This window comes from Pseudopodoces humilis, chromosome 22 (genome assembly GCF_049639895.1).
Source record: "Pseudopodoces humilis isolate 2021_Gansu_Grassland_sample_001 chromosome 22, ASM4963989v1, whole genome shotgun sequence".
Lineage (NCBI taxonomy): Eukaryota > Metazoa > Chordata > Aves > Passeriformes > Paridae > Pseudopodoces > Pseudopodoces humilis.
The window spans coordinates 5744580-6015265 of NC_142221.1; the positions used below are offsets into that span (position 1 = coordinate 5744580).

The 270686-nt window shown below is 51.1% G+C and overlaps 21 protein-coding genes and 1 non-coding gene across 59 annotated transcripts in view; 9 read left to right on the plus strand and 13 right to left on the minus strand.

The window, feature by feature from the left end:
- Nucleotides 1-537: 537 nt before the first annotated feature.
- On the minus strand, nt 538-6355 carry PTGES2 (prostaglandin E synthase 2). Its single transcript, XM_005527232.2, has 7 exons — nt 6134-6355; nt 5014-5208; nt 4848-4903; nt 4102-4254; nt 3384-3584; nt 2931-3048; nt 538-2546 (listed from the first exon to the last, which is right to left on the minus strand). Exons 1-7 carry the CDS (start codon nt 6347-6349, stop codon nt 2418-2420), a joined length of 1068 nt encoding a protein of 355 aa, XP_005527289.1. The 5' UTR covers nt 6350-6355; the 3' UTR covers nt 538-2417.
- Nucleotides 6356-7620: 1265 nt separating this feature from the next.
- BBLN (bublin coiled coil protein) lies at nt 7621-11041 on the plus strand. Its single transcript, XM_005527230.2, has 2 exons — nt 7621-7776; nt 10748-11041. The coding sequence occupies exons 1-2, from the start codon at nt 7677-7679 to the stop codon at nt 10939-10941; spliced, it is 294 nt and encodes a 97-aa protein (XP_005527287.1). The 5' UTR covers nt 7621-7676; the 3' UTR covers nt 10942-11041.
- Nucleotides 11042-12244: 1203 nt separating this feature from the next.
- CIZ1 (CDKN1A interacting zinc finger protein 1) lies at nt 12245-38275 on the minus strand. 9 transcript variants are annotated; one of them, XM_088065872.1, is made up of 19 exons: nt 38031-38275; nt 37119-37232; nt 35678-35815; nt 31681-31756; nt 30796-30973; nt 28805-28920; nt 26178-26344; nt 25079-25214; nt 24097-24157; nt 21189-21268; nt 20760-20839; nt 19626-19808; nt 19160-19290; nt 18668-18752; nt 17981-18094; nt 17462-17641; nt 16802-16871; nt 15600-15721; nt 12245-12926 (listed from the first exon to the last, which is right to left on the minus strand). In XM_088065872.1, exons 4-19 carry the CDS (start codon nt 31748-31750, stop codon nt 12336-12338), a joined length of 2364 nt encoding a protein of 787 aa, XP_087921998.1. In that variant the 5' UTR covers nt 31751-31756; nt 35678-35815; nt 37119-37232; nt 38031-38275; the 3' UTR covers nt 12245-12335. The 9 variants fall into 9 exon arrangements, with proteins under 9 accessions (XP_087921998.1, XP_014111807.2, XP_087922000.1 ...); XM_014256332.2 differs by lacking the exons at nt 37119-37232; nt 38031-38275 and adding an exon at nt 36411-36521 and having other exon boundaries at nt 12245-12631; nt 12716-12926; XM_014256333.2 differs by lacking the exons at nt 37119-37232; nt 38031-38275 and adding an exon at nt 36411-36521 and having other exon boundaries at nt 12444-12631; nt 12727-12926.
- Nucleotides 38276-38394: 119 nt separating this feature from the next.
- DNM1 (dynamin 1) lies at nt 38395-103607 on the plus strand. Of its 12 annotated transcripts, none has more exons than XM_088065865.1 (22): nt 38396-38704; nt 61687-61760; nt 62362-62511; nt 62897-63100; nt 63616-63714; nt 64401-64561; nt 65421-65563; nt 65642-65777; nt 66973-67040; nt 68040-68178; nt 76225-76311; nt 76484-76554; nt 77012-77063; nt 78267-78278; nt 79522-79635; nt 89854-89963; nt 90564-90675; nt 93177-93347; nt 93522-93763; nt 94115-94321; nt 97647-97683; nt 101532-103607. In XM_088065865.1, the coding sequence occupies exons 1-21, from the start codon at nt 38544-38546 to the stop codon at nt 97666-97668; spliced, it is 2535 nt and encodes an 844-aa protein (XP_087921991.1). In that variant the 5' UTR covers nt 38396-38543; the 3' UTR covers nt 97669-97683; nt 101532-103607. The 12 variants fall into 12 exon arrangements, with proteins under 12 accessions (XP_087921986.1, XP_087921994.1, XP_087921989.1 ...); XM_088065866.1 differs by having other exon boundaries at nt 101535-103607; XM_088065867.1 differs by having other exon boundaries at nt 102935-103607.
- Nucleotides 103608-105264: 1657 nt separating this feature from the next.
- Nucleotides 105265-124293, minus strand: GOLGA2 (golgin A2). Of its 6 annotated transcripts, none has more exons than XM_088065857.1 (28): nt 124190-124293; nt 122856-122978; nt 122432-122512; nt 118945-119079; nt 118296-118339; nt 118109-118172; nt 117589-117648; nt 117032-117112; nt 115272-115310; nt 114703-114765; nt 114375-114468; nt 113628-113734; nt 113029-113087; nt 112666-112807; nt 111579-111668; nt 111304-111411; nt 111120-111207; nt 110272-110618; nt 109372-109485; nt 108869-109093; nt 108523-108622; nt 108364-108440; nt 107644-107797; nt 107437-107504; nt 107065-107167; nt 106717-106823; nt 106394-106562; nt 105265-106287 (listed from the first exon to the last, which is right to left on the minus strand). In XM_088065857.1, exons 1-28 carry the CDS (start codon nt 124235-124237, stop codon nt 106040-106042), a joined length of 3138 nt encoding a protein of 1045 aa, XP_087921983.1. In that variant the 5' UTR covers nt 124238-124293; the 3' UTR covers nt 105265-106039. The 6 variants fall into 6 exon arrangements, with proteins under 6 accessions (XP_087921983.1, XP_014111759.2, XP_014111760.2 ...); XM_014256284.2 differs by having other exon boundaries at nt 108364-108443; XM_014256285.2 differs by lacking the exon at nt 122432-122512 and having other exon boundaries at nt 108364-108443.
- Nucleotides 124294-124802: 509 nt separating this feature from the next.
- On the plus strand, nt 124803-127992 carry SWI5 (SWI5 homologous recombination repair protein). The gene is made up of 6 exons (XM_088065956.1): nt 124803-124936; nt 125163-125393; nt 125489-125537; nt 125962-126083; nt 127030-127124; nt 127390-127992. Exons 1-6 carry the CDS (start codon nt 124803-124805, stop codon nt 127452-127454), a joined length of 696 nt encoding a protein of 231 aa, XP_087922082.1. The 3' UTR covers nt 127455-127992.
- Nucleotides 127993-129852: 1860 nt separating this feature from the next.
- On the minus strand, nt 129853-134152 carry TRUB2 (TruB pseudouridine synthase family member 2). The gene is given in 10 exon segments (XM_005527218.3): nt 129853-130473; nt 130476-130504; nt 130507-130740; nt 131341-131477; nt 131932-132004; nt 132533-132614; nt 132931-132992; nt 133511-133585; nt 133683-133811; nt 134041-134152. Coding segments are annotated over 10 exon segments (1032 nt in total). The 5' UTR covers nt 134150-134152; the 3' UTR covers nt 129853-130371.
- A 45-nt stretch (nt 134153-134197) lies between these two features.
- Nucleotides 134198-139645, plus strand: COQ4 (coenzyme Q4). Of its 2 annotated transcripts, XM_005527336.3 has the most exons (6): nt 134198-134547; nt 134993-135089; nt 136655-136757; nt 136870-136999; nt 137791-137884; nt 138444-139645. In XM_005527336.3, exons 1-6 carry the CDS (start codon nt 134211-134213, stop codon nt 138604-138606), a joined length of 924 nt encoding a protein of 307 aa, XP_005527393.3. In that variant the 5' UTR covers nt 134198-134210; the 3' UTR covers nt 138607-139645. The 2 variants fall into 2 exon arrangements, with proteins under 2 accessions (XP_005527393.3, XP_087922003.1); XM_088065877.1 differs by lacking the exons at nt 136870-136999; nt 137791-137884.
- A 969-nt stretch (nt 139646-140614) lies between these two features.
- TRNAR-UCU (transfer RNA arginine (anticodon UCU)) lies at nt 140615-140703 on the minus strand. Its single transcript is given in 2 exon segments — nt 140615-140650; nt 140667-140703. It is a non-coding gene; the product is annotated as a tRNA-Arg (tRNA).
- A 121-nt stretch (nt 140704-140824) lies between these two features.
- On the plus strand, nt 140825-150733 carry SLC27A4 (solute carrier family 27 member 4). Its single transcript, XM_005527217.3, has 13 exons — nt 140825-140933; nt 143256-143422; nt 144082-144476; nt 145175-145333; nt 145678-145747; nt 145854-145945; nt 146452-146561; nt 146981-147190; nt 147456-147582; nt 147766-147903; nt 148062-148226; nt 148645-148791; nt 149038-150733. The coding sequence occupies exons 2-13, from the start codon at nt 143262-143264 to the stop codon at nt 149193-149195; spliced, it is 1932 nt and encodes a 643-aa protein (XP_005527274.1). The 5' UTR covers nt 140825-140933; nt 143256-143261; the 3' UTR covers nt 149196-150733.
- Nucleotides 150734-157557: 6824 nt separating this feature from the next.
- On the plus strand, nt 157558-174463 carry URM1 (ubiquitin related modifier 1). Its single transcript, XM_005527216.3, has 5 exons — nt 157558-157630; nt 160342-160412; nt 172378-172459; nt 173478-173526; nt 174219-174463. The coding sequence occupies exons 1-5, from the start codon at nt 157596-157598 to the stop codon at nt 174285-174287; spliced, it is 306 nt and encodes a 101-aa protein (XP_005527273.1). The 5' UTR covers nt 157558-157595; the 3' UTR covers nt 174288-174463.
- A 12117-nt stretch (nt 174464-186580) lies between these two features.
- On the plus strand, nt 186581-192934 carry CERCAM (cerebral endothelial cell adhesion molecule). Of its 2 annotated transcripts, XM_005527215.3 has the most exons (13): nt 186581-186773; nt 188373-188483; nt 188675-188792; nt 188872-189006; nt 189094-189298; nt 189371-189490; nt 189601-189677; nt 189837-189943; nt 190048-190180; nt 190352-190479; nt 190556-190759; nt 191663-191899; nt 192544-192934. In XM_005527215.3, the coding sequence occupies exons 1-12, from the start codon at nt 186589-186591 to the stop codon at nt 191895-191897; spliced, it is 1758 nt and encodes a 585-aa protein (XP_005527272.2). In that variant the 5' UTR covers nt 186581-186588; the 3' UTR covers nt 191898-191899; nt 192544-192934. The 2 variants fall into 2 exon arrangements, with proteins under 2 accessions (XP_005527272.2, XP_087921884.1); XM_088065758.1 differs by lacking the exon at nt 191663-191899.
- A 1173-nt stretch (nt 192935-194107) lies between these two features.
- Nucleotides 194108-196557, minus strand: PTRH1 (peptidyl-tRNA hydrolase 1 homolog). 2 transcript variants are annotated; one of them, XM_014256226.2, is made up of 5 exons: nt 196492-196557; nt 195878-196097; nt 195612-195711; nt 194932-194977; nt 194108-194519 (listed from the first exon to the last, which is right to left on the minus strand). In XM_014256226.2, the coding sequence occupies exons 1-5, from the start codon at nt 196555-196557 to the stop codon at nt 194334-194336; spliced, it is 618 nt and encodes a 205-aa protein (XP_014111701.2). In that variant the 3' UTR covers nt 194108-194333. The 2 variants fall into 2 exon arrangements, with proteins under 2 accessions (XP_014111701.2, XP_087921919.1); XM_088065793.1 differs by lacking the exon at nt 196492-196557 and having other exon boundaries at nt 195878-196438.
- A 755-nt stretch (nt 196558-197312) lies between these two features.
- On the minus strand, nt 197313-201837 carry TOR2A (torsin family 2 member A). Its single transcript, XM_005527214.3, has 5 exons — nt 201673-201837; nt 201138-201403; nt 199875-200050; nt 199413-199540; nt 197313-198873 (listed from the first exon to the last, which is right to left on the minus strand). Exons 1-5 carry the CDS (start codon nt 201818-201820, stop codon nt 198629-198631), a joined length of 963 nt encoding a protein of 320 aa, XP_005527271.2. The 5' UTR covers nt 201821-201837; the 3' UTR covers nt 197313-198628.
- A 711-nt stretch (nt 201838-202548) lies between these two features.
- On the minus strand, nt 202549-226846 carry SH2D3C (SH2 domain containing 3C). Of its 5 annotated transcripts, XM_088065658.1 has the most exons (13): nt 226749-226846; nt 224198-224849; nt 219705-219744; nt 209329-209457; nt 208591-209037; nt 207567-207673; nt 206792-206916; nt 205947-206524; nt 205589-205704; nt 205243-205414; nt 204415-204526; nt 203596-203802; nt 202549-203467 (listed from the first exon to the last, which is right to left on the minus strand). In XM_088065658.1, the coding sequence occupies exons 1-13, from the start codon at nt 226786-226788 to the stop codon at nt 203292-203294; spliced, it is 2901 nt and encodes a 966-aa protein (XP_087921784.1). In that variant the 5' UTR covers nt 226789-226846; the 3' UTR covers nt 202549-203291. The 5 variants fall into 5 exon arrangements, with proteins under 5 accessions (XP_087921784.1, XP_014111829.1, XP_005527268.1 ...); XM_014256354.2 differs by lacking the exon at nt 207567-207673 and having other exon boundaries at nt 202550-203467; nt 203596-203799; nt 208592-209037; XM_005527211.3 differs by lacking the exon at nt 207567-207673 and having other exon boundaries at nt 202551-203467; nt 208592-209037.
- Nucleotides 226847-227841: 995 nt separating this feature from the next.
- On the plus strand, nt 227842-233235 carry CDK9 (cyclin dependent kinase 9). 2 transcript variants are annotated; one of them, XM_005527210.2, is made up of 7 exons: nt 227842-227984; nt 228541-228622; nt 229044-229134; nt 230946-231112; nt 231290-231461; nt 231544-231692; nt 232603-233235. In XM_005527210.2, exons 1-7 carry the CDS (start codon nt 227893-227895, stop codon nt 232966-232968), a joined length of 1119 nt encoding a protein of 372 aa, XP_005527267.1. In that variant the 5' UTR covers nt 227842-227892; the 3' UTR covers nt 232969-233235. The 2 variants fall into 2 exon arrangements, with proteins under 2 accessions (XP_005527267.1, XP_087921921.1); XM_088065795.1 differs by having other exon boundaries at nt 227856-227984; nt 228546-228622.
- An 890-nt stretch (nt 233236-234125) lies between these two features.
- Nucleotides 234126-239783, plus strand: FPGS (folylpolyglutamate synthase). Of its 3 annotated transcripts, none has more exons than XM_014256345.2 (15): nt 234126-234206; nt 235962-236090; nt 236196-236249; nt 236361-236425; nt 236503-236617; nt 236709-236786; nt 237061-237122; nt 237225-237327; nt 237428-237505; nt 237575-237722; nt 237800-237898; nt 238082-238232; nt 238330-238405; nt 238730-238796; nt 238893-239783. In XM_014256345.2, exons 1-15 carry the CDS (start codon nt 234180-234182, stop codon nt 239318-239320), a joined length of 1680 nt encoding a protein of 559 aa, XP_014111820.2. In that variant the 5' UTR covers nt 234126-234179; the 3' UTR covers nt 239321-239783. The 3 variants fall into 3 exon arrangements, with proteins under 3 accessions (XP_014111820.2, XP_087921876.1, XP_005527266.2); XM_088065750.1 differs by lacking the exon at nt 234126-234206 and adding an exon at nt 234935-235015; XM_005527209.3 differs by lacking the exon at nt 234126-234206 and adding an exon at nt 235719-235853.
- ENG (endoglin) lies at nt 239637-250840 on the minus strand. Of its 2 annotated transcripts, none has more exons than XM_005527208.3 (15): nt 250703-250840; nt 246626-246783; nt 244387-244521; nt 243636-243798; nt 243306-243462; nt 243006-243135; nt 242591-242765; nt 242365-242507; nt 242095-242232; nt 241710-241754; nt 241497-241607; nt 241160-241405; nt 240887-240950; nt 240696-240797; nt 239637-240250 (listed from the first exon to the last, which is right to left on the minus strand). In XM_005527208.3, the coding sequence occupies exons 1-15, from the start codon at nt 250758-250760 to the stop codon at nt 240081-240083; spliced, it is 1995 nt and encodes a 664-aa protein (XP_005527265.1). In that variant the 5' UTR covers nt 250761-250840; the 3' UTR covers nt 239637-240080. The 2 variants fall into 2 exon arrangements, with proteins under 2 accessions (XP_005527265.1, XP_014111819.1); XM_014256344.2 differs by having other exon boundaries at nt 239637-240270.
- Nucleotides 250841-253440: 2600 nt separating this feature from the next.
- On the minus strand, nt 253441-258035 carry AK1 (adenylate kinase 1). Its single transcript, XM_014256322.2, has 7 exons — nt 258013-258035; nt 256729-256771; nt 255601-255636; nt 254932-255095; nt 254607-254723; nt 253968-254159; nt 253441-253662 (listed from the first exon to the last, which is right to left on the minus strand). The coding sequence occupies exons 2-7, from the start codon at nt 256736-256738 to the stop codon at nt 253597-253599; spliced, it is 585 nt and encodes a 194-aa protein (XP_014111797.1). The 5' UTR covers nt 256739-256771; nt 258013-258035; the 3' UTR covers nt 253441-253596.
- A 2642-nt stretch (nt 258036-260677) lies between these two features.
- ST6GALNAC6 (ST6 N-acetylgalactosaminide alpha-2,6-sialyltransferase 6) lies at nt 260678-263948 on the minus strand. 3 transcript variants are annotated; one of them, XM_005527206.3, is made up of 7 exons: nt 263703-263948; nt 263149-263263; nt 262266-262330; nt 261955-262134; nt 261391-261788; nt 261093-261200; nt 260678-261012 (listed from the first exon to the last, which is right to left on the minus strand). In XM_005527206.3, exons 3-7 carry the CDS (start codon nt 262278-262280, stop codon nt 260823-260825), a joined length of 891 nt encoding a protein of 296 aa, XP_005527263.1. In that variant the 5' UTR covers nt 262281-262330; nt 263149-263263; nt 263703-263948; the 3' UTR covers nt 260678-260822. The 3 variants fall into 3 exon arrangements, with proteins under 3 accessions (XP_005527263.1, XP_087922036.1, XP_014111796.1); XM_088065910.1 differs by having other exon boundaries at nt 262266-262425; XM_014256321.2 differs by lacking the exon at nt 263703-263948 and adding an exon at nt 263477-263696.
- A 736-nt stretch (nt 263949-264684) lies between these two features.
- On the minus strand, nt 264685-267247 carry ST6GALNAC4 (ST6 N-acetylgalactosaminide alpha-2,6-sialyltransferase 4). The gene is made up of 6 exons (XM_014256250.2): nt 267170-267247; nt 266807-266883; nt 266372-266542; nt 265818-266230; nt 265578-265685; nt 264685-265495 (listed from the first exon to the last, which is right to left on the minus strand). The coding sequence occupies exons 2-6, from the start codon at nt 266816-266818 to the stop codon at nt 265306-265308; spliced, it is 894 nt and encodes a 297-aa protein (XP_014111725.1). The 5' UTR covers nt 266819-266883; nt 267170-267247; the 3' UTR covers nt 264685-265305.
- Nucleotides 267248-268464: 1217 nt separating this feature from the next.
- Nucleotides 268465-270686, minus strand: part of DPM2 (dolichyl-phosphate mannosyltransferase subunit 2, regulatory) — a 2785-nt gene continuing 563 nt past the window's right edge. Inside the window, exons 3-4 of the mRNA XM_014256252.1 lie at nt 269606-269708; nt 268465-269299 (exon numbers count right to left, since the gene is read on the minus strand). Of these exons, the coding sequence (XP_014111727.1) occupies nt 269241-269299; nt 269606-269708 (162 nt within the window). The 3' untranslated portion in view covers nt 268465-269240. The remainder of the gene's footprint in view (nt 269300-269605; nt 269709-270686) is intronic.

Genomic DNA, 270686 nt, shown 5'->3' on the forward strand with positions numbered 1-270686 from the left:
TTTACTGTCTTAAAGGTGACCAGAATTGTGTACACAGCCACTTTTACTGTAAATTGTTAACCAGTCCCCAACACAAGGACATGGAAATGTTGGAGAAGACCACGAAGTTGATAAGGGGACTGAAGCACCTTCCCTATGAAGACAGATTGAGAGAGTTGGGGCTCTTCATCCCAGAAAAGAGAAAGGTTGCGTGGAAACCTCAGAGCACCTTCCAGGATCTGAAGGGGGCTACAGAAAAGCCAGAGAGTGACTCTTCATCAGGAACTATGGTGATAGGACTAGGTGAAAATTGAAAGAGGGGAAATTTAGGTTATATATTATGGAGAAATTCTTCCCTGTGAAGGTGGTGAGACACAGGTAAAAGTTGCCCAGGGAGGTTGTGGATGCCCCAACCCTGGCAGCACTCAAAGCCAGATTAAATAAGGCCTTGAGAACCTGCCCATGGCAGGTGAGGGTGGGAGTAGATGATCTTGAAGGTCCATTCCAAGGACATTAACATTCTTAACATTCTAAGACTCTATAAAAAGTGATACAAAATCCTGAAACAATCTTTATTTAATGTAATATTACTGGCATGTTAGTGTTATGGATATTCATCTTGAGAGGACTGATTCATGTAGCACAGCAAGGAGGAGTGGAGTCACTGAGCCCTTGGTGCCTCAGATCCTCATTTAACATGAAAATCTCTTCCTCCCTCTCAGGTTGAGGTGGATGCTGAAATTATCATCAACCTCCTTCCATCTCCTGCTTTTATCATCAAGAGTTTCTTCAACCTCCTGTTTATGCAGACTCAATATAATTCTTTAAAAGAACATTGCCTGTTGGTACTGCGGAACACAAGTTTCAGTTCAGAACAGTTTAAATACAAGTCAGAGCAGCCACAGTCATTTGTACTGTAAACATTTGCTTTTTCCCTTCAATGTCAGATCATAAATGAATTTGGAATTAGTCCTCCATTCAGAAAAAAAAACCAAACCTCTACCACCACCATTGTTATAACCAATAAAGGTACTCCCTCTGAACACACACTGGGCAAGCAGTTGTATTACAGACCAACTTCAGCTGCACCTGAAATATCACAAATCAGATTCCCTGAAACCTGCCTGTTCTTCCAGGGAAACAGAACTTGATCAGGGTGGTAATTAAGGATACTGAAGCCTTGGGCTGTGCAGAGGATCACTCACATTTGAACCTGCATTCTCTTGCTATGACATACTGTTTCTGAAGCTAGAAAGGGACTTTGACAAGGGGCAGTGGCTTCCCACTGACAGAGAGCAGGGTTACATGGGATGCTACAAAAAAATTCTTCCCTGTGAGGATGGGGAGTCACTGGCACAGCTTGCCCAGAAAACCTGTGGCTGCCCCATCCCTAGAAGTGTTCAACGTCAGGTTGGACCTTGGAGCAACCTGGTCTAATGGAAGGTGTCCCTGCCCATGACAGGGGTTGGAACAAGATGGTTCTTAGGGTCCCTTCCAATCCAAACCATTCTATGATTCTACCCAGCACAGCTCAGAAGACTTAGCTGCAGGTACAGCTCTTAATCTGACTGCCACATCAGCAAATCCTTTGTTACTCTTGCATGACAGAAACATCTAGAGATCCCCTGGCCATGCAGATGGCTCTTAATCCTCTTCCTAAAACAAGAACAAACTGATCTTCAGGGATATTCCAGAGAGATCTCATGCAAGACAAGCCTTTCCAATAACTGCTCTGCATTTGTGATTTCAGTGTAGGCCAAGTTTTTTGGGTGTAAAGGGTAAGGTAAGGACTCAGATCTCACAAAGGGGACAGAATAAAGCCAGCCTTTATCCTTGCAGACCGTACAGAATCAAGTCCTGAGAGAACCATTTACATGGAAGAGTGAAAGCAGACGCCCTGCCGAGTGCAGCCTTGCTGCTGTCAGAGGAAGAGTGCCTTCTCCAGCACTGCAGATTCCTCCAGTTCCCTTAGCACTAGGTTTACAAGATCTATTGCAGGAAATATTGTCACTTAAAAACCAGTATCCAGTGTCTCAGTCAGGAAAACACTTCAGGTGACATGGATGAGTAGCCAAAGACAGCCTGAGGCAAAAGCTGGTTAGGCCTACCACATCTGACACAGCCGTAACACCAGCCAAGAGCATCTTGCTTTTACAGTAACCTGCTCCAAGGATGTCTCTTGTCTCAAAGAAGCCTTTTTGCTGCAGTCTTCAGAGCATCTCCTTTACAGCAGCATCCTAGATCCCTTTCTTTTACCTGTCCCCATCCTTCTACAAACACCTAGTTGGACCCTTCTCACAGCAACTTGATATTCTGAACGGGGTGGTCTCTGTGCCCACATCAGTCCATTAGGTGTGACCAGTCAACTCTAAAAATAAAAGCCATTTCTTCTGAAATTTTCACCATGCAAGTACTTCAGGAGGCAGCTGGAGCTGGCATCAGATTGCAACTCCAGTTTTTTGAATGACTTCTTCCATGCGCTGGTACCAAGGTTGAATATTGGTGTGAGCCATCATGTCATCAAAGGCTTCCAGCCCTTCCATGACCCGGAGTACACCATACACTGCCTGTGCAGAGCAGAGAGGACAGAACACTGAAAAAGCAGTGGAGAACAGCTTAGGGAACAACAACTGTCTCAATAATCAAGCTAGTACACCTCTTTCCCTGTCCTGCCATCCGATCCATCCTTCTGATTAGCAAGGAAGAGTGAACGGCAGAAAGGTAATTAAAAATATGCATGTTTTTCCATGAGGAAACAGTAAGGAAGGATCAGAATCTACGTGCAGTTATGGGGAAGTCTCCACCATATGGGAACTGTATTACTGCACAAAGGACATGTATCTCATCTAGCTCAACTTCTCTTCCTGTAGCTGTATTAACCATTTCACACAGATGAGCAGCAGGGTAATTTGCAATCCACCTGACAACAACCACAGGGATGAAGCCCTTACCAGGTCAGCGAGGTTTGGCTGTTTCCCACCCATGAACAGTCGATTTTTGCCAACAGCTTTTACCCACTCATTAACTGCTTCATACAGATCTTCTCGGACATCATCTCGAAGCTGATGTCTGGATAAAGAAAATAATCAGTTTGAAGACACAAGCTTGTTTCTTCCTTTAACCTTCTATCACCTCTCACCTTATGGGCTGGTTTTGGTTTGCAAGGAATGGCAGTATTTCAGAGGGAAGGGGCAGTCAGTAATCAAATAGTGGATGAGTAGAGGGGTTCAGTACCTCCAGTAAAGATGTACAGTTGTTACTCATACAGGATTAAATGGTTCAGTTTAAAACTCTGAGGTTCTGCCCTTTGACAGCTGGGGTTCACAGCTAAGGAGGAACTATTTCTCCTCTTGTGTACTTAGTGCTTTTCTCCTCTTGTGTACTTAGTGCTTAGTGATACCAACCTTTTCTTCAGCCTCTTGCTAACGAAGAACATGGCAACAGCCCCCACGTATTTGGCAAAGAGACCTTCCAAGGTGCCAAACTTCCCCTCACGGACAATGTAATCAAAAGATGCCAAGGCTTCTTTGGGGGTGCGGTAAACATTGGGGGAGATGAGGTGAACAAGCCAATCATCTGCCCATTTTCTCCACTTCATTTCTTCCCTGCGAGCAGTCAAAAGAAAGTTTTCAGTGAACGAGGTACAGATAGAAGGGCTACAGGAGGCAGGATCACAGTTGCCTTAGCCAGAGATCCTTCCAAGGTCAAACACTCCTACCCAGGTACTCTGGTGACATCCCTAAAATGCACTGAACATCATTATCTTTAGTCTCAAACTGAATTTAAGACTAAGATAGAGCATTAGGTTCTCCACCCAACAGAAGAAATAAAGCAGGAAGGGAAACTCTCCCTCAATAGATTCCTCTGTGGCACAAAGGAAAGGCCAAGAAGGAAACTGTAGGCAGCTGAAGGCCTGTGTGACCATGGTGGTGGTAACTAGGCTGGTAAACAGCTTTGTTTTGAATTATCCAACAAACACAGCAAACCAACTAATGAGGCTTGAAACACTAACAGGGGTGTGACAAGACTTGTCAGCCTCAGTGGGATTTTACATCAGCCCTGAGTACACATAAAGGGGGCTGTGACCCTACTTGGAGAGCCCTTAAACTTAAGAGCACTTACACTCTCACTTCTTTGACAGGATAGACTCTCTTTGTCTCCTTCTCATCCAGCATGAGCCAGTATTTATTCTCATACTCAAGCACCTCCTTGCCTTGCTCAGTCACTGTTTTAATAGGTGGATAAAAGGACACAATTTCTTCTAAGCTATTCCTCCTGTGAAAAGAAATACAGTTAGCACTGATCTGACTGCTATAAAGGAGCAAGAGCAAAGGACAGATTGAAAGATTCACACTATAAAATGTATTATTCTAAAAGTAAGTGCGCAATGTTCCAGATTCTATTTGGAAAAAAAAGAGACTGGAACAGCTACTTGCAAATAACTATTATTAGTGCACATACCTTTGTATGTGACAGAAATTTCTGCAAGCATAAAACTTCCTACCATTCTCAAGTAGACCTAAAGAACAGGCCATAGGCACAACAATGCCGTTTCATTCTACATGTTATAACTGGCTAATTGTAAGCTCAGTTCCAAGACTAACACTAGTTCATGTTTAAGTAGGTTTTGTGCAAATAGAATCTCACAGATGAGAAAGTACTTCTGAAAGGTACAAGCTTTGCTTTACATCACAGACATCACAACATATATAAGCACCACCCATATTATCACAGCCAGGCTCAGGTCACCCAGAGCTTCAGAGCCTGAGGTCAGCAAGAGACTTACTGGCACATTCAGAGTCTTCTAAATCTCTACTTAACCTGGGCCCTCCAAATTCAACTCTTCTCTCATCACCCTGTTTTCTTACCTGGAAATAAGATAGGTCTTTATTGCACTGATTATCACTGAGGAGTCGTTCAATTGCTGAAAAACAGGATTAAAATAACCTTTTAAAAGAAGCTGGTTAAATTGAAAAGGAAATTCTTCAAAGCCTTTTTCCCTGCATGCTGAGACTTCAGGTCATGAAGACTTACCAGCGGGCTCCCAGCGTTGGCTAGCAGGATGGGCACCTTTCTGTAGGAAGAGAATTTGATCTCTTTCCTCATGATTGGGTTCACTTCCACAATTTCATAGGGCAGTCCATGATAATCAAGAAAAGCTCGGACTTTGCTGCAGAAAGGACATGTTTTATACTGGTAGAGAGTGAGCTGCAGGCTCCCTGCAGGCAGCTGGAAAGAAAGAGAAGATTTGTGTTCTGCTAAATACATAAACACTACCTTCCTTCCATCCTTATTTCTGTCATGAAGTCACAGTCACTGACAATCAGTGTCAACATCTGATCATGAGCGTATCTTGGCTATCAGATGCTTTCTTTAAATGGCATCAATTATTTAAATATTCATCATTCATTGGGACCAATAACCTGCTTCTCTAAACATCCATTTAATGTGCTGAAAACTCCTACTCACAGCTAGGAAAAAAAAAATAGGTTAAATCCAGACATTTTACCCCTTTATAGTTCCTATTCTGCAAAACTGAATTCCATAGAAAAATACCACCATTTGCAGGAGTATTCAAACACAAAGCCTTTACAGGCCAATCCTTCCTCCACAACAGCCTCTGTTGAGGCCACAAGGTGGGGAGAGCAGAGTTTGCATTTGTGTCTGTCCAAGTTCACATTCCTGGGATTAACCAACGTGGGTACAACTGGGACAATGCAGGGAGAGCCCAGGGCCACCGGGACATCAATTACTGAATGTTTCGCTAAGCTGCTACACCTCCAGCAGCCTGACAGGCCGTGCTAATCATTCCTCACACATAAAAGAAAAAACGCAGCCACCCCGCTTTGTTTCTTATTTACAATCTACTGGGTTACACAACCCTGCGCGGGTACTGCGAAAAAGTAACAACAGAAAAGGCTCCAAACCCCCAGGAAGCCCTCACTGACAGCCTTTCCTTACAGCTCCTCAAGGAATGCTCTGCCAGGGGCCTCCCAGACCGTTTTAAGCTCTTCCCTCGCTCAAACCGGGGCAGAAGGAGCCTCTCGGTCCGCGGGGAACCGCTGTCCCGGGGGCTCGCTGCCGCCGCAGCGGGGTCCCCGCAGGCCTCGGGGAGGGCACGGCGGGGATGAGGGGGAGCCGCCCCCGGCGTTACCTCAGCGGCAGAGTGCTCCCGCAGGCGCTGCCGCGCCGCCAGGCACAGCCCGGCGCTGCCGCCCAGCGCGAATGCAGCGCCCAGCACCAGCCGGCCGCCGCCGCTGCTGCCTCCCCGTCCCGCCGCAGCGCCGAAGGCTCGTCCCGGGGCCCGCAGCCGCCAGGCCGGCGGCAAGAGCAGCGATCCTACCCGCCAGGCTCGGCCGGCACCCGCCATCTTCGGCTGAGGGCGGGCGGAGAGCGGCTGCTCCGCCCCGGGCACGGCGGCACGCCCCGGCACGGCCCCGGCTCGGCGTTCGGGCATGGCAGCACCGCTTCCCGCTGAGGGCAGGCCCCAGCACGGGACACACAACAAGGGGCGGACCCGCTGACCTGTAATTATCAAATCTGAGAACACACCAGAGTCTAAAGTGGGAATAAAATAATCAGTTGAAAGGGTGAGGGAGCTGAGCCCGTTCAGTCTCGAGAAAAGGCAGCTCTGGGGGGACTTCATCGATGCCTGTCAGTGCCTGCAGAGAGGGGGCGGAGAATGCACCAGGCCGTGGTGCCGAGCCGTAGAACAAGGGGAGCGGGCAGGAACTGACGCACAGAAAGTTTCACCTGAACATGAGGAAAAGCTTCTTCCCTGTGCAGTGACCGAGCCCTGAACAGGTTCCTCAGAGAAGGTGTGGAGTCTTCCTCACCTGGGGATATTCCAGAACTGTCTGGACTCAATCCTGTGCTGTGTGCACTGGGGTGACCCTGCAGTGCAGTTATTACCCACAGAAGGGAGAGGTGGCTGCAATGTTAAAAGAAGACGTGATCTTTTCTTTAGTCTTTGTCCCAAATACCCACTTAATAATGGAGTCCTTGATCTCAGGAGCACTGCTTGAATCAATGCTCTAATTGTGGGTTATTTTCATCGCAGTGACTTCTCTCCCGGGGATGAAAACACCACACAGCGATGAGATCTCCTCAAGGTGACTGAGGTGCGGCTGATACTAGGCCAAAGACAGGGAAGGGCGAAGTGAATCGTGCTTGTTGCTTTAGGGAAGAGGAATATGAAGGTGACGTGGGGCTGGTTCAAGCCACTTAGTGGACGAAGCAGAGCTGGTGACAAGGCTGGAGCTGGGGAGTTCAGCAGCAAAGCTCCCGCTGAGACGGAATGGCCCGCACGGACAGGATGCAGATTTATCCATACGGAGCATCACTTATGTTGGGAAAGAAGCGCTCAGTGCTGATGGCGGCCCCTAACCGGGGAGTCTGGGAGGACCTGAGGACACTTGGGGAGGACAAGGACACAGCCTAGCGCTGGGCACGCGTTTGGGAAAAATCCCTGAGAAACGGGGAAAGTGGCGCTGACCCCAGGGGCCGCCCCTGCTTACTGCTGCTCGTCGCGCCCGCCCGCGCGCCTGCGCTCCGCGGCCTCCGCGCTAACCACAGAGTTCACCGCAGCGCCGGCCTGCGTGACGCGCAAGGCACTCTGCTCTCCCATTGGCTGGAGGCCCCGCGCCCACACGGGCGCGCAGTGCGGGCGGCGCCGAGGCGCGGGCGGGAGCGGCGGGATGTCGGGGCCCAACGGAGACCCGCACGTGCTGGGCGGCGGCACCGGCCACGACGGCGACGACGACGGCGACGACGGCGACGACACCTTCGAGGAGGAAGGTGCGTGGGGGTAAAACGGGGCTGCCATCTTGGAGGGGATCCCGTGGCGCAGGATGGCCTGGCCTGGTCCCCTGCTCTGCGGGTGGCAGAGCGCAGGTGTGCCCAGATGTGCCCAGATGTTCTGCCGGGAGCGGTGCCCAACGCCAGCGATGCACCCGCTATACGGCAGCGGGGCCGAGGGGCTGCAGGGTTTGATTCCCACACAGCCATGAGGCACCGACGTGTTGCCCTCGGGTGGATTTTTTTCTTGTGAAAAAATTATTTTGTGCCTTTGCTGGTGTATGGGCTGCGGATGTCAGGAAAGAGGATGTTCAGGTTTCGAAATCACAGGGCAGATCACATGGGCGGATCTGGGAGAAGCAGTCATGCATGGAAAAAGGGAATTTAATGCAGGTAGCTTGGCAAATTCCACTTTGGGGCATTTCTGCAGTGCCTGGGTGTGAAGTTTCTGATACTGCCCTGCCTGGTTAGAACCAGCCCATGGAAAAAATGAGATGACAGGAGAGCAGTTACGTGGACGTAGAGGTCACTCTTAAAACTAGAATTCTTTCAGCATAAGCACTTTGCTACCCTTCTGTTGAAAATGGTGGAGTTGGGTTCTACTGTTTCCCAAAACATTCTGTTTCCTAGATGTGACCCACACAGGTGATTTTAGGAGTTGTGTCTGGGATCTAGCTGCAGTGACAGGACAATCATTTCTGCCCTGAAACACCCCAAGTGCATTCACTGCTTTGCATCAGCACAGTGATTTGCATTTCCTATTTTTTTAAGAGCTTAAAGACATGTTGGATGTGATGGAGAAAGTCACTAAATTGGATTTACAACCTAATTGGGTAGTTCAGCTTGTAAGTAATTTGCTTTGTGTGCAGTAGCTGGTCATAAAGGGCTGCAGCTATTTCCTGGTTTAGTGAAGCTGTGGATCTCTTCCTTCATCTCAAGTAGGAAACTTGATTTTTGTCAACTACTCTTGTAAGAATATAGAGGAGTTAATGCAATTGCCATACTCCTTTTCAGTGTTTCCAATAGAGATGTAGTTATTTCCACAGAAATCCACCATGCAACTAACAGAAAACAATAAAAGGTTTTTACAGCTTATTTTTAAATGGTTAATTTAATTTTAAATGGTTAATTTTCTTTTCACTTCCCAGAGCCACACAAACTATATAACCTTCACTTGAGTTTTAGGCACTGAGAATAAGCTTCTGCTGTAATTGCAGACTTCTTGCCAAGATGATGAATGGTCCTTGCCAGAAGTAGTTACCATGTCTGCTTGAGATCTGCTCACCATTTCATTGGAATATGGTGCATCAAATTGAAAAGCTGTAACTCACAGATCTTGAAAAATGCTGATAGTTTTAAAAATGCTGGTAACTGCCACCTTTTTGGAAAGCATGTGTTTGTGGGCTTGATTTTTAAATGTAAGAACATCATCAGTGCTCTTGATCATAATGCCACCTCTGTGTATACCTGCAAGGCCAAACTTTTATTAATGAGCTCAAATGCAGCATTACACAATTCTCCAAAGAATTAAAGGCTGCAGCACCCTGAACGGCTCCAAAGTGGTTATAAGAAAAGGAGGATAATTATTTTTTTATAATGAAACTTCTTAGCTATTAATAATGCAGATGACGTCAATGTTTAAATATTCACAGCTCTTTTAAAGCTGCCTGGACCTTGTGTGCTGGGGCACCAGGACACCCTGGCAAAGAGGCAGAGCTGGTCTGGGGGATTTAAGCACAGCCTGACCCTCCTAGGTTGCCCAGAACACATCCTCATCCTCCTTCCTCTCTCCACGTCCTTCAGCACAGCCCAGCATTCCAGGCACTGAGTATCACCCTGGGCTCAGAGGAGCTGGGTGGAGAAAAGCCAGCCCCTGCCTATGAGGTGTGAGCTTGTCCCACCCACACAGGCATCCTTCCCTGTCCTGCACCCCATGATCCTCACAAACATCAGCCCACAGGTCACACACAGCTCCACCTCTGCCTCCCTGCACTCACTCAGCTGTGCAGTTTCAGAAAGGAACATGGGACTGGCTCCATCTGGGATCCCCTGCAGCCTTCCAGGTGTCCTGAGTAAACTCAGCAGTTTATCTTGTCTGTTTTTTAAGTTTGGGTTTTTGTTATTCTTCAGGATTGTGTGGGTGTTGCTTGGAGGAATCCAAAAACAAGTGTTGCAGGAGCACAGCACTCTTCAGCTGAGTAGCAGTGCTAACACGCACCACTGTGAAATGCTGTTGTGCTGGAACAAGCCGCTGCACTTGAAACAATGCTGTGGGTAAGAAACTGTACCTAGAGAACCAGCTGCCAGGATCATCTGGAGTGAATCTAGCTTTAATCTGAAGTACCCAAAGCCTTAATAGAGCATGAAAATCCTGTGTCTGAACTAGGTGCAACACTTACCTTCCTGTGGAAATAGTGGTGCCACTACCAGCACCTTCGGGTTCATCCCCTCCTCCTGCCACAGCCATGACAGCTGCACTGTTACAGCAGCCTGACTCCAACCAGGCCTGAGTGAAGCACATCCCAGCTTGGAAGCCTTATCCAAATAATTCACAGAAAATAAACACTGCAACATGCTGACAAAATGCCTGTACTATCAGGAAAGATGATTCCAAAGGAAGCTAAAAAGGCTGCCTTGTCTTTGGGATTTATCTGGTAATGTTGCAGTCAGCACTCAGTCTGTGGTTGGCTGTTTGTGTGTGAGATCTGAGGCTCTCAGATGTGTTCACAAAGGGTTTGGACTGCCCAGGTACCTTGCCTTAGATCTTGTTACCAGTGTTACAGCTTCCCATTGGCCTAATTTGATCAGGGAACAGAGCACATACTGGATTCAGTTGCACTTCACCCACCCAGGGGTAAATAAGGCACAGACAAAATGCTGTGGGCATGTTTTGCCAGAGTTCTCATGGCCTCCTTTGACTGCAGTGACAATTTATTTACATTGTTCAGTCTCTCATTCCCCTTGCTTTTAGAATATGCAGCAATAAACTATATGCTGGACCAGATCAACTCCTGCTTGGATCACCTGGAGGAGAAGAATGATCACCTACACGGCTGCTTGAAGGAACTGCTGGAGTGCAGCCGCCAGACCCGTCTGGAGTTCCAGCAGCAGAGCAAGCAGCTGAACAGTGGAGCTGATGTGCAGGGATCCCAGCCTCCTGCCTAGAGTCTGACCACACACCCTCAGCTGCTGTTGCTAAGGGGACAGTTACTGGTCACCAATTTAATGTAAAACTTGGAATAGCAGAGGTGCCTCGTGTCTGTTACTTGTTCCTGTGTTTGTATCCTGCCATTCATGTTCTGTTTTCATTTAGCTGTGATTCGGGTGCAGAAGCACAAGGGTGGGTATAGGAGAGCTGGTTCTTTCTGCTCCCCAACATAAGCCTGGCACTCACACTTGGTTAAAGCTGGTTGTAGGAAACCTGAGGCCATGCAGGTAGTTTGCAGGCAGGCCCTCTTGACAAAGTGGAAAAATTATTTCTGCTCTCTTTTCCTTAAATCCAAGCAAGGAGTATTATGGCTCAACCCCCTTTCCCTCAGAAAGCACAGTTGGCAGGGGCTGTCCTGACTTCAGGCTTGTCCATAAGTCTAACTGATGACAGCCCTGGAGAGGGAGGGCCTAGGCCAGCTGCTGCCTTGAAGCCACAGCTTCTCCCTTAGTCACATTAACTGTGATGTACAAATATTGGCACATGGTTCCAGATCACTGGACACTTCCACTCCATTCCAAGCAGATAAGACAAGCTACTGATGTGATCTTTCTGACCACTGTAACTGGGAGCTGCACCACTCCTTCAGCTGCCATTAAGGACAGAGGTGTAGAAAGGGGCAGAGCAGCCTGGTTAGCCCCCATCACAGCAGTAGCAATAGAGAGCAGAGCCCTCCCTGTACATTCTGACAAGGCACGAGAGGTCTGGTCTGTACCTTGTGGTCTTGTCAATATGTCCTACAGCCAGCACTTTTGAAGCAAGAATTACTGTTCTGTTTATGTAGAGTTAAAGGAGTTTTTTTGAAAGTTAAAGAGGTTATTTAAAAGAAATCTGTTTTATTAAAATCAATTTGAAACAAAATTTGTTCCTGAGAGTCTCCACTATGAGAACAGATTGGATTAAGCCTTGTAGTATTAACAAAGGACCAAGGTGCATGTTCTTGCCTAGCTTAGGACTTGTCCAACAGTGTGTGTCTTAGAAAGGAAAGTGTTCTGAGAAGCAGAATTCAGCAGAGTCTCCCAAGAGATAAACATTGTCTCTGGAAAGGAAATGAGAGGAACTACAAAGAATTCTTATGTCTGCATCCATCACTCCGTGAAGTTTGTCCCCTGTGGAAATCCCATTACCATCTTCTTTCAGGTTCAAGCCTTAGTCTTTCCACATAACTGCTGTATCCCAACTGTACAAGTAATAAGCAACACTATCCTGTATTAGACACGCTAAAGCCAGGCTTATTTATTCTTAAAATAAAAACAGCAGTAAAGTTGAAGGTTTTGCTCTATTAAAAGACTCAGAAAATAAAACATTTCCAGCAAATATCATATGTAAAGGGCTCTCCTTTAAGGCCACTCTATCTGGGTTTGCGCCTGGAAGAGCGTCTGCACCCAGCAGAGGTGAGACCAGCTGTCTCACCTTTGGCGAGGGAGGAAGGCTCTGCTGCTGCCTCCTGGCCTGCATCTGCTGCCTCCTGTCCTAAGCCTCCTCCACTCCCTGGATCCTGGTGGTCGTCTGTGTCTGCCCTCTGCCTGGCTGTGTTGGCCTCTTCCTCATGTCCCAGTGACTCCCCTACGGTGTGGCTCTCCTCAGAGAACAGGCAGTCGGCACTACTGGCAGTGGACTTGTTCTCTTCCTGTAGACTTTCTTCTTCTACAACCATGACACCACACACATCATCAGTCACACTGGCCAGGCTCTTGCCCTCTGGCCTAGAGGTGGCCAGCTCACCCTTACCCTCCAGAGACCTTGAAGTTTGTTCTTGCAGGGCTGACAGCTCCGTGCCCTCCTTATCTATCCCACCATCATCATTCATCTTCTTGCTGGTATGTGCTGTTGTAGCAAGAGGCTGTTTTGGATCATCCAGCAATTGGGAGCTGGAGCCCTGGGAATGTAAAGGAGCTTCGGGATAGGCAGTTGTGGCACGGTGCCTTGCTGCCTTGTATCTCTGCAAATACAAACAAACCAATGTGAGAGAGAAGCTCAGCTCAGCTCCTGTCACTGCAGCAAAGCAGCAGCTGGTCCAGGAACACCTGTACAAAAACAGTGGTGAGTGGCAGGGGCACAAGTGATCTCAGCAGCTCCTGGCCTGGCTGCTGAGGCTCTCAACAGAGAAGGGTCAGCTCCTGTGAGGAAAAGTGATATTAAAAACTGAAGTCCCTCTCGCATTACTTAATGCTGAGCAAGTGCATGGCAGACCTCTGGCTCCTGAGACAGAAATCATGATCTGGCAACTGTTAATCTCAGTCAGACTCAGGACTTTGTAGATATAACAGTACAAGTGACAGCTCCTGCTTCAGCTACGGCCAGGACACATACCCTGGGCAGTTGAGGCTCTGCACAGCCCTCAGCTACTAGTGTGATTTAATGTTTATCAGCCAAAGCAAGGCTTAAGCTGAAAGCTTAGTATTTCTTCAGTCTGTTGATACAATCCGCACGGTCAGTGGAACTGCTGACAGGAAGGCTGTGATATCAGTTATATCTCATTACAAGTCACTGAGGTTTTCCACAGAGTAAAGGTAAGCATATCATCAATAAAATGACTCATTTGCACTCACTATCATGATGAACCAGTAGAGGTCTGTAAAGAGATTAAAACAGCTACTACACATGTTCTAGACTGGATTTCAGGAAAACAACTCACTGTAGCTAGCTAACACATAGCAGTGTTAGACATAACCCAGTCTTCAATGCCCAGACAGAGCATGACCTAAAGGAACAAGCTGAAGTTCCCTCTTTTCCCACAGCAGTTCCCTTCATAATCAACTCCCTTTCAGCTGCCTGCTGTTCCTTGACCTAGCACTAGCATTACACCTGACAATTTAAAGAAACAATTTCGAGCACAAGGGCTTTCACCAGTCTGCAATGTGGAACTGCAGCACATCTGACAGGTAGCTTTACATTGTAATTCAATTTATTGCTGCAGACTTGATCTTCTCTGTCCTCAACCTGTGGGATATGAACAATATCATCTCACGCTGGAATTGGATCAGTCAAGTAATACTGTACCCAAACCTAAGCAGGTGCAGGCATGCAAACTGGTGTCCAGAATGATGCTGTTGTCTCAACACAATTCTCTGCTTTGAAACCCTCTGCTGAGCTACTCTGCTGAGAATATCCCAGCAACTGGCAGTGATTTAACTCAGACTGCGACAACCCCAAGGCACCCAGGCAGCCAAGAATAATAGTTATCTGCCTGCAGATATGTAGGTCTGGACTCTTCTCATGAACTCCCCAGGTCACTCTGGCATGCATTTGAACAGCATCTGATTTCAGCTCTAAATGAGCCAAAAGAGTGACATAAGTGACTGCTGCTGCAGTTTCACTCTATGCTGATCTAAAACAAGTCAGGAAAACAGCAAGGCAAATTCCTTCACTCCTGAAATTACTAGCTTCAGGAGTGGGAGAGGATGAGCAACCATGAAGGAACAACTGTGGTCTCCTCCCATTCCAAATCCACTGCTCTGAGTGCTGGCAGAATTCTAAAGCACTCCACCCCTTCCTGGAGGCAGTGATGGCTGATTAGGAATAGTTTCTTCTGTCTGAAGACTAGAAAAAAAACCCCATGAAGTTTTTGGGGATTAGGGGTGTGTGTTTGTGCATGTGTGTTTGGGGTTTTTTTAAACACTAGGTGTTTAAAGGTAGTAGGGAAGCACAACAGTTTTTGGGAGTAGACTGTGGGTGCAGGCAGAGGACAAAGTCGATGTGGGAGCCTCCCTCCTTGCCAAGGACAGGGAACAGTGCTCTCCCATACAGGAGGGCCCAGGCAGTGGTCACGGGACAGGGCAGAAACAGTGCAAGCCCTTCGTACCCTCCACAAGCACTAATCCAGGCCCCTCACCCCCTGCCAAGTCAACAAGGACAGAACAATGGAGGCAGATTCCAGGCCAGCCCAGTAGGAAAAGCTTTAGATAGGAAAGCAGCAAGGGGCAATATGGCTTCTTTAGGTGGAACCAGAAAAGCAAAGGAACAGCATCAGTTTGCAGAGCTTTGTGCTAAAGAGTTTCTAGGAAAGGGTAGCAGACAGGCAGACAGACAAACTTCCTCTTGCAGGCTGACCCTGGGGACAAATGGACTCTCACCAGCTTGTAGATTCTATCACATAAAGAGTCTGTAATGTTAAATTTTCAGATTTCTAAGGTATCTGATTTTACCAGGCCTCTTCCTGGATGAATCACACCCACACTTTTGGCTAAAGGAGCTGTTCTTGAAGTATCACACCTGGAGATGCATATGCACCAGCTTTCTTTATGAGGAACAGCCTCTCTCTCCTGCTCAATCCCACCTTGACCAACCTGTAATCTAACAGAGAAGAGGCCTAGACTAAATGACAGACTCCACAGGTTCAGCAAACAGAGCGGACACTCTGAGGAAGATTCCCAGCCAGAAACAGGCAAAAAGATGATAGCAGCAGTAGCTGGGAAGCAGGACTTAACTGGTTTTAGATCTACAAGGGCCAAGGGAGACAAAGACAGAGCACACCAGGAGAAAGCTATGGCATAATGGACACCAAGGATGATGGAAATGAGCTGGAGACAAGACAGCTAACGTGGTGGGTTCACTAGAGAGACACGCACAGGGGTAACAAATGCCAGGCCATGCAATCGCCAAAGGGTCTAACCTGAAAGTTCTCAAAATGCATCAGGGACTTGCAGTGTGCGAGCCGGGCAGCGGAGTCGCTATGGTAGAATTTGTGACACAGCCTGCAGAGGTAACCTGCGACGGGGACCAGAAAATCCAGGCCTGCGAAACGGGAGGGGAAGGGAAATCACAGATCACATTGAATGGAACTCAAATAATGAAAGCATGTTAAAAGAGAAGGGGGATGGGGGTAAAAAAGTAGAGGTGGAAAGCTTTGCTTCTGTTAATCAGGGATTTGCAAGATGACTTGCTGAATATCTCGTCTTACCATGGAATGGCTGTGGTTGATATTCAGAGAGAAATCTGGCTGCCAGAGCAAAGAAACTACACAGAGCTTTAAGGGGGGAAAAGGGAGAAGAGAATACAATGGAAAACTACAGAGAACATGTGATCTAATGTAATGGGATCAAACCAAGCAGAAGACAGCAGGCGCGCAAGAGGAACACGCAGAGAACATTCACAGCATGAATCATTATTCCATCTGCCACACGATAGTGGAAGGTTACAGCGATATGGAAGATTTGTGTAAACAGAGCTCTCCTTGGGCACAAAACAGCCTCTGCAGAGCTGCCCTCCTCAAACACGAGTGGCCTTTAAGGGTCTGAAGTCAGCTGCTTACAGGGTGGGGACCAGACACAGCCATCTGGAGGCACCACTGCCCACCAGGCCAGCAGCACGGCTGAGGAACTGCTTGGTACAGCGTGGGGGTTCTGAAGCAGAGGAAGCATGCACAGTTTGGGTCTAGCAGAGAGTTTGATACTGTCAATGATGCTCAGTATCTCTCTGCAAGCTGCATTTCTGTTGGAAAGCATTCCAATCAATATGCTTTCCGACTCCATCTTTCCAGAGCATCCCTCATTTGCTACCTACTTTCTTCAGTATTCCTGCCCTGCTTGTTCCATGTCCTACCTTATCTGGCTCTCATCCTTCTTCAAAGCAAAAGGCAGTTGACAAACATCAATCACATCCTTACGTTTTATCACACAGTAATAAAGGAACATCCTGCTCTCAGGAGAGGTTCTTCTCCCGACAGCAGTGACATGCACCAGTCCAATGCAGATGCTGGAGCACCATGGCCCAAAAAGTCATTATAACAGTAGGTACAGACCATCCTCTCCTACAGATACAGCATGTGGCCAGAGAAGGCTCTGTGGCCCTTTGTGCTTAACTCTGCTTGCTTACCATAGGCTGTGTCTGGACAATACTTCTCACTTCCTTCGTAATCCTCCAAAGACACTTCCTTCAGCCCAGCCTGAAAACCAGAAGAACATTAGTGCCTACTGTAGCTATGGCAATTGCCAGGCTCTTGCATTTTTCTGATAAGCTTGGGAGCAAAACAGAGGATTCACATACCAGAGACAGAGTTGCACAGCCTCTGCTTAGGGGCAGATGTAAACCCCAGTATGAGCAGACCACTTCATTACAAGGGTTAAAATCATCCCTTCCACTCCAAGCCTGAAGGAGCTTAGCCATGTACCTCCTTCTTGGTAATGTATTTGCCAAGATAAACCTCTACACGTTTGCTATCAGACACAGCTACTGCTGGGCTGTTAAAGGAGACTATGTCAAAGTACTGCTTTATGCTCCTCAACAAGGTTAATGTCTGAAGACAGCAGAAGTTGTACAGCACAGCAGAAACACCTTCATGTATCCCACACATAGTACCCAATTCTCTTCTGCATCACCCTGTGTTCTGGAAGAACCCTAGAGTTCCACCCTACTGCTGTGCAAGGTTGAGCAGACTCCTGAAAGCCTGAGCTCAACCAGCCAAGACCAACTAAGTCATAGGATCCCACAGCAGATTCTCAGATAGGTAATTCCTTCTTCTCTCGCACAGCATACCTGCTTGGCAGCAGAATCCTCATTTTCCATCAGCACTACATCTCGGTCTTCCTCCTCACCAGCTCCTCCCTCGTCCTCCTCCTCTTCCTCATCATCATCTTCAAAACAGCCAACAGCATCCACAGTGATCAACTCCTCTGAATCTTCTGGGCTCCCCAACTCCTTCTCTCCTAGTCTAACCTGTAAGGTACAGAAAAGAAAGATCAGATCAACTTTGCACTTGCCATTTACCCAAGGTAGAGCCCAGACTCAGGACAGATTGTATATGATGAGTAGTAGGGACTACAAGAGGGGCATAGAGCTCTCTTACTTCTAGACACATCCAACACCTTCTCCCTTTTTCAATTAACTTTCAGTGCTAACATCTGAAGTTCAGCAAAAAATGAAAATTAAAACAGGGTTGGAAGAACTGCACATCTTCCTTGCAGCCCTGCAGTAGTCAGGGAAGGAGAAAGTTATCCTGCTCTACAGTGTAGCTGCTTCCAGACCTGCACAGCTCTCCACCCCAGGCAGTATCACCTCTTTGGCTTTCTGTTTGTGCTCAGGGGACTTCATATGCTCCACAAACTTGCGAGGGGTCTTGAAGTGCCGGCTGCAGACAGTGCAGAAAGGACGAAGCGAGCGTTTGGCCAGCTAAGGAAAGAGGGAAAATTCCGTAAGTCACAAGAGGCACTGCTTTGGACGAAGGCAGATGAATCTTGAAACAGTCAGCCCCACATCCTGGGAGACCACAAAGAAAATAGTCTTTTCAGCAGAAAGGACTCTCTAACTTCTACCCACCAAAAAGATGAAAAACATGCAGCACAAAAATAAGTGTGTCTTAAAATAGGTGTTCTGGCACTTCTTCCCTAAAAGTCAATAAATATGCTGGCCTGCCTGAAGTTTAGCTTAAAGAGGCTGTCCACCAATTCCTCCATTCAATGAATTAGGTGAGTATGATAAGCCATATTTCTTAAGAAAAGTCAATTACATACTAGAGGTGCCTCAGGCCATACTGACATGTCATGACAACTGGAAGCTCCAACAATGCCAGAGGCAGGAGGTAGCACTGCAGTGTCCTTAGGGAAGGAATTACTAGCAGAACTTTATGTGCATCCCTCCAGTCACTTTTCCTTTGTTGCCTAGGGAGCAGGAGATGCTACACACTTCCATTTAACCCCCACACAAAAGGTCAGTGTAAAATGAAGTCCACACTATGGCTGTTACCTTGTGTTCCTGGGTCCTGCGATGTTTGATGAGGTCCCCTGTGAAATGCACCTGGCATGTGTTACACCACCGCTGCTGGGTCTCTCTGAAGTGACAATAGATAGAGCTTTAAGTCACACCTTTTCATTCTCCATGGAATACTGCAGTTAGCAATCTGTCCCTGGCATTGTTTTCTTCACAATTCGTATCTTTACAGGCTTGGATTTATCTTCTCTCCTTCTCACCCACTTATAGGTTGTTTTGTGCTGACAGAAATGCACCAGATAAAACAGGTCTCCTACTTAATCTACTGTATTGAAAACTACACAGGTCAAAGTCAGCTCTGGTATCCTTCAGCAAGACAGAAAGTTGCCTAAGTGAGATTAAGGCCCTTGAAACCAGAGGGGTTTGTACCTTACCTAAAACTGAGAGGCACCCTGGTGCAGTGAAGAATTTTAAAACCCATGTAGGGCCACATTCAGATCGAATTTTCTACTGCAGACTAACACTTACCCATCTTTTCCTGCTAGCACCTTCTGCTGTTTCACCATGGGCAGTAGTGAAACAAAACAAACATTGCTCATGTGCTGAATCTCCCCAAGTCGCTGCTGGTGCTGAATTCCAGCCATGTGGGATTGGAAATTCTGAAAAAGAAGTTAGGAGAAAAATCCTTTTAAATGTATCCAAAACATAGAAAATAATAGCTATGAGCTATGCTTTCCTTTCTTTTGACTGCTGTTTAACAATGAAATATAAAAGCTTTAAGAGCATGGCTGCCTGTGGATCCACCCACATTCTCCCTCTAGCAGGTTGTTTGCCAGCTCTCAGGAGAGGTTTATTTTATCTGCATACTTGCCATCATTTCTTATGTTCCTTGTTCCTAAAGCATGAGCCCTTGCTAACAAGTCCCCTTCACAGTCATCCATCTAATTCCCATCTCTTGACCACTTGGATCCCTGTCAGACCTGTGCATTTTTACCTGCTGACTGCAGCAATTGGTCTTGCAGATGTAGCAGTAGAATTTAAGGACCGATTCCGGGTTGGGATCAGCTGTACCCACGTCACAGGCCCAGTGCCCTGGTTTCAGAGCTGTTGTACTGATAGCTCTGCTCTCACTGCTCTGCTGAATAGTCACTTTCAATGAACCTCCAGAGCTCAACACCTGCCAAAAGAAGGAGTCAACATTAAGTTCAACCCCTCAGTAGAAGACTAAAAATTACACCTGCTTTTTGTATGTCACCTAAGCTCTTTACCCTTTAGGAAAATGCACTTAAGCTTGAACCCACAGGAGGCTGATCAGAAGGACTCTCATACACACTCCTCCCAAAGCTGCTAAATCAGCAATCCCTGTGTCATAGCACCAGTCCTACTAGCACAGATGGTTGTTTCTGCATCCTCTGCAGCCACTGCATGATCCAGTCTCTGGGGAATGGAGCCACAAACAATTGTTGCTAAGGGACACAATCAGCTCGTGTTTCTCCACAGCAAAACTAAAGCCTACTCAGCACAACACCTGATGAGGGAGTGCGGAACTCAGACAAGGGCAGAATGATACATTTGATCACATCAATAAATGTCTTCCAATTATGGAAGCCTGTCAAGTCTGATTCACACCTGAGGTTAAATCTTTGCTCACAGCTTCACACAGCCTAAAGTCCTGATGTAACATCCAGCATGGGGGCCATGTATTTAATGCAAAAGACTCTCAGGTTGCATCTTTTAACACCACCTGAATGTTTTTACACTTGCTCTTTAACAATATGAAAGATGTATTTAGCTATGGCCTTCCACACTTTCTTACAGAGTTTTAAGTAACTCTTTCAATTCAGCTTTCCATCTTTCCAGCTGAATACAAAAATCTTAATGAATGCCCCATCCATAGGCAGCAGTAGGTAAGGAACAGGCCAGCAGAGGTACCAAAGCAGCAAGTCAGAGCAGACTGCGCACTAATTGCAGACATATTATGCTTTATTGCCAGGGACAACAGCTTACAGCAGGAGACAGAGCTCCAGACGTGGGTGCCAGCTGGTTCCCAGTGGCAACGAGCTTCTCCAGGATGGAGGGGGAGGTTGTATGTTCTGCACCACCCCTGCATGAAGTGGTGTCTGCTCACCTCAGGAGCCTTCGGTTCCTCAGAGAATTTCCTCTCTCTGGAGAGATCATCAGCTGTGTACTCCTTTGCATTGTCTGTACCTAAGAAGGGAGAGTCCTTTTAGCAGCCTTAAATCAAAACAGCAATGACAGGAAAAACAAAGCAGCAGGTGAGTGAAGTCAGGGAGCTTTCCTCACAGCACTGTTGGCCATAAGCCAGTTCACAAACCTTTCTCCTTATCCTTAGTAAAGATGGAAACATCGAATCATTTTCCTTTGCCAGGTAATAGATAGTAGGGTACAAAGTTTGGATTTGGCTCCTAGATTTTATCTTCCTTTCCCTATTCTATACAACTGGGAGAAGAATATTTCTGTAGACCCACACGACCTACAGGTGCATTTCTAGCACAGAGTGCCCTGAAAGTTCAAATCACAGGGTTCAGCAACTCACCATCAGCTTGGACATGGGTGCACGAGACTCCTGCTTTCTTGCTGTCTGTGGCATCCTCTAACGCAGGCTCCCCAGTCACACTTCAAGGATATCAAGAAAAGTATTTTAATTGCCATGTTACAGACAAGCATTTCAAAAGGCACACCAAGGCACAGGCTGGGGTCTAACCTACCACACTCTCCACTAAACCCCAAATCAATAAGCTACTGGAAGTGGTATTTCAGGCAATAATTTGGCAGAAATAAATAAAAATAATGTAGAGTGGGTGTTCTAGAATGGATTCAGAAATGGCAGCCAAATAATCTGGACAAGAAGGCTACAACTGGTTTTTTGGTTAGCTGACTTCTCCTGCAAGAAGCCTGAAGGGAATTAAGTTCATACAAGAAATATTCTTAATAAGAGCTCTGAGAGCTCCCTCCTGTCGTGACTGGTGACCTGTAGGGAAATTGGAATACTTGGACAGTGCTCCTGGCTGCTCTGTGCATGAGAGAAGAGACCTATCAGAACTGAAGGAGTTCTCCATGGTGCCTTTACAGGGATTTCACCACAGCTGCCTGTTCTATTCATCCCAGCCGTGTTTCATTTTAGAGTCCCTACAGCTCTGCTTGTGGGGGAAGTGAAACTTGACAAGATGCAAATCAAAAGGGCCTTGCTTTGTTTTATTTGCTATTGCTATTATTTTCTCTGCTAAGGAGAAAAGTGCTTCTGAGGGGACTATTGAGAATAAATGTCTGACTTCTAGAGGGCACAAAGTGTTCTCTGCAGTCATTTTCTCTATCCCTTGTTTTTCTGTCAGGACCAACTTTCCACCATGACTTGACTGTCTGCTCTGAGGGCAGCTCAAATTCCCACCTGCTGGTGTCCTTCTGCCAAGAGGGAGCAGTACCTTCTGCACAAGCAGGACAGCTGATAGCGCAAGTACCGCATCCCGTTATCCGAACACACACACACCGCATAATTTATCAGGTTGATAAGTGATAATGGAACTGGGTTACACGGCTATAAATATGCAGCAGGGTTTGGGCACTGCAAACACGAATTAAACAGGAGTGACTGGCATTACCATTATTTGTCAGGTGCTACCAGCAGGCTCAACGCTAACGGTACCACACACAGATGGTGCCAGCACTCGGGGAGAGGGTTTGCAGCCTGAACTGCAAACCTAAGGAGCGATCTAAGGGAGCAAAAGCCACCACGAGCATGATTTAAAGAAGAAACGGTATTCTATGGATACTTGTCATGCCATGCTAGAAGTGGGTGTTCAAGGAGGATTTGAAGATGGTGAGTGCTTTCTGCACTGGAATGAGGATGTTGTTCCAGGTGTACAGATGGTACATAGGAGCAAAGGCAGAAGTGGGAAAAACCTGAAATGAAGAAGGAGGCTGGTATTCCTAGCTAAAGGGAAATGGAACAATGAAGCATGAAACACAAGTTTATGACATAGATGGGAGAATGCCCTTGTCATCTGTGAAGGGCAGTATGAGAACAGTAAACTATTTTTTTTACAGATCCATCATCTGTTCATTGGAAGATACTAGAAACACTTCAAAAAAAGCTAAGGAATAATCTATTCTAGGTAAATACCAGCCGTAATATATGCATCAAATCTGGCAGTCCCCAACTGCAGCTTAGGAAAGAATTTTCCTAATAGCTGGCTTGCTGCAGTGAGAGCTGTCATTCCTCAAACTTGATTCTTGTTTTCAGTGCATGTAATAGGACTTTGATTAATAACCTGCTAAATATTAATGTAATTAAAATTAAATTAGCTTTGGCAAACAGATTAACAAAGCATACACTCAAATGTATTCGACCTAGCTTTAATTGAATTTATTCACTTTCCTGCTAATCAGAGTCCATAACTCACAACGGTCCCTAAGCACACAGTATTTATCACTCTTTAATGTTTTACTTTGATGTTCAGATATTACCTTGATCATGTAATCCTGGAATATTCTCCCTAAAGCTATCCATTAATCTGTAATCTACAGATGGGAAAAGCGAAGTGAGGAAACTTGTCCAAAAGCAGGCGGCGAATGCCTAACAGGGAAGGTAAGAGGACCCAGGAGTCCTGACTCATCGTCGTTAACATATGCTGGAGAATTCTCAAGTCAGTGCCTACAGGAATCTGTATTCACTCCCTCCTCTTCTCCCTCCACACCAGCCAAGGGTGACAGTTCTGGGAGAGGAGCAGCCCGGTGCAGATGGCACCGGGAACTCTGCGAGGTGCCTTCCCACTAGATGGCAATGCAGCCCTGCCTGTCCCTGCCGCACCCTCGGGAGGCCGGGAGAGCCGGGATGGGCCTGCCAAGGCCAGCCTGCCGTGCATCCCCGGGGGATAATAGGATTGCCTTTGTCTATTTTTACCCAGCAGACAGAGATACTGGCAACCTTTGCAGAAGAGATACAGAACTCAATACTCATGGATACAGGCTTGGATACTAGGGAGCATTGATTCCCTTTCCTTTACCATTTCTCAAAATAAACTACCTTCTCCTACACCTACTGTAACCTAACATATTCCAAGGCTTTCCCTTTCTGTTCATTTCACTTTTTTGACATTTAGGGAAGAAACTTAGACAAATACACCAGAATAGAATAGAACCTCTATGCTTCTTACAAGGATCCTGGCAGGAGAATACATGAGCAAACTCAGCTTTGTTGCACATTTACATGAGCTGCATCTCTCATTTTTCATTCTCATAATTGGATCCCCTAGCAGAGACCCCACAACACCCGGTATCTCAGCAAACACCACGTTCAGATTTTCTGAACTGTTCACAAGCATCTGAAATACCTCTTACATACTAGACATCAGGCCAATAGAGTATACAGCCCTAATTATCAGAAAAAAAAATTAGACCGTAATTCTAAACTCAGTAACTATCTTAATACCCCATTCAATAAATACCTCTTCAGTCTTTTTGCTGCAGGCTCAGTGTTCAACACAGACTCTGTTGGAGTTCTTGGCTCTGCAGAAACACAGAAGGAGATTTCCTTAGCAAAAGAGACCTGCCACCTTAAGCATATTCCATATCTGAATAGCAAATGCCAATGAGGCTCTCTTAGAGCAAATAATACTAAATACTTGCTTATTCTAAATTTATGAGCTGCCCTGGCAAGGTTAGATAATGACCTCAAATATTTGAGTTTTATTGCAATGTCACTGTATGAGGTGTTGGTCAAAAAAAAAGAAATCTATGTTCATATCTACTAAGTGGCTCTCAGTCCTGTACCTAAGTGACAAGAGCCATGATCATGGGAACATTAATATAAGCCAAAAAGGCGCATGTACCTGACAGCAACCAGTTAGTAAGACAATTTTCACCACTGCATATTCCCTGGTCAAAACCTCATCAAAGCCTGCAGTTTTAAATCACGCACTCTCCAGTCAGAAATGACATTCCCACATCTGTACTGTATCTGACATTAAGAAATTCAGTGCCAGCAGTTTCTGTTTTGACAACTGGGGCACCAGGACTTTCAACTTGTCTTTTCCTTAGCATACTGATTGTAACTGGTTCTGCTTGATGTGTTTGGCTGCATGAGATGTTGACTTCAGCATGGGTAAGGCAATGTGGAATCTTCAATTTCAGACCAGTTCCCACCCCCCTCCCCCCCAAATCTTAAACACAGCTCAGTGTCAAAGGGACTTCTGAGAGGCTTCCATGCAAGAGAAATGGAGCAGGCTCATAAAAAAATCAAAAATATTCAGGTTAAAGTGGTACATGAAGCACATAGCAGAGGGCTAGCACATGCAGTTTTAAGTATTTACAATTAGAGAGAAACATATCTGGTTAAGCCTAAAATCATCTCCAATTTTTGCTGCAGGACTAGTCAAGAGAAGTTTAACATATTTGCAAGCAGTTGTTTCACTACAGGCTCCCTCTTACCTGTGGATGGTGAGGAATTGTTCTGCTCTGACCCTGCTTGCATTCCCTCTGGAATCTCCATTTTCTCATCACCTTGTGTCTGAGATGAAGAACCAGGATCTAGTTCCCGCTTCCTGTCAGGAACCCTCTGGAAGTCCTGCAATGGGCAGAGAGAGTCACTGCCAGCTCATAGTCCTTAACACACACTACTTAAAACACCAGAGTTTTACTGTGGGACAGGAACAGGAATTCCAGCATGTGATAATGGAAAGGAATAGATGGCTTACAATGGACTGCCCCGCCTAAGACAAGTTTACATGGTCAAAGAGAGCAAAGCATTTCAGTTTCACAGGCAGCCAGGACATGTCCCCAGTGCTTTTAGCAGCAGCTGTAGGAAATCCAGCTGCTTGCAGAGGGTAGGATCATATTAGAGGAACTCTGGCAAGAGGTGCATGGGCAGGGAAAAGGATAGTCCAAAATAATCCCCCTTCTTTTGACTCTGGAGGACAGTCCAAGACTGTGAGTTTTCCTAATCCACCACATCTTTTTGACAGAATGGGATGAAATATGCCAAAGCTAATCTAAGAGGAGGCAAGTAGCAGTCAACCCAAGAAACATTTCCAGGATACAAAAGAGGTCTTAATGATGGAAAGTGAGAAAGGTTTTTACAGAATCCACTGGGACAAATATGATTTTGATCTTAAAAAGTGTGAGAACAGCCCAAAGAAGCAGAGTGTCCATAGTAGGAGCAAGTTGAGAACAACAAACCGCTTTGGAACAGCGAAGCACTTAGCTAGGGTTTCTTCCATTGTAATTACTTTTAAGCTAATACTTCTAAAGGCTCCTTTTATATCCTAGGTTTAAACAGCTCTATCATGGGGAATTCTCTCTCTTGGGCAAGTAGTGACAAGAAACCTTTGCATCATAAATGTAAATATGGACCACAAAAGCCTTTGGGATGGAATGATTTCTGCATTTCCGTGTCAGCAGCATGGTGCAAAACATTATTTTCTTTGTAAGGCTCTCTCCCTTCCCTTTGTTCTCCACCTACTATACAGTCAACAGCTGCAAGTGTAAAAGGAGCACAAAGCCCCCCAGCATTTGGAAACCACAATCCCACCTTGCGAAAGGTCCGGTTCTGCCGCTGGAATGGGAGGCTGGGGAAGCCCAGCCGAGTTGGCTTTAAGGAGACCCCAACAGGTGGTGGTCCCAGGAGGGAATGTCTTGTAGCCTGAGGGAAGAACTGCTGCAGTGCTGGCGCTGTCATGTTAAATCCACGCAGGTTTCCTATAAATGCAAACACAGCATTTCACCATCCTGTGCTGTGCAGAGAGAAAATCTTCCACCTGAACAAGCAGCAGGTAGAGGGTAAGTGCTCCTCTACACATGACCCAGTCTTTTACTGGGCACTGTATTGGTGCTCTGTGCTCTACCCTCTTCAGCACACAGAATGATTTTACGTGATAGCAACCATTACTATGGATCAAGCTATTTCATTATAATTGTCACTCCAGGCAAAGATCATTAGGGCAATTATTTGATCTGACAAATTAGTGCTCATGTTTACAACAAACAAGGTCTCGTTTTACGAAAACTCTCTGTAAAAAAAGGAAAATTCACCCCACATTTGTGCAGCTGACTGCCCACACCATAGCATGGAGCTCTTTAACACAAGCCAGTAACAGCATTTCATGTAAAATGACACCTAACTTTTAAAAAAAATAAATCCCACAGTCCTCTTTGCCACCTGATTGTCATGCAAGCTCAACATGTCAACCTCAACTCTGACACTTGAGACTCTGCCATTTCCAATTATAATGCTCTGCCTTCTGAACAGTTCAGCATCCACAGACTATTAATCAAGTCTCAAAAATTTCTTCTGAAGACAGTCCTTGTCACCCCCATTTCAGCAGTGACAGAATGGAGGAGCCCAGATGCCTCAGCTATACCCTCAGAAACCATCCATCATTTAGGGAACCTGGACTTAAATTGCCATTTTTTCTCTCTCACTTGAATTAGTGCATACTCTAGCCTTTTAGCTGCTGTCAAAACAGGGCAGCAAAGTTTGGAACCAAACATCTGAAAAACGAAGCTAGTGTTAAAAATCTGCAACACAATAGGAAGTACTCCCTGTGTTTGTCTTCAAAAGCAATCTTGTCTATTATTACTTCCCATATATAATCCCTTACTGTAAAAGGGCACAGCTATATTAAAAAAAAATAAATCTAACACAAGAAATTATCTTCTGCTCTTGGTTTGGTACCTTTAAAGAACCACACATCTGTTTCAATTTGAAGTATTTATCTTTTCCTCTTCCCACTGCTGAAGCCACACACAGCCAATGAATAATTTATGCTGATGCTTCCCAGGGACAGAAATGGCACAGCATCAGATATTCAAACATGTAACCCAAACCTGAATGACCAAAAAATCTGTATCACTAAAAAGGGCCACACTGGACATTGGCAACCATATTCCATGTTACCTGTGGCTACCTGAGACAGGTTATTGAGAGGGGTCACAATTTCATGGAGAGGTGAATAGAAGCAACACTAAGACAAAGTGCATGTAAAGTATTCATTAACATATCTTTTCCTGCTCTATCTAATTAGCCCCAGGTCCTTGGCACACTATTTAAATACAACTTCTCAATTAAAGATTCAGGGAAAAACGTCAGCTGACTGCAAACATATCTAGAAGGAGCATGGCTGAATGAAGGTTGGAGTCACAATTTTTCCTGACAATGATATATGTACATCAATCTTCAGAGCATGGCTTGTCCTTTCTCACTGTCACTTTCCCTTCAACCTGAGAGAAATCTGTGGAGAGCCACTGGAGTCACTAGAGAGCCCTCTCGTTAAATGGGCAAGAGAGAACAAAAGGAGAGTTAACGACATGCAGAATAAATCTTTTGTCTTCACATCTGGGCATGATTCACAGGTAAGGTAGAAATTGCAGGCATTAATCTAGATTAGGCACTTGAAAACTGTCCCAGGTACTGATTTGCTGTGTTGAAAAGAACTGTCAGGTTAAGACATGAGCAAAAAATAAAAACACACCTTTATTCTTATTATCTTTACATTAGTAATGCTATTATTAAGGCAGCTTCATAAATTTGTTTTGAAAACACAAAAAGAAAAGGAATATCCACTTGTGGAAACACAATAATGGAAAGACAGAGATATTAACCAGCATAGAAATTACAGTAATTTCAGGGAATCAAAATTTTACAATACAATTGACACACAAACCTTCTTCTATCTCAGTATAATGTATTTGTTTGTACTACACTAAATTTGGACAAAGACAAGTATCTACTGCAAATAAGGTTATTGTGTATGTAACAGATAATTAAATAAATGGCCCTAACCTTGTTATCAAGAAAGACAACCAAATAATCAAAATCTCAGTATTTTATCTAAATATATTGATGAAAAAAATACTTGCTCCATCAAGCCTAAAAGGGAAGGCATGTATTTAGTATCTAACCTGATATCTCCTAGTACTATTCCCAGTTGTGAACAGTTGGGCACATGTGATTTTCAACAACTGAAGAACCTCTGTTCTGAGAACTACGGACTAATTTAAAGAGAAGAGGAAAAAAAACAGAAAAGAAAGAAGACAACAAACGGAACTGCCAAGTACAAGAACTGCACTGGTTCAGCAGGAAATAGCCATGGTATGGTTTCAGTCCAAGAGGATGATTAAATAACTCCAGTAAGTAAGCGTTTCCCATAACGACAGTACCTTGCATCTGCTGCATGAGTAAGGCCCGCTGAAGCATAGGATTGGCATTGAGCAGCGATGGCTGATTTGTTGCCCGTAAGCTCAGCATCTGTTGCTGCTGCGGTGGCGGCAAACCCCTGGAAAAGAAGGCATCAATCATGAGAACCCAATAAAAACTGTACCCTTCCATCCAGGAGCCTAGCAAGCATAGAACAGGAACAAATAGCTGAAAGGCTGATATACATGCATGAAAAGACACCATGCACTGGCACTATATACTCTTTCCCCCCCTCTCCTGGAATTTCCAAAGATGACAGATTGTCTATCAAAGAATTTGAGGTCAGAGACAACTCCTTAGCACCGAGCCCACATAGAGCCTCCCAAGCAGCATAAAAAAAGCCCAGGAGCTGACTGCGGTTCTACAGAATTATGCAGCACCCATCAGGAGAAATGAGTGATCTAGATCAGCAGCTACATTTAACACGACAACAAAAAAGTTCTAAAAACCAGGGAGTTTTCGCAGTAGCTTAGAGCTCATTTTCCCAAAATCAACACCTCCCACACGGAGCCAGACAGGTCAGAACTGTCAATGGTGCCCCCTAACTGCAAGAACCAGATGGAAAAATAAACCACGGCCTTCATATTTAAAACACGAGGAGGAAGAAGCAGCAGGGACCTCTCCAGTTCTAAGGAGGGTGGAGCAGACATGAGAGAAAAGTCTGAGGAAACTGGCAGGCACTTCTTCAGGCGATTGCAAGGTCAGGCCCACCTCTATGCACGCTGCTGACACAGCTAAATCTGTCAGAGCTGAAGAGAGGTACAAACACGGATCGAAATATCCACCCTGACAAAAAAACCCAACCCCTTCAACAGAATTCACAGCAGCTCATCTTCACATTTGCTGCTCTAGATTGTTCCAGTCTCTGAGCTGAGATATTTATACCACAAAAATCATACTTTTAAAGGTGTAAGATGCAGCCGTGCTATCTAGCAGTCAGCCCCTTACTGGCATTTTAAGTGCAGCTTTTTTTTATAGCATAAAACATATAAAAATGGTAAAAAGATTTGCAGGTTCATATTTCTAGTAAAACAGAAAAATTCCCACGCTTACCTCAGAGAAAAATGCCTTATAAGGATAAAGTAACACAATAATTCCATAAATAACAAATTAACTTTCTTCCTAAATTTGCATCCCATTGCTTTGAATTTGCAAAGAATAAGGTTTTAAAGATAATAGTAACTGCAAATAAATGCGTAATTTCAGAGAATTTGTGCTGGTTCTACAAATCTCAGCTCATCGGGGACAACTGCTCCTATCCAAGTTGTTTTACATCTTGCATTTTTTAGGAAAACCGTGGTTATTTTCGGGCAAATATCCTTTCTCCTTTCACGAACAAAACACAATTTTCTTCATTCCCTCCCTGCCCCACCGTGCTCAGCCACAGCCTAAGCGCTGGTGCCACTGCAGAAATAAGTTAAATCATCACACCCAGACCAGCAGACCCAGAGAGAGAAAGAAAATAAATAGATAGTTTAAGTTCAACAATAAAACAATAAAGTGTTCGTGTCTGCTGAGGGTGGCTCTGCTGAGCGCTGATTCTGCAGGAGAAGGCGTTTTCCCCGAGCCCCGGCTGCCCTGCCCTCCCTGAGGGGCGACGCTCGACTCGGAGCATCCACCCACGGCTCCTATACGGGCTCCCCGGGTCACCCACGGGCTCTCGGGGACACCAGCTCCGGACGGCGGACAGGGATCCCCGGAGCGCAGAGGGAACACGGCAAGACACCACAGCGGCCGCCGCCCTCCGTCGCACACCCCCGGCCCCCTCGGTGCCTCCAGGCTCTGCCCCGATCGAGGCCTGCGCCCCCCAACCCCTGCCCGCCTTCCTTTGTCGCCTTCCCCACCAGGGGAGAGCAGCCCCGCCGCGGCGAGGAGGGACGGAGTGCAGGGAGGCGGAGGAGAGCGGTCCCCCGGGACAGGCCGCGGATCCCCGGCCTCGCGTAGTGGCGCTTACCGGCCTCCCTGCTGCGCCGGAGGGTGGTGATGGTGCTGCTGCTGCTGCTGCTGGAGGAGGTGCTGGAGCTGCAGCAGCTGCTGCTGGAACTGCTGCTGGTTGAACATGTCTGGGGAGCCCCGAGCGAGGCGAGCCTGAGACAAAATACGGGAGGGCGAGGGAGGCACCGGCTGCGGGGCTGGCGCGTATCAGCCCAGCAGCCATTGAGCAGAGGAGCCGCCGCCGCTGCCGCCCATTCATTCACTGAGCCGATCCCCCCCTGCCGCCTCCTCCTTCCCCCCGGGGTCATCGCAAGCGGCAGCCTGTGGAGGAGGTTTCCAAACCCCACCTCCCAAAACCCGCTCCCACCCTCCCCTGCCCGCGGCTCCCGCAGCCCGTTCCGCTCCCCGCGGCGGGGCCGCGCCGGGACCCGCACCCGCCTCCCGTCCCCTCCCCTCCTCGCCCCGCCGCCACTCACGGCGCAGCCCGCGGCGATCACCGCACCCTGCCCGCCGCCTCCATCTTCCCGCCGGGGCCAGCAAGCACCTGCCCGGCCCCGCTCCCCGGCCCAACCCAGGCGGGAGGCAGCTCCTTGGGCAGGGCTGCAGGACACGGCCGCCCCCGCGGGCCTGGGGATCACCCCCGGAGCCTCCTCTCAGGTCGCCCCAGCCCGCAGCACCTCCATCGCTCATTCCCCGCGCAGAGGCGGCATTGAGGTGCCCTGTCCCTCGAGAGGGCTGGGAGGGAATGGACACCATCTGCCCAGGGCTGGGCAGGGAATGGAATAAACTGCTGCACAGGAGGAGCAGATGGCATCCAACAGCGTGGGCTTTCTGCTCTTTGTTTTTTTTGGTTTTTTTTTTTTTTTTTTAAATAGTCCAGGGGAATCTTTGGTAACCATCTCACCGAGAAGATGGAAAAAACCCAAAACAGTCTCTGGCCATTTGCTGTGGTCACATCTTGGCAAGCTTATCATGAGAACCTGGAAGAAAACAGGGACTTTTGCAATAATGTTATATGCTGTAGACTGAGGTGACTTCTCTAGCAGGTCCGTGTTCCCCCCCCCCTTTTTTTTGTTTGTTTTGTTTTTGTTTTTTGGCAGGGGGTGGGTTTGCAGCAAAACCTTTCCTGCAGGGCCTGTTTTCCACAGCAAAATTAATTTTAAGTGCTTTCAGTACACACAGGCTCTCTATGAAAATATACTGTGACTATGATTTCTTCTTATGATAGACCTCACTAGGATAAAGATGCATTTGTGCTCCTTGCTATTCCAGAGAATCCATCCTGAAATAATTTACTGTATAGTCTTTTTATTCATGCCAATAAAGACTACTTGATTCATTAAAGTCCTTGGAATTGATTTTTACCTGAAAGCACTGTAAGCTGAACACAGACTGTTATTGGTGATATACAGTTATCATTAATAACTTTCAGTGCAGCAACATATGTTGATTTTTCCTTTGGGCCTTTTTATACCATCCTGATTTTACAATAATCAATTTGGAGATGACCATTCACGTTAATCAATGATGGGCTCTATTCATGTCCAGAATCCTTTATGGCTGTCTGCACACAGAGAAAATGCTTTCCTGTTAAGCATGAAAACTTAAATGTCATCCTAGGGAACACACACATGGAGCAAAAAACATGCATGGAGTCTTTTAAAAATCATTTTGTATAGTTCATCCTCTGCTCCTGTAATCGTGCTGTTAGAGCAGCCACTGGCCTGGCTGGTTTGCAGCAGTGGGTACAAGGATTAATCAATCTTATGATCCCAGGACATAAATTAGCCAGACCACGGGAAGGCAGAATTCAGGTTGTATAGATAACTGTAAATCTGAAATTGATGTCCTCTGTTCTTAATTCTACAACTAAAGCTCTTGTAAGTATTCTTTGTATGGTACATTTGGAAATCTGCAAACCACCATACTAATGAAACATGCAAGTAACTAAGTTTCTTCACTGTTAGATTTTATGTTCTGACATAGTCTAGAGGCTCCCTTCATAGACTGGGCTTTTCTTTCTGATGTCCTACATAGACATCACTTAATAAACAACATTTTTGAACTTATAAATAGTCCATAGGTCTACTGCCTTGAACAAATCTGGACATGGATTTAGTCTTGTGCTTGCACAACACAAGACAGGACTAGGGCTATAGGAAGCAAAGAAAGACATGCTGCTCCACCAACCTACAACCCAAGGACTGATTTCAGACATGCCTTTATGTCCAAATGTGAACATCACACCTACCAGAGAGGGTTTAATTGAATACAGAAGAGAAAGCTCCAGATTCAGGTAATCACACCATTTAGTTTGAAAGTCATACAGAGAGATAAGGGAACTACAGAAAATTGGGTTAGTATCCTTTCTTTCACTACAAGCAACAAAACAGTGTGTCAGGCTGACAGCCCAAAGGTGCTGTCAGTGCCCAGTGACCACTGGTATGCAGACCTTGACCTCCATCCACTGACAGTTGTTTTTTCTGCAAGGAACATCTCACTATTCAGTGTGCAGTGGCAAATGCAGCTCATAATGGGAGAATACACAGAACCTTAAAAAGAGCCACAATGCAGACTACAGCATTATCACTCAAAACCAGCCCATGTATCCCCTAGGCTTGGGAGTGCCTCATTGGCATTGGGAGTGAATGAAACAGAATAGGATTTAGAAGTTCAAGGTAAGAGAATGACCCAGAAAGTATCCTGCAATGCAGAGACTATAGTCAGTGGAGTTGTTGGATCATGACTATAAGGCAAGCTGCACTTCACCTCTGTATGATTAGACTAGGGTTATAAAATCTGTTGGCAGATAAGAGGACAGCATATGAATGGTTTTTATTCAGGAGCTGGATTGTATTATACAGCCAAGTTTTTTGCTGGGCTATATGAATTTTTTCCAGGGACTGGATCAGGCATGTAGATAACCAGAGATTTCTAATTTCCAGCATATGACTGCACTGTGCAGTTTTATGTTTTAATTTTGGCTTTGAAAAAGACTTGGTATGCAACCCTTGATGAAGCCACATCACTTTTGAGAACCCAAGTTTTCTCAGTGCCTATGACAGCACCAACATACTGCGGTGCCCACAATTTCCTCTGCAATCTGCAAGGATGGTGTTATTACTCATCCATTTCACCAGGATATAACTAGTTCTCAGCATAATGTATTTAAGCCTCACAAACTTCTTGGAGAAAAAGCATATGGAGCTTTAAAGTACTTTCTTCTCACAGTTTAGGGGCCTGTGTATTGAAAGAATGGGTCATGTTTCACCAGACGTGCTCTTAACAGCCGACATTAGTTACTGGAATTACACTATCTTCCATGACTGGTTTATCTGGAGGATGACTGGATTCACACAACATTTCAAACCAAACTGATCTGTGCATTAAAGCATGTTTTCCCTCATCCTTTGTAATACAGTTCTAGAAACCTATTCCTGGTATTTCTTGATGGGCAGGACAGGCCCACAGTAGGTAAAGATACAGTTTTTAGATGCATTTTACCACAAGTTCAATAAGCTCCTGTTACTAATTTTCAGTCTCACAAAGTAAAATATATACCAGGAGCTATTTTGTGACATCTCACTGGATGCAAAAAGCACAGAGAACTCAGCTCCATTGCTCTTAAAATATTAATATAAACTCACATCCATGTGCAGATCCCATTCTTAATGGAGTATAACATTCAGCTTATTTCTTTTTTTATGTATACTCTGGCTTCTGGGGAGTCACACTAACAATAATACTGTCCTAGTGTCCTATACACTAGATTTAACTTCTTTTACCTCTTTTTAAGGAATTTTCACACCAATTCAGTTTAAGTACAGAAGATGAAGAAGCATTTCATGACATTATTCTGCAAAGGAAAGCTTTATATTTGAAAACTCAAAAATTAAAGGCTGCTTTTCTTTCAAATAGGTTTTTCAATTAACAGGAGCACTAGAAAACAACTTTTATTTTCTGAGCAACTGATACTGCAAGAGATCAATGATGTTACTCTGGTACCATTGCTACTATAGTAGCACTTAAACACCTATAAAATAGATACTTAAGCATTTTCTATCTCTATAGGTAGCTTTATATAGTTATGGCAATTTAAGAGGCTAATTTTAGTTAATAATTTTAACTATTGATCAGCTGTATCATGTGGTATTAATATGGACAATGACAATCCTAGGCCTGTTTCTTTTTGGAACTTTAAACACTCAATTTAAATTCTCACCTGTGTTTATAACAATTTTTAGGAACCCAAAATGCCAGAATTGTCTACTTCAAGACCCACACGTGAAATATTCTAAACAGTCACACTACCTGGAGTCAGCAGAAACAGTTTGCAAGTAACTTAGAGACTCATAAGCTAATTGCATTCCACATTTTTTGCCTCTTTTTTCCCTCTGAGGACTAGATGTGTTATTTTTGCAAGGGCAAGGAATGAAGGACAGAATCCAGCTCTCAAACGTCTATTTCTAATTATGCTAACTAAACTGGGAGTCCTATTTGCATGAGGTGACAAAATCAGCATACACAACTGTCGTTATGTTGATAGCCATACATAGTAACACACATATGCTTGGCCACATGCATTTTTAGGGATTCATGTTAAAGTACAGTCAGAAATATTTATAGCAAGGGGTGGAGGGGAGAGAAGGAAATCTTTCATCCCCCTTATTTTTCTTTGCTCACATCTTCAGTTTTTCTAAGATAGAAGGAAATAAATTTTTCCTATTCATTCCAGTTTGTGAAATGCCTTTTGTTTTTCCTGCTCTGTCTGCTACATGCTACTGTGTAAGTCACGGGTAGGAGGTATTACAGAATCAAAAGGTACGTTTGCCGACAGCATCCTTGCAACTCAGTTTGTGGCAGGAGAGAAAATGGAAGGCTCTAGGAGCGAATCTGAGTACCTGCAGTTCGCTTTTTCCATCAGCGGGAGGTGCAGGTTTGTAAAGCTTCAGAAAATCCAAGCCTCGCTGTCTCGGATGCTCGAGTTCAGTCTCTGGGCTGAGCGGTTGCAGCTGCTGCAGAAGCGTTCAGACTTCACACTGTAAATGAGTGGTTTAGGGTGACGCTGCAGAGAGACACTGGAGCTCATTTGCTTACAAATATCTCTGCAGGAAAAGAAGCTGGAGCAGATTCTGTGCATCTCTCAGTTTTATGCTAATATTGACCGTGTAAAGTTTGCCAATATTTCTGCATGTTTTACCACTTCCATCACTGCTTTTATTCCTTTCTCTTGTACCTGGAGAGTACCCTATTAGCTCCCCTCATCACTCCTGTCCAGTTTTGCCCTTTAAGACTTCAGTTAGGCCAGAACCTCCCATATATCCCCCAAAGGACCACATTTCCCAAGAACTAACTATGAATTTCACAGGAAAATAAAATTTGATAACCTAGGAAAGAACACCTACAAAGAAGTCATGTGTGAGCCTTTGTACTGTATGAGCTCCTTAGCTGGCAACATAAACCCTACTTTTCCCCTCAGTATTCAACATCAGCTGTTGACATACTGTATTTTCAATAGCCCTTCACAAATATTTCTCAAAGCAAATAGATTAGTTTCATTTTAACTTTTCCAGAAGAATGGTATAAGCTGAATGATTATTTCTAGAGCTGACTAACCCAGAATAAAATACCTACTCATAGCATATGGGGACAAAGCTAAGGAGTCAACCTCTGACTTTGCAGACCCAAAAACTCCATAGGCTGCAACTGAACCTGAGACAAACACATCTCCATAATTCATCAGGGACTGATGGCCCTGAACTGAGCTTAATTAAAGCTTCCAGGTCCACAGATGTGGGGGGAAACCCCAGGTGAGGCTGGTCATGGCCACAGAGTTTTTAATACAGCTGGTAAATTGTGTGAGGTGATTGAAGGGATGTGAATCTTTCTCTGTATTGCAGTTGGTGAACTTCAAGTTACAGCAAACTCTGGGAAAAGGACAGTTTTCTTCTTATGGTTCCTCAAATAAAGCTTCAAAGATCCTCTTGGTCTAAAGTTCCCTGAGCTTCAGCTCTGATCCAGGGAAAAAGGTGACATCATTATTTGAGCCTTTGATACTCTTCACTGTTCTTTTTGTGGTGACCTCTTACGAGGAGCAGATATCTACAGCAGTTTTTTTCCATAATCCTTCAACATAAATTATGAGAATGGCTGCAGGGATGCTCAAAGGCTTTTGTCCACATTCTGTACTGAATTTCTTAAGCTTATTTCTTGAGATTTACTGGGTAATTTGCTGACAGGAAAAAATAGCATTGACAGCCCCCAAAACTGCCCACGCATGCCCTACAATGGTGTTACCCTTACAGATGGAGCAGCTCCTTTTCCCTCCTTCAGTGTTCTTACCTGCACAGTAGTGATGTGTTAGAGCACGGGGCAAATTCATCCCTCACCATGGTTGCCTCAGTTTTTCTGTATACCCAGGTAGGTATTTTTGCATGGATTAAATTTGATGGACATCTGTGAAATATTCATTATAATTATTATAACTAAAAAGCTGCTGTTTAAAACAAAACAGACAACTCAAAATCTGTTGCAGTTTTTTTATTTCATTTCCCCCTCCACCCCCATCTCTCTCTGAGCTGTGAATAGGAGTCTTGGGTAGCACGAACTGAGAGGTGTTTGAAATGCAACATTCTCCATCCTTCTGAGTCACTGCTAGCCATCAGATGCTTTTTTGAACACTTGTTTTCATTGCTATACTTTGAAATCAAATATGGCCTCATGTTATAATTTTATTAAAAACCCATCCCTTTTAAAAACCTAAAACCAAACTGTTCCCTCTTCATTTCAGACAAGTCATTTTAAAAACAAAATCTGGGTGCATAAAATGAAGCACCTGTTTGCGTTTCTCTAAAACAAGCCTGGAAACACATCCACTGTTTTACAGCTATAAACAGAAATTGATGCATTTTTCATGTGTGTTTGAATGAAGCAGCAGAATCATAGAATGGGTTGGAAGGGACCTTAAAAACCATTTTATTCTAGCCTCTGACATGGTTAGGGACACCTCCTGCTAGAACAGATGCTCAGAGAGCGGTAGCGTTTTTGCAAACCTCCAGTTTAATAATTTCACGTTTCTTGTATTCTGGTGATTTTACAAGTGCTGTCTTCACACAAAGGCCTCCCATAGAGATGCCAGCCCATTCCCAAGTACCGTGACCAAACCGTGGTGCACCAACTGAATGGTGTGGCTGTGAGGATTTAATAGTGCAGGTGTAGTAACCAAGCCACGTGGGTCCTTCGATCAAATCTTACCTGTTCGCTGGCATCTGGAGGCAGTGAATGCTACAGGGGTCGTGGCACCGTGCTGGTGGTACGGGCTCACAGACAGGTACGCCGTGAGTGACTATGGGCTTACCGGGCTGCACACACACACACCGGCTGGGTTACACAGGTGTGTCAACCTGCCGCACACACGCAGGGGCAGCCTGAGCCGCTCTGGTTTTGGGGAGCAAGCCCCGTTCCCAGATCTCTAGGCACAGACACCAGTGCCGTGCCGCGCCATCCCGATCGCGGCCCCTCGGACCCTCACAGCCGCCGGACTACATCTCCCAGGATGCAGCGCCGCGCCGGTATCTTTAACGCCCCCTGGCGGCAGCACGGGGCACTCCACAGGCGCGGCGGGCGGGCTGAGGCGAGCGGAGCCCGGGCGGCGTCGAGCGAGGCGAGGGGCGCGGGCTGGAGCCGCTGCCCACCGGCCCCAGAGCCGGGAAGGGCTGCGGGAAGGGTTAGTGCGAGCTCGCTTGTGCGAGGAGCCGCGCCGCAACCATGGGGAACCGCGGGATGGAGGATCTCATCCCGCTGGTCAACCGGCTGCAGGACGCCTTCGCCGCCATCGGGCAGAACGCCAACCTCGACCTGCCGCAGATCGCCGTGGTGGGGGGGCAGAGCGCCGGCAAGAGCTCCGTGTTAGAGAATTTCGTCGGGAGGTGAGCGGGGGGGTGTCCCCGGGGGCGCGGGCAGAGCTGCCGCATGGCCAGCGCGGTGCGGGGACAGCGCCGCGGGGTCTGTGGGCAGCGCGGTGCGGGAGCAGCGCGGGCAGAGGCTCCGCACGGGCAGCGCGGTGCGGGAGCAGCGCGGGCAGAGGCTCCGCACGGGCAGCGCGGTGCGAGCAGGGGTGTAGGGACAGCGCGGGCAGAGCCGCCGCCGCAGCGCGGTGCGGGCACTCTGAGCGCGGTGCGGGGACAGCGCTCCGCTCGCAGCTCCTCGGCTCGGCGCGTGTGTGGTGCGCGGGCAGCGCTGCAGGACGCCCGGGCGCTGCGGTGCAGGGGTACGGGGAGGCGCGGGAGGGAGAGTGAGGAAGGGAGGGCTCCCCGCCTGGGGGAATTCCGCAGCGGGGTCCCCGCCACTGCCGCACCTTGGCGGCCGGTGGGAGCCCCCCCTTGTCCTGGCTGTTACATAACGGAGGGGGCTGAAGTGGCTGTGGGGGCCGGCCCCATCCATCCCCTGCTCGGTGCGGGGCTCAGAGATGGATGTTGTCGCTGCGGGGGGGTGATGCGGAGGGTGTTTAAGTTTAATCTGCTCTGTCCCCCTCCCCCAGCCCAGGCTCGCTGTCCTCCATAGCGGATGCCATGTCAGGAGCCGCGGGGAGGCTATAGGAAGGACGGGGTTACAGCTCTCCTATATGCTCAAATCCCCGGGTGCTACCATTTTGTGATAGGCAATATACTGATGCCTTCCCTTCATGTGACCTTCGCATTCATCATCTGCAACTTGAGTAAATTGCAGATCGCGCTGCTTGGGTATCTGCTCCAGTGCAGACACACAACACCTGGGGGGGGGGGGGGGGGTGTGTTCCTCACCTTTTTCCTGGCCTTGTTAATTAATTGTATTAAGTTATATATGGGGTTTAGTTATTAAGGTGGGGGTTTTTTATGCTATGAGGAGCACGCAGGTTTCTGGTGACTTGCCTTGAAAGCAATGACTGCTGATACCTGGTCAGATGCTTGCGTGGGTTTTTCTCTTTCAGCAAACTGCATTTGTGACAACATCTATTGGATCTCGTTCCCCCACCCCCACTTTTTCTTTTAAGCTGTTTGCTGTTGGATGGCTTATAGAGCTTTGCCACTGTCAGAAGGGTCTGTGGTGTGGATTAACTGCTTGTTCAGCTGCAAGTAGCCTCAAATTCTGGACCTGTGCAAGGGTATCTTTGAGCAGTGAGTGTAGGGTGTGCTGGTATAGTAGGAGGAAAGCACAGGGTTTGTATCTGGTACAAGGAAAGCATGGTCAAAATAATTTTTTTTTATTTTCTGCCATAGATCAAAGAGTTTTGAAAAAATAAGAATATAAAATGTAAAGAGTTTGGCATCTTTTCTAGCCAACTTCCAAAGGTCCATTCAATGTATCCCCCAGAGATGCTGGGATCACGCCAGCAGGACATTACAGAAACACATTTACTGAGCCTCAGGTCATAGTCCAATACCCACTTGTTTGTCCATAGTCACAGAAAAAAAATAAAAATTCCCGCCACCCAAGTGAAAAACTTGTTGGGCTGTAGCTTTCTAAGAAGGGGGGGAAATGGATCTTCTGACATCTTTGAGCAAAACAGGTTCACCTGTTGGCTCTGCTATTTTCATGCTTTCTAGGTACTGGCAGTCAAACCTCTTAAATCCTTTTTAGAGGATCTGTGCAGGCAGTGCTGCAGTGGTGTCGTAGATAATGTAGGGCTGCTGGGCCAGAGGAGGATTTGTTGAAGGAAAGACAGTACACTTCTCCTCTCCTTTAGACCAAGGGGCTCTACTAATCCTTGGTGCATCTCCGCTGGTACCAATTTAGAGCTGGGGATTTTGTCTGCTTGGTGGAAAAGATATGAATTCAATTATTTTCTGTCTCTTTCTGATGACTCCTGTCACAGGAGAACTTATGACCTCACTGTGTCCCATCAGCTGTCTCTCGAGCAGCAAGTTACAGTGCTGTGGCTTTTAGAAAATGAAATAATTAAGGGTCCCCTGAGCATGAGCTGAGAGCTGTCTGTAGAAAAGCATTTAGAGGAAATAATTGGAGGGGAAATGGAAAATGTCAGTGTGAAGAGGTCTTTCTCCATTTGATACCCCTGAATGCTAGCTAGTTTAGACTTGGTAACTTGAGACCTCTTACCACAGAATATATGTGTATATGCTGCAAATCCCAATCCTGTTAAAATAGTGTTGAGGCCCTGCTATAATGTATAGTCTCTTTTCTTATTGTGTGGGTATTGGAAACTATGATAAAGAGCTATGGAAATAGTACCCAGAATAAGCATGGCTCTTCAGTGTGATTGTGATAAGGGCTGTTTTCTTGTCTGAGCAGTCATAAGAAGAAATTGTGTGTAGACCTACTGTGTACAAATACAATTATTGCTGTAGTGTGGACATGGCATATGTCACTCCTCCAGCTTGATGCTAGGGTGGTGGTGCAGCTATTGCTCAGCAGCTGCTTGCTGTGAATGTGAGTGCTGATGGCTTTCTCTCTGAGTGGATGGAAATCTGTGCAAGAACAAATCCTGATGTGCATGATGCAGACACTTCAGGAGAGGGGCTGGAGGCCCTGCCAGTGCTGATTTCCCTGCTCAGGACCTGCAGGGCTCCTTTCAAATTGTCATCAAGTCACGTTTCCCTAACAGGACAGCACACTTGCCCCTTGCCAGACCTGTGTTGTGGCTATGCAGGGCTTCAGTCCAGGGCTGATGAAGGCATCTTGCAGTAGCACTGAGTCCCACACTCAGTGGAAACCTGCAAGCAGGGAGGAATGATACTTCCTGCAGTCAGTGTTTACTTACATGTCTTACCAAACAAACATTTTTTTTTTCCTCCTGAATTCGATGGCTTACTAGTTGCTGCTAATTGCATTTTCAGTGACACTCTGCTGTTAACAGATTATCCAACAGTGTAGAGCTTGTATTTATAATACCAGATGTCAGTGTGGCTGCTATGTGTGCTTTTGCTGCTGGAGTCTCAGCATGGTGACTTGGATACCGGCTGGGGGTGATAAAATCTGGAGAAACAAGAAGCCATGTAGGAGCCAGACAGGTGACACATCTATCCACAGGCTGGTTTATCCTGGGGCCCAGAACTGGAAGGAAGGTTAATCGGGTGAGCTCCAGGCATTTCCTGTTGGTGTGGCTATAAGCTTGTAGGATAACTCAGGTTGGAAGGGACCTCAGGGATCATTTAGTCCGTTCTTAAGGTGTTGTTACTTCCCTGCTGCCTCCTATTCTAAATAAATACGTCTTGGAGAAGGCACCTGTACCAGCAAAATTAGTCTGATAAAAAGAACGAAGCATGTGGTATGTGCTAATTTGACTTAAGAGCCCAAATGACTGAGGAGGTTGTACGAGACAGCCCACAAGGCTGTTTGTATAATCATCCATGTTCACTCTTACTTTACCATGTGAAAATAACAAATGTTTTCATTAAATCCTATGATCTCAGAGCACTGTTACACAGATCTTTTGATTTCTGGGAGTATTACTGTTATCTGTGCTTTACAGACAGGAAAATTGAAAGCACTGGGCTGTGTTCAGCTAGTTCCCAGAATGTCTGTGCCTTGTGGTGTTGCTGTCTGATCCAAGGCAGGGTGCTGCTCAGCCCTGCTGGGACAGCTGCATTGCTCTTCATGGAGGAAACAAGGCACCTCTGACTTCTCCAGAACAGATGGTTTCAGGGGGCTGCTGAGGAGGCAGTGACTAAGGGCTGGGAACAGTGGGTGGAAGGACTTGAATGGAGATGAAACCATCTTGTTTATGATCAAGGGACCTAAGCAGTTCCAAAGTTGTGGGAAGTGAATCAGTGTTTATTTGACCCCAGACCTGAGCTGGAATCTGGTACCCCACAAGCATCTTCTCTTGGAAGCTGTGCACCAAAAATAGGGGTTCTTAGCAGTCTGTCACCAGGCTCTGATGGTATATGCTGGATTCCCTGATGTTTGTGTGTTGCCTGGAAGGAATCAGGAGATTGGTGTGGGCCTAAACTCAACCATGTTGGGCTAACCTTGCCTTTCTTAACACACTGAAATTTCCACATGGGTAAAAGAGCAGGGAAAATGCAGCACTGCAATGCCTGTGGCAGTGGAAAGGCTGAATACTCATTAGGCATAGCTGCAGTAATTGCTATGACAAAATCAGGCATTGGCCTGGCAGCAAATTTCTCTTTGCCTGTTTCCCATACTGGTGATGCAGAGCTAGATCCTGAAGCCACAGGGTTTAGTTTGGCTTCAGGTATAACTTTGAGGAGCAACTTACTACCTTCCACAGCCATTTAGCGATAAATACACCCCCGAGATATGATGACAGAATGCCTTCCTTGATAATACACACTTCACTTTGTTAAGGAAAGCTTCCCCAGCAAAATACCTTCAGAGACCATCAGCAGTATTTAGCAAATAGGTAGAAATGAAGGATCCTAAAGGGATACATGAAGAGATCAAGATAGTTGGCCTGTTCCTGCAGGAAAACAGTTTTGTTGATGAACTTTTTACTTTTAAGTTGCTCAGGGTCTACTGCATTATGTGCTTTATGAGCTTGAGTGTTGAGGATTGAGTGTTCAAATCTTGTACAAGTCATAGCTACATTATGTATAGATTGGGGATGTCTATTGTACTGGGCAATGCCAAGCATCACTGCAGTACTTCAGGAGCAGATTTAAGTTTAAACAAGAAGATACATGCATGACATGTGCTTTGGCCACAAAACAGGTTTTTAAGTGTGCTTCTAAATTTTTGAGGGTTCTGATTTGAGATGTGTGCTGGCAGAGAGATGATTAATTGCAAATCATGGCCCTTTAACTGTTATATGATAAATACATCTGTGAGCCGGTCAGATCCTGTTGTGTATTTGCAGCTTAAAAACAGAGGCACTGCTTGTGAACTGACTTATTTAGGGTTGCAGTGGATGGTGCAAGAGCTAGGGGTAGGATTCTGTTGCTTAGAGAAATAAATTACGGTCAGATAAGTCCTTCAAATGGCAGCCAGTCTCTGGTCTCCAGTGAAGAAAATACCTGTTTTCATCTTGGATTAATTGGGGAAGGAAGAAAATATTCATTGGGGGAAAATGAGTAATGTGTGGCAGCAGACCCCAAGATAAAATAATTTCACCTAAGAGAGATCTGTAGAGCTCTGGGCAAACACTTGTGGGAGGAGGAATGCTAGAAAAAGATACATAATTAAGTTATAACATAACATAACATGGATGGCTGTGAGGGAAAAACCCATGAATCTCAGTATTCATAGATGCAGCAGCAGTGTCTGCCAATGTTTGTTGTCAACTTGTTTTAGTCCTATCAGGCTCAAATAAGTTCAAGTCTAATATTTTTTCTACTTCCTGCAGCAGTAACATGTTCTCTGCAGATCTTGTTAGCTGTATCTTTCAGCTTCACTCTTTAGTGATCATCTCGTGGTTCTGGTAACTGCCCACTAGCCTTGTATCCTCTAGAAGAAGGGATCTTCATGGCATGTTTCAGATCATATCAGAATTTACCTAGGGAATGGAAACCAGCTGCACTCCAGTAGGGAAACTGGTGCTCAGTGTTGTGCAAGTTGATGTTTGGACCTACTGGTGTGTGAAAATGACATGTTGCCTTGTCATTGCTGGAATTTGTCACCTGATATCTGACAGATCAGGGATGCTGCATTTCCTTGTGTGGACTCTTCCTTGTTAGCATGGTAATCCTCAAGTTGAGAGTCTTAGAACTTCTTGAGTTTTTTCGATTAGTCCTTACTATATTTTGAGATAAGTAAATGTGGAATTTTTTGTGTTTCCTCAGTAAACAGGATGCAGTTATACAAGGCTGTAGAGGGAACAGAACCAGTGGGGAAAAGAGTCAGAAGTTCCCAAAAGCTAAACTGTCAGCTGCTCCTGTTTCTTAAAACTTAGTGTGCAGTCAAAAAACCGAAATAAAACCAGGTAAAGCAAAGATGACCTACTGTTTTTAAAGAGTACTGATTGTTTTCAGGAGCCGTTCAATACCTATCTGGAAATACCAAGCCAAGTCCTTGACCCTGACTTTTCCAGATGCTCGGAGCAGGCAGAGCTCTGCTACACTTAAATAGAAAGAGTGGGAGTCTGTCTGCAACACCTCCTATCTGAGGCAGCTTTTGAAAAATGTTATTCTAAGGCAGGAAGTTAATCCCCTTCCTGATCTGGTGAATTCCTGAATGTCCCTGCTTTGTACTTCAGGTTTGAGTCTGTACAAGCATGAGTAAAAATTCTGGATAAGGTTTTTTGAGGAGTAATGGAAGCAGCTTACAACTTAGCATAAGTTAATCAAAACAGTTCTTGCTGTATTATAGCTACTGGGGTGAAACTTATTATGATGCCTTGAGCAGTGAATTTATTGGACAAGAGCAAACCCATGTGTGCTCATCCATGTGAGCCAGTACTAGTTTTTTGTTTCAGGCAGTGCATGAGTAGCAAAACCAGAAGAGTTAGTGAAGGGGTGGCAGGCAGTCATCTAGAAGCATATGGTATTCAGCCTAAGTGCTCAATTGGTAAAATTGGTTCTGAGGTGGTGTCTGTCAAAGGAGATTTACTGATAATATGCACAGTAAACCTACTTCCTTGATATGCCACTAAAAAAAAAAAAAAAACACTGCAAAAACTTTTGGTGTAATACTTTTTTCCTTCTCGGACTCACAGATCTGTGACCATATGAGTCAGAGTACTGTTAGTTGGGAGGAGAGATGAAATTAAATCTAGTCCAAAAAGAAAAAAAACCAGCCCAAACCCAGAAGTCTAGTCATGCATGGTGGGAAAAATAGCTTACTAGTGGGACAGTTTCTCATTCTACTTGAAATTTTCTCTTCCTGGCTTCTGACCTGATTTTGCATATTCTGATAGAGAGTGGAATCTCATGGTTAAGGAATATTGCCTCTTATTATAGGTAAATGGGCAAGTTCAGCCTTGAGGTAGAATTACATTCTTTGCTCTGAAGCTAAATTCTTCATGATTAATTTTTATACCTTTTTCTCCATCCTTAAAGGAGAGGCTGTTGGTGTCTCCCATGACATGTGGGTGTATTTCATTAATGGACACTTGAAATAACACTGGAAAAGGTTAAGCATAAAGTGACAAACTGTTTTTCTTAACAATAAATGTTGAGAAACTCTGTAAAGATGCACTGCAGTGTCTGTCTGAGTCCTTGCAAAGGCCTGCTTCTCTCTAGAAGCGTTGTGCCAAGAACTTTAGTTTTTCATGCAGGTTGGTTTGCTCAGTATCTTGCAGGTTACTTAGGTCTACTCTGCAGAGGTTGGGTCTGGTGCTGGCAGATTCACCAGCCTTTGGCTGCTGGCATAGATCAGGTGCAGGATTTGAGGAGTGAGGATGAGTCCCAGAAAGCACTGGGAGATGAGAGGCTGCCCTAGATGGCCTGGTAGCACTTGAATTTTTGAACATGTTCTTTCAGGGCAAGGATGGGTAGCACAGCCCTACAGAGGACTGAGCCCAGGTTTTGTACCTAGGGACTTTCAGCACTTGGATGTTCTGGTCAGGTTTGGAGGTGGTCAGCCTGCAAGCAGGACTGGTTCTGATAAACAGCAAAAAGTTTTTTCTCTTAATTTATATTTAACTGTGATCCATCTGAAGCACACATCATGCTTATTTTGGGGTGACTTGATGTCACTTGATACTTGACTATAGTAATGCAAACTGGATGTGTTGCTCAGAACTACTATAGATACTGGGTTAGCCACAAAGAGAGGGCTGAGAACATTTCAGTAGTTACTGATGAGCAAGTAAGACTGCATCAAAACACTCTGATGGGCAAATGAGGGCACAGTTTAATGTTAGATATGTGACTCATGGATACTTTGTACTTGGGTCCAGCTGTATTTTCAAAGTCCATTAGTGAATATTTTAATAACAATTGAATATAAAGTGGCTCCACAGTTTTCTTAAGCTGTTTTATATAGGTGGGCAGACAGGACAATTAAGTTGCTGGTGTTTGCTTCCTTTGTGACCTTCAGGTTTGTCACAGCTCTGAGCCTGATGCTGACTGTAGTAGATAACTGCTTTGCTTTCCTTCAAGACACAGTACAGGAATAATGAGCCCTGAGTCTGAAATCTAACAGTGTCTCTGTTTTCTCCAGAGCATCTGACATGGCAAGTTTTGGCAGACCCAGCTATGACCAAATGGAAGTGAGATGGTCCCTGGTTAGTAGCTTCTTGCAATTCAGCATAACATGCTTTTGGAAGCTTCTTGGAAGCAGACGTTATGCAAGCTCCTCAAGCTGTGTCTTGCTGACTGAAAGCAAACTTGCCAGCTTCTGCCATTTTTCTGCAAGTCTTGTGACTTGTGTGGCTTTTCTTAGAGCCCTGGCCACAGCAATTGAGCGAACAGAAGAGCAGTGTAGCTTTTGTATTGAAAATAGCAATTTCTGACATGGAGGTTTGAGGGTATTTTTTTTCTTGAAAATACGCTGTTTCCCGAAATGCTTCTGGAGACAAGTATAAAGAATCCCAAAACTTTAAAGACCTGCACTGTCATCTCTTCACTTCCTAAAAATCAGGGCTTAGTCTCAAAACTATAAGCTCTGCTAAAATACTTGTGTTGCAGTCACAATGAACAATTAATGAGGTTTGGAATGAACCCAGTAACTCACTTGTGACGGAAATGGGAATTGAACTGGAGTCTCTGGGGCTGAAAATACTATTTTAATAATGTATTGCCTCAACAGTCTCCTTTAACTCTCCCTTTCCTGTTTCTTATGGCTTTAGGCTGCATTGTTGCAGCTGTGTGGAAGGGTGAAGAGTTAATACAACCATAACAGACATGGGAAGTGCTGGGCTCCTGTCTGACTGCTCAGACTGTCATTTTGGGGGTGGGAAACGCTCTTGCTGCAATAGTGGTCAGTGCAGTGTGATGCCTAAGAGAGGACACAGCCAGTGTTAAACTGATACTGCTGTGGATTTTGGCTGCAAAGCCAGGCAGTGCTGCTGTAATGCTGGATAAAAGCTGATCATAAATTGCAGCTGTATTTCAGAGTAGTTTTTCAGCTGCATTCAGACCCTTTCTCGTATCAATAGGCAGAAGTCTACAGAGATGCTGAGCAGTCAGTTCTCAACATCTGCAAATGTTTTCACAGCACAGCTAACTTACCCTGGAGAGCACTAGGAGAAACTACAGTGTTTCCCTTTTTTTTTTTAAATTGAGAATGGAAATCCAGGGATGGGGGAGGCGATGCTGAATTTCTTAGAACAGGGAAAGAGGTACCTAAAGGCAAAAATCTTGAAATCTTTGTTCAGTTCCTCCTCTTTGTCTTCCTGCCACTCTTACGTGTGTAAAGGCAGAGTAAGTTACATAGGATCTGGCTCAGGGCACTGACAAATTAACAGACTGTTCCAGCCCCAAGAGCTCTTCCTCATGCAAGTTGTTACAAACCTCTAAAACATTGGGCTTATAATGACTGTCCATTTGCTACCTGCCTTCCAGCACAGGAACAATTCCCTGTCAGCAGGGGAATATATCTGGTGACCTGTTAGTTCAGAATTAAACCAATAAACAACAAAGCTCTAACCTTCACAGGTTTTATGTTGATACTTAGCTTCGCTGACTTGTTTATGATTTTCTCTGAGCTTACACTACTCTGGGTCATGATGGGACCTCTTGATTCTAATACATGTTAGGTTTTCTCTCTTTCTGGCTGCTGTGATCTCTTGTATAATCTCTGGCTGTTTCTTAAGCTGATTGTGCTTTTACTTTTAATAGAAGCTCCTCTATGAATAGCTGGGAATTGCCTGAGCATGGTGGTAGCCTTGAGAGGAGATCTGTTGCAGTGGGGTTAAAGCTTTGGGTAAGGAGGAGGTTGGTACGTTCCAAAATGCAGAATACCCTCAGGGATTGGTGCATGACATGTGTCACACTGCAGAGCTGATGCTGCAGCTCCAGCCCTGAAACTCAGGTCACCTCTTCTACATCACGCAGCTCTCAGCAGAGATCCCAGCAATAAACTTCTTCCCTCTGGGCTGTGCTACTTTGATTTGTTCATGTTCCCCTAAGAATTACTCTGCTTATGCCTATTTGTACAAGATGTGTTTTTTATCTTAGGCCTGCAAACTACCACGCACCCCAAACTCATTTTAGAGAAAGATACCCATTTCCTGAATGAATCTGTATAAACTATTGAAGGAATGATATTTCAAGAATGTTTACTGCAATAAAAGTAGTGAGTAGAGAATAAGTGAGAAAGAATAAGTGAGTTACTGCATTGGCACTTGATATTTTGCCAACTTCTGCTTGGACAAAGTTGAACTTGCATTGGACACCTGGAGGGGCAAAAGCAGATGTCTGAGAAATCAGTGCATTGGAGGAGTGGAGATACAAGGGAGAGAAATTTAGTTAAACCCTTTACTTGTGGAAAATAAGGAAAGTAATAGAAGACTGTAAGACTGTGGTCAGTCCAAGTCGCTATGCCACAGTTCTGCTATCAGAATACTCACTAAATAAGGCAACACCTGTTTTGATTTTCCTTTTTTGTTGTTGAATTTAAGCCCAGCCTTTTTGTCACCTCCCATGGTCACTGCCCAGATTTGACTAGAGCAAAGTGTGCCTTGTGACATGAGAAGTGCTGTTCCACTGGCACATTGGAGCCAGACAGGAGGTCAGAAGCTCAACTCTTTTGGGACTATTGATCCATAGTCCAATTATAGTCCAATATAGTCCAGTAGTCCAGTATTTATCCAATTTTTGTTCTGGAATAATGTGAAATGGAGACGTGTGGTTTCTTAAGTAGAGTTTAATGCTTCTGACTTTGCACTAGTGGTGTTTGCTATCTGTCTGTTGGGTCTTCTTCAAGGGCTTGAAGAGGCAGTGCCTCTGCACCATGTTCCCAGCCTGGGTTGATCCTAATAATATCTGGAGCTGCAGAGGTGCAGTGCATAGCAAAGAGCCTGGCACTGATCCTGCATACTTCTCCAGGCAGAGCAGAGATGTAAATTTGCATCCTAAATTCCCTCTGCAGGACAGCTGTGCACTGTGGGCAGTGTGGTCAGGATGCCTGAGTGCAGCATAACTCTGTTACCTCGTGGAATTCTGTCCTTCCTGCCTGGCCTGTTGGAAGGGAAGCAGCCTTCCTCCCCATCCACAACACACTCAGCCTCTTACCACTGACCTGAGATAAGCTATTGAGGTACCTGCATTCAGCTTTATAAACTCACCACCAATATGTGGCAGCTAACAGCACATCATGGATTGTTGAGGTACCATCCTTCCTCATGCAGCTTCCATTTGGGTTTGTGTCTCATCAAAGTGACTTTGCCTTTCCCAATGAACTCTTTCAGTTGTCTGTACCCTTTAAGGAATTCAGGCTCTGGGCAGCCTGTCTCCTTTTCTAGCACACAGTGCTGTCTGGGAGTGGAGGAAGTGTCATGCTGCAGTGATGAAATGTGCCTCCAGCTACATTTGTTCTTCTGATGGGTCTTGCAGCAAATACCAGGACTCCAGAGGTGGAGTTTTGACAAGAAATCTAAGGTTATACTTAGCACAAGTATTTGGTATCTTTGAATTTGCCATTGTACCTGGTTTCCTTCTCTGGAGGAGAGAAGGACAAAAAAAGGGGGATAACCCCCTTTTTTATCCAGAGCCTCCATGCAATGAGTAGTGTGAATATTAGTTACTGTGGCACAGTATAATGGTGTCTCTGAACACAGGAGAGCCTCTACTGCTGGGCAGCCTTTAGCCTGGACTCAGCTGCAGCCTGGCTCCAGAGATTAAGACACTGGTGGTGGGAAATAGCAAGGTCAGCCTGCTGCTTGTCAGTCTTAGCATCCATTAATCCTGGGGTGTTATTGTGGCTGTGCTTTCCCATCAGCCATTCCTGTCTCAGAGTTTTAGTGTACAGCTTGTCCTTTTGTTTTCTCACAGCTCAAGTTGCAGGTGCTGAACAGGTCATGTTTTTCAAGGCTGCAGCCTTCTGTTACAGCAGAGCCAGGGTTTTTGGTAGATTTGTTTGTGCCAAAGCAGAGCAGTGTTGCTGCAGTGTTATGACAAATCAGTGCAGCTTGAAAAAGAGGCAAAGATGCTGGGTCATGGGTTTACCTTTCTGGCCTTCAAAAGACCTGTTTCTTCACTACTGTCATAGGGACTGAACTAATTTGATGCTCTGGGGTGTTGCTGCAGCCTGGTATGTCTTCTTGGGGACTGTCTGGAAATTATAGGGAGGTTCTGCAATTACAGGGAGATTTCTGCCAGGGTATGTATGCTTTTGAAGTAGCAAAAGGAAAACTTACTTTTGTGCTATGATGGTGAAAATTAAGCAAGACGGACATAAAGGTCTGGTTTACAGTTTCTGGGGTGGAGAATACATCATGCAGTGCAATATTTCTCGTGTTAGGTTTTTTTTTTCCCACATGAGTAAAACCAGCCTTGTTTCCTTTCTCCTGGGATTGTAATTCTTGAAATCAAAACTGCATTTTCCACAAATGTGTAATCCTTACTGCCACATCCATTCAGGATACACCAGGCTGCTTATTCTCTTTGAGTTCCTGATATTGTCATGCAGAATCAGTGCTGTATTATTCTTTACTGTGAATATCCCAAGGCAGCAAACAAAATCCAGGACTTCATTTTCTATTACTCAGAAGATGCTAGAGGAAGCTGCACAGCAGCAGTGCTGCAATTTTCTGTTCTCTCCAGCCTCTGCTTCCCCAGCTCCGCAGCCTGGAGTCAATGCGGCATTTGCTATAACGGGCAGTGACTTTTTGAGATCAGGCAGTGCACTGTAGGCTGTACCACTCTCTAAATAATTCTCAACAGTAAAATGCAGAGCTTCAAACAAGAAAATGCCTTTACAGTTTTTTACCTGCAGAAGCACAGAGTAAATTGGCTCACAAGTGCACGTGAGGTGCTGGAGTGTTCTGTTTTGATTTCCCATCCATGTTCTACGTCCTCACGCATCCTGGACTAACCCATCTGCAGAAGATAGCAGGGAGGGAGCTGGCAAATAAGTCAACCCTCAAAATGGAGGAGGGGAACAATATTCCTGATAAATTCTTTCACAGCAGAGATGAACTGAAGCAAATGACATTTTGGATGAGATGGTTGGGTTTGTATGCTGGGAGTCCCTCTTGTTTCTCCACCAAACTCTTGACCTGTAACTGTAGACACTTGCTTAAAACCTCAGCAGCTTGGGGCTGATGCCCACCCGTGAGGGATGCAGGAACTGTGTGGACATCAAACTGATTTGTTTCTATGGAAACAGTAGATTTCACCATGTTTTAGGGGAGTAGGAGGGGAATTATCCCCCTGGGCCTGGTTCTGGCTCTCAGATTGGATTGGTTGCTGCACAGCAATTGTAGAGCAGCAGCCCATGAAGGGATTATCTATCAGCCAGTGATCACAATTAGGGAGAGAAGCACGTGGCTCCAGTCTGCTCCCATTGTGGGATGCCCAGGGTCACAGCCCTCTATGGCACCTAAAAACAGAGTTTAAATTTGGTTACTCATAGCCCCAAAGGAGGGCTGCATTACAGTGCAGGCAGCTGCACCCAGACGCCTCATTTGGGATGGCTGAGGGAATGAGCTGTGCTTGTACCTCACCACACCTTTTAGGCAAGAACTGAAAACTATTTGTGGCGTCTACAAAGTCTCCAGCAGTGACTGAGAGGGAGAGCTTGGATTTCTAGATAGAAGGCAGACCATGGAAAATTGACAGTAAGGGTAATGCCTGTGTGTGTTTCCCAAGGTACTCCCTTGTTTCCTACAAATGTAGGACAGGAGCTGTGTAACTCTCTAATGGGGAGAAATTCTGTTTGTTCAGCTTCTGTCTCCATTTACTGTATATAGGGACTTGCTATATTCCATGTTATGTAAACTGAGTTAGGGATGAAGGGCAGCTTCTAGCGGAAATTCTTGCTTTATGCTTTGTAATATAGCCAGTAAGTCAATTGGATGGGATAATCCTGGTTATGGATTTGCAGGGGTGCATCAGAAGAATGCAGCAATATCTCTGTTTTACTTTCAGGTCATCTAAAAATAAATATACAGACCTTGAAAGTCAGGCCAGATCCTGCTGTAAGTTCTACCAAGCATAAAGCTGGGTGTGCTGGCTTCTTTGGAATTACTGTAGACGTACAGCAGCAGAAATGCCTGGGGCAGACTCTTGGCTATGCCAATTTAGTTTGCATGCTGGCAGGCCCCCAGGCCATTGACTAGAAGTGTAAGAATGCCTGTGACTTCCTTGTAAGTCTCTTGCCCTGTGGAAGCAGGGCAGCCATGAGGGCTCTGTAGTTGTGCTTCTGATTAACTGGTGCGCAGTGACTCCAGTACAGCTATGACTTGGCATGATGCACACAGCTGTCTTCCAGATTTTGATGTATCCTGAAGCTAGTGGAGTGTGAAACAGAAAAATCAGCCCAAAGGATTCAAATTAAAATAAACAATAGCAAAACTTAGCTTATCCTACTGCTTCCAAGAACCTGTGTGTACATGTCCTCTGTGTACAGGAGAGGGGCTGAGGTGCAGAGAAAGGAGATTTGGAAAGAGTGGATGAGAGAGGCACCAACTGCTATGGATAGCTCCTGGGAACCAGTCTGTGCAGTGAGAGATAAGCCAGAAAATCAGAATTTAGTGTGTTTGGGGAGGGGTGGGGGAGAGAGCTGTTTCCAAGCGAGCATTCATTTAAAAGTTGCTGTGTGCCTTCCTTCTGGCTTTAGCAGTGCTACGGAAGGTGCTGAGGCAGAAGTCTGAACATGGCCACTGACCTTGAAGTACCGGTGATGGGAGAGAACATTCCCCCAGGGTGTTCCCTCTCTCATTGTCTGAGCCCCCTCAGCCCACACTTGGCTCAACAAACACGTTCTAAGTGGGAGAACCATGTTTTTGATTAACACTTCTGATGTTCAAGGCATGTGGGTGCTCCCAGAGGCATGAGAGCACATGAATATGACGATGCCTTCCAGTAACAAAAACCTTTTTCCTGTCCTGTAAGATCTGGGCGTTACCAAAAAATTACCCAGACAGCAGTACTGGACACTGTCACCTCTGTATATGTACATCAGTGGCCAGTAATTGTGTTGTGTCCCAGGGTGAGGAGACAAGCTGATGATAAAATGACTGAGATGGAAGCTTGAAATTCTGTTTCTATCCCTCCATGGCACATCATTTACCCCAAATGTCAGTGAAACAAACCTCACCATTATGCCTGTCCAGGAGGAACTGGATTTGATTTGCCAAACTCACTGTGTAGGCTTTCAAACAGCCAGGCATGCAGCTTTCTATGGAGGTGGATTCTCTTGGAGGAGGCAGTCTCCTGAAAGATTTCTTGTCTTCTCAGCAGAGCCTGTGGTGTGGGGTCATTGTGGTTTTTGAAATGTTGACTTTTGCAATACATGTGGCTAATGTGGCTTTATTTAGTTTATTTAGTTTATATGTTAACTCTATAAATACACTGTATTTTTCTTATTTTTAATGAAGTGAGAGCACAGTGTGGGGAAAAGATACAGGAGAGCTCCAGAACATGGCATATCCTTGTCAGTGGTGAAAGAGGTGCAGGAAACACAGCAAAGGGGATTCTTGTGGTGAGAATCATGTCAGTTCTGGAGCAGGATGTGGTGTGAACATGTAATACTACTATTGCTACATTTATTTATTACACTGAACTAGCATAGTTGCTGTTCTTTCATGCTTGAAGACCTCAGTGCCTCAGTCTGCACAAAACCTTGGGCAGAACATCCCTCACTTGCTGGGCCCTGTGCTGCTATCGGGTGCAATTCTGCACAAAGGAATAGAGCAGCTTGAGGCAGACTGGGAGAAGGTGCCAACTTCAGAAGTTACTTTCTGCTTTATTCTCTATCCTCTCTGACTCGTGTTTGCAAATTATCCAGTATTATGTTATAAATGTGTTCAGCTTATACTGGCCCTTGTGTTTTTCCCTGCTTGGGCAGCACCTCTAAATTTTCTAGGACGGTCTCTGGGAACTCACCTTAAGCACAACAAATGTCCACACTTGAGAGGCTGCTCGGTCCTTTTGCTTACTGACTTCAGGAGCTGTACTTGGGAGAAGTGGCCAGGTGTTGGAGAGGTTGTTTGAGGGTCAGAACTATTTAACAAAGCAATTGTAAGTGTTCCAATCCAGCACAATAGTGTTAACCTCCCTCTGCACTATTGTAAATAGGAACTCAAGGTACAAGGCAGTGGGAAGCCTTCTCTTTAATTTTTTTGTTTCTCCTAACATGTATATTATGATGACACTCAAGAACTATTGCCTGTCTTTATTTTTCACAATTGTTTTCTTGAATAATGAATCATTGTGCACAATAATATTGCCAGTATACTGGAAAATGGTGTACTTACAATAGATCTTTATATCTATATGTATCCATTGTGTGGCCAGTACCAATTGCATCCTAAGAAGTTACATTATGCTGAGTGTTTATGGAATTGCTCTTGTTCACTGGTGGGGCAGAACTAGGCATACTTGTGCTGTGGAGATTGGCTGATAAATAACACAAATTCTCTGTCTTAAAGTTATCTAAAGGTGCTTAATGGAAAAAAAGCATGGCTTAACTAGGAACAAGACTTACTGTATGATTATGAGTCTGAATGACTGATGTCCAAGCTCGTGATGCAGTATGAAAGGAATATGAAAGCTTAGGGTAGAGGAAAACAAAATAGCAGATTGATGGATGTTTTTGTTCATAATGCACCTGTTTTTAATGCCTCTTGTTCCTCTTGCCTGTCTAGTTTGTTTTTTTTTAGTTGAGAGGTGCTTTGGCTCAGGCAAGAGAAGAGCTCACAGAGCCAACCAAGTTAGCAGGAAACTCTGAATCTGCCCTCTTGGCAACCTGCTGGGTGACAGGGGAAAGAACAAATATGTGCTTGTTCTTGCCCCACACCAAAGTTCTGGAATTGCTTACACATGTATTTGTATGTTGCTTGAAGGATCAGACCAGGAAGGTGCTCCAAGGGCAGTCCTGCATGTTTCTTCCTTGTGGTAGAACTATGTGATGTGTTTTTTGAGGGAGCACCAGGAGTTAGTGACCAAGAAGTACAAAGCTCCTACTGAGCTTGTGAGCTACTTTTTTAGCTACTTTTGTTTTAGGAGTCAATATGATTAATAGTAAATATTTTTAGTGTGTTGTTAATATGCCCCATTGGTGTCAGCCTGTGTGTTAAGAATTCATTTTCATGTGCTGAAGTAACATGTTTGAAAATACAAGTGCTGTGAGATGAAGGGCTATTCAGAGAAATGCATAAGTTGTCCAGAGAATGCAGCCCATATGAAGATGTGAATGTTGCTGATGGGCACAGTGACCAGAAGAATTATATGTCAAAGATACCAATACCCCTAGATTGGCTTGGGGTTCTTGTAAAGCACCGTGCCATCATGAGGTAGGGAGGAACTCTTGATCTGGATGTGTGAGAATGATGAACGATCAATTACAAGCCTTGACAGATGAAAATGGTTTGAAGCTTAAGCAGGAGCAGGTCTGAACTGTGTAACCAGACAGTAAAATCCATAGGGACAGAACTGTATTTCTTGTGGTGTATTGGCATAGTGCTTTGTGCAGTGCATTTCTGATTGAATTGCTGTCCCCAGGCACCATCAGAACACAGGAAGCTACAAATACTGGAATTAAAATACAAACAGCCATGTGAAATTATGGAGGCTGTGTGAATTTTAATTTTCTGAAACTAATACAATCCAAGCTGGGGATTAATCACATCCCTTAATACCCTATTTGTGTGTAGATGTTTAATAAGAAATCAAATTGAAATTAAATGATCAGATGCTGGTGTTCCCTTCTGTTCTTTGCAACTACTTTTATGTCTTCATAAACTGCTGTTCTGGCTCTTTAATTGAGGCTTTATATTCTCTAATGCATTCTAATTCAAGAATCTCAAAAGTCTAGCAAACTATTGACTGCGACAATGCTGTGTTGATTTGACTAGACTAGGCCTAGATTTGTATTTCAGAGCCCTCTACAAACAGCTGTCCGAGCCTTCCAGCTTCTCTGGAGACAGGGAAAGGAAGCATTTGGTCTGTCTTCCATGTAGAACAAGAGATGGTACCGTGGGCTTTATTCTGGTTTTGGCTGCTGAATAGTTCTGTTGCAACTTCAGTGAAGACAATAATCATGCATGGAAAAGCTTTGACTCAAAGTTCTTTCAGAAATGCAGGTTGCCAGTGGATGGAGAGGGTGCAAAACCTGAATTTGGTGGAAAGAAGGAATAAATGATGCACATATTTGCAGTGGAAGAGAATCTATGGAGAAGCCTGAGCTGATGTGTGGGGATGCCATTCTTGCCCTTCCCTGTTAGGAAGTTGTGGTTATCACTTCTGATATCATAGCTGCAGGGTCAAAGAGAGGTTTGCAAATACCACATTGCTGGAATGAAACAGCACTGTAAATGTTACAGGAATCTCTAAGCCTTAGAGCACAAACCTGAAGCAGTGAGCTGGCACTTCTGGCAAAGCATGAAGGGACAGACTGGCTCATGCAATCACTGGTCTTGTACTTATGAGGATTGAGAGCATTTATTCCAGCAAAGCTGGTGGACCAGGCACAACATGCCCCTAACAGTCACTGAGATGCTCAAAGACTTGTTCTTCCTCCAGAGATCTCAATATCTCATTTAATAGGAAATCATCAGATCAGGTGTTTGACCAAAGGAGTAAACAAGTATTCTTTGGTCTGAGGAAACTGTGTGTGTGTGTGGGGACACAGATGTGCCCCTACTGCAGGTAGCTAGCTCATCTAAGTATCTTTTAGTGGACAGCCACATTTTCTTCAGTGTTGCAACGGCGAATAAACACAAGAAACATGACTGAAAGTTTCAGGGTGTGCCTCCTCAAGTAATCCCAAGATTTTCATATGGGTATATATCCTACCTTTTTGATTGCATCTATCTTTGCTTCCTTTCCATTTTATGTTGATTTGTACAAGCAGTTTGTCAATCTCCTTTGTTTCATGAATAGTCTGGGCAAAGTGTCTTTGGTTGATGAAACTTTTAACTTTTTATCCTCTATACTGTGCAAGTCATTAAATGAATTCTAAAACTTGTTTGTAGAGCAGAAGTGGTTTTTTTGGTCACTAATAGCCACTAATAACCTTTTTGTTTCATGGGATTCTAAGTTACCTAATGCAGGAAGGCTTTTTGTATATAGTGTCTGGCTTTAGTTAAAATCTTCAAACAAGCAAACCAACGAAACAATTGAGGAAACCCCAATTCCCAGTGCCATGATTATAAATGTATTGTTGCATGACATTAAGATTGCTTTAATGTGTTTTCACGGTGTTTGCGTTTTGTTTCAGTTTTGCTCTACAGTAACTGCTAGATTGGTTCCCTTCCCTTCAATGTTTTTTTTTTGTACTACATTACGAATGCAGCTTTCAGCCCAATCTGTACTCTCATGCAGCTCTGCATATGAAAATAGTAATAAGACTGGAAGGGATGCTGTGATTGTGCTTGCTCCAAGGTAGCTAGTCAAGAACATGTATAAGCACTTCAGAAATGAGCAGTGCAAAATACAACAATAAATGTCTTTTCAGGACACTTCCCTGCCTGAACTCTTTCAGCCTGAGACCCATCAAGATCTGCATCCTTGGTTCTTTTTGTTGCCTTGGTTTAGAAGAGATCTATCTCTGGTCAGACCAAGAATTTTCCTACCTTAATATTCTCTCTCTGCCTATTGTTAATAAAAAATAAGTGTGAAATATATAGAAATAAGCAATGTTTTGAGAAATGTAGTTATCTGAGCCTAGTTTTTAAACCTTGATAAAATGCTTGGAATTGCATTGCTAGAACTAATACCTCAATATCTTGATTCAGAATTTTGAGTCAATAGCTAAGAAAGCTACAAGCAAATTAAGTATTTATATTCCCTGAATACAGCTCTGTTTTAGCTGCTACTTCGTGTATTTTCTAGATGAAGCCTAGCCTGGAGGAGTGGCACAGTGTTGTATTCCTGCTTTAAAGCACAGGAAATCAAATGTCACACTTCTGTGCGCTACAAACAAAGCAACAGAAAAAAGACTTTCCAATTCTTACGATAAAAAGTGAAAGGGGAAAAACAGGGGATTGGTGGCCTCAACCTAAGTAACATAATTCAGGCACAGTCATGTATAGTGATGTATGTAATGAGGCTCTGGTGTCATGCTAGAGCCTGTCTTGTCTCAGCACTCAAAGCCTTTATAACATTTTATCTCTTCAGACTTATTCCATCTTTCCTCTTCCTCCCTCAGCCTTGCTCTTTTATATCGCCCCTGCTGGAAATGAATAAACCAGTTCAACCTCTGCATTTGCCTGCCTAGGTCACCTGGCATGTGGTGGTTTTTACCTGGTGTGGTGTGTTCCTGATTCCAGCTTGGTGTTATCACTTTGAGCTGCTCTTTCTGGAGCAATAGCTGTGTGTGTAGCTCTTCCTTCAGGCTCTGAAGTGAACTCAGACTGTCCTGGGCATGTTGTCTGTGCCACATGTGCTCTGTGGTTGTAATTGATTTGGAGCAGCAGTTTGTGCCCCTTGCAAGAGGGGCAGGGAGGACTCTCCATTCCTGCTCCTTGGCACTCAGCCAGCTCCCTGCAAAATTTACTAATCCCTACTTTTTAGTTTCTGTGATTTGAAAGGCTTAGCTGGAGCAGGAGGAGGAAGGGGTTTTTACAACAGACTGTAGAGAGAAAGTACATGAAGAATAAGAAATAACATGGATACAATGAGATGATATTGCATCAGTTGTAGGAGTTTTTTTAATAAAGCTTTTTGGCTGTAACTTCTGATAGGAGTCAAGTGTAGAGAAGATTTGAGAGTTGAACTGCGTGTATCTCCCAATAGTTTGTAGGTAAGAACATGCATTCATTTTCTGATATTAGGGATCAGATTTGCATTGTGTATTTTCACTCAGAACTAGAGCAGTGCTTAAGATTATTGGTTTAGGTGACAAAATTTGACTTATGGATTTGTTGTCTTGTCATCTAGAGGACTTGGTGGCTTTTCCTTGGAATAGCCTGGGAGCTACTTGAGTTAACAAATAAATTGGATCTTTTTAAAATAATGCTGGAATCCAGTGTCATAGGTCTTCCGTCTGTCTTGAAATTTTTTTTCTTAGTAGCTATGATAAGGACAGCAGAGAAATCGGGATTTTAACCAAAGCAGAAAGATTCAGGAAAACATAGTGCAGCATGAATAGGATCTTGCTTCCTATTGATTTCATGCTTATAAATGCAAGTGGTCCTTTTTCTACATTAAAGCAAGATTTGATACTGCAAGTTGGAAATCAATAGCTAGGGGACTGTCTTAGTGTGCTGGAAAGGGAATCTGTAGTGATAGGATTCCTTTTTCTCAGGTACAAGTTCAAAATAATTCAGTGGAGCTCAAATGGATTGGTTATGCTAACAACTGATGCAAAGATAGGACTTCTCCACATACTGGCCACAGACATCTATAGGAATGGAGCTGAGACAGCAGAAAACTGTTAGAATGATGCAGTGTCTCAAAGATTCCAGGGTTAATCCCACTGGAATGGAAAAGCTAGAGCTGTATTATGTGAAAATCAAATGAAAGGCATTCCCCAGTTAAGTGTTTATACTTCTGGAAAGTCTAAAATAATGAGAATTCAGTCTAATTTTAACTGGTAGATTTGTACCTGAGGCTCCATTACCCCTGACTTAGTAATTAACAGGTGATATTTGAGGTGTTAGAGGATGTATAGTGCCTCCTTACACTCATTTCACTTAAACCTAGTCTCCAGTTTTTGATATTACCAGGTTATTCTAACATTCCCACAGATGGGGAATTAACTTTTATTGCTGAGAAAATGGAAATACAGAGAAGCAGAATAACTTCCATAGGGTTACACAGGAAATGAGTGGCCATACCAGGAGCTGAGACAGAGCTGCTCAAGGCCTTGTCTGGTGTGTTGGAACAGAAACTCATTTCTCATCTTCATGGGCTTTGTCAATCTTAAGTTCATGCAGGAGTAAGAGGAAGACCTCAAAGTGGAGAGCCCTGGATTTCTCATTTAGCAGAGTCAATAGTTACTCTTGAATCAACAAAATTATTCCTTGCCACAGCTATGAAGGGAAGGAGGATTGTCTGCCAGAACCCTGCCAGTGTAGGCAGGGCTTCTTTTAACAGAGAAAACTATGTTCATGCTGTAGGAAACGTATTTTGAAGTGATGTTTCTCCCAGTAGGTGAGAAAGCAATTGATTATATTTTCAGAACTGCTCAGTGGCTCTTGAAGATGAATAGCCAAGTACTAGAAAACCAAGCCACAAACCAGCAAGGTCATCAGCAGATGCAGTGAGCACGCCTAGCTTTGGATTGGAAAAAAAGGAAAAGCAAAGGAGAGCTGGTGGGCTGTGGCTGCTAAGTCAGCATTTGGAGAATGTTAGTGTAAGGCTGCTTTCCCTTGAAATTACTTGAAGTACACAAAAATTCAGGATTCTTGTAAATACAGAAAGAAACTGCTGCTTTTGTCTTGGCAATACTGGTATCTTGAGTAGTTATAGCCAGGAGAGATCCTCTGTGGAGACAAGCCTTTTGCTGGTTATTTTCTCAGTTGTGTCACATGATATTTGCACACTGGGACAGTGTGGTGTCTTCTCAAGCCCCAAGTGCAGGGTGTGAGTGAATTTGTGTAATTGTTTTTGCCAAAAGGAGGCATGCTAGTTCTTTGGCTCTATGTCAACTTCTCTTTTCTTTCTGAAAGATTATTTTTTTCCAAAGTACAGACAGTTGTATTAAATGGGTTTGTTAGTTAACTTGGAACTTCAGCTGGAGAAACTACTGTCACAGACATGATTTGAGGGACTCTGCTGTGAGTATAAATTACTTCAGAACAAGTTCTTGCCCTTCTCAAGGAGAGGCACTTTGTGTTTAGTGCCTTAAATTTTTTGTGCTCATAGCTGGGACTCTCTCTTAGAATCCATCTACACTTATAGAAGCAGAAAAGCTGTGAAAAGGGAAGGAAACAATCACTCATCCAAAACTTCCTGTTTCATTTCAGGGACTTTCTGCCACGTGGATCTGGCATTGTAACCAGGCGCCCACTGGTCCTGCAGCTGGTAAATGCCAGCACAGGTATGTGAGCTCCCTTTCCCTGTGTGTCCAGCTGGATTGCTGTCTTAGTCAGGAAAGTCTGATTTGATCACTGGAGAAAATAAATTAGAATTTTCCTGAGGAAAAATGACCTGCAGCCTTTTTGCCCGTTTAACATCTGTTGCATTAAGTGTTCAGAAGCAAAATGCTTCTTAATGTGTTTTGTTTTTTTGGTTTTTTTTGGTTTTTTTTTTGTTTTGTTTTGTTTTTTTGTTTTAATTTATTAGTCAGGGCTCCATGCAAATACATCATAAAAATACATCGTAATTTTCCTTTGCCTATGCAGCTGTGACTCTAATGAGTGGGTAACACCTAAAAGCCAGATGACCCTGATGAAAATGTAGTGAACTAAGGGGGTGAAGGTGCTGGGTTCAATTGAATTATCTCAGATGTTTACCACATAAATGTGACTGCAGTAACTTCTGTTCCAACCTGCCAACTCTGTTGGGAAAGGCCTTTCCCAGACTTTATATCTCCAGTTGCATTTTGTTGTGTTGTGACATCAGGATGTGATGCTTTTGTCACACTTTTGAGTTTTCTCTAATTTCAGTGACTCTTTCTGACTCTGCTTCTGTTTAAATAGAATATGGCGAGTTCCTACACTGCAAAGGAAAGAAATTCACCGATTTTGAGGAGGTTCGTTTGGAGATTGAGGCTGAAACAGATCGTGTTACTGGCTCCAACAAAGGGATTTCCCCTGTGCCAATCAATCTCCGAGTCTACTCTCCCCATGGTGAGTGCTAATGCAGAGGGACCAACTCTTCTAGAAGGCTCTCCAGTCCATTGTGAACTGAAAACAAAGTACTGTCCTCCCTTCCTGTTCAGTGTAGCCTATGTGGAATGACTTTGAGGGAACTGTTTTCCTGATCAGTGTAAAAACCAAGTGATTTAAAGGAAGGGTGATGAAACCATTGACAATCACAGTAGAAACAACCTGCAACTAGTTCTTACTGAGCCGTAACAAGAAGGGAATAGAAAGCTTTGTGTGCTTTTGTGTGTGCATCTCTTATCCCTGTGATATATTGAGTCACTTTAACTACAGATGGTACTTAAAGACCAAGACCAGAACATTCCTAACTTAAAAATCACTTGTGCTAACTCCTGTGTCCTGTGTCTAGTTCTGAACCTGACCTTGGTGGATCTGCCGGGTATGACAAAAGTCCCTGTAGGGGATCAGCCCCCTGACATCGAGTTCCAGATCCGAGACATGCTCATGCAGTTTGTGACCAAAGAGAACTGCCTCATCTTGGCAGTATCCCCAGCCAACTCTGATTTGGCCAATTCTGATGCCCTGAAGATTGCAAAGGAGGTGGATCCTCAAGGTAAATGTCTCCTAATTTATCCTGGCATTACTGGGCAGTTGCCTGATTTTCCTTTGGTTGTGATTAGACCAGTAGCTGTGGCTCATGTCTGTTGCCTTGGGAGGTATCTTCACCAACATTCTTCTGAGATTAATTAGTGAGTGTTAACAGTTACTACTGTAGTAGAAATTTTGTTACTCCCTTTTCTTCATTTGTCTAAGCCCCATTTCTGAGGAGTTGAAGAATTTCCTTTCTTTTAATCGTTTGCATTTGGCTTAGAAAGAGCTAGGAAAATATGAAATAAAACCCTTTTCTGCTGTGGCATAGCTTCTGCATTCAGCAGGTTACAACTGAGAATTGATCTTGATTTTTGTCTGTTTTGCTCTTCTAGCCTCTTGTACACGATGGAAGCTGTAATGTTTGACTTTAAGAGCCCTTGGGTAGCTAAGTTGGGCAATCTGTAAGCTCTGTGAACAGAGAAAAATAATACAAGAGTCGTTTGCTGATCAAGTGTGTTTGTGGGTTTTTTTCCATAGGCCAACGCACCATTGGGGTCATCACCAAGCTGGATCTTATGGATGAAGGAACTGATGCACGAGATGTATTAGAAAACAAATTGCTTCCCCTCCGTAGGGGTATGTTTCCTCATGCTTTGTCCATGATCTCCTTCCTCTGTTTTCCCTGTGTGAGGTCTCCTGGCCTCATCCTCTTCCTCCAGTGGATCCCCTTCCTGTAATATCTCTTACAACTTCTGGTTAAGCCATCTCTGTTCCAGCCTAGAAGTGAGAAAAGTTGGGAAACAGGTTTCAGTCATGCTGTTAACAGGAACTTTTTAGGTATTTATATCTTTATATGTAGTCCTTGCAAAAACACAGCCTTACACTCTTACTTTTACTTTCTCTTTCCTTCTTTCATTAAGGCAAGCTGTGAAAGATGTCTAAAACACTCCCCTCACTGCCATAGTAAAGAGATTAAATAATTCTGGGCTATGGTACTTGCTGTGGCCATGGCAAAAGTACCTGTGCTAAGGACTCATAAAAGGAGAGTATGAAATAAATGAGGCTGGAGTGAGCTTTGTGTTAGGGGAACAGTAATAAATAAGATAATTCTCTGTTCCATAGTCATTTTTGTCCTGCTTACCAAAATATCAGAGCCTGGGCCATTCAAGGAAATTTTAAACTCTTCCAATTGCCCCTAATAATGTGTTAACTGGAGTTCCCCTTTTGTAATATTGCTGTCTGAGTAACCTCTTTCTCAAGTCTGAGTTCTATTTACATCCTTGCAACCATCTGATTTCTAACTCTCTGTGTAACTCTCACAGGTTACATTGGTGTGGTCAACAGAAGTCAGAAGGACATAGATGGCAAGAAGGACATTCAGGCAGCTCTGGCTGCAGAGAGAAAGTTTTTTCTCTCCCACCCAGCCTACAGACACATGGCTGATCGCATGGGAACCCCCTTCCTGCAGAAAGTACTGAACCAGGTACTGTCCACAGTCAAGGGCTGCTGCCCATGGTGTCACTGGCTGTGAAGCACACTGAGGCCAATAATGGAGCTTGCACACCAAAGGCAGAGCTCTGATTTATCCTTTCACTTTCAAATTCAATAATTGGTTTGTGATATATACACTATCAGGATGCAAGGTCTTTCTGGCTAAGTTAAAAGATATCTTCTAAATTCTAGTGATTTCTGTACCTAGCAGTTTTTATGTGATACTGATAGTCATTTCCCATCTAGTGAGGCTGTCTTATCTCTATTTTTCATACAGTAGCAATTTACTTTTGCTTCCCTCTCTGTTCCTTTGAAATACTCTATGAAGTGAAGAGAGTCTCTTTCCTATTTGTCATTATTCAAATATTCATCTTTAACCTGGAGTTTCCCACAGCTGTGCTTTTTGGAAACCCTCTTATTAGTGCTCCATGAGTAGTTTTGACTCCTTCCACCTTGCCTTTTCACCCTTTTTTTTTGAGAAAAGGGCTTTGCCACCACATTGATGTACTAATCTGAAGGCAGAATAGCCTTTACCCTCATGCAAATGCTAATACTTGTATGTGAAGTTTATTCTTGGGTTTGAGTCAGCAGGTTTGTGTGGAGGGGAGTTTTGCACCAGACAAGAAAGTGAACTGAAGGTCAAGAGTAGAGGGGAGAAATAGGCAGGAGCTGAGGAGGTGAAATACCTTCAGCTAATTAGTATTTGTCCTGGGATAGACATTTTGTTAGGACCATGCAGAAGAACTGAACACAGAGAGGAGCTTTCATCTTTTTTGTAGTGTGGAGGCAGCAGACTCTTCCCAGTAACTACCTAGAGGCTTATTGTCATCTTAAACCTTCTTGTTGTGCAGCAATTGACCAACCACATCCGTGACACTCTGCCAGGGCTGCGGAACAAGCTGCAGAGCCAGCTCCTCTCCATTGAGAAGGAGGTGGAGGAGTACAAGAACTTTCGCCCTGATGACCCTGCTCGCAAGACCAAAGCTCTGCTTCAGTAAGTGGCCTCAGTGTCCCACCCTGGAAAGGACTGCTCAGCAATGAGTTCTACTTCATGCTCTTGGTTTTCTTTCAGGATGGTCCAGCAGTTTGCTGTGGACTTTGAGAAACGCATTGAAGGCTCTGGAGACCAAATTGACACCTATGAGCTGTCAGGAGGAGCTCGGATCAACCGCATATTCCATGAGCGTTTCCCCTTCGAGCTGGTGAAGGTACTGCTTCTCCTTGCTGCTGAGATACACTTATTGTTTCCTGTTTCATGTTACTACTTCTGTCAGACTACAGTCTGACTGTTGGTCTCCTTACTCCTTTTATGGTCTTTCATCAGCTGACTTTCTCTTCAGCTACTTTGTTTCATGGTTTTCCCTTTTATCACCTTTTCCCACTAGTTAGTCTACTTTATTGGGATCTTACCATAGTGCTGACTTTTCCCTCTGTCCCTGTTCTTGTGACGGAGCTTAACTTTCTCTGAGCTAAATGACAGTGTTTTTTGGGCTCAGTTCCTAAATGCTAAATTGAGTGTGAAAAATCACTTTAACACAACCAATGGTAAATCAATGACTGAATGCCCTCGCAGATATGTTATGTCAATGCTACTATGACTGAGTTTCATATAGAAGGAATGGTGCTGAAACTCGTACTTCCTTGATCCTGAGCATCAGACTAGATCTAAAGTTGGACTCATGGATACCTAAGGAGCAGGAAAAAGAATTGTAGGTGTACCTGGGATTACTTCTGTCTGTCCCTTATCAATGGCTTAGAGGTGGGAAGAGTGGAGAAACTCTACTCCCCTCTTAACACTGGAAGAGGATTCTTATTGAAAGACAGTTTTCTTGGATGGTGAAGTACACTAACCTGATCAGGAAGGGGTACTGAAAATCTTTTTTTTAATGCCAGTTGGAACAAACTTGAGAGCCAGATCTTTCTGCTTCAGTATTTTTTGCATTCTGCTTCCTTTTTTCCACATTTGAATAAGATGAGGCCTTTCTAGTGAAATAAACAGCCTTCCTTGCATTAGATTTACAATTCACACAAAATGTTTTATCCATTTGTGGTGCTTGTTGAAAAAGCAGCTACCAAGATCTCATGCTAACTGTTGTGAGGCAAACCAATGTGCTTTAGAAAGCCATCTAACACATCAGTCCTAGTGCTTTATCTCAAAGAAGCTCCTTAAGAGCAGCTGAGGCATCTGTAAATGAAGGCCCTAAGCTGTTCATGTGTGTCCAGGATGTCCTGCTTTGGCCACAGCAGTTTTGTGGCTGGACTCTACATCCAGCACTTGAGCTAAGATCTCACATGTCACATGGGAGTGCTGGCATGGGACCTCTTCTCTGCAAAGTCTGCTGCTGTGTCCTGCTGTGTAAATCAGGGTCAGAAGGTTTCTGATGGAATTCTCTCCTGGTGCAGATGGAGTTTGATGAGAAGGAGCTGCGGCGGGAGATCAGCTACGCCATCAAGAACATCCATGGTATCAGGCATGTATCACACACCAGGCAGAGCTCTGGCTGAAAAGCCTTGTTAAATGCTTCTAGACCCTCCAAATGGAGTTGAAGACTTCAGAGGTACGGTAGGTCAGCCAAAGGGAGGGATAACCTCTGGCTTGAATCTGGGAATAGGGACAGTCATTCAAGTGAGTTTGCTTTCTTTTCCCATGAGTCACAGAATCCTAAAAAGGTAAAAGCCTGGGTGACTTGACATCTTTTTCATCCTTCTTGTGCCTTTACATATGAGAGGGTAGGAAGAGGGATGCAACCTCATGCTACTCCTTTGTTTAGTTAAAACTAAAACATCGGTTTTCACATTAACCAGCAGTTAGTTGTTCAAAACAAGTTGGTACAGACCCCCATCTCCCCATCAGATCTGAGGGAGCACTGGTGTGCCCCCAGGGTCCCACTGGCCCCACATGGTTAGCAAACAGGTTTGTGTTCCCTTCAGTGTGAAAGCAAGTTGTCAGAAAATTCAGCCCCGAGTTGTGCTGCTCTTGGGAGGGTGCCTGTCGGAGCCCTTCTGCACACAGGGATGTGAACAAACACTGACCTAGATTTATTTTCATACCTTTCTCTTGGTCAGTCACCAGCTGATAAAGGGTATCAGTATCAGATGTGTCAATGTCCTAACCATTAATAAAATCTTCCAGAGCAGGTCTCATCTCCTGCACAACTATGAGGTCAAATACACTGTGGAGGGGTGAGCCCTTGCCCACCCCTAGGCTGAGGTGAAATGGTGACCTGGCTATGCTGTCCAGCTAAGATCCATTTTTCCCTCAGCACCTCCTTTCTTGCAAGTGCCAAGCACCCCTCGTTTTTCATGCACTTCAGTCAGGGCTTGTCCAGGGGATGTGACACTTCCCAGCCCAAGTGTCCCGGGTTTTGGTGATGGTGGTGCCTGCTCCAAGATATGTGTGTAATGCTGTGACATTCTCCTTGCCCCTTCTCCCCTTCCTGCCTTGTCTTGTCCCCACCCTGGGTGTTTAGAACCGGTCTCTTCACACCTGACATGGCCTTTGAGACCATTGTGAAAAAGCAGGTGAAGAAGATTAAAGAACCGTGCCTGAAATGCGTGGACATGGTCATTTCGGAGTTAATCAATACTGTTAGACAGTGCACCAAGAAGGTAACCAGAGGCAGCATGGAGTTGGCACCTTCCACCTGCTCGCTGGCTGCGGCGCAGCATTGTGACCTGGGCAGGGACTTGCCTGCAGCCACACTTGGTGTTTTCACCACCTCCTCAGCATGACTAGACCTGAGCAGAGCCAGCCTGGAGCGATCCAGCCAACAAGCCAAACAGAAAGGAAGCACTGTGGGATTTGTGCTATGGCCCTGCTCCCTGAATCTTTTAGACCTGGGGCATGCTGGTGATGTCCTGGCCTTGTCTCTAGCATGACTCCTGGTTCCTTTGAAAACCAAGGGTATTTTTCTATGGCTGCATTTTCCTTTAAATTTATTATCTGACTTTATTTTCCAAGCCAGAGACTGGCTGTCTGTCAAGTGCCCTCTGTTCTTGTAGAAGTGAGAGGATTAATCCCAGAGTTGCCCTGGGGGGATGTATGTGGCTGAAATTTAGAGCTACAGCACTTATAGTTGTGGGCTGTATCTCAGGGAAACATTCCTGTGGTGTTTGGCTTGATTTCTGGCTGGTTTGGTCCATATCCTGATCTGGAATAGCAGCACATGGCTGAGAAGAACCAAGTTAGAAATGTTCATCAGCCTCTGGGGTCTGTCTGTGCTCTCTCTCAAGAGAGAGGGCATCAGGCTTTGTCCTTTGGGATCCATACTGGTATTTTTTGGGGTCAGAGGTGGGAACCTGCCTTGATTCTGCTCTTTGGATGTGGCAGCTTTTGTTTTTGAGGTTGGGGTTGAAAGAGAGCAAGATAAGATGACTTGTGCCATTCTTCTCAGCCATGACTTGCTGCTTCAGGCAGGGCTGGGTGCTGGTGAAAAGGCACCTCAGTTAGGATTAGGTGGGCACTGGAGACTGGAATCGCCACTGGCTATTCAGGTGCAGGTAAATGGGCATGCAGGAGGTTTCCACAGAGTCTGACCCCCTCTCAGCAAGGGTGGGGGCAGGTGCCCAAGTGGTGACACTTGCCATCCCTTGCACAAGTGCCTGGTCCTTATGGCCGAGAGCCTCTGCAGGAGGGCTCAGGTGTGCAGACACATGCTTTGCCCCCCAGGACAGACTGGGAGAGCAAAGTGGACGCAGTGAGAGGTTGCTCAGGTTTCTAGAGTGCTGGAGGAGCTTCCTTTTTCTGTCCTGCTGTCCTCTCTTGGGGGGTGTGTGACTGTGGGAAGCACCCAGAAAATTGCCATTAGAGCCTGTTGACAGGTAAGCACAGGCCCTCGGGCTGCCAAGTATCCAGAGTCACCTGCTAACTGGATCAGAAGGGCCCTCCTTTTCTGTGCCCTCTGAAGCTTCTTTTGATTTTTTCTCCATTCATCAGTTGCTATTCAAAACTGCACATTGATTTTTCTTTTCCTCATTGCATCCTTTCCTTCACTTCCTATTTCTTACTTCATTGTTTCTTTTTCATTCCTCTTTTTAATGACAATTTTAGAATAAACCCTCTGTTCTGAAGGCAGCTGTTCTCAAGTGATCAGGCAGTGGGTACAACAGGGTGGGAAGTAGGGGAGGAGAAGGGACCACATGGATGAAGGGGAAACGTCACAGATTCAGGAATAAAGGATTCTGTTTCAGCTTGGATCTTACTGCTAAAGTGTTCATGGTTGACTTCAATTCTAGTTGCTCTGTGTGCGTTCTAGTAGCCATGGTTACAATTTTGTATATGAAGAAACAAAATACCGTCATTCAGGTGATACTCAGGTATTGTAAGGGACTAATTTTAAAAAAAAATCAGACTTCCCTTAAGTCTCCTGGGGTAAGCAGCATAACTTGAGCTTAGCTGGGCAACTGGATTCGTAGGAAGCCTCTGCTGGGTCAGAGGATGCAAATTGAACTCTGGAAATGCTCTTGCTTGGCTCAAAAGGGGCATTGTTGGCACCTGGAGAGAGACCCTTGGGTGAATCCAAATCCTGTAACATACTGCAGCTCTTTGCTGCTTAAAAGGCAGAGTGCTTGTTCATCCCCTAATATATGTTGAAGAGTGTTTTAATACTGGTGTTGCTTGGGGACTTGCAGGTGTTATCCACAGAGATGTGAAAGATGAGATGAAGGAGTAATACCTGATTTACATGAAGTGGTGGTTATTTATAGCCATCCCAGGATTTGCTGTTAGCTGCAGGCACCCCAGGTGTGGTTATAAACTGCAGCTTTAGAAAAGCAATATCCCCTTCCCATGCCAAGGGGATGTTATTCCCTGAAAGCACTGGTAAAGTAGTAATGGCCCATGGTAAGGCCACTCCGATTGTGTAATGAAGAGCATCCAGTAGAAGCTCTGAAGTGTTAAAAGAAGTGCTGAAAAACTTTTTTGGGTGCAGCAATCCTGAATTTGATTGATCTTGGCTATATTTTAGTAATTTTAGTTTCTGTGAACTTTGTTCTTCCTGAGTAGAGCCATTGAGAACACAGACCACAAATATCAGTGGAAATTAATAGTTCCTTATAAATCACAGCAGGCCTATGTTGGGTCTGATGCTGCAGGTATAATGGATGCTTTGTGTAGCTGTGGATGTGCTGTAGCATATTTGCATTTTCCTAAATACTGGGTACATCTATTCTTACTGAGGAAGTTGATGTTGCAGTGAAGGCGGGTGAGATTAAATATGTTCTGTAAGTGGAGTGGTTTGTCCAAATCCCTGAAACTGAGAGACATCAGTTCAGCTCTGCCAAAACAAAAGGCAAGTGACAGACCTCTGCAGGTCTTAGCCTGGTTTCTGTTCAGGCTTCCTGCAGCTGGAATAAGGAAAACTTGGAAAGGGAGGTAACTATGGTGGGAAGGAAAGGGAAATGAGATAAAGAGAAATGGTGAACGTCTTGGAAAGGCGGCAGTGGCTCACTGGCAAAAGGTTTTGTCTTGAAATCCAAAGAAGCTTTCCTTCAGGGAGTGATCACTTGATCCCTGGGGGCTCCATTCATTCATCTTGCTCTTGACAGCTCACCATTTCACTGGCCCAGCTGCTCCTACCTCATTCCCCCTTTGACACTTCCATTTGCCTGTAGACTCTCCTGATACTTGGCAGTGCACAGGCCCCATAGCAATGCTCACCTGGTTCAGTAAACTAATGGAATGAACCAAAATCTCACTTCTCATTTTGCCTTGTGTTTTCTCTCTTCTCCCTCTTCCTTCCTTCTTTCTTCTTCCTTCCTGCTCTTTCTCTGCTTTGCTTTTTTCTTCCTCGTTGCTTCCTCCCACCCTTCCCCTGCCATGCAGAACGGGTCTCTTCACGCCTGACCTCGCTTTTGAAGCCATAGTGAAAAAGCAGGTGCAGAAGTTGAAGGAGCCAAGTCTGAAGTGTGTGGATATGGTAGTGAGTGAGCTCACATCCACCATCAGAAAGTGTAGCGAAAAGGTAAAGAAACAAAAAAATTGAAGAAAGGTCAATGCCCATCCCCTTCGCACACACTTCCATGCTGTTTCTCCACACACACACACACACACACCAGGAAATCCAGCAAATCTAGAGAGAGAAAATTGATATAATAATGCATCTAGAGGAGAGCAGCAACCTGCAGGTACAGGAGCAGTTTAAAGGCAGGCCAAGGGGAGTGGGTGACAACTGATGGGCTCTTTAGCTGAGCAGTGATCTGGGGCCCAGTGGGTTACTCTGGCATAACCTTTTCCTCTGTCTGGCTCAGTGTGGATCAAACCCTTTGTAGGGCCAGTTTGCTGTGCCATTGCCTACACATTTGGAACTTCCTAGTTGTTATTTCTGGGAACACCTTAAATCCAGGTGCCCTAGAAAAAGATAAAAAGCCAGAAAAAAGACCTCCCATTCCCACAGCATGAGTGGTCTGCAGTGTAAATTGAGCAGTAGCATCTAGCAAACAGCAATTGATTAAAAGTTTGAGGTGCAAGATGTTCTGCAAGAGATATCCAGAGTTCCAGAAGGGTTTGAGAAAAGCTTTTCCAGGCATTACACCCTCTGCATCATTCTCCTGCTGATTTCTCACTCCATGGACTATGCTCAGGGGGAAGTAGTGTGACGCTTTTCCTTGCTTGCTGTGAACCACAGGAGGTAAAGCCTGAGGGCAGCAGCAGGTGGAGAGTGACACGGAAGGTGTTAAATACTTCTTGAAGGCTGGGGCAGGAGTGGCTTTGATTCCTGGACTGGTTCCCTCCAGGAGAGGGCACCACATGCCTCCTTTAAAAAAAAGGCAGATGTGGCAATTGGTGTTAAACTTGCCAGCGAGGGGCCAGAAACATGTGGCACAACAGAAGTGTGTTCTGGAAACTGAGTTGGAAAGCACTGTTTCATGGGCTATTTTAGGTCTTGGAAATTAGTTTCCTTTTTCCAGGGTTGCAGCCAGACTCACCAGCATTTTGGTGAGCCCTAAATTGGGAAGGAAGGGAAGATAAGAATTGATGTGAGTTCAAAGTGAGGGCAAAAGATGAGTTAATAAGGTCTGGCTCACTTAGGAATGCAGAGCTCATTGCCACCTCTGTAAGGACACATCTTTGACATGTCCCAAGCTCTGCCCAGTCTACTTCTTGAGGAGTCCTGCTGTTGCCATATTGTGGGGCCTGATGTGTGAGGCAGAGTAACTCCTTCCCAGCCTATTTCTAATGTGGATTTTTTTTTATTTTGATGGGTGTGATTGCTTGCAATATGTTCTGTATCCAGCTGGTGATGTCCGATCTGGGTGGGGAGAGAGAAGGATGATGATAAAAACTCCAAGGGTGTTGAATTTTAGTTTCTCTATTGGACCATGTCATTAGAGTGGCTGGATACCCACTTGCTCTGTGGATTTTTAATCCATAATGTGATGGATGACCCTGTGAGGATATTCCAAGGTGATGCAGCCTGGGTAATCCTGTAAGGAAGGTGATAGTGACACTGTAGGAGACTAATGGCTATGGTTAAAGCCAGAGAGGCCAGGGAGGCAGATGTTAGATGTAAAATAACTGCCTGAATGAAAACACATAGCAATAGTACTGGAAGAGGAAGACTTTAGTAATGTTTGAAGTCAAATATCTGCATGTAGTGAGAAGGTTAATCTTGCCTGTACCTCCCTCTGAAAGAGTAGAAAGAAAGAAAAGGCCACTTAAGGATTGCAGCTGGACTGAGATGGGTTCTGATGGCATAAGGTAGTAAGAGCACAGGGACATTAGTTAATTTGCAATATTTATTTTGCATGTTATAGTTCTAACTGCTTGACATGGACAAGAGCATGTGCTATTAGGGGAAGCATCTGGAAAAGGCTACTTTAGGACTGATGCTAATTGTAAGGTAATACCCAGCCTGCCGTGTTGTGGACTGATGCTGCATCTGAAAAGATGACAAAAACCTTTAAATTCACCAGAAGTCCTTCAAGGCTTCTGGAAAGGAAGGCTGCTTGGGCTAACACCTCTTAAATTAGCTTAACAGTCCTGTAGCCTTGGTTTGTTGCTGTCCTGAACTGTTGTGTGTTATTGTTTATGTTCTCTCACAATTATTTCATTTCACCCCAGATGGTGAAGAAATCATTGTATGTACAGTTGTTAAAGCTGTATAGATTGAATATTATGAGACTATCAAAGAACACAGAAGGTGACAAACTCATCTGTGTTCACAGTACAGTTTTCCTGTATGAAAAGTTGACTATTTCTTGACTATTAGACAAAGCTGAGGAAGCTGGAGAAGACTGCCATTAGCAGCTGTCCTGTGACTGGCCTGATTCTGAGCTTTTTGCTATTGGAGAGTAGCTCCAAAAGCAACAGAAAGCTGGTATAAGCATGCTCCCTTATATTTAGGAGGATAATGTTCTAGCTAGTGTTTTTCCAAAAGCAGGAGCCTTCTGTACCAGACTGCACTGCAGTGTCTCACAAGTGCAGGAAAGTCTTGCAAGTCAGCAGCCCTTCAGCTGAAGATTGATCTCTGGTGTGCTGGCAAGGACTCGTAGAATCTGCAAAGAGGGGAGCTAAGGAGCATTGGGACAAATTTGTTTTCAAAGAGGGATGTAAGCTTGTATTTTGATGAAACAGGAAAATGATGCTAAAACAGGATTGAAACCCCACTGAGTTGGGACACAATCCCAGGCTGACAGACTTTACCCCTCGAAGGGTCGCCTGCTCTCCTGTCTTTCAGAGTCATGGCATTTCTGGGTGCTGTTTGTCCTGCTGGTGATAACTCCTTGCCCCTCTATAGCCTGTTGCATGTTCCTTGATGGTGTGACATCCTGTGTGTGGCTTGTTTATACTCTTTCCTTGCCCACCCTTGCTGCTCCTGTGCATGCTTGGGGTCAGAAGCTCCTGCATGGGGACCAATGCTGCCAATTTATTTTTGCACATGGATGTTGCTGGGCGAGCTGGGTTCTGAATAAACCACTACTTGTTTTGCACTTTGTGTGCATTTGAACTGGTTGGGACTGGGATGGTGGGGGGAGGTTTCATGTGGTTTTGTTTGTTGTTTTTGTTTTTTTTTAAATTTGAAGCAAAGAAGCTGAGACTTGCTTAAAGGTTTTCCAACTTCCTGTTTTTCTGTTTGACATAACTTGCCCATCTATCCTTTGCCAACCCCCCAAAGGAAACAGGAAGCTTTCCCTGTCTGTCTCTGAAGCAACCAGCTGCCTGAACCAAAAGATCATGGAGAACACCCAGATTTTGCTTTCAAGACAAGGTGGTACTGAAGAACACTAATTCCACTTCTTTTTCCTGCGTCTGTGGCCTTCAAAAACAAACCACACATTTAAAAATAGTGTCAAATCTTGTCCAAATTCCAGTTCTAGACTATTGCAAGTTGCTTCACTGTAAGTGGGCTCAAAGGGTTTGAAACTATTTGTTGGCAGATGTTAGGAATATTGGTGGTGGTTAGTGTGGGATCTGGCTTCCAGAAGTGATGCTGCACATTTTGAGACTGTTCCTTGTATCATGTTATAATTATATATACAAAACAAAAGGGCAAACAAGTTTAAGAAGAAGCTTTTATAAACTGAATGAACAAAACATATGCTGAACATGTCTTGGGCAAATGAGATTTTCTTATTATACACCTGCTTGAGCAGGTATAAAAGGCTGATATTGGGAAATACTGTTTGTCATAATAGTCAAATTTGAGGTAATATTTTTAAAAAAAACCAGGGAAAATAGTTTCACAGGGAGTAGATGAAGAAGGGAAGAAAGGGCTGGATTCTGGATCTAGAAGATTAATTTCATTTGACTCTGCTGGGCTTGACCTGAGATGCAACAGCTGCTGTAGTAGGAATCACGAGAGGTTTATGACTCTGGGCAAGAAGGCAGGTGCTGTGTGAAACCCAGAGGACTTTAAAGGTGCTGATTCTAGAACTGTAACTCAAATATCTCTGTAGATAATATTCTCTTGAATCACAGCTACCAGAGTCCTGCTTTTCAGTGTGGGCACGAAAGTTTTCTCTCCTCAGTAATGTGTCAAAAAATATGCTGTAGATGCAATGTGAACATAAGTCTCAGCCATGTAATCCTGCCCCAGCACAGTGGAGAGCAGGTAGAAACAGCTGGATGCCCAGAGCATGGTGTTTCTTGGAGACATGAACCCTTAAGCTGCTCAGATCCTCTGTCTCTGCTCGCGGATGTTGGAGAGAGACAGATGCTTTTGCTTAGTCCCTCAGCAAACAGGGACTGAAATCCACTTCACTTCCTAGAGGACTTAACAGGTTGTAAGAAAAGGCCATTCACCTGCTTAGCCTACTACAGTGAGCTGCAGAACATCTAGAGAGACTACTCACTTTAATGGGAAAAACCCAGCAAGCAAGAAGCCATGCACTTATATCTGGGTTTTGCCAAAAGCAAGGAACCTGGCAGTCTTCATGACAGGAAGAATGTGAGTTTGGAGCAGGGCTCTGGTGAGGCAGAAAGGTTGCTGCAAGACTGAAAAGGGCTTTTCTCTAAAGCCCAGAACAAGCAGAAATTAACTTTGCCCCCAACAGACCTCCAGGAACTTGGAAAAACCTGTCTGCAAGTCCAGCTTTCTGGAACTTCCCTTGAGAATATCTGGTAGCAAGGTGTATGTGTGCATGTGTACATGTGGGGGGCTGCAGCCCCCTTTTTACCTCCCTTTCCCATGTGCACGTGTTTCCTCTCTCCTGCAGCTCAGCCAGTACCCTCATCTGCGTGAGGAGATGGAGAGGATCGTCACCACCCACATCCGTGAGAGAGAAGGCAGGACCAAGGATCAGGTGGGGATCAGGAGTTGGCTGGGGGACACCTTTTGAAGATGTCTCAGTTGGGCCTGAGCAAAGGGGTGTCTGGCTGCAGAGGGGATCAGATGAACAATGTCCATCTCACCTCTGTGTGCCTCTGTTAGCAGAGTCAGTCACTAACCTCTTGCTCTGTGCCTCTCTTTGGCAGGTCATGCTTCTAATAGACATTGAGCTGGCTTACATGAACACAAACCACGAGGATTTCATTGGCTTTGCCAAGTAAGCACCCACCTCCTATTGCCTCCTCTTGTCCACATGTGTTTCCTGTAGCTGTCCTATAATTACTCTAGTAAATGGGATGCAGAGGCCCTGGTGCAGGTCCTATCATCCCAAGAATGGTGCAGCTCTCAGTATTGCTTGTTTTTTCACTGGCTCTGGACTGCAAGGCTGAGGTGAGAATAGAGATGCGTGGAACGGAGTGTTAGAGTATTAGGTTTGTGTCAGAACAAAAAAATCCAGCAGCTATGAGAGGTTAGTGACCCAAATGAGGTTCGTGTGGGAGTGAGAAGATGAGCAGTCCAGGCTGAGAGAGCAGATGGCAAAAGATGGGGTTATTAAGGCTTGGAAGCTGGTGGTGGGGGGCCTCAACTCACTGTAGCATCTATCCAAAGTAAGGAGTATTCAGGTGATCAAGAAGAGCCTTAGAAGTTTTCAATGTCTCTGCTGTTGTTTTCAGTGCTCAGCAGAGGAGCAGCCAGATGAGCAAGAAGAAGGCAGCTGGTAACCAGGTAGGCCAAGTTCCATCTCCTTCACTGCTGCAAGGAGGATGTGTTTGCTACCTGGAAGCTACCAGGTGAACAAGTGCTGGGCTGGATGCAGCACTGCTCCAAGTTGTTTTGTTGTGTTGCCTTTTTTGTCTTTTAACTCATCAGACTGTTTATAACTGGAGGATAGTGGTTTAGGCTCCCCACAGTCAGGAAGAACTGATCATCTAGCAGCAATGGAGGGCAATGGCATCTTGATAATCAAGGTCTGGTCCTGCTTTTCTGGTAGAAATCCCTATGAATTAATGTTCTCTCAATTCCTGTTTGTTCAGCCCCTTCACTAATTGTGTCAACTCTCATGCCAAGGTGAGAGGTACAGAACTCTAGGTCTGAACTGTTACAGAATTGTCCTTTCTAGTTGGCTTTCCCACGAGTGGTATCTACTTTTTGAACAGATATTTCAAAAGAATTCATGGACTTTTTTTCTGAAAAACTTCACTGGAAGTATAGAAATCTCTGTACAGGGAGATGGAGGGTGATGGTAGCCATGGTTGTAGTGTGTATGTAGAAGAACACACCCATGGGAGAAGACAGCAGTGGAGCAAGTGGCTTCCCTTAATCCTCCAGGAACTGTAAGGAGTGCAGGCAGAATTAAAAAGATACTTTGTCCCAAATTTGCTGGGGACGTGGCAAGGCTATCTGCGCTAGAAGATCTTGGAAACAAAGCCTTACAAGCAGCTTCATGGAGAATAGAAGCAAATGCTTTTGCTTAGTTTTCTTAAAAGACATTCACTCCTGGCATCCATTCTCTTCATAACAGAATGTTTGGCCACCTCTCCCTGGACATGGCATTGCAGAGCATTTCAGATTGTTGGCAGGCAGGTGTTCTCAGCAGGTTGGACTGGCCAGCCAGCCATTTTGGAGCAGCAGTAGGGAATCCCATCCTCTGCAGTCCCTTACAGTAGAGCTGAGCGTAGAAGAGTGCAAAGGGCAGACTCTGGATCTACCTGTAAAGTGCTTTTGCTTTCCTGTTAGCAGATTTATTTTGGGATGGGGATTGCTTGTGTTAACAGCTGGGGTAAAAGATTTGGTACCAGCCTCCAATTTATTTTATTTTATTTTTGAGCCTCTCTTCTCCTGCTCCAGCTTTCCTGGTAATAATCTCTCCTCTCTTTGCTCCTCTCCTGCTCTCTGCTCTGCTGCTGTTGCTATGGTTCCCCTTTGCAGGATGAGATCCTGGTGAGTAGAAGGCCACTCAGCAGGGTGTGCTAATGAACATTAATGTTGCATCTGGGAAGGCAAAACCAGGGCATAAACACATTATTCCCTCTGCTGCCGAATGGGGAGAGGAGGGCAGCTGGCAGGTGAAGCAGAAACGAGGTGAAAAGGTAGTGTGTTGAGGAAGAATCCAGAACTGCGGGTACATCTTTCAAGTGGGTGGAGATAAAAAGCAGCAATCCAAGGACGTGTAGTTCTGTTCCACTGCCCCCTCCTGTCCACACGGGGAGTAGGACTAGCTCGAACATAGAAGGCAGGAGATGAAGATCTGAGGCTCCTAAGTTTGCCTTTACAGAGTAAATTGCCAATTAAATGATCCCGTACCTCCAGGGCAGGTAACTAGGTAGGCCACACAATGCAACCTGCTAATACACAGTGCAGTCTCGTGATTTTTCAATGCCAGGAAGTTTTCAGCAAGCACATCTATACAGCAAGATACAAATAATGCACGCAGATGTTTCTGAGTGTGAACAGTGCAGTAATAGTAAAATCTAATGCCTTTAGGCTGATGCATACCTGCATTTGATTATGGCAAGTGTGAGGTTTGAAACTAGCACTTGGTGAATAGGAGTCCCTTGGAGAGTAATAGCCTGGCTTCTTTACAGACTAAACTTCTAGGAACTTGTCTTGCCCTAGATTAATGACTGCCCAAATACCTGGATATGCTAAAGTCCAGGGTACTAATTCCAGATGCACCATTTTGTTCTGTTATCCTTAGTGACTTCCTTTACTAAACTAAATTCTTTCTGGGGTGTTTGGCCATGTCCTGAACTAGTTCCCCCTACCATGAGCTGAGTGAAACATTCCACACCTGCAGTGTGCTGAAGGGTGTGCTGCTGTCCTGGTTTTCTCTAGGCATGGCCTTTTCTAGATGTTTTGCTATGATTTGGTGCTTGTAGGTTGTGCCAGTGTCCAAGGCACTCCTGATGTAGTTCTTTGTGTATCTCTTTCCTCTTGGCAGAGGGTATAATGCACAGCACTGCCAGGTTCCTTCCTGATTCTTTTTATGCTGTTCCTGTCCCTTTTGGGGCAAGGACCTTCACTGGCCAGTTGAATGGGGAGCTCTTCTGGCAGCAGCAGAGAGCACCATGTTCCTTGTCTTTCCATACTGCTCTGCATGTAGGGATACCCTTGGATCCCTCCTCTGTCACCTAAGGCCAGGAATGATTGTCCTTGTTAATGCTCACTGCTTCCACCCCCTCAGGTGATCCGGAAAGGCTGGCTCACCATCAACAACATTGGGATCATGAAGGGTGGCTCCAAGGAGTATTGGTTTGTCCTGACAGCAGAGAACCTCTCCTGGTACAAGGATGATGAGGTGAGTAGCTTGACTCTGCCACTTGAGTCTCAGGCATCTGATGAGGACAAGCACTTCAGATCACTGAGTATTACAGATGTGTCTTCTGAGTGCTGTCTGCAGCTTGTGACAAGCTGAAACTATCCTTGGGCCAGGCTCCCCATGGCCTCAGTAGTGCTGAGCATTTCTGAATTGATGTGAATGTGGCTTGGTTGACGCACAAGGAGTAATATTTATGCTTGAAGTTCTGGCTCAGTGGAAAGTTGACAGGCACTTGGAATGAATTTGACCTTTATTTGTTTTGCTGTGGCAGCTGTGATCATCAAGGGTGTGATGGGTTGGTTCCAAGATTTGGACTTTTAGACATTTGTGGGGCAGCAGTGAGTTCTCTGAAGGCACGTGGCAGTGATTTCATGCATCTCCTGGTTACAAGAAAAAAGCTCTCTCAGAGCAAAATAACAGGAGCTGTGGACCTGAAGCTCTAGCTCAAGTGCTGCTCCTTCAGATTTTGAGTAAATGACTTAAACTCTCCCAGGTTCTGCTCTTAAACATGCAAAGTAGCAATGTCTTTTTACTGATTATATTGAACATGCAGTTAATGTGTTATATTTAAAATTATTTGAGTTGTAAATGGTCAGAGTTCTGCTGATCAAAAGCACAGTGATGTATGGAATATCGCTGATAGGAACATGGACCTGCTCTGTAGAGTTGCTTGATAATCTTGAATATTAGCAATTCTGGCAACATGCTGTGATGTGTTTCTGCTTCAGTGGGAATTCTTATAAGCAGACGGAATCGTTCCAGCTGAAATCACTGTCAACAGTGTCTCGCTTCCTATGCAAGACAAAGGTAGATAATTGTCCTTTTTGATTACTTTGAAAAGAAAAAGAATAGCTGGATGGTTCTTGTAAGAATGTGATTGAAAGGTTTAGTCCCCTCAATGTGCTGAAAGATGAAGGATGTCTGGTATGATGCAGTCATAAGCTCTGAGTTCATCAGGGTTTCTGATTGCAAATGAAGAAATTTCTCTGCCTCTTGTTGTGATTTGTGTCCCTCAGGTGTTCTGAGGCACTCAGTATTGTGTCTGGGAGCTGCAACCCGGCCTGGCTTCTTGTCTAGTTGCTATCTGTGGGCCTGTTTCCTTCTCGGCAGGTAGAGATGATGACAAACACAGTGATGAATCAGCCTCTAAATGCTGCTTTCTGTATGGAGATGGCTGCTGTGCTGCTATGGATGAGCAGGCAGCAATTTCCTAATTAAAGAACCAGGCATTGAAGTGGCTTTTGTTAAATCAGTGTCTCTCTGCTATAAGACCCCTGCCCTTTGTGTTCAGAGTTGCTTGGGGAGGCTTCCCTCTCCTCTGGGCTTCATATGCAGGTCGAGTGGTTATAAACATCAAGTAGTTTAATCAAAGCCAGCTGCTACATCTGTATTACAGAGATGATCAGAATTCCCTGTTCTTCCCCCAGGGAGTGGGAGGGAGGGCGGTCTGCAGTGGGGATGTATAAACTGTTGATAGATTCCAGTTGCCTGGGATGGGGATTGGACCTCCCTTCCGTCCTGAGGGAGGGCAGCCTTTGGGGGTTGATAGCAACTGGAGGTCTGCACCATTTCCCTTCTGCAGAGCTGCCTAATGAAAACAGTTCCCTGCCAGCCCCTGTCCCTTAAACACAGAGAACCAGCACTGATGAGGTCTGAGCTGCCTCTGAGAAAGGGGCCTTTGTTTTCAGCTGAGTGGGAGCAGGGGGGAAAGGGAAGTGTGTGTTTTATTTGCTTCCTCCCCAAGTTCGACTCCTTGATCACTGGCTGTTGTGAGGGAGAAAGGAAGCAACATCCGCCTGGACTCAAATACTGAGCCAGGCTAAGTTGGTGCATTTGATGGGCAGCTGGGAGAGCCTTGAGCGTGGGGATTCCCATCCCAAACCTCAGACCTGCATGGAGCTGACTCAATGCCCAAGAGCAGCTCACAGTGCATGGCTCCCTGTCAGACAGGGGATTTTTACATGTCTGTTAAAGAGCTCTCCTTCTTCATCAGTTCAGGAGAATTCCTGTCCTCTTCAGCTCCTGAAACAATCTCATGTGTTTTTAAAGTTTGTACACCATGATCTTTGCTTCAGCTCTGGAAGGAAGAGGGGGAGACTGTATCTGCCCCACCCTGCACTTTTGTGGGCTCTCTTGTCCTAGTTCCCCTGTGCTCTGGCTGCTTTCCAAAGGAACAAGGAGAAAGCTGAATCTGCCTTTTGTGGATGAAAGTGCTGCTAGCAAAGCTGTGGGTGCTGATGGGGGAAGGAGCAGGGTGAGGTGCTGTGTGGTGGGACAGGGGTGAAGGCTAGTCCTGCACCTCTGGGGCCAGGAGGATTGGGGACACTGCCTCTCCCTGCCCTGTCCCACAAGCCAGGACCCAGTGTCTGCAGAATGAAGACATCTGGACCCCATTAGTGAAATACCAGTCTTTCCGCAGCACTGGCTTGTTTTTTCTCTGCCTCTGAAGAAAGGAACTGAAGCTTAAAATGTCTTAAAGGGCCCAGCATTACATGTTAGCAGGGATATATGGCTGTTGATGCTCTGGAGGGCCCTGAAGGAGTGTGCTGGGGAATGGGAGGGGAAGGAAAGAGTGGGCCAAGCGGGGGTGGAAAGTTGGCTTCCCACTCTGCCTTGCTGCCAAGAGCATGTGTGTGTGCTCCTGGGCTCTCTGTTTTTCTTCCTGTCTCCTTTCAATGAGTCAAACACTGGCCCCATGGAGAGTGGCCCCACAGAAAGCTTGGCCTCCCAGGACCTGGCGACCCTCCTGAGGTACCTGCATCTCCTGAACCCTGTGGGATCAAGCTGCAGGCCAGCAGTGAGGAGGAGAGATGGGGAGGAGCCTGCTCTGGCTGCTGCCAGTACAGAGTGAGGTTTCCTTGCTCAGGGAGGCCATAGCATCCCAGTGGAGCAGCAGCACAGCAGCAGAGCACACTGGCTGCTCAGCAAGCACCACAGTGGACATGATACAAGAATTTTATTTGAATACTCCTTCTGCCCAGATCCCTTATGCAATGCACAGTGCCTGTGAGTCTGCAGGGCTTTCCTGCCTGCTAGAAAAGAGGGTCTGTGAGGTTGGAGAGAGCTGCTGTTGACAGGGACCTTGTAGGCAGGATGGAATGAGCACTGTGCTCTGCGGTTCCTGCCATTAAAGCTCACTCCCTGCTCTGCAGGGTGACTGTTCCTGCTGGAGTGCCTGTGTGCCACTGTGTGCTGGAGTGTTTGCACAGCTGGGTGGATGGATATATCTGCTGCTTCCTTTGGGAATTTGTGTGAATGTGCAATACAGATGGAACCTTTTGTCCTTACTCAGGTAAATCATGTATTAGAAGTTTGGGTCTCGTGTGAATGGGTGCCTACATTAGATGAATGTCCTTATTTGCTTGTGTGAAGGTATTCACATTGCATGCAATGTCACTGCATTTGAGACCTCTGTGTGTACAAAGAGGGATGACTGCAGAGTTTTAGGTACTTTAGGTGCATGTGGGTGCTTCGTATTCCTTACAGATTGTTTTGATTCCTGATGCATCGGTTGTTGTTGAGCTTCTTCTCTGTCTTCATGCCTTCTCTTTTGTTTGAAACGTATTCTTGTCCTGGAGAAGGTGTGACCTTATTGACAGTCACTAGATAGCTGTGTATTCTGTACCTGTTAGTGTCTTTTACCCAACTCTAGTTTACAAATAAACTCATGGATCAATAGAGATTGTCCCCCCCACTGCATACATGCACTTCCCTCTTCTCTAGCCCCCCTTCCCACTCCCCAGTCCATGTCCTTGAGGCTCAGATCAGCTGGTAGAAATCCTTTTTTCTTTACTCAGATGCTCCCAGTCATTAGAAGCTTGCTGTGATGAGTTGGCTGCAGTCAAGTTGTTGCATCCAGCTTGTTTTAAAGAACATACGAGCAGGTCTGCTCTTGAGGTGGTTCCTCTCCTCCTTTCATGCTGCTCTCAGGTGCTCTCTGAAACATGTTCATTTTCTTTACATTCTCTGTGGAGTCTTTTCATTCATGCACTTATTTTTTTTCACAAGTGTATGTTTTCTCATGACATTACTCAGTTTTAATCAGTCCTCATTTATGCTTTCACTCAGTTTCTGTTCTTTCTCTGGCAGACAAACATCAAAGCAAACACAACATCCAGAGCATCCAAACCTCCAACTTTGAATACCTTGTGGGTTTTTCTTTGTATTATGACCAAAATTTTTTACACTATGAAATCCCTTTCTCCAGTCACCTTTCAGTACTTGAACCTGCCTTTTCAGGTAGCACAGCACACCGCAGGTTGTGACTCTGACAGGCCTGTGTGTTTATTTCTGCATTTTATGGCAAAGCTTAGCGTGTGAAACACAAGCCATCCTGAACACAGCTACTTTAGGACAAGCACATGAAACTGAAAGAAATAAGAATGGAATGAGAGACAAAGGAGAAATAAGAGGGTTGTGAGTAGGCTGGTGAACAGGCATGTAAAAGTGGTGATCAGGCATGGCTCCAAAGGGTTAGACCCTCCCAGGCTGAGGGATGAGTGACCTCTGCATGCAGCCATCCCCAGAGCCCACCCTCTCCAAGCATGTCCCTCTGCCGTGCAGGTGTTGCCGTCCCCGTGCAGCACTGGCAGTGTGTGGTGTATCCCAGCACAGCCTAACCAATGTGCAGACTACTGTACAATCTCGTAGTCCTGAACAGGTAGTCTGAACACTGGGCAGACGGAGTGGAGCCTCTGCGATCTGCTCTCCGGCAATCAGCAGCTCATTAGTCCTTTCCCCTCCCTGCTTTTGGGATGGGGTTGTGCAGGGCAGAGATGGGGTGAACGAAAGTCCAAGTCCTGATTGGAAAAACATCCTCCTCTGGCAGCTGGGGGAGAAGAAATGTTGCTCCCTGCATGTTTCCAATTTGGAGCAAGTTTCCAAGCGCCTTCCTCTTCCAGTGCTGGTGTCAGGCTGGTACCTGGATTCCACCTGGGATATGCTGCACCTTTTTAGAAAGAGAAAACAAAAAATCTATTACTACAGTTTGAGGAGGAAATGTTGTGAAGTCTTGGCTGTCACCCAGGTGTGCAGAACTTGTTGCTTCATTCAACTCCTTTTCTTCCCCATGGAGCTGTGTGGGAGGATCCTCAGGCCCCATGCACCCTCATCTCGTCCTGAAGATCAGCGGGTCCAGAGCAAAGCTCAGACAGAACCAGCCTTCCCAAGCCCTCCAGAAGGTCCTTTGACAGGGCTGCAGAAGGCAACCTTGGCCAGTTGCCCTTGCAGCTCACCTCTGGCTGCTGCAGGAGTAGTCCACATCCCTTCTTTCTCACTATGCCCTGGCATTGCTGAGCCTCCCTCCCTCTTCTGGTTTTTGCTCCCTCCCTTCTTGCTTCCCTTCTGTCCTTCTGCCTCACTTGACGTGGCAGTGGAAGGCTAACTAGACTCGAGGGAGGAGCTTGCTGGCTGCTGGGAAGGCAGAGTTTGGCAGGAAGTGAGTGGCTGACGGATGGGGTTGCGCGGGGGGAAAGGAACGTTCCCCTACCCTGCATGGAAACTTGAGGAATGCTGTCGCTTTCTGTGACGCCTGGCTCTCATGTAGTGATTCCAGATGTTAGTCCCTGCCCACACGATTTGCTCTTTCTCCCTGTACTGCAGGGATAAAGAGGACTTTATTCACATGTCTCCCTTCTAGGATTCCTTCTCCTGGTGTGGATGGTTAAGATTTGTGACCAAAAATATGAACACTTGGAACTCCCATCTTGGCACTGACAATGGGGAGATGTAACCCACCCTCACTCGGGGGTGTGAAACACTTACCAAAGCAAGTCAGATACTCTGGGATGGTTCATCCCTGCCCTGGCACAAGCACAGGGAGAAGTGCCTGGTTTCCTTTGTGAAGGCTGGTGGGCATGGCTGTGACCTTAGAGGGGTCATGACAGTCGAGTTTTGGACACTATAGTCTCTCTCTCAAGCAATTCAGGTTTCTGCCTGTGCTTCCTCATAAACCCCTTGATGGCTTCCTGGGGTTGCACTTGGCTGCAGGTTTAGGTCTGTGTGTTATTTCAGCTGATGTGAATAAAAATCTTTACTTTTGTGCAGGTGAGTTAATTACCATTGCTGTGCTTACTAAGCCAACAGTAATGGTTGTGATTAATCATATGAATCCAGGTCTAGTGTCTACAGAGCATTTGAACTAAATCAGCTTAAAATCTTAGGATGTGTTAAGTTAAACCAAGGCAGCTTTCTGATGTAAACAAGCCATTACAGCTGCTCTGCAGTGTGGGGGAGGACTCATTCCTATAAATTATGTTCTGAGGGTAAAAGTGATGCAGGTGGGCTGTGTCTGGGAAACATGGTCTCAAGATGTGTGTATATAGTGGGATGACCAGGGCTTCCTGGAGGAATCGCATCTCAGAAATTCAGCTCTTCTGCTTGCTAACACAAGAAGCAGAAAGCAGTTGGTAACATTTTGTTTGGGGGAGTGGAGTGGTTGGTTCAGCTTGAAAAGCTTAGCTCACTTCTTTCAAATATTCCAAACTGTTTTTCAGAGGCTTTTCCTAATAATCTTTTAGTGTGCATGTATTCATGCAGTGTGTTTATTATAAATTATGATGTTAATGTTTCTCCATTGCAGTAGAGTTTTATGACTGGAGTTCCCAAAGTGCCTTGCATGCGTTTAACAGAAACAATTTTACTGAAACTCCAGGCATCTCTGGGGTAGGTTTGCTTGCCTGTAATACTTTACATCTTACAGGAGAGAAAGGAGATCAAGAGGTTTAAGCAAGATGAATTTCTTCTAATTTCACACAGCCCCAAATTAAAACAATGGCAGTGTCTTCTCCCATATCCACAGACCCTTGTCTCTGTGCAGAAGGTGTTTGTCATAACAGCTACAGGGAAACCTTTAATTAGTTTATTTATGCTCCAAATGCAAACTGAGGCCTAATAATTCTGCCAATTACTTTCTTGTGCTGTGAGTGCCAATTTCCAACCTTAGGGAGCCCACATATGCATCTGTCAGCTTCATTTTGCATGTATCCAAGAGCAGGAAAATTTACTTTGCTGCTGAGGCAATTCAGGTGAATGGAGGGAGTGCTTGGAGTCAGGTTGGCTTGCTGCCTGCTGAATTATGTGAACTTCTTGTAGGTTATTACCTATAGATTAGCAACAAATAATTCAGGTGATAGTGCCAGTTATTGCTACATCTGGCCAAAACCCATCTCTAGGATTTAGCCACCATAAGGAAATGTGTAGTAGCAATAAAAGACATTGGAATATCAGGCTGCAAATGCAGAATCAATTTTTTTCCTGCAGTTATTGTGCTTTCCACCCCACAACTGGAATGGCTCATGGATCCTGGTTGGCTTCCTGGCCATGTGTATTTTCTTTCCCTGGTAGATGCAAAGTACAGAGCCATATGGCTGTATTCTGCACTGTGCCGGGGGCGGGGGAATAATCCTCTGGCACTTATCCTGCCTCTGCAAGGAGCTTGCAGTCATCTCTTTCTGCAGGTTTCCATGCAGGCTGAGACTCCTGTGGGGAGCAGCAGCCCTGATGAGGGGTGGTTGCCCTGTGTCTACAATATCCCCAAGCCAGTGCTGAGCACCATGTTCTGTTTTAAACAGTCTGGGGGCTGCACCTCCCCTTGGCCTCATGGCTCTACAGATTAACTCACAGCCAACGAGCACATTTTATATAACACGTACTTCACTGCTGAGGGAGAGTTTTGCCTGATTTTTTTTTTTTTTTCTTCTCCTTATTGATGAAGGGCAATATGAGCAACATAAGTCTCTTGGGATCAAACTGAGGACTTTGAATATAGGATTTCACGAACTACTTCCCCATTTCAATGTGTGCTGGCTCTTCTTTCTCAACTCCAAGTCTGGAAAGCTAGAGAGAGAGAAGCCCTTTTCCCCTCTTGGCCAGGATGCTGCTCAGCCATAGCACACCCTGCCAGATTGCTAACATATGGGCAGAACACTCAGCCAAAGTTTTGAGAGGCTCAGCCCTTGGCAGCTCATTCCCCACTTTCCTGTCTCTACATTCAGGAAATGAAGTCAGATTGTTGATATAAAACAGGCTGAGTTGAAAACTGAGAGGCTGGAAAGGCTGAAGTGGGGGACTGGGAAGGGGGAGGTGTGAGGAGATGGGGAGCAGCAGGGGCTCATTGCAGCTTGTCTGGCTTGGGGGTTTCTTGTCTTGTGCCCACGTCATCCACTTGATTGCTCTTGCTACCTCCACCTCAAGGACTGATAAGTTGTCCTGGCAGACAGATATTTTGTCTTCCCTGTGGTCTGTGGCAAGATCAGCATGTGGAGATAGTGCTGTCCTGATCACATGGCAGCATTTATGCGAGAGCTTGGAAAGGGTGAAAGTTGAAACTCTGGCAAAGAGCATGTTGTTTCCATATCAGGGACATGGAATTCCCTTACTTTTTGACATTTCTTTCTTAAGAATGACACCATTGCAGAACTTGTAAGGAATTATGTGGGTCTAATGCAGAAGGTTTTTCTCAGACATCTTAACATTGGTAGTTTTTGTTGTATTTTTTTGGGTGTTTTTTTTTGTTGGTTTGGGGTATTTTTGTTTGTTTGTTTTTAATTTTGTTGTTGTTTTTAATTTTTGTTGGGGTTTTTGAGTGGGGTTTTTTTGGGGGGTGGGGTGGGATGGGGATGGTTGGTGGTTTTTTTACTAGCCCACTGGCTAGGGACTGTGGAGTAAATGCAGGGAGCTCCAGTTAAGTGAGGCTGCAGTGGGGATGTTCTGACTCAGCCAGGGACTAGCAGTTGGTATTGTTCTCTTCTAGGTCACTAGTTCAGCCTCAGTCAGCATAATAATAACCCAGACTAATAGAAAGCTGCAAGTTGTTTGTGGCTCACAGAATCTGAAGTAGTCTGTGTAGCTTTGAGACCAGCATGTGGCTGACAGGTATCCCATTAGAAAAATTCCTGGCCGTGTCTAATTAAAAGTGATCAGCAGTATTAGAAAGTCCAGGGAAATTTGTTTGGAAGAATTCTCCTGTTTTCCTCACCTGGCATCTTTGAGAGAGAGTATGGCAACAACCCAAGTGATCTCTTCTGTTTTCTAGGTGCAGTTTTTTGGGATACTCTCATTGCATGTGATTTGTAATGACAGGTACAGTTTGATCTTTGGGATATCTCAGACCTGTGAGGCGCTGGTATCCTTAGCAAACTCAAGTCAATTTAGCTGATGCTTATGAGGATGTTAGGTTGGAGTTGGCATTGTCTGGGTATTCGAGCTCAGCAGCTTTGTCACTTGTACCTGCTCCTCTGCCCTGCCCTTCCTTCCTGTTCAGCTTTTCAGGATCTCTCCTCACTGACCATCCTTGTTTTCCATACTGTTTTCCCCAAGAATGATCATGTTGTTCCCAGCCAGGAGAGGTCTACAAACACACAAGATCTCACAAGGGGACAGTCACACGTGCTTGCTTTGCACATAGGAGTATGCTCTGGTTTTGGTTTAGTCTTGGATATCTGCATTCTGCCTTTTGGAGACCAGTGTGAGGGCTCCCTCTCTTGTTATGCTGGGGTATAGTTCCCAGCTGGAGCAGGATGCTCTGAATGAGGGCCTTAAACCAAATTAAATTCTATTAATTTGCTGTAGATACAGATTTGAGATTAAGCAGGGGTTATAATTTCTGACTTAGTTTCTGAATGCAAATGTGAAAGTTAAAACCAAGTTTTGATGTTTTTGTTTTTTATGAAAGTGAAGCGTTCGCAGAAGCTAATAGCATTTAGGAGGACTAGGACAGTGATAGGATGAAGTAACAAAATCAGCAAGTCAGGTTTTCTGAATAGGTAAATTTGAGATAGATATATATATAAAATACATATATTTAGCATAATATATAATATCAGGGTTTATTGACACATAACTTCTGTATCAGACCAACTTCTCTGTTATATATCTGGGTTTTCCTGAACCTGGACTGACCCATTTGCTAAGAAGAGTGGAACCACAGTGCTGAGCACAATCAGGGGAAGCTGGACATTGCTGTGTTGGTGCCTGGTCCTGGAGAAGTTAATGGGGCAGAGCTGTTGGGCCACATCACAAAAGAAGGACAAACTCTTTTTTCCAGATTTCCCCTTCTCACACAGATTTAAGGAAACAGAGGACCTGGGTCTGAGAATGCCTTTCTGTTGATGTGGGGCCCTGTTGCTGATGCTCCATACTGGCAGAGCAGAAGCACCCCTGGAGCAGGGAGTGACTTGTTCTTCATTGCCTTTTCAGGAGAAGGAGAAGAAGTATATGTTGCCAGTGGATAACCTGAAGCTGCGAGATGTGGAGAAGGGGTTCATGTCCAGCAAGCACGTCTTTGCTCTCTTCAACACTGAACAGAGGTATGCTCCCATCTTGGCACACCAAGCTGCTGGAGCTAGGGACAGCATTTATGTAACAGAGTAGGGATGAGTGTGTTAGGATAGCTGTCCAGGAAAGATGTGAGTGTCCTTTCAGGACAGCCACTTTTGAAGGAGATGGGAGGACTTAACTTCATTCCTTCTGATCTTACAGATATGTATAATTTTCCTTTTGTTTGCCAATGCATGGCTTGTGGTGTGGACTTAACCCTTCACCCTTTTGGTGTGGTTACCTCAGTCTGCCCGTGGCTGGGATATATATTTATAATCACAATGTTCTTGGTTGGTGACTAGAGAAACTCATAGGACCTGGAATGGATGGAGGAGTCTAGCAGCAAGCAGAATTAAAAAGAGAATCTTTTTCAGGCCTTGTTGAAACATACAACTGATTTGAGAGCAGTCAAACTTTATTAAAAAAAAAAAAAATTCCTTTTGCAGGGTCATCATGAGGTTCCTAGCAAGGGATCAAATGCCTCTGTCTTAAAATGACAGGAGGATTCCCTAGCCATTGATATCTTTGTCAAATACGGGCAGATCTCTGAGTTGCAAGAGAGAATAATAAAATATGTGTCTTTCTTTTAGGAATGTTTACAAGGACTACCGGCAGCTGGAGCTGGCCTGTGAGACCCAGGAGGAGGTGGATAGCTGGAAGGCTTCCTTCCTTCGTGCAGGGGTCTACCCAGAGCGTGTTGGGGTAAGTGACAGCTGTAATAATGGGATAGGGAGGAACACAGCAGGTGTCTTGAGAAGGATAACTCCATCTTCTTGTGATAAAAATAAGTCTGTGAAGGTTTTGTGTCTTTCCAGAGAATCTTTCATAACTAAAAATTTTTTTGTTATGTCCTGTTGCTTCCATTAGGGAAGCTTGAGATAAAGTAACTGACAGCTTCGAAGAGAAGCTAAAGTAGGAAAAGACTGCCTTGATAAATCCCTCTAGCAGTCCTGTTTTGTGAACATTAAATTCACAATATGAGGGTGACATTTAACTACCATGACTACTAACTGGTATGGTATCCACTGAGCAAAAGCACCATTCCTTTTTGGTAACTCTGTACAGCCTTATTAGGAACTTCCTGACTTAGCAGTTGTTCTCCCTTTCCTTCCTCCAACTAATTAGGGAGGGACGGTCTCTGAATTATTCTTTTGCTTGGTATGCAAATATAAATAATATACATTTTTCTTTGCTCTAATATGCTCTTTTAGCAAGAACTCTTATCTCTTCCCTTCTCCTTGTCCCACAGCACTTATTGTCAGCATTATTTTCTGCTTTCAAAGTATCTTCTAGACAATTGTGGTATTTGTTTCCATTCAAAGCTTTTCCTGTTCCTTTGTGAGAGGAAGCTGCTATAAATAGTTTTCTCATTAGAAAAGTGATAATTGCTTTTCTGTTTGTGTTTGTTGCTTCTAATAGATTTCTTACATTCATCTGTCCTGTTACAATTGAATATTGCTGACTTTGCCTTAAAGCATTTCCTAACAAACTGATAAGAGATTTTAAAAAGAGAGTTAGGGTGAAATGACAGTGTCATGACTTCAGATTAGCTTTGAGCCAAACTGGGCCTCTTACCCACAGTGGCCATGGGCCACCAGTTGCTGTGCAAGTGGAGGTGTTTGACATGGGAACCCTGATCCCTGTCTCAAAACCACTGTAAGGAATGGCAGTGGCCCTTGCCAGGTAAATAAGTTGTCCTTTGTTGTTAACAATATGGTTTCCTTTGCAGAGCATCCTACTTTTCAGTTTAGCTAAACAGTTCACTTGTTCCTCTTCTAGGTATTGATGTATTTTTAGTGGGATTGGTCTTTTGCTTGTCAATGCTATTATGGGACCTTCTCCAAATTCTGAGACCAACTAAAAGTCATTTTTTATTTTTTGTCCCTTTTTGTTTTAATTTTTTCCACGTATGCTCAAACTGGCCTGCCAGGACAAGGACAAAGTAAGTCTGACCCCCTCTGCCTGTGTTGCCTCCTGGGGCTCTCACCAGAGAGCTCTCTCATTTTTTTTCTCCTTTTGTCACAATTTCCTGAGAGGCATTTGCTTCTTCTCCCTCTTTGTACCCTCTGTTGGATTCCTGCTGTCTGTTTCTGTTCTTGGTTTGAGTTTTCCTTTTTTCTTTTTATTCCTCCCTTTTTGTATGACTTCTGAATCTTGGTGCAAGCTTATTTTTGGGGTTTTTTTTACCCCCACTTTTTTTAAGTTGTCCTGTTTAACATCCACTTCCTTTACTTTGTTTCACACTGAGACCTTGCATTCCTACATTATATAAGATCTTCTCAGCAAAAGCTCAAATGAACAAAAGAATTTGCCCTTTCTCATATATTTTGTTCCCCAAAACAAAAGAGAAGCCATTTCCTACATGGCAGATTGTTCAGACTAGGTCTGTTTAAAACAAAGATGTTTCAATGTACAGTCACAGGTTTGTTGTTTTTTTTTTTTAATAAGCATTGAGGAAGGCAGCAGTTCTTTCATGCTTCAGTGCTTTGAAATTGATCCCAAATGGAGGAGCCTTGGAGATTGCTTGCTGTCAAACAGCACAGTCCAGGTTTTACCTGACAGAATAAACAATGTACTTCAGGCAAACAAGAAGAGATTCATCTGCTTGGTGTGAAAGAACAGATAATTATAACTTATGATGCAGAAGTTGCAGTTGAAGTGATAGGAAAGTTTTCTAGTTGATTCCATCTACTTGTGGTCAGCCTGAGAGGAGCAGTCATTTCACTTCTCTGTATCTGTTTTCTCATTTGTGTAATGAGGACAAAGATGCAGCATGGCAGAGAGCCTGTGAGACTTAATTTATGGTGAATGATTCTTGGTTTTAACTGACTCTGGTCATGGAAAACCCAGATCAAATGAAGAACCTTTCAGGAAGCTGTAAACATTAAAAAATAATGATACAGCTTTGAGTATGCACTGGAACCATAACCTCTGAACATGGGTCAGGAGTCCCTGTTGCCTTTCACCTTTTCTTAATAACTTTCTACTAAGAGAGCAGCTTTATTGCTAAAATTTCTCACATCTGAGCTGGAGAAGTCTGTATAAACTTTGTGCATTGACAATCACAGCTCAAAATGTAAGTTTAAATAAGTTTTATTTATTGCATGCGCTTCCTGCCTGTTCCCTTCTGCTCTTCTCTTAGCTCTCATGAAAAGCTAATTTTGTGTTACATTTGAAGAGCCAATCTTTCCTTTTTTCTGCAGGCCAGTGAAGCAGAGGAGAATGGAGGAGATAGTTTCATGCACTCCATGGATCCTCAGCTGGAGAGACAAGTGGAAACGATCAGGAACCTGGTGGATTCCTACATGGCAATTGTCAACAAAACCATCAGAGACCTCATGCCGAAGACAATCATGCACCTCATGATAAACAATGTACTTATCACACTGTGGTCAATGGATGTGAGAGTGGCAGAAAGGGGAGAGATAGGGAGGGAGGAAAAGAATGAAGAAAAATGGAAGGCAACGTGGAAGGAAGAGGTGGGGACAGAACAGAGCGTTTTGGGGAAAGGTGGTGAAAATTGATTCCCTCTCTCTGCTCACTTACAGACCAAGGACTTCATCCATTCAGAGCTGCTGGCAAACCTGTACTCCTGTGGTGACCAAAACACACTGATGGAGGAGTCGGCGGAGCAGGCCCAGCGACGCGATGAAATGCTGCGCATGTACCATGCTCTGAAAGAGGCCCTCAACATCATCGGGGACATCAACACCAGCACCATCAGCACCCCCATGCCCCCACCGGTGGACGACTCTTGGCTGCAGGTGCAGAGCGTACCGTCCGGACGCAGGTATCAGAGGCTCAGGGGGAGAGCCCCGCAGACCTGCCTGATGCCTCTTCAGTGCCTTGCTGGGGCCTCCCACTGAGACAGGGAGTCCTTCTCTTCTTCCTGTGGATGAAGAGCCCTGGGTATTTCTGCTGGCAGGCTCCTAGGACACATTTACAGAGATTGTTGAGACATTCTAAACTCTTGGGTTGGATGGGGCTGGCGTAATTTTGAAGGCAGCCTGGGGCCCTTGAAAGCCAAAGGGTGGTGTGTAAAGTGATGTGAAGCTAAAGAGAGAAACACAGAAGGCAGCCTGTGGTGGCAGAGGGATCCCAGAGCTGTTGCTGCAGTTGATTGCCTTTGTTTGTTTGGCAGATCCCCCACATCCAGCCCCACGCCACAGAGGAGAGCTCCTGCAGTGCCCCCAGCCAGACCTGGATCTCGTGGACCAGCTCCTGGGCCACCTCCTGCTGGTGGGTCCGCCCCCCCTGTGCCCTCCAGGCCAGGTGCCTCTCCTGATCCCTTTGGGCCCCCACCTCAGGTTCCTTCTCGGCCTAATCGTGCTCCTCCTGGTGTTCCCAGGTAAGTCCTGAAACACTGCTCGACACAGGTGGAGTATGTTCTGGTTTTGGGTTGGAGCCTTGGCAGCACTTGGCCTGCCTGGGCCATAGGAGGAGAATGGAGAGCATGGTGTGGGTACAGCCTTTGGATATTTGAATTGGATCCAGAGGAAGGAGCATTATTGTCCTCTGAGGTTTCCTTGTATGGATGAGGCAATGCCAAGGCAGCTCTCGGAAACAGAGGGGCAGCTGTTCCTCTCTACAAGCCACTGTAAAGAATGTGGGAGAACACCTTGTACCCAAGGTTTACAGCAATTGTACTAATGCCTGTAGTCACCAGATAAATCACAGGACTGGGGTGAGATTCCCCTCTGTGTAGGGCTCCCCAGAGACTGAAGTTGCCCCTTTCCTCTTGGCCCAGAGTTCTTCAAGGTGAGTAGGAAGACCTTCAAAGTTGTTCAGTTGCTTTTTGACTAGGAGAGTATCACAGGATCACTGGCAGGGAAATGAATTCTTAGGCAATTTTGTTGTTTGTGTAATCAACTTCAGCATTTTCCAGTCTAGAGGGTTCAAATCACACAGCTTTGCTTTCCCATTAGGAAACTCATTTCCTTTCCTGTTCGGTCACTTCAGACACACTTCAACATAGTAATAAGGGATTATCCCCTGTGCAGCTGAGTACGTGTTCCTGAACAAGACTTGGGAAGCAGTCTGGAACCAGGAATGCTTTTATGCTGGGTACTTAGTTTCCCTTGAGGAAGAGGAGGTAATTGCAGTGTTAAGAGCAAACATAACCAGAAGCTCCCCAGTGACATGCCAGAGGGAATGCTTCCCTTGTGGAAAACACCTTTCCAGTGGGTGCTGGTGGCACAGGTCTGAAACATCGCTATTTTCTGTGGAAACACCAAGCCTGTCAATGGTTGGGGATGGTGTATGGCAGAGTGGATTCAGCATTCCTCCTGTGATAGTGCCCAGCTCATCTTTGGTGCTGCCTGTTTGGAGGGAAGTGTTCTCTGCCAGACCACAGCCAGCTCAGAGGTGGATGAGTCCAGACAGCTTTATAGACCAGTTTCTGGACTTTGGTGTATGTAAATGGTTTTACTTTCTTGGTGCCTTTGCCCCTGTCCTTCCTATGCACCTTGATGCAGCTCCCACAGTAACTTGTCCTCACATACCTCAGTGTTGCCCTGGAGACTGTGGAGTCACCTATGGATGTCAGCATGCTTCTACTGTGTATTTTGGCTCCTGCTTCTTGTGACCCTGCCTTTCCATATATTGTTACGTTGTGGTTTTGTTTTCAGTATACTTATGCTTCTTTCTGTCTCCATCTTCCTCCTTTCACTCAGTTTCATTTCTTCACTCATGAAAAATATTCTATATACCTGGCCATTGTGATAGGATTCCCCAAATGGGCTGAAATGAATTGGCCTTTTTTTGAAGAAATCTGTCATAGCCTATCTTAATGGCTTTTCTGCCTTTTGCATGAGGAGAAGGGCTTAGGGAAAGGTAGGGAAAACAGCACTGGAACAGAGGAGGAAAGAGTTTCACGTTTGACTGAGCAGCCCCTTGGTTTAGGAGAGATGGTAGGTTGGATTGCATGCTACTGACTTGCCCTGATCTGGAGTTGAGAATGTAATTCCAGAAGCTGTGAAGTGTGATGCTCATTCTCTGATCCCCCTCTCTGATTCTTCCAGTTGTTCATAGACTCCTCCGGATCCTGATACCAGCTTGTCATTTGAGTTCACTGATGAATGGAGAATTTCCAATGACAAGGGACTCTTTCTCTTCCTCTTCTGTATATAGAATAAGAATGTTCCCTGCTAGCACTTGGACTCGGGTCCTTCTGCCATGGGTGAACGAATGCCATCTCCATTGTTGCTTTTTTAATACCCATCTTTCCCTTGCTAACTGGGCTGTGTAGTGTGTGTGGGGGAGAGGAACAAAGCTCTTGTGTTCAGCACGAGGGGGCTTTGATGGAGGAGCTGTTGGTGTGGAGTGAATACAAATATGTGGTGGTGGCTGGGTGGTATTTTGTGTGCTCATTGATGTCTGTGTAGAAGTTTGGTAGTTTTATGCCTCTGGTTTGAGCATCTGATTTTATGAATGATGAACTTACACAAGTGTCACGCTGCTCCCTTTTCATAAACATAAGTTTCACATATAATCACCACATGGTACATTTTTTTGCACAGAAAGATTTTCCTGCATATAATTAAGGACACTTAAAACAAAGACCTACCATCCTGCTTCTGTGCTTAGCATTTACTCACTTTACTGTGGAAGTCCATATAGACAAATAATTTTGGGAACTGAAAGTTATAAACCATCCAAGATTCTATCAGTGTGCAATGGACTGCATTTAGGATTTGACCTGGGAAAGAAACCTATGAAGGTATTCCCCCAGGTATTTAGACTCTTTACTTTAAAATAGTTTGATAGAAACTGTAGATGGAAGAGCTTGAAGGAGAATTAAGGAAGTTTCAGTGAGAATGACTCAACCACTGGAAAAATGTGTTGAAGGCATTAGTGGTTTCTCCATTGTTTGGTATCAACAGGGCATGGATTTGGGGTTATCTCCTGGCATGGATGGTTCTCACTGGCTGCTGTGCTGGTCAGTACAATGGGGACACATCACTGGAACTCCCAAAGGGTTCCTGGACACACAGTTTCAAGTGACAAATTATTTCCTTTGTGATTCAATAGCCAATGTCCATGCCCATGGCTGGGGGTTGGAACTAGATGATCTTTAAGGTCCCTTCCAACCCAAGCCATTCTATGATAAGGTAACACAGCTGTATGACCTGAATTATTCCTCTGAGGTCCAAATCAGGTGTTTGGACTAGCTGTTTTCATGATTTATGAACTTCAGAAAAACCTCCACCTGCTTTGTGCCTTTTGGGGTAGTGCTCAGGACTGCATCTTATCTCCTCTTTCCTGAGCTCTTTCTTAAGCATTTAATATGGTCAGAAAATAGGAATCCTCGGTGAGAGACAAGTCCAACTACCTGTGCCCAGCTGGTGGGTGCTGAAACCTGGGTATGACACTGGTGTGAATGTCAGCCTGGACTTGTGAGGAATTTGGGTGAGTGAGCAACAGCCAGTAGGTGTGTGGACAGATGGATGGGTTTTGGTGCACCCCTGTGCACAACAGGGTCTGGATGTGTGTAAAGATGAGGCTATGAGTGTTTTCTGTGTGTTTGCAGTCCCCCTACTCATGCTATGTTTGAAGGGGGATGTGTGACTGTGGCTGTGCAAGTGCATGTGTATCTGTTCCACCTTCCTGACAGTCTGTGTGGCCTCTGCCTTGAACTGTCTGAACTGCCATGTTGATTTCGTGTTGTCTTTCAGAATCACTATCAGTGACCCCTGAGGACTGGCAGCCACGGTAGGTTTTGCACTCTCGCTGCGATGCATGAGTCACTGTGTCCCCATCCTCCAGCACTGCTCTGCAGCTCTCCTCTGCTGCCCAGTTCTTGTGTTAGTAACAGAGTCCCTTGTCTGATGAACCACCTCTGCCAGGATCTCATAAAGGGAGGAGTCTTGAACAGAAAAACCAGCTGATCAGAGACAGAGCAGCTGCTTGAGCTGCAGGAGCTGGGAAAGCCTCAGTACCTGATTTAAGGTCTGGAGGACCCTTTCTCTGCTTCTAAACAGAGAAGGTGGGATGGGGGAATGAGCTCTGGCAACAAGGTCTAAACTGTATCTTTTATTTGGCTTGTATCCACACTAACTGTAAGATCAGCTGAATAAACTCTGCTTTGATTTGGTCTGTCAGCTCTGTTAGGATCAAGACAGAGACTTGGGGAGCTGATAGTTCAGACTCCTCTTCTTATACTCTAATGTCTGGCTGGAGAAGTGCTCCCATCCTCACTGTATCCCTAGTGCTCATGGAAGTCAAGAAGAGTTTGGGTCATTAATATCAGGACTTCCATGTCTGAGTGCAGGGTAACTCTGACATTGAATGTTCCCTATTATCCTTGTGTCCCATCATCAGATAGATATGAACTCCCTTTGTTCTTTCCTTGACCCTTTTCCTTCTAGGTTACTCTCCTGCTTCCATTGGAACTGCCTTCTCTCCTCTGCCTGCTTGCCCCTGCAGGAGAAAGGGTGTAGTGATCTGTGTCCCTCAAACACTCTGCCCTGAGCTCCAGCCCATTTCCCTGTCCTCTCTTTCCCTGCATTTTGCAGTATTGTAGTGGTTCAGTGATGTAGCAGGGTGTGGGTTTGTGCTGTGTACTGCTCATCCTGTTAGCATCAGTGGGGGTGTGAAGAGGGACATTAGCAAATTCTCCCGAGTCCTTTTCTTGGGAGCCTCCAGCCCTTATTGATAAAGAGGTACAGAGAGCAAAACAGGGCAGGTGTGGATTTTTTGGACCCCTTATCCCTTCCTCTGTGGATGTTTCATGACAGAGGAGTGGAACAGCAGCAGCTCCTGCAGATTCCCTTGCTGCTGGTTGTGGCAGAGAGATCTGGGGGCGAGGAAAACATGCTGAAATTTTACTTTAATAGGAGTAGCAGAAGTTCATGCCCCTCTTCTGGGGCAGGGGAGTCCCAGCCCATCTTGCAGTAGATGGTGTCTGTTACTGCTGCACAGAACTGCAGTTAGAGAGCTGAGAGGTGCCATATTGCAGTGATTGCTCATGATTGACATCTTCGAGGATGTCATCGTCAACCCTCCTCATTGATGACACACTGCAGAGGTGTTGGAGCAATCAGCAGTTTCCTCCAATATTCTGCCTACTGCAGACATCCCTGACAGCCCTGGAAACATGCATCCTGGGTGAACAACCTTGGGAAAGGAGCCTTGCTGTTGTCTGTACCCCATTCTGGGACTCGCTGTTATGGGGCATTCTGTTTTTAATCTGGCATAAAGAGCACCAAGGAAATAAAAATTTTTAAAAAACCAAAACAAATGAACGGAAACAAAAAAAACACCTCAAACCCCCAAACAAACAAAAAAAGAACCCCAAATGATCCAAAAAATTACACCCAAAACCTTATCCAGTCCAAGGGAATAAACATATTTTCCCACCTCTGTTAGAGCTTTATAAACGGAACTCCCTGAGTCCAGTGGTTCTTAGATAGGATTAGCTCAGTGTTCTCTTTGGGTATGGCCTGAAAGACTGACTTCAAAGAATGTGACAGTCACTGTAACTCATCTCCCTGGGCTGCTGCCAGGGCTCAGGTCTTCCTTCTCATGTACTGCGGACATCCACAGGCTTCCCTCTGAGCAAAACTTTGTTCCTTTTCCTGATAGAGAAAAGTGACTTTTCAGTGATATAAAAAGGCTTGACTAGCAATGTAGTCAGACTGAAATAGCATTTTGGGGGTAAATGTTGCCTGAGAGACATCTCTGTCCCTTTTAGTGCTGGGAAAGTTTTCAGCCTTTTCTAACCTTACCAGGCAGATTCTGTAAGCATCTCCAAAACCTCAACAGAAACAGCCTACAAGTTTAGAAAGTGACAGCCCCACACCCTAAAATGCTTTGAATGCCGAGAGAAATAAGTCTGCAAAAATCAATCATAGTACATCACAAAAAAGCAGCCCATCTACCTGTGCTCCTTTCAGCCCTATTTATCCTGCTAGGGTCAAGTGGCCACTCCTGCCAGAACACTTTACATACTCTGGTGGCTTCAAGCATCCTTTTCATGTGAACCCTCAGAGGCTTTTAGCACACCCTGTGCAAACTCCTGAAATGCAAACAGTCCGTCAACCTTATAAAAAAATGCCTTCTAACATGATGATGCAACAGCATCTCACTAAATGTTGAGCTGAAGTTCTCTAAGGTTTTATTTCAGGTGCTGTTGCTGTTCCGATAACAGTTGAAAAGGGGTTGGTGTGGCGTTTACACCATGAGCACCCTTAGAGATAATGCACAGATCCCACATGTCATGATGCTCTGAGGCTTAATAGATCTGGAGCAGTAAGTTCTGCTGAGGTTTAATAAACAGGACTGGAGAGTTGTTCTGGTTTATTTGCTAAATGAGGCAACTTGCTCCATTTTATAGGAGTGTAACTCCTCTAGTTCCAGTGTGATTCTAGACTACTGGTACAAATATCCTCCTCTGCCCCTCTCCCCCCCCCTCCCCTCAGCCCCTATGTCAGGAGAGGGCCTTCATTTCTAGCAGTGAGTTGATTCTCTGTAATCTAAATCTTGTCAGTGTAGTTATTGAGGCATTAATTTTGTGACACCTGATTCTGTATGATCAGTGCAAGGGCTTCCCTTCCATTTGGTCTACATGCTGTTGGCTTTGCTTTTTGCATTTCAGGCAGTTTGGACCTTAAAACTACTCTGGCTTGATACTGGACAATTTATATATCTTAATGAAACATCAGCAAAATGCAGTTGAGGTTGCAGACACTGCAGGGGCATGCTTTAAAGGAAAAACACAGATTGGACTCAGTCTTACAGAACACATTTTTATTTATAGCCTTCTTACAGCCTGTAGTCTGAGACTGAAGTGATATTTAAGGTAATGAGCTGAGAGCCATGTCAAGGGTGTTGTTTTGTATGTTTTTGTCGCAGCTATTTTTCCCCCCAGTCCCTTACAGGAAGGAGATTCTAAAACACTTAATTCATGCAGAGGACAAACACTTCAGTTGCTGCCCATTTATGTAGCTAAAGTATCAGCAAAAGAGTTGGAACAGATGGAGTAGGAGTAGCCAAAGTTCCTTTTATTGAAGTAGAAGCTGCATTTGCTCTGCACAAACTGGAAAATTGAAAGCCGTAAGCTTGCCCCTGACATCCAAATCAGCCTCATGTCAGAATAGGGAATCTCAGGCTTGCAGTAGCTTTGAGGGCAGGGGAAGAAGGTGCTCCTCCAAACCAGCCAAGAGCCTCTGGCAGCAGCGCGTCTCAGAGGACCCCATCCATGCTGTGTGACTGTCATGTGCTTGATACAGGAGCTCACTGTTGTCCATGCTTCTCCACTCAGCCCAGAGCCACAGCACTTACTGGCAGTAAATCTCTGCACTTCCAAATTTCAGAGGGAAGCAAAACTGGCAGTCCAGGGTATTGTTCTAGCGATGATCTGTGCTGTGCAGGAAGGCCAGTGCGAGGCTGAGTAGAAGTCTTTGATTCTCCTTTGTGGAGCTGCACTATGGGGGTTTGTGCCTCAGGTTGGATTCTTTTGCTGGCTCACGCAAAGTGGAGAAGCATGTGTGGTTGTGACTGCAATTGCTGTGCTAACCACAGTGTGTGTTCTCTTGTTTTTGTTTCCTGCTTTTTCACAGCAGAAGGGGCCCCGCCTCACCTACTCGACCTACCATAATCCGACCGGCTGAACCGTCCCTCTTAGATTTATAACTTGAGGCTGTAGACAGCTGGCGACGAGTGCCGTGCTGGTGGCTTCCCCATTCCACCCTCCCTTCCACAGCCACAGTCACTCCTCTCATCCATCCCACATCCCTGCCTCCCACCACCCTTCCCCGGTGTGTCGTAAAACTCTAGCCTAGTGATTGAGCTCTTCGTCTTCGCTCGTGCGTCCTGTATTGCTTTGTGAGCATAGAGTAGCCTTCATTCAGTGGCATGGATCCCTGAAGTACACAGGCTCCTTGGAGAGATCAGCCACAGGGACGTCCTTAGGTCCAAGTGGTGGCTGTCCGTCCAGTACTTCCATCTGCCTAGTCTAGCCTGGACAAGTGTCCTGCCTGCAAAAGTTAGCTGTAGCACCCAGGACTGAGCTGTAGCTGTTTTCTTTCCTTGTAGTTTAAGACAAAAACGTGGCTTAGCAAAAATATGCTGTCAAAACACATGACACCTGTTAGGAACAGATTAAATGTCCTGTGTATTAGCTTGACTTTCTAAGGTGCAAAAATTTCATGTTGGGAACAGTGCAATCAACTTCACATCAAAGTGGGGCAGGGAGATCAGCAAAGGGGGGAATCAATGGATCAGCCCAGTCCTGTCAGAGTGAAGCCTGAGATAGCGCACACACCTCAGCATGCAGGGAGCTCACAGACCTGCTCACACTTGGCTCCTGGAGCCAGGCATTCCTACTGGGGACACACTGGCTCCTGCCAGCAGTTGTCTTGCATCACCATTTTTGGCTGACTTTCCTGAACCCAGCAGGGCGAGGGGAATAGACACGCTGCTCCCCCCTTGCAAACGGACAGCCAAATGTTTCAGGGAGTTTGCTGTGTGGTGTTCTGTTGAAAATATTTCTGCTATGAACTAAGCACATCTTTCAGTGTTTTTGGGGTACTGTGGTGACTTCTTCTGTAGCCTTTTCTTGCATGTGGATGGTACGTGTTTGGGGAAACTTGTAACCGTTGTTGATCACAACTCATCTTAAGGTTTGGTTTTTACTTTTCATGCTACATGTATTTAAAAAAAACCCAAAAAAAAACAAAACCAAAAAAACCTACTTGAGAATTAAAAAAAATTATCAACCCTGTACATCTCAGATGTCATGTCTCTACCAGAGCTAAATGAACCACCTTTGTTGCAGGCTGTCCTCCAGGCCTGATTCCTGTTGCAGTTCTCTCATTTCAGTGCTATTACTCTTAATTTCTGTTGTGGATCCTCTATTGTTCTGATGCCAGTTCCTTTCTGTATTTTAACTATTGTTTTACTACTTCTCCCCCTTCTCCTTCCCTTTCCCTTTTTCTTTGTTTTTCTTGTCTTTAACCTCCAGCCGGCCGGGTAAGGCCAGTCCCGCCCGCCCGGAGAGCCCAAAACCACCATTTGACATGTAGGCCTGCTCCCTCTGAGACTCTTTGCCTGCCTCTTAGCTGTTCTGTCCTGGAATGGTCTGACTCGAATCTCACACATGGCTTGTTTTGTTTGTAACTTGTGACACACACATATCAGATGTGATTGTAGTGAAACTGTTTTTGGGGTTTTTTTGTTTGGTTTTTTTTTTTTCTTTTTTTTCTTCCCAGCTGCTTAAAGGAGTTAAACAAGTATATTGTAGTAATGAGAAACATATCTTTACTGTTATAAATATCTATAAATATATATATAAGATGAAAAATCTATATATGTCCAGGTGTTAAAAGCCATTTGTGCTTCCATGTGAATTTACTTAAGTAGGAAAAGAATATCTATATACATATATATATACACACACATCCAAAAAGTTAACCAAATCCCAATGTTGAGTTTTTGAGCTGATTGTTAAATTCTCTGCTGTGTGCAGTTGGGTTATTGTATTACCCCAGACTTGTGGGTGAACTGTCTCAGTGCTGGTAGTAGCTGTGATGCAGTTTGTGATCTACCTGTCACTCTTGTTTATTGGATGAAATAAACTCTCATTTCTGTATAATGAAGGTCTCCATGACTAGAATAAAACCATCTCTCTTTCTCTTGCTTTTTCTCTGGGTGGCTTTCAAGCTGTGTTTGATTATAACCTGATCTTTTCATTCCATAGAGTGAACAAGCTGTACATGCAATCAGGGGTTGTCACTGATAGGGAAGGTGGAGCAGATCTGCATCAGCCCTGAGTGGCCAGGAATTGCAGTAGAATGAAACAGCTTGTCAGGTGCAGAAAGGTAAATCCCTGTGCAGAAGGAATTGTGTGGAGGTGCTTCAGAGATGGGGGCGTACAGAAGGTGGGAGTTAGCACACAAATTGCTTCTTAAAAGGGATTTTTGCCTGTAGTTCTTGTGGAGCACTGCAAATGGACATTGAGTAAAGGTAAGGTCCAGGAATCACTCCTGAAAGGGGTCAGGGTGAAAAATAAAGCTGAAGCTGGGGTCTGGATATGAAATGCTAGCCAAGAACCACCTCTCAGGCTTGTCAGCAGTCTGTACAGAAAACATTCATGAAAGCTCAGTGGAAATGGTTTCACTGTCAGGGCAGGTGCTTTCAATAATTCGTTCATTCTTCTCTTTTTCTGGACAAATTTCAAGGTGGTCTGTGCAGAAGAAATACCTCTAGTCAGTATCCCTCTGAATAAGTTTATTCAGAAAGCAAATTTGTAGCAGGGCTAAGTCACCTCTGCAACAGACCACAGACCTTCTGCACTGGACTTGTCTCCTTCACAGTTGAGAGTAAACACCCAGTAACTGTTTATTCCTTTTACAATAATACTGTTTTAAATCACAGCCCTTCTTCTGTTAGTTATGATACATATTTATAAACAGCCTGAGCAGCTCTAAACACTGAACAGGCTTAGTTTCTCCTGAAGTAATATACACCATTTTACACAGATAAAGAATGTACAGACCCCATGCTCTGGGGAGCTGGGGAGTCAAATCACTTGTGCTGAAGAGCTCACACAACTTGTGCCATTTGAATGAAAGTTCAAAATCCAGCTTCCCCTGGGGGCTCACAGGAAAACACTGATTGTGCTGTGTGTCCCTTTTTTAATTTGTATTTGGAAATACCAAGATATGAACCATTAAAAAAAACAGCCCACACATGATCTGCCTTTGGCAGTAGAAGAGAAGCTCTTGGCTATGCTGCTGTAAAGTTTCACTAATTTGGACGTGAAGAAATGAACCATCTCTCATGTTCAGCAGGCACAAATGTGTGTTTCTCTGCTTGCATCTTGCATCTTGGCAGGTGACAGGGTGGCAGCTGATGCTGTTTCAGGCAGCAGCACAAACTCCTGTGTTGGATCACACAGCTTCCATGATCAGGTCCCTTTAATTTCCCCTGTGGTTTCCCTCAAAACTCCACTGTTGACACCACCCATCCTAAGAACAGGGAGTTCTTGCCTGAAGGCAGATTCAGTTGCAGGATATCCACATGCAGTTCACATGGCATAAACTTCCACACCCAGATTTGTTTTGCTTCTGCTTCAGGGAGCTCTCTCCTCCCTCCATGTTCTCTTTTCTCCTTAGTATCAGGGCTATGGCTTCAAGGCAGGGCCAGGTACTATCACACTTGCTGCTGTATGTCCCAGGACCTTAAACATGGACCATGGGCTCTTAGTTTCCACTCATCTCCTGCAATACTTACCAAAATGGGAGAAGAGGAAAGTTCAGGGATGGAGAACTAGAACCCCCTAAAGCCCAGAAATTCAAAATGAAGCATGTTTATTAAGTGGTTTCCTTTTACTTATTTCTCCCATTTCTTAAAATAAATAAAACCTTCAAACACATACAAGTGAAACACATCATCCTTCAAAGTGCAGTTACATTTCCACCCCACTCCCAAGAATCACATAAAGCTTTGTCAAGTAACCAAAAGACTCCTCAAGGTTCCCATCGGTTCCTTCCCCTGGCAATGAGAACAGGCTGTGCTGCCCAGGAGCCGCTTGCAGGGGTCCTGTTCTGAAATACAGGTGCAAGAGGCAGGGCTACAGCAGGAAGGGGGAGTTCAGGATATGTAGTATGAAAACAAACCCAAGCTGCTGAGAGTCCAGAGTCCATTACCAGAACGGTTAGTTACTTTGGGAGCCCTGGGAGAACTGGGCTGACAGGCATGAGTGATGGATCAGAAACATGTGAAGCTCCTGTGGCAGCTGAGTCTGGGACAAGGGATGAAGTCATTTTGCCAAAAGTCATGGACTCCCTTTGCCCCCAGTCTGGGCCTAGCCTAGGTGATGTGCCAGCACCAGCTGTCTCCCAGGATGAGTTAAGAGTCTGCCTGTACTCCAAGCACAGCAAGTAACAGAACAAAGAGAAAGAGAAGATGAGGTCTGATGCTTGAATTCCATTTGATACAATCTCTTTACTGATGTCTTTAGGAACCTGTTCTCACCAAGGGCACTGAGCAGAGGTATGGGCACATACAAGTCTATCAAGTCCTTTCAGGCCCACAGAAAGCTGCTGTCAGTAAGACATAGCACCACTTAAACTACCATGATTTTGACCTCATCGTTCTCATCAGCACGGTAGAAGAAGGGAATGCATGGGTTTTCCAGCAGGGAGCCCAGCCTCTCCTGAGGGTTCTGGATTTCTCTGAGAAGCTGCATTATTTGCTTTGCTGTGGGGTCCTCTTGGTTTGGCTGAGCAGCTTTGCTGTCAGCAGTGGGGAAACCGGATAGATTAACAGCAGCCTCTTGTTCTGCTTCATCTGACAGATTGACCTCTCGTAACCCTGCAAGGAGCACAGACAAGACAGGCAGGTAACTCCTCCCGTCCACATACAAGGTTGAGAGCAGGGGCTGTTCCCCTGCACAGAGCTTGTCCTGGCTGCAGCTCACCTGCTCCATCAGTGGCGTTCAGCTCAATGCGCCTTTCTGCTGGAAGCACACCTTCAGTCTGGCTCGCCAACAACTCTGGGTTCTGAGCAGCTGCTACATACTTGCTGTACCATTCATTTCTTTCCCTGACCAGGCGCATCACTAAGTCCTGCAGTTCCAGTAGTTTCATCTGTACCAAAGTAAAAGAAAGCCCATGAAACACGCACACAAACACCACTGTGGTTTGCAGTCCTACTCCTGTCACCGAATTAGCAAATGAACAAAGGTTTGCACTGCCTCAGGCCCACCCTGCTTGGAGTAGTACCACAGAAAAGAGTCCTTGCCTTCATCTCTTCCTTGTCCTGGGCCAACCTGCTGATATACTCTTCTTTCTCCTGGTGCCGCTGTTTGAGGATAGCCCTTTGACTCTGGTACAATGCAATGTACTCCCCTGGAACACAAGAGAAGCCTCAGGATTATCTGCAAGATTGGAGTATGAACCCTATAGTGAGGCATGAGGACCCAGGAAATCCAGCCCTGGAGTGGAGACCTAGCCCAGTTAGGCAGCAGTAGGAGACATGGAAGACTTGGTAGTTTGAGGGCTCCAGCTCCAAAAGCTGTTTGGGGACCTTCTACTCCCCACATAAATAAGGCACTAAGCTCTAGCCTGTGCTGGTGCTGCCTAGACATACCAATGGTGTCAGTCTCTCCAGACAGCTGGATGCAGCGGTGCTCCAGCTCCTCCAGACGCTCCTTCAGATCTGCCTTCTCACGCATCAGCTCTGTGAAACGCAGCTGTACACACAAAGTGGGGTCAGTCACCTGGGCTCTCACACACAGATAACACCCATGCTAAAGATCCGTGACACTGGTCTGAGCCTGAGGAACAAATCCTGCTCCTTTACAACCAAGCAGTGAGCAAGCTTTTTAGGATGGAGCATCTTTTTATGGAATATCTGCTGCTTATTCCACTACAATCTGTTGTGTTGTGTTTGTCTGATGCTGGATCCTAGTCTGGCTGAGAAGTGTAATAGGGCTGAAACAACGTGAGATGCTTTGCTTACCTGTAGCTTGTCCATGGCAGTTTTCAAAGCCTCGTGAACTTCCACTGGAACAGTATCCATAACGGAGCCTGGAAGGGATGTGTGCAATTTACAGTTTCTCCTGGGGCAGGATGTACTTACAGACCCAAAGGTCTGTCTCAGAGCAGCGATGCCCAGCTGGCCCAGCACCTCATGGTCACGCTGTCCCCAAACTTGCTGAGACTTTACCTGCATCCAGCATGACATGATGTTGCTGCTCCTGCCTAAGAGCTGTGATTTGCTGCAGGAGGGTTCTGCATTGCTGCTTCTGAGCAGCCAGCTGCTTCCTCAGATCTTCTCGTTCCTGCTCCACTTGGGACATGGCAGAGGTCACAAAAGTGACCTAAGAAGAATTTCAGAGTATGGACATTAGTGCTTCCCCTGTGTTCAGCAGGATCTATGGTGCATCTCAGGACAGAGGAACAGTTCACCCCATTTTATTTACAAGTGTGAAACCAAATAACTGTGTGACTGCCCTGGAACTAAGCCAGGTAGCAGCTACTGCCTCTTCTCATTCCCAATTAGTGCAGGTTAAAACCTGGGTCCCTTGAGAACTGTTTGACTGCAGTATTATGACTGTACTTGCAGATAAATCTTGCAGATATTTGACACCATTTCCAAGTTGCCTTCCAAACAAGAGAACATCATCATCAAAGCCCCATTAAAGAGCTGCTCTGCCAGCTGAGTTGTCATCATAAGGAAACCAATGCCAGATTTCCAACCTGTTTTGCAAGAATGCTGCAGAAGTCTTGGCTTTGCTGCTATGCACGAGGAACTGTTGAACTTCCCTCATGATTGCACTCAGCTGGTAGGATAACCTCATAAACCTCTCTTCAATTTACCTGGTTTCCTTTTCCAGATACTTGTTAAGAACTAAAACCAAAGGCTTTTCTACCCATTAAGACTCACCATTTCTTCATGGCTTTCAAACTTCTCTGGGATCACAAGAGAAGGTTTTTGGATTTCTTCAGTCATTGCTTCATCGCCTTCTGTAAAAGAAGGAAGGTGAACAAGGAGGCAGTGCTGCAGAGAACCCAGCTCTGCCTTCTCCTTGATGCAGCCACTCACCTTCCAGTTGGTGCAAAATCCTGCCATCCATTTCTGCTGCCAGCTGACTGATCTGGGCCTGCAGCTCTTTGTTTTCCTTGGCTACAGCTTCTAGGCTTTCCTGCAGGAGATAAGCAGAAGATCACAAAAACCTGCACAAGCCAGACTGCAAACAGTCACTCCATCTTCAGATAGTAGCACCACACACACAAACACACAAGCAGTGCTTTTAGCTCCAGACAGGTACTACTTGGCTGTAGAGCACAGGGTGTAATCACAGCATCACAGAACAGCCCAGGTGGAAGGGACTGGCCAAATCTCTCACTGATTACCTCCCATCTTTCCACTTGTCCCTTTTTACTGTTACCTTCGTCTGCTGCAGCTCTTTCAGGTGCATTTCCACTGTCACCTTCCCCTGGACCTCCTCGTGCTGCAGGCGATCCATGAGCTGTGTCTGAAGCAGGAACTGCTTGTGCAGCTCATCCTTCTCAGCAGCGAGCTGCTGGAAGGCCAGGGTGTACTGCTGCAGGTGGCTGTAGCACTGGTCCCGCTGCTCCTGCAGGCCACGGGCCTCCTGTGTCTTCAGCTCCAGCTGAGAGAACAAGATCAAACCACCACATCAAACCCTTTCTGCCAGAAAAGCTGATCTATGTGACATGATCCAAACTGTCAACATTGCCCCAAAGCCACCAACCAGGCAGACAGCCACCATCTGCCCCCACATGCTGGTACCCCACATCAGGCAGCAGATGATAGGGGAAGGCTTCCAGCCAGATCTTTACAATACCCATTTCCATCCTTCCATCAGTGTCTGAGAAGTTGCCAGCAATTTGCACAATCCAGCCCTGCCATCCCACTGCTGGTCCTCACCGTCTCTTTGAGCTCTGCCAGGTCCTCCTGCAGCTGCCCAAGCTTCTTGGCCAGCTCTTTCTTCACATGTTGCTCTGACTGTAGGGCACTTGTAACCTCCATGTTTTCATTTGTCTGTAAGACAGACACAACTGTGTAAGGAAACTGCCCCAGCCACCATAAAACAGGCTCTCAATAAACCATGTTAGTTCCCAGTACAACAGGGTGCCATCCCTTGTGTTTTTCTGGACTGTAACTGAAGGCCATAAATTGACTGTTTAGGACAGTAAATACCTTACAGAAAGGTTCACAAGATGGGAGAAGAGCAAGGAAAGAGCCAGGGGAATCAGTGCTGGGACAGTGCCAAGAAGAGGGCTGGCACATAATGCAGCCTGTCAGCTCCAAAGCAGATGGGTGGTATGAATATCCCAAAGAGAGCCACAGACATTCAAAACCAAGGAGTTCAAAAAGGACTAAAGAAAGAAACCAAACAGCTAGACCATGTGTCAGTCTGCTAGGGCCCCAGGGGGGAAGGTGTTACACTGGAAGAAGCAAAGCAAGAGTAAGGGTTCAGCTCCAGGATGGGTAAGAATGACAGCAGCAGGAGAGAATGCTATTGAGAACTTCCTCATAGGCAAATACAAGGGAACAAGAAATGGGTATCTTCAGGTGAAAGGGCAGGAGGAATAACCGGGGACAGAGACTGACTGCTAGGGGATGAGAAGGAAAAGAAAACAGTTCTGGACAAAGATACTGGTTCATATATACTATGTATCAAAGGATGGAGCAGCCACAAACTCAGAGGGTAAGAGAGGGATAATGCTGCTGCCAGTTTTTCACATCTGCACTACGAAAGGATCTGCACTACTGGATTGCACCAGTGAGGGAAGCAAAGGGAAAAGATGCATGGAAGAGACCTACCAGTTTGACAAACCCATTCTGCAGCTCAGCCAGCTGCTCCTTCAGATCCCGGTTCTGGCTCAGTGCCCTACTGATTGTGGCCTTGTCACTCTGCATGTCCTCCAGGATCTGCTGCCTGTCCACAGCCTCCTCACTGTAGCGCTGCACAGCCTTTTCCAGCTCCAGCAGCCGCTCCTCCTGCTCCCTGTTGAGGTGGCTCAGCTGCTCGTTGTCACGGACCTGGGCCTGGTACTGCCCATGCAGCTCCTCCTTCTCCTGCCGCAGCCGCTGGATCTCCTCCTGCAGATTGAGCTCAGCTGCTGTGGGCCCTGGCAGTGAGGGAGGCTCAATATCCATGGGCTTCACTGCTGTGGAAATGCAATCAGAAGGGGTTCAGTCACAGGGAAAATGGCTGGGTGAGACACATTCCTGCTGGATACACAAAGCACACCCCAGCCCGTGGGGGTCTGTGACCCAGAAGGGATCACCAGCTGCAGTATCCAACCCTCGGTGCACAGCACTGAGAGGAACAAAGAGCAAACCTACCCCAAACCCCAGCATTGCTTGCTGCTGTCTGCTACTGACTTCCTCACAACCCTAGCAGGAGCCTCCTGCCTTCCCAAACACCTGGGCCAGAGAGGCTAACAGTACAGTCAGGCCAATACTACAGACATAACCAGGCTGCTGGTCCATTCATAGCAGGACTTCAGTTGCTGTTTCCCAGGATAAAGGGGTTCTTGGGGTCACCTGGTCTTCATCTGCCTTCCCAGCATCAGACCAACTTGCACCTCCTGTGCAGAAGCATCTGTACAGCAGGACAGTTATCCAGCTCCACTCTGCAGTGGGAAGCCCCACTTTAGAAGCCCTACCTGATGTGCTCAACAGCTCTGTAACATTGTCTTCCAGCTCCTGAATTCTGGCCATGTGTTTCTCCTTCTCCTCTGCCATTGTGTGGATCTGCAAGGCCACACAAATGAAAATTACAACAACATTCATGAGGTATTTCTTGCTGCCTGTGTTTGTCCAGAGCTGGGATGCTGCCCCCGGGGTTACCTGCTCAGAGAGCTGCTGCACCCGCTGTTGCCAAGCGCTCCCCTCCTCCCTCAGTTTCTCCACATACTGATCTCTTTCTGCCTGCAGCTGGTGAAGTGACTCTGAGAGCTGTTCAAAACAAAATCAAACAACATCATATTGGCTAAATAAATTTCGTTTAAGGGATAAAACTTGAAGAAATCAGTGTTAGTACAAAGCTCAGACTACATTTTTCTGCCCCACAAGTTTTCTTAAAGACATCAAAGATTTGGATCATATTTCATACAACCTCTTACCTGAGCTACCTGGGTTTCCAGGCTTGCCCTCTCCTCTAGAGCCATCTGCAACTGCTGGTTTGCATCCAGACTCCCTCCCTGGCTCGAGAACTGTTAAAAAATCAGAAAGTTAAGGCAAAATGTTAATATTCATTTCCTGCACAGCCTTTTCCCTGAGAGTAACCTGCCACATGATCTATAGTTCTTTAAAGTGCTCCAACTCATAGTGAAGTTCAGTGTGAAAAAAAAAATAGGGGGATTAAAAACAAAAAGCTGAGATTTTAGTCCTGTAAAAATGGCTGAATGGGCAGCTCCTCCCTACCAATTTTAAATTGACTGGGTTTTTAATTAAGAAAATAGGATTCAATCAAACTTTGGCACAGAAACTTTGTGCCTTTCCAGAGTCTGCATTATACAGCCATATCAGATGGTATAAAAGCCTGTGACCTTAAAAGTTGTCAGACATGTCAGGAATTTAAAGCCAGTGTCTGGAGCATGTCAGTTGACTGAGCAGCAAGGCTGGTTCATCTGAGGCACAGCACTTTTCCCAGAAGAGAAGCAGTTGGCTTAATTTCAAGGGTAACTTAAGACACAGTCTAGGAATAAAGAAAAAAAAGAGTATTTTCTTCCCTCCAGGCTCAGGGTCACAGCAAGCTTGCTCTCTGACCTGCTAACAGCTGGCTCCATGCATTCTTTCCCCAGCTGACTTCAAGCTGCCACTGTCCAATTGACCATGCTCCTCTGGTGGGTATAAACACCACCCTACTCAGCTGGTTACTCAGTGAGACTGCACAACTAAATAACCAAAATCCTGAACAGTTACAATCAGAAAAGTTACTGTATTTCCACATTTCACCCTCTCTCATAGTACAACAGTTTTAGCTGACTAATGTCACATTGCTTTTCAATCAGTGGGTGCTTTTCAGTTAATTTACAGCTCCAACACCTTAGAGTACAAATTTTCTATTCCCTTGAGGCCTTACTGAAAGCTTTTTTCTAGAAGGATGTCTTGATGAGATTTCATGCCTTCCTTTAAAGCCAAGAGTTAAGTTTCACCCCCTCTCTCAGAAGGAAGTGTGGCAGTGTCATCAGTGTCCTCTGCCCTCACCTGTTGAATCATCAGTTCAGCCATTTCCAATTTCTTCTGCAAATCTTCCACATCCAACTTCATAGCTGAGTTCTGGGACACCAGGGAGTGAACTTTCTCTGACAGCTCTGAATTCTGCTGTTTTATTTCCTCACTACTTTTGCTAGAACAAACAAAAAATTAAAGTGGCTCTGGGTCTGCTGATTTCCAGATCATAAATCTACAAACCAGTGCTTCCAGCCAACTAGAAGCACAGAAACATCACATCTAGTGACTACTTTTTTTTTTCTTTAACTTAATATCCAGCCTCCCAAGTCACCACCTGTGGTCTTTGCCTCTTGTTGTTTTGGGACTCTTCTGCAATAATGAGTAGAAAGGACTTACCTTCGTTTGTACAGTTCCAGTTTCAGGTTGTCTCGCTCCTTCACTAACTCTTTATTATGCTGGAGAAAAAGGAAATTATTGATAAATCTATAGACTTCATCCAAAAAAATAACGTATTAAAAAAATACTTTATTTCACCTTTAACAGATCAGCTAAAACAGAAAAGGTCATAACTTCAGCAAAAGCTCAGGATAGGTTTGCTTAGAACCTCCTGAATTTTCCAGGAATAAGTCTGCTCAGTCTTTTCAAATGTGATGCTACAAACATTTCTGCAAACTTCTGGATTAAAGACATTACTGAAGTTTGTGTTTGATGGAGATTTCTGGGACAAGGTGTCTCTCTTGTGTGGAGCTGCCAGACTAATGAATGAGGGGCCAGATCTGAAGACACCAACTGGACCGTATGATTAGTCACAGAAACTTGAATGAAGTTTGCCTTGATGAAGGGGAATACAGGGCTTTAAAAGGTTAATTAACAATTAACAAGGTTAATTTCTACCTCTCCTCCAAGCAGGGACTGCAGACTTTGCAGCAGTGTAGTAATAAGCAAACAGCCAAAGGCAGAGCTGCTGGTTAAGCATAAACAGAGGTGACTCTTACCTTCTCTGACTGCTTTTGCTGCATGGAGATGGAGGACAAAGTGCGCTCCAGCTCTGAGACTCGCTGGCGAGAGGAATGTAAACGGGCAGCAAGGCTTTCAGCTTCTCCTGGACAAGTCAGAGCACAGTCAGTTGGGGCTAGACCACAAAGAGCGTTTTGGAACTGGCTGAACAGCACTTTCTACTTTGTCAACAAGCTCTTGAGGCAGCACAGAACTTTGTAAATCAGCAGAGCTGGCTCCACTCCTGGCTCTACAGGTGATTCACTAACAGCCCTGGGAGCACAGCTCTCTCTAACTACCAGCATCACTTTTAGAGGAAGATGATGAAACTTCCTTTACAGAACAATACACATTATGTTGTTTGGGTTTTTTTTCCCTATCAGAATAAATTGCTCAAATGTAGTTCAGAATAAAAGGCCTGGCTAAAACCTAGATTAACATGACAGCTGTGTGGGAGGCAGGGCAGGAAAGGGAAATCAAGTCTTAAAAGAATTAGAAAGGAACGGTCTGGGGTAGTCACCAGGCCAAACAGAGCTGACAAGGCTTTAGTGATGCACAAAAGAACCTCAACTGCCATGAGACCAACATGCTCCCACTTGGGGACAGCTACAATGACAGCAGCAGTGCTAAAGGCTGCTCATGGAGGGGTCAGGGAGTGCTGTGAGCTGGCTGCCAGCAAATGCTGTGCTTGTGATTTGCCATCCACAGTTCAACCACCAGCTTGAGCTGCAGAGACAGTCACATACCTGATTTCTGCCGTGCAGCTTGCTGAGTATGGCCAAGGGCTGTCTGCAACTCAGACTTCTCAGAAACGAGAATTCCAATAGTCTGGATATGAACCTTTGGGAAAGGAAAATCAGCTCAGCACAAAACTTTACTTGACACTGCAACATCACTGTTATCACAAAAGGACAATTCAGTAAAGAGCTCTTGCAGTTAATTACAGTCTGGCTGACACTTGCAGTTTTGCTGAAGGAATGGACTTCTGCCTTCCAGGGTAAGGACTAGGAGTGCTCAATAATCCACAAAACAGCAGAAGTCAGGTATATTAATGTAAGGGAGGCTCTGCCTTACCTGTAACTGTTCCCTCAGTGCTGCTTGCTCTTTAGAAAATTTCTGTTCAAACTCCTTCTTTTCCTGTAGAAATAAATAATGCTGGGTCAGCAAAAACATGCAGATAATTAACCCTTCTTTTATGTCAAACTAAAAAAGCAGGAATTAATTTGTACTATTTCTAGCATTTAAAAGTTGTCAGTATTTTTAAAGATACACTTAATCTTCCATTATTTGTACTACTTAATCATTTTTCCATCCCAGACCAGCAGCAACAGCACAGTACAATCATTGCAGCATACATGTGGCAGTGTTGGAATGGAAGTTCCTGGCAAGGACCTAAACTGTAACCTCCTGCCCCCACTGCACTCCTGCAACTTGAGCATATAAATATTAGCTTTGGTCAAAATAAGACTGCTGCTTATCAGGCCCAACTTGTGAAGTCAATATATTAAATCTTATGCTACAAATAAAACTGAATCTAACACAAGACAAGATCATGCACACTTGTGCCACAATCCATTGTTTTCTAGTCCTCAGAGAAACAGATACCTATTTCTGTATCTATCCAAAAATAGGACACACTTTACCTTCTCCAGCTGATTCACTGTTTCTTGGTTCTGCTGTTTCTGTGGAAGAAAATTGATGCACTAATATTAAGAGAAAATATTCTCATACTTCTGAAACACATTTTCACTTTGATGAAGTAGGATATATGCCCAGTTAATGCAAGGAGAATTTCCATTTCTGTAGAAGACTAGGAAGTTCATCTTAGCTATTAAAAGTAAGAGATTTGGGGCTCCCTTCACTAATACATGTGATATGTTTTTCATTGTCCAGTTCACTATTACAGCTCTCCTCCAATACCGCTGCTGAAATCCCGCTATTGTTCCTATCTGAGCATCCAGCAACTTCAGTTTAAACCTGCAATTTCCCACATCTATGCAATTAATCATAGTCAAACTGGTGTGTTATGAAAATCAGCAAAAATGTTTTCAAAAAGATAAATACCTAAATCCCAAAGCAAAAGTCCTTTCCTTGAAGTGATTCCTTAGACCTCTATCCTAGTTAACAACTGGCCAAGTCATGCAGTGCCACACGTACATTGGCAGGCTCCCACCAAGGTGGAATGAGACACAGCTGAAGCCAGATGCAAGGAAATAATTCTGTCCCAGCCAATTTCAGTCTTATGGGTGAAGTACTGGAGAACTGTGACTGCACAAAGTGCAGCTGTTGGTGTGAAGGGGACAAAGGCTGCCCAGGCTGCCACCAAACCCTGTTTGCCCTTTGCTGCTCTTGTCTCCCTGGCAGTTTTCTCACAGATGCCTCTTAAGTAACTACACAATTAGTATTTTTTTCTATTCCCAAATGATGAATATTGGCCAAGGTGTTTCTTTATTACCACTACTACCTCAGTGCATTTTGAAACATGACTGCAGATGGAAAGGTGATGAGGTTTTGATTTTAGCAATGCCAGCACACAACATAACCAGGAAAAGCAAAGGCAAGAGCACAAATGCAGCAAAGGCCCTACAGAGCTCCAGACAAATAGAAAAGCTGGCAAGCAATAAGAATCCTGGGTGGGCAATATAATCTACCTCTGCAGCCCAACTAGAACACAAAAAGAACAGAAGAAAAATAATCCAAAACCAAAAATGAAACAAAAAAGAGGGGTGATGGGGTAGACTGGGAAATGCTGAACTTTGGGAAAAGTGCAGTTTTAGAGAGGAACAAAATGGGGGAAAGTATTCACACAAGAAAGACTCTTCAGCCTGGAACAGATCCACTTAGCTGCATTTCTTGCAGTGTTAAGGCTGAAGGCTGAAAAGCAGCAGCAGGAATACATGCAGGCCACAGGACAAAGCAGTTCATTCATTGTGCCAAGAGAAGCTGAGGATATGATCAGAAAACAGCCCCAGGCTCTCTTGGACCTATTGCTCCCACTCTGCTGATACATTTAGAACAGCATCACCACCTGCAGTAACAGGTTTTCACACTGCTGCCAGCACCAGAATTCTGTATTTCAAAGATTCAGAGCAGGACCAGAAATAGCTGTTTTATGAGGATGCTTATCATCCAGGGACAGTGTGAGGAGATCAACAGAGCACACTTAAATGGAAACAATAAAACTCTGTTTTTCCTTCCTCAGATGAGCCATCACACTCACAAGAAGCCTTAGGCTTTGATCCTCTCACAGGTTTTCCATCCAGCCCATTTTGTTCCATACAAAGTGCTGTGTAAGCAGCCTGCCTTGTAGCACTGTGGGGGAACCCGTAACCTTGCAGACACCCAGAGAGCGTGGAGGAGCAGCAAAGACAATGTCAAACTGGTTGGTTGGATTGTTTCTTACCAATTCCTCTATCTTTGTAACGAGCTGTTTGTTAGTTAGATTGCTGGAATCCAGGGCTACTGCCAGCTCCTGGTAACGTGTCTGACGGGCACATGCATATAGGAGAAAAAGGAAGGAGCAGAAGAGGAGGAGGGAAGGAAAAAAGCAATAATTAAAAAGGACAGAAAAATAAATCATTATCATTATTTGATATAATCAGATTCTCCAAACAAAACAAAACCTGGGGTTTGAACAAAAGCTGCTGGGATGTCAACCTATTTTATCCGTTTCTGCTGAGGCCTCATTTTGACATAAAAGTGAGTCAGAAATAAGAACTGCAGTTGCATGGAAGCCAGATTATCCCCAGTCCCCAAACTGGGAACATCTCCAATAACTGCCTCTGACTGTTGTGCTCACAGCTACCCAATTACAGCCCCAGGTGACACTACACAGTGATGTATGTGACCTGTGCATTCAGTTAGGCCTCTCTAACACTTGTGTAAGCACAGAATCCAAACAAGTGATCAACGGCAGCAAATAAGAAAAATAAAAAACATGACAGACTGAGAACAACTTACTTCCATTTCCTTAATATTTGTGGAAGAAACAGCACTTTCTCCATTCACATATGATGTAGACTAGAAGTAAATCAAGTAAGTCAGTTTTAGTCCCCAAGGCAAATCACTATTAGGTAAGATCCCGTTATAACAGTAACACTCCTTATAGCAGCTGTCACTTCAAACGACCACACACAGGCACAGAAAACACTTTTCTGGCTCAGGATAGATGCTGGCTGCCCCTGTGACAGGCTGATGTGAATTACTCAGACTGACTTCATATTCTTTTCCAGTAAATCAAGAGTACATCTTTCTATGAATATGTACAATTCATTCATCCCACTCTGCTTTTCCTTCCTACTGCTGAAATCTTACATTCCTAAACCAGGATTTTTTGCGCCTCAATGTTTAATTATCACATTGGTTAGTAGGATGCCTGCAGACGTCTCTGAGATTGAAGAGTGTTTCCTTGAACTGTCTGCCTAAAGTTCCACATCAAACACCTAGAGAATTAATGGGACAAATGGATGAAAAGGCATACCTGGGAAACCAGGCCATTGAGTTGTTCAGACAACTGACGGAGACCCTCTGTTGACGAGAAAGACCTGGGAACAAAGACCTGGCAATGAAAACCTCTTCCAGAGTGCTGCCCAAATCAGCACAGCATTGGGACAGGAATAAAACCTTAACTGTTGGGATCCTGTTGCAAAGCCAGCAGAGACACTCACCTGTTCTCATCCAAAGCATTTTTATGATCTTCGGCTTCATTCATCTGTGGATTAAAACATAAAAAACTTACAAGTCTGTAAAAGATGTGAGTCACACTTATGAATGTGTCACTAAGACTTGATTGCACCTGAGCTCAAGTTCCACAGCTCCTGTAATTACTGCTTCCCAAAGGAAGACGAACTTAAAACCACCAACTCAGCCCTGGCTTACACATAATTTCTGAGTGCTGTGAGTCTGGGTTTCCTGGAGTAGAGAAATTCAAGTGTATCAGGCTTTATGTCTGCTGTTTCTTTTTACCAGGATAATCAACACTTCACTGGAAAAAAAACTACAACTGAATATTCAATTAGTAAAAGGAAATACAGACTGATTGGACTGGAGACCTGTCTTATTAAGGGTACTTTCTGGTAATGAAACAGGAGAGAATGGGAAGGAAAACAGCTTCAGAAGCTGCAGGCGTGCTAGTACTCCTTCTGTTCTCACAGACAGATGATGACTGCATGGAGAGTGGAGAATGTAGTATTTATAACAGGAGAAAATCTGAACTAGTCATGTCATATTTATGAAGGTCATCTTTCTCCACACTAATGTGGCATCACTAACCAATATTCAGTTGTTCAATGGCAGTATTGATGATAAGTCACAAACCTGTGTCAGCTGCATGCTCTCAGGAGCAGGCAGAACAGAACCACAACTAGGGAGGCTGTTGCTGTTAGATAGCACAGGGACATCAGGAGCAAGCTGTTCAGCACTACGAGTGGCAACATCACTGTCAAAGTATGCCTGTCACAAAACACAGCACAGGATTACAGCCTTCATGCAAAATGAACAAACACACACACCAACACATCACCTTGTGGGCTGCCTCTGAAAACCAGACAGATGTGAACAGTCATTAAGAAACATGTGGAAGGGAACCTGTGTTCTCCCCAGAGCAAAGAGGTGGCTGCATCAGCCACAGACAAACACTGTCCCAGAGTGTGTCCTTTCATAAAGAACCAGTGTCCCACAATCCAACTCCCTTGTTTTAACACAGGGCAATAATGTCACCCAAACTCTAAATTCACACATGAGGATTCACTGCAAAAGATTCACCAAAAATCAAGTAAGGGCAAAGCCAAATATCACTCTACTTTGAAAAGTACCGCCTTCAAGGTGTTCCTGGGGAAAACACAGATCATGGTATGCAAACGAAGATGGAAAAGAACAGGGAAGTAACTACTTGAAAATTGGGTTAGTCAGACTCAAGTGCTCTGTCTAAAACTCAGTGAAATTTGTGGCATGCCATGACCCACCAGTTTGGAAACAGGACATTTATGAACAGGCCAGAGGGAGGGTGGCTGGGAGCAGGTGCATGTGGCCCTGCTGTAGCCATGGATCCCATGACTAGAAGGACCTAAATAGAAAAGAGAAGCGCCAAAAAACTATTTCTGGACAGCAAGTTCCCATCCAGCCTCTGTGGGAGGATGGATGGCATCTGCAGCCCCCTCTACAAAGCCACACTGCACTGGACCATTTCATCTCCTTGCCCAGCACTAGAGCCGTAAAGGTCCAGCACTGCTCTTGTGTTTTATAGCAATTTGATTGATTTCATCATCCAGCTCTGGTAAGTCATCACTTAAAAACATAACAAAACAAATGAGATAATCTTTCAGCATTCAGCCCTACCAATATACTGCAGCTCTCTGCAATTCCACCTGGAAAAGCTCCCTTTTACTTCAGTTAGTTCCTTCTTGGCACTTCATAGGAATCAAGAAATCTCTCTCTCTTGGCATTCCCTGTTTACCTGCTCAGCACTTCACTCTCTAATCCAGCAGCAAGGTTAAAACAACAACAGGGGAGACAGATTTAATGAAGTCAGTAAGTTGGAAGACTACAAAGGGAAAACAAGAATTTTCTGAATTTCTTTTTAGCAGGACAGGTACTGATGCTCTGAAGGAGCAATATATGTTAGGTGCTTATTAGGAAGGTCAGAAACTCCCTCACTACTTCCATCTAAAGGTTTCTTCACCTTTATCAATCACACACTCATCAATATAAACATCAGAGTTACAGGAGGAATTAATTCCCCCGTGCATCTCAAAATGATCATTTCTTCTGATCAGAACATTCTTTCTGCTAATACTTCCAAGATGCAGAAACCTGTAATGTTCCTTAACCACAAGAACTCCTTCCTTCTTTCTTCAAAAGGAGCAGTTTTGCAATAAACTGTCAAAACCTCCAAAACTATTTGAACAATCAAATTCATTGAAAACAGAAAGCATTAGAAGCAAAACACTTCTACAGAAATTATGCATTGTGACATTCCAATAATGTAGAATAAAAAGTCAGTAATTCTGTTCAGCTTAGCATGTAGTAGGATCCATTTGCTTTCACACAAAGGCTTCTACTTTGCTGTTTTTCCTCTGTTTCAGAGCCAAGAAAGCTGAAGTGAGAGAGAAGGGAGGGCTCTGCCTCACATGAGACACCAATGGCAGCAGCAGCTCAGCTGCCAATGATCAGCTTTTCTGCCCTATTAGCATCAAGTTTCTAAACAGCATTTTCCTGACTCAGGATTTTTACAAGACAGCAACTAGAATGAGAAATTGTTCTTTCATTGCATATTGCAGTTAAAGATTTGTTTTCAAATAATTCCTAAAACCCCAGGCACAACAATCAAAAAATTCCTTAATAGCCAATCAGATCAAACTATCTCTGAGGAAAAGAGGAAAAAAAAAAAAAAAAGAAAACAAGAATGAATAGAGCAATAAATTCTCCCTTTGCAAAACATGACTAAAGCTGTAGACATAGGTAGGCCTTCACTGCAAAGCTAAGTGTCACCTCAGCAACAGCACTGGACCACCTACCTTCATCTCACCCTCCAATGGGAAACAAGTCTCTTTCTCCAAAATTTAAGTTATTCTGAGCTTACAGGTATTAACTGAAAACTGTCCCCAGAACAGCAGTGATGTTTCAGTCACAACACAACTTTTTTGAGGCATACCCAGCACCCCAAAGCTGGCAGTGTCTCTTCACATCACTTGAGTTCTACTGGTACAGAATCTACACAACACAGTCCAGCTGGTGGAACTTTGTGTGTCAGATGTACTATTACACAAAAGAAAAAAAAGAAGGAAAAAAGGATACAAAGGCAATTCAGAGGGAATTACATTCCACCTTGCAGGTTTCGCTTCATCTGTCAGGTACCCCATGTGATTACTGTAGTTATATTTATTGCTGGAGACCCATAGACATGCAGTAAATATAAGAATGAGCTACTTCATGACAACTACATTGAAACAATGGTAGGGAAATAAGCTACCAAAATGATGCAAGTGAAAATGAAAAGCAGAGCTTTGGTACAACAAAACTGGAATAACATTCTGGGCTACAAAATTTAACTTCTCTGAGTTCCTATCACAGTTTGGGCCTTATTTTAAATAAACTGACTGTCTGAAAATAAATATTTTTAAAAGGGTGTTTGCTCATGTATGCTCCTGAACACTTCTCTTGCTTCTTGGCATACTTCCTACCCTTTCCTCTTCAGGATCTTGGGAATGTGAAGACGCTAAAGCCTGTACATGCCTGGCTTTGAAGTATCTGACTTCCTGCCTAAGCATATTTACACCCCTGGTCCTTGCCAGACTGTATATCACCTGTGCCAGCTTCATCTCCTGTCATAAAAGGTGTGGCTGGAATAACCAGCCAGTGCAGCTGTTTGCCTGGAGATGAGCAGAAACATGCCCTTCAGAAACCAAGCTCCAGGAAACAAAGCAATGACACTCAGAGCAGGAGAAATACATTATAAAGAAACACTACCTCTACCTAGTGCAGTTTTCCTCAGCTGTTAAATGAGTTTACTGCCTCACCCCAAATTCCTGTTTTCCTCCAAGCTCAACTGTCTCAAGAAACACTTTTTAACAAGGCTCACTTTTTGACATGTTAACTTTGACACAAACCAGAAGGTAAACAAGCACTTAACAAGCAATGGTAACAAAGAGTTCCATGTTAATAAAAACAGCAACAAAACTGAAGCAACTGACAATGGATGTGTGAGGACAAGGCTCCATCCCAGAGACGGAGCTCAGTGTGAAGAGAACCCGAAGCATGCAGGAGGGAGAGTGAGTCGCTACGAGGGACACAAGCACTGCCTCACCTTCCTCTTGTCCAATGAGGGTATGGCTACCCCATTGGAGCGGTTAAGGTCTGACACCAGCACCTTCAGAATGTTCTGAATCTACAGGAGGCGAAAGAAAAGGGGAAAGAGAAACGGCTCAGAGAAGGACAGAGAGAAAATGTCAATCCAAGGCAGCCAAGGAACCAGCCTCGTCCAGCTTGTGAGATCCACGTGCCCTCAGCCCAGCTGCTCTGGGCACACCCAGGGCACCATCAGACAGACTCTGATGCCAGCTGCACCTTCCAGAACAGGCAGCTGCCAACTACTGTAGCACACTTCATACAGCACCTACATCACTCAGCTCTTACCCCAGCACAACCACTTCCAGCTCCGGTCAGATTGTCCAGAAAACCAAAGAAGAGGGAGGTGGCAAATGATTTGAGAGAAAGAATGAGACACTCACATTCTCTGGAGGCTGCTGGTCATCAGTGGTGGGAGTTGCAGGTCTGCTGCCTTCTTTAGTTTTGCGTTTTTTCTTAGTTCCTGCAGTGGCTCCAGGGCTGTTCTTCTGCTGATATTCCTTCAACTGTGAACAGAAGAAGAAGAATCTGAAGAATTCTCCAAAGAGAATATGCCTTCTGTAACCCAAAAAAACCCTCAAAACCCAACTTCACTGGTAAAAATACAAGTGTAAGGACAAGAGAAATGCTTTTCCAAATAATTCATCCATCTGGGGGGAAAACATGAATCAAAATAAGCCTAGAGAAGGCCAAAGAAAAACCAAAGAGACAGGTTTATGATAAGAGTTGTAAACATTCAACTTTTGTTTACAGCCAATGCTGTTCCTGGGAAATTATTTGATACTCCACAGTGCAACTAAAAGGAGATTGAAAGCACTGGTTTGAGGGATTTTTAAGTTTATAAGTAAGAGCAGTAAGGCAAAGTTAATAAAGGACGATCCTGCATGCAAAGTTAAAAAGCACAGTCTGACAGTGAAATATTCCACTCCACGAAATATTTTATGAAGGACAGTTGCAATCCCCACGCTAGACACTGCAACAACTGAGAACTAAGGGGAGAAACAATCTACAAATGATTTTTAATCGCATCCACTTCGCCCAGGAAGTGCCGGTCTGATAAGATGTAACTCGAATCCCGCCAGATCTGCCGGCATTTCTGTGCAATTCCTGCACGCCCGAGCCCCAGAGCGGCCGGTCCCGGCAGTTGTTTGTGCAAACAACGGCACCCCCGGCCCGCACACCCCGGGCAGGGCACGGCAGGGCAGCGAGGGATGGAGAAGGACGAAAGAGGATCCCATTATTGGTAGGATTTCAAAATGGAAGCCTGAACTGCTCCAGGACACTTTCCCGTTCCCGTGACTTTGACACAGAAGCGCATCCCGCCGGGACGCAGGCAGCCGGGCCGCCCCGAGGGAAAAAATACAGAGAAAAAAACAGGGGGAGAAAAAAAGGGAGGGATGGGGGAAGGATGGGGGGGGAGACACGACACCCGCACACCAACCCGGGTAACCCTCACAGCACCGCAGCTACCCAGGCCCGGCCTCGCCCCGGCCCCCCGCCGAGAAGGCCGGGCCGCAGCCCCGGCCCCCCGCAGGCTCCCGGGGCCCCACCGCGGCCAGGCCCGGAGCGAGGGGGCGGCGGCGGCCCGGCCCGCGCCCCTCGGGAGAGGCCGCGCTCGGCCCGGCCCGGGGTCCGGCCCGCGCGGGGCGCGCGGTACGCAGCCGCCCCCAGCTCCGTCGTGTCGTGTCCCGTCCTGCCCGGAGCCCCGGCTCCTCACCTTCTTCTTGGCCGCGGCCAACCGGCTCTGCCTGCTGCCGTCCGCCATGTCCGCCCCGCGCCCGGGCCACGTCAGCCCGCCAGGAGCGGCGGAGGCGGTGGCGGCTCCACCCCCGGCCGGCCCCGCTCCGCCCCGGGACACCCCGGGGTGACACAGCGGGACAGCCCGGCCCCGCCGGGACACCCCTGCCCCGGGACACCCCGGGGTGACACAGCGGGACTGCTCGGCCCCGGGACACGTCGGTCCCTGCGTGACAGCCGGCGCCGTCCCGCTGCTGTAGTGACCTGACAGCCCAGAGCAAATGCCGGGAGGGGTCAGCCCGGCTTCCCTCGCCTTTGCGGGGCGCGTCCCGCACACCCGCCTGGAGTTCTGCCTTGTGGTGTCCGAGCGCTGGTGCCGCGGGCAGCGCAGGCGGCGGGGTCGCTGTGTGTGATCCCAAATCCTTTGACCTTCCGAGCGCGGCAGCACCTGAGGCTCGGGCAGCCCCGGCTGTGAGACACGGCACACACAGGACACGGCTCCCTGTGCTTGCCGGGCCCGAGCGCGGCGGGACGGGGCTCCAGCGCTGTCCGAGCCTCTGGGATTCGGGGTGTCGGCCCCGGAGGGAGCTGCGATGGCCCGGCGGGACACGGGGACAAGCTGGGGTGTGGGCAGTGCTCACTTTGCGGAAGCAATATTGCGGAGGATAAAGACTGGATGTGGCACCCGGTGCCGTGGTCTGTTTGACATGGTGGTGTTCGATCGCAGGTTGGACTCAGAGAGTTTTCGTACTAGAGGTCTTTTTGAACCAGATTGATTCAGTGATTCTGTGTGAGAGACCCCGAGACCCCCTGAGCCCCCGTCCCAGCTGAGCCGCGGTGCTGAGGTGTCTCTGAAGCACCAAATGTAGCTACCTCGGCTGCCGCCATTGGGGGACAATTGTGTTATGCCACACCCAATGTCACCTGCAGCCTCACACGGTTGGGCCCGGCAGAGGACTACGACTCCCGGCATGTCCATCGGCAGCAAGACTACAACTCCCGCCGCACTGCTCGGCGGCAGACTACAACTCCCGGCGTTCTCTGTGGCGGGGTGACCACGGCTCTCCGGTGTGGCGCGGGTCCCGAGCCCTCAGCGCGGAGCCCTCAGCCCTGGCCGGGCGGGTGCCGCCGAGCGCGGGCCGCAGCCCGCCCCGCCACCTGCCGCCGCGGGCTCTGCCCAGGAGGTAGGAACCTGTTCCCTCTGCCTATCCCCTCCCGGGCCGTGTCCCCGCCGAGGCGGCGGTACCGGCCCCTGACGCGGCATCCTCTGCTTTGCCAGGGTCTCGGCCGGCGGCTGGCGGAGCGGCACGGCCGGATTCAGGGCACCGGTGAGTCCTGCGCGGGGCTGCCCCGGGAGCCGCTCACACGTTCGCGGGGGCTCAGCCAGGCCCGGCGGGCCGTGTTTTGACTTGAGGGTGAAGGTTCTGGTTCCCCGGGTTAGTGCCGGCACCGCAGTTTGCGCTGTGTCGTGCTGGGAATTTCTCCTAAAAGGCACATTATGATTTTTAATTATTTATTTTCGCTTTGCAGTGTAACTCTTTAAAGTGCTGTCGGATATGGTATGGTGCAGGCTAATATTATGTACACTGATCCATATTTTATTTGAACCCTTCCTCCCTGCCCTGGGGATATTCTTTTTTCGTTTTCTATTTTCTCCTGTTTTATCCAGTGACACACACACTATTTTACCATGAGTGCTCCAGCATCTTATCTGAAGCTGAGTTCCTGCTACATGTCTTCTGTGTTCTACAGATCCCATCTCCAAAGTCCTTCCAGCCTAATGGAGCCAGTGAAGAAGCCCTCCGGTGTGAAATCGAAGAGCTGAAACGCAAAGACCTTGCTCTAGACCAGGAAATTGCGCAATTATTGTCCGAGTATGTCCTTGGCAAGCTCAGTGTTCACTGTGATGCCTTAATTATTTTTGTTTTTAAAACAAAATGTGATCCAGGAATTGGAGCTGAGAGCTGACCTTCTGTGATGCCATTGTTGGCATGGTGCAATGTTGGTTACAGTGTTGTTGTAAGTGATGGGACTTGTTAGAGACAATCTTTCCACTTCATGTGGTAAAGCAAAACAAGTTTTACTAGGAGCTTGCATAAGAGGATTTTTGCTTTAGCCTGGGTGTTCCTGAGGTAATTATGTGTTTACTGGGAACAGATAATTTTAGCCATTTGTTATTTGTTGTGAAGGACTGATATTTTCTAAGTTAAGTGTAGTGCATAGGATGGAAATGGTAGAACAACAAAGGCTGTTCCAGAACCCATTTATCATTTATCCTCAAGGATAAACAAACCTTAGCTACAGGACAAGAGGAGGTGGCCTCAGACTGTGCCAGGGGAACTTCAGGTTGGACATCAGGAGGAATTTCTTTGCTGAAAGGGTGATGAAACATTGGAATGGGCTGGCCAGGGAGAGGATGGAGTCATGGTCCCTGGAGGTGTTCAAGAAATGACTGGATATGGCGCTCAGTACTCTGGTTTAGTTGAAATGGTGGTGCTTGGCCAAAGGTTAGACTTAATGATCTTGGAGGTCTTTTCCATCCTAAATGATTCTATAATTCTTAATTTTTTCCCTATAAACAGGTTAGAGATACATGTCAATGGAATTCACCGCACCTACTCTTGATTCTACTTGATTCTGAGAACTTGGGTGAATTGGCTCTCTTGAGCTTATTCAGAGCTTTCATGCTTATGCTTTGCAGCAACTGCACTTTGCTGTGTTTTTTTGGATTCTGAGGTGCCAGGCTTGAGTATCTCCCACAGCAGCAGGAACCCTCAGTCCCTCTGTGTCATTTGTGACATTTCTGATCTTATTTTACAGGGGCTACAGCCTGGAGGAACTAGATAAGCACATCTCACTTCTCCATGAGTACAATGAAATCAAAGATGCTGGGCAGATGCTCCTGGGCAAGCTAGGTAAGGAAGGGAAAGCTGTTCAAGACTTTTTTAGTCACTGTTTTCATACAGACATAGAAAGAAGTTGATACCATGGAGGCAAAGATTGTGTTGCAGATTCTTCACTTTAAAAAAAAAGCGTTTGGGCAAACAGGAGGCACAGCTGCAAAACTATTCCTGGCTATGAGATGTGCTATGGGATAATTAGGGGAGGGAAACACCACATTTCTGACTCATCTGATCTTTGTTTAATGAAGGCAATGCTGTTTCTTTATTTCCTTTATAGCTGTTATCCGAGGGGTCACTACAAAACAGCTCTATCCTGAGTATGACCTGGAGCTCAGTGACTAGTCCTGAACCTGGAGACTGCCATGCCCTCCAAAAGTGCCTGTCATTGGGCCATTACACGTTGGTGTCATCCTGGTTTAGAAGAAACAGAAGGTGGAAAAGGAACCTTGGAAAAGAGATGTAGGATTTTGGATCATTTCATGTACTACTGATCAACAGGATTTTTATTTTTGTTTTTGAAAGGTTGTAGTTCAGGTTGATGTTGAGCCTCTTCCATGGAGCCTTTGATTCCCTGCAGTATCCAGGGGCTGTTTGATTAGAAATGGATAGAGGAAGTGAGGACATACAAATGTGCAATGTAATAGCTGCTTTGAAAGGAAAACCCTCAGAAGGGAAGGAGGAAGGCAGAAATTGTGGTGCTTTGGGGGTTTTATTTTGTTTTAACAAATCCGGAGAAGTCTGGGTGTTTTGCATTTTTGTACATACCTGCTCTGGTATCTGGAGGTTTTGTATAATTTCTGTAGTAAATGGTAAAATATAAAGTTGTGTTAACTGTCCACTCTGAATAAAGTAGCCTTCACATGTCAGTAATTTACTTTAAGAGCCTATAAAACATTGCATGAACTTGGGAACAAATTCTAGAACTATATTGAGACATCTATAACCTGAGTTATTAAAATGTCATCTCTAGGAATGTGCAGGTGCAGAATCACTTTTCTTTGCTCTAAGTGCAGAGTCATGGTGGGAGTGAGCACTGTCCTGGACAGTGGAAGATGTTAGGAGCACAATGTCAGTGTTAGGAGCACAATGTCAGTGTTAGGGCTGAGGGTGACTGCACAGACTAAATTTGGCTGCTTTGGGCAGTTGGAAGTGATGAAGTGCTCTGCTGACTGCAGATCTATTGTTCCTTTTTCACTCAGGCTTGGTGTCCTTCTGCCCATTTTTAATTTTCACGACCTTCTAGTCTCCACTTAGGCCCATGCTGCAGTCTGCTTGTTACTTCCAAATTTGAATCAAATTGATCTGTCTTCATTGTGATTGGGAGCCAGAAACCAAGCACATGTCTGCTGCTGAGAACACATAATTGGTTTTGCACTCCTGGCTCTGAATGTGGCACAGAAACATCACTAATAAGTGTCTTGTTTTGCCTCAAAAACTCTGGGGAGTGGTCTCAAGCAGGGGGACAGAAAGAGCCTGTATATTCCATGATTCATCCAAGTAAGTCTCTGTTGCTGTGCAGCTGTGCAGGATATTTCCTGTGGCCTGACCAGAGTGGACTCTCAGGGGGATGGATGTTCACACCCCTCCCCACCACATACCCCTCTGCCAAGTGTGGAACACTCATGTTTTGGAAGTTTTAAGGGGAGGAAAAAAAAGTCACAAGGTGGCAAGAACTGGGAAATGCAAACTTTGTTGCTAAAGTTACTGTTTTGGCCGGTATTTCCTGTGTAGAAGGACTGGTTCAGCCTGGAGTGTTCCAACCAAAATGTTCCTCTATCACTGACACACGCAACTGGAAATTGTTTTTGCAATAGGAAGTATATACGGAAATTCTTCAGTTTGTGTGAGATGTGAGCTGAGAGGATGAAGTATAGTCCATTACGAAAGTTACTGAACATTGTTCAAGGAGTGAGAAGTCCATGTTTTCTTCCCCACTATGTAGGAGCACTGGGGTTCAAACTTGGCAGCTGTAGCTGTGCAAGTGTCCTGCTTGCAGCTGCAGGGCTGGGTTTATGCTTCAGGTAGCACTGGGCAGGTGTCCAGGGAAGGTCCCCTGATCCAAGTCCCTTGTCCATGGAGGATGAGAACAACCCAAGGACAGGGCACAGAGTACTTGGGGAATCCCTGCTGCTAGCACGATGGCTTTGCCAGGTGGTGGCAGCTGCGTTCCACATTCCAGGGCTGTTGTGGCTGCTCTGTGCAGCCCAGAGGAACCCAGAACTGAAAGTTAAGGACTCCAGGGATGCTTCAGGACAGGACTGCACACTGCCACTGAGATACTTCATCATGGCCCCTGTGACTGCCTCTCCCAGAGTTACTCTTTACCTTTACGGCTGTCACCTGGAGGATGAAATATGCTGGTCTTTGTCCAAGTCCAGGAGAGGAACAGAACAAATCTGCTTTCCATAAATAGATCTCCAAACTCACTAAGTATATAACTGGAAAATCACTGAGTGCAATAATGATAAGTGTAAATCCAGATTTTTACCTTAAATTTAGAAAGTGTTTCTGCAAAGTCAGACCCAGCTATAAGGAGCTGACAGAGACCAAATGGTATCACAGAGTTTATAGTTTCAGCAATGGGCAGGACCTGCTATCTGCAAGGAGCTGCTGCAGAGGAGGATACCAGAGACCACTGAACACCCTTGGCTCTTCAGGAAAAAACGGATAAAATAAAGTAGCACTTGCTGGGTTTTTTATGGGTCAATGTACAAAGATGAGTACTGAGAGAACCAACCTCTTCCCGGTTAGGTCATTTTCAGTTTTATTTTTTGTGTATCCTGTGCATTAGTCCCCATTATGAACCACTTTTCATCATATGCCTACTCTGGATAAAACCATTTCCTTGCATTGCTTTGGGTAAGCTGTGCTTTCTCCTCAACACCCCTCATTGAGCCCAATTTTGAGCTCTCATGTGTCTGAGAGCAGGGCTAATGGAAAGAAAACACTCCAGGAGAACACAGGGAAAATAAAATCCATACAGCAGATAAGTTATGCTGCCAGTTGCAAGGAACAAATCTGTGCAGTCAAGGGAATACAGCTTTCTAAGACACTACTTCCTGCTGCTAAACAATTCAGGAATGGGTTTTTATATCCCTTAGCAACCTAATGTTCTCAAAATCAACAGGAATTTTGGCACAGCAACTTCCTGTTAATGAACTGTTTGTGATGCTTTAAAAAAAATTATACAGCCTGTCACTGAAGAAAATAAGGCCTCTGATAAAAGTCATCTCCAGGAAAGGGTGGAAGTGAACTGCAATTAACCTCTTCCCTTCTGCTGTCCATCATGTTGCTGGCATGTCACTGCCGTATTGTGCTGCAGGGATTGCTCATGGACGCTCCTGCCGAGCATGCTCAGCCGTGTCCCCACCCAGCTGATGAAGAGGACTGTTCTCCCCATGTCCCAGGGTTTTCTCCAGCTCTGTTTCCACTTTGAGCTGACAGTTCTGAATTGCCTCCTGGATGCTCTGCAGGTTCCACTGGGTTCTCGGGAGAGCGTCGTCCACTGTGAAAACCCCGTCGCGTATTCTCCGCACTTGTGTGCACACAGCAGATGATTTCAGCTCCAGACCAATCTCATGAACCAGCTTCCGGAGGTACTGCTGAGTCTCGTGCAAGCAATGGATTTCTAGGAGGACAGAGACATTCTTTCAGAAGCAAAGCTTTGACACAAGCTCTGACATTGTAAATCCAGACATCACTTGCAGTTATGCTGAAAGAACTGGTTTGGCAGAAGACACTAAGAGCATGGTATGATTTTTCTGGAATACTGCAGGGTGTTCCACACCCTTCCAAAGTGAATACTTTAGAAAACAAACCTATAGATATAGAAGAGTAATGTAGAAATATAGGTATTTCAAAGGAGATAAAAAGGCACCTTTTTTAATAAGACAATTTGTGAGGGAAGGGGTACTGGCTACAGGAAAACAGACCACACTTTTAAAAAAACCAAAACCCAGCACTGAAATGCATTACACTGAAACACTGAGCTAAGAAGAATTTCCCCCATAGGTATTCATGATGCAAATTTTCCAGCCTTGCGTTTAGATGTGAACTGGCAAGGAGAAAGTTATGAGCCAGCTGGATTTACCAGAGAAATTACAAGTCAAGAAGAAATTCCCATCAACTCATTTTGCATTAAATAATGAGTAAGAAAATGAAGTTTACCTACTTATTTGCCATAATATATATACTCAGAGCTCCCCAGTACATTCTGCGCCAGTCCTACCTAGCTGGAATTCTGGAAGTGCAAACTGGATGCATCGGACTGCTGTGATTATTGGGGGGCTTTTTCCCATGGGGCGAATCAACCCTTTGACAGCCAGCTCATATGCCTCTTGTGTTTTCATATCAATGTTAGAATACCTAAGAAAAAAAAAAGAGCACCAGAGACATTTAGAACTTCTCTCCAAAGAGATTCAAAATATGTGTCCATCCCAAATAAAACAGAGATGCAATTTTTATTCTTAGAACTATCCAGGGAGTTTTTGCATATATTTTAGTAGTGTATGTACTGTCAGTAGTGTAGCACAGTTTGGGAGGGAGGTACTTAGTCATGTCTATGAGTTATTTTTGTCAGCCCTAATATAGCAGATTGGTCCTAAACCAGCAGACTGGAGATTTTGGGATACAAGGAAGACTTACTGCAACCTCTCAGCAAAGCACAGAGCACTCAGTGTAACTCCTCTCTGCCCCTTGGTAGCACTCCAATCTCTAAAGACTTTGATTATTGGAGACAAAATCCTCTCATTTGTTTTGAAGACATTTGAAGCAAATGCTACTGGGATCAGATCAGCTCACTTCCCCGGTGGATACGCACATCAGCAGGGCCTTTTGATTTGTCCCTTGAATGACAGCAAGAATCCGCTCCAGCTTCTCCCTTGTGATATGATCTGCAATATTAAGGCAGAAACAAAGTCTCAATTATCCATCCAGAAACTGGAAAGCCTGAGAAGTGCCACTGAGGTATTGCCGTCCCTCAAGCAGGCACATCAAAAGGGGCTGATGAGAGCTGAGGGGTGGCCTTTGCAAGGTCACTTCCCCTGGTTCTACAGATCTGGACTGCAAAGGGAAAAGTTATTTTGCTTAACTGATTCCAAAATGTTGATGCTCCAGTTTTCTTACTGTATGTTTTCATTTAATAAAATCTCCTAACTACTATCTCCAAGTGTGATTCACAGGGAGATCTGGGTCCTGACCAACCCAGTAGCAACCACTGTGACCAGCATTCACACTGGCTTTGTATATATTGTGGTTAGATTTAGAACACAAGAACTACGACATCAACAAGGACTAGAAGACATTCACGATGTGGCTTTTGTCATTGTGCAATTTACCTAATTAAATGCTTTGCAGTTAATCTGCTGTTTGGTGTTCTGTTTAAAAAAAAAAAACAAAAACCAACCACAACAGTTTCTTACCAAATGTTGTCTTCTCTACTAAATTCCCTGTGTCTGAGAAGTCATCAGTGGCTTTACCAAAAAGCCCACCAACAGTATAAACCTGGAAGAAGGACAAAGAGTGCAAATTACCAAAAAAATGCTCCAAGCAATTGAGTAGCAGTATTGAATGCAACTGCTACAAGTGCAGGCTATGAGAGTTTTGCACAAAAAGACAGCAGCATCCTCTGCTCAAAAAGCCACAAGTGGATGCTCATGTGAAGGATGAAACTCTGAACTCTGAATAGCTCACAGAAGCATTGGTAGGTTTGAGACTTAAGTGCAAAATCAGCATCACAAGGCTGGTCTGGGGCACTGGGGCAGGATCAGAGTGCGACGGCACTCTGGGGCTCCATGGCCTGCTCAGGGCCAGCACCTACCTTGGTCAGGTGGCAGTTATAGAGATCAGTGAGCAGCTTGTTCCCATGGCCAATGCCAAGCACTGAAACAGAAAATGGTGAACTTGTTATTCAGCCTCACAAAAAGTCACTGATGTGCATTTACACAGCACTGAACACGCACACCACTCTTGTCCCCTAGACCGGGCTGTATCTCCTCAGGAGTCATGTCTGAGCAGTGCAATCAGACCCTGAGATTATTGTCTGGCATGAAAACCATAGGGCTGCAACCAGAGCTCTGGGATTTTCCCAGAACTCTCCACCTGGGCACCCAGGGCAAATGTTCAGCAGTGCCAGCCACAGCGAAGCCAGTTCAGGTGGTGGAGCAGACATGGGAATTAGCATCCCCCAGCAAAACACCGTGTGCCTGGGTCTCTCTCCAGCTTTGCCAGTGGCTTGCCGGGACATTTCTTCTGTGTTTTAGTACTTTAAACTCCCAGTGGGGCTGTGAGATCCAGGGGCTGCTGCAGAGCAATGGCCATGCATCCACCCTTATCCCCTGCGTGGAAACCCATCACTTTGCAGACAGCAGAACACGGGGCTGCTCCAGGACAAGACCCACCGAAGACTCCCGAGGCTTTCACATCCAGCCGGTGACCTGCTCCGATCTTCAGCTTCCTGAACCGCGGGCCCATGACTGCAACGGAGACAGTGATGGAGCCGGTCCGCAGCGCCTGCCCGGGGCTCCCACCGGTCCCCGGTTTCTCCCGGCCCAAGCCCCGCCGTGCCCTTACCGAGAGGGTGGTCGGCCAGCACCGGCACCTTGGCAGCCACCAGCTCCAGGGCCCCGCCGCCGCCCGGGGCCGGGGCCGGCAGGAAGCGGACTCGCTGCCGCGGGGGGCGGCCCGGTGCGGCGTTCAGGTCTGGAAGAGAAACGAGGCGGAGGGGTCAGGGGCGGCCGGAGAACCCCGGGGATGGGACGGGATGAGGATGAGGAGGGGATGGGGAGGGGATGGAGATGGGATGGAGACGGGATGGGGATGGGATGGAGACGGGATGGGGATGGGATGGAGACGGGATGGGGATGGGATGGGCCCCACCGGTAGCCCCTGGGGATGGGACTGGTTAGGGAGTCCCGCCGCCCGCGCTCACCGCGCAGCAGCCGCGTCTCCACCGCCTCCCGGACGCGGCTCCACGCCACCCCCGCCGGCTTGTACACGGCGAACAGCCCGGCCAGCCCGGCCAGCCCGGCCGCCGCCATGGCCACCCCGCCCCGCCCCGCGTGGGGCGCTTCCGGGGCAGCGGCGGGGCCGGCACCGAGGATGCGGCAGCTGCTGCTGCGGGCGGCGCGGGCGGGGGGCCCCCTGCACCGGGGGGGTCCCGCTTCCCCAGGCAAGTGCCTCCCTCCGCAGCCCCTGGAGCGTCCGGACCAGCCCCTCAGCCGGGCCGCTCCGGTCCCTTACCCGCTGCTCCCCGCAGGCAGAGCCCGGCCGAGCCACAACGAGCCGCGGGGCCGGGATGGACGCGGCGGGGAGGAGGAGGAAGAGATGGAAGGGTGGCACCAGCTGTACCCCGGGCACATCCCCACCAGCCCGCTGCAGAAGGCGCTGCTGGCCGCCGGCTCCGCGGTCATGGCGCTCTGTGACCCCTACAGACACGGTAAGGCCGGCGAGGGGAGCGCCTGACAGCCGCGTCCAGAAAACCCCGCTCCCTGCCTCCTCGGAGCTTCATAGGAGAGTTTGGGGCAAGCGCAGGGATAAGAACTGAGCCGGCGCAGGAGGCTATGAAAGACAGGGAGTGAGGAAACCCAAACACACGCCAGTGTGACCCCTTGTGATGCCACCCAGACCGGTCTATTTCTCCAGAGTCCCCCAGGCTTCATGCCTGCTCCTCCATCCCACTCCCAGGAAGGGTCATGTGGGTGACATCAGGGCAGAGTAGTCCTGAAGCTGAAGATCTGTGGTTTATGGAGTCCCCACTTTGCCACAGGCTTCCAGCCTGCTCCTGGTCAATGGGTTCATTGCCCTATTTCCTCACCTGCCAACCAAGAATAGCTGGGTGTTGCGAAAATAGCTCTTGGGTCATTCTCTGGTCTCTTTTTCAGACATGGTGGCAGTCCTTGGGGAGACCACGGGCTGCCTGGCCCTGCCAAACCTGCGAGACAAGATGAAAAACCACCCTGAAGGTTACCGCATCCTCCAGTGCGTCCCTCCCCATCCCTCCCACCTTCACCGCATGGTTTGTGGTGGGGAGGCAGACACGAGGCCAAGTGGGTTCCTTGGCCCTGCTTGGAAGCAGCACAAGTGTTTTGTTAGCTCTAGCCCTCCAGGCTAACTTTATTTTTAATGTTCACGGGAGCCCTGTGACATGTCTAAGGGCAGGCACTACTTGCCTGTCTGTTCTGCTTTGCTGCTGGAACTGGCAGCTGCCAACACCACAAGATGCAGCAGCAGGCACAGGGGAGAAACTCATGGATGTGGATGCTGAGCAGTGATGAGAACACACTACATCCATGGGTTTCTTCCCTGTGCCTGCTGCTGCATTTTCTTGCATTGGGGACTTTGTCTCTGCTGGTCTGCCTCCTCCTTAGGCTTCTATTTTTTTTCCTGGCTCAAGCTGAAATGAGGGTTCTCTTGTTTTCTTCTTTACGACTCCATCACTTCTGCTTCCATGTCTGCAAGGACTTGTTGAGTGCAGCAAGGCTGAGGACCAGGAGGGATTTCTCTTATTAACCAAGCTCTCACTGTATATCTGCTTGCCTTCTACCTGTTCCCTGTTGTGTGTCACACCCACTGCTTGTGTCACATAGCAGCTAGAGAAAAATTGCCTTTTGCCATATGTTTGTGCAGACCAGCCTCATCCTGGCTCAGGAAGTTGACTTGGTAAAACATCCAGAGCACTGGGATGGGGCTGAATCCCAGAAGAAATGCCCAAGCAGAGGACTGGGAAGGGACATACCCACCTTCTCCTTGCCCTGTGGTATTGCAGGGATTTTCAGGGGTCTGAATTAGGCACACAGGTATTTTTGTTTTTAGCCCCCAAGCTGCTGAGGTCCCTTTGACAACAAATACACAAGGAAATATCTGCAGCCAGTGTGAAACTGGTGCCAGTGCTGCTTATCTTCCTGGCACCTCCAGTCTAGGAGCTGAGCAGGTCCTGGATCCACTGTGGGGCTTTTATCATAGGAAGAGTTTACCCTGTGAATGGAAATAAAAGGGCTTTTGTTTACTTCCAAAGCTGTGAGGCACCTGTTTGCCAACAACCTGTAGAGGAGACCTTTCTCTGTGTGGCTGCCATGTGGCTGGTGGTGAAAGCCTGAGCAGGATTGAAATGAAACCTGTGTTTACAACAAATTCCTTCTTCTCTTTGGGGTTGTTCATTTGCAGCTCTGGCTGCTTTGCAGGGGCACTAAATTGCTCTGCTCTGCAGTGTTGGCTGCTGCTGGGGGCTGTGCCTGGCTGGCAGCCTACACAGCAGCACTGTGCAGAGGACACCAATGTTTTTCTCACCAGAGCTGTTACAAGTGCACAAGATAAAAGCCCTTTTATTGCCAAGGCTTCAGGTATATCCTTTAAGCAATTTGTGTCCCAGCCTCCACAATAGAAGTGCAGACAGTGCTGTCCCTGCAGTGAGCAGTTAGGATCTGCACAGGGAAATAGCAAGGATAGGCAGAGGCAGGAGTGGGGGTTTCCAAGGGTTCTTTTTCTCCAGGACCAGCTGCTGTGGGTTTCACTGGGAGGCTCACTGGCCTGTGTTTTGCTTCCAGGGAACGGCCTCGCATCCGTCTCTCCACCCTGGACATGGCCAGGCTGCAGGGGCTGCCGGATGGCTCACTGGGCCGGGAGTATGTCCGGTTCTTAGAGGACAATGTGAGTGTGGGGTTTCATGTGGTACAGATTTCTAGCTGGTGGCTGATCCCTGTGCTGGGAGCACAGGTGAGGTTCAGACATGGAGTTGAGTTGGACCTCTTTGGAGTTGCAGAAGGTTTCTCCAGACACCCGGATGCCGCCCAAGTTTGTTGATGATGAAGAGCTGGCATACGTGATCCAGCGGTACCGGGAAGTCCATGACCTGATGCACACCCTCCTGGGCATGCCAACCAACATGCTGGGTGAGCAGCAGCAGGCTCAGGGAGCTGCACTGCCAAGCCCACCAATTGTGCTTGGTTCCCCCCCGAAGGTGGAGCAGGCTGGGCCAGCCAGACTCCCTGATCCTCAGCCCGGGTCAGTGTGTGGGGATTTTGCATCACCACTGTCCTACATCACTGGCTCTGTGGTGACCGAAAGGTCATGAGATGTCACCTTTTCCATGCTGAGAGATGCTCTGCCCAAGCCCTGGGCACAGGCAGATGGGTGGTTTCTGCCTGGAATGGAGGGTGGCAAGGAGGGAGGGATGTTTTGCAAGCTCTCTGTGAAGGCAGAAGGGAATTCCTGGTTACTCCTTATCTGCACGTCTCTGTGTCCTCTGCCCTCGTTTTGTGTCTGACTCAATAGCAAGTCACAAGTGCAGCCTTGTGGGTGCCTGTGGGAACCAGCATGACTGGTCTCCTCTGCAGGCTTTGCCCAAGTCCAGGCAGTTTTGTAAAAGGCCTGTGCTGGGAGACTGGGAGAGCCACACGGAGCATTGGGCCTTGGCACTGCATTGCTGAGGTCTGCAGGGAGTTGGACTGCCTGGGACGTGTTCCCCAAGCTCCCAGGGCTTGTGGGATGCCATCCCTCTGGGGTGGGTGAGTGGTGTGTGACAAGGCCGATCCTGGCACAGGATGAGGCCATGGCCAGGCTTAGGAAGCATTCCCAAGTAGCCATCCTTGGGAAGGGCAGATGTACAGCCTGTGCTGAGGAGCCTCGCAGCCCTGGCTGGCCCTTGATCCTGTCTGCTCACAACCTCCCTGCTCCCTCCCAGGTGAGGTGGTGGTGAAGTGGTTCGAAGCCATCCAGACAGGGCTGCCCATGTGTGTCCTGGGAGCAGCGTTTGGCCCAGTCCGGCTCAGCACACGGTAGGTGCCCAGTCTCTGCCCTGGGTACACCCAGCCAGTGTGGCACTTTCCTGTGTCCACTGCGGACAAAGAGGGGACACTGCTGCAGGGGGGAGTCAGCCACGAATCCCTCCGTGAGCCTACTGCTGTCCCCACATCCCAAGGAAGTGGTGACAACTTTGACTTGTCACTGAAGCAGAACCTGATGCTTAATCTGCATTCAACACCAGCTCCCCTGTGCCAGGCAGGAGCAATTCCCAGGCCCTGGAGGGACATGTGTTGAGGGCCAGCAGGACCCTCACCACACTGGCAGCTGTTCCCTGCCCCAGTGCATCTGTTTTGGTGGCCCAGCAGTTGCAGAACCTGAGTTCTGGCCTTAGGTTGGTGCTGACTGTAGCCTTCCTGGCACACCATCTTCTGTGCCTCAGTTTCCCCAGTGAGTTAAGCAGAGGGAATGCCAGGAAGTTAGAGAGATACATGGAATGCATGGGCTTGGCATCAGCCTACAATGGGGACTTGGAGAAGGAAATTAACAAAATGTGGATATCAACACTGCCACCACCTGTATCGTTTGTTCCAGAAAGCTGCAGGTCCTGGCCACCGAGCTGGTTCCCTGGGTGATTCGGAGCGGGCTCAACTCCAGCTGTGTCCTGAACATCTACTACGAGCAGCGCTGGGAGCAGCCAGTGGAGTCCCTGCGGGAGGAGCTCGGCATCTTCCCACCCCCGGCCGTGCCAGTGTGAGAGCTCATGTCGGGAAGGGCCCAGGGGATCCCTGTTGGCAGCCAGCAGCCGGCCCCAGCCGCGCTCCACATCCTCCTGCCCTGCCCGGGAGCACAGCGTGGCTGTAGCTCTGCCACCACGGACCCGAGGGCTGTGTTTCCTCCTGCCAAGAGCTGGCACCAACTCTTGGTTGTTGGTAGGGGCCAACTGGCACCTCCCTGTGCTGTGACAAAAACTCGACCTTTTTTGCTGTTTGTGATTTTGGTTGCAGGATGTCAAGGTCAGATGTGCCTTTGCCAGCTGGTCTGGCTGCTCAGGTCTCCCAGCAGCAGGATTTTGGTACTGGCGCTCCCAAATGCTGGGATGGGGAGGGAGCACATTGCAGCAAACTGATGCCTTGGCCTTCTGCAGCTCCAGGGCTGTGCAGCTAAATCCTTCCTCCCACCCTTCCCATCCTGGGAAGATCGAGGCTTCCAATCTTGGGGCTGCCCTGCGCTGGAGCTAAACCCGTGATTTCCAGAGGAGCGCAGGGGCAGGTTTGGTGCGTGCAGTGGTGAAATCCCATTTTATATTAGTGCCTAACTAGTCTCCTGTTGGGTCATATTGGATGTGCCTCACTTCCTGCTTCAGAGACCAGGCAGTGTGTGATTGTGTGCCCATGGGGCAGGCAGGGGAATACCTCCGGATATTTTCCCTCCTGGATTGGCTGTTTTGAGAGCTGATCCCGGTCTGCTGTGTCTCCCTGTAGTCCCTCCCCATCAAAAACGATGAAATCCTCACAATTTTGCTGGCTGTTCAGTAGGAATCATCCCTTCCTAGGGCAACAAAATGACACTGTTGGGATTATGGGATTGAATCTAGTGAGTGCAGAAACGGCGGCTGCTGGTGCTGTGTTTGGGAGCTGATTGCTGTCTGGGTTAATTAAACTGTGCTCCAGACTGCCAGGGAGCAGAGTTTCTGGATGTGATGGCAAAGAGCCACGAGGCCAGGGGCTCTTTGTTCATGTGTGTTTGCTGTTGGAATTCCTTCTTGTTTAATAAAATCCACATTGGGGCTTGTAGTTCATTCCCCCTGTCCTTTTGCCCCATCTCCCCTTCTGAGCTGGAGATCTGATGTGAAACCTCACCCCTTTTTGGCTCCAACCCAGACTCCCTTTATCTGACTTCTCAGTCACGCTGCAAGCCAGACTTTGGGTTTTTCCTCCAAATCCTCCCTCGGCCCCCATAGTTATTTCAAGCGGATACTAAAAGACAGCATATAAATACATCCTTTAGCTGCCAGAAAAACACACAGTGTGGGTTGTCCTAGTGCAGTGGTCGAGATGAAAGAAACATTTGCCTCTAAAATGACCCAGAAACGTCAGAGCCTTGGGGTGGATAAACCAAAGGGCAGCAAAGATTTTGCTACCAGGAACTGGGAGCAGCAGCCAAGGAAACGTGGGAAATGACGGCCGTGAGAGAAGCTTTTGCTGCATTTTGGGTTATTTAATGAGGCCTTGAAGTGTCTGGGCTGTCAGTGTTGGTAATGCCGCCTTCGCACAGCCACGTGTGGCTCGGTGGGCTGGTGCCAGCACTACAGAAATGGCACATCGTGTAATTTTAAACGGCATCTGCTCAGCCGGATCAAGTGACAGTCTCTGTGGCTCCTGTTCCTGCAGCCAGCGCTTGAGGAGCCTGCGGAAAGAAGGCGGTAGAGGAAGCAGAGGGTGATGTGGAGAGGGCAGACACCAGAAATGAAAAATGAAAATGCTTTTTTTGGAGAGGATATATTCGCTGTGGGCAAGCGGCAGCTCCACCATGCCAGTAACAGTAACTCCTGAAGTGCTGGGACGGGTGTCTGGGCACGCTCCCCGCTGGGGCCGGGTTTTTCCCCACTGCCGGGGCCGCCCCTGACCCCGCTCCCAAAACGGGTCTCGCCCTCCGCGCTCTCCCGAGGACGGGCGGGCCCTGCGCGGCGGCAGCGCCCGGGGGCGGCCGCGGGTGCCCCCGGCCCGACGCAGCCGCCGAGCCCTGAGAGCGGCGGCAAAATGCGACTCTGGTGGGACTCGAACCCACAACCTTTGAATGACTCCCGTCACACGCTAGAAGTCCAATGCGCTATCCATTGCGCCACAGAGCCCTCGCTCTGGCGCGCCGCCCTCACCGCCTCTTCCCCGCGCCCCGCCCGCCCCGCCCGCGCCATCGTTCCCCGGCACGGCGTCCGTCACCGCGGGGCCGGGCCGGTGCACCGGGCGGGACTACAGCTCCCGGCGGCCCGCGCTGCCCGCCCCTCCCCGCCCCTGCCGCAGAATCGGGCGGGCCCCGCTCCCGGTGCAGGTGGCCGGGCCGCAGCGGGCGCCCCGGAGTCCGGTAAGAGCGTGGCACCATCTTCCCCCTGCCGGGCCGTCAGCTCCCGCCGCCGCGGCGCAGCGCTCCCTCCGCGCGGGCGGCCCTGCGGGCTCCCCATCAGGCGCCGCGGCCCTGCGGGCGGCAGCGGGGTCCCTCCGCCCCGCCGGTCTCCGCATGAGGTACCGGGGCTCCTCGTGGGGCAGCGTGGCAAGCGCCGGGACCGCTCGGTCCCCCGGTCTCCCCCCGAGCGCGCCGCGGGCCCTCGCCCTGCCGAGAGCGGCTGTGCCCGGGCGGTTCCGGGGCCTGGCCGGGGCTGGTGGCGGGGCCCGGCTGCATCCCGGTGCGGGGCCCTCCCGGCCTTTCTGCATCGGGTGATGGGGCTGGGACAGCGCTGCTCCACCTCCCTGCTGGGGTCCTCAGGAGGGTGAGGCGGGGGTCCCTGCCCAGGGCAGGTGGGGAACAGGTGCCTCCCAGGTGCCATTAGCGCTGGCGCTTCTCACAGCCCGGCCACCCGCTCTGTCACCCGCTCCCCGGGCCCTCCTCGGGCTCGGTGCTCTCGGGTGGATCCCCGCGCTTTGCATCGGTGCCTGCGGGCTGTGAGCCACAGGCAGGGCTTCGTTTTCTCTGATGCAGCTGGACAAGACCTGAATCTGTAACGCAGGGCTGGAGGTCTCTGGCAGTGACACACCGGGTATCTCTAGGGAATCTCTCCCCGGTTATCTCCGCAGGAGGCACCGGGATGCCGGAGTGAGGTGGAGATACGAGCAGAGGATAACAGGGGCTTGCCTGAGCCTGCCTTGCCTTCAAGCGGGAGATTAAGACTTTGCTGCCCACACAGAGTGGGGCTCCCCCGCTGCTGCCTCTCCACATCTGGCTGGTGTGAGGCTGTAACCGAGGGCTCAGGTCCCGGCTGAGGCACAGTAGTTTGGTGGTGATCTAAAAGTTGCCCTGTTTAAATGCAAAGAGAGGCTCCCAGGAAAAATCACAGTGAGTCCTGGCCTGCTAAAAGGCAGAGGGACAGTGTTGTGGGACGTCACGTCTGGGGGCTAGGTGTTGGTGGAGACTGGCACAAGGGGGAATCTCAGGGTAAGGGCTATGGGTAGGAAAATATCTCCAGGGGACACCTGGGAGTGGTGTCTTGTGCTCTGATGCCCCCCAGCCTGCTGCTGGTGCCACCACTCATGTCAGGACACAGTGACCGTGTGGCACTGCCTTGGCTCCCCGCCTCCCAGAATCTGGTATCAAATCCACAGAAGCTCCTTGGATCTGGGGGGAGTGCACAGAGCAGAGGGAAAGACACAAGTGTGGCTCTCAGCCCCACCAATAGTAGAAGAGCCCATGCAGGGCTTCCAGCTTCAGAGCAGGGAATCAATCTTCAAGAGGGAAATGATGCAAGTGTTTCCTTCCTCTCTGGCCTGTGTCCATGCCAGGAAGGGCCAGTTTTATCTAGGAGCAGTGAGGGTCACATCTCTCTCATTTTCCTCCTCCCAATGGTGTTGACTGAAAAGAGCCATTGCTAGATGACCGTCTCTGAATCTCAGAGCCACTTGTGGGGTGTGTCTGGGATGGGGATAGAGACGTTGTTTTGGAGGGACCAGAGACGGAGTCACTGTCCCCAGGGAATGGGGCAGGGGCCTTGGGCACTCCTGGCAGCAGCGACAGCCCTTGTTCTGCCCACTCCAGCCTGGCCTCATCCCTGACTTGCTCTGGCTGTGTCTCCAGCCTAGCCAGGCCAGGAAATTGCCCACCAACATGACGGTTTGCAAACACAAACAGAGCTCAAAGAACTGAGTTTCCTGTCCCTGATTCTGTCTGAACTGTGTTGTGGAGCACGTGAGGCTGTGCTCTTCCAACAGCTGCAATGGCTGTTCTGGAGCCAGGCATGCAGGAGAGCTTGTGCTTGGGGCCTGGGAGACTCTGGATTTTGAGAACGGAGGGATTCTGGGGTAGAGTGGAGGCTTCCAATCATCTGTACAAGGTCTCCTGCCATGACTTAGCTCACACATCCATGGAAGTGACTTTATCCTGCATCTCATGTTGCTGGGGCGTGGCAAGACCCCTGGCTGGTGTGCAGGATGTGGCTCCCCAGGTGGGAATGGCCAGGCTCTTGCACCAAGCAGCACTGTGCTGATGGCTCATTTGGAGGCCATCTCCAAGGCCAGATAAAGTTACATCTCTGGGAGCTCTGGGCTGCTGGGTTACATCCTCACTGCCAGGAGGACTGATGACTCAGGGACCTCATCCAGGAAGCTGGGGGCTGCTCAGGCATCCCACACCCATGGGATTGTTATCAGCAGGTCCAGTGTGCGTGGGTTAATGGCCGTGGTTTCTCTTTCCCCGCAGGCCACGATGCTGCGTTTGGCTGCTTTTGCAGCTGTGCTGCTGTTCTTCAGGGTCACTCTGGAACTGTCCTGGGCCCAGGCCATCCCTGCTCTCTTCGTCTTCTACCTGGCATCTGGTGGATGGGACTTCTTCCTCATATTCCTCAAGACATTACCAAGGGACATCACGTAGGTGTCCTGTCTGGGATGGCCCATGGGTGCCCCCGGCCCTCTGCTCTACCTTGGTGTATGTGTATATGTGAGCACAGCCCCTGACTCCTTGCATAGCCTGGGTTTCTGCTGGTGCCTGGCCTGGCTGGAAGGAGAGCTCCCTCTGCCATGTCCGGGTGACTCCAAACTCTCAGGCAAACTTCCCGAGAAGGATAGATTTCAGCTGAGCTCAAAGTCTATTGATTGTCCTTGTACTTCACCCTGTCCCTAAAGCTGCTGGTGTAGCACCAGGCCCCTGTGCAGGGTTTATTCTGAGTTGGTATCAGGATGTGCTAGCTCCTGACAAGGATTTGTGGGGGAGGGAGTGGTGGTACCTCTTGGAGAGCACCTGAGGCTCAAAAATGCCCCTTTGATCGAGGACATCCCTGTCTGCAGACTTCCATAACGTATCTCCCTGGCCTCCATCAGTCCCTGGCTATGAACATCTTTGCAGATGTGTTCTGCCTATGTGCACACTGCTCAGGGGAGCACACAGAGCTGCTGCTGACCTGGAGTGGGGTCTGGTGTAAGTGCTGGGCTGTTGCAGCTCCTCGGAAGGTCCTTGTGCTGTGCTGGCTTTGCTGGAGGAATGCAGGGGTCACTGAGCAGCTGCCCTCTTGCTCCTCTTCCTTTGGCAGCACGGGGCTGGTCCTGTTGAAGGTGAAGTGGCAGGTATGGAAGCACGTGAGGGAGAAGAACACAATTGCCAAGATCTTCCAGAAGACCGCAAGGAAGTATCCAGAGAAGACAGCACTGATCTTCCAAGGCACAGGCGAGAGCTGGACCTTCCGTCAACTGGACGAGTACTCCAACCAGGTGGCCAATTTCTTCTACGGCCAAGGCTTCCGCTCGGGTGACGTGGTGGCGCTTTTCATGGAGTCCCGCAATCAGTACGTGGGGCTGTGGCTCGGCTTGGCCAAGATCGGGGTGGAGACAGCCCTCGTGAATTCCCACCTGCGCTTGGAGGCCTTGCTGCACTGCATCACCATCTCCAGCTCCAAAGCTGTGGTTTTTGGGGCGGAAATGATGGAAGGTGAGGAGCTGGCAGATGTTTTGGGCGTGCTTTGGACTGGAGGGAGGTGTGCCTGGTCAGTGGGTTCAGTGTTCCTTTCCTGCCCATCACAGAACAGAGATCTGGAAGAGGGTGGACATTGGAATCATCCAGAAATTAGATTTGGGTTTGGCTTTTTTGTTGTTGTTGGTTCCTTTGGACACTGGGCAGGATCTGGAGTACAGTGCTGTCTGCCTCCCAAACAGGCCAGCCAGAGGGTATGAGGATCCTTCCTTGTGTCTCTCATGTCCATTCCCAGCATGGACACCTAGGCTGGGCTGGGCCTGCCCCACTGCACAGGAGGAGCCTCCCCTTGCTCTCCATGGCTGTTGCGACATCCCTGCAGCACCTGCGCCATCCATCCAGCTCCTTGTGTGTTTCAGCCCACACCTCTGAGGTTGAAGGTGTCAACAGACCTCTTGGCACCAAAGAGGTTTTGGATGGGGAAGGGTGGAAAACAGGATCTTCTGGTCCCTGAAGAGGTCTGGGCTGTGGCCCCAGCATCTTTTAATCATGGGAACAACATCTGCCTGGGATGGGAGCCCTTTGGGGACTCTGCCAAGCACAATGGGAGTACTGCTACCTGGGGCAGGTGTCCCCTCAGACTGTGGGAACACAGGGGGTCTCTGTGCTGTAGCCACCCTGCCGCTTTTCTCCAGCTCCCCTCTTTACCTTTGCAGCAATGCAGGAAGTGCAGCCCTCCCTGGATAAATCCATCCATCTCTTCTGGTCCGGGGAAGAAAATCCTAAATCCGTGCTTCCTGTTGCAAAACACCTGGACCCCCTCCTGCAGATGGCCCAGCGACACCAGCCAGCTCCCCCTGATAAGGGCTTTCTTGGTATGTGGTCAGCTCTTGGGGCCAGACTTGTGGTGGTGATTTTGAGGGTCAGCTGGTTACCACTCTGTCAAGACTGCTGGGTATGCTGATGGCAAGGAGTGTTTGGGATGGGTCTTACTCCAGTGTTGGAAGACCAGCCCTGTGTGGAGCAATATCCTGTCATACCCTCCATGTGTCCGACAAACCTGATCTGCCCAGGGTGATCCCAGCATGTTCATGGTATTGTTACATGAGAGTTTTGGCTCAGCTGGCACGAGTAGTGTTTAAATTTTGCTTGTCCCCCTCTCCTGGTTCACCTAGCTCCTAGATTGGGAATGTGACCCTGTCTCCTCATTGCTCCCCAGATAAACTCTTCTACATCTACACCTCTGGCACGACAGGGCTGCCCAAGGCTGCGATTGTGGTTAACTGCCGGTAAGGCTGTGGGCAGGGTCTCAGGAAGGATGGGGCTGAGCTCTGTCCTGTCCTAGCACAGCACCCCTGACCCTGCTCCTGACATGCCTTTTCACCCTCCCCTCAGGTATTTCCGCATGTCCAGCTTAGTTTTTTACGGTTTTCGGATGAGGTCCGATGATGTGATGTACGACTGCCTCCCGCTCTACCATGCTGCAGGTAACATGTGCCATGAGCCTGGCACCCTGGGACTGGCTCTTCCCTCAGCCAAGCCCAGGGCTTGGGCTGAAGGCTGGAGTGGCTGTGATCTCCATGTTGAGGAGGATGAGACTGCTGCTTGCAGTGTGTGACTGAGGCTTTTTCTGCTTTTTCCCTGGAAGCCAAGAATCGATCTGGCTGACCTTTGGAGCAGGGAGTGTGTGGGTAGGGCATTATCCTACCCTGGTTTTGGAATATCTGTTGCTTATTGCTGCTGGGGGGAGGGGGAAGCAGTGCCTGCCTGCCTGGCTGAGACATGCAGGGATGTTTAGGTGCAAAGTGCTGCCCTACACATTACTGCCACGTGTCTCCTCCCATGTGCCTGTGGTCCTGGGGGCTTTGGCTGGGTGAACCCCCACTGCTGTGAGCCAGCCATGGCCTCTGCCTTGCCCAGCCAGTTCTTCCCTCAGGTGGGCTGGGTTGGAGGTGTTTGGGGACTGAGGGCTTTCCTGGCTGCCTCTCTGCAGGGAACATCGTGGGGATTGGGCAGTGCCTGCTGCAGGGCATGACGGTTGTCATCCGCAAGAAGTTCTCGGCCTCACACTTTTGGGAGGACTGTGTGAAATACAACTGCACGGTGAGGCTGTGGGGCAAGGGAGCAGCAGGAAGTGGGCAGTGAAGCCTGGGGTTCTGTGCCATGCTGGGGAGAGCCCAGCTGCTGGAAGTGGGGGATGCCTGGATTGGTTCTGTCTTTCCAAACCACCTTTCAGGGTGGTGGGGCTGTGTCCTTTCCCACCTGGGCTGGTAACTCTGTATGTCCTCCTCAACATTCTAGCATTAGCCAGGAGATAGTGGATGGGTTTCACAGCTGGAGAGGTGCGTTAAACCAGGGAAGGATAGGCTGGATGAGTTTGCAGAACTTCTCTTTATTACTGCAGCCTCTTTAGCAAACTTTGGGTGTGTTGTGCCATTCCTTCCTGCCCTGAAGAAACCTCAGACAACCGAGGGCCTGGTGGAGGGGTCCCCTAGTGAGTCTTCCCTCTCTGTTGCTCCCAGATTGTGCAGTACATCGGGGAGATCTGCCGCTACCTGCTGAACCAGCCATACCAGGACACAGAGCGGCAGCACCGGGTGCGCATGGCCGTGGGCAATGGGCTGCGGGCCTCCATCTGGAGGGAGTTCATGGCCCGCTTTGGCATCGCCCAGGTGGCCGAGTTCTACGGGGCCACCGAGTGCAACTGCAGCCTGGGAAACTTTGATGGCAATGTAAGGCCCCACAATCCTCCTTCATGTCCCAAAGGGTGACAGCTGGCCTGGGCAGGGTTGGAAATCCAAATGGGCTGTTTGCTCCTTGGCATGGGTTGCCATCCACCCAGAGGGGTTTTGGCTGTTGTGTGGTGCCACCTCTGTGATGTCCTGGGAGTGTGGACATCCAATAGGGGATGTCCTGCTGATGGACAAATATGGCTACATGGGTTCAGGTGGGACAAATGTCCTCGCTACCCACAGCTCTGAGCTCTTTCTGTTCTAGGTTGGGTCATGCGGCTTCAACAGCAGGATCCTACCAGGTGTGTACCCCATTGGTTTGGTGAAGGTGGATGAAGACACTATGGAGCTGATCCGGGGACCAGATGGTGTCTGTATCAGCTGCAAACCAGGTGAGGACAACTGCAGGGATAAAATCTCAGCCCTGTGTGAGTGTGAGTGTTCCACGATACTTCACAATAATTTCCCTGGATTTGTCTCTGCTTAGTTAAACCACACCAACCCCATTAGACACCTTTTTTCTTGGGAGATGGGGAGGTGGTGTTTCCCCATTTCATCCCCTCTTTTCACTGCAGGGGAGCCAGGGCAGCTGGTGGGTCGCATTGTCAGGAGCAATCCCCTGCAGCACTTCGATGGTTATCTGAATCAGTCAGCCACCAACAAGAAGATTGCCAGGGATGTGTTTACAAAAGGGGATGCTGCCTATCTCACAGGTGAGGGCAGCAGGACCCCTCTGTCTGCTGGAAGTGGAGGAGAAAGGCACCTGTGTGGTACTGGGGACTCTTCCAGGGTAGCAGCACTGCCCTGAGATGCCCCAGGGTTGCTTCTAACTGACACCTCATTTTTTTGCCTACTTATTGCTTTCCAATAGGGGATGTCCTGGTGATGGACAAATATGGCTACATGTACTTCCGAGACCGCACCGGGGACACGTTCCGATGGAAAGGGGAGAACGTCTCCACCACGGAGGTGGAGGGAACGCTGAGCCGCATCCTCAACCTGACGGACGTGGTAGTTTATGGTGTGGAGGTCCCAGGTAGCTAAGAGGGAAGTGGACAATCAGGAGAGGCAGGCAGGCCTCCAAGACTTTAGTGTGAACATATCCTGCATGTCCAGATTGATGTGTCCTTTGACAAGAGAGTAGACTGAGGCTCCCTGTGGGTGAGCTGGGAAGAGGGACAAGAGGTGTGGCTAGCAGGAACCAGAGGGTTTCCTCACTCTCTTAAGCTTTGGTCTGATTCTGGCTGCTTTGTAAGGACCCTGTGTCCTCTCTGGCCATGACTGTGACCTTAGGGTGTCACTGGCAGCCCTGGCCACAGGGCGATGACACAGCAGTGACACAGCTGGACATGCCAGTGCTTCAGTACAAGGCAGGGTCTTGCTGGTGCAGGGCAGAGGGGAGATGGTGCTACAGGGACAGTGTGTCTGAGTGCTCTTTGTTTTATGCCTCTTAGGGATTGAAGGGAAGGCAGGAATGGCAGCCATCGTTGACCCAGAGAACTCCTGTGACCTAGAAGACTTTTCCAGCAAGCTGAAAAAGGCCCTGCCACTCTATGCACGTCCCGTCTTCCTGCGGTTCCTGCACGAGGTCTCCAAGACAAGTGAGCCATGGCATGCACGCTCACACTGGACATGGAGCTGAGGGAGCCTGGGAGGGGAAAACCTGATTACAGAGATCAGTCTGTAGGGTGAGGATGGAGCCTCTGCCACACAGAGCCCTTGGCCAGTTCCTCAGGTGGTTTTGAGGCATGGGGATGCAAGGCTGGGTCTGGAGCAACATAGGTGTGGTGGGGGTGGAAGTGTGTATGGCTAGTGAGTCCTTACTTCTCCTTCTCTCCCCATTCCAGGCACTTACAAGTTCCAGAAGATGGAGCTGCGGAAGCAGGGCTTTGACCCCACGCTGGTGAAAGACAGGTTGTATTTTCTGGACTCCAGGCAAGGCTGTTACCTGCCACTGGACCAGGCAGCGTTCAGCAGAATCCAGTCGGGAGACCAGAAGCTGTAACTGGTGGGGCTCAAGCAAGGCACCTGCCAAATCCTGCTGGGGAGCGGGGGCAAGGCAGGCACTGGGGAAGGAAAGGTTCACGGAGTGATATAAAAGGCACGCTAGAAATTTTATTTGACAGGTTTTACAGATAAGGGTTTGGGGGGAGCACAGAGGGGATTGGGGGGAGGGGGATGGTCACATACCAAAGCATTGACTCATTATGGCTTTATTTTCTACTTGGTACAGTGGTGGTGGTCCCATGCCATGATGCCATGGGAGGGGCAGGGCCCTGGCCAGTTGAGGAGGGGTGGGGTGCCCCTACCATTCCGCTTCGCTTTTCCTGTCTTTTCCTACCTTTTCCTGCCTGAAGCAACCCTTCCTTGTGAAGGCCATGAAGGGACCAGTGCTGGGGTCTTCCCCACTCCTCTACCAAGCAGCCAGCTCCTCCTTGGCACAGGGACCCAGCTGGCACAGGGAAGGTGGGTGCCAGGCGCAACCCTTCCCTCTGCTCAGCCCTGCTGGTGTTGTGTGTCTGCTGTGAATCAGGGGAGCAGGGTAGTGTTGGGCTCAGGAGGGGGACGGGGGTGTGTTTCTGCCATGCCGTTCTCTCTCCTGGGGATGACATTTCTATTTTTCACAATCACACGCACATCATATTATATTAAAAAATATATATATATATGTGTGTGTATATATATATATATATATATATAATACACGCTGACTTTTTTTTTTTTTTTTGTCAATCTTAATTTATTGTCTGTACTTTTGAATGTGTCCTGGGTTTGTGCAGTAGGTGGAGGGATAGCCCAGACCTGTCCTCTCTTGGAGAATCCTTTTCTCTCTCAGGGAGACGGGATGCTCATCTCTGTGGATGGGGCTGATTCTTATCTTCCAGCATGGATGCAGCTGTAAATGTCTTTGTGGCCTTGCTCCATGGTGGAGGACATGAGCAAATCCTACTATCTTGTGGACACCTCTCCGGGTTTTTTACTTCCATCTTTTGTGGATGCAGCATTGTTTTGTGGACCTTCTTCCTTGTAGAAAGCAAGTGGGAGAGTGGGAAGAAGGGCCGAGTTTGCCTTTGTTTAGATGTACTCAGGAGGTAACTTGCCTGGGGAAAGAACATCCTCTGGAGAGTGGCCTCTGTGAGAGCCTGACTTCGTGTGCTCTGCATCCCTTCCCAAAAGAGCCCTCCCTGTCTCCAGCACTGGAGCAGGGGCCTGAACTGAAATGTCTGTGTGAAACACCTGACTTGTGCTATGTGAATTCCCCATGTTGTGTCTGACATGAAACAGCCTCAGCAGAGATGTTCGATTTCAGTCCTCAGAAAACATGCAGAAATTTCTCTTCCAGAGAAAACTCTGGGTTGGGTTGTTTTTTGTTTTTTTTTTTTTAATAATTTGTTTTTATGCTTTTAGCAGGATTACTCCTTAAAACGACACCTGTCTTTTGTGAGGGGCAGGGTGTGTCTGCTCTTCTAGCTGTGCTTCCACACCAATGTACCTGCGTGCCCCAGTCCATCCTGGTCTCACAATTAAACACAAGTATGGGTCTATGCTGGTGTTTCCTACCTCTTCCTTGTACAGTCCTGCTCTGTGAGGGAAGGTGGGGGACTGTGCTGATTTGGGAACTGCCACTCCAGAGCATCACCTCCTGTGTGCATTTTGGCTCATCTTAGAGCAGGGGAGCAAGGCCCTGCTGCTGGGTTTAATGGCTGTGTGAACACAACATGTTGATCAGACCCTCCCCAGTTTCCTCCACTAACTCCACACACACAGTTTTTCCTTGTTCTGTCCTCAGCATTGTCATCCCAATTTGCTCTGGCCCAGTTCTCCCTGTTTACCCTGGGACATGTGGCTCTTCCACTCCTCTCCTGTTCTTTATTTCCTCTTCCTGCTGCTTCTCTCTGTGTTTGTCCATGCTGAACTTCCCAGCTTATTTCTGCCCTTGCATACAAATTTGTTGGTAGCCATTCCACTTCCCTTGCTGTCAGAACCATCTTTTTGACCTTCTGCATCCAACCCTGGTGAGAGGAGAAGTTGGTATGAGGTATCTTGGTATGAGGGACAAATGTCTTCCATGAGCCTGAGCGAAATGTATTGCCTGGTGAAACACAGCGTAAGAAAAGTGTTGGAAATTTGCATCCTTTATATACCAACTTCACCTTTGCACATGTTTGAGTGGGTGTCCTCTCCAGCATCTCTAAGCTGAAAGCTTTAATTTTAGTTTATCAGTCCCCTGGACAGTCACAAGCCTCTGTCCCAAAGCAGCCTGTGGAAAACAGATGTCACCCCCACAGTGCTGCAGCACCCAGGAGGCTCAGCCCTCAAGCAGTGGTGGCTTTGCCTTAGCAGTGGTGGCTCTGCAGGTGCTCTGCTGCCACTTGTGGGCCCTGTTCCACTCGCAGCCACCGGAGGAGGGCAGGCTGGGCTCGGCAAACGCCTCCCCTCGGGGGACACGCTCCCGGGGCTTTCACAGCCCTCGTGGTGCTCAGAGCCCTGCAGGTGTGGGGTGTTGGAGCAGGGGGGTTACCCACGCAAGGTGGGTGCCTGAGGTGGAGAGGAAGTTTTGGATACAGATAATGGTGCTGGGTGTGAGGCCAGCGACAGACAGACGATGGTGTCCGCCGTGCTTGGGCTCCTGGCTGGAGACCTGGGCACAGTGAGATCTCCGAGCTGTGCCAGGTGGGTGGTGGGCAGCGACCTGAACCACCGGGCCTCATCCAGCCTTCTGCTAAAGGCAATGAGGAAAAGCTTGGCCTCCCTGAAGTCAGACCTGGGGGTGGCCATCTGGAGATGGATGGTTTGGAGTAGTAGAGGAGGATACAGGGGGAACTGTACTCCCTCCCTGGAGGAGATGGCTAATGCTGAAGGAAGAGGGTTTGGAGGGCAAAATTCAGTGCTCTGTTTCTGTCTGTCTGAGAGCAGGGTAGGTTAAAAAAGCCTACCAAGCAAATTATGCATTCAGGGCACTGCCTGTTAAACGCAGATGTGAACAGCTTCGAAAGCTTAGGCATGTATGGCTGTTACTTGTTTGCAAGTGAGCCCATACAAATGGAGACTGGCTTGCAACGTTGAGTTTTGGAGATGGATGGGAATTATAGGCCTGTGAGAGGAACAGGATGTAGCCCTTGCTGGTGCCAACACAAGTCAGGAGCTGGGCCCTGGCTGGAGCATAGCTGGGAACTCACCCCAAGCCCTGTATTTCAGGCTGTCTCTGAGGAGGGGGAGCTGCATGATGCAGGCAAGAGGAGCAGGATGAGCCCCCCCCGAGGTGAGAGCTCCTGCTCTGGGTAGATGGGATGTGCTGAGTCACTGGAAAAGTCACTGTCACTCAGCAGACATCATGGAGGGCTGTGGTACACAGCCCATTGATAGCAGAGATCTGCAGGGCTGTGCCAGGGGGCTGGGGCGTGCACGTGCCACACACACCTCTGTGCCAGAGGGTTTCCCAGGGAGAGGGGAGCCCCAGGGAGGTGTGTTCATAGCTCAGAGTTAGGCTCAAAGGAGCCCCCCTGCTCAGCGACGGTCCCCTCTGGAGATCTGGTGCCCGGGACCATTCACCATTGGGGCTGTGTTTGTCCTGACTGAGGAAGGTTGTATCACACTTGGCAGTGCTTCAAGGTTCCCTGAAACACACAGCTACACCAATTAGAGGTTTTCTGCTGGCTGTCAGCTTTGGGTTGAAATCCTGGGGCCTTTCTAAAGTCCCAGCTCCTCTGGAGAAACAAAGTTTATGTGCCAGTGTCTCTGCAGCTCTTGGCCCAGAAATACAAGTGCAGGTGTGGTGCTGAGCCTGGGATCAATGCTGAGACACAACACTTCCAGCAGAGAGGTATTGGGAATGAAGTAGCCAGTGTTTAATCATAGTCTGATTTTTTAAAATATCTTTTTATTTGTGCAGTTTTAAGGAAGAGGCTAATTGAATCCTCTATGATTAGAGACACCTTGTGAGACATCCCTCCCCTTTGATCAATGCACTTGTCTGGCTCAACAGCTGCATGTAGATAAAAGTCCTATACATAAAGTATGAGGTATTGTTCTGTTTTAATTAAAACACTTAAAATTCTGTTTGCATGAGGTTAAGAAAACATTAAAATCCTTTCCAGGGTTATTATCAAACTGCTAATTTAAGCAAAGCCAAAGAGCTTTACACACCGAATGTACTGTTCCCCATGGAGATGACTGCTTCTCCCAGACCCTGTGTCCTGCACAGTGACAACATATCAAGACAAAAAATGTGGCAACTTTCTTTCTGATCTGCTCTAGGTCCAGCACAGCCAGGCCATGCTTGCTATGCAAAATTGTAGTGTATTTTAGTCTTAATGGAGATGGAGGCTTTGCAAGTTGCTCCGAACCTGTCTGGGTGAAATTAATTTCTGCTGCAGAGAAAGTCTTTGACAATCTTTAACACTGCATCTCTCCAGCCTCCTACTGCCACTCTTGGTGTGCCGGAGCCTTCCCAAACAATGACAGCTGCCTGCTCCTCTGCACGCTGGGGAGCTGCCTTTGCCTTTAAGCAGTGACAGGGAAATATTCTGGACTAAAGAAGAGACTATCCTTTGGTGCACCCTTTAGAAATGGAAATACTTGATTCCCCTGAGTGGTTCCAGTGTAACCAGGAGCAGGGCCAGGAGTGGCTTCTCCCTCCAGTTTGAAGGGACTGTGTGGCCAGGGATTCCACAAAATGATGGTCTGTGAAGATCTCATCATGCTGTCTAAGAGGGAAGGGACAACACCTTTCCTTCTCAAAGCAGAAAGGCTGCAGAAGGGAAGAGAATGTCCTTAGGGCTGTTTGCTGCTGAGCTCCTGGCCAGCACAGGATGGCTGGACTGTGCAGCTGAGTGAGACTCAGGGAACAGGGATGGATCCTGCTCTGCTTTCTTTGAGCCTGGCCCATTTCAGTGGCAAATCCCACCTTCCAAATTAACCTTGTATTTGAACTGCTTTTCTCCTGGTTCATTACAAGTCCATACACAGGCACAAATGGTGGCAGGCCAGGCTCTGGGAGAGCTTTGGTCAGTTAAGATCACACAGTACAGGCTGGAAACACCAGGAATTGCAGGCAATGGTGATGCTATCCGAGTCCAGGACATATTCCTGCTCAGGACGTGGGTCATTGCCCATATCTTCCCTGATCCCTTGACAAATGATCCCAGGCTTGTGAAGTGGGATATGACCCCTACTGTGCCGCATCCCGCACACTCCTTGTTACAGCCCTGCCTTCCTCTAGTCCCATCCCTGAGGGTGCGGAGCAGCCTTCCCAGGGCCCCCAGCACCCTGCCAGCCCAGGCAGGATTTGTGGCCTGATCCTGCCCTGGAGGTGACATCTCCCACGACCTGCACGGGGCCCGGCACACCCGCAGCGCTGTGCCAAGGGGCCTGAGGAAGCGAGGGCAGCGAGAGCCTTCCTCCTGCCTCCGGCCATCCAAGTGGCCGCCGGCTCGGCCGCAGGAAGAGGCTAACAGCGGCGGGCGAGCCACCCCCTCAGCTTTGAGTATCACTTTCAGCTATTCTGAAGGTTAAACGCCTGTTTAGAGCTCCCTATTGAAGGCAGAGCCGGGGGTGCGGCATTGTTCGGACGCCCTCCCGCTTTGTCCGGCTGCTTTCAGGGATGCCCTGAATGGGAAGCGGCCCCCCCAGCCCAGCACCCCGGCAGAAGGGCTCCCGGGGGAGAGGCGCTTCCTCCCGCCCTAATGACATTCAGGCCTCCATCGGTTCAGCTCCCGCTTTCTTTCTGCTGCAGTTTAACCCGGGCACAGAGGCCGGGCTCCATCTTACTGATCTCTGCTTGACACCCAATTACCACATGAATGGGAGAGAAAGGCTGCAAAAGGCTTTAACTCCCACTGACCCTCCTTCCCCTCTGCCTGCTTCCCTCTCTCCCCGTCCTACCCCCTCGCCTTTCTCCGGCGGAGGGAGTTCAAAACTGAGACGGGGAAATCAAACAAAGCCCCGAGTAAGGAAACCCATTGTCACCGCCTCCACGATGGCTCCCCTTTCGCCAGCTATTGTTCCCCTTGAAGTTTGACTTGCTGTGTGGAAGGATGCGAGCAGCTGTTTGCGCATTCCCCTGATGTTTTATTGAAAAATAATTGAATCGTCAGTTCGGGGCTCTCTGATAAAATGTTTCCTCGTAGTGCTAGGCCCTGCTGTATTTATAAACTATGCTTCCCTCTAGGATGTGATGGCGACTTAAACGTTTCCTCCAGTATAAACCCTCAGTGGGGAAATGGAGGCGTGTTCCTTCTGCACTCAAGGAGAGAAAGAAAGTGTGCAAATGGCAGGAAAAAAGACAGAAGATGGGAATGAGACAAAAGAAATTAACCTCTCTTCATTGCCAGGCTCAATTTCCAACCTGTTCCCTTTGCAGTTGGCTTTGTGGGAGGGGAGTGGGAGCAGCCGGAGCCACTGGTCAGCGGCCTCCTGCCCCAGTAACCCGAGAGAGCACCACAGCAATTCGGGTTTTATGTACCTGGTTATCCACCACCATCCATGTTTACAGCACTCCAGCTATGTTTTCTTGAGGAGATTGCATGCATAGTTTTCCCATCCCAAACATATCCCAGAGAATTTGTGGTGCTCTGATTTCACTGTGCAGCACGGAGACAGGACTCATTCCTCTCCCAAGCACAAAATGTCCATAAAAACGTCCCCTTAATCCTCATGTGGTCACTCTTTGTCCAGGACAATTGTTAACAGTAACCAGCTTTGAATGTTTCAATGAGCCAAACTGGTACTTATGATTACTGTGCCCTTTCTTGTAATTTATTTTTGTTTTTCCAGGAAGGTACTAACACTAAATCTGTACCATTTTGTTGTGTAAGTCAGGAATCAAGATTCTTTTAGGAGCTAGTTCTGTTTTTATTTGGCCTCATAAATGATTTCTGGAAGCAAGAAGAATAGCTCATATAAAACCATAACTACAAACACAGATCTGGAATTACCAGATCCTCTGAACACAGAATGTTTCACTCATTTCTGAAGTAAAGATTTTTGTTGAAGGCTTCTTTCCTCAGGCCGCTTTTTCATACAATTCCATCCTGGGCTGTATCTTCAAGATACTCAAAAGCCTTGGGATTTAGAGAGATATAAAATCCACATGGAATTTTTGGATGAAGACCACGGTCAACAGCTTCACGGCTCTGCCATCATGTAACCCCGGCAGCGACAGCAGCATTCATCTGCTGGAGGGACCAGCCTTTCCTGGGGCCCAGCCCAGAGAATGATCTCCTCAGAGAACAAAAGGCCATTACAAACACCACCACCTTCTGCTCCCGGGGTTAGGCATACTCTGACCCCCGTTAGCATAAACGAAGAGCAATCTGTCTGTGTAAATTTATGCCCCTTACACATAATGCATCATGTATATGCATAGCTATTACATTTCTATGTGCATGTGTGCACATGTACATGTATTTTTTAAACCCAAACCCTCCGCTGAGTGGAGGGAGGGTTAAGGGGCTGCAGTTTTTCTACCAGTGCAGCTCCATGTTGTGGGGGAGAAGCACAGCCCAGCTGTCACCGCCATGGCTGCGTTCTGCCTGTGTACACGGGCCTTCTCTGGGGACAAGAGGGGAAAACAAACAGGCGACAGATGTGAGCCGCGTTGTTTAACGCTGTGCTGGGGGTGCCTGGCGCCGTGGGGGTGTTCTGGCTGGCAGCGGCTGCCCGAGCAGGAGGAGATGCTGAACAGCCATCCCTGATGCAGAACTGCATCTTCCTGGTGCTGACAGGAGCTGTCCTTAGCATCACCCAGCTGTTTCTGGTCCCCCACAATCCCGACAAGCTGCGAGGCAGCAGGCTGGCATCATGGAATCACGGAATTGTAGGGTTGGGAGGGACCTCTGGATATCATTCAGTCTGACCCCTCTGCCAAGGCAGGGTCACCCAGAGCAGGTGACACAGGAACGTGTCCAGGTGGGGTTGGAACGTCTCCAGAGAAGGAGACTCCACACCCTCCCTGGGCACCTGTTCCGGCGCTCTGCCACCCTCAATGGAAAGATCGTCCTCATGTTGAGGTGGAACTTCTTGTGTTGTAGCAGTTTTGCTGCTGGGAAACCCACGCTGGGAAGCTCGTTTGCAGCTCCTGCTTTTGCGCAGCTCAGGTGCTGAGCGAACAGGGCCCTGTGTGTGGTTCTGAGCACATAAAGGGAGTTCTCTGCGCGGTGAAGCTTGAACTTGGTGCAGAAATCGGTATTTTAAAATAACACCACCTGGTGCGGGAGCTTCTCCGGGGGAGGAACAGGAGCGGGGAGGATGGGACAGGGGGGACCCGGGGGCAGGAGGGACCCGGGGGCAGGAGGGACCCGGGGGCAGGAGGGACTGGGCCGGCGCAGCACGGCGGGACCGGAGGTGTGCGGGGCCCTCCCGGCGTGCCCGCGCGTCCCCCCCCCCCCCCCCCGCCGCCGCCAAGATGGCGGCGCCCGTGTCTCTGCAGGTGGAGTTCGGGTGAGCGCGGGCGGCGGCGGCGGCGGGGCCGGGGCCGGGGCCGGGCGGAGGGCCGGGGAGGGGTGGGCCGGGATGAGCCGGTCTCTCGGTGAGGCGGCCGCGGCGTTGCGGCGGGGCGGTGGCTGCGTGTGGCCTGGGGGGCCGCTACGGGCGCGTCTGGGCCCGGGCTCCGCCGCTGTCACGGGGCTGCGGGCCGGGGTAGCGGGAGCGGCCGCCGCCGGGGAACCGGGGAACCAGGCATCGGCGGGAGGGGCCGGACACCGCCGGAGGGTGTACGCAGTGTGGGGCAGGGCCATCTGCCCGTCTGTCCCTGGGCCTCGCTCCCGTCTCTCTGTGATCTTCCTGTGCCAGGCCTTTCTTTTTCTTTCACCTCTTTCAACCTTTTTGAGTTGTTCGACTTTTTAAAACATTTAATTATTAAAAATATTTGTGAAAACCTCCCTCTCGTTTCTCGGCTTTTTTTTTTTTCTTTTTTTTTTTTTTTTTTCTTTTCTGAGCACTGTCTCTGTGTGTGTTTGTGTGTGGACACGTGCCCTCACTGTGCTTTGTGTTTGAGCCCTGTCAGGTCTGTAAAGCTGCCAGGTTCTCACTCTGTACCATTTCAGTTTCCAGGCCTTTGCTGCTGTAGTATCAGCACTGCTCATGCTCTGGCCCTGGGATCTTAAAGCATTTGCAGTGGAAGCTGTGCATATTTGTGCAAATACTTGAGTTATTTCATTAAAGCCTTCTTTTAGCAGAAGCTAAAAGGCTGCTATTTATTCACTTTTTCCCACCCTTTCACGAACACAGAAATACCATAACCCTTTAAATACCCTTCTCCTTAAGAATCCTTTCCTCTATCTTTCCTGCTTCCAGCTGCAGCAACTCTCCTAATTTTCCCAGAAGAGTGAGATGCATTTTTGCTTCCCTTGGAAATGCATAAATGAGCTCTCTATGTAGGAACCACAGCTGAGTTCCCCACAGCTCGCGTCTTACAGAAGGACCTTATCTTGCAATCTACATTTCCCGCTGTAACAAAGCGTGACCTTGTTTTCATTACATGAAAAAATGTTTTTCATATAATTGTTATGACTTGTTCCCTCGCATGAATCTCGGCTCACGTTAATAATCGCTGCTTCAATTTTTAGATAACTATTTGTTGTGAGCTGGTGGAAGAACACCAACAGAGTGCTCTTTAGGAGAGTTGCTGCATATAAGCAATGCTGTCGAAGGCATAACAAGGGTTCTGTTGTGCTCTGCCATTGCAGAGCCAAGAAAACCTACTGTGGCATTTTTAGATATTGAATTTAAAGGAACTTAATAACATCTGGAAGTATCTTTGTTGATACTTAGGTGGGGATTGCTTGTTTTAAATATTTCTCTTTATTTTGTTGGTTTCCAAGGGAGGAGAGGCACCAATAAGTTCCCAGAAAGTAGCTTCATTGAAAAATTTTTCCAAAATAATCTGCATTTAAGTTGGAAGAACATTTTGCCACAATTATATGCCCTTTAAAAATGGGTTGGTCATTTTTATACTTATATTATATATGTTTAATATTAAGTGAATTGAGTTTTTTAAGAGTTTTCTAGTTGTTAAAACTTCGGCCAGCATAGAGTTCAGTTTAGAGCCAAAAGCTCGCACTCTCTGCTTCTGTGTCCTGCAACTTCAAGTAGCTTTTGTGTTTATTTTCCATGTCCCTACTCACATGTTAAATTTTATAATTTAAGACTGAATTTGGTCTGAGGCCTCACAACATCATGAAAAATGACTGATGTTGGTAAAGCTCAGGATTTTCACAACTGTACTTTCTGCAGAGCAGGAGTAGAGGTGAGGAGCTTGCTGAGGCTTCTAAGCTGTAGTTACAAAAACAAATTAGTCTTTTGAGGAGCCTAAGGTTAGGTACCTGGACCCATTTCAAGTCCCATTCTTTTCCAGTGTGAGGACCAGCTCCTTTATCTGCCAGCCTCTGCATATCCTGCTCACACTGATCTGTGCTTGCTGAGGCCATCAGATGTTATCTGAGGGTATTCCCTAATGTATTCAAAGTGTCAGAAGAGGGATGAACATCAGGTTGTTCAGTAGAAGAAGATTGTGTATTTATTTATTTATATTTTACCTTGTCACCCTCATCACTTGCTGCTCCCAGTGAAGTCTCTCTCTGGGACACTTCGTAGTCTGTAGATCAAGAGAGGGTTGCCAGGACTTTGGGGCTGCTGGCTCTGACTTGCTCTGCAACTTGGAGTGTGTCATTTCCCCTTTCTGTGTGTTCACATGTGGAAACGGAGGGGATATTTATTCCAGAAGGATGCTCAATTTTTGAGATTTCTGGCCAGCAGGTGTTAGGGATGAGCAGTGTTGGATGTAGTGTGGTGGCTGTAGAGCTGTTTGAGTGGAAGCTGTGCCGGTGGCTGGAGAGGGAAGGCAGCGCTGCACAGCGGTTTGGGAGCACACAGAGATGGGAACCATCCTCCCATTCCGCTGGGATGATGCCTGGCACCGTGGGGTTCTGGCCCACAGCAGAGCCTCCTCTCTCTGTTGGCAAAGGGAGCTGGCAGCTTCCCCTGTGGACTTCTGGTTTGTGACAGGAAAAAAAAGACAAAGGGAATCCTGTGCTAAATATAGTCTGTGTCATTTGTTTTCTCTGTTGTGGCATCTATGTAAATTGCTTCTTTTGTACTGCCTTCTTTTGACAATAAAGCAAAATCTCAGTGGTTCATTGTTTTTATTTCAGAGGTGGTGCAGAACTCTTATTCGATGGTGTCAAAAAGCATCAGGTGACTTTGCCCTGTCAACCAGAGCCTTGTGAGTATCAGAACCTGTTGGATAACTTGACAGAGTAACAACAAATGAAACAAAACTGGTTTGTACAGCACTTCTAGTTGCCAGCAAGAATCAAAGTATTTTAAAAGCTTTTTCAGACATACCATGGATCAGGCAGCTTGGCAAACAGGGACTAGTTCTCAAAGTCTGAGGTCTTTCCTGTCCTCTAAGCACTTGTGAATCAAGTCCTTCCTTAAGACTTTTGCCTCCCTCTTGCTGGATAGACAACAGCCTCTGGATGTTTCCATCAAGTCTACATTTGCCTTTCTTGCTACATGAAACTACCAATAACATCCTCTCTCCTTTGTTTTTTCCTGCCTATTCTGAGGTTTCCAGGAGGCACATAAATATATGTGTGTGTGTTTATGTGGTGTATAGATATGTGGGGGAATGTGTAGCAATGAAACATGAATGTTGTTTATCTACTCATTTGACCTTTCGAGTAAACGTAATAATCTTAATATGAACTCTGCAGTTGAGAACATTAAATGTAATGCTCAGATAGGGTGCTGGACATCCTGCCCATGGCCTTCCCTGCAATAAAAAACCAGGATTTTAGTGTTCCAGGGATAAGCAGTCATAATTCCTGGTTTGCAATTTGGAATATCAATACTGAGCAATGCTGCACTAGCTCACATACTTCAGTTGTAGTGTAATTTTGCCACAGGTATGTTCTGAATTTTTCCAGCTAGATAGCACTGCTTTATGCTATTGGAGTGGGATTATAAACCAAAATAACACAAAGCCATGAGGGAATGTTAGCAACCAATATCTCACAAATGGCTGATATCATAATCTATGTGCTGGGAACCTCCAGGCCTGAAATCCTTTTGCTGTGCCTGGAAGTAATTAGAGATTGGTAGAAGTGCTTTTGATGCTTGGACATAAGTATGTGTAATTCAAATATAATAGGAATACTGCAATATTGTGTTACCTTGTGGTTAAAGACAGGGACTAAGGCTCCAGAAACATGACGTGATGCTGATTTGCTTTGTGAGTTTAGTCATGTTGCTTAACTTTCCCCTGTTGCTACTGATACTTTCATGTATCACAAGAGAATTCAGCATTAAATTCCAGTGCTGTTGAGGCACTTAAGATCCTTAAACAAAAGGTAGCAAAGAAATGCTAAAACACTCAAACATTCATTTAGTTGGTTTATAAACTTGGGGGCTAGAGCATAATTTTCTTCAGTGCTCTGTAAATTTAAAATACCCAGTAACGCCCACTGTTTTGGTGGTGTTCAAACCATGATCAGATGCTGAAGAAAAAGGGGTTATTACAGGAGATGTTTATTTCTGCCAGGGGAGGGGAGGGTATTAATACCAAAGAGGGATTCTTCCAGCCTGGTGGCTGTCAGTGGTGCAGTTGTATGTGGCCTGATCCATTCCCACTTGAAGCTGCTGGGAAGACTTCTGCAGCCTTAGTAGGATCTGCGTTTATCCTAAGGTGTAAATCTCTCCCTGAAGGTTTGTCTCAGCCTCAGGGTTCAAACTCATGATCTCCAGTGATTCATTCCAGATTCAGCTGACATTATTGCTCCCAGCTTTTCCCTCTGCCTTGTTTTCCAGACACTGCTATCCCTGGGACAGGAGTGGCAGAATTGACAGTGTACCCCCTTGTCAACGCCCCTGGTTTGCTGCTGTCTTGTGCCTTGGCTGCCAGGGATGTTTCATTTTGGGGCTGGTTGTGGATTGCAGCATCTCAGGAACATAAACTGAGCTGTGAGGCAGCTGCTGTAGTGACATTTATAGCCCAACCCAGGGGTGGGGCAGGCAGAGGTGGCCGGAGTGTCTGACAGTAAAGGATTACTGGAAACACCCCTCATGATACTTCCAGAAGACAATTACGTTGTAGTGCTGAGCAATCAATGGAATCATATCAGAAAATATGAGTAATTTTCTTGCAAATTTATATTGTTCCTAATGCTGTGTATTTCCCTTGTTCACACTAAGAAATTTTAACTCTCCCTTCTCTGGGTAAATAAAGATATACATAGCCAGGTCCCTGCTGCCCTTGTGTTGCTAGAATTGCAATGATTAGAGAAATTAAACAGCTCAGTTCAACTCAGCACATCCTGTTGCTTACCTTACCCTCAATGTCCGTCACTGAATTCTCCAGGGAAAAACCTGTAGTATGAACACTACTTGAAGACCTGCACTTCTAACCCCATTTTAAGTGATTTCATTAGCTGCCAAGTTTATTTTTGGCCATTTTGGCCTCTCTTACCTACTCTTCCCTTTTTCTAGGTTATTTTTGTCTTTGTCCTCCTTTTTGCAGAACAGTTGCTTCTCTCTGGGTTATTTGGCCCACCTATATTTTAATTGTTTAGGCATTTTTATAATATCCCAGAAGTGAAGGGAGGTGGAAAATTATATGAAGAAATACCCACAAATATTTACATGAAAAAAAAACCAAGCTGTGCTCCGTGGTTTGCAGGGACAATCAGTATTCTCTAAATGATAATGTTGCTTGAGCAAACTCTTTATGTGGTCATTTCTTTTTTCCTGATAATAAGCACTAGATGGAAAGTAGGTGGGTTCCAGATCCAGTTAACTTTCTCAAGAAGATTTGATTCTCTGTCCTTCTCTGATGCCTGGAGATGGACTCCTGGAGGGATTGGGAAAGGCAGGAGGAAGGAAGCTGCAAATGGGACAAGAGCAAGCCATGAGGGGCACAGCCACGTGGCGGGACCTATTTTTATTATCCGAGGGGCATTTTGTATCCTGATGTCAGTTAAATAGCTGTTCTTTATTTCCAAGTGGAGCTGTCCCAGCTTGCATTTTGAAGTTGCTGCCAAAGTGGGAATTTAGAAAGATATGGTGTATGTGCATAGGCAGCACATATGCCACATTTTCTGCAGGACTGTGTAATCTTGTAGAGCTGTTGAAGAAAGAAGACCTCATGTTAAACAAGAATCTTGTCCCAAATTTCTGGCTGTTCTGATGATCTCATTGATAATGCTGTTAGAGGATCTAAAGGCATCGTGCCTTGTTGGCTTCTTCTGCATAAAAACAGTGTGTGTGGAAGAAAACAGCTGGGGGAATAACGATATTTGTCACATGGAGAGAGGATTAAATTGGCAGGGAAATCAACTTTATTTTCAAGCATCTAAGAGGCTATTAGAGACAATGGAGCATAAAAGAGAGAAACCCCAGATTAAAAACTGAAAATGTATTTGGCAGCCTCCTCCTGAAACAAGCCACAGTAATTTAACCAAGTGCTTCAATAATCAAATAGATCATTGTATGACTGCTCTGCAAGTGATGCTGGAGCTCCTTCCTCCATCTCACTGGGACTCACAGTGGTGGATTTGTCTTGGCCATGTGAGTTGCATGGATGCTGTTGGAAGGGTAGGAGGTCACTGGCATTGTTTAACCCTTGCAGTCGTTTTAGGTTTGGCTCAGCAGCATCATCTGATGAAGAGTGTTTACAAAACCTTTCTGCTGGGCTGTCTTCTGGATGTTGTACCCAGAGGTTGGGGTTGTGTGTAAAGTCTCTGGCACGTGTACTGCAGGCTGCTGTCACAGACCTTTGAATTCCAGCTTCTCCTGAGGCTTCAGTGGTGGAACTTGTGTTTTTGGGGCAGCAGTGACCAGTTTCACTGGTGTTCGCTGGGACCTTCTGGACTAATCAAGAATTCACATTGTGTTATGGCAGTTTACAAGTCTGGAAGGTTAAATTATTGATCAGTGTGTTTTGGTAATTGTTTGTGGTTTCCCTTTATCAAAACTCTAGGGGAAAAAAGCCCACTGCCAATCAGATTTTTTTTTAAGAGGGAAAATTAAAATAATCTGCCAAATACTGCTCATATTCAATCCCTGTAGAGAAGAGCATAGTGTGCTCCTCAAGAGCTTTGCTTTCCAGGGGCCTTGTTCTGCACAGCATGGAGGACTGCTGGGGACTTGGGAGCATTCATCTGCTCGGAAAAGAGCCTAGGGATCTTGAAAGATCAGACCTGTGTTACAGGCAGGGTGGCTTACAAAATACAGCATGGCATGTGTTCAGCGTTTACTGGGGTGCCGGGCCAAAAGAGCCTGTAAAATCCAGAGTAGCGGTTGGCGTTGGCTCTTGGTAAGTGCCTAGTGCTGGGTAGTACATCGTAGTTGAGTCATTAATATTCTGGCATGCTTTTATTGCTCTGTTTATTATTCCTAACATTTTGAAACTTGCTCCAAAGAAAGAATAAAAATATATTTGCTAATGTAGAGGCTTTTTGGAAGAATGGTAAAAAAAAACCCCATAGATCCATGGAACTTCATGCAGTCAAATCTTTTTAACCACAGTGTGTGGTACTTGCAGCTCTCAAAGGACTTGGGTTATTCCCCTTCTCGTGCATCCCACTCGTGCATCTCTTTTAGGCAGGAAATCATAGATTTGGTGACAAGGGAAGGGGGCTCAGTGGGTTATGCAGGGTGAGAGCTCAGGCAGTCAGGGTGAGCAGTGTTTGCAGCATCAGAGCTGTCGCGGTCAGAGATGCCGCGGCGCTGCCACGTCACGATCGAGCAATTCCTGGCGTGGGGCTCGGCTCCAGGTCCCTGTCCCAGCGGGGCTACGGCTCCCTTTAGAGGGAATAGGGAAATAAACGCCTGTCCTGACAGGAGGAGTCCCATCACCCTCCTGGGAGGCCGTGGAGCCGCTTTACCGGATCAGCTCATCCCAACTCATTGTGGAAGGAGCTTCCCAGGCACTGGGAAACCAGCTCTTGTGTGTGACCAAATCCCTGGGATAACAAAGCCTGGCTGTTACACCCTCCTTCCCAGCCGCTGTATTGCAGTGCGGACACCTAGCAGGATAACCCCTCTGTCCCACCCCCCTCCGCTCCCTCTTTTCTCTTGGTGGGATTTGCTGTGCTGACAGCGCTGTTCAGAGGGTGGCAGCGGAGCAGGGCTGGGGAGGAGGATCCGGGCCCTTTAAACCGCTTAGCATGCGGTTCACACGGCTCCGGGCCAGCTGTTCCTTTCTCCTCCTGCCCTCACTCGCAGGAGTTGTTTGCTGAGCTCAGAGCTCCTGTGCAAAATTGCTTTTCAAAAGAGCCACTTTCTGCTTAATTAAACAATGAGCCGCCGTCCCTCTGCACATCTGTAAAGCTCCCTCCGCAGCCCCTTTATCCCACAAACTGCTCCATTCTTACCTCCATTCACTTGTAAATCTTACCCCCCCCTCTCCTCCACCCTGATCATCTCACTGGCCCTTTCTTTTTCCCTTTCAAGTAAGACTGAGGGGCTTGGAGTATCTGTGGGGGTGGCTGGGTTGGGTGGTCAGGAATCAGTTTAATGGTGCTTGGCCCTGTATGAAAGTCTAATAATAGCAAAGCAGATCTGAGCCCAAAAGTGAGAGGCAATTTCTGTATTTAGAGGAATAAAATCATGGCACTCTCCTGAGCTGAGCTGAGACACTGACTCATCCAGCAGCCAGAGGGGACACAGCCACCAGCCAAGCTGGGAGGGGGACAAGGATTTGACTTCAAGGCATTTTCTGATCCAGCTGGCAGTGCCAGGGAGAGCCCAGCCCAGGGAATTCCCTCGGCCAGACTGGCTGCGTGCAGAGCAGTGCCAGGCTGCCAGGGAATCCCTCTCCACTCTGGCAGGAGCAGCCACCTTCCTCCATGGTCTGGGGTTGCACATCAGCTCTGTGTAGTCTCTTTAATAGCAATAAGATTTTCCTTTTTAGCCCTCAGTGCCTGTGCACACACCCAAAACTCAGAAACCAGGAAAATAGGAGAGAGGGGAAATTTCATTTTGCTGGGTTTTGTCAAAGCTTTACACTGGTGGTTAGTAATGCATTCTCTGAATTGTCTTGCTGAGAGCTTAAAAAAAAAATTAACCAGTAACATTCAAGGTTAAACAGGATAAATGAATGGAAAAGTGATGAGGTGGGATATCTCCTTTATCATTGGAAAGGACAGATTATAGCCAGTGTGATGCAATATCATCTAGCATAGATTGATAGGGAGGAATGAAGAAATGGGAGTTTAGTGCTTTAGTAGAAGATTCCTGACTGCAAAAACTATTAGACCATGGCACAGTCTCCTTGGGGTTTGGTAGCAGGTCTACAGTGCTCAAGCCTCTTAAAATCAGAGCAGACAAGGCTCAGGATGGTCTTTTTTTGAGAATAATTCTGCACTGGCAGAGGGATAAAATCACAGGACCTGTTAAGGAGATGGTTTTTTTAATGTCTGTGATCCCCAGGCTGGTACTTTGCTGCTGGGGCAATAGTCTTTGAGGCTCTCTCAGCTCCTTCCTTTGACAATTTTGAACCCTGGGCCAACACTAGTGATCTGTGATCCTAATTAAAAGAGACAGTTTGGTGCACTGGCATTTATTGGGGAGCCTGAAGTGACAATAGTGTTGGGTGTTATGGGATTAGATGCTCTGACTTTGGAAATGAGTAGGGATTAGGTTTACCCTGAGAATCAGCTCGAAGCTGCTTTTTTTGTCATGGGAGCTGATGGATCTGGAGGCTTGCTGCTGGCTAGCACTGGGATTGGAGATCCCTTGAACTTGTATTTCCCTACCAGCAATCTGTGGAGAGTGGAAGATCCCAAGCAGCTCCTCTCCAGCATTAAGCATTGTGATTAAAACCTCAGGGCTGAGAATTGCTGGGTGATAGCTGGGTTCTGAGTCCTCACTGCTAAAAGGAAGGCTATGAAAGACCTCTGTGATCCTTTCCCATTTTGTGGACATAAGAAAATTAAGAAGAGCATTTCTCTTCTAAATGAGAAGCAAGAAAAAGATGTCTTAAAGCAACTAAAAATTACAGAAACCAAGGCCTTGGTGTTCATTTGTAGCAGACAAGAAGAGATGAGAGCAACAATTGCAGTTCTCTTATGCCTGGCTGTAGTTACCCCTAATTTCTTCCCTAGTTCTTAAATCACTGCCCATTCCAGTGTGTGGCAGGATTGGCTTGTGCACTTGTCAGAGAAAATGGATTTTGCTCTTGCTGCAAAATTTGCCTGGCTGCTCACTCTGCGTAATACCAAATCCATTTGCCTGTGACTCCATTTATATCAGCCATTCCAGGTCTTCTTCTGCAGTTTATGGCACACCATGGTCTGCTTCAGAGAGTGATTTGCATATCAGATGGGAGGCTGGAGGAGTTGGAAAGGATCCCTTAGATCTGGTTTTGAGCTCCCTTTCCAGAGCAGATTCCTGGAGGGTCTGCTCGGATCCGAAAGCAAAGAGCAATCATGCACCTGGAAGAGCAGCAGGTATTGGGAGCTGGTTTGTCTGTTTTAGAAACAAGCTGCTTACGCAGGGAAAGGGACATACAAATTGTTTTTCCATACATTTCCATGCAGACAGGGGAAATAATGGCAGAGGAGCGGCAGGGAAGGGGCTTTGTCATGGTTACAGGCCGGTGACTGAGAATGTGGGTGGAGCAGCGCTCGTCCAGAGTTAGTGACCTCAGCAAATTGGAGCTCAGCCATGGTCAGTATGATAAATGATCTTATTCTGGGTCAAAGAAATGGTACCCCACAGGGAGGTGTCCACGAGGCGGCCCGGGAAAGCGCTGTGCTCCTGCAGCACTGACCCCTTAGTGACCAGTGCCACATATATCTTATTTACTGCAGACCAGAAGGGAATTTTCCATGGTTCAGCCTTTATAGGGTTCCCCTATTTCACTGAAATAATCTCCCAGATCTGCAACCAGGGCAAGAAAATGGGTGTAATTACACCTTCTGGGTGCCCTTTGAGGTTGTGTGCGAGTTTGTATGTGGGTTTTAAGGCAGGGGACACAGAGATGTCTGGTCCTTGCATGTGTGTCTAGGAGCTACCTGTGCAGCTCCCTGGGGGCCAAGGGCTGTGTGTCCAGGTCAGCTGGTATCAGGGTTGCACAAAATCCTTCCATGTTTCTGCACCTTTATGAGTTCATTGTGAGATCCTTCTACTGCAACACTCAGCTTGGTGTTTCTTACTCGAGGCACCTGGTTTCTCTCTGCACACAGTGAGTGCCCTCTTTTCTGAGTTGTCACTGATGGATCTGTCAGGCCCAGGAGGTTTTATTGAGCTAGGAAAGATCTATGGATTTCAGCCCTGCTTTTGAGGGTGCAAATGAACCCAGGCACTGCTAAAAAGGACTATTAGATGCATTCCAGTTGCAGAGGAAGCTCAGCAGATTCTCCATGAAGGAGCAGTTGGGGCAATGCAGGTCAGGCCTTGGAGGATTTGCAGGAGGACAGAGCAGACTGTGCAGTTCTGTCTGCCACAACCAGGAGTGTTTGTGATGCAGCTGGGCTGAACAGGAGCCGAGGCTATTGGGTTTTGTGTGCACTCACTGCAGTTCCTGCATCCTGTCCTCTTGCGTGACAAGGCAATGACTTTGTGTCACTGCAAGCACACATCTCATTTTCCTGAGCGCTGTGTTTTGCTGGGTGATCTGTTTTCTGCATATATTGTGGGCTTCAGCTCTCATCTGTGCACTTGAACTAAGCAGTTTTCTCAAATGTTTGTCAGTTTTTTTTTTTATTAATTAATTTTAGATTATTTTTCCTAAGAATTTGGAGAGGGTTGATGTGCTGTTAGCACAGGCAGCAGAAGCTGCCTTTGTGTAGAAATAAGACAGGGATTTACTACCATGTGCTTCAGTCCCTCCTTTGCTGTTTGAGAATATTTCCACTTCCTTGGCTGGTTCAGTCTTGCTTCTCCTCTGATGCTGCCAATGGTGAGGACAGTTAATGAGAATTAAGAGTGCATTTTTGATGTGATATTTGTTTGCTGTGAGTGAAATGGAGTAGGCTACCAAAAAGATTTCAGTATGACCATGCAGCAGTGATAAAAATATGTCATTACTGGGATGAGCTGGGTTCAAGTTGATGATGCTGGAGCAAAATGCTGTATTGTCTCAGCTCTCACCTGCACCTCCCTCCGGAGCCAAAATGCACAGCAGGTTTTACAGGCAAATCACAGCACCTGTAGTACAGCTGTGCTCCTGCCAAAGCAGATGCCTCTGTTCTGTGATGGGAGCCAGCTCCAAACCAACACAAGTGTGAAATCACTGCATTGTAACGATGGTTTAACTTGTCAGCAGATGTGGTGCCTGACCAGGCTGAGATTTTTTCCTTCTTTATGTGTCATCTCTAGAGAACCTGCTATTTGCATAGAAAAATCCTTGGCCCAGGGAGCTGGAAACCTGTTAAACCCATAGCATAGTATCAGAAAGAAAATGTCTTAGGAACACTACATATGTCAACTGTAAGAGATAAGCAGTTGTGCTATAATTTACCTCTTATTATTTCCATCATAAGAACACAGAGTCCTGAACTGTTGATCAAGATTGCTGTTGAGGCACTGAGCTGCAAGATGGCTTCTCCACAGACCACTTGCAGTGGAAGTAATCTTGTTCTTTTCAATATCTTTCTTGTGGGAGATTGTTTTGGTGTGGCTGTGGTCATCTGTCATCCTTTATAATTGATTTCTTCTAGTAATATTGGTGTATAGGACACGGAGAAATGAAGGTGGGTGAAAAAAAACTGTGCTGATAAAGCAGATGAAAGTATTGTCTTAAAGTTGGCTGTGGAGAAAGGGTCTTAATTTTTGTACCTTTTGTAATGGGCAAGCTCTAGGCGTGCATAGGGATGTCTGCATTTTTTTCCTACTCTTTAAATTCTTCAGTATATGTGTACGTGACTTCTGGATAGAAATAAATGCATGTTGGCTCAGGTGGGACTGAAAATAACATTTGTTATGGAAGGAGATGGGACGAGGGAGTCTTGGAGCTCAGCCTCGAATAAATCAGTCCTCTCGCTCCTCCGTCCAGGCTGCTTCTAGGTGGCTGCCTTTTATCCAGCTAGTGCAGCGCATTTCTGTTTAAATGATCTCTCCTGAAAGGTCCCAGAGGAAAGGGCTGCTTATTCCATGCAAGGAGAATGGTATATGGCACAGCTCATTGTTGTGCGCCCTGCTGCAAGTGCATAAATATGAAACAGCTCGCGGGTGATGCTGCAGTGGGGCTGGTGTCCCCTTCACAACCCCCTCCCTCTCCTGAAGGCTCCTCTCCATCTTCCTTCCTTTACAGCTTTCATTTCTTGGTGGTGGAGAGCGGGAGCCATTTGGGTGTGAGATCCTGAGGGCTTGACGTTGCAGCAGAATTTTTCAGGGGAAGGTGAATGTAGTTAACAGTTAACTCTTGTTCTGATGGCTGACCGACCGCTGTGGTGTGTGTGTGTGTATATATATATATATATATATACATATATATGTATGTATGTGTGTATTTGTATGTAAATACACACACCTTCTTAGTGGTGCTCCCTGTCACTGGTACATGTTGCTAGGAAGGAGGCAGAAAATGGTCTATTTTGTTCTTTTAACTACTTCTCATTACAAGGCAGTCATGGGTTGGCCCCAGGCAGGTGATCCAGCTCACCAGGCAGTTTTGAGGCACAAAGCAGCTCCTTTTGCCCAGATTAGTGATCCAGTGCTTAGAGGTAGCAATACCTGTTGTGCTCTGGGCAGCCCTGTGGTGAGATTGGGGTTTTGGGGTCAGTGCTGGTTTGAAGGCACCAATGCACTAGGAAAGCAGGGGGAACAGAGGGAATCTCAGAGCATCCCCTCCCCCTTTCCCCAGGAGAAGAGGCCCCCATCTGCTGCAGATGGACATATCCCCATTGCCTAGTTGATGTGCACCTGTCTACACCAGGGCTGTTCATCCTGGGTGTGACAGAAGCAGTGAGGGTGACATTATTTGGAATAACCCCGGTTTGGCTCTGGGTAACATTCATGATCCTATAAAATCCTGGGGAAAGGCCTGGGCTGAGTCAAGCCACTACAAATGCATATATTACTGCTGGTCATGAGCAAGCACATGGGGAATGGTACACAGAGTGAATTTAACTCAGAGAAGCATGTGTGGAAAGATTCCTCATGACTGCAGTGAGCTTACCTCACATAAGAAACCCATCCTGCCATCCCTGCTCCTCCTGGAGTGGGGCTAAAGCCCTCACTGGTGGATTTGTGCCTTCAGAAAGCTTCCTCGCTTCTTGAAAACAAATAAAACTCTTTTGGGGCTTTCAAAGGGCTGTTTAAAGGAGCCCCGGGAGAATAACTGATTGTGGATTTGGAATGATGAAGTGGTTTGTGGAACAGTGAAATATAGAGGCAAATGCAGGAGAACTCCACTTTGCAATTTGTCAGATTCTCTAAACCCTGTAACGGATTGTTCCCCCCCTCTGTCTCTTCTCACCTCTCCAATAGGAAATTAACTGATGCTATCACTAAAGAAATTGTTTTTGCCTCACAAAGTAAAATTGATACTATAAAAACCCGCCAGCAGTGTCTCCTCCTTCTTTTACATGAAGACAAATCCTTTCTGTCACCTACTGAAATGGAAAGATAAAGGCTGAGCTTTAATAAAGAAGCTCTAAGCGTGAAGTGTAGAAGGAGGGAGCAGGCACAGCATGGGGAACACTCCAGAGCAGCAGGTGTGATGCTGAGGGATGCTGTAAGTGTCCAAAATGCAACTACGGGTCAGGGCCCTCCTGTCTGTTTAATGCATGGCCATGGACAGGTTTGGGCCCCAGAGCTGCCAATGTCTCCAAGAGCTTGTGCTGGTTTTGGTCAAAAGTGTCTGTCTTTGCTCCATTCAGGTTCTTAGCCTTGCTTGTTTGGACTTTTTAAATCTAATTAAGCACACATTAGAATTAGACATAATTTGTTGGGTGACAAGATAATGTACAGGATATGGGATGTGTCAGAGACCTGAACATCAGGAATCTGCTGCCAGATTGGTGCTTCAGCAGGAGCTGCATTCATTCTTTGTGGGATGAGCTTTCTGTGGGAAACCTCTTCTGCCAAACCATAGGGACAGGACTGTCTGTGAGTTTCTTTGCAGCTATCCCCATCCATCCTGCATGTTCCTCATCTGCTCTTTCGTGGATAAACAATCACCTTGCTCTGGCATCACCAGGAGCCATCAGCTAGTTTGTAAACCCTGTCCTTCTTTCTTCCAGGGGATATCAGAAACCTGCTCAAGTGGATCAAACAGAATCTGTTGAAAGAGCGACCAGAGTTATTTATACAAGGGGAATCTGTGTGAGTAAAACTGTTATCAATGCTTCTTGTGTTTCTCTGTTGATCTCCACAGTTTGGGGGATTTTTCCTCTGAGGCAGATTTCCTATTGAGTAAGTCAATGACCATGAAAACACAGGAATTGCTTAAGTGATAGTGGGAGGTATCCCACCCACACCTTGCACTGTCCACAGAGAGCATCATTTGCAGCCCTCACCCCAAATCTTTAAACCTTAAACATGAAACAGGGCCATTTAACCTTTCTCTTCATTATCACTTGGAACAGAGTAGCACCTGTATCCTCAATTCCAGGAGTTTTAGCAGGTCTGTCTGTTCCCTGCTGACATCACTGGGACTGAAGCAGTCATTCTGAGAAATGCCAACAAATACTTCTTCTGGGAAATGTATTTTTATTATCAAAATGGGGCCAGTCTCGTGGAGGAGGGGGTAGGAAAAAAAAAAAAGGAAGGCAAGAGAAATGGAGCAGAGTGAGCTGTGCAAGCCATCCCTGACTGCGGGGTGGCGCTGGGGGTGTTTAACATTCGTCACGGATCTTTGTGAGCTGAAGCATGTGCCAGGTCCCCTGGTAACAGGAGAGACAATTGCAGGACACTGAAGATCAAAGAGGGGGAATCCCTTTGCTCAGAATCAGGGGCTTGGAGTGGATCCCAGGTGTTTAGTGCCTCTGGTAGGGGCACCGGAATGGCTTTCCCTACCTTCACACTGAGCTCTCTGCGCTCGACTGTTGTGCGTGGGTTTTAATTACCTGGCTTTTTTGCATCGTACGGAAATGCAGTCATCCTGGAGCATCCTCAGGAACGGTGCCTTTTCATTCAAATGAGCTTTGGGATTGCTCCTGCGTCCCCTTTATTTGATCTAGAAAGGGCACAGACTGTACCTGTTTCCACCTCCATGCTAGGATCCCTTTTTTGGCTTTATAGGCAGTCAGCTTGTGATCTGTGCTGTGACATCCCTTGTTCTTAACTATTTGTGGAGCCTTTTAGCAGGCCTGTATCCTAATTATTTCTCTCTATTCTGCAGGAGGCCAGGAATTTTGGTGCTCATCAACGAGGCAGACTGGGAACTAATGGTCTGTACTCCTTCAGTTTGACTTTCTTTGTTGAAAATATTGCTCTCTCTGTTCTGTGGTTGCTCTCACAGAAGCTATTTCTGATTCTTGCCCCAAGCGAAGCATCTCATATTTGAGGGGGAAGGGGCAGGCTGGAATCTATCTCCTGTACTGTGGCTGTTCAAAAGCCTGGAGCCTCTCTCTAACCTGCTGAGTCTCATCAGCCAGACAGGGTCTGAAGAGAGATCACCCTTTTTCCCTGGTCTGTGGTACTGGGTTTTGCACCTGTGGCTGCTGGCTGTTCCCCCCACATGTGGGGTGACAGTGTAGAGGGCGCCTGGGACCTTCCTTGAAGTCAGGTGGTGCCTGGCAGGTAAAAGGCCACAGGGAGATTTCAACTCAAACAGGCACCTGGTAAATGTCTTCCTTTCTTATCCCACTGTTGTGCTCAGACAACAAACAGCCCCTCACCATTTCCCTGCCTCAGGCAACCACCTATTCTGTCAAAATTTCTGTCCAGAAAGCGATGTGGGGTGATGAGCATCAGCACTGTGGCTGATCTCTCACCTTTGCTTCTGTTATGAAGAAAACATCAGTCTGTCCCCTTCTGCTCTCCCTAATACTCACCATCTTTTTATGAGCTGTTTTCTCTTTGCAGCTTGTATTTGCAAATGACATCTAAACAGTTTTTCATTTTTTTTCTTGGCCTGCAGGGTGAGCTGGACTATAAACTCCAGGACCAGGATAATGTGCTTTTCATCTCAACATTGCACGGCGGGTGAACTCCTGAAAAAACAAGAGGATGTAAATCCAGGGAAAAAAAAACAAACAAAAACCTTAACCCACCCAAACCTCTCTTGAACTGCCTGTGTCCAGTCTCTGCATCTTCCCACTGCATTCACTTGTTCTAGACATCCAAATAAAGCCCCGCCAGCCTGCGGCCTTCTGTCCACCATAACAGCATCCGTCTTTTGGTCCTCATTTCACCTCTCCTGACTGCACTTCCAGGTACCCTAACAAGCAGAGAGCACCTCAGCATGTGGGACTTTGGTTTTTTTTCACAGGAGGAAGAGGGGTGCTGAACCCTGAATAGGATAACATGTCTTAACATGCAGTGAGGTGTTCTGGTGCTGGGAACCAGGATTCATTTAACACGATGCTTAACGTTGGTACAGTCTCCACACCAGCCATGGGAAGGGTGGGAAAGTGTAAGGAAACAAGAAGTGGCTTGACTAGCTTTTCCATGGGGTAGCAAATGTGACAGCTCCAGAGCCCTCAGAAGTGACTTTCAACTTGTCATGATATTTATTTATGGGAAGCAGGAGAGAAATGGGCTTTTTCGGTTTTGTATTTCTGATCCCTCATGCTTTCATACCAGAGCTGAGGCGGGTTGAAGTACTGGCCCATGAATATTGTCAATTTATAATGATTTGGATGGAGGGAAAACAAACCCTCACCCGGCCTGAGACAGCACAGAGTGATCAGGGCAGCAAATGATCTTTCTGTCACCATGATAGACAGAATTGATCAGGCTGCACTGCATTCTGTGCAGGTGGGAGCTGCAGACTGGCTGGAGAAGGGCTGGGGCTGGAGATGCACAGTTAAAGTGCCAAGACCTGAGAAAGCCAGTGGCTTTTAACCCTTTGTGTCAGTGGGAGGAAAAGGCTTCTTGCTGTGTACCCTGAGGAAGTCCTGTTAGCACTGTGGAAGTGGGTGTGTGTGGTTCTGCTAGGGCACAGGTGTTGTTGGCTTTCCAGAGGTTTCCTTGGATAGACAAACAGACCCCTGGCAGCCAGGAGGCTAGGGTGAGAGCAGAGGGATGGGCTCAGAGAGGATAGCATTGGCACCAACAGGTCTGAAACATGCTGCATGAGCTTCCAGGAGTGCCTGACCAGGATTGTCCTCCTGTGCTCCCCCCGCCCTGCTCACCTGTTTCGGCACGGCTCCAGCAGCATGCAGAGGTCCCCGGCAGCAGCTCCTGCCTGAGCCGCGGCTGGCGTGGAGCAGAGGGCTCGCCGGTGCTCAGTCGGTGCCTCTCAGAGCTGATCTGCACCATGTCCTGCTCTAAGAGCCCTCGATCTTCAGGAGCTGCCGAGGAGGTGGGGAGCAGCCAGTGCACCAGTCCTGCTCAGGCAGCCTGGCCCAACACCCGAGTGCTGTGTCTGACAGAGGAATTCCTCTGTCTGATGCGGAGATTCCCTCAGCTGACTTCTCCACTGACTCCTCACGTCTACCCCTCCACAACCTGCGTAACTGAAAGCACCCACAGCCTGCAATGCTTCTGCATCTGAAGAACCCCAACTTCAACCCGCTGCTGGTGACAAATGAATATTCAGCCTTTTCCAAGTCCAGCCACTGCAACTTGAGTCCAGCTCACGCCATTTGTAAATGACACAGACAGGCCAAAGGCTCTTCTCTGTCCCAAGTTCCTGGCCCTTAGCTTAGTTGGGCTGGGACAGTGGAAGGGGATTCCAGGTGATGGTAGGAGCTGGCCGAAAAACAAGGAACCTGTGTGGCGTGTGGCTTGAAATGGACTGAAACACAATAGGAAAAAGCAGGTTCATCTTCAGCACTGCTGCCTGCCCTTCCTCTACCCTGCCTCTGTGCCTTAGGCTTGGCTTGTCTGTTCTCATCCCCCCAGCTGTTTGCTCAGATAAGATGGGTTCCTTCCCCAGAGCTGTTATTCCCCTCAATAGTGCAGGTAGACCCAGGTGGCTTAGCTCCTGCTGTAGTAAAAGCTGTCAATCACTGCTAAAAAAAGCTAGAAATGGGAAGATTAAGGAAGCCGGGGCGGGGTGGAGAAGAGGGGTACAGTAAAATCCTGTAACAACAACAGCAACAAAAAGTTTCTGAAATAAAAGCCTTTTAAAACATTTCTCCCCTTCCAGCTTTGTCCTAGATAGGCTCCTGGTGAAATTCTGCTCGGATCTTGTAATGCTTCCCTCCTCCTCCTGGGTTTCCTTGGCAGCCCCGGCCGAGCCGTTTGGCTGGTGGATTCATAAAGCCTCTCTGTTAGAAGGAGCCTTCCTCCGGCCGCCGTTCCGCGGGGCTGCTCCGCTCCGAGGGGTTTCCCGAGCCCGATGAGGGCCGTGCCCGCAGCCCGGAACCGCTGTCCGCCAAACCCGCCTGGTGCCCGAGCGGTGGGGCCGGTTCTCGGCCCGAGGAGACCCGGAGCAGTCGGAGCGGCCTCCGTGTGCCCGGGGCCAGCCTGGGCTGCGGCAAGAGCACCAGAAGAGTGTCCCGGTGCATGGGGACGGGAGCACTCCGAAATATGATAAATGAAATTAAGCCGCAATGTTAAAACAGATAAATAAATAAACATAAGAAGGATAAACCGGGATGGAGCCGCAGGGCCGAAGTGCCCGCCCGCCGCGCCCGGTTGCGGCCCCACGGTTCCCGGCAAAGCTCCGGTGCCCGAGGCTCGGCCCCGCCGTCCCTGCCCGGTGCCTGCCCGGTGCGTGCCCGGTGCCTGCCCGCTCGGGGCTGGCCGTCCCGGTGATGACCTAGCCGGTGTTTGACGCATTAAGACCGAGCACCCTCGGCCGCGCCGAGCAGAGCGGAGCTGCCGCTGGTGTTTCCTTAGTTTCCCTAAAATCCTGGCCCCGACCCCCGGGACGCAGTCGGGAGCGGTTACCTGCCATGCCCCGGGCCCGGGGAAGGTCCGTCCTCTGTCCTGTGCCCCGAGAACCGTCCTGGAGCCCCGCCGGAGGAGGTGAAACCTCTGCTACAGATGTCCAGACACAATTCTTGGTTCGTACGGCTCCATCGCACAAGAATTGCGTTTGGACAATCAGGAGCGGAGATTCCCATCCCAGGCTCGCGGGATCTTCCAGGGGGAATCCGGCTGGAGCCTGGAAAAGAAGGACACACGGGCCCTGAGCCGGCTCCCGCCGCCCCCCGCTCCCGCTTCCCGGCCCCGCCGAGCCGCTGCTCCAGCCCCGACAAGTTTCGAGCGCAGCCGCGGCATTTCGCATCCCGGGTTCCATTTAATGGCACCGCAGGAGTTTAATTTTATCCACTCATTTCTTACCCCTAAAAAAAAAAAAAAAAGAAAAAAGAAAAAGAAAAAAAATTAAAAAGCAGCCCTATAAAAAAATATAAATCAAATAGAATAAAAAAGAAAAAATCCCCAACATAAAAAAATACTAAAAAAAAAAAAAAAGGAAAGAAAAAAAGAAAAGAACAAGAAAAAAGATAGAAACGAAAACCGACGATCCGTCCCTGCCGGAGCAGCCCCGGTGGAGCTGGGGCTCGGTGCGCCGGGGCTGGCGGCCGTGGCGGGGCTCGGTGCCTCCGGCAGCCGCGGGGCTCCGCGGGGGTGATGCTGCGGGCACAGACCTCGGCCCCGCGCTGCAGCCGCGGCGCTCCTGCCTTGGAGAATCCACCAATTCCAAGCGGATCGACCTCAAAATTCGTGCACTTTGAACAAATCTCCGAAATTTATAAATGACCGCTGGGGGGGAAATATTAATAATAATAATAAAAAAAAATAAAGGAAAAAGATGAAAAATCCAGGCTTCTTCCCCAGCCCCTCCTCACCGACCGGCGCCCACGAAGTTGGGAACAAATCCCCCCTCTCCAGCCGGGGAAAATCCCGGGCCGCTGCCGGCGCTTCCCCCGCCGATGCCAGTGCCGGTGGCCGTGGCCGCTCCGCGGCGGGACCGGGCAGGTCGCCCCGAGAGAAGGCGGGGGGCTGCGGGCGAGCGGCGGACCCGCGGCTGCCCGAGCCGCCCTCGGCCCCGGCGGCCCACGGGGCTCCGAGTTTCCACGGGGCGCGGAAAGTGCGTCCCGCGGGGGCGGAGCGGGCGGCCCCCGCGGCTCGGCGGGGCACAGCGGCTGGGCCCCCGCGGCACCTGCTGCCGGCCCCGAGCCCGGCCGAGCCGCCGCGGCTCTGCCCCGCTTCCTCCACGCCGTATCCACCCGGGAGGGTCCCAAATCCGCCCGGGAGGGATGCGCACACCGGGGTTCTGCGGGCTGCGCCGGGGCCGGGCAGGGCTTTTAGTTGAACGGCACAACAATAAATGTGTTGCAGAGCCGGCGAGAAAAGAATGGGGATGACCTTCAATTGGTACTGGATTTGAATAACACCACGGGGTGATAAATGCCCATTGTGTTTTAGGAGTAATGAATCTCCACTGTCTCTATAGCACAGAAACAGCAGCTGCAACCTGGAGCCAGCCATCTCTTAAAGACACAGCTCCCAAACCCCGTCTCCGGCCCGGCCCGCAGCCGCCGCACCGCCGGGCCCGGGGCGCGGGGTGCGCTCTGCCCTGGGGGCTCGGCGCCCAGCCCCGGGGACGGCCGCGGTTGGCCCCACTCGGGGTTGTGGGGATCCCCCCCGAGCCGCCGGGCAGAGCTGGGTCTGGGGTCCTCTTCCACCCACTCGGGCCCCCTTGGAGACCCCCTCCGTTCTGCCGCCGCGGGAGTGACACTGCCCGGGTACGCCGTGGGGTACGGGGTCACCTGCACCCCAACTCGGCCCCCCAGCGGCAGGGAAAGTGCTGGGGATAAATAATGCTCATTGTTTTCCCCTAATGAATATTACCGAGGTGCCAGGCCGGCAGCTGCGGGCTGTGGCCGGAGGAGCGGGGACATCGCCTGCCTCTCCCCGCCCGGGGACCCCCAGCTCCAACCTGCAGAAGGTCCCCACAGTCAAAGGGAAGAGCTTGGAGGTGACTGGCGCCTTCTCCACTGCTGCCTGCCACCATCCTGGGTGTCACAGGGGGCCCTGGGCAGTACTGGACAGGAGCCTGGAAAGGTTCACCGTGGAGGTCCCCACTTGTTCTCGCCTTCCCTCGTGTCCTCACACAGGGACTGGGCACGCGGGGAGAGGGACTGGTGAGTGCTGGGACAGAAACTCCCGCGGCCCCAGGGATGCTTGGGGCAGCCCAGCCCCATGGAGCTGCAGGGTGAGCCCAGTGTCTGTCCCCAGCCCTCAGCAGTGACCCCTGCCTTAGGCCTCTCTTCTGGAGCCCAGGGAGTGTCAGAGACTGTCAGGCCCAAACCCTGAGCAGGGACCAACAGGGCAGGGATCTGCGACTGGAGATTGCTCTCCCAGTCTCATTCCCTCCCTGGGAGGTTTTGCCCACCCTGAAGAGGCTTGAAGGTGTCCCAGGGCTTGGGGACAGCCACATCCTCACAGCCCCTTCCCCATGGGCCAGGGGGATCCCCAGCTCCTGCCACAGCCATGCGCCTCCCTCAGAAGGGCTCCTCTGCATCCCAACACATCCCTGCCAGTGCTAGTAGCAATAAACTCACTTCCTACGAGTGTGAAAACCAAAAGAAAGCCAGCATTTAATAAAAAGAAAAAAGAGCAGCAGCAGCTGAAGGCCCCTGAGCTGGGTTGCAGCCATTGCCTGGGACTGGCCACTCTCTGGGAAGTGAGAACCATCAGAGGGAAGCCCCTGTCGCTGCTCCGGGTGTTCTGGCATTGTTTTAGCCCCAGACCTGCCGGCCTTTTAACTTGTTTTAATTCCTAACACTCCCCACCACCACCTTTTTACCTTTTTCTTTTTATTTTTTGTCTCATTCCTAAATCTCAGCCCAGTTAATGAAGTTATGTGATCCTATAAATGTTAATTGTCTAAACTTCTTCTCTTCTCTCCCCTTTTTTTTTTTTTTTTTTTTTTTTATCTCTCTCCTCCTTGCTGCTTTCTGCTCCACTTGTAATAAAGAAAATATCTTGGCTGGTCTTAGCCAGTTGCTTGGCAACGTCAATAGAAAAAAAGAGAACAGAATGTAACCAATCCCGAGACAACCGAAAGATTTTGGTGACATGTGACCTCTCGGAAAAGGGCAGCCTTAAACTGTCCCTTCTGTCCTTTACTCTGACCATTAGGGTCTCTTGCCCTCCCCCCGCACCCCCCGGTTCCTTACACCAATAAATATGGATTAGTGAAATACTTTTTCCCACACTGATGAAAAGCCGGGATTGATCTTTCCACCTCCTTTATCTACCAACCTGACAAGTTTCTAAACAAAATTAAGAGGGAAGAGGCGAAAGGAGCCATCCCAGGTTGGGCGGCCGGGGACGGATCCTGCCCCGCCGTGGGGATGGGGGGTCCCCGGCGGGGCGCTGGCGCCGGCTGTGCCGGGCTGCTCCGCTCCGCCGCCGCTCTCTGTGCGCTGGGGAGCCCCTCGCGTGTTACCAGCGAGTTAAAAAATAAAACGTAGCTCTTCTAACCCAAAAGAGGAAAAAAAAAATAAAACCCTGGCTGAGTCCTGCACTCTCTCGATGGGCGCCTGTGGGTCCTGGGGAGACCCGTCCTGCTCCTCACCGCGGAGCCCCAGCGCTCGCGGGCGGTCGGGGAAGTTGTCTGCGAATTTCATCCTGAAAAAAAAAAAAAAACAACAAAAAAAAAAAAAACCACCACCAAACCCACAACATGATGTCATTGGCTTTCTGGTGTATCCCGCCGGCTCCCCTCCACCTGCCGCCGGGCGCTGCTCGGCCGTGAGCCTCAGCACGACCACGAGCCTCGGCACGACGGTCAGCCTGGGCACAGCCCTGAGCCTCGGCACGGTGGTCGGGGATCCGGCTCCTGCCCTCCCGGCAGCCCCCCGGCTTTCCCAGGCTCCCGGTGCGGTGAATGCCTCTTTCACCAGCAGTTCCCCACTTCCCCAAAAAGCATCACCTTGCCAGCTCCCTTCCTCCCACCAGCTGCCAGGAAAAAAAATTAGGGCAAGGACAGGGAGCGAGAGCAAAACCAATGAACTTGTTTCCAGCTTTTCCTTCGGATCAGCCGTCCAGCACCGGGAGAAAAACATTTCTCCTGTAAAAAAACTCCCCTCTCCGTGCGGGCTCCGACCCCGTCGCCACTGGGACACTGGCTGGAGACACGGGCTCAGCTCGGCAGCAGAGAACACTGTAAGTTGTCTGTTTAAACAGTTTCCTGGCTTGCTTTTCTTTTTTTTTTTTTTTTTTTTTTTTTTTTTTTTTTTTTGTGGGGCGGTTATGCCACGGTTTAGGGGCTGAGACCCACGGGGATGGAGGAGGAGGGTCGGACAGGGGGCAGCTGCAAATAGGGGGGTTTGTGGGGGGCGCAGGCTGCGAGGTGCGGGCAGGGTGGGCACCGGCGGGGTGCCCGTGCCGGCCGTGGCCGGTGGTGCTGGGTGCCGGCAGCCCCGGGGTGCACAAAGCCCCTTTGAGCTCCTCACAGAGGAGCTGCTGATCCCTCGCCGGCCCTCGGAACCGGGAGCGGCCACCGCAGAGGAGAATGGAGCCCCGGACACCCGGGAGGGCTGACGGGGAGGGGAGCTCAGGGCTCTGGGTCTGAGTGTCCCCCGGGTCAGGGACAGCTGCCCATGGGGGGCCTGGTCCCAGTCTGAGCCCTGAGCATGGGCTGGTCCCCGGCCAGCCCTGCTGGACCGGGGAATGTGGGGAGCAGGGGTGCCCCAGCCATCCCACGTGGGCATGGGGACTCACTCCCTCCCACCATGGGTCATGGTGACATCCACGAAGCCACCAGACTGTGGTGTCCAGGGTGGCGGCGGGAGGGGCTGCGGTACGGACTGGGCTGAAGAGGCAGGTGGGACCAAATGGGACCCAGTGGCACCTGCTGGCACCCGATGGGACCCGGTGGGATCCAATGGGACACAGCGGGACCCGGTGGGCCCTGGCAGCCCTGCTGCCGAGGGCGGCTGGCCAGGCACAATACCACGGCCCCTCTCCTGAGCCGCCGCCGAAGCCCCTTTCCCAGCGTCGAGCGCCTTTGTCTCGCCTTTGTGATGGAAAGAGCCCCCCCTCTTAAATCACTGCCCTGACACCCCCATTGTCTCCTTCCCGGGGAGGTTTGAAACTCCCCCCCCCCTCTCGAGGTCAGGAATGTGGCCGGTTTCTATTGGGACGGAGGAGCAGGGCTGGGTGGGGGGCTGCGGGGTCACGCCGGCTCGGCGGGTCAACCCGAAAACAAAACCTTTTGAAATACCTACTCTCCATCACTGCCAACATTGTCCCCTGCCGGCGGGGGCCTGGCACGGCCCCTCGACGCCTCCAGCCCGGCCGCTGCCCACCCCAGCGGTCAGCAGCTGGGGGGGGGACAGAAGGGTATTGTGCCGAAGGGAACAGCTTTGTTTTCGGTCACAGCTGCCCCGGGTTGGGACGGGACCGACCGTCAGCCCCACTGCGGGGAGAGGAGGGAGGGGATGGAGGGGACGGGAGTGCACCCGTCATCGCAGGAGGGACCTGGTCCATCGGGTACCCCTCTGTCGCTGTCCCTCTGAGAGGTGGCACTGCGGGGGACAGAGGGCAGCTTCCTGCTGTCCCTGGAGTGAAGCCTCAAGGTGTGCAGTCTCTCCGTGCTCACTGACAGCCTAGCGTTGTTTTCCTGCCTCAGTTTCCCCTTGCTGCAGGAGGTGTCCCTCCGCTCCCTGTCAGGTGCTTGGGGTCCCGTTTGACAGCCAGGGCGCTGCTGGCCCTGATGCCAAAAGGTGTGGTCCAGACTGGGGAGAAAAGGGACCATTCTGAGGCTGAACCAGCTGTGCCATCCAGGAGGGTCAGGATTTTGGCCACTGCAGGGCTTGAATGTGGCTCCAAGGGTGGCAGTGCCGTGCAGGTGGAGTGGAGCATGGCCCTGGCTTCCTGCTCCCAGCAGAACATGAAGAAGGACCCCCAGGAAACCTTCACACTCCCAGAATTTCACATCCTACCAGGAAGACCCCAGTTGGTCTCCCAGTGGGTGGAGGTTTGGGGGACGCTGGCAGTGTGTCACTGCCCCATTTACAGTGGCACAAATCTCCCTTTCCCCACAGCCAGGATGAGAATGCTGCTCCCATCAGCCTCCAGCTCCTCTGGCACAACATCTCTTGGGTGGGCCAAAATCCCCCAGGGTGGCCAAAATCCCTCCCAGGATGGTCAAAATCCCTCCAAGATGGCGTAAATTCCCCAGTATTTTTCTGTGTGGGAAGATCTGTAGTTTTGCTCGCTGCAGAAGCAGCCTGCAAGGAGGAAAGAGGAGCAGCGCCCATGGATATGATGGGTTTAGCAGAAACCTGGAAGGAAAACCCAGCTGAGAGGGGAATGCTGGCCTCCTGAGCTACCCAACAGCTGGGAGGTGCTGAAAACATCTGGAACAGCTGGAATGGTGCAGGGTGAGGGGCTTGCATAGCAGAGGGTATGGTGGATTCACAGGCACTCCCTTGGTTCCAGAGTTCCCCCTGGACAGGCACTTGCTGGGGGGGCTAAGAAGCAGGGCGGAGGGCCCCGTGCCTCAGTTTCCCCAGCAGGAGGCTGATGTTTTGAGGCTGGATAAGTCAGGGGAGGTCTGGAGAAGGCTGGAGGGGAGACCATCACTTGAGCAGTGAGACATGGTGTGGGAATGGGGACCCTTGGGAATACCATGGACTTTGGGTAGCTATTTGGGTCCCCAGAATGTTTTTTCTTGTGAAAAAAGATTAATAAAATGTTTTTGTTGACTGAGGGACTTGTACTGGCCTCAGCCATGTACACACACAGAATCTCTGAATTTATAGATACAGATATATATACACACACACATATCTTTGTATATTTGCCTTTTGCAACCAAGGCTGAGCCTTTTAAAGCAGAAAAATATGACGTTTAAAGAAACTGGAGATTTTCAAAGGCTTTGCTGAAAATCCTAGAAGATTTCAAGGAAGGGGTGGAGAGGGCTGGGAGGTAACCAAAATCCTCATCCCTGGGTCCAAAAGCAACTTTTGCCTGTAAAAAAAAGAAAACATACTCCTGTAAACGTTGTGCAGTGCTGCTTCCGCTGGGAGCCCTGGGGATGGGAAGCTGGTTTTCCAGGCAGGATGCTTGCAGGCCTGATGCTGGCTCTGAATTGCAGGTATCACCATGAGTGCAGAGAGCCGTGAAGATGTCCTGAGCCCCATGGGGACACCCTGGGCCATGTGGGGACCTGCCACCTGCCTTCCAGTCTTGCCTTTTGGGCACAGGAGGTGTCACAGCCCTGTGTTAGCAGCATGGTGCAGATGGACATGCTGAGCCACAGCATGGAGCTGGGTGAGTTGTCACCTTGAGGACAGCACAGCAGGTGCCCTGACAGGTATCTCCATGTGCCCCTTCTTCCTGAGCTCACCCAGGGTTGTTTTAACATTGCATGCCCAAAACTGTTTGAAAGGTGCCACTTGGCTCTCTGTGGGCTCTGAGGGTCCACTGTGAGGCCGGCAGCATCCAGGATGTGGGGGGAAGGTGGATTGCAAAAGCAGGGATAATTCTGACCCCAGCTGAGCTTGGGAGGACAGGCACTGGATGCTCTGCCTCTCTACCAGTCCCAGCCTGTGTGCAGCACATTTCCCTGGCCCGTGCCTCAGTTTCCCTATGTCGCAGTGGCAGCCCCCCCTTTCCTGTGCCTGTTTTGGGGGTGATGGGGCTGTGGGAAGGGCAGTCTCTGCCTCTCTTCCTCTGCTCTGGAGCCCACGGCCAGGGAGTGCTGGCGAGGGCGGCACCAGGGCAGCGGGGCCATGGCTGTGCTTGGGTGGCTGAACTGTGTGGGGTGCCAGGGCAAGGGCAGCTGTGACCCTGAGTGACAACGCAGGGATGGAGGGATGAGGGGTTATCAGGATGAAGAAGAAAAGGGATACAGATATGAAAAAGAGCAGGGATGAAGGAATGGAGGGTGAGGGGTGAGGGGCTGGGGAGAATAGGGATATAGGGATGATGGGATGCAGGGATGAAGAGAGACAGGGAGAGAGGGTTGTGGGGACGTGGGGATCAGATCCAGTTCGGACCGAGAGCCGGTACGGGCGGTGCGGCGGCGCCTGGAGGTGGCAGCAGCGGCCGAGCGCGGGGCCGCGGTACGAGGGCGGTGCCGGCGGGGGTGTCCCCGAGGGACGGGGGGGCCGTGGGCTTTGGGCATCCCCGCTACCCTGCGGTGCTTGCTCCGCCCGCATCCCCTCCTGCGCTGCGGGGCCGTGCTCGTGGGCTCCGGCGAGGGGAGAGGGGCTGCCCCTCGTTCAGCCTTCCCGGGGAGATGCACATGGGTGGAGTCCCGACACGGACACGGGTGGGTCCGGCTGCGCTGGGCTCTTGGGCGCCTGCCCCCTCCCGCAGTCCTCCACGGCTGGGAATTCTCGGCTGCGCTGGCGCCGAGCCCTTCCCGAAATACTTGTCGGGGCTGTAAACTGTTTTTCTCTCCTTGCAGTCACTGCCGGGTCCTGTGAGTCCCCCGCCCTCTCTGTTGCTTCTTTCAGGTGTTCCTGGATCGTTCACTTCCCGACCCCTCTGCTGCACCCTGATGGAGCCCTCCCGGGGGGACACCGGGAGCCAGCGACAGCAGCCGCCTGGGGCACCCCTCACCCTGATGCGGGTGGGACAGGTTTGGCCATGTGTGGCACCCACCCGACCCTCACCAGGGCTCCAGTGCCGCCACAGTGAGAGGTGTCCGGCATTACGGGTGGGGAGCAGGGGCTACTGCTCTGCTCTGCAGGACGTGACCACCGCCAGGCCTGCGCTTGCTCTGGGAGCTGACGGCTGTATTTATGGATTGGGTGGAAAACCAGAAGGCTTGGTCAAAAGTCCCAGAGGCCCCGGGCCTGCCCCTGCCCGCGGCTCGGACACGTCACAGACACGGCTGTGGGCCTGTGAATGCTCAGCCACGGAGGGCAGCCTGGGTGGGACACGGCTCAGTGGGGTGGGCTGCCTTGGTGAGGACGACGGCCGTGATCCCACTCAGCCACCACTCGCCATACAAGCCCCCCTCAGCCACAAACCTCTCTGGCCATGATCCCCCTGTCCATGAGCCCCCTTGGCGATGATGCCCCGGCAGCCAGCGCCCTTGGCCATATTCCCCCAAACCACGAGCTGCCCCCCTATCCCATTGCCCACACACCCACGCCGTGCAGGCTCCGTGGAGACCCAACCGTGTGCTGGCCAGGGGCAGATGGGGATGCCCTGGAACATCCTCGGGGTGTCCCCCGGTCTCTCGCCCCCCAGCCGCGGGCTGTGCGGGGCTATGCACCGATATCGACTCTATTTAAGGAAGCCCGACCCAAGCTGGCCCCCGGGGCTTGTGGCGGCGGCGGGGCCGGGCCGGGGGCGGGGGCGGGGGGTGCGCTGAGCGCGGCGGGTCCCAGCCCGCCCCTTCCCCGCCCGCAGCCTCCGCCATGGGCGCCGCGGGGCCGCTCTGCGCCCTCCTCTTGCTGCTGGGCACCGGCACCGGGACCGGCACCGGGCCAGCCCCACCGCGCCTGGTACTCGCCCTCCTGGCCCGGAACGCACAGCACTCGCTGCCGCACTGCCTGGGAGCCCTGGAGCGCTTGGACTATCCCGCGGGCAGCATCGCCCTGTGGTGAGGGAGCGGGACCCCCGGGGAAGCCGGGACGCTGGGGGGAGCGGGCACCCCGCGGTGCGGAGAGTAGCACGGATCCTAGGGGAGGAGAGGGATGTGGGGAAATGGGCATCTCGGGGGGAGCCGGGATGCTGGAGCCACAGGGACCGCGGGGATAACGGGGAGCCCCGGGGGAATGGGGATGGGGAGGACGGTCCTGGGGAGTAAGGGACACTGGGGAATGGAGAGCCGAGGATAGCAGGGACCCGAAAGACAATCCGGGGGTGAACTAGAGAGAGTGGGGGAACTGGGGGCTCTGAGTGATCTTGGAATAACAGGAGCCTGGGTGGACAAAACAGATTAGAAGGAATGGGGGCCTGTGGGGGAATGGGGATCCTTAAGGGGCAGGGACATTCGGGAGGAACAAGGAGCCCGCTGATAGCAACGCCCCCAGCCCCAAAATGTTAGAGGTGGCTCTGCCCCGTGTGTAGGACCCAGCAGGGAACGCGGAGGGGCTCAGGCTGCCCCGCGGCGAAGGGGCAGGACCCCCACTTTGCCCCTGAGGAAGCTGTGGGGCTGATGAGGGAGGGGACCCCCGGGCACAAGGGGATTCTGCATCATCAGGGACAGACGCTGCCTTCCCCCTCCCTGCAGGGCTCACCCTCAGCCCCCCTTTCCCAAAGACACCCCCAAGCCCCCTTTACCGTGCTGGGGGCTGGCTGCAAGAGGAATCTCCTGTCTCCTCATTGCGCCACTGTCGCCTCTCGCCTGAACTTGTTGGAAACTTTTCTGCAGCTGCTTTTGCGGGGGAGCCGAGGCGGGGGCTGGCGGGGGGATCCTGGCAGGGCTGGGGCGGGGATCAGCTGCCGGCAGGGGAAGGGGGGTCCTCACCTTTACCCCCGGGAGCCCCCGGCCATAGGACCCTGCAGGGTGTTTCAAGAGCAGCCCGTGGAGCTGGGAGGGGGCACAGATCCTGCCTTGTCCCCTGAATCTGTCAAATCCCCATGACACCAGTGCCTGGGGGGTGTTCCGGGGCTCTCTGACAGGTCGAGGGTGCTAAGGAATGTAGGAACTTGGGGATGCAGGAACCCCCAGTGCAAGGTGGGGTCAGCTATGTCTGTGCTGGGCTCCCTGTGAACACTGTTGGGAGGACAGGTGGGAGGGTTGGGAATGGTGATGGTGCCCAGCAAAGGGAATGTTCAGAAAGGGCGATTTTTTTGCTGCCTGTTGAGTCCTTTCCTCTCACTACGGAACAGTGGGAGGCACAGGGGTACTGTGGGGTGCAGGGGCAGGGGAACAAAGCGGCTGTGCTGCAATGCTCATGGTGGGCAGTCACAAAACTGGGGTGAGGAGAACATGTCCAGGGTTGTGACTGGGCTGCAGGAATGAGGGGTGAGAGCTGTGGAACAGCCTGGCTGGCAGTGGCACCAGGGAAGAAATTACCAGTTGGTGTTCCCCCTCCTGCCTGGGCAGCCTTGGTTCCTTCAAATTGCATGTTATGTTCCCGAGCAAGTCTGTCACTGGCTCAGTCTTTTGGCCCCGTGAGCATTTCTAATGCAGGGTGAGGTCCTGGTTATCCCTTGAGGAGGACCCCCAGAGGCTGATGTCCCCTCATCCCAGGTGTGCAACAGACCACAACTTGGACAACACAACAGCAATGCTGCAGGAGTGGCTGGGGGCGGTGGGGAAGGACTATCACTCGGTGACCTGGAAGGTGCAAGAGGAGCCCAGGTGAGGCTGGGTGAGGGCTGGGTGGCGGCAGGTGTGGGCTGTGAGGGGCTCCTGGAGCAACATCAACTCTCCCTGGCTGGGGACCAGGAGGAGTAAAGCAAGTGGGGCTGACTCAGCCTGCCAGCATGAACAGCCTGCACAGTTTGTGCATTCCCAGCAAGTGAGGTTAACCCCTGCCTCCCCCTGCCCAGCTCCTACCCCGATGAGCTTGGTCCCAAGCACTGGAGTGACAAACGCTATGAGAATGTGATGAAGTTGAAGCAGGAAGCTCTCACCTACGCCCGGGAGCAGCAGGCAGACTACATCCTGGTAAGGGGCTTGGGGCACTGGTGGGGTGCAGGCTGAGGTGGGCTTCTCCATGTTTCCAGAACCTGTGCTGTCTCTGCAGTTCATGGACACTGACAGTGTCCTGACCAACAACCAGACCCTCAAGTTTCTCATGGCACAGAACAAGTCAGTGGTGGCCCCCATGCTGGACTCGCAGACCTTCTATTCCAACTTCTGGTGTGGCATCACACCCCAGGTAAGTGCCCAGAAAGCCCTGGAGAACGAGATACGCCCATGGTGGAGGATCTCTGTGCCATGGAGGCGTTGTGCTGATGTGCCGCAGGGATATTATCGCCGGACAGCTGACTACTTCCCCACCAAGAACCGGCAGCGGGTGGGCTGCTTCCGTGTCCCCATGGTCTATGCCACCTTCCTGATTGACCTGCGGAAGAAGGAGACCTTGCAATTGGCTTTCTACCCACCCCATCCCAACTACACCTGGGCCTTCGATGACATCATTGTCTTTGCCTACTCCTGCCAGGAGGCTGGTGAGGGTGATGGGGGTTTTGGGGGGTGCAGGGGCTTGGGGGGCTGTGCTGCTCACCTTTGTCACCTGGCAGGTGCGGAGGTCCATGTGTGCAACCAGCACCACTTTGGTTACATCAATGTTCCTGTGAAGGCCCACCAGATGCTGGAGGATGATCATGCCAACTTTGTGCATCTCACACTGGAGGCCATGGGTGAGTGGCCATGGGTGGAGAGGTCCTGGAGGCCTCCAGGTCCTGACAGGGCTCTCAGCCCCAGTCAGGGGAATCTGGGCCCCACTGAAGAGTGTCTCCTCTCTCCACAGTGGATGGTCCCCCCATGCAGCGCTCCAGGCACATTTCTCTCCTGCCCAGGCCACTCACAAAAATGGGCTTTGATGAAGTAAGTGCCCAGTGTAGCTGCTCGTGTCTCCCTTTCCATTCCTCTGGTTGCGTCCATCCATGGCAAAGCCCAGGCCCCTGTCCCCATCCTGCAGTAGCCAGGCAGGCTGTGTGTCCCCCATGACAATGTGCCCCATTGTTGGGGCTCTCCTCTTCCCAGATCTTCCTAATCAACCTGGTGCGGAGGCCAGACCGGCGGCAGCGAATGTTGGCATCCCTGCAGGAGCTGGAGATTGTTGCACGGGTGGTAGATGCTGTGGATGGCAGGTGACTGTGGGGGGACCACTCAGCCAGTCCCCTGGTGTCACCCTGGGGAGGGGACAGGGAGTGTCTGGCGGGACACCTCGCTGATGCAGCCCCTTGCCTTGCAGCACCCTCAATAGCAGTGACATCAAGGTGCTGGGTGTGGACCTGCTACCTGGGTACTACGATCCCTTCTCCGGCCGCACACTCACCAAGGGCGAGGTTGGCTGCTTCCTCAGCCACTACAATATCTGGAAAGAGGTATGGGGCCACAGTGGCCATGGGGTCCCTAAGGGCCACCAGCAGTGGGCAGGGACTCTGTGAGCATCACAGATGTCTGGAGGACCTGGGGAGGTGTCCTGCAGGGTCAGTGGCCCCAGTATGGCCCAGAGTTGTTCTGGGATAGGCTTGCACCCCTGTCCCCTCCCCCAGATTGTGTCCCGGAGGTTGGAGCGATCCGTGGTCTTCGAGGACGATGTGCGCTTCGAGGCTGCCTTCCCAGCACGGCTGCAGCGGCTGATGGAGGAGCTGGAGTGGGCACAGCAGGACTGGGACCTCATGTAGGTACTGGGGCCAGGGGGATGTGGAATGGGGGTCCCCAAGGCTGGTTCTCATGGTTCCCTGTCTACCCCACAGCTACCTGGGGAGGAAACAGGTGAACGATGAGGATGAGGCACCTGTGAAAGGCGTGCGGAATCTGGTGGTGGCTGGGTACTCGTACTGGACTCTGGCCTACGCCATCTCCCACCATGGGGCACAGAAGCTGTTGGCCACCAAACCCCTCTCCAAAATGCTGCCGGTGGACGAGTATCTGCCCATCATGTATGACAAGCACCCCAAGTAAGGAGCAGGTTGTGCAGGAGGGTGCTGGCCTGGCCATGCCAGTGTGGGACCGTGTGTTTCTTCTCTGCAGTCACCACCTCACCCAGTTCCCCCCCTTGCAGGCATTACTCATGCTGGAGGAAAACATCTGTAGCATGAGCTCATTCTCAGTCGGCTGCTGCCTGGCCACTGGCTGCTGGAAAATGGCCCTCTGCCAGCATGGGGTGGGGGAACAGGAATGGAGCTGGGGCTTGATGTAGGCCCTGCACAGGGTCTTGGCCCCATGGCAAGGGGTAGGGAGCAACCCCCTGTACCTTGGTGCTGGGGGGCTGTGTGGTCCCCCACCCCTGGTAAGGGGTCTCAGCCCCATATTGGAGCACTTTCATGCCCCTCTCTGGGGTGGGGGTCAGCAGTAAGGCTTTGTCTGGGGATGGGGAGGCAATTTAGGGGGTGAGTGAGCACCAGTGGGTGGGTGTCCTGAAAGAGAAGGGATTGGGAAACCCAGTGAACAGGATGGAGAAACATAGGAATCAGGCATGCAAAAGGTAGGCTGGAGGTGGACAGAGGGACAGATTAGGGCTCTGGATGTGCACCAGGAGCAGCTGGAAGCCCCCTGCTTGCAGGCATAACAGCACCAGACAGCCCTGTCTCAGGGCGAGCTGGATGCTGTGCCAGAGACCCACTCTGTGCCTAGAGCCAGCCCTAGCTGGTGGGGAGCGACAGGTCCTGTCCTCTCTGTAATCCCTCCACAGTCCCTGCTCAGCCTTCCCCAGCTCCATGCCTGATACCCCACATCCCTATCCCCTATCCCTGTATGGAGCCTTCCCCGGGTGGTTGATCTGGTTTTCCCAGTGCTTTTTCTCCTCTGTGCCATGCTCTGTAAGCCAGTTTCTCCTCTTGGGTCTGCTCCACTTTCCCCAGCGAGGATTACAAGCGGCACTTTTCCCCACGGGACTTGCTGGTATTTTCGGCTCACCCCCTCCTGGTTTATCCCACGCACTATGCTGGGGACAGCAACTGGCTGAGTGACACTGAGACTTCCACTATCTGGGATGATGATGCCAAGAAGACTGACTGGGTTGGCTCGCAGAAGACTCTGAGAGACTCACGGGGCAGTGCTGGCCACCTCCGCTCCACGGCCCATGACGAGCTCTGATGGTGAGAGCTGGACACAGGGGACAGAGCAGCTTGGGAGTGCCTCCCTGCAAGTGCCATGTTCAGATGTGTTCCACATGCCTAGCTTGTTTTTGTCATGGGACAGCAGCTCTCCCCATCAGACTCAAAGCAATGGGAAACAGAGACCAGATGTCTCTTCCAGGTGGGGAAAGGGGTGGGGACACAGATGTCCTGTGTGGGGCTGCACTGGACTGGAGGGGACATGGGGACAGGGCCCTCCATCTCCCTGAGTCCATGCTGCTTCCCAGCCCCTCAGGTGAGGAAGGGAGAATGCTCCCTTGCCTGCTGCAAAGGTCTCCTCAGTATGGAAAGAGCTGGGGCATATCCCAGGGGAATGTTTCATCCCAGCACTACTTGCTCCCTTCAAAATTTGGTCTCCTTGGGACTGTGCATCTGCCAGGCAGGCAGGCAGGCAACTCACGCTGGCTCAGTGCCACAGCAGCATAGACACAGTTAATGCTGGGTCAGACTTTCCCTGCCTGAGGTTGCTTGTCCTGGCAGCAGAACTGCCCTGGGAGCTGCCAGACTGGGGGAGGCTGGAAAACAGCCCTCCCACTGCCTCGGCTGCAGGCGTGAACACGTTGGGGCTGCTCGTGGCCACTAATGTCTTTGTCCACATCTCCTAGGGATGAGGGATTGTGATCCAGCTGGGAGCACCGTGGGCAAGGACCTTATACTTTGCACTCCCACTCAAAGATGCAGCTGCCCTGGACTGAGTCCCACAGGATTCTTTGAATCTGCATGTGACAAATCAACCCAAGGCAGGATTTGCCCCAGGAAAGCCTTTCCCTGCCAAGTGGAGAGACCAGAGGAGCACTGTGCTCCATCTCTGCTGAGGACACATCTCCAGGACAGTCTCAAACAATGCCAACTCTGCTGTCTCCCACCAGCCTGGACTTCGGGGAGTGGACTTTGGGCTGACCGTGGTACCCTCCTGCCACTGACCAGGCTTGTCCCTCATGCCATGCCTGGGTGGAAGCCCAGGGAGGATTAAAGCAGACTGTTTGAGCTGATGTGCTGGGTGCTGGCATTGGCCCAAGTTCCCAGGGCATTACCCCACGGGGGTCACCTTGGTGTTGCAGGGGTGAGGGTCTGGCAGCTTCCCCAGCTGGGAACTTTGGGGATGAAATCTGTAAGGGGGAAAGAGAGGGAAGGAGAGAGGTGGGGTGGGGAGGAAGACTGAAGCTCACTCTTGGGGTCTGGGTGGGAAAGATGGGTGGCATCTCCACAGGGCTCAGCGCTCCCCTGGGAATGGAGGTGATGGAGCAGCAGGTGGTGGCCTTGGTAGCAGATACCCACAGTGAGATGTCTGAAACTACCAAGTGATTCAGGAAAGCATCATTTGGGGCGGGTTGAACAGCTACAGCAGGGACCTTCTGACAGTCCAGATCACACAGGACCTGAAGCTCTGAGGAGATCTGCTGGATGTACTGGAGAACAGGGAGGAGGAAATGGCCAAGTGCCTGTTCTGCAAGTGCAGAGTCCCAGACAGTATAATATGTGAGGAAGGGATGGTAGGCTGGGGACACTTTTGCTTCCCAGCTTTTCCCCTGGTCCCAGGCAGCCTCAGTGCTCCAGGAGGAGCTTGGGAACTGGGGATGGAGCAGAAGGTCTGGTGCCAGCTGGAGCAGAGGATGAAAGCAGCAGCAGCAACACTGTGGTATGTCAGCCAGCATGTGTCCCAGTGCTTGTTCTAGTGCCTTCTGGGATGCAAGAGAGGAGCTGCCTTTGCTGGGTGTCTCATTTGTGGGATACAGAGCTGGGCACGACATGCTGGCACAGCCCAGGACTCTGGGACACAGCAGTGGTGAGGACACACTGCCTCAGTCTGCCCTCTCCACCATGAGACCTGCAACGGGTCTGCGGGAAGCCAGAACTCCTGCAGCTGTTGGAAACTCCACAGTACTGGCCAAAACCACTGAACTCAAAAACTGTGAGGCCAGCCCTGAAACTTGCTGCAGCTCAGTGGGAGCAGCACGCTATGAGATTCCAGGCTCTTTGTGCTTGCCAGTTTCTCAACAAAGCTGAAGTGCCTTTGGACTCTACAGAAGTAGCTCCTATTGCTCCCCATTTCTCACTAGAAGCCTCCCTCCAGACTGTGCTGGTTGAACAGCGATGGGAACATGGATTTGAGCTGCAGTGCCGAGGACAACCCAAGCAGGTGATGCATGGAAGAGAGGCAGGAGCAGGTCAGAGTCAGGATGAGGTTTTATTTAATTTCTGTGCCAAACTGAGGTATGGAGCCTCTGCAGGGATGCAAGTGGGACATGAACTGCCTGGACTGGTGTAGGGAAGGAGGTTGCCCCAGCGCCCAGCCAGGCTGCCCATCTGGGCGAGCTCTGCTCCGCACCACGGTCACTCCAGAGCGCCTGCAGCACCCTCGTCCATCAGCCACAAGGGTCCCCGGGGGTTTGTGTCAGCCCCTGTCCCCTGGCTCTGTAGGCACTCGGCTCTGGATGTGCTCCAGCAGGCAGGTCACTGCCTGGACCAGGATCTGCTCCAGCTTCTCCCGCTCCCCAGCAGTGAATGGAGACAGGACATAGCTGGACACTGTCACATCACCCTCTGGCCGCCCGATGCCGATCCTGAGCCGGGTCATCTCCTGGGGAGGAAGGAAAAGAGCTGGGGGAGCTTCCCCTCAAGCATTCAGACAGAGCTAGGCAAGGTCACAGTGCTGAGAGTGGGGCAGGGCAGCAAGAGAGCAGCTCCTCATGTTTTCCAGGTGGTTTTGAGTGCTTGCTCCAAGAAACATAATTTTGGAAGAGGCTTTTGCTGGGCTGTGCCGAGATCCCAGGCTCCTGCCAGGCCTGGCAGGAGCCACTCAAGTTAATTGTTTCCATGTCCTCCACGGCGGCCAAACAGACAACAGCCCTCCAGGAAGAAGGGGAGAAAGAAAAGGAGGGGAAAGGGAGCAGGGGTTTGTCTGAGGGGAATCAGAAAAATGGGAGTGGAGGAAACAAGCCATGCATTAAGGGGGGCACAGGATTGATCCCCTTCCACTGTGTCCCACTCACACTAGAGTGCAAAGCACTGATGCAGGATTGGACTCCGTTGTGTCCCCTTGGGAAAGAAAGGAAAGCCACAGTTAGTCTGTAAGAGACACCCCCTCCCCTGTATAGCCCTGGGGTCTCCTGCTGCAGGAATGTGGGAATGTGGTCCCAGCCAAGGACTGCAGTAGTCCCCATGTCCTAGTTCTGCAGGAACATCCAGCCCCAGGGGCTGAGAGCTGTTGGCTGGGGGTCTGAGGGAAGCAGGGGTGGGACAGCACATTCTGTGTCTGTCAGCTCTTGCCGCAGCTGGTACATGTGTGACTGAGCACTGGGGCCCAGCATCGTACCTGCCCCATCCTGCAGTGGAAGTATTCCTAGGTTAAATATCTGCAGCGTGCCCCAGGAGCTGGCACTAGGCAGGCACAGTTGAGGCAGAGTGCTATAAAAAGCCCATGTGGTGCTGTCAATGGGCTGAATCCAGCCCATAGCCGCTTCCAGGAGGCTCCCTGCCCTCCCTGCCAGGGCAGGAAATGGGAGGCTGCCCAAACAGCGAGCTGTTGCCTCTACAATGGATCAAGCCCAGGACAAGAGCTGAAACATTGCAAGGCTGGTGGGATGGGGCCAAGAACAGCCCATGAGCCTCTATGGGCATGTTAAAGCCTCAAACCAGCTCACACAATCAGAGAGCTGGGGCTACCCCATACCTTGCGCTGCCTCCTAGCTTGATTGCCACCTTGCCCAGGGCCTTGTCCAGGTCGTCGTGAACCAAGTAAATATCTTCAGGGCCAAGACTGTAGATCTCAGCTTTGAAAACAGAAATACAGCCCAAGAAATGAGGGGGAGACAGACTCACCAGGCCCTGACTCTGCAGAGTGGGGTTGCAGGGAGCTGTGGAGGGCAGGGAAAAACAGCAGGGCTGTCATAAGGGGCTGGTGGCAACAGAAGCTTTGGGGCTGACCCAACTGCTCACCAGCACTGGCGACGCTGAGCCCATTGAGGTTCATGAATCTCCGTGGCTTGAGCAGCACCAGCTCCAGGCCGTGGGCTGTGGCCAGGGCCACATCAGCACAGCACCGCTTGTCCACTCGCCAGCCCTCAGCCACCGCCAGCTGCCGGGCCAGCCGGTCCAGCACCTCCATGCCCACACTGTGCCGTGTGCCCCACAGCCCATAGTTGCCCAGGCCAGCCACCTGTGTGACGGGTGTCAACAGGGTTCTGTCAGGCCACCATGAGGCCCCTGGTCTTTGCACGGGCCTGATCCGCTCCCCCAGCATGTCTCAGACCTGCTCCCTCCGTGCTCCCCACAGCTGGCTGGGTCCTCACAGCCTCAATCCCCACAGCATTCCGCTCAGTCCCTCTTCTCTCTGTGCCTCCCTCACAGCTCTGATCGCGCCGGTGCTCGCCCATGATCTGATCTTCCCCGGCACTGCCCTAACAGCCCCGCTCCCTCTTTTCGCCTCCCAGTCCTGAGTCACCCTGTTCTCCTCACAGTCCCGTTGCCTCGATTTCCCCGTTCCCCTCACAGTCCGGCTCCCAGCGCTCCCCTCACAGCCTCGCTGCCCCCGCTCCCGCCCCCGCCCTCACCATGGCGCGCGGCCCCGCCCGCCCCACGAGCGCTCGCGCGCGCCCCGCCACCTCCGCCGCCAGCATCGCCCTCCTTGCCCTCGTGACGTCACCCCCGCGCGCCGCTCTACGTCCCGCCCGCATCGCCTCGCCCCCGCCGCCATCTTGGTTACGGGCAGAGCCGCCATCTTTCTAGCGGGCGGCGGGGCGGTGTCGGAGGCAGTGTCGGGGCGGTGGTGTCGGAGGCGGTGTCGGAGGCAGTGGCGGGGCGGTGTCGGAGGCAGTGTCGGAGGCGGTGTCGGAGGCAGTGGCGGGGCGGTGTCGGAGGCAGTGGCGGGGCGGTGTCGGAGGCAGTGTCGGGGCGGTGTCGGAGGCAGTGTCGCGGTGTCGGGGGCGGTGTCGCCGCTGTGATAATGCCCAGCGGGCCGGCTGGTCCTAGACGTGGTCATGGTGGGGACGGCGAAGCGCGTTAACGGGCAGTTACTGGAGGCCGCAGCCTGGGAACCCCCTCGAGCAGAGAGAGGCTCTGCAGAGGATCCCCGAGGGACTTGCAGGAGCAGTGAATACCCAGGACTGGGTCTCGTGTTTTGTGTGTTTGTGCCTGTTCCATCTCCACTCACATGCTGACTGTCTTGGGATACGGCTGGATGGGGAAACACATCGCTCCTCACCTTCCCCAAACCATCCTTCAGCCCTGGGTGGGTCCTCACCCTGCCAGCAGAGCTTTCTTCCAGGACACTGTGACAGTTCCCCAGCCCAGCAGCACATCACTGTGAAATTGCTCATCTTCCAGGTCCTTCCACACTACCTGCGGTCAGGAATCCATGTAAAGACCTCAACTGTTTAATTCTTTAAAGATTTATTTTAAAATTAGAAATGCATCATATTTTTGGAAGAGGCAGAATTTTTACATTTGTCTTTGGGCCAGCTCCTGTGCAGCCTTTGGGTGGTGCCTAAAATCCCCAAAGCTCAGGGCCTGGAGCTGGAATGGTCCCAAGCACTGGCAGCTCATTTCCATACAAGCAGAGCTTTGGAAGCTTTGCAGAGTTTCCCTACACCCATCCCTTAAGCAGGTTGTTCCTGGCTAGTGAATTACTCTGGTTCCTCTGACCTATTATTCCATAACAGCACAGAGGCTATTAAAATCTGGGCAAAAGTCAGGCTGTGCGTCCCATGCTTGGCAGCCTGGAGCATTAATCTTCTCTGACTTGTCCCCAGGTCCCCCATTGTGACGTCCTCAGAAGCTGAACGGGTGCTGGCCCAGCCAAAGCCTGCAAGGTTTGACCAGCAGACAGATGTAAGAGGAGCTCCACAGCTCATAGCACCAACTCTGCTGTAGAAACCATCACTGAATGAAAGGAATTTTCAAAACCGTTAGCACTGTGGGATCCCCTGGAGGTAGGATGAGATTCTTCATGGCTGCTAAAACAAGTAAGAAGTCTTTTGTTGTTGTTTTCCTGGTTTGCTACAGGGAAATCCTTTGGCCTTTAGGGGAGATGGATGAAGGGGTTGTAGGGGAGCCTGGCTCATGGCAGACCAGGTGCTGCCCTCTCTCACATTATCCCCCTCATTTGGAGTTGAAGCTGGTCCCTACCAGCACCTATTCACAGTGAAAGAAAAATGTGGGTGGCTCTAAAACTTCCTTGAAAACTTTGTTGCGGTGTTGAGGTGTTCACAGGAGTCAGCACCAGTACTCACGTTGTGCTAAGGAGCTGAGGCACAGCTAAGCTTAAAAAGGTTTTAAAAAAACTGTTAAAATGCTGTAAAGAAGAAGTATTATTCTGTAGGCTCAGAATCTTAACGTATTGGGTATCAACAGCTGCCAGAAGTGGGGAGAGCTGCAGGAAGGTGCTGTTGACAGGGTGAGAACCTCCCTGACACTGTAGACCCTCACAGCATCTTCCCCATGTCATCACAGATGTCTCAGGTGGTGGATCCACCCTTACCTGGCCAAGAGTGAATTAGTAAAGTGCTTTAAATCACATAATTTGCACCTGGTCCTGCAGCTGCATCCTGCAGTTGACTCCTTGGGGCTGCAGAGAGTTCAACAGGAGAGCATTTGTGCTGTGGAGAGTGACACACCATTCCCACTGCTCATCCCACCAGCCCTGAGTGCTTTCTAGCTCCATATGGATCTGAGAGAGGCCCTTGCCAGTGACTAGAAGAAAAAACTGATGCGAGAGGCCACTGTTTTGCAGCCTGTTGATGAGAATAATTTCTCTTCTTCTGGGAAGTAGGGGATGCTGTCAGCCACTTCCTGGACGACATCTGGGCGTACCTCGAGGCCTTGCTGGACAAGCTCACTGACGACACACTGCTTTACGTGGTGGTGCTTCAGTGGGAGGAAAGGCACAACAAAATCAATGAGATGTTCATTAATGATCCCAGATTTCCAGAAGCCACCTGCACAAGGAAAAGAAGGTTTTAAATTCAGAGTCTCTGCAGTCCCTGCAATTCAAAGAGCTGTGTGTGAAGCCAAAATACTCTGCTGAAGAGAGATCTTGCTGGTTTTGTTGAACCCATCAGTTGTCACCTCCCCCCCAACCAGACTTGTTCTCCAGAAATGGGGTGATTTAGCTTGTCTAGTCAGAATTTAAGCTCTGCTCCCTGTGCTAAGGTCAGAGCACAGAGATCCAGGCAGGCAGTGGGGATTGATACAGCTCAGTGCTGTTCTGGCAAGTGTGCTGTGCTGTCTGCCAGCCCCCAGCTGCAAATACACCTTGTCTCCAAAGAACTTTGCTAACTATGGCAACAGGTCTGCTGGCTCAGAAGATGGTTCCCTTTGCCAGGAAACCTCAAGGGGATCACAGTTCCTCAAAACCCCCTTGTCCCTTTCTGGCTGCCTGGCAGGTGGCAAGTGGTGTGGGTGGCTTCCTAGAACAGGCCTGGCTGCCTGTGCTGGGCTGTGGGGCCACAGGAGGAGCTCAGCTCCATGGACTCACTCTGAGGGTTTTCAAACACGGCCTTGGAGATGGCTGGCTCCAGGTCCTGCAGGCTGATCTCCTCCCGGTCCTTGCGGGCACGCCACAGAGCCAATGTCACGTTGTTGATCTGCTCTCCTCCTGCATTGCTGCACAAGAATGAGAGGCTTATCCAGTGTGTAGCCAGGAGAATGGTGTCTCAGGTGGCACCTGACACCCACCAGCCTGCAGAGTGCAAGCCAGAAGCTCCCAGTTGCCTGGCCCAAAATAACTCCTGTAGAGGCAGCCAAATAACATGCAGAGGAGGCTTTTTCACACTCTCCAGATCCGTCTGTTCACAGTGAGATAGCATCTCTTGGCATTTGTAGAGGCTCAAGTCTTGGAGAAGGAAAGGCAAAAGAAGTGTGTGCCCTGAAGTAGGTGCGACCTCTGCCCAAATGAGCAGCAGCGAGCTGGAAGGCCCCATGGAGAGGCCTCTCTCACCTGATGAAGATGAAGATGGCTTTGCGGTAGTTGGTCCCGTACACAACCCATGAGGGTCCCAGGAACGGGATGATCACATCAATCAGGCCTGGGTGCATCTTGTCCATCTCATCGAAGAGAAACGCTGACCGTCCACAGTTTGTCAAGTTCCCTTGGATCCAGTGCTTCAGGCTTTCCTAGGAAAAACACCCACCAAGTTGTAAGGCAGCGAGATGGTGAGGAAGGCTCAAGTACTCCAGAGTGAAGGCTGAGGCAGGAGCTCAAGCAGAGCCAAAGGTGCTGAGAGCAGCATGTCCCCGCACAGCACTACACACTTGGAGCTCAAAAACCCAGTGCTGGGGAGGCCCCTTTATTATGGGTTTCACACAGTGGCTGTTTACCAGCTTTTTTAGCCCATGGTAGGTCTTTTATTACAGACTTAAAGGAGGAAACAGCACACCGGAGATTCAGACTCCTACAGCTCCCCACGTTCTTCTCATTCCCTGTTGTATCTACACAGTTCTCAGCTTCTTGCCAGCTCCTGTTCTGACGCAGAAACATGTGCCTGCACTGACCCAGAACAGCTCTTTATCATGGCTGAAGGTACTTCCCAGCCCACACAAAACCACTCACATTGCCTGGGGGCACGTGTAACTCCTAACTGAAGCATTTCAGCCAGGAGGGGATTTACTTTTCCAAAAGCATTTCCTCTAAGGACACAATACAACAAATAACTTCTCCAAACACCCAGAAACTAAAGGTCCAGGTGTGCTGAATCCCCATTCTACTGAGAATCTGGCATTTTGATTTCTCTCTTTTCTCAGCTCTAACAGACAGAATGGCACCATGGAGAGTCTGGAGCTGCTGTTAGGGAGCTGTATGCTCTCTGAGCAGGGGATTACAAGTCTAGTGATATGCAGGTTTTTATAGCCATCAGGCTATTTGGAAAGCAATGGGGAAATTTTAGTGCCTTTCATCTAAGCCAAGCACTTTTGTTTGTGCCTTCAAAGAGCTGTGTAAATATTTAAGAATGAGAATATGATCCGGGCAAGGACTGCTGTGGACAGGACGAAAGTAATAACTGAGTATATTGCATTTACTAGTGGATCCTTCAGCCAGTGTATGGAGCTACTCACTCAGCTATGTTTGTCTGAGAGGGTAAAACAAAGAGCTTTTATTCCTACTTCACTTCGGGAAACAGCTTGAACGCATATGTACTGAGGATCAAGACAGAGACAGACAAAACCCCCCAGTTAAGTGGCACTGCTGGGCGGCGTCCCTTACCTTGTACTGCTCTATCTGCTCAGCGTGGGGGAAATGCACTATGGGGGAGAAGTGGTGAACATAGGGGCTCTGGAGCCCCCTCTGGAAGAGGTAGCGGATGAGCATGGAGCTCACGTAGGTTTTGCCTGTTCCTGTCGAGCCGTGGAAGGACATCACGAGGGGTTTCACTGGATTCGGGTTCTCCAGGAACTCCCTCACGCCCTTCATCACCTGCTGCCTCACCAGGGGTTGCCCCACCAGATTCGTGGCCAAGTCAAACTCCAGACCTGAAAGGAGGTGAAACCAGGACTTGGAGAAGGCGGGTTGTCATGACTCATCCCGTCCCTGGGAACCACCCCGCGGGGCCCTCTCATCCCCGGTTGCCGCACGTCCGAGAGACCCCGCTCCAAGGACGCCGCCGGAAAGGCTCTCCTGGAGACGCGCTGGCTCCCGGAATCCCCTCCTGCTGCCTCCCGGCCTCGTCGGCTGCGCGCCCCCCGCCCCCGAGGGTCCCCCTGCCCCCAGACCCCCTTCCCAGCCGGCCGCTCCCGCTGACCGCGCAGGTCGGGCCCGAAGCTGCACTCGCAGTCCGCCGAGAAGCCGCAGCGCAGCGCCCACAGGTCCCAGGCGGCGGCGGGGCGGGCGGCGGCCGCCAGCAGCACCAGCAGGATCCGGACAGGGGCTGGGGCCGCTCCGGGGGCCATGGCGGCCGCGGCTCCCGCACCGCCCGCACTACAACTCCCAGCGTGCCCCGCGCGGGGGCGGGACCACAAAACCGGCGCACGGGGAAAGAGGCGTGGCCATGTAATGAGAGGGCGTGGTCTGGCCCGCATAGCCCCGCCCCCCACTGGGCAGGGTCCCTGTGCCCCCTGTCCCCTCGTGCCTTGGGGACCCGGGAGCCTCTCGCAGAGGACAACGTAAAATTCAACAAGGGCAAATGCAGGGTCCTGCACTTGGGGAGGAGCAACCCTGAACACCGGTGCCAGCTGGGGGCTGACACGGAAAGCAGCTCTGCAGGAAAGGACTGCGGGTCCTGTCTGTGAGCCAGCAGTGTGCCCTGAGGGCTAACTCTTCTCAGCATCTCAGTCCATCTCTTCTCAGCTTTATATATATTTATACATATATATATATATACATATATATACATATATACATATATACATATACATATATACATATACATACATATATATACATACATACATATATATATATATATATATATATATATATATATATATATACGCATCTAAGTGGGGGTGCCAAGAAGATGGATCAGGCTCTGCTCAGTGGTGCTGCGGACAAGAGGCAGTGGGTACAAACCGATGCCCAGGAAGTTCCACCTGAACACAAGGTCAAACTTCTTTATTGTGCAGTGACCATGCACTGGAACAGATTGTCCAGAGAGGGCGTGGAGTCCACAGGGAGGTGGGGACCAGATGACCCCATTGTAGTCCCTTCCAACCCAAACCATTTTGTATTTCTGTGACATTACAGCCCTCCTCAGAAGAGCTGTCACTGGGGAACCATGGGGTCTGGGACCTGGTGGGGACAGGTTCAGCATGGTGGTTCCCCCATTCAGCCCTTCCCATGCTCTCCTCCCCCAGGGGGCTCCTTTAAAGGACACCCACAGGACAGGGGGTCCCCTTGAGGAACGGGATAAAAGTTTATTGTATGTAAGAACCAAACCCATGAGATATGTACACGTATTTACATGACAAAATGAATAAGCCTAATTATTTACAACAAGGACCGTCCTTCACAACTCTGTACATCAAGAAGTAATCGTGAAAATATATTTACAGACAGGATCCAGCAGCTGTGGGCAAGACGGAGATGGAAAAAAACAAAACCAAAGGGTGAGGTGAGGGGCACCATGTAGTCATGGACCTCAGCAGGGCTGGGTGTGGAGGCTGGTGGTGGCCTGCCCAGACACTGTCCCCACTCTTCAGAGTAGCAGTGCAGACCCCTGGCTTGTATCCTGAAGAGGTGGGTGGTAGATTTGAGGTGGCTGCTTTTCCTCCTCTTTGTCTCAAAATTGCCAGCCTGTGCCCCAGTGCCTTTCTGGGCCATCTCTCCTCCTCCTGATGCTGAGTGCCTGGTCCGTTCCCTTGGCCCACAGCCACTGGTGGGATGCAGGCTGGGAGCTGGGGGTCTCCGAGGGCCTGGGGGTGGTTACAGCTCGCTGAAGCGCACTGCTGGCTCCAGCTTGTGGGACAGGGCAGTGAGGACCTTGTTGAACTTCTCGTAGCGCTCAGCCTGGCTACTCTCAGCCCCACGGCTGCCCCAGAGCAGTCGCAGCTGGAACTCGGTGCTGAAGACTTCCAGCAGCTCCGCTTTGCCCTGGAAACCTGCAAGAAGGACAGTCAGTCCCCTGGGATGGGATCCCCAGCACCTGTGGGATGCTCCATCCTGGTGCTGGAGCTGCACACTGGGAATGTGGCAGAGGGAAAGGGGCTCTGCTGTCCCTACTGCTTACCTTGCAGCTTCACCTCAGCATTGGTGTGGTAGAGCCCACCATGGTGAGCCACCATCCGTGCTGCCTCCAGGTGGGCCATGACCACCTCCACGCCACTGTCGGTGGCCTCCCAGGGCTCGGGGCTTTCCGTGAGAGCCTCATCCCGCTCCAGGAGAGTCACAAGGGGTATGATGTGGGGAAAGGTGGTGTTGGTCAGCGGCGGCCCTTCTGGGGAGAGAGGCACTCTTAGGACCCTGACCATGACCCTGCGTCCCCCTCCCCATCTCCCTGTGGAGTTCTCATGACACCAGCCTGCCACCGTGCTTGCTCCCAGGAGAGGCTTTAAGGCTCAGCTGGACACAGCAGCTGCTGTGTCTATTTGATCGCTGTGCCTGGGGCCATTGCCTTGTCCAACACCAGCTCCTCCCAGCCAGGGTTTCTGGCTGTGCTGGGAAGGGAAATCTGATGGCCATGCTCAGGCTGCATTTCCTGGGGCTGCAATGAGGAGCAGGTTTCTGCAAACCACAGGGCAGCAGCCATTAGAGACACATGGCTTTTCATCTTTCCAACTGGCTGCCCTGTCCCTTGGTTTGGCACTCACTGCCATGTGAGCATGATGGTTTGGCTCAGCTGCTGGTTTTATTTAGTTATGAAATGCTTCCTTGGGAAGGAAGGAGCAAACGAGGCCAGACGGGCTCTGCCGAGTGCTGGGGTGGTTCAGCAGCCAGAGCATGTCGGGCACTAGCTGAGAGAGGGTCAGAGCTCTCAAACAGTGACACCACGCCCAGACAAAAGCGGGAAGGAGAAAGCAAGTGAGACAAGGGGAGTTGCTCCTGTTACCTTTCCCTTCATTCAGGCTCTTCAGGAATGGCTTAAGCTTCTTCTCATAGAGGATTGCACCCTCTGTGTGCCGCTGCCGCAGCACCATCCACGTCTGCTCCAGCCGGGCAATCTGAAAGGAGATGGGGGCAGGTAGAAGGTGCGGTGGGCAGCAAAGCTTCCAGGCACCAGGGAGAACAGCCTGACCCTGGAGCCATAGTCCCCAGCCTTGCACACAACAGAGCTGACTGCTCCCAAAATCAGCCTCCTCCACCAGTGCTCATGGCCAGACACGGCACAGCTCTGGCACTGAGGCTGGGCTTAGCATTTCTCCCCCTGCCCGTGCCCCAGGACAGCAACTTCCCTGCGTCACAGTGGCCTTGAAGATGAGATGCAGGGAGGGGGCAGCCATTCCACCTCCTTTGTGCAGGCAGGAAGCAAGACTTCCCAGCTGGGCTTGATTTAAAATTGAATTTTAATCTCCTTTCATCTTCCAAAGGGAGCACTGTGGCCCAGAGACGCTGCTGCCACAGCCTTGAGACTGATTTGTATTGTACTGGAGGGCAGATTCATTTCCTCCCAGGAACACAGCCCAGCACAAAACAAAAAGCCCAACCACGGAAAAACAATTGGATCCTGGCGGGACTAGGCTGTCTGCTCTGTGGAGGGGATGGCTCTTCCCCTTCCCTACTTGCATACCAGCGGATGTGCCCCATTCCTCCTACCCGGGGCATTTTCCCCTCTCACCCATCCCAATGACTCTTGGAGCCTATAGGACACAGGGAGAGGGATGCATTTTGAGCAAGGGGCTGAGCCCAGGCCACGAGGACTAAAGGAGTGTCCCTGTACCTGTGTCATTTCCAGGGCGCTCATTACAGCTGCAAAACTGAACATGTTCCCCATGGTGCTCTTCAGCTCAGCAGCCAGCTGGATGGTTTTGTGGAGTAGGGCTGCCCGCTCCTCCGTGCTGCCTGTGCAGCCCAAGATGTCCACAGCGATCATGATGGACATGGTGTGAAACCTGACAAGGGGCAAGACACAGAGCATGGTCAGCACAGGGAGAGGGGATGCTCTGTGGGCTTAGACAGGGCTCCTCCTCTCCCCTCCCCTGTGCCAGGCTGGAAACACCCTGGGGAGCTGGACCAGGCCGTGCAGGGCAGCCCAGTGGGCTCATTTTGGCCATGCTGTGCTGTACCGTTCTAGCAGGTCCAGGCGGAGCTGGTGGCCGTGGGGAAGGGTGAGCAGCTCCATGCCAGAGCTCACCCCCATGAGCTGCTGCATCTCCACTGTCACACCCAATATCCGGGCAACCTGGCAAGGAAGGTGAAAGCTGATTAGACCTTTGTTAATTGAGAAGAGGCTGAAGTGTCCTCGGGCAGCCTCTTGCCCCAGCCCAGCCTCTGCCTGCCCTGGCCGATATACCACAGGAGAGCCCAGCAGGGATGCTCCAATGCTCAGGGGCTGCCTGATGTTCAGGGATGCACTAATCCCTGCCAACCCAGATCAGTCGGAGGGCAGCAGTGCCCATCCCTCCCTCCAGGCCCTTGCCGTACCAGGCAGTCCACTTTGGTGATGTGTTTGGCCAGTGTTTTCACATCCACCTCTGCCAGCAGCTCTTTGACTTTCTTTAGCACAGTCATCTCCAGAGGTTTGTTATCCAGTGGGATGAGCAGGGACTGGAAGGCAGCAGGGTTGAAGGAGGAGGTTGTTTCCATAGTGGGGGGCACAAAGCCCATGAAGTCCAGCTCTGCTTTCAGCCTCTGCCCTGCCTCTGCTTCCCCAGAGCTGTTCTCCACAGTCCCTCTCTGTCCTTCCTCCACCTTTAGCCTCTCCACGTAGCTCTTTGTTGGTAGCTGCTTGGTGTCGTGGGCTGGCCGGTCCCTGCTGATGGGTGAGGTGGGGTGCAGCTGGCAGTAGTGCCCCGTGTCCGGGTCGCTGTAGCTGTTCACAGAGGGAGAGGGGGAGGCGCGGGCGTACCCATGGCAGGGAGTTGAATGGGAGCTGTGGGCAGGGTCTGGAAGAGGTTTGCTGTTGTTCCCATGGCACAGTTGGGGTTCACTGGACCTTCTTATGACTGGAGAGGCTGGGGTGATTCCAGATGCTTGGCAGGCGTGTGGCTTTAGCCGTGTGACTGTAGGGAGCAGAGGAGACACTTATCAAAGCCTGAGGGTGCACACATGCATAGGGACTGCAGATGCAGCAGCCCAGGGACATAGGGCTCAGGGAAAACCCCTCTGCCAAAACAGAACAACCTGGTCCCAGGACAGCTGCACAACGATGCAGCCGAAGACTGGCTGAGGTTCTGTCCCTGAAGTCCCCCTCCTCAGGTCCCTGCATCACAGCAGTGCCAAGTCCAGGCTGATCCACAGCCCCAGAGGGATGGAGGGACAATGCCTACCTGTGCTGTAGGCAGGTGATGCTGGGTTCTCAGAGATGGGGGACATCGGGGAGTGCAGGTCTTGGATCTGGTCCACGCTGACAGCACAGTTGCGAATGATATCTCTATGGTGGGGCAGGGACACGCTGGGAAGGAGGCAGAGGGCACAGGTTAGTCCCTTAAAGCAGGGCTCAGGCAAGCATAGAGGGGCTGGGATGAGGGTTTGCTGCCCCCAACACCTCCCTTGGGTCATCACCTCCTTCCACAACTACCCATAACAAGCTCAGCTGGAGCAGTGAGCAGGTAGTCCCAGCAGCAGCAGCTGGGAGCAGAAGGGGTCAGTAGCCACTGACCCCCATAAATCAGAGACAGACCTGCCTGCAGGGACCCTGGTCCTACAGAGGAGAGCAGAGCAATGCAACAGTATGCCATGCCAAGGTATTTGGGATGGGATGGGTTTGGTCCCACTCCAGGGTGCTGTGGGGAAGTGAATCTAGCAAAGAAGGCACAAGACAGTAGTTTTCCAGGGTTGTGATGGAAAGTGGTATCTTACACTGTGTTATTCTATTTCTACTTGGGAACTGTGTTGAGCTGGGTAGGTGAACTGTTGCTCTGACCCAAAGCTGAGAAGGGCTGGGAAGCACCTAGAAATGGGATTTGGGAAGTTACATAACAAGCAACAAGGTCTTGGGCTGGTGAGGCAGCAACTGGTGGCCTGATGCAAACACAGTGTGCCAACAGAGCTGCAAAAGATGCTGAGTGCAGGAAGGGTTGCAAGGAGTTGCAAGTAATTCACTGCCCTCCCTGCTGTGGGTGAGGGCTGCGCTGCTGTGATGTGTTTGGTCTTGAACACTGTGCCTCAGCAGTGGGAGGAGGATGGGACAGCAGTGGTGGTGATAAGGGGTTTAGGGAAAATGTGAGTGATGAGGAAAGACTGATAGATCTGGGCTCTTCTTCTGGAAATGCATACTCTTCTGGAAGTCTGAGTGTTTTCCCAGCCGTAACAGTTGGTTGCCTGTTTTCTGCTGGTGGATTCTGACCCTGCCCTTGGGCTCAGAAGGTCAGGGTGGTGAGAAAGCAGCTTGGCTTAACAACAGGCTGTGTCCTGCTGGAGGCAGGGGTAGATGGGTCTGCCCTTGGCTGCTGCATGTGAGGATATGTGTGCGGCCCTGCCTTCCCTGCAGGGCTCTGGGCAGCCTGGGACTGCCAAAAGTGAGCCATACAAAGGAAGTCTCCTCCTCCACCTCTGGAGAAGCCCAGCTGGCCAAGGTTAATGTGAACAGCTCAGTTTTGCAAAGGCTGTGATCCAGGGTCTGTGCAGACTCCATCAGCACAGACTCATCAGTCTCCTCCCGCCCATCAGCTCTGCTTGGTAACTCCTTGCAAATGCTGAATGGAAAGGGCTCTGAAACTAAAAGGGCCATTCAAAACCAAACAACAAATGCTGTCTTAGTGTCTGGGACTGACTCTCCTCTCATGTTTGCCTGGGAAAGCTCAGCTCCATGGCTCTAACAAGCCCTGACATGCTGGTAATCCTGGACTGGGTGATTGTAAAACACTCTCTGGCTTCTGGCCTGCGATGCTAAAGTCATGTCTGCTCGCTGGGCGTCTGCTGTGGTAGCTCAGCGTGGCTGGCAGCCAGCCTGGAGAAAACCCCAGTTCCAGCTGAGTACTGGTTCTTCCCCCCATGCATCTGCTGGTCTCCCTCTTCCATCCCTGATCCCCAACCTCTGCTCAGAGAGCAGTGACTGAGCATGCCCTGCCTCATTCCTGAGGCTGATCCTCTGCTCAGCTGAGCTAGGATGGAGACTGCAAGCTCACCTGGTTGGGCACCCCTCAGCCCTGGTGATCTTGTCTGCGGTCAGACCGTCTGTCATGGTGATGCTCCTCCTCTTGATGTGTCCCCCTTTCTGGGTGGAGGGGCTGTGGGATCCATGCTTCCCGTTGGCCAGCCCATAGCTGGCTTCCAGGTAGCGCAGGGGGAAGGTGCGGTTGATGGGGCAGTAGATGATGGCCCCGCTCTGCTCCGAGATGGCCTTGCGGTTGCCCACGTAGAAGCGGACAAGGGCAGGCACATTATCAAAGCTCTCTTGCTCGAAGAGGTACTGGACATGGGTATGGCCATCACTGGACTTGACTGTCACCTTGTTGATCTTGAAGTGCAGCGGCTCGTTGCGCCAGCGGCACGTCAGCACATAGTCGCCCAGGCTGGTGAGCGAGTCACGGATGAGGAAGTCGCCATTCCTCTGCACAAGGCTCTCAGACACCTGTCAGGGGAACAGGGCACAGCTCAGCCACAGCCACGCTGGATGGACCACGGGGCATGAGTGGATGCTCTGCTGCGGGTGTTATTTGGGGCATTGGTTGGTCCTTTTGGCCCTAGCTCTGAGCCATAAGAGGGCATTTGCTGTGGCAAAATCAGGCAGCTCAGAGCTAATGAAGCCCTTGACCAGATGTTTCCCATGAGAACAGGCTGGTGGTTCTGTGTGGCCTCAGAGTGTTCTCCCACAGCATTCCAAGTAAAGGGTGCCCAGAGCCACCCACCTTCCCCATCTCACCTCCCGGGGTATGCGGCCGTGGTACCAAGCATGGCTGCGCAGGTCGCTGCTGCTCAGCTTCAGCTCCTCTTCCAGCTCCTTGTGAAGCTTTTCTGGTGATGAGTCAAGGATGTATTTCTCCTTGGAGAACTGTACAGGAGAAGAGAGAGTGTCAGGCAGTGCAGCAGTGCAGGGACTGGGGAGGGAAGGGCTGGCAGGATCTGCACGTGGGGACTGTGGCACCTGCCAGGAGCACAACTGTCCCCAAAGGCCAGGAAACTCAGCTGTGTGTGAGGATTACTGCTTGTGGCAAAGGATGTGGTAACATGACTGTTGATGGCCAGGTCCTGTCACCAGGAGCACTTGGAGGGTCTCCTGGTGGCATGTCCCGATCTTGCCTGGCCACTCTGTGCCTGGCGTGCTGCCCCTCCATCCCAACTAAGAGCTGAGTGTGGCTGGGCAGGAGAAAACCCCTTAAACATCTCTGGGGCTGAACTACCATGAGAAGCACTCTTTCAGGAGGAAACCTGAATTACTGCTCCTCCTTTAAATATCTACCACAGTTCCCCTTTCAAAGGGTTAACTCACTGTGTTTAGCCTGATGGCAGCATAAATAGTAATGACAAATGTAAAGGGAACCTTCTGCATCGAAATTAGCTTTTAGAAATTAGCTTTCACCAGCACTGGTGCACCTGAGCCTGGAGGATGCAATTTGCCCCCTCCTTTCCCCTGGAGAGATAAGGGATGATGGCACCATGTGTCTGCTGGCTGGAGCCTGCCTGCCTCCCTCCCTGCCTGCTGCTGGGCCAGTGTTCCCAGAGGGCAGCTGCTGGCATAGTGAAGCCAGTGGATGTTTGGGGATGTAAGCACAGGTTTGGGGTTCCTGTGTGCTTCACATGAGGCCAGTTTTCCTGGTTGACACAGTGGCTTTGAGGTGATCCTGCTGTGGTACTGACACAGCTGCATGATGGAGCAGGGCTCGGGAACTAAAACTCCTGGGTTCCCTCCATATCCCAGCTGTGTGGTGTCCTGAGCGGGGGATAGGTGTGCCACTGCCATGGACTAAAAAGCTTGGATGGGGTTACTGGGGTGTCCTGTTCCTCTGCTCCCATGAGCGAGGATGGCTGGGTGGCCTGGCTCACCTCCAATGGCAGTGCCAGTTGTAAGGAGGCAGTGAGGGCTGGCCCAGCTCCCTGGTGCCTGTTGGGGCAGGATTCTGGTATTGTCTCACAGGACAGGCATGGGCCTGAAGCCCTGCTGACACTGCTCTGGCACTGCCAGAGGAGCAGGCTGGCATTCATGGCTGGCCTTGTGTGGCAGCTGGTTCCCCAGAGCAGGCTGCAGCCCCATGCTAACACCTAAGGGACTTGCCTTGGAGCTGACCTCTTTGCCCGCTGCCTCATCCTCTGTGTCCTGTATTGATTCCCTCTGCTCCTCTACTGTGTGAGCAAGGGAAAGCCTAGAGCACTGTGCTGCTCTCCTGCCCTGTAGCCACTGCTCTTGCAGTGTTCTTGGGACCCCATGGAGTCCCTCAGCAGGGCCCTGACCCCAGGCCTCTCCTTCCCCACAGGAGATGTTCTATACATCCAGGCAGCTGCATTCACCAAACCAGGCAGAGACCCTGACCTGGGGACCCTGCTCCAGCCTGGGGAGATGGGAGGAGGCAGTAGCAAAGGGCCTGTGCACTGGACTGTGCTCTCCAGGGCCTGCCCTCACCAGCCTGGACCTGCCTTTATTCCTCCCTTCCCAACTCCTGTCAAGTCAAAGGTGGTGGGAGAGTGGAAGCAGCCTATGAAAACAGTGTGGAGTGAACTCTGACTTGCTCATTGAACCATGTTTATTCTCCCTATGAGAGGGTCCTGTTGACTGGAGCTGCAGGGATGTGTGGATTGTCTCCCCCTGACCAAGGGCTGCAGGGAGCTGAGCACTTGCTGCTGCTCTGGGCCCTCCTGGAGACAAAGCCACCCAGTGCTCCTGAGCCCGATTAAAAATAAATGGTAGCTGGCGGATGCTGCAGGGGTCCGGCTGCCTCCTGGGGGGCCCAGGCCGAGCAGATGCTGTTTCCATGGTGACAAATCCATTGCCACGGAGCAGACCTGGCTTGGCCGAGGGGTAGTGAGAGACCCTTGACTGCAGCACCCTCTCTGTGACACATTTCCCCCCAAACTCTGGGGCATAAAGGGACCCCCCAGGAACCTCTGCTGTTTGTGCAGGTGAAAGCCATCAGAGCTGAGCTGGGAGCAGTTTGGATTACAGCTCTCCCCCCACCACCCCTGGAGCAGGGATTAGTGCCTGTTCTGTTCAGCATTGTACATCTGGGTTTTCTTCCAAATCCTCCCCATGCAAATGTGCAGGGTAAGAAAAATACTCAGCCCAGCTGAGCAGTGCCCAATGTCTCCAAGCCCAGATTTGGGCAGCAGCTGGCTGGCATCCATGCCAGGAGCCATGAGCTAAGCTAGCAAGAGAGAACAGGAGGTTTGGGAGAGGCAAGGAAGGTTTTGCATCTTGCAGATGGGGGAGGGAGCCCAGTTGTGAGCAGAGGGTGTCAGGAGGCACTTCCTCCAGCCATGTGGAGGGTACTGTCCCTTCAGCTCCTTGCCTGGATAGTGAAATCACACCTGATTTGCATGGCCACCAAGCAGCCACTGCTTGGAGTGATTGTGAGGCTGGGGAGGCAGCATGAGACTGATCAGGGGAGCTCTTTTCCTTGGTGTGCTGTAACTGAGACCAGTCCTTGTTGTGAGTCTCATACTACTCCAACATGCTTCCAAAATCACCTGTCTGCTCGCCCTTCCGTGTGGGAACTGGGCTCTCCATGAGCCCTTGGTACAAAAGTCCCCTGTGCCGTGGAGGGCCATGTTTCCTCCTGAGCCCTTCAGCACCGCTCCAGTTTCCCCCGCTCTGTTGGGAGTGTGTCTCGGAGGAGCCCGGCTCGCAGGCTGCCAGCTGGCCAGGTGCCGAGGAGCTGGCAAGGCCTGGTGTGGCACGGCCTGGCGAGGCGGCACGGGCCAGCCGGGCGCTGTCAGGAGTGTGTGAGCGGATGTCTGAGCACCGCACTGAAAGGGCATCGCTTGGCCGTGCCAAGGGAACGTCTAAAGATGCACAACCTCGTGTGAGGTCTTGCATACTAGTGTGGTGTGGGGAAAAACCTGGACTCCCGTTAGCATCTGGCTGGAGTGCGTGGTGCTGGGCTCCAGCATGAAGAACCCCAAGGCATCTTCCAGCTGAGCAGGAAGAAATGGGGATTAGAGTGGTTCTCCAAACCAGCCATACCAGACAAACCAGCTCAAAATCTGCCAGAGAAGTTGCCAAGCTTTACTTGAGGAATCCCAACCAGCAGCCAAGCTGGCTCAGCTGGAGAGAGTGCCCCAATGAGCTGTTTCACAGTCCTGGGGCTGGGGAATCCTCTGGAGCAGCCATACAATGGGGCAGCTGCCATGAGAAAGCAATTCTTGAGGCTCTCCATCCCTGCCTGCTTCCCTGACTCTCTGTGCTGCTTTCTTGATGGAGGAAGTGTTTCCCAGACGAGTGGCAAGGACTGGAACTGGTAGTGGGAGGGCAAGAGCTGCAGGGATGGAGGGTGCTGATGCCTGTGGTGTGTTTAAAAATTGGCTGTCACTCTGCCTGCTCCAACGAGAGCTTCAAAGGCTGGCATTTGGCTTGCTATCCTTGCAGAGGTAATCTTATGAAACTAGAGTGATTTCCATTCTGCTTTCCTGCTCTCCCCTCCCAACCTGGAGGAGTTGCAGATGAGGATGAAGTCAGCTTGGAGAGCAAGGTGTACTCACACCCCACCCTGCTGATAACATCTGACTAACCTCAAGGCACCAAGCGCATCTGTTCTCCTTCTTGCTCATGCTGCCTACCCTGTGCTGGGACCCTCTCTAGGGAAATCCCAGCCCCTTTTGGAGTTCTCCATCCCTGTTCTGGCTCTGGGATCTGGGAAGCAGAATTGTGAGGAAATGGAGTAACAAGCCATTGGGAACAGGTGTCTGGGGAAAGCCACAGACTTGTATGAGGGGTCTTCTCTGCTACCTCCACACCTGGCAATGGGATACTTCAGTGATATATTTTGGAGCAAACATCCTTGTTGAGCATCATGGCAAACCCAAGAATCATTCTGCCTGATGCAGGACTGCTGCACTTACCAGTCCAGGCACCACCCAGAAATGGTTACTCCACCCTGCACGACCACGAGAAAATCCCATCACAAACAATCCCCAGGTTGTTATGGGCTTGCTCTCAGTCTGCATGTCCTGCTGTGAGCCAGTCTATCCTGCTGATCTTGATATCCATATGGAAAAGAAATCACTTGTTCCTCTGTCCTCTCTTGCAATGAGTCTAGGAACCTAAATGGACTCTGAGAAGGCATCAGCCTATCTGCCCACCCCAAGATGAAGGCATCTCTTGGTTATGTCACATCTCCATTAGTCACCACTGAAGGCAGATCTTGGCTCAAGATCTTTTTCAGAGTTCAAAGCCGTTCTTAGGACTAATCTCAGCTACCCTCATGGTGTCCTCTCCCTCTGCCCATGCTCCTTTGTGGCAGCTCTGGAGCAATTCTATCTCACTGGCAGGGGTGGGGTGCAGCTGGAGTTGATGGCCAGGAACATCTGTGTGGTCTAAGGTGGGACAAACACCCCAGGTTGTGTGGCAGGGTGGCAGCATATGCTGCTACTGCTACCCCAGGGGAGCAGGTCTCCAATGCAGTGATGGTGTGTGTGTGTATACACACATTTCCATCCATCTATATATTACTTATCTCACTCCAAGACGGCGGCAGCGGCTGCTGCTGCATCCCTTTTCGGAGCTGCTATTGGCCAGAAATGATGTCAGTGCTTCCCAGGCTGGGTGCACCGCCATTGGCGGTGAGCAGGGATGCGGCTGTCAGCTGGAAGTGCTCCAGTCATTCATGGGGACTTCAGTGTGTGTTTGCTGGGCACGCTTGGACACAAATAGATGGTGAAAGATCTGGCAGAGCCAGGTGAGCACTTAGGGCTTCACTTTTAACTCTTTCTGGGGTTGGGATGGAGTGCCCTTCATCCCTTCTCACATCCCCACAAGAGAGCCAGATGCTCACCTGTCCCTCCCTTGTTCTGGTAGCAGCTGGCTGAAAGCACCCGCTCACCCCCTGCAATGTGCAGCCCAAGGGCATGTCCCTGTGTTGCTCAGTGGCCTTTGGACAACTGGAAAAAGCTCTGCTGCTTTTCCCTCTTCACCCCCACCAGCAATCAAAATCCCTGGCTTTGCGCTGAGATCAGCCGCAATCATGACAAGACTTGAAATGCTGCTTCTGGGCTCTGTCTTAGCCAGAATAATCTCTAAAGCTCAGCACCTACCTCGTTCAGCAGGAGTACTGAATAAGACTGCCAGCTCTCTTGGCTGCCGGCTCCCTTCTAACTTGCAGTATACTACAGCTCATGCTTCAGACCAGAGCCTGCTTGGTTCCTGCAGTCCTAAACACCTTTGCTCACAAACTCAGTAAATGAGGGAACCAATTCCTAGCACCATGTCCCTCTTGTGTTAATGCCAGAGTCCAAAAATAGGACACCTAGACTCATACCCAGACAGTGGCAGTGCTGGAACCACCACAGGACAGGTGACAGATGGATCCCAGCTTTCTCCCACCACTCAGATCTGTGCAGTGCAGCACAGAGATGGAGACCCGGGCCAAGAAGCTGAGTGTTCATCTGGGCTCGATCTCCCTCCCATGCTCAGTGATGCTCCGGGCACATGCCGCCTTTTGGGGATGCTAAATGCTCCCCTTCATGAGGTCTGCTGCAGGTGAGGGCTCCCTGCAGACTTTTCTGCCTGTCAAAGCGCTGGTCTGGGGAGATGTGGTGGCTTTGGCTGCGTGTCCCTGGCTGCAGGGGGACCCAGCTCTGCCCCCCGACCCTGTGCTCGGCTCACCCCGCGCTCGCTGCCGCCTCATTGAGCGCGGCCGGCGCGCTGCCCGCACCAGCTTCGTGTGAGCGGGGGCACCGCAGGGCTCCCCGGGGAGGCTCCCCCGCTCTCCAGCGCTGCACCCGAGGTTCAAAACAGCCCCCGGCGAGTTGCGTGGCCGGGGGTCCCCCGTACGCTTCCCTTCCCACTGCCCCCGCCGCCTTCCCCACGCGTGCGGCTGCCCGGCGGCACCACGGGAGCTCCGCGCCGAGCGCAGGGCAGCCGGTGCGGTCCCACCGCCGCCCCTGCTCACCTGCACCTGCATGAAGGAGCCGCGGTAGAAGCAGCAGGCGGCCGCGGACAGGGCGCTCCACAGGCTGCCCCGCCCCGTCATGGCGCGGCGCGCCCGGCGGGGGCTGCCCCGGCCCGGGCTGCCCCGCCGCTGCCTCCGCCGCCGCCGGGCTTCAATTTCAGCCGCTTCCCCGATTACCTCATCCCTTGTCGGCTGCGAGGGGCGGGCCCGGTGCGGCAGCTCCGCCCCGGCCCGCCCCTGGGGGCCGCCCCGGCTCCGGGGAACCGAGGAAGCGGCACCTCGGGGGAAGCGGTACCGCATCTGCCCGCGCCCTGCGGGGGAACCGGGAACCTCCGAGGGGAACCTACGCTGCCATGCCACAAGGGGAACCAGCATCCCTGAGGGGATCGGACACCCCGGCTGCCGGTGCTCTGGGGGGAACTGGGAACCAGCTCCTCCGAGAGGAACCGGCACTCCCATGTCGCAAAGGGAGCAGGCATCCCTGTGGAGATCAGGCACCCCTGGAGGGAACCGGCAGTCCTATTTGCAAAGGGTAGCAGCATCCCTCAGAGCATCAGCACCCCGGCTGCCTGTGCCTTGAAGAGAGCCGGCACCTCTGAGGGCGTCAGGCATCCCTGAAGGGAACCGGCACCCCGGCTGCCCGTGCCCTGAGTGGGACTTGCTCCTCTGAGGTGACTCAGCTCCTCAGAGGGGAACAGACACCCCTGAGGGGAACCAGCACACCTGCTGGTGCTCTGAGAGAAACTGGCTCCTCTGAGGGGATCAGACATCCTGAGGGGACCTAGCACCCCTTTTCTCCCCATCCCAAATCTGCCTGCTCTCCCCAGTGATGCCCATGGGTCAGGGGCAGCCTTGTCCCCTCTTGCCCATCCTGTCTTCACCCCCACAGGGTGATACCTTTCTGGGGGATACACCAGTGCCCACCTCACATGGCGGGGAGCCAGCTGCCTGTTTCCTGTGTAGGCTGTCTCTGACTTGTGTTTAATTAAGGCTCTGCTTCAGTTTAATTAAGGCCACAGTATCACGTATGAGATGTGCAAGGCAGCACTGATGACTCAAAGCATTGCTCCAGCCTTGACTCTTGAATAAATCCCCCAAACCCCTGCCTGAACCCACTGCCGGCAGCTGCTCTGTGCTGGAGACAGGCAGGGACCCCCCCAGCCCTGGCAGTGACAGGGACCTACACCTTGCTGTTCTCCCTCCACATCTGTCCTGCCCTGCACGGCAGGGGTTTGGCTGCCCTTTGTTAACTGGGGGCTTCACCCTCCCATCAGCAAAGCGTGTCCTGGAGCCCCAGGCACTGCTGTGACCTCAGAGAGGTATTCCTGCTGCCACCAACCACAGAACCCTGCAGCCTTCCTGCTAATTAATTCAAACGAGCCCCTCACATTACCAGGCAAGGAGACAGCATCTGAGGCTGATGAGATACAGGTCCCTGCTTGAGCAAGCAGCTCTTCCGCGCAAAACAAAGAGCTCAGAGGCGCTGGCCGGGCTCTCACTCTGCCCATGGTTTTTCAGGGAAGAGAGGAGACAGGAGAGCAGCACTGCTGAACAGCAGGATAGGGCTGAGGCGCGGGAGGACTGGTGGCAGCACACAGCCTGCAGGCAGGGAACATGGGGCAGCAGGTCCCATGGATCCCATGGGTGCCTGCAGCCCCACCAGCACGGGCAGAGAGCATGGACTCTCCTCCTCGCCTCCTGCCTGGGGCTGAGGAACAGAGCAGATGGCACTGTGCAGGGACATGCTGCTCCAAAAAGATGTGATGGTGAATCATACTCCTGCCAGGGCTTCTCCCCTGTGATGGGATCCATGGTTTCCTATTGAGGCTTTCACCAACAATTGAGCAGGAGCCTCACAGGGTGCTGCAGGGTGAAATCCTCCAGCTGTGACTGTGCTGCCCCTCCTCACAGGGAAGCTGAAAATCCCTGACTGAGCTCTCAGAGGATGTGTGACAGCTTTACTGGTTGATGCTCTCCTGAAGGGTAACATTTTTCTGCAGCTCCTTCACCTGCACAAAGGCCAAAGCTGGGGTGGCTCGGATGTTGAAATAGACAGCTGGATGTGCAGATCCCCAGGCAGCTTGGAAATACCAGCCCTTAGGCTGTTATTAAAGCACATTAATTACCAAGTGCCTATTGATCCTGGCTTTCCAACCCTTTCTAGCTCCCAGTTGAATCAGGTGACAAGAGAACCAGCCCTGGCTGTTTTGCAGCCAAAGCTCAAAAGCTGATGTTTGGCAGATCCTTGGTGCACACGTGGACACAGACCTGCCTGTCAGCCTTTGCACATGAGGGCTTTGCAACACATCCTCTCCCTCTTCCTGATTCTCTCCTTCACTGACTCTTCTTCCTGTCTTTCCTTTGCTCATCCCTCACCAGTGTTTACCCTCTGCTTGTTTCCCTCCCAGCTGCACTAACCAGTGGCAGATCCCAGCCCCATCCTCCTTTGCTCCAAAGGCAGGCACATCAGCCTCTTTCCCACCTTAAATTCTGTGGGACCTGGGGCTGGACACTGCTGGGTGCTGAGCACCCTGCAGCTGCACAGGCTGCCAGCCAGGCACAGTGCCTGCAATCAGCTGGATTGTCCCCGTCATTCCGGTCACTCACACTCCAGATAATTACTTATTTGACTAAAATAGCTGCTGTCACTACAGCCATCAGTTGCTTCTCTGACCAAAGGGAAGATCCGTATAAATCACAGCCCATGGGCTGTTTCTGGACACCATGGGGATGGATGAGAAATAAAGGCCAGATAGCTCAGCTCTGGGATCTGACAGGATGGTAGGGAATTTTCCCAGCTCACCAAAAAGTATTTGATCCAAAAGGAAGAGCCATATCCATTGCTCCCCACCTGTATTGTTTTAGTCTATTAAATCATGATCTGTAAAATGTGTCCATCTCTGGGTGCACACACTGACAGTGCCAGGGAAAACATCCCAAACTATTCTGTTCCTCTCCTCACTCCTCCTTGCTCTCACAGGAGCAGGAGTTTCTCTGCACATCTTGAGGTCCCCATACCAGGGCCCTTCCCTGCAGAGGCCAGTGTACTGGCTTTACAGGGGAAAATGAACTACATCACAGCCAGACCTAATACACCCAGTCAGAGCTTTGTTGTCCTGGCACACATCCCACTCCCAGCCCTGTGAGCTCCCATTATGCCAGTCCCACATGGCTTAAGGGTGCAGAGAGGAGAACATCCCACCCACGGGATCGCTCTGCTACACGTCAAAAACCTCATGTGACCCCAGTGCCCAGAGGCTGCCAGTTGCCAGACTCAGCATGTGGGGTCCTCATTAGCCCCAGGGATGGATGTGCAGGGAGGTGACGCCTGTTGGAAGCAGCAGATGAGCTCAGGGTCCAGCTTTCTCCCAGGCTTGCCAGTTGGTGCTGCCACAGGGGGTTCCCACATTTCCATGTAGGCTACAGCCACCACCATGAGCCCCAAATCCAAAAGATGAAGGTGCAGGGATCTATGCTAATTAGACCACCCAAGCTGGGCACCTCAAGTCACTTCTCAACAAGTCCATCTGCCCAGTGGCAGACCAGATTAGATCCCCACTGGACATCTGGTCTCAGGGAGCTCCAACTCTCCTCAAACAAACACCCCAAGGGCCATGGTATGGCAGTGACCACGCTCTCACGTCAGTGGGTTTCAGTGCTCTGTGCCCAAACCTCACAGCACCCCTGCCACCATTCCTCTGTGCCTGCCCAGCGCCCACCATGCCAGCAGCCTCCTGCAAAAGGGCCGCTCTCCTCTAGAGCCAGGCGCCTCACTAATGAATTTCTGGCCAGACATGAAGAGTCCTCAGGAATGTTAATAGTTTGCTGGAGGATAAGCAAAAGATTTGGAGAGATTTACACCAACTTTCATGTGACAGCCACGAAAGTGGCTCAAACCCTTCAGGTTTTTTTACGTGGGGGCGGAGGGAGGAGGCTGCGTCTGTGGGCGTTCACAAGTATCTGGGAACACGAAACACAAGCAGCTCCTGTGGGAACAGCATTGAGGCGACCACGTAGGGTTTGTGTGTCCTCTGCCTCCCCTGCCCTTGCCAGAAATATCTTCCAGGGCCAAAAAGAGAGCCCAGAGGGGAGGAGGGGTGCCGAACTGAGCAGCTTGCTGGTGTAAGACCTGGACAGTTCCAGGGCCACCATCCCCTCTCCACCTCTGGCACCCAGGCTGTGATCACACTCTGTGTCTTACCTTCACGTATTCACTGCCAGACTCCAGGCCATCGTGGTGGCTGAAAGGAAGAGGAACAATAAAAATATGTAAGGTAAAGGCAGTAAGTTGTGACGTTCAGGTTGAAGGCAGTGGTGGCACAACTGGCAGAGCTGGGGTCTGTGCCCCTTTTCTTGCCACAGTGCCCAGAGCATGGCCATGGTTCTGGGAGAGGTTCCCAGGGGCTCAGCACTGTTCCTGCCCGCTCTGTGCCCACTCTCAGCACAGGGCTTATCCTCCCTAATGCGATCAGGGGAGAATGAGGCCTTTTTAGAGGATCTTGCCCCAAATCGGCTTGGGACAGTGTGAGCTGAACCAGGGAGACCCAGCAGCCAGGCTGGGGTCCCCGCAGGTCACAGTGCTGGGGGATACCTGTCAAGGTGGGGGGCCCTGTCTCCTGTTCCCTGGCAGAGCTGCTTTCCCAGTAGGCAGCTGTTGGAATATGCCAACCAGAAAAGCATTTTTGACTTTATGGCTTTGTGCAACCCTACAGAATTCAAACTCCTACCAAAGCTAGGCCTAATGTCCTGACTGCGACTGCTTTTCATGCTCATGGTCCAGGTATGTGTCCATATGGAGGAGTCTCAGGAGAACAACAGAGATTTCCAAAGAAGAGAGTCTGTAACAGCTTGAGCTGGGATGTGCTGCCTTGAGGTCTCATCTTTCAGAACCAAATACAGTAAACCAGATGTCTTTAAACAGAATCCAGAACCTGTTGCCTCCCCAGTGCCAAGCTTCAGTATGGACATCCTGCTGTTTGCCAAGGTTGCTTAACTGAGCACAAGGCAGCAGCAGGGGCCTGGGAGTGTCAGGCTGCCACACCAGGACAGGCAGCTGCAACTAAGAAATAACCAAATCCAAGGTCATCATAGACCTGGGATGTCCCCTCCCTGCCAGGAGCCACCTCATCAGACACATACTGAGAACTGCTGAGTGTCCTGCACACAACTTCTCTGTGAGACCTGCACTGGTAGCAACCCTGGGGAGTCAAATTCCTCCTCTGTGGGCTCTCTCCAGGTTGAAGGTGGTGCCTGGTGGTCTCCCCAAAGGGAAGCAGGTGTAGCAGAGGCAACCACTGCCAGACATTTTTCTACTGGACATCCCCCACGGCATTACAGTGTGTTGTGACAGAGTCTACATGAGGCCTTTGTAGAGTCCAGTTCTGGAACCCTTGGAAGTCTTTAAAAAACATGGATGGGCATCTCGTGCCTCAGTTTCCCCTTCTGTAGAGCTGCTTCTAGGGAAGCTTTGGCTGTCAGCGCTGCCAGAGGGGTCTGCAGGGAGTGTCAGGCAGTGCCTGCGGGAGGCGTTTCCTGTGCCTCAATACACGGCATTTAAGGACACGGTTAATGGTGAACATAGCAGGCCCGGGTTGACGTTTGGACTCAATCTTAGTGGTATTTTCCAACCTTTGCAGTTCTGTCATTCTCCAAGCCCACACTGCAGAAACCGCATCCCCTGGTGTCCAGCTTTGGAGGGGGAGAGGGGGCTGGAAATCAAGCCTATATTTTTTGGAGGTGAAGAAAATAGCGGAGCATTTGGGAGCGAGGACAGATGCAGACTCCCCTGGGCAGCTGTGGGCTGCCTGCCCACCCCGGCGCTGCCTCTCCAGCCTGTTTGCCCTTCACACGCCGCAGAGCCGCCTGGTGCTGCGAGAGCCGTGAGAAAAGCCGGCAGGAGGACGGGGGGCCTCTGGGCAGGAAGTCGGGAGCATGGGAGCAGCTGGGAGACACAGCGAGGGCCCAGGCAAGAGAGGCCCCTGTGTCGGGGAAGGGCAGCAGCTGGGACCGCAGCCCCCCTGGTTCTGCACATTCCTGGAGGAAACGGCATTTTTGGGGGCAGATGAGCGCCTGGGAGAAATTCCAGGGCTGCCTTTGGAGTGCGGCCGTGGCTGAGCTGCTGGGACCCAGAGCTACAGCAGTGGTATTGGGGAGTGGGGGGTCGGTGGGGTGCCTGCTCCCTTTGGGCTCGGGAAGGCATCACCATGACTTGCAAATGTCCCAGCTCCAGGCTGGCTGCTGGGAACAGTCCAGGAGGATCCTGTGGGTCCAGCCCTGGTTTGAAGCCTAGGCTCTGCTTTCCTTGGGACACTGGCACAGGCTGTACCCCAGGGCGACCAAATTTGGGCACCTCGTGCCTCAGTTTCCCCCTCTGTAGAGCTGCCTCCAGGGAGATTTTGGCAAGCAGTGCTGCCAGAGGGGTCTGCAGGGAGTGTCAGGCAGTGCCTGTGGGAAGCGGCGTTTCCCGTCCCGGCCGCGCACACAGGGAAACCGAGTCACGTCCGCCCTGTGACCTGCCAGCGGTCATCTCCTGTTAGTCAGCGTGTCTCTGCTGGAGTCACAGCCACCGCCTTGCTCTGAGCAGCTCCACAGGCTGGGTGCCACTCCCTGTCCCACAGCAGCACAATTTCCCCCCTCACAGGCCTGATTCTGGGGAAGCCCTCCTGCCTAAGAGCATCCTCAGCCCACCCTGTCTTGGGGACTGTCCTTACCAGAAATATTCCAGGGGGGCAGGTGGAAACGTGCCCCAGGGCCACATTTATTTGCCCGCCCAGGGGACATGCTGCTGCCATGGCCTGGCAGGAACAGACTGTCCCCATCCTCAGGGATGTGCCTGCACAGGAGGAAGGGCTGGGACGCAGCATTATCCCGGTCCCACTTCCTCCCACCCGCCCCACAGCAGGGCCTGGCCTTGGGGTGGCTCTGGCAGACGGCTGCTCCCTGAGCCAGGGGCTGTGGCAGGGGCTCCAGGTTAGAGTGTGGAGGAGCAGAAATTACCCTGATGCCAAGGCTGCTCTGGTCACTCTCGTGCCTCAGTTTCCCTAGCAAGCAGCAAGGCTACACCCATCATCGGGGAAGCCCCACAGGATGCAAAAAGAGCATTTGGCCCCCAAATTTTGGGAACCCACTCCCCAGATTCAAGGCACCCACGTGACCCACCCATGTCCTGCTTGGCTCCCAGCCACGCTGGCTTGGGATCATAGTAATTTCTGGGAGACAGAGGGTCTGGGTGAGCCCTCTGCACCCTCCTCGGGGACTCTGCCATTGCTGGGGCTCTGTGCTCACCGAAGGATGTGGCAACGCCACCAGCCCCTCACACCTCCGAGCCCCCGGTCCCCCGAGCTGGCTGCGGCCCCTGGCGCTGGGTCTGCTGCGGTTTCAGCAGCTTTCCTTGAGGAAAACACCACCACGGGCTGGGGGCCTCGGCACCCGAGCAGCGGCTCCGCTCCGGCATCTGCGTCGAAGTTTTGCGCCCTCCCCAAGCAAAGCCCCTTCCCGGCCTCTCCCTCCCCATCCTCTCCGCTGCGGCGGGGTGCGAGGGGTGGCCGGGGGGCCAGAACCCCTTACCTGCCCTGTCCCAGGGTGGGAAACCTCCTGCCCAGCGCTGTCATCGGCCCCGCGGGATCCAGCAAGCGCCTCTGCTCCGGGATGGCGAGAAGCTCTCCTGCGCTCTCCCGCCTTGCACTGAGCGTCGGGACTTCGGGGCGCGCAAGGCGGTGGCGGACCCTCCTCCTTCCCGTCCCAGCCCTCCTTCGGCCCACCCTTCGGGCCGGCAGGAATGTGTGGCCGGCACAGCCCGGCTCCCACCGCCGGCACGAATTTCTCCTTCTCACCCCGCTCCCGGGACTACCCGGACCTCCCGAACGCTCAGTGCCAGGAAAAGGAGCCCCCGGCTCCGGGGCGGTGCAGAGGGAACAGGGACATCAGGAGCCACTTGAGTGCAGACAGAGGAGAGTCAGGCCAGGGAAAGGGGGAGAAATGTTTGCGGGAGAAATTTGGAGTCGCTTTTGCCTGTGTCCCCAGTCTCGCACACCCTGCTGGGCTGGGGTCGCATTTGGCCCCTTTTGCCCAGATGCTATGGGGCTTGGGGACAAAAATCCCTCTGTCTGATTCTGCGGTCAAAGCCCTCCAAAAAATCCATCCGTCATCTCAGAAGGCTGAACTTCCAAATTCCCCCGGAGGGGGAGATTGTGCCTGGAGTTGGGGGGGGTTTGTGCCCAGAGTGGGGGTTTACTGGCAGGTGATGAAATGGGGACAGAGCATCTGGTTTCAGGATTTGCCCCTGTGCCTTGGGAGAGGCAGTGCTGCTCGGCAGAGGGGGAGAGGACAGAGGGGGTGGAAAAGAGAGTGAGAGGCGGAGGAGGCTGTAACAGTGCTGATGTGAGCTCTCCGCAGCAGCACATCCTGGTGCTGGAACGCAGCCGCCGCAGGACAAAGAGATGCCGGGGCAGAGCGGGGCTGCGAGATGTTTCCACCCCGTCCGGAAACAGGAGGGAGCAGAAATCCCACAGGAAACCTCGTTCCCATGGAGCCGCTGACCTGACCATGCTCCAGCTGTGCCAGGTGCATCCCGCTGGCACTGTGGGCACAGGGGGACATTGCAGTGACCCTGGCTTGTCCCAACCCCCTCCTCTTGCCCTGGAGGGGCAAAAGGGGGGTCTTAGCAGAAGGCTGAGCAAACCTCAAGGGCTATACCTGTCTGGAGAGATCTTGTCAGGATGCTCTTGTCCCTTTTCCAGCAGATCCCCAGCAGTGGTCTCTGCTCCAGCTGCTGCATCAGGGCTTGTGGTTTGGCTGGGGTTTGGAGCTGGACTGGAGCTCGGTGTCTGTGTCCTAGGGCAGGTGACATTTTCCACAGGCTCCTGGTCTGTCCTGGCCATTGCTCCCTCCAGGGTGTCCCCAGGTTCAGCTTCTTCCTCCTCCTGCTCTGCTTGTCCAACAGCCACGGGTGAGTCTGTGCCTGGGCCAGGTGTGCTGGACATCTCAGGGCACTTGAGGCTGGGGAGCAGGGCTGTCTGGGGGGTTTTGTACTTGGGAGTCCCTTTCTCCCAGCAGTTGTGGCTACTCTTGTCTTTGCCCATGCTCTTCCCTGCCTTGCCCAGATTCACCCTGGGCATGGTGCCCATGTGGGAGTACATGTTCGATGACTGGGCGTAGGGGCCAGGGCTTTTGGGCACGGTGTTGAGATCATCCTGGGTGCTGTCAAATGGCTCTCCCAGGAAGCCATGGGGAGGCTGGAGATGTGGCCTGAGACTCTCAGGTGAGCTGGGGACCACAGAGACACGCCGGAAGGTGAAGGAGCGGGGAATGCTGCTCAGGCTCCCAAAGCCTTTGAACTTGAAAAATTCTGGTAAGGAGAAAGGAATGATGAGTGTGGAGTTACTGCTGGCATGGTGTGATGATGTGGGGTCCCAGAGCCCCTGGTCCTGGGTTGGGTTGGGCATGGGGCACTATGCAGGCTGGTGTCACCCTGTTACACTCACATTGGCAGTCCCAGCTTGGCACGACATCCCTGTGGTCTGGGGTGTATATGATGCTATATGTTTGAGGCATCTCTGCTGGGTACCTGGGAACCTCGGGAAGCAGAAGTCTCCTGTGCCCTGGCAAATCTAGCGGCTGCATCTTCCCACCTCTGCTGAGGGGTGGAGAAGAAACCCAACCCTGACGAGCAGGCAACTCTAGAAATTATTTCTGCCTGCCTACTTCCTCTGGGGGACTCTGGGTGTGCCCATCCCCACAGCCTCAGGGCAGCCCTGCAGGATGCAAGAATGGGACACACGGCATCTCCCCAGGGAATGGGGGTCCTGGATACATGTGACCTGCCCACATGTGCATGTCTCACCAGCACGGTGGAGTGGGAACCAGCCATGGGCGCTGCTGCGGGCGGGAGATAACCTCCCCACTTCCTCACCCGGCCCCTCGCCAGCTCCAGCTGCCACCTGCAAGTGCTGAGCACGAATGTGTTCGCCGGAGAAATATTTATAACTCCGGCGGGCGGCTTTGCATTTCACACCTCAGCCCCAGCTCAGCTCTGTGTGTCACTGCAGCGCAGCCTTGGATGGTGCCGGTGCCAGTACACAGAAGGGGCCAGCCTGTGGCTGCAGTGCTGTTGAGCAGTGCTTCCCTGCCGGCCCCGAGTGCTCCAGTGGGCGCCACTGGAGGTTTTGCAATGTTGATGGTGCCCTGGAGCTCTGCAAAGCACGGCAGATTTGCTGGGGCAGGAAGCGACACGTTGCAGAAGTGCTGAGCAAGGACCCGGGTGTTCGGGGCTGCTTGGCCCTCGGATTCCCACCTCTAGCTGCCATCCGTGGGCTCTGTGGGGCATCCCTGCAGATGGACAGGGTGAAGGAGCTGCATCCCAAAAGACCCTCTGTAAGGCAGAAATCTTGTGGCCTGAGTGCAGTCAGAGGCAAAACTACCTTGTGCTAAACATCTCCTTGAAGTCCAAGCATCTTCTGCTACCTGCTGCTCCTGGGACTGCTGCGAGGTGGGAAAGGCAGCACTGGGGATTTTCCCCACCACCAGCTGGGATGGGGCCGTGGGTTTGGCCAGTGGAGGGGTCCCGGGGGAGCAGAGGGACTGGCCCCCGTCTGGCGCCGGCCCCGCGGCAGGAATGCAAGACAGCACAGCCCAGCTCTGGGAATGGGGTGAAGGCCACGGCAGCCTCCCCCCAGGGCTCTGGGGGAAAGCCGAGGTCTGTGAGAAAGTGCAGAGCTCGCTCCCGGTGGATATCGAGCACTTCCTCCCAGAAGAGCCAGTGGGAATCCATTCCCAGGCTCCCTCCCCAGCTCCTCTGTGTCACCCCCGTCCCTGTGCTGCAGAAGCACCCTGGGGTGAGGGTCCTAGCCACCCCTAGTCCCCAGCACCAGCTGATACCCCAGCCATGCAACCTGAAGGCTGTGATTTAAGGAGTGAAGACCCCCAAACCTCGCTGTGCATCCCTCTGGTCACATCCCATCATCCAGCACAGGGCTGGGCTGCAGCAGACTGGTCCCAGCACCCAGCTCCTGAGCCAGCACCCAGCCCTGTGGATGGAAACCCCCAAAGCTCCTCACCCCAATGAGTTTCCTAACAAGAGCAGAGCCTGTCACAGCTCCAGACATCCCTGGATGGGATGACCCCATCCCTGGATGGGATGACCCAGGGAGCGTGTAAGCACACACTCACACTAACTCTCACACATCCTCCTACCCACCGAGATGTCCAGGTGTCCATTGCCCACCCACCCTGTCCCATGGCCACTTACTGAATTTCTTGAAGCCCCCTCGTTTCTGGCCCTCGGCCATGACTGTGCTGGTTGGAGGCAGTGGGGACACGGAGAGGGACAAGTATTTAACTGTGAAGCCCTTCCCTGCCCGCTCCTCCCTTCCTGCCCCCCCCCGCAACCACCCTGCAGTCACTCATCGCTCGCTCAGCGTTTCCTCCCCAGCGCTGTCATCTGCTCCCGGCCCTGTTGCTGTCCCTGCCCGCCCTCAGGCTGTCCCCACAGCTCCTGCAGTCCCCGTGGCTGCTTGCACCTGCCTGGCTGCTCAAGAGTCACCTCTGCACCCCAGTTTGGGGATTTCTGCCAGATGCGGACAACCAAAAACCTCTGGGTGCCAGCTCTAGAGGAAGGTGCCAGCCCTAAAAGAAGGTGCCAGCCCTAAAAGAAGGTGCCAGCCCTATGGAAGAAGGTGCCAGCTCTAGAGGAGTGTGTCAGCCCTATGGATGAGGTTGCCAGCTCTGTGGATGAGGCTCCAGCCCTGCAGACAGGACTCTGCCATGCACATCTGGTGCTCAGCTCCTGTGGGGTGAGAGCTGGATGGCGTCACTGCCAGCAGGAGCACTCCCCAGCAGCCATTCCCTTGTTCTGGGGACACTGATTTCTCCATAAGAGTGTCTCCATGCAGGACAAGGTGGCCTGGACTCAGCAGGGGCCAGGGAGCTGGTGGCTCCCATGACCAGGATGCTGGCAGCCAGATCTGCCACAGCTCAGTCCTTGGCTCCCCGTGCTCTCCACCTTGGGGACCAGTTTCGAACAGCCTGAGATCGAGTGCTTTGTTCTGCACCTGAACACAGCCATGGCTGGGGGATGAACTCAGGGTCCCCTGAACCAGACACTGGAGTCCTCCTGCCTGTGCCTCGGTCACAGCCGCGGCTGCAGGAGCATAAGTTTTGTTTAACTCCTGACGTGTTTAAGCACACACGGGGCACAGGGCAACGCGCTTTAGGGCCACCGGCAAAGGGGACCGCTCGGTGCTCCCAGGCCACGAGAAGGCACAACATGGCGGTGGCCCTGCAAGGACTACAATGCCCACAAGGCCCCGCGCGGCGGCTGAGGTCACGTGACGTCCCTCCGGTCACGTGGCGGAACGGGCGGGACGCGGTGCTGTGGCAACGGCGCGGCCGCCATGGCCAAGCAGTACGACATGGTCGAGTGCCCCTTCTGCGATGAGGTCTCCAAGTACGAGAAGCTGGCCAAGATCGGGCAGGGCACCTTCGGGTGAGTGACGTGCCGGCCCCGGCCCTCCCTGGCACGGCCCGGCTCCGTCCTTCGCCGGCCTCAGGCCTGCAGCCGGGGCCCAGCCCCGCGGCCCATCGGCACCAGCCTCGGGTGCTCCTTGCTCTCGTGTTCTTTCTCCGGTCATCCCTCTGGCTTCAAAGAACCAGACTCCTGGACCCTCTTTTTCCTAACCTGAGATCTCCCTCTGTCCCAGCTTGGCAGAGCAGAGTTAACCTTGAAAATAGTTAGGGTGGGGACTTGTAACTTGGGTCCAAACGTGCAACTTGGGTCCAAACGTGCAACTTGGCTCCAAACGTACAATTTTTTTTCTCAAAATGCGCTACATTACTGAAGATCCTTGTAAGGCTGCAAGAGCTCTGGGCTTTCTGTTGGTTCATTGAGTCCTGAGGGCCTTTTGTCCGGGGAGAATGTTGCTATTTTGGCTCAGCACAGAGTTCTCTGTATGGTGCTTTAGTGTTTGGGCTTGTTCCTTGTCAGGAGCACCTGGCTGCTTTCTCCTTGTGGTTCTCATGGATTTTTTCCTGTTTTTTTAAAGGGAAGTTTTCAAAGCCAAACATCGCCAGACAGGCAAGAAAGTAGCACTGAAGAAGGTGTTGATGGAAAATGAGAAGGAAGGGGTAAGTGTGGGGCATGGCTGAATTGGGCTGCAAAGGCACATGGCAGCAGCGAGGGGACTGGGCTGCATGGGATGGCTGCTGGGAGGTGACACTTCCCATGTGTTTCTTCTCTTCTGGGACCCCCAGCACAGGACTCCACACTGGCTGTGTTTGTGGAAGAAAAACTGTGTTTGTGGGTGATGTGTGAAGCACATGGTCAGGGGCTGGGGAGAGAGTTCACAGCTCAAACAGTAAAGGCAGCAGCCAGAGAGGCTGCTCTGCAACTCAGGCTGGGCTGTCACATGTCCTGGTGTGAACGTAGAAGGTGAGGAGAGGAGGGTGGGACCTGCCAAGCTGCATGGTCACACCTCTTCTGTTCTCTAGGCAGAGATGGTCTGGTCTCCTGCACCTCCAATCTCCATTCTCTTTTTCTCTTTTCCAGTTCCCCATCACAGCCTTGCGAGAGATTAAAATCCTCCAGCTGCTCAAACATGAGAATGTGGTGAACCTCATAGAAATCTGCAGGACGAAAGGTACTTTACAGGGTCTCCCTCGTGTTAATGAGGGCTTTTTTGAGCCCTGCTGAGCAGACTGGTGTCTAGTGCAGGGAGTGGGGTGGTCTAGCTGAGCACAGGCCTCTGTTACTGCCTGTGGCATGGGTGACAGGTCACTTGTCTTGGAAATGAGTTTCTAAATGAGTCAGGACGTTGCTGAAGGTCGGCTGGAAAAAGCTGTTGCAGTCCTGCCAGGATATGCCTGTGCCATAGCAGTGAATGCTGCCTATGCTGGGAAACTCCCTTCTGAGTGGCTTTAAATGAACCAGCACTGGAGAGACTTTGGAGCAGGGGCTCCTCAGCCTGGAGCTGCCTCTCTCAGTTGGCTTTGATGGTTTCTGGCAGTTCTGAGCTGATGACACAGCTCCAGCTGAGGCTCACTCAGCATCTCTTTCTGTGGGTGATGTAACTGCTTGTGCTGGGAGGGCTGGGACTTCACATGGGCTGTTCTGAGCTGCTTTTCCACCTCCACACTCCCACCTGATGCTATGTACCCCCACTGCTTCACAGGCTCAGCACACCTGGCCTGGCTCTGTCTCCAGTGAAACATTTGCTAGAGTTTATATATCATGCTCTTGTTTAGATTTGTACTGGAAAAATACTTCAGAAAATGACAGTTGATGTTACAGCTTGCCTGTCCCTAGCCAGTCATGTCAGTGGAATAAAAACAAACTGACTAGTATCTGGTGTTTTTAAAAAAGTCCAGTCATTGAATGGGTAGAAATGTCTGGCCTAGGGGTGGGAAATTCAAATTACTCCAGTACTCAGACACCTGAGTAGATTACTGTCTGAATAGGTAGGAGTAAAAACACCAATGACAAGTTAATTTTTAATTCACTGTGTGATTAAAAGAGCTGCAACAATTGGGTGTCTGGCATACCAAAAGCAAATATTTTTGTAGACATGTCATTTGTTCCCTTTTTGCTTTTGTTTTGTTTGTATTACAGTTTTCATCCAAGTCTACCTTGACCTTAGTTTACTGTAATGTAGAAATTTACTGTTCTCAAACATGAGGCTTTTCTCTTTTTATGTTGGAAAGGTATGTTTCGGGCTGTGTCTGTGTGAGGAACTGCAAACCAGTGTAGCAGGCACCCTCCTGGCTGGGGAGGAGAGCAGCGTGCTTCTGTGGGGGCTAAGCTTTTCTGGTTGGAGATGCTGATCAGCAGATTTTGCTGATTCCAACTGATGAAAATCAGCCTTTCTTTTTAATAACGTTTTGTGTGGGTGCTCTAGGAACAAGATTGAAATCGATTGCTTCACTTAAAGTCTGTAGTCATTGACTTCAAATTGCAGGTGGAATTTTATATCGCTTTGATCAAGATCAGTCCGTTCTCACAGATCCTGTTTGAGGCTGCAGGAAATCTCACTTTTTAATGTGAGATTAGACAGATTTTCTATGTTTCTGCATTTTTCCTGGGGCTGTCTGTGGTTGCCTCCTCTATTGCTGGTGTTTGGCTGGCAGCCACAGCTTGCAGGGAGGAAACCCCACAGCCGTTATGTGCCCAGAGCAGCACGAAGTGAAGCTTTCAAAGGTTGTCCTGCCCTTTCCTTGCCTGTCTGATGACATTCACTGTACCAATCCTCATCTCCTGTTCTTGTGTTGCTGGGTTTGCTCAGTTCTTCTTTAAAAAGGACCTTGAGGGCCTACAGGCTGCCTTGTTCTCTGTGTTCCTGTGCCCTGAGATTCTGTGTAGAGGGTGTTGTATGAGCTGCAGGGTGGTGGGAGGTAAGAGGAGCTGTGACCTGGTGAAGGGTCCCTCACTGACAGCCCCTCTGTGCCTCTCCTGCAGCCTCTCCCTACAACCGGTGCAAGGGCAGCATCTACCTTGTGTTTGACTTCTGTGAGCATGACCTGGCTGGCCTTCTCAGCAACGCCCACGTCAAGTTCACACTGTCAGAGATCAAGAAAGTTATGCAGATGCTCCTGAATGGACTTTACTACATCCACAGGAACAAGGTAACAGGACAGACTCCTGCTGTGCTCAGAGGGTGGCTTTCCAAGGAGCAGGTGTCTTAGAACAAGCTGGAGGGAAATCCTTGTTTCCCACCTCTGTAGCCTGAGCATCGTGCTGGCCTCAAGCAGACGAGGGGGGCACTTTATTCACTTAACTCTTCAATGTCTTTCCTTGTACAGATCTTGCACCGAGACATGAAAGCAGCGAATGTCCTGATCACGCGGGATGGAGTCCTGAAGCTGGCGGACTTTGGGCTGGCTCGAGCTTTCAGCCTGGCTAAGAACAGCCAGCCAAACCGCTACACCAACCGTGTGGTGACCCTGTGGTATCGGCCCCCAGAGCTGCTCCTAGGTAGGAGGAGCCCTAGGTGGGCTCTGCCGGCTTCTTGGCCTTTCTGGGCCCTCTGGGAGACTAACTTGTCATCTCCGTTTAGGGGAGCGTGACTATGGCCCCCCCATTGATCTCTGGGGCGCAGGCTGCATCATGGCAGAGATGTGGACCCGCAGCCCCATCATGCAGGGGAACACAGAGCAGCACCAGCTCACCCTCATCAGCCAGCTCTGTGGATCCATCACGCCAGAGGTGAGGGCCAGAGTGGGGATGTGCTGTGGAGAGCAGGAGTGTGGGCAGAGCCTGGGACCAGGCACTCGGGCCTCTTCCCTGCCCTGTGTGTTGCCTGCTGTACGCTCCCAGCAGTAGAGTGTGCCTGCTGCTGGCAGGGAGGCTGGAGAATCTTCTAGCTTGTGTTTTGGGGTTGTCTCTTAGACAAACACCCTCAATTTCTGCTTGAAGAAGAATGGCGGTTTTTATACTCGGGTGTTTTGCATTGGTCACCTTGAAAAGCCTCTTGAATTCTGTCTTCTGATTTGCGGCATCATCTCAGCTCTGGTGTGAGCACCCGGCCCCTTCTCAGCTCCTCCTTTATCAGCAGCTCGTCCTGCCCTCTTGTGGGGAGCAAGCTGAGGGATCTCAGCCCGGACTGAGATCTGTGAGATGTTGTGCTGGCAGCTGCAGAGTCCTCATCTTGCTGTCACAGTCATTATGTAAATACACTGAAGGCACTTTCTTTGGCATGTAGCTACCTGCTGTGGCCTCTCCCAGATCGAGATAAGTGCTGGTGATTGCAGCAGGCTTTGCTTTCTAAGGATAAAAGCTGTCCCATCCAGGTGATTGTTTAGCAATCAGTTTGGTCACTTTATCTTTCTGGATGTGGTAGCTGGCCTGAACTGTGCTCTCTAGTAGTTCTTTCATGGGGAAACCAAAAATCCTTGAGCATTGTTTCCACACCAGGAAGACTGTCCTGACTTGTCTACATGTCTCCAGGCATTAGTGCAGCCTTTAGTGCCTCTTTGTTGCTGTGAGAACAATGTTTGCCAGCTTGGAGATTATAAAATAGAATTGTTATTTTGGTTTGCTGAGGGTGTTTGAATCAAAAACGCCTTGTCCTTTCCATAACTGTTTCTCGCCAACCCCTTTTCCTGCCTCTTGCCAGGTTTGGCCAAACGTGGATAAATACGAGCTGTATGAGAAGCTGGATCTCCCCAAGGGGCAGAAGCGGAAGGTGAAGGATCGCCTCAAGGCCTATGTCAAAGACCCCTATGCGCTAGACCTCATTGATAAGCTGCTGGTGCTGGATCCCGCCCAGCGCATCGACAGCGACGATGCCCTGAACCACGACTTCTTCTGGTCGGACCCCATGCCCTCAGACCTCAAGAACATGCTGTCCACCCATAACCAGTCCATGTTTGAGTACCTGGCCCCACCACGCAGGAGGGGTGGGCACATGCCCCAGCAGCCGGCGAACCAAGGCAGGAACCCAGCTGCCACCAACCAGACTGAATTTGACAGAGTGTTTTGACATCCGGCAGGGTCCTGGCTGGGCTTCCCCACATTAAGCAGAGATGTCCTGGCGAGGTCTTTTTGTCTAGGAAAGAACTTTTTTCAAAGTGGATTGACTGATGGTGTTAACAGAGCTTGGCCATCTCCTCAGCCACCGCAGAGCTGCGTGACTTGGGGAGGTGATACCTGTGAGCTCAACATTGTTTCCCTGCAGTTTCCTGTCTCAGAACCTCCTTTTGCCCCCAAAAAGTCTGTCTTGGTTACATTAAACTTGCAAATCAATTGTTATGGATCTGGTGATGGAAAAAACTTCTCCATCCATGCTGGGGCTCTTGGCAAATGGTGTGGGGACTGGCAGGACTGGGAGTAGATGCCCTGGACCAAATTTGCTTGGAGATGTCTCAGCTCTCTTGGTCTTGTCATAGCTCCTGCATGGAATACTCTCTGAGCATGGAAGTGTTGATGTAGAACAAGGCAGGTGCTTCTGAGTCATCAAATGTGTCTTGGGCAAGGCAGTCACCCTAGACAGCATGACTAGCTCTCCCTAGAGCCTGGGATCTAGCCTAAAAAAGGGTTTATTGGGCAAACCAGAGAGGTGGGTTTCAGAGCTGGATGCTCCATGTAGCCAGGATTTGCAGTGGGAATTGTGACAGCACATGGCATCCATACTTTCTTCATTTGCAAACCATGACTGGAAGTCATATTGGATACACCACGTGCAGGCTGGTGCAACCTGCTGCAAGTAAGCACTGCCCTGTTCCTGAGGTGAGACCTGACCTCCTGCTGTCTGCAGGGATTTCAGAATAGTGTGGCAGGGCTGGTTACACCATGCTGGGAACAGGGGGACACTCGTGTGTCCCCTGCTCTCTCCTGGAGTTGTTTGCCTGAGAGACTAGAACAAGACCACTGCCTCCTTTGGGTACAGTGACTAGCCTGACACTCTGGGATCACCTGTGCACACCTTATGCCAGAACTTGGCAGGATCAATTCATGGAGAGCAAGTGGTCCTCCACAGTTGTTCTCTGCAGTTGCCCATGGCTATCAGCTGTAGCCAGACATCTTCCCATGCCCCATGGATGCCAAGATCCCAGGATTCAACACGTGCAGCTGGTGATAGCATTTGGCACTTGCTAACTTGTCTGTTAACAATTACTGACAAAAGCCAGGTCATTGGTAGTGTAAAGTCTCATGAGGAAGTGGTGGTGAGCGGAGCTATTCTCAGGATAAAAAATGGGCTCTATAAAAGACATGTACAAGGTAACTGTCTTGATTTGGGGCTCTGAAACAGTGTCTGTTTGGAGGGGGCGGGGATTTGGTTTCTTTGGAAAAATAGTCGGTTATGAGCAATAAGCCAGCTGACTTGTGCCATTGTGGATAAACATGGTCCTGTCCCGAATGGCTGGTGTGAACCTCCTGTGGCTGTGCTGCCTAAACGGAGACTGCAGTGGGAGCCTGCACGACAGCACCGGCCTTCAGTTCGGGTTCGGGCAGCCTGAGAGCCCAGTGCTGTTCCTGGGGATCTGGGGGGGCTCAGCGCAATCAGCGCCGCCGTCCATGAGCACAGCAGGACCGCCGCCACGAGCAGAGCTCCGGGCAGCCCGGGGGCTCCGCTGCCACCGGGAGAGGCTGCGGAGGTCTGGGGGTCCCTGTGCCCCAGCTCAGGCGGTGGGGGCTGTAGGGCCCTGTGCTGACAGACTGAGCGACCTCGAGACGGATTGTGCCTGATGCTACGTCCCGAGCGGGGCTGCCGGGACCGCCGTGCCCCTACCGAGGCGCCCGGATGGGCAGGGGGGCGGCCGCCCCCCAGCCCCTCGCCAAGATGGCGCTCCCGCCTTCCTCGTGCGACGTGGCGCGCGCTGCCAGTCGCAAAGATGGCGGCGGCGGCTTCGGGGGGGGGGGGCGGGGCGGCCCCGCCCCCTTCTCTCGGCGGCGCGCGCGGTTGGGGCGGGGGGGCGCGCGGGGGGGGGGGGGGGGCGGGGGGGCTGCGCGCGCGGCGCGGGGCGCTGCGGGCCGGGGGGCGCCGCTCCGGCACGCGCCCCGCGCGCGCCCCCGCCATGGACTACCAGGTACCGCGCGGGGCCGCGCACCGGGCGGGGCACGGGGCCGCGACAGCGATGGGGCTCCGGTTCCGCGCGGGGCGGCAGACGCACCTCCCCTCCTGACCCCCCTCTGCCGTCTCCCGCAGCCCCGCTCAGTGCCGGCTGCTGCGCGCCACGTGTCCCCGCTTTCTGGTCGGGTCACCCCGCAAAGCGCCGTGCCCCGTGGCAGCCGCGGGTGAGCCCGGCCTGCAGCGGCAGCCGCTCCAGTAGCCACGGCGTGTCCCGGCCGCACGCGGCTGCTCCAGGTGCCGTGGGGGTGATGGCGGTCCCCGGCGTGGAGCCCCCCTCGGGCAGGCGGGAGCGGTGTCGCTCTGCAGAGCTGGAAGCGCTGTCGGTGCCGGTGCCACTGTCTGGCGGGACAGGGTCCAGGTGCCTGGGTGGAGTGTCCCCACACTGGGGACATGGGTTGGTGCTGTGCCAGGTCCCCCCTGCATCACCAGGCTCACGTCCCCTTGGCGTGGGTTCGAGGGTCGTGACAATAATGACCTCTTGTCTCAGTGTGCCGTGCAGCTGCTGCTTCATTAGCGCCGCTCATTAAACACGGGCAGGACGGGCGCTGGAGCTCTGCCCGCTCCCTCCGGCGGCGACCTTGTCCCACTGGGCAGCGCTGGTGCCGGTGCTGGGCTGTCCCGTGCCCCACCGCGGGGCCAAGGGGCACCTGGGGAGGGGCGGGTAACCCCTGCCCATAAGTAGCCTGTCCCCGTGACAGGATCTGGCGCTGCCCGCACGTCCCCGCGGCACCATGGCAGAGATGCTGCCGGCGTGGGTGACTAATGGCACCGCCGAGGGGACCGAGCCCGAAGGGGTGGGTCAGGGTGCAGCGGGCTCTGGGTAGACTGGCCCCTGGGACTGTGGCGCAGCCACAAGGCTGCTGTGATGGGCACTGTCCCGACTACCCTGGGCGTCTTTCCAGGATGCAATCCGGATGCTCAACACCCTGCAGACCAATGCCAGCTACCTGGAGCAGGTGAAGCGGGAACGCGGTGACCCCCAGGCCCAGCTGGAAGCCATGCAGGGCTTTTTGGAGAGGAGTGGACTGAAGGTGAAGGGCTGGTCCCCGTCCCTGTTCCCTCTGTCCTGTTAGCAGTGCCACCATGCTTGGCACTGGTTGCCATGGGGGTCTCAAAGGGTGGTTGAACTCTTACAGGTCGAGGACCTGGATCGACTGAACATCATCCACGTCACGGGGACGAAGGGCAAGGTGAGGCAGGCAGGAGGTGCTGTGGGGGATCAGGGAGTGGGGACTGCTGGTGTCTGTGGCTCTGTTTGCCCCTGCTCTGGAACAGGGGGTTTAACACAGCTGTCTCCTCAGGGCTCAGCATGTGCCTTCACTGAATGCATCCTCCGCAGCTATGGGCTGAAGACAGGCTTTTACAGGTGGGCAGGAGGGTCAGGAAGGTTTTGAAGGGCCAGTGGAGCAGTGCCTGATTCTTCCCCCTGCTCTGTGCCCCCAGCTCCCCTCACCTCGTGCAGGTACGTGAGCGCATCCGCATCAATGGGCAGCCCATCAGCAAGGACCTCTTCAACAAGTACTTCTGGCTGGTCTACAACCGCCTGGAGGAGACCAAGGTGGGGCCAGCAGGGCTTGTGGGGGTGCTCCTTCCCTTGGGTCCCCACTCCCAGGGTCATGTTCTCACCCTCACCCTGCTCTGCCTGGCAGGACCCAGAGCACGCCAGCATGCCGGCATATTTCCGCTTCCTCACCATCATGGCTTTCCAAGTCTTCCTGCAGGAGAAGGTCAGTGGTGGTGGCCTCCAGCTTGTGACAGAAATATCAGGTTGGTGGGGACCTCAGGGAGGGGGTACTTGGGGCAGAATTTGTGTGGATCAGGCTGTCATGGCTGTAAATGGTATGCTGTGCCAGGTGGATGATCCCGTCACAAATAGGGGGTGTGCTCAGGTGTGGGTCTGGAAGGGCTGGTGGCAGGGACCTGTCTCCATCCACATCCCTGAATCCATGGGGACGTATGCTGCTGGTGGCTCTGATGGCTCCAGTGTCCCTGTGTCCCCAGGTGGACCTGGCAGTGGTGGAAGTTGGCATTGGCGGCACCTATGACTGCACCAACATCATCAGGTAGGAGCTGGCAGGGCTGAGCCTGTCTCCAGGGCTGCCAGGGCCTGATGTCCCCACAGTGGAGGGGGGAACAGCAGGGACACTGCCATGCTGCATCCCCAGGGCACCGGTGGTGTGTGGGGTCTCCTCCCTGGGCATCGACCACACCAGCATCCTGGGGGACACCATGGAGAAGATCGCCTGGCAGAAGGGGGGCATTTTTAAGGTAGGAAGACCTGGTCTTCTCTCTCCTCTTACGTTTTTGGGGTGTGTTCCTCCATGTCCCTGAGCATCCCCATGTTGCTAAGCACCCCCATCCTTCCCAGCCCGGTGTGCCGGCGTTCACCGTGGCACAGCCAGAGCGGCCGCTGGAGGTGCTGAGGGAGCGAGCCCAGGAGCGGAAGGTGAGTTGCTGGTGGGGGTGTGGGTGGGGGGTACCCCATGGCAGGGGGCTCAGCCTCCTCTCCCTGCAGTGTCCCCTCTACCTGTGCCCGGAGCTGGATGACTTCGAGGAGGGCTGCCAGGCACTGGAGCTGGGGCTGGCAGGTGCCCACCAGCGCTCCAATGCCGCCCTGGCCTTACAGCTGGCACGGACGTGGCTGCAGCGCCGTGGCTGCCAGGGTAAGGCAGGGGGACAGGACAGGGGGCCAGAGCCCACCAGGCCTCTGAGGTCTCAGTGGGATGCCTGTCCTGCCTAGGTCTTGGGGAGCTGAAGGAGATGCCGCCAAGCACCGAGCTGCTGGGGAGGCCGGTACCACTGGCGCCTGCCTTCCGACTGACCGATGCCATGATCCAAGGTGCAGTGTGGCCGTGCCAGCACCCCTGCCCTCACCATTTCACGGGGCTTAGCAGGGCCATGCTGGACCCCAGCCAGTGCCGTGTGTGCTGGAGGGCACGGTCTGCCCCACACTGGATTCCCACGGGGGGTAGCAGTGATGGGGAGGGTGTACGGGTCCCAGCCCTGCCCTGTGTTCCCCCAGGCCTGCGGGACACAGAGTGGCTGGGCCGGACTCAGGTGCTCTCCCACGGCCCTGTGACGTGGTACCTGGACGGAGCTCACACCACCAGCAGCATCCAGGCCTGTGTCCGCTGGTTCCGCCAGGCCGCCCTCAACCAGGACAAGCCCCATGAGTAAGGAGAGGCAAAGGGGGGGCACACATTGTGGGGGTGTGGTGGTGGTGCTGGAGGTCCCCTGGGGGCATGGGCCACCTGCCCTTTCTCCCTGCAGTGGTTCTGAGGTGCGTGTGCTGCTCTTCAATGCCACAGGCGACCGGGACACGGCGGCGCTGCTCAAGCTGCTGGTGGTGAGGTTTGGGGAGCACTGGGGGGGGTGCCCAGATGCCTGGGTTCTCTGCCAGTCCTGGGACCTGCTTTGCTGTGGGTGCAGGGAGCCACGAGGTGGAGCTGGCACCCTGTCTGTCTGTCTGTCTGCCCATCCTGCTATCCCGGAGTGTATCCCACCTCAACTGCCCCTGCAGGGGTCTCACCCCTGCTGGGTGTGGGGACGGGACTTGGATCATCCCCTGCCCCATCCCCTGTAACCCCGCTGGTGAGGGACTGGCCCCAGTGGGAACCCTGTGGGTGGGTCCTGAGGGTTCCCACGGTGCTGATTGCTCCTGTCTCTGCAGCCCTGTCACTTTGACTACGCTGTCTTCTGCCCCAACTTCACGGAGGTGTCGGTGGCCAGCAATGCGGGTGAGTGTGGGGAAGACGGGGTCTCCCCCAGTTCCCCATCCTGATCCCTCCCCAGCTCCCTCTGCAATCCCAGACTGCTGTCCCCATCCCTCCCAGATCAGCAAAACTTCAACGTGACACTGGAGAATGCCCTGACCCGCTGCCTGGAGAACCAGAGGACATGGACAAGGCTCCTGGAGGAGAAAGTGGGGCAGGACCCCTGGCTCCCATCTCCCCTGCGGGTGGGGGGGCTGCTGCAGCCAGCCCCCACCCGAGGCTCCCTGCTCCTGGTGCCCCCAGCCCCACGACCCCTCAATTCCCCAGCCCTGGTGTTCCCGTGCCTGGTCCAGGCACTGAGGTGGGTAGCACAGGGCCGGGACCCCCATCTGGCAGCCCCTGCAGCCTCAGGGGCTCACCCCCACCCCGCAGCCAGCAGTGGGGCCGTGCTGCTGCAGGAGGCAGCCGCTGTCCGTGTCCTGGTGACCGGCAGCCTGCACTTGGTGGGGGGGGCCCTCAGGCTGCTCGTCCCAGCACTGTCCCAGTAACGGGGGACAGGGCTTTGCACCTCTGTTTACTTGAAGCAACAGTTTTGCCCCCAGTGATGCTTGGAGGCATCTGGAGGGGAATGTGGGACCCTCCTCACCCCATCCTGGCTTGGCTGTTTTCACCCCAGTGCCTTTTGCCTGTGCCCTTCCAGGGACACTGTCCATGGGGGGATGCTCCTGGTCTCCATCCCCTCCCTAGTGAGACTGACCAGGGGGGCCCCCAGGGTTTGGGGGGCTGCCCGAGGCTGTGATGAGGTCCCAATGCCTGATAGGTGGGAGCCTCAAGCTGCGTCAAGGCTCAGCATCACGGCGCAACTAATTTAACATAGGGAAAGTTTTTATTATTATTGATAAGAGTTTGTAACTTGGACAGGGAGCTGGGGGGAGTGGTGGGTTCTGCCCATCGTCCTGTGGGAGGGCAGCAGCCTTGCACCATCCCCCGCAAATAAACCTCTTGCTGCTCCCACTGGTGCCTGCTGCCTTCTCGGGGGGATGCAGGAGGGGCACAGGAGTCACCCCAAGTGCTGGGGCATGTCCAGGGGGCACCCACTTCTTCTTCCCCCCCCATTTGATGGGGAGCCTTGTGGGAGGTTTTGGCAATAGCTGCTCTTTCTGCCTCCCCACTGCAGCGGGGGACCCCAGGGGGGTTGCAGGGTGCCCCCCCCCGGTGTGGGCTGCCCTCGGGGGGCCAAAGCATTCACTGAATGAGTAATGGAGGCCCCCTCTGGGCTCGGCCTGAGATTTGGGGCAAAATATCAGCTTAATGGCACTGGGGTGGGTCCCCAAGTCCGTTGGCCGGGGGCTGTGCGGGCTCGGGGCGGCCCGGGGGCGTCAGGCCATGCTGCTGGTGGAGCAGGGGGTGCTCTGGGTGCTGCCGATGCTGTGGTTGGTGCTGCTGCTCTCCGAGGCTGGTGCCGTGCTGGAAACCGGCTGCAGTTTGGAGATGGGACCTGGCTCACACCGCCCGCCACGGGGGAACACCAAGGGGAAACCAGACTCAGGGCGAACAGTGGTGGCCTTGGCTCAGTCCCCTGGGACCTTCCAGCCCGCATGCACAAACCCTCATGGATCACTCCCCAGCTGGCCCTTGAGCCCCTGGGATGGAGATGAGCATGGGGCACCAGGAGCGGGAGGGAGGGCAGATGGCAGAGGGCCCCAGACAGGTAGGAGGGACCCCAAGGAGCTGTAGACACCTGAAGCAGGGTTATTCCCCTATAGCAGTGCCAGGACTGTACAGATGAGGGCAATGGAGCAGCGTGCTCTCTGGCTCACCTGAGGACTTTGGCCAGGAGGGAAAAATGGGCAACCCAGTAAGGGACACGCATGTGACCTCCCCATCCCACCATGGGGGTCCCCAAGGGTGGTGGATACTCACGGGTGTGCGAGTAGATGTACCAGAGCCCGGCAGTGAGGAGTGCCCCGATGAGGAAGGCACCGAAGGTGATGCCCAGGACAGCGGGCAGCCCCAGCCCACGGTCTGTGGGAGAATGAGGCTGTCAGCACTGCCACACTGGGAGGGTCCCTTTCCCAATCCCATCCTGACCACCTCCCTTGCCCTGAACTCACAGTTGTGCGGCCTCCAGGCATCCTTTACTGTCACCTCCAAGACCTTCTCAAAGATGGTGTCATTCTGTGGAGATGGAGATTGGGGTGAGAGGGGGAAAATGTGCACCCCTGCAGGGTGCAGAGGTGAGGGTCCCCAGGTTCTTTGCAGACCAGGGAATGCTGCTCCTGGATGGGCTCCGTCACCCAACGGTGTGGGACAAACCCATCGGGCTGCTGCCGCCGATGGGGACCAGCAGGGTGCCCATCACAGGGTGGGGAGAGGGTTACACTGACCTGCAAGCCGGCCTTGCACTTGAGGATGGCAGAGAAGGGCATGTGTCCCCCCTCAGGAATGGTGTAGGTGAAACGGAAACGCCAGATCTTCCTCCCGTGGCTGCTGGGGGGGCCCTCCAGCACGACCACCCCCGCCCCTCGAGCCTCCCCACCCTGCACCAGCAGCACCGGCTCCCGCCCTGAGGCCACCAGCCAGCACTCCTTCAGCTGCAGGTCAGCTGGGTGATCCATCCATCGCATGGACGCCTGCAGGGGTGGGAGTGGGGCACTCCATCAGGGTCACAGGCCCAGGGATGGCTGGACTGCCCCAGCCTGGACACCGGGACAGTGGCAGTACCTGCACAAAGGCCTCCTTGTTGATCTCCAGCTCCGTCTGTGGTGCCTCAAAGGCAGCGGTGGGGAAAAGGCGCAGGAAGAGCTCCCGTGGGATCTCGCACTGGAAGCCCACCTGCAAGAGGGGGGCAGCACTAAGTGGGCACCCAGCACCCAGCTGACAGTGGCATTTGCACCTTCTCCCACTCCTGGACATGCTGGGAAACCCGGCTCTTACCCGCACACTCCGGAGCACTGCGTCCTTGGCCAGGCTGAGGATGAGCTGCAAGGAAGGTTGGGTCAGTCAAATGGTCTCCACTGCTGGAGTCTAGGGAGAGATGGGATGGGATGGGATGGGATGGGATGGGATGGGATGGGATGGGATGGGATGGGATGGGATGGGATGGGATGGGATGGGATGGGATGGGATGGGATGGGATGGGATGGGATGGGTGGATTGTCCCACACACACTCCCCCTCCATCTCAGCCCTGGGCTGCAGTATGTTTCCAGCCATGCAAAAGCAAGGAGGTCCTGGTGGAGAAGCCCCACTGGCAATCACTGAAGCACTCATGGGCCATCAGTGGTGCTGGAGACAACACCCCTAGCCAGCCCCCCTCTCACCTCATTGTTGGCATAGCCCCTGCCCTCCAGTGAGGTGCCGCAGTGGTTGAGGGGGCTTTTCAACATGAAGTGGGTGGCATTTTTCTCTGCCTGGCAGCTGATGTCCCTCAGGGTGATGTTCACCACGTCCTTGATGGGCTGGGAGGAAAGCACACTGTAGTCACCCACTGACTGGGGGCAGCCCTGTGCCACCTACCCCGAGCACCCAGAGGAAAATGCAACTTCTGAGTGATTTTGGTGGACATTGGCACCTCTGTCCACCCTCCTCACCTCCAGGTAGGACCTGATGATGACGATCTCCATAGATTCATCTGTGCACTTCCAGGGCTTGAGCGTGAGCAGCACCTGGTGGGGCAAGTCTGGGGGCTGTGTGATGACAAGGGGGGTGGTCGCCACAGGCATCTCAACCTTCTCTGCAGGACAGGGAGATGGTGGGGCTGAGTGGGAGTGGTGGAAACCCCCATCCCACCCAGCCCTGGGGCCCTGGGGGCCTCACCGTGCCCCTGAATCTCCAGGCTGATGTGGGTGCTAGCAGGGATAGCAGAGTAGGAGGCAATGACACTGTAGTTCTTCTCAAAGGCTTTAGCGATGAGGTCCTGCTCCGTGTCAGGCAGCAGCTCCCCAGGGAACAGCATTGGGAATAAAGACACCATCTTGTAACTCCCAGAGACCTGCAGTGAGGAGGAAAGGAGGAAAGCATAGAGGGGCTAAGTGGAGACAGGGACAGCTGGAGATGCACAAGGCAGGGTTCATCCCAGTCATGAGGGCTTGCAGCAGGGGGAGTGCCACTTGCCCATGTCTAATGTCTCCAGGTGCCCTCCTGCCACCCTCCCCATTATACCAGCATCTCCTGGGCACCTGGCAGACCCCTTGGTGGGGGTGGTGGGGAAGACACCTTCCTGTCAGCATACCATTAATTGGATGTGGCACTTCAAGAAGAGGGACCAGGTGAAGTTGACCTTGCTCTGCAGGATGAGGATCTGGTTGCCAGCATAATTCTCAGGACAACTCAGAGACAGGTTCACCTCTCTGATGGGGGAGCTGCAAAACCACAAGATCCTCCTTCTCAACATTCCGTACCAACCAGTCCCACATCCAACTCAGGATATGGGGCTCTGCCTTTGGAGACACCTCAACACCTTCCCAAGCATCTCCAAGCATATCCCACTGCCTGTCCCACGCCTGGGGTCCCACTGCTGGCACTGTGGTACCTGGGCTCCGATTGCAGATGGATGATGTGAGCGGCCCTGGTGCTCTGGGTGTCACTGCGTGAGCAGCCCTTCACCCCGTGGAAGAAAACCTCAGTCTCAAGGTGCAGAACGGCATTGAAGTGCTCCTGGGGAGTGCATTCTGGAGGGCTGCGGGCATCTGTGCAGGTGGCAGCGTTATCACAGTCAAACTGGGCTCAGTGGGTGGGGAGATGGGCCAGGGACATCACCCTGGGGAAGGTACTTTGCCCCAGGAGGTTGTCACCCTTCTGGAACAGGAAGGCCATTCCTGCCCGCTCCAGCCCCCCAGTACTAGCCCCCAGCCCTACGCACCTTCTCCCAGGTGGAGCTGGACCCTGCGGGGGTCCTGCAGCTCACTGTAGGATGTGATGCCCCCATAGGTATCCAGAACCCAGGTCAGCAGCTTCCCCTCACTAGAGACCATGGGTGGCTCAGGGTTTGGAGCTCTGATGGTCTCTGGGCTGAGGTGGGCATCCTGTGGGACAAGTGACAGCATAAGCCAAGGTGAGGGGCAAGAAGCATCCCTCCCTTACACAGGCTGGCATGGGGAAAGCAGGGAAAACCTTTCCTCCCCAGGGTGCAGGATACAAATGTGAACCTAAAACAGGTGAGTGTCCCTGGAGCCTGGGCTGGGGGGTCACTCGGGATGAATGGGGGTTTTCGGGCCATGAGCTGGGAGCAGCGAGAGTGGCTGGCGGCACGCGGAGGGCTCAGCCCACTTTATTATTAGCCACAAACAAAGCAGGAGGTTTATTTTGCTAACAAAGCGCCCGACCCCGGCTCAGCTCACTGGAGCCAAACCCCATCCCTGACCTTCCTCCCGCCGGCCGGAGGAAATGGGAGCTTTTTCCAGCCCTGTGCGTCATTCCCTGCCTGGCCAGCCCAGAGCTCAGCGCCGCCAGCAATGGTCAGGAGCGTCCCCTCCTCCCTGGGGCACCACAAGCATCCTATCTGGTGATTGGGGTGACCAGTCTCCACCAGTGACAACCTTAAACATCCCCATGGATGGCCCGAGCCCTGCTGCCCCCCAGGACTGCTCCTGTTGTGGGGCTGTGGCACTCACGGTGCGGATGATCAGGTTTGAGCATGGGGAGGTGATGGTGGCAGAGCAGCGGGTGCAGAGGAGGATGAGCACTGCTGGCCGTCTGCAGGCATCGGCTCCTGGAGTGACTGTCACCGTCAGAGGGACAGGAGAGGCCTGAGGGGGAAGAGGAGAGTGTCACCACTGTGGCCATCAGCTGCTGTCACCTTCATGGCTGCCCCCTGGAGCCAGAGGGACATGGAGAGACCTCAGGCTGGCCCTGAAGATGAGCAAGAGGCAGCCATGGCTGGGTTTAAGGGGCAGGGATGCCACACCAATGGGACAAACGCCCCCTGGCTCCCCTAAGCAAGGGACCAGCCATATGCCCACCATGGAAGATGGTGGTATCCCCACACTGGTTCCAGGACACCCCCCATAGTGGGGTTTAGGCACCCCCTTCTTAGGGACCAGGGCATCCTTGAGTTAGAGACTAAGTAACCTCTGCACTGTGTCTGAGGGTGTCCCCACACTGAGGACTGGAGCATCCCTACACTGGGCCAGGGCATCCTCACCCCGGGCACCAGAGCATCCTCAATAAGGGGAATTGGGATATCTCCCACTGACTACTGGAAAATCCCCACCCTGGGCACCGGGACATCCCCCTGGAAGGTTTCCCAGCCCCGTCCCAGCACTGTGCAGCCGGTCCAGGCTCAGGTGCATCCATACCGGTGTGCAGGGATGCCTGGGCACAGTGGTGGCACACACCATTCCTCGTGGCTAGCACTGCCTGCTTGCCTCTAGCCGGAAATCCGGATGGGGAAGTCAAAACTCCAGGCGCTAAGTTTGGCAACTGCTGCCTGAATAATGGCTCGCAAAGTTCTGCACCAGGCAGCGGGCAGGGAAAACCAGCCGGGGACCAGGTGGGTGGAGGCTGCTGCCAGTGCCGTGCACAGGGCTGGCGGGATGAGGCCGTGGGCATCCTGGCCTGGCCGTGGCCCCGTGGCAAGCGTGGGTGGCCAGGGACCCCGGGTGGTCCCGAGTGTCGGGGAGGAGCTGGCGGCTGTTTTTCCTGCCGCGTGTTTTGTGGCGCTCCATTGTTTGGCTGCGCGAGTGGCGGGAGCCTCGGCGCTCCCCGCCGCCGCCTTTCGGGTTATTTTTTTCTTTTTCTTCTCCTTTTTTTTTTTTTTTTCATCGTGGGGATCTGCTTATAGAAAGCAGCTTCCAGTAATTCTTCTATAAGTGGAGCCGTGTCCCTGCCCAGCTTCCCCCGCGCTCCGTGGGGCTCAGGGCCGCAGCCGTGACATCAGTGCGTGTCCCCAGTTGCCGCTGGTGACAACCCCGGGGCAGCCCCGGCCCTGGCATTTATCCAGGATGCCAAGGCCAGGTCACACCAGGCTAGGCAAGAGGGTTCCTTGCAAAACCGACCCTCTCCAGCGCCTCGTGGCCTCGCTCCTCCTCTGCTCCAAAAGCAGAACTGGGAGAGCTGGGAGGTGGAGGGGAGCAGGGAGTGTGGCGCCGGGTGGCCCAGGGCTGGGCCAAAATCGGGTGCTGGGCCCCAGCCAGCGCCAGGGAAGCCGGGCTGTCCTGCAGAGCTGCCACGCAAACCCGTGCACTGGCGCAAACCCACCCAAGAGTGCCAGCCAGTGCCAGCGCCAGACCTGGCACTGCCCTGCTCCAACCCTGCCCCAAAGCACCCACAGTGCAGTTACCACCCCTCGGCACGGCCATGCCAAACTGGCAAACAGGTTTCTTCTCATTTGGACGTCTTAAAATGATGTGCTGCCTTCATCCCTCCACTCTTTCCTCCGTCCCTCCCTTCAACCTCCTTCCATTTCTTCCTCCGTCCTTTCCTCCACTCTGCCTTACATCCCTTCTTCCACTTTCCATTCCTCCCTCCCCAGTGTGGTCACCACTGGGTACCCGTGGCTCTGCCCAGCTCCTGAGCCAGAACCAGGCCACCTTCCCAGAGAAATGGAATGTCCTGAGGTGTCCAGCACAGGAATATCTGCCTTGGCAGCATGGGCTATTAAAGAAATTGCCTCTAAAGTCTTTACATTCCCATCAAGGGCAGAGATGCCCAAGGCTGTGCTTGGAGAAGCTTGCACAAGGTGTCATGGAGGTTAATCCAGGTCCTTTCTCTGCTCCTTAATTTGAGCAAGGTTTTCACAGCTGGGACACCCTGCCTGCTGAGGACAGTGACAGCATGTCAGTGCTGTGGTGACAGCATGAAGTGACAGTGCAAGAAGTTCTGCAGGGGTGTACTGGGACCCCTTTTGCTCACCTTGGACCACTTGACGCTGAGGACATGGACTTCATGGGCAGTGTCCATGGAGCTGTTGCTGACGCAGCCCCGTGGCACCGTGCTGGTGGCATAGGAGAGGGTGATGGGTGTCTCCGCTGCCACCGGCTGCAGGTCACAGCCCTCGGCTCTCCCGGGGTCTGGGCGGAAAACAAGAGACTGTCAGTCCCCGCCGCACGGATGTGGGGTGACACGACACGGCGAGACATGATGGGGCTGAACGTCTCTGCCAGCGCCGGCACTGCCCCTTCAGCCTCAGCCCCCAGCCCGGCGTCAGCACGGCCCCACTGCCGGCACAGCACCCCCGGGACAACCGCTACGTGTTCGCTCGGGGCTCGTCTGCCACCGCCAGCCCCCTCCGCAATCACGTTAATGACCCTTGGATCCGGGCTGGAAAAATCCACTGTCCCTGCTCGCCACTGCCGCGTGCCAAAACTCGCACCCAGCCGCCCCGAAGGCTGGGGCGGTGGCGGAAGCCCCCCCGCCTTCCCCCGCCGCAGGAAAGTGGGAAGCGCAGGTATGGAAATGGCTGTAAAGCTCATCCTCCGCGGGCGCTGAGGCGTGAGCTTTGCCCCATCCCAAAGCCCCCGGCGACGCGCGGCGAGCGGGGCCGGCCGGCGGCTGCCAAGGGAAATCCTGAGCGCAAACAGCCATTTGAAGGCCTGATCCTGTAAATCCCCACGTGCCTCGACAGTTTCCTCTGCCTCAGGCAGCCCTGCTGTGGCCGGGCTGTCCTCAACTTGGCCCCGAGGAACCGACTGCATCCATAGGTGCTCCCTTCCAGGGAGCTGGGCAGGACGGACCCCCGTGGTCACAGCTGGAGGCTTTCTATGGGGACACAGTGCCTGGGACGCTGTGTTTCCTTTAGAAGTGGCCACTGAGCTCTACCCCTTCCCACTGCAACTTTTCTCATCCCTGGTGGCTCCTGCCGATGCACCAAGAGGTGGCTGGACCTGCACCCAGCCACCCCCACCGCGACTGGGGCTAGAGGATGTGATGCTCCAGGTCATTGAGTTTTTGGGACGCAGCACCCGGCAAAAGGCCGGCTGTTCCAAGCCATCATAGTGCACGACTGCATCTCAGCATTGGGGTGGCCTGGCTGTGGTGGAGGGGTCACGGCACAGACCCCCGCTGACGCTGCCGTGGTCCCACTTATTGTCCGGCGCTTCCTCCCCCCAGCGTGGCGGCCGCGCGGCCGGCAGCATCGGGAGGAAGATAAACAGCCGCTTATCTGGGCGCCACAGGCTGTGTCCCTCTTCCCTTCCACTCCTGCCCTGACGGCACCGGGCACGGCTCTGCTGGGCAGAGGACGGGCAGAGCTGGCTGCTCCTCGGGCAGCATCCTCAGGGCTGGGGGCCGCGGCTGGGCTCGCCCCTGGCGGGGCAGGGATGCCGGAGGAGGGGATGCTGGGCAGCGGTGCCAGTCGGGCACTGTCTGTCCCTGGGGAAGGCAGCGGGCTCCAGCATTATGTCAGGATCAGATAAGGGGGCTCAGCTGGGCCGCCGGGGCGATCAGATAAGGGCACTGTTATTTTTGTACTCCAGGAAAGGGAAAAAAAATTGAAAGGAAGAAAGAAAGAAAGAAAATCCACTTTATGTTTTTCCAACCTGCGCTCTCCCTTGCTTTGGTGCTGCTGAGATCAGGGAATAGGGATGGTCTCGCTGTGGCTCCCCCATGGGTCAGGGGTTGAGGGGGGGAAATTCCTGGGGTTTAGGGAGTAGATGAAAGACCTGGGCAGAGAACAATGCTGGAGTATGGGGTGCAGGGCAAGGGTGGCTCTGGCAGTGCAGGATGCCCATGGGATGGGCAGCTCCACTTTGGAATCCTTGCATCTGCAGCAATGCCTCGGCACTTGTGTAATGAGCTGATCCAGGACAGGAATGGGGATGGATCCTGCACTGAGAGGAAATTGTCATCCTCTGAGCCACCTCTGGCTCTTGGACCATGCTGAGGTGGCATTGGGGGTTGGATAATGGGGTGGATTGGTCCAGGCTTTGGGCCTGACACAAGCCACATCATTCCTGCCTCTCCTCAAAGATGGGAGGGGTGACCCAGCACCATGCTCACCCCAGTGCTGGCCCCTGCCAAGGGGGCACAAAGTCCCCCACCTCTGGAAGCTGGCTGTGTCTGTGAGACACCCTGACACTGCTCCCACAAAGAGCACCCCAGTCCCACAGGACTGCTCCCACCATGGCCATCCCAGCCCCACAGCACTGCTCCCACCATGGCCATCCCAGTCCTACAGCACTGCACCCACCAAGGGCACCCCAATCCCACAGCACTGTTCCCACCATGGCCATCCCAGTCCCACAGCACTGCTCCCACCATGGCCATCCCAGTCCTACAGCACTGCACCCACCAAGGGCACCCCTGTTCCACTGTGACTGTGCCCACTGTGGGCACCCCCAGCCCCAGAAGTTCCTGTGAGGAAGAAGCAGCAGCTGGATAGGATGTGATGAGTAGCACAGGTAGGCAGGATGGGGACCATGTGTCACAGCTACGCAGGACATGGACCATATAGCACAGATACACAGGATGGGGACCACATGGCACAATGACATGGCACAGTCATGCCCATACAGCACAGCTTTGCAGGTTAGGGGTGGTATGGCCAGAGGAGATGGTCTGTTTAAATGGCAGAGTGACACAGGACAGGGACCATACAGACACATACAATACGGACTGTATAGCTCCACTACAGAGCACAGGGACTGTGTGCCACAGCTACGTGGGATGGGGATCATACAACACAGATAAACAGGACAGGGACCTTAGGAACAGACACTCAGGATGGGGACCATATGACACAGCTATGTAGGACCCAGCCCATATAGCACAGCCCTGTTAGGGCATGTATGGCACAGCCATATAGGGTGGAGACTGTTGGGGACAAATACAAATGTCATGGGCACATGGCACAGCTGTGTAGGATGGGGACCAGATGGCTCAGCTGTGTGGTATAGGGACTATACATCATAGACAAGGAGGACAAGGTCTCTGTGGCACAATGACGCAGGATGTGGAGCATAGGATGGGGACTATACAAGAAAGCTACAGAGGACACAGACCTTACTGCACACCTGCACAGGATAGGGACACCATGGCACTGCCATAGGGCAGGGACTGTGGCACAGCTATAGGATGGGCACCGAGCCTCACAATTACACAAGACATGGAACTTACTGTACATCTGCAAGGATGGAAACTGTATGGCACCACTATAGGGGACATGGTGCATACAACACAGCTTCACCCGAGAGGGACTGTCTGGCACAGCCACCAGACAGGGTTGTGACATAAGAGAGTGGGCGTCAAGCCTGGCAGAAGGGCCACCTCAGCACCACCCATGAGCACTGGCCCCCAAGATGACCAGGAGGGACCAACCCAGTCAGGACACTCAGTGCCGCTGGCCCCAGCCTCTCTGGCTGGCTGCTGCTTTCCAAGTTCCCCTCTGCCAGCAGGCTATGTCCCCAAGTCCCCCAGCTCCCTGTTCCCCAGCTCCATCAGCACTGGCGTCCCTCCTTGAAATTCCCCCTGTGGCTTTGCAGGGATCTCGGGGTGGCTCTGACAGCTCCGGAAGGCATCTAAGCCCCCAACTCCCATTTGAGGCTTTAACGGTTTTTTCCCATTTCTCGTCCCCATCTCCCGGTCAACCCCCTCATACTCCGTGGTGATGGGAAGCCACCAAAGCCACCCAGACCCCCGTGGGCCACGGTCTCAGCCCGGGCTTCAGCATCTCGCACGCCCCAGTGACGCAGCCGGGACTTCAGGGGTCCCAGGGAGCGGCAGGGCTGTGCTGTGTGTGTTCCGGGAATCGGGCTGGGTTCGTCCCTTCCCACATCGAGGCTGCTCCCCAAAAACCTCCTCTCCCGCGGAGTTCCCGAGGGTGACAATCACTGCCTGTGCGGGCACAGCCGGGACCCCTTTGGCCACCGATCCAGAGTCACCGGCGGGTCCCGCCGCGGCGAGTGTCCCGTCCCGGGGGTCCCGTCCCGGGGTCCCATCCCGCGAGTCTCATCCCCGGGGTCCGGTCCCCCGGTGCCTCCCGTCCCCACTCACCCGGGCGGCCGAGCAGCGCCAGGAGCAGCGGCAGGAGCGGGACGGAGCGGGGGCCCATATCCGCCTGCGGCCGCTCCTCGGGAGCCAGCGCCGAGTGCGGGCGGCGGCAGCGGCAGGAAACCGACTCCCTTCGGAGGACGGTCCGCGGCGGAGGAAATGCCGCTGGCGGCGCTGGGGCCGGGCCGGAGGGGCCGGGGGCGGAGAGGATGGAACCCCCTCCCCCGCAGGAGCCGTGCCTCAGTTTCCCTACAGCGCCGTGCGGGGCTGCACACTCGGGGGGACGCACTGGAAGCGCCCCGGGGAGGGGGAGGGCACTGGTACCCAGGGTAGGTGCCCCCAGGGACACCCAGGGATGGCACTAGTGAGTGGAAGGGTTGGATACGGGGGTTCTGGTGGGGTCCACCCACCCAAATTATTCCCGAGCTGCCCCCAGTGATGGGGATGGGGAACTGCCCAGGCAATAGGGAAGGGGCTGCTGCCGACATTCAGCCCCCACTGCTCTCAGCCAGCGCCCTAGCAGGGTCACAGGCTGGTGGCTGCCCCACGGCCCTGGACACCCCCTGGTGTGGGCTGGTGGAAGCCCCCGAGCACCACTGCCAGCCTTGCCTGTCCTCTTGGCCAAGCCACAGATGGAGCTGCCCGGACACCCCCACCTGGCAGGTGGGCTTGGGGTCAGGAGATCCCTTGGAACAAGGGGCCCTGGGTGAGGGAGTCAAAGGCAAGGGGGTCACAGGTGAGCAGTGCTGAAGGAGCACCAGGGACCCTCTTCTGCACTCCTACCCCTTCCTCCACATCTCTGCTGGCCGAGGTGAGAGCCTTCAGACAGCTATTGGTGGGACTGCGACTCTCAGGCTGGGGGGGCCGCAGGTCCCCGGGGATGGTTTTCATCTCGTCTCGTGCTTCAGGGGCATGGGGACAGAAGGGAAAGGTGCCAGGGAAATCAGCGACGCCTGTCCCCAGCAGGCAGGATGTCCCCGGAGATGTCTGTGACCAGGGGTGAGCAGCAACCATCTCCCATGACAGAGCACTGCCATCTCCTGGGGACCGCGGGGACGGGTGCTCACCCGGGGACGGGGACAGCGATGGGGACCGGGACCCGGCACAGATCTGGCTCCCTCACACCCCTCTCCCCACGGTGACACCGCAGGACAACGACCAAGAGACCCTCGGTGATGGACACAGGGATGGTGGCAGACAGTGTGACAGAAGGAGGGTGGCTGTGGCTGTGGGGTGGCCACACGTGCAGCCCCCTGCACCCCATTCGGCCCAGCATCATCCCCCCTGGCAGCATATGGGATGGCCTTGCACTTTCAAAACAGAGGAAAAGCATCTAAACCCCAACACCAAGCACTCAGGGCTGTACTGGGAAGCAGGGCAGGGTCCCTGTCCCACTCCATGCCCGAGTCGCCACCCGGGGAAACTGAGGCACACCCACAGCACACCCACAGAGGGCTGGAGGCACAAGAGAGATGGGTCTCCCCACTCCCCAGCTTTAGGCCATGGTGTCCCAAACCACACGACCCCTCTGTCCCCTTGTTTCCACCAGCACAAGGCAAGCACTCGCCGGCCCCAGCCCTGGATCGTTGTCCTGGCAGCGTCCCAGCCCCGGCCGGATGGCTGCATCCTTCCTGCCCGCCTGCCTCCTCGCAGTGCCCCAGGCTCTGCCGGTGGCTCGTGGCCCCCCGAGCACGGGGCTGACGTCGGGCTGACTGGTGAGTTTGGGTTTTCGTCTTGGGGAGTTTTGTTTTTTCCCTGCTGGCTTCCTTTCTCCACTCTGACTCCTTGGCCTCGTGGCCTTGGCTGACCCCAATGCTGCCGCCCCTCCTGCCATCCCGGCTCCCTGGCTCCGTGCCCAGCTCCCAGTAGTCCAAAAGTAAGTGGTGGGGGCCCTGTTGGGGTTGCAGCTCTGATACCTCCTGCCCTCTGTGTAGCTGCGTAAACCGTGTCCCCAAGTTCCACTGCAGGCCCTCTGCTCTGGCACTGTGCCTGTGTGGTTCTGTGGGTGCTGGGGAACCCCCACATCCCCTGTCCCCCACACCAGCACCCCGAACTCTCTTTTGGGGTCCTGTGACTCACCACTGTGAGGGCACCCACCCAGTCCCACAGCCCAGGAGGACACCCAGCCTGGTGGCTGGGCTCATCTGGGGGTCCCCAGCACATTCCTTATCCCCTGGTGTCACTGAGTGTCCAGGCACAGCAGGACAGGGAGCACCCCACTCCATGGCATTGTGCCACCACAAACCATCACAGTGCAGCCACTGCGTACCCCAAAAAACCCTGACAACCAACAGAAACAAGGAAATTCCAAGGCATGAAAGTGGTGTAATTCCCCATCCCAAATCCGGTCACCTCCAGCCCCTGGCAGCCAGTGGGAGAGCTGAGAGGAAGGGAGGCATGTGCAGGACACGACTCAGATGCTGCCTGTGTGTCCAGACACACACCCAGAGCACGAGGGGGTTCAGCAATCGGGACAGAATGAGGGTGGCCAGGACTGGTTGGAGGATGCAGACACAGGCTCCCTGCAGGCCACAGATTGGGAAGCCAGGGCGAGCGGCTGGGATGCTCCCTCCCTTCCTCTGAGCACAGCATCCCGCTGCCCCGGTGGGATAAACACACGCTTCCGGCCCTTAATCAGCTCCAGAGGGGCTGGGGGGGGGACGACAGAGGGGGAGAAAAAAAAAAAAACTCTGGAAAGAAAAACTCATTTCCTGCGACAGAAGAAAAAGATAAAGTCTGGATTCATTAAAGTGAACTTTACTGGGGAGAGACGGGAAAGAGCCAAACACAATGTCCTTGAAATTTCCTCCACATGGCTCCGTCCATGAAAACAGGATAAAGCCGCTTCCGCTGTCTCTGCTGGAGTGCACTGGGGGAAACTGGGGCTGGGGGTTTGGTTACAGGCAGTCGAGGTGGGTGCAGACCTGCTGGAAAACCTCATCCACGGAGCCCTCGGCGTTGAGCTGCGTACAGAGGGGTTAGCTGGGGGACTCGCCCGAGGGCTCTCATCCAAGAGCAACTGGAACTCTTCCAAGGATGCATTTTGGCCATGGGTGAAGAGACCAGGGCTCATTTAGGGCAAAGGGGTGCAGGCCATCCTTGGAGGGGGCCGTGTTGGGAATGAGAGGGATCAGGCCCACCCCAAACTAGGCAGAATTGAGTTTTCCTGCTTCCCTCATCATCCCCATCCAACACTTCCCCTCCCCTGGGACACAAGCCCCAAGCTGTGAGGCTGGAGGGTGCTGGCATCAGCCACATCCTCGCTCACCTGGCGGACGATGCCTCTGCTCTTGTAGAAGGCAATGACAGGCTCAGTGGCCTTGTAGTAGGTCTCCAAACGCTTCTTGATGGTCTCCTCATTGTCATCCACCCTCCCGCTGGTCTCGCCTCGCTTCAGCAGGCGTTTCACCATTGTGTCCTTCCCCGCATCCACGTAGAGCAGCAGCGTGGGGGGGGCGATCTGTGGACACAGGGGACATGGCTGTCACCACACTGAGCTGGTGTGGGTCTGGTTTGGCTTGGGGGGGTGGTGGCCAGCATGAGGGTCACAGATGTCCCCACACCACCCTCTACCTCCCTCCGCTTTGGTCTGGGAGCCACCAGGACACTGTTCCAGTGGCCTCTAGGGCCATGTAGAGGGAGGCAAAGGGACACTGTGGCCAAGCCCTGGCTCTCTGCCATCACCATCATGTCAGCACTGTTGTCATGCTCTGTCGGCCTGAGGACACCCTGGTCCCTCCCACTGTGCTCTGGGCACAGGCTGTCCTGAGGCAGGGGGCCTGCTGCCCAGTTTAGACCCTTCTGGGATGTGATCTCTGCTGGGATGGGGAGGCCAGGCTGCTGCTGAATTGAGTCCCTGTGCTAGCAGCTGGTGTGTGGCATGGCCCAGCACGGCACCAGTCCTCACCTTCTTTTCAAACTCCTCTCCCTGCTTCACTTCACGGGGGTATCCATCGATCAGGAAGCCCTTGGACACGTCTGCTTTGGCCACCATGGCATCCCGCAGCATGTCCAGCACCGTGTCCTGGAGGGGGAAGGACAGAGCTGCTACGGCTGATAGGGGACAACACGACTCCCACCCAGCACCCCAACCCCTGCTGCAAACCCCACCCTGGGGTGGCAGGGCCAGAGATGCCTGAGCCATGTGCCAGCCATTACTGTGGTATCTGGTGTCCCCACTGCCACCCCTGCACACCCCACCATGTGGCAGCTGATGGCTGGTGAGGACTTACCAGGGGCACCAGCTCTCCCTTCTCCATGATGGCCTGCAGCTTCTTGCCCCGCTCTGAGCCTGAGCTGACCTCTGCACGCAGCAGGTCCCCCGTGGAGAGGTGGGTGTAGCCATACTTCTGCACAATCTTCTCACATTGTGTCCCTTTCCCTGAGCCGGGGCCACCTGCAAGGCACATGTGTGTCCCAAGCCATGGGTAAGGAGAGGGAGAGGTGCATGGGAGCAGGAGTCCTCAGAGCTCAGTGACATGTCAGTTGGTGTCCCCAAGACCAGCACCAAGTGGATGGACAGAGCTCCTCCTGAAGTTGCCCAAGTGCTTGGGGGTGGCATGGGCTGCTGGGAATTGGCATATGGGCACCACATCCTGATGGCACCCAGGGCATCAGCACCCAGGGTTTTGTCACATTATCCCCAGGGGTTTGTTGTCACATCAACCCCCAGTGGTTTACTGTCACATCAACCCAGATGCTGCCACCCCAAGCCTGGCCAGAGGTGCCTTCCTGATCTCAGCATACCCCACGTGGCCTTGAGGAGCCAAGCTGGAGCCATGGCCATCCCAGTGCCTAGGAATAGCCCAGTCTCAGCCTCCAGCCCTGTTTCCCCAGCCCAGAGGTACAGGGAAAAGGCCTGTACTGACCCCACCAGTGACAGGATCTGGACACAGACTTACCCACCACAAAGATGATTTTGTGCTGCTTGAGCTTTTCTGGAAGAGAGAAAAGAAAAAAAAAATTATCAAAAGCTAAAAGGTCCATGTGGGAGTGAGGTATCCCCAGGGGGTGCCAGATCCAGGGCAGGCATCCCTGGGGATGGAGGGGACCGATCCAGGAGAGACCTGGGAGGAAGATGGAGAGGGAAGCAGACGTGTGTCCTGGTCACCTGGGCAGGTTGGGATGTCTGGCCACATCTGAGCACAAAGACTCCATGGCACCTTGGCCATGGGGCTGGAATTCCAGTGCCACGTGGTGTCCCAGAGGTGGTCATTGTCCACGGCTCCCCCGTAGGCAGGGACTGGCCTCATCCATCCCTGTGGCCGGCTTCTCACCCCACTGGGCTAACTGAGGCCGGGGCAGGTTCGGCCACCTCGAGCACCTGGCACAACCCCAGCAGTCCCTGGAGCCCAGCATCGGTCCCTGGACTTGGTGGCCGATGTGCAAGTGGCACTGACTGCCCCGTCCCCTGCCCAGCACCATGGCACAGGGTTCTCACCACCTGTGGGATCTGTGCACCAACCGTGGCGTGGGGTGATGCCAGGGTGTGATGCCAAAAGGGGGAAGCAGAGTTAAAAATAAAGTTGAGCTGCTCTGGGGCCACTTTCCCATCTCCTGATTACAGCTGGATGAAATTTCAACTCCTTGGCATCCAGCACTCCCCAGGACTGGGGATGGAGCCAAGTGTCTGGCAGGGACCAATGGGATGTGGGGCGTGTGGGGGGGCTGGAGGGACATGGGGGATGGACAGAAGAGAGGGAGGCAAGGACACAGAGGCACGTGGAGGGGAGGAATGCAAAGAGAACCAGGGCTGCATGTAAGGGGGACAAATGCAGGGGGGACCAAGGGGACTGATGCAGGGGGGATGGATGCAGGGGGACCAAAGGGGTTGGATAAAAAGGGGACAGGGGCATGCAGAGGGGATGGATACAGTGGGGACGAGGGGGGTTAATTCCAGGGGGGATTGATGCAGGGGGCAACCAAGGAAATGGATACCAAGGAGACAGCGAGATGCAGAGGGAATGGATGCAGGGAACACTGAGGGGATGGATGCAGTTGGAATGTATGCAGGGAGACAGATCACTCACCTGTCGACATGCTGACGTAGTCCAGGCACAGAAGCACTTAAGGCTGCCAGGAAAGAGCAGGATAAACAACTCAGCACATCAGGTCACCAAGTGTCTGGGGAGAAACACTGGGGAGAAAGGGTCTCTTTTTGGCCATGATGGTGCCCAGCTCCAAGGCCAGGCCGGGGGGGATGGCATGGAAGACACAACTCCTGGCTCAGCCCTGGAATAGGGAGCTGAGGGATCTCTGCTTCTGCGGCCATCACTCACCTGGTTCCCAGCAGTCACCCTCCGCATCCGGCTGCGGTAAGGGCATCCCCATGCCGGGTGACGCGTGGTGACGTTGTCGGCTTCCTCCCCTGCCCTGCCCACATCCCAATGCCTGGGGTGCTGCCCGACAGCAGGAAACCCGCTTGGGATGCCCGGTGCCACCACAACAGCGAGTGGTGGAGACAGCACCCCCAGCTCCCCACGGGCTGCTTTTAGGGGCTGTCCTAAGGAGGGGGTTGCAGCACCCCATTGCACCCCAAAACCTCGAGGGCGTGTTTGGCCACCCCGCCTGCTCACACCCAGCCCCGCAGCACCCGAGCTGCTTGGCCACAGCGCGTCACCCCAAACCGGCTGGACGGGGTGCAGGCACGGGGCATCCCGTGGCCAGAGGAGCCCGTAGCCGCTGACAGGTCGTGTTACAACCTCGAAAGGGCAGGGGCTAAGAATGGCCGGACTGAAACCGGCACCGAGTCACATCCCACCAGAGCTGCCGGGACAAAGTCCTGAGATGGCCCCCACGGGGTTCGGGGGGTGCAGGACCCCCGGGACCCTGATTGTGAGGGTGCTGAGACCCAGGACAGCTAGCACTAGTCTTGGTGGGGTGATCGGGGTCTGCGGGCAGCCCCGGCCCTCAGTGTGAGCCGGGTGCCTGATCCAGCGCGGTGCCGGTCCCACGGCTGAAGGGTGAGGGTGATGTAGAGGTGACCGGGGAGAGCGCTGACCCGCCCGGGTCGGGGCTGGGGAGGGGGCTGCAGGGTGGCTTTGTGGCTCCCCAGCCGAGGCCCTTTCTGGCTGCACGCCGGGGTGCCCCAGCGATCTCACCCCACCGCCAGCTCCAACCCAGCCCTCGTATTCCACGGGCAGCCAGCGCCCCGCAGCCCCTCCCTGGGACCCGAGCCCCTCACCGGGCTGCTCCAGCACCCCCGCCGTGCCCCCGCCACCGCTCGCAAGCGAGAACCGAAGCCTCCCTCGCCGCCCCCGCCCCCGGGGGTCCCGCACCGGCCTGGGCCGGCCCCGCGGAGGTCCCGCACTGACCTGGCCCCGCCGCCGCCCGCGCCGGGCCCGCCGGTACCGCTATTTATAGAGCCCGGGGGGGGGGGGCACGCGGGGAGCGCGCGGCACCGGCGGCGCGAGCGAGCGGCGTGAGGGGACCAGGAGCCACGGGGGGGCAGGGGGGACAAGGGGGGGACAGGGAGCGACAGGAGGGGACAAGGGGGGGACAGGGAGCGACAGGGGGGGACGGGGGGGACACAGCGGTCCCTGCGCCCGCCCGCACGGGCGGTTTAACCCTGCACCGCTCGGGGGTGCGGGTCCGCCTGAGAGGGCAGCCCCCACCCTGCCGGGTCTGGGGGCTCCGGGGCTCCCCGTGCCTCCGCTCCCAGCTCCTCGCAGGGGAATGCTCTTCTCGTCACTGTCCTCATGTCGCTTCCCCTTTTCTGCCCCCATTCCGTTCTCATTTCCCTATCCCTGTCCCTGATGTCCCCATCCTTGTCCCTAATACCCTCATACCCCCAATCCATCCCCATGTCCCCATCCCATCCCTAATGTCCCTATCCAGTCCCCATGTCCCCATTCCTGTCCCATCCCATCCCTACTGTCACCATCCTTGTCCCTAATGTCCTTATGTCCCCATCCCATCCCCATGTCCCCATCCCATCCCTAGCTTACACATCCCTCCTGCCCAGCTCCCGGGGTGTAAGACCCCAGGGGTGCTGTGTCCTTGTTAAGAGTTGATTAGTGAGAGATATTGGAAGCCAAAGCCAATAGTACATATTTTATTTAACAATAAAATGTGAGGTAGAGAAAGAAGTAGAAAAGAGGAATGAGGGTGGGGAGGTGGGGGGAGAGAGATCGGTCAAGCAGAAAATTATCACCACCCGTGGATCTCTCAGCATCTCGTTGGTCCTTCTTCACCCTGGTCTTCATGGTGGTTAGGGTCCTGAGGTTGTTGAAAACTTTTCACTATTTATACATTTTTGCAAATAAAGGCATTAATGCTCATTTGCTACCCAGTTTCTTTATTCCACTGGTTAAATGATTCCCTCTCTTCTAATGGTAATCCCATGCTCAGTCTTTCTCTTCTAGTTGGGTCCATGGTTGTGATCTCCCCCTGCCAGAATTACCTTTTACCCAGCTGGAGCTGATTCCATCCACCAGTTACTTGGCTTTCCTTGTGGATTCTTTGTGGCCATTATCAGTGATACATTCTTCTCCCCCAATTTTATTTACCACCCGTAATCTGAGATAATGCTTGGACAATAGTACCACCTTTATTTTATCTCAAGTTCCTCTTACATATAATTTACATAAAAGTCTAAGGCATGTTTGGCAGGGGGAAGAGGGGCTTCGATGGTTGCAGATGCAACCATCCCATAACTGGGGGTGATTTGTTTGATATGTGTCTGAGCAGTTTCCCCTCCACAGCTTGTCTGGGTGTGTCATCCAGGATGTGCCAGACCAGAGCCAGTGCCATCGTGCTGCTCCCTTCTGTGCCCATCTCATGGCAAAGCCCTTCTGTGGCACCAGACTTGGAGACAGGCAACTGTGATCTCCCAGTCCTCGCACTTACCTGCCCTTCCTCCTCCTCTGTGCCTGCACAGGCCCTGTCACAAGACTCTGTGACCCCAGGGCACCTGGCTGGGGTGACACAATCTGGGGAGGTCTCAGCTGCCACCTGATACTGTGGAGGGGGCTCAGAGCTGGAGTCAGCCAGGGACTGGACATGGATCCCACCTGGACATGCTGGGCACCTTGCCACACCCTCCTGAGTGCCCAGGGACAGCACTGCTGTGGGCTGGGGGTCACTGCCATCATCCCCAAAAACCCATCCAGAGCCAGGGCTCAAGGTAACAGACTGCAGCAATATTTATTCCTGTACAAACAATTACAAAACATGGGCGCCCCACTGCTTCCCCCAGCACTGAGCCCCCCAAAACCCCAACCAGAGGGAAACTGAGGAATGGATTCCTGCCAAGGCCACACACCATATTTAGGTGCTTTCCCCAGATCACCTTCTCTGCTGCTGAGAAATTAATAACAAAGTCCTGTTCCAGCCACAGGGTACCAAGAGGCACCACTGCCCCTCAATACCTGCCCACTTCTAAATTGTTTATAAGCAGCTGCTGGCCCTTTGTTATCACTAATGAGCAGCCCCTGCTCACTCCTTCATCCAGGAAACCCAAGTACAATCTCCAGGATTAGAAGCAGGGAGAAAAAAAAGCCAAAACCCCCAAAAAGCTCCCCAAAAGCCTATCTTTCAGTTAGAAAAGCTTTTGGCAGTATGGGGCACAGCGGTGCTAGGAGGGGCTGGTGTTTTTGGGGTGCTGGGACGGGGAGGGTGGCAATGTTGCCCCCATGGGGTCCCACCAAAAACTGTGGGGTTCTGCTGCAGGAAGGATGACTGAGGACTGGGGATGAGGAGGCTGGGGAAGGCAGAGGGGAGCTGAGCTCCAAGAGGGAATCTCCCCACCCAGATGGTTGGGGCAAACAATCTCTGTGGTGACCCCAGAAGTGGTGTAAACCAAAACTGAGCTGAGGGGACCTGGAACCCCCTTACAGGCTCACAAGGGCTGCAATGTGCATGGACCAGGATGGGGCAGGATATCATGGCCAAGCATCCTGCACATGGAGGGAGGACACCCCAAATCTTACATTCACCACCTGGCCCCCAAAAACCAGCTCAAAACCCAACACATCCCAGGTGCAAGGAGCCACCAACAGCAGTGGTCCTGTGGGAGGCAGCTGGTGGCACCCTGAGCCAGGGCTCCCCCCACTCCCAGGGGGATGCAGGGGAACCCCCATCCATCCCAGCTCCAGGGGTCTGCCTAGCAGGTGTGGGGCAGCCCCTAAGTCCAGGTGGGGTGGGAGAAGGTGATGTTGTAGAGGCCGGCCCAGCTGGCAAACACCCTCTTCTCAGTGATGAAGCGGTGATGGTTGCCCCTGCGGCTCCGCTCGTTGTGGATGTAGGTTGTGCACTCGTCGGGGCCCTTGGGCTCGTAGTAGTGGTAGGGCAGGCGGCGGGGCGGGGGGTGGCGGCTGCAGCAGGGAAAGAAACATTCGGTGAGCCCCATGGTGGGGTCAGGGAGCTGGGGTGGGGGCCTGGGGGGTCTCCTCACCCGCAGTAGCTGGGTGGCACCATGCCGTAGACGTGGACGGCGTCACACAGCTCCACCGCAATCACCATGGTGAACCAGCCAGTGCTGAGCCACGAGCGAGACTTCTCCCTGGGGAGGAAAAACAACAGGAAGGATGACAGGGGTGAGCTGATGTGGGCAATGGACCCCCTCAGTGTCCCCAACGTGCCTCAGGGACCCCCAGCTCAATGCTGCAGCCCATGAAGCAGTTCCAAGAGTCAGCTCTGTCTTGAGAACCTGGAGAAAGGGGGACACAGCACAAGAGGTGGCTCTGAGGTACCTGTCCTTCCCTGTCTCTCCCCGAAACAGGTCATCAAACTGCTTCATGCGGCGAGGAGAGACAACGTAGGCTGTCATGTTGGGGAACGAGGTGCAGACACGCTGGATGATCTTCAGGAGGCTCTTCTGCATCTTGGTGGGAGGCCCCCAGAAGATGAAGATGGTCTCTGGGGTCTTGTTGACGAACTCCTGGGGCCGCTTGAGGACACGGTAGAGGCTGGAGTGGGCCACCACGCGGAAGCTGGTCTTGTTGCCCACATCAGCATTGTAGCCCGTGGTGGGAGCATCGTTCATGCGGATGGTGCACTCGGCCCCGTCAATGACCGTGCCCAGGTGGGTGCCCAGGAGGTGGCTGGAGCTGGTGACAATGACGCATTGGTGGCAGCGGGCAGTCAGGGTCTGGTGATGACAAGTGCCATCAGCAGGTGACTTGTGGTGTCACCATGGACAGGGTACTGCTCCCTGTGGAGCCACTGTGCTCGGGAGGGGACAGTTTGGCCGGATGTCAGCAGAGGGACAGACCCCATGTCACCGCTGAGGCCCGGCCCCGCTGCCCAGCTCGTACCTTGTTCCCACAGACAGGCAGGTACCCGCTTTTCACCCCCCACTTCTTGAGGTTGGGGGGCCGGCGGGCTCTGCCCCGCAGGCGGCTATAGGGGAAGACCTCGCTCCCGTTGCCGGAGCTGTAGATGATCAGCAACATGATCAGGGCAAAGAGGACCCCCAGGGCGGCGGCGCGCTGGCTCTGTGGGCAGGGGGAGAGCGTCAGCCGCTGCCCCCACCTCATGGGGTCAGCACCCACCCCACTCCCATGGCATTTCCAGCAGGATGCCTGCTGTCCCCAGGAGGTCCTCGAGGTGATTCTCTGGCACTCACCGCACTGCCACTCATGTCTCCGTGCTGGCCTCAGCACGCAGTGATCCCCGGCGTCCCACGAGCACCTGCAAGGCATGTGGTCACCCCCAGCCCAGCCCTTCGTCCCCAGGCTGGTGGGAGTGCAGGATCAGGTGTACACAGGACAAGTCTCCAAGTCCCCCTTTGAAGAAGAGAACAATCCCCCAGAATTTATGAGGGGAAAAGAAATGCTGTGGACAGAGGTTGGGAAGACTCCGGGGTGTAGAAGAACAACTTGTGCCTGGGGGATCCCCACGTTAAGCTGGGTCCAGGGAGAATTATCCTCCCTTCTTGGGGATGAAACCACTCAAACCACAGGGTTAGGGAGGGTTAACTTGCTGCTTGTGCAGTGAAATTCCATTAAAACCACCACCACAGGAGTCTTGGATCAGGAGGGAGTGGAAGCAAATGACACCTGCCCCATTCAGCACATGCATTGGATTGCACCCAGCAGACTTGCAGGGACCTCTCCAGGCCCGGGACCCACTCTAACTTCCACTCAAAGCGGACTGACCCAGTTTAGTTTTGGGAGCCCTGGTTATTGAGCCCCAGCCATTCCGGGAGCGCTCCAAGCAAGTGGAAATTAAAAACCACTGAAGCCTCTTTACTAATTGTCACAAGGCAAATTATGCAACAGCCTGAGATCAACCCCTGGGGGGAGCTGACACCTCGAAACGCTCTCAGGGCTGGTGGTGGTGCCAGAAGGTACCAGCCTGCCCGGGGAGCCCAGGCCATTGCCGGGCGTGATGATGCTGGGGGGCTTCGTCGTGCGAAGGCTGGGGACGCTGTGGGACCCCCACTCCCGGACCCCACTTCACTCCCTCCATATCTCTCGGGCCATGTGGGACCCCACGGAGTGCCTTACCTGCTGGGGGCTCTCATGAGGAGTCCGTCACCTCCTGCGCCCCGCGGGCGGCGAGTGCAGCCTGGTCCCTCCAGCGGGCTCGGCCATGGCCGGGACAGGGGCTCACATTGCCGCTCTGCGGGAAAAGCCTGCTTCAGATCCAGCCCCCTTCCTCCGCCGGGGGTCCCCCAGCTCCGGATGCGAACCCTTCTGCCCACCGGGAAGGGAAAACCCGCCCGGCCCCGGGTGCCAGCCTCCCGCCACTCCTACGTGCGAGTCCTCCCCCGCCCCGGGGAGCATCCCCCACCCCCGGCCGGGGCCACACGAGAGGGAACCGGACCCTTCCTACCCCTCCATCCCCGTTACACCGGGAGCAGGGCCGCTCTCCCGCCCGGCCACGGCGCGTTCCGCCCCTGCACCGGCTGAACGGGCCCGGCCGGGACGCGCGAGGTCCACGGACGGCTCCGATACCACTGCCGATATCGATATCGCTGCTGGTATTGATATCGAGCCGGTATCGATATCACTGCCGGTATTGATATCGTGCCGTTACTGATATCGCTGCCAATACTGACCGCCCCTCTGCCGCCGCCCAGGCCGGGTCCCAGTGCCGCCCGCCCGGGATCGGGAGAGCCGCTGGATCCTAGTGCCGCCTTCTCGGGATCGGGAGAGCCGCTGGATCCTAGTGCCGCCTTCTCGGGATCGGGAGAGCCGCTGGATCCTAGTGCCGCCTTCTCGGGATCGGGAGAGCCGCCGGGAAAGGCCGGGACTGATCCCCCGGTTCCCGGGGAGGGGGGCAGCGCTGTCCGGCTGTGGCAGGAGCAGCACGCCGAGCCTGAGCCGCTGCTGGGCGCAGCGCATTGCAGGGATGCCGAGGCCGGGCAGTTCAGGGCCCCGCTCTGGGGGGTTTCGTGGCACAGGGAGAGGGCTCCAACGCTGGCAGGGACCTGCAGCCCTGACGCCTGTCCAGAGGGATTCTAGCTCTGCTGTGCCGGTGATGCTTTACCCTGTGTAGGGCTGTGGCAGCTGAGGCAGCAGGCAAAGAGCTTCGTGTGCTCCTCTGCTGCACTGCCCCGCAGGAAGCAGCCCTGGCAGCACCCCCAGTTCCTGGACCACTCGCTCTGCACCCCAGCATCTGTACCCCTCCTGTCACCCCTGCCCCCCCCAGACACCACCGGACCCAGCCAAACATGTGGCATCTGTTTACATGTTCAAAGGGCTGCTGTGGGCTCAGGGCACACACTTGCCCTTGGCATGTCACATCTCTCCAGGGACATGGGAGCTGCCAGTGCCCTGTGACAGCCCAGCAGCCCTGAGCCCTGTGGGACCGAGGATCACCCCAGATTGAGCACCCATCCTGCATAATTGCAGCTGCTGGTTCCCAAATAACCTCAAATGCTTTCAGCACCCTCTTCCCTGTTTAGGCTCAGCTCCACCCCCTTGTCACCTCCCCCTCTTATTTATAGCCTGGCAGCCTGTGATGAGCTATTGAGTATCCCCCCTCCCTCGCCCCCTGTTCTGTCCTGCAGCCACAAAGGGCACAGCAAGGGGCACCACTGAATTAAAAAACATTTTAATGGCCATGTTTGCTTTGGTCTTAATCCAAGGACACTTGTGACAAGGCAACTCAGAGCTCCTAGGGCACATGTGGCTCCAGGGCTTCCCAGCTGAGGGGATGCAGACACCAAGCAGCAGAAGGCAGAGCCTGAATCCAGCTGCCTGCACCCCACACCCAGCACTGTCCAGAGGGCACAAGTGGAGCAAGGACCACAGCAGAGCTTCATCTCTGTGAGAGGCACCAGTCTGCAGCCCTGGCAGGGCTGAGCATTTCTGCCCCACGTCCTGCTGGAGTCTAGCAGCATGTCTAATCCAGCATTAAATATTCCTCCTAGTAGAGCGAGCAGAAAACCAGGTCTCCCTGGGTCCATCCAGGCAGGTGTTTGGAGCTGATGGGGCTGCACGGGTCCAGCTCATTGCCCCCCATGTACCAACAGGGGGTCCCCAGCCTATCCACCAGCTGGGGAAACAGGCACTGCTGCTGCAGGCACGGAGACTCCCTGCTCCAGGGCTTGGCAAAAGGTGTCCAACCACGGCACCGGCAGAGCTGAGACACGTTGCTGCAGTATGAGAGCTGCCCTGCCACCGAACTTCCTGCTGCTTCACCCTGTGGCTGGCACCCTACCTGCCTGCCCAGGATGAGTGGTTGAAAACAATGTTGCTCCTCTTGGCCCAGCGGGAGAAGATGGCTTTCTCGGTGATGAAGCGGTGTCCAGCACGGCGAGCTCGCTCGTGCATCAGGTACATCTTGCACTCGTCCAGCCGGCCCTTCTCAAAGTAGTGGTATGGCACGCTGGAGTGGTTCTTCTCCCTGGCAGGAGGGGACAGGCTGAGTGTGGGACTTGGGGGTACACCGGACCACCCCACAGCTGCCCCTGTCACCCCCACCACACCTGCAGTAGCTGTCGCTGACCATGCCAAAGACACAGATCTGCTCGCACAGCTCCATGGCCAGGATCATGGTGAACCAGCCCGTGCTCAGGAAGGAGCCGGATTTCATCCTGCAAAGCATGGTGGTCATACTGGAGTGGGTGGCACTGTGCCCCTGGCCCACCCACACTACGGGTGATGGATGGGAGGGACAGGAGGTACGTCAGGGGGACCCAATGGGGCTCCTCAGGAGCCAGCAGTACCTGTTCTTCCCTGTCTCATTCTGGAAGACGTCGTCACAGTATGCCATCTTCTCCTCGGTCAGGGTGTAGATCTGCAGCTGGGGGTACTTCTCTGTCACCTTCAGCAGTGCCTGGTAGGTTGAGCCCATCTTCTCCCTGCTCATCTTCTTTGCTGGCCCCCAGATAAAGTAGAGGGTCTCTTGGGACTGCTGGAAGAAGTAGGGCTGGTTCCCCAGCAGCAGAGGAACGCTGGTGTGTGAGACCACCCGGATAGTGCTGCGTGCCCCCACGTCCTGCTCGTAGCCGGTGGTGGGGGCATGGTTCATGCGCAGGACACACTCCTGCCTGTCGATGGCCTGTCCCAGCTGGGAGCCCAGCATCTGTCCCGAGCTGGAGACGATGGCGCAGTGGCGGCACAGCGCTCGCTCCAGAGGCTGTGGGGAGATGCACCGTCAGCTCCTTCTCCCCTCCCGCAGCGGCTGGATACATCACAGCCCCTGGACCCCTTTCCCAAAGGACAGCACAGGTGGGCCGAGCTGCCCCACCAGCCCCAGCGCCGCCCCATCCCCACTCACCTTCCCGTCGGGAACGCGGCTGTACCCCTGGAAGCTGCGGACGCTGGATGTGGCGGGGCTGTCCCGCAGCCCCGGGGCCTGGCAGCAGGGCTGCATGCGGGCGCGGTAGCCCAGCAGGATGTACAGCACGGCCACCACCATCGCGCACACCAGCGTGAGGAAGAGCCGGACCTAGAAGCAGAGCGGGGGGAGCTCTCCGGGCCTGCCCACGTGCACCGGCCCCGCGCCGGATGCCGGTGGCCCCGTGGCCATGAGGGAGCTGCCGCTCGGGGGTGTTGAGGTGTGTTGGGATGCCGGGCCCGGCTCACTCCCTGCAGCGGCGATGCCCGCACGCCCTACAGCTCGGCGCCCTCCAGCAGCGCTTTTAGGGCGAGCGGCTCCCCGATAGTGGCGGGGTCCCACCGGCCCCTCGCCCCTGTCCCACCCCCTACTCACCAGCGTCTTCATCCTCGGGGGGCTGGCGATTCACCGGGCGGGGTCCGGGGGTCACCGGGAGGATGGGGGCTCGCACCCTGCAAGCGGAGCGGGCTCAGCCGCGGCTCCCCGGGGTGAGGTCGCCCAGCGGGATCCCTCCGGTCCCCCAAGGCCCAGGGTTCCCCCCCACGCCTCGTGCCGGGACCTCCTCGAGGCCATTACCGGGATCCCCCCACGCACCCTCATTCCCACGATCCCCGAGGTCCCCCCTCCGTGTCCAGATCCCCCCCGCGCCTCCGCGGGTGCCGCCCCGCTGGGCAGGGGTCGGGCCCGGGGTGTCCCCCCGGCACGGCGTCCCCGGTTCCCAGTGCCGGCCCCACTCACCGAGCCGGGAGCACCCCGTGCTGCCACCAGCGGGTCCTGCATCCCGCCCGGCGTGGGGCTGGCGGGCCGAGGCGGGGCGGAGCCGAGCGGGCACTGCCGGGACCGGCACCGGGACCGCCCCCGCCCGCCCCGCCCCGCGAGCCGGCTCCTCCGGGGACGCGCCCGCCCGTGCCCGTGAGCTCGTGCCCGGCTCACCGGGACCGACCCCGGCACCCATCCCGTGTGTCCCGATAGCGATCCCCGCTCTCTCCCTACCGTGTGCCTCGGTAGCGACCCCATGGCTCTTTCCTCCTCTTGCTCTGCCCTCTTAGGCTCCCTTCCCGCTCGGGGGTCCTGCAGCCTCCCGGTTCCCTGTGATCTCCCACCTCCGTGCAGCACCAGCTCCCGATGAGCCCAAGGACACCACAAGGGTCCGGAATGGCTCAGGAGTGGGGCCAAGGCAGGTGAGACCTTCAGTACCCCAGACCCCATCAAATGGCTCCAGGGGGGTGCTCATCACCTGCAGCCCCTCCTGCCAGGGTCAAGCCACAGAGCACCCTTGAGAATTGTCCCCAGAGCGAGCTACCTGCTGGCCCAGGGCAGGGCACTGGACTTTGATTTCTCCCACTGTGATAAAGAAACACGAGATGTAACCTTGAAACGGACCCCTGTCCTGAACAGGCCTGAAACCAGAGGGAGAGGAAGTGACAGGGACAGCACTGGGCTCCTGCACAGGAAGCAAGGCTGCAGGGGGAGGTCACACCTGCAGCTGCTCGGTCACCACCGAATTCTTCTACCCTTTGCTTCCTTCTGCCCCAGCCCAAAACCACCCTTGCGGGGTGGGCTGAGCCCTGGCCAGCAGGTGAGGGGCAGGGAAGGGCAGCAATGGGTTTGACAGCTCAGCGTGGCCTGGCAGCCTCTGTAAGAGCTGGAAACAAGCCTCCAGCCAGAGCCTCACCTCTGGGCCCTCTGCTGGCTCCTGCAGCCAGGTTCAGCTGTGGCCCTTGGGGTGTCCCAAGCCACCAACTTCACCCCCAGGCAGGATGGGAGACTGTGGGACATGCTGCTGGCAGGAAGTTCACAGTACATGCAAGAAGGGTTAGAGTTCCCCAAATCTACCCTCCCCAGGCAGGGTACAGCAGCCCCAAGCATGGCAGAGCCAGCACAAAGCTGGGCCAGGTTCTCTCTGGTGCTTCCCTGCCTGACCTCAGCAGCAGCACCTCTTCAGCAGGATGTCATGCACTGCCAGGGCCACGCAGCTGAACCCACCCTGGCAGGCTTGTGGCAGCCCTTGGCATGGGCAGAGGACAGGGAGCGAGAACTTACAGACCTTTATTGAGGGTGATCCCGCTCGCCCCATGGTCCAGGGGAGCTGCCAGGAAAGGAAACCCCACAGGAGAAGGATACTGCCACCACACCTGCCTGATCAGCCCCAGCCTGGCTGGCACATGGAGCCTTCTCCAGGGCAGGAATCCAGCCAGGACTGAGAGCTGTGATGGGAACCACACCCAATACTTTGCTGTGATCCAGGACATCTCCTCACCACCCCCTCAGCTGGGTGGGATGCAGAGGGCAGCACTGTCCCTGCACCCTCTGCACACCCAGCCTTGTGGGAGTCCCTCTTCAGAAAGGCAAGAGCCCCCAGCACTGTAATTAGCCCTTCCAGAAGCAAATGGAGAAGGCAAACCTGTCCTTTCCAAGCCCAAAGTCTCATTTCTCTCCTTTCAGACTTGAATCAAAAAACCCCCACAAACTGTAGGTAAACTTTTAAATAAAATTCCCAGAAGGAACAAACTACTGGGCAGAGCCAGAGCTGAGGGGAAGTAGCACCCAGAGAGTGGGCAGGGCAGCCCCAGCGGGGGAAGCAGGTCCCTCAGCAGGGTCTCTGGTCCCTCACTTGATGAGCCTTGGATGAATCCTGCTTCTCTTTGGTCAGTGAACTGTAAACTACAGGTTTAGTCTCTGCAGGAGGGAACGTGGGAGCAGCTCAGTGTTGGGCACCTTGGAGATGTCTGCCTGGAGCTGCAGGAAAAGTCTTTTCCTGGCTACGATGCCGCAGTGTGGGCACCTCCCCATCTCCTCAGCTGGGCCTTCAGTCTGATTTCTTGGCGTGTTTCCTGCTCTTCCACATTACGAACATTATAAAAACACCTGCCATGAGAGAGAAAACAGATTCAGGTAGGAAACTTTTAATTCCAGGCACTTCTAGGTCTACATCTCTAGGTGTTGACCTGGTAATGAGAAACAGAATCTAAGCAGAACAAGAAAATTCTGCTGTCCAGAGGCTCCAACAGCCAAAGTCACACACAAACACAGACCCAAGTCCCTCTGCCAGGCTGAGCTGCAACAGTTACCACAGAGTGTCAGGAGTGCCACACATTAGCTAAACCCACAGCAACCCTCTTCTCTCTTCCTAATTTAGAAGTTTCTAATTAGAACAACAGAAATAACTCTCACCTATAAATAGCAGCAGCAGCAGCCCGGCTGCCACAGGGATGATAACTGCGTATTCCCGAGGCAGGAAATACTGGTGGATCCCATGATCGCTGTCAATGAAGGGCTGCAGGGACAGAGAGGGGTGTCAGCAGGTGGGGACAACACCTCGAGGTGCAGCCTCAAGGTTTTGGGAGAAACACGGAAATATCTGGTGTGAGATGACTAAAAAAGGGTGCCCAGACCTGCAGGTGGCTCAGCCACAGAGACCAAGAGTGGGTGGGCAGTGATGGTTTTGGCGTTCATTGGACAACGAGGGGCAGCTCTGGGGCTGGCACAGGGTCCCACAGCCCCGGGGGCTCGGGGTGGGCAGAGCTGCTGGTGCAGAATACAGCAAATCCCTGTCTCTGCTCTGCAGAAGGGAGCAGCTGACGCTGGCTCTGCTCCATGGTTATCCCAGCAGCATCCCCCTGCAGAGGCCAGCAGAAGGCTCCAGACACTAGGGAGCAGTGTGAGGATTCCCACACAGCAGCCAATACTCCGACAGCTCTGGGAATGCCGGCACAGACATGGCTCGGGCAGCACAGTGAGCAGATGCAAGAGGGGAATTCAAAACCCTTGGAGTTGGAGGGAAAGCTGGCGGCAGTTCAGGCATTAGCTCAGGGCTGAACCTGGCCTCTTGAACCTAGAAAGCTCGTGGGGAAAAGTTTCTTTCCAGGGAGAAAATCGCTAATGACCTCAGCTGATGTGTCCCCAAAAATGGGAAGCCTCACAATCACATTTCCAGAGCCCTGCATTCCCTAAACTCTTGTCCTCCCTACCAGGCTCCAGATGTGTTATGATTTGCCTCTTTCTATGTTTCCCTCTGTCATCTCCCACCAGAACCAGGAATCTAGGGAATGCAAACGTGGACGTTGATGACTACACCTCCATCAGGGCCAGGCTCCAGCTCTTCCCAATGGCTCATCCAGCCCCAGTTGGGTCAGCCCGTCTTGGAACAGCAGGGGGACACCACGATCAGTGTGATACCCAGAGAGTACACGGACTGTGCCAGCACACAGAGGACACATTTCTGCCCTGAAATGTTTAACCCAGAAGGCAAGAG

What these genes read in the sequence shown, in the direction of transcription:
- URM1 (XM_005527216.3), top strand. Translation starts at nt 157,596, where the DNA reads ATGGCGGCGCCCGTGTCTCTGCAGGTGGAGTTCGG. An exon ending in GCCCTGTCAACCAGAGCCTT is followed by an intron (nt 160,413 to 172,377) that starts GTGAGTATCAGA and finishes TCTTTCTTCCAG; the next exon opens with GGGATATCAGAAACCTGCTC. An exon ending in TTTATACAAGGGGAATCTGT is followed by an intron (nt 172,460 to 173,477) that starts GTGAGTAAAACT and finishes TCTATTCTGCAG; the next exon opens with GAGGCCAGGAATTTTGGTGC.
- SWI5 (XM_088065956.1), top strand. Translation starts at nt 124,803, where the DNA reads ATGGCCCGGCGGGACACGGGGACAAGCTGGGGTGTGGGCAGTGCTCAC. An exon ending in CGGCCGGATTCAGGGCACCG is followed by an intron (nt 125,538 to 125,961) that starts GTGAGTCCTGCG and finishes TGTGTTCTACAG; the next exon opens with ATCCCATCTCCAAAGTCCTT. An exon ending in ATTGCGCAATTATTGTCCGA is followed by an intron (nt 126,084 to 127,029) that starts GTATGTCCTTGG and finishes CTTATTTTACAG; the next exon opens with GGGCTACAGCCTGGAGGAAC.
- GOLGA2 (XM_014256284.2), bottom strand. Translation starts at nt 124,237, where the DNA reads ATGGCGGACGGCAGCAGGCAGAGCCGGTTGGCCGCGGCCAAGAAGAAG. An exon ending in AGCTGCACGGCAGAAATCAG is followed by an intron (nt 113,735 to 114,374) that starts GTATGTGACTGT and finishes TGACTTGTCCAG; the next exon opens with GAGAAGCTGAAAGCCTTGCT. An exon ending in GAACGCCACTGATGGAGCAG is followed by an intron (nt 106,288 to 106,393) that starts GTGAGCTGCAGC and finishes TGCTCCTTGCAG; the next exon opens with GGTTACGAGAGGTCAATCTG.
- FPGS (XM_005527209.3), top strand. Translation starts at nt 235,791, where the DNA reads ATGGCAGAGATGCTGCCGGCGTGGGTGACTAATGGCACCGCCGAGGGG. An exon ending in AGGGGACCGAGCCCGAAGGG is followed by an intron (nt 235,854 to 235,961) that starts GTGGGTCAGGGT and finishes GCGTCTTTCCAG; the next exon opens with GATGCAATCCGGATGCTCAA. An exon ending in GACCGATGCCATGATCCAAG is followed by an intron (nt 237,899 to 238,081) that starts GTGCAGTGTGGC and finishes GTGTTCCCCCAG; the next exon opens with GCCTGCGGGACACAGAGTGG.
- DNM1 (XM_088065860.1), top strand. Translation starts at nt 38,544, where the DNA reads ATGGGGAACCGCGGGATGGAGGATCTCATCCCGCTGGTCAACCGGCTG. An exon ending in TGCACCTCATGATAAACAAT is followed by an intron (nt 93,348 to 93,521) that starts GTACTTATCACA and finishes GCTCACTTACAG; the next exon opens with ACCAAGGACTTCATCCATTC. An exon ending in AGCGTACCGTCCGGACGCAG is followed by an intron (nt 93,764 to 94,114) that starts GTATCAGAGGCT and finishes TTTGTTTGGCAG; the next exon opens with ATCCCCCACATCCAGCCCCA.
- PTRH1 (XM_088065793.1), bottom strand. Translation starts at nt 196,181, where the DNA reads ATGCTGGGGGAGCGGATCAGGCCCGTGCAAAGACCAGGGGCCTCATGG. An exon ending in AAGCTAGGAGGCAGCGCAAG is followed by an intron (nt 194,978 to 195,611) that starts GTATGGGGTAGC and finishes TTCTTTCCCAAG; the next exon opens with GGGACACAACGGAGTCCAAT. An exon ending in TCAGTGCTTTGCACTCTAGT is followed by an intron (nt 194,520 to 194,931) that starts GTGAGTGGGACA and finishes CTTCCTCCCCAG; the next exon opens with GAGATGACCCGGCTCAGGAT.
- TOR2A (XM_005527214.3), bottom strand. Translation starts at nt 201,820, where the DNA reads ATGGCCCCCGGAGCGGCCCCAGCCCCTGTCCGGATCCTGCTGGTGCTG. An exon ending in AGCAGATAGAGCAGTACAAG is followed by an intron (nt 200,051 to 201,137) that starts GTAAGGGACGCC and finishes TGTTTTTCCTAG; the next exon opens with GAAAGCCTGAAGCACTGGAT. An exon ending in CGTGTTTGAAAACCCTCAGA is followed by an intron (nt 198,874 to 199,412) that starts GTGAGTCCATGG and finishes TTCCTTGTGCAG; the next exon opens with GTGGCTTCTGGAAATCTGGG.
- COQ4 (XM_005527336.3), top strand. Translation starts at nt 134,211, where the DNA reads ATGCGGCAGCTGCTGCTGCGGGCGGCGCGGGCGGGGGGCCCCCTGCAC. An exon ending in TCCGGTTCTTAGAGGACAAT is followed by an intron (nt 136,758 to 136,869) that starts GTGAGTGTGGGG and finishes TTGGAGTTGCAG; the next exon opens with AAGGTTTCTCCAGACACCCG. An exon ending in CATGCCAACCAACATGCTGG is followed by an intron (nt 137,000 to 137,790) that starts GTGAGCAGCAGC and finishes GCTCCCTCCCAG; the next exon opens with GTGAGGTGGTGGTGAAGTGG.
- PTGES2 (XM_005527232.2), bottom strand. Translation starts at nt 6,349, where the DNA reads ATGGCGGGTGCCGGCCGAGCCTGGCGGGTAGGATCGCTGCTCTTGCCG. An exon ending in CCAACGCTGGGAGCCCGCTG is followed by an intron (nt 4,904 to 5,013) that starts GTAAGTCTTCAT and finishes CCTGTTTTTCAG; the next exon opens with CAATTGAACGACTCCTCAGT. An exon ending in AGCCAAACCTCGCTGACCTG is followed by an intron (nt 2,547 to 2,930) that starts GTAAGGGCTTCA and finishes TGCTCTGCACAG; the next exon opens with GCAGTGTATGGTGTACTCCG.
- SH2D3C (XM_088065658.1), bottom strand. Translation starts at nt 226,788, where the DNA reads ATGGCCGAGGGCCAGAAACGAGGGGGCTTCAAGAAATTCA. An exon ending in CGCCTGGACCTGCTAGAACG is followed by an intron (nt 205,415 to 205,588) that starts GTACAGCACAGC and finishes GCCCCTTGTCAG; the next exon opens with GTTTCACACCATGTCCATCA. An exon ending in GCGCCCTGGAAATGACACAG is followed by an intron (nt 204,527 to 205,242) that starts GTACAGGGACAC and finishes ATCTCCTTTCAG; the next exon opens with ATTGCCCGGCTGGAGCAGAC.
- ST6GALNAC6 (XM_005527206.3), bottom strand. An exon ending in GGAGAGACAGGGAAGGACAG is followed by an intron (nt 261,201 to 261,390) that starts GTACCTCAGAGC and finishes TTTCCTCCCCAG; the next exon opens with GGAGAAGTCTCGCTCGTGGC. An exon ending in GTGCCACCCAGCTACTGCGG is followed by an intron (nt 261,013 to 261,092) that starts GTGAGGAGACCC and finishes TCCCTGCTGCAG; the next exon opens with CCGCCACCCCCCGCCCCGCC.
- ENG (XM_005527208.3), bottom strand. Translation starts at nt 250,760, where the DNA reads ATGGGCCCCCGCTCCGTCCCGCTCCTGCCGCTGCTCCTGGCGCTGCTC. An exon ending in TCAGCGTCAAGTGGTCCAAG is followed by an intron (nt 244,522 to 246,625) that starts GTGAGCAAAAGG and finishes CTTCCCCCTCAG; the next exon opens with GCCTCTCCTGTCCCTCTGAC. An exon ending in ACAAGGAGGCCTTTGTGCAG is followed by an intron (nt 241,406 to 241,496) that starts GTACTGCCACTG and finishes CCACCCCTGCAG; the next exon opens with GCGTCCATGCGATGGATGGA.
- BBLN (XM_005527230.2), top strand. Translation starts at nt 7,677, where the DNA reads ATGTCGGGGCCCAACGGAGACCCGCACGTGCTGGGCGGCGGCACCGGC. An exon ending in CGACACCTTCGAGGAGGAAG is followed by an intron (nt 7,777 to 10,747) that starts GTGCGTGGGGGT and finishes CCTTGCTTTTAG; the next exon opens with AATATGCAGCAATAAACTAT.
- CIZ1 (XM_088065872.1), bottom strand. Translation starts at nt 31,750, where the DNA reads ATGATAAGCTTGCCAAGATGTGACCACAGCAAATGGCCAGAGACTGTT. An exon ending in GCAGGACCCAGGAACACAAG is followed by an intron (nt 18,095 to 18,667) that starts GTAACAGCCATA and finishes CTCTTTCCTTAG; the next exon opens with CTGGCCAAACGCTCGCTTCG. An exon ending in ACAAACAGAAAGCCAAAGAG is followed by an intron (nt 17,642 to 17,980) that starts GTGATACTGCCT and finishes TGTACCTTACAG; the next exon opens with GTTAGACTAGGAGAGAAGGA.
- SLC27A4 (XM_005527217.3), top strand. Translation starts at nt 143,262, where the DNA reads ATGCTGCGTTTGGCTGCTTTTGCAGCTGTGCTGCTGTTCTTCAGGGTC. An exon ending in TTATGGTGTGGAGGTCCCAG is followed by an intron (nt 148,227 to 148,644) that starts GTAGCTAAGAGG and finishes TATGCCTCTTAG; the next exon opens with GGATTGAAGGGAAGGCAGGA. An exon ending in GCACGAGGTCTCCAAGACAA is followed by an intron (nt 148,792 to 149,037) that starts GTGAGCCATGGC and finishes TCCCCATTCCAG; the next exon opens with GCACTTACAAGTTCCAGAAG.
- CERCAM (XM_005527215.3), top strand. Translation starts at nt 186,589, where the DNA reads ATGGGCGCCGCGGGGCCGCTCTGCGCCCTCCTCTTGCTGCTGGGCACC. An exon ending in CAAAAATGGGCTTTGATGAA is followed by an intron (nt 189,678 to 189,836) that starts GTAAGTGCCCAG and finishes TCCTCTTCCCAG; the next exon opens with ATCTTCCTAATCAACCTGGT. An exon ending in ACTACAATATCTGGAAAGAG is followed by an intron (nt 190,181 to 190,351) that starts GTATGGGGCCAC and finishes CCCCTCCCCCAG; the next exon opens with ATTGTGTCCCGGAGGTTGGA.
- AK1 (XM_014256322.2), bottom strand. An exon ending in AGGGAGAGCTGGTGCCCCTG is followed by an intron (nt 254,724 to 254,931) that starts GTAAGTCCTCAC and finishes TTCCCCCTCCAG; the next exon opens with GACACGGTGCTGGACATGCT. An exon ending in GCAGAGGCATCGTCCGCCAG is followed by an intron (nt 253,663 to 253,967) that starts GTGAGCGAGGAT and finishes CTCTGTACGCAG; the next exon opens with CTCAACGCCGAGGGCTCCGT.
- ST6GALNAC4 (XM_014256250.2), bottom strand. An exon ending in GCCGCGTTCCCGACGGGAAG is followed by an intron (nt 266,231 to 266,371) that starts GTGAGTGGGGAT and finishes ATCTCCCCACAG; the next exon opens with CCTCTGGAGCGAGCGCTGTG. An exon ending in AATGAGACAGGGAAGAACAG is followed by an intron (nt 265,686 to 265,817) that starts GTACTGCTGGCT and finishes CATGCTTTGCAG; the next exon opens with GATGAAATCCGGCTCCTTCC.
- CDK9 (XM_005527210.2), top strand. Translation starts at nt 227,893, where the DNA reads ATGGCCAAGCAGTACGACATGGTCGAGTGCCCCTTCTGCGATGAGGTC. An exon ending in ATCGGGCAGGGCACCTTCGG is followed by an intron (nt 227,985 to 228,540) that starts GTGAGTGACGTG and finishes GTTTTTTTAAAG; the next exon opens with GGAAGTTTTCAAAGCCAAAC. An exon ending in GTGGATCCATCACGCCAGAG is followed by an intron (nt 231,693 to 232,602) that starts GTGAGGGCCAGA and finishes GCCTCTTGCCAG; the next exon opens with GTTTGGCCAAACGTGGATAA.